The 222,299-nt window shown below is 33.5% G+C and overlaps 1 protein-coding gene across 2 annotated transcripts; it reads right to left on the bottom strand.

Annotated features, from left to right (window-relative positions):
• Positions 1-2,446: 2,446 nt before the first annotated feature.
• Positions 2,447-168,391, bottom strand: iglon5 (IgLON family member 5). 2 transcript variants are annotated; one of them, XM_052577659.1, is made up of 9 exons: positions 167,962-168,391; positions 36,299-36,380; positions 31,392-31,624; positions 28,617-28,736; positions 18,718-18,849; positions 17,486-17,606; positions 17,227-17,378; positions 15,967-16,035; positions 2,447-6,179 (listed from the first exon to the last, which is right to left on the bottom strand). In XM_052577659.1, exons 1-9 carry the CDS (start codon positions 168,017-168,019, stop codon positions 6,079-6,081), a joined length of 1,068 nt encoding a protein of 355 aa, XP_052433619.1. In that variant the 5' UTR covers positions 168,020-168,391; the 3' UTR covers positions 2,447-6,078. The 2 variants fall into 2 exon arrangements, with proteins under 2 accessions (XP_052433619.1, XP_052433620.1); XM_052577660.1 differs by lacking the exons at positions 15,967-16,035; positions 167,962-168,391 and adding an exon at positions 37,853-38,093.
• Positions 168,392-222,299: the final 53,908 nt, after the last annotated feature.

Below are 222,299 nucleotides of genomic sequence, written 5' to 3'. Positions count from 1 at the left end.
ATTTCATACATTTTGTTCTTTTGTTTACTTATATTTGAGGAGAATACATGTACACAGAGATGATCGGTGGACCTCGAGGGCGATGCTAACATGAGTATGAGAAGACGACCAAAGCGGACGGACAGCAGGATAAAAAGCTTAAGAGACCATAAAACATATTTTAAAAAAAATCACCTGCTTTTGTGCTTGAAATCAAACCTCATACCTACAGGGACGGGACAAGTATTTAGACACTTAAAAGTCATTTAAATGTCTTCATGTCAAAGCATTACATTTTTCACTTTCCTAAGCATCTTTTGCAAGATCAAAATATTTTTTAGAAGATAAATGATGTGCACATCTGTAATATTTTTTATTATTATTATTTTTAACCAGGTGTATTATATTCAACTAAAACCATAAAAACAAATAAAATATTAAAAATAGTATTTTATATATGTATATATATATATATATACAGTATTGTTCAAAATAATAGCAGTACAATGTGACTAACCAGAATAATCAAGGTTTTTAGTATATTTTTTATTGCTACGTGGCAAACAAGTTACCAGTAGGTTCAGTAGATTGTCAGAAAACAAACAAGACCCAGCATTCATGATATGCACGCTTTTAAGGCTGTGCAATTGGGCAATTAGTTGAAAGGGGTGTGTTAAAAAAAATAGCAGTGTCTACCTTTGACTGTACAAACTCAAAACTATTTTGTACAAACATTTTTTTTTTCTGGGATTTAGCAATCCTGTGAATCACTAAACTAATATTTAGTTGTATGACCACAGTTTTTTAAAACTGCTTGACATCTGTGTGGCATGGAGTCAACCAACTTGTGGCACCTCTCAGCTGTTATTCCACTCCATGATTCTTTAACAACATTCCACAATTCATTCACATTTCTTGGTTTTGCTTCAGAAACAGCATTTTTGATATCACCCCACAAGTTCTCAATTAGATTAAGGTCTGGAGATTGGGCTGGCCACTCCATAACATTAATTTTGTTGGTTTGGAACCAAGACTTTGCCCGTTTACTAGTGTGTTTTGGGTCATTGTCTTGTTGAAACAACCATTTCAAGGGCATGTCCTCTTCAGCATAGGGCAACATGACCTCTTCAAGTATTTTAACATATGCAAACTGATCCATGATCCCTGGTATGCGATAAATAGGCCCAACACCATAGTAGGAGAAACATGCCCATATCATGATGCTTGCACCTCCATGCTTCACTGTCTTCACTGTGTACTGTGGCTTGAATTCAGAGTTTGGGGGTCGTCTCACAAACTGCCTGTGGCCCTTGGACCCAAAAAGAACAATTTTACTCTCATCAGTCCACAAAATGTTCCTCCATTTCTCTTTAGGCCAGTTGATGTGTTCTTTGGCAAATTGTAACCTCTTCTGCACATGCCTTTTTTTTAACAGAGGGACTTTGCGGGGGATTCTTGAAAATAGATTAGCTTCACACAGACGTCTTCTAACTGTCACAGTACTTACAGGTAACTCCAGACTGTCTTTGATCATCCTGGAGGTGATCATTGGCTGAGCCTTTGCCATTCTGGTTATTCTTCTATCCATTTTGATGGTTGTCTTCCGTTTTCTTCCACGTCTCTCTGGTTTTGCTCTCCATTTTAAGGCATTGGAGATCATTTTAGCTGAACAGCCTATCATTTTTTGCACCTCTTTATAGGTTTTCCCCTCTCTAATCAACTTTTTAATCAAAGTACGCTGTTCTTCTGAACAATGTCTTGAACGACCCATTTTCCTCAGCTTTCAAATGCATGTTCAACAAGTGTTGGCTTCATCCTTAAATAGGGGCCACCTGATTCACACCTGTTTCTTCACAAAATTGATGACCTCAGTGATTGAATGCCACACTGCTATTTTTTTGAACACACCCCTTTCAACTAATTCAACTAATTGCCCAATTGCACAGCCTTAAAAGCGTGCATATCATGAATGCTGGGTCTCATTTGTTTTCTGAGAATCTACTGAACCTACTGGTAACTTGTTTGCCACGTAGCAATAAAAAAATATACGAAAAACCTTGATTATTCTGGTTAGTCACATTGTACTGCTATTATTTTGAACAATACTGTATATATATATATATATATATATATATATATATATATGAAACAAAAATCTTAAATAAAAACAAATTTAAAATATTAATAAAAACTCTAAAAATATCTCAATGCTAACAGTATTAAATAAATAGCGTTTTACAACCAGAAAGTGTTACATTTTAATTTTCTAATACTATATCTATTATTTTATCACTTCTAAAGCAAAGTCAATCAGATATTTTTAAGTGTCATTTAAGCATCCAAATACTTTTTGTGCCCACTATGTAGCCCACTTAAACTAAGCAGTATGCAGTGTCTTTTTCATCAGTGCACCGCGTACGAAATGCACGGTCTTCTGCATTCATTAATAACAGCATAGTGGCCCTCAGACTTTAAATTGGACTTTAAATAGGTTTGGGCTTTATTCCGGGGTTATTGCTGACTGGAATGCAATAATGAAGCACATATTCAGGGAGAACATTATCGTATTAGAGTATATACAGCATTAACATTGCAAACTGTACGGTCAGCGCTCATGCAGGGTCATCATTGTGAACGGCTTGAGTCGCGCTCCGCTGCTTTCCGTCAAAGCCTCTTCGCCGTGTGCTCTTAAGTGGCGGTTAATTAGTCTGTAGGGGACCGGACTCCACATCGGCCTCAAGACTCAAAGACACAGCTGTCCTTGAAGAGGATTCTGTCAGCGCCTGAGCTTGATTTATGAGCTCTGCTGCTCACCAGATGGGGGACGGAGAGAATATGACGCTCCGCTTGCTTAGGAGTCACAGTCGCTGGCTAATTACATCTTTGTCTCCCGCTAATCTGATTCTGAACTGGACGCTTGGAAGCTAGCAGCCTACTGCGCTCCATTCAGCTCAGATGGTTGGATTTTCCAGAAATTCAGACACAGATGTACAAGATAAATAAAATGCACTGTGATGAAAAAATCCCATGGACAAAATGATCATATTACATGCACAACGAATTAAAAATGCGTCCCATTGTTGACAAATTAAGAATTTGTTCCCACGACTTATGTTGTAGTAAATCGTGTTGTACTACTAATTTGTTGCATTGTTTTTATTTAATTAAACAATATAATGACTTAGTATAACATGGTCATGATTTCCTAAAACGAGGGAATTAATTAGTACGACGTAGCCACGGTTAACTAAAACGAGGGAACGAATTAGATGACTTTGCCATGATTTCCTAAAATTAATGAACGAATTAATACAATGTGTCAACAATTTACTAAAAAATTTAACAAATTGGCAAGATGTGGCCATTATTTACTAAAGCTAGGAAATTAATTAGTACGACGTAGCCAGGATTAACTAAAACGAGGGAACGAATTTGTACGACGTAGCCACGATTAAGTAAATTGAAAGAAAATGTATTAGTAGGCTACGACATGCGCATGTTTTATTAAAATGACAGAAAGGATTAGTGAGATTTTACTAATTTACTAAAAAATATGGCCATGATATATGTATTTGTTCTGCATGTATAAAATGTTTCGAAAATATGTATAAAACGCACTGAATGCTGTTGTCTGTTAGCCGCACACCTACCGAACTAATGCTAGTATTGCATAATATCGCAATTTGGTTGCGAAAAGATTGTAAATTGCCATTTCTTTCTTCGTATGTCATTTTCCAAACATAATGCATGCAGTAAATGCATGCATTTTTGTTGCAACTTAATATCACAGGAATATCCAACAATCGTCTCTGAATGGAATGCAGATTCACACTAACATAACCGTACGCAACCGGAGGATACTGAGGGTTTTGGTTATGTCATCGAGGCAGACATGAGCATTATATCATCACTGCAGAATATATCATACAATACAGTCATCACCAGCATGGAAAAAAAAATACAGTACACATTTGAAATGATATTAGGACGCCTACACGCTAGAGTTTACAATGCAAATGCACTGAGCTCAATGGGGATGGTGCATGACAAAGACAATGGTTTTGAAAAGCAACACTGCACTTAGTACTGTGTATATTTGTTCAGTTTGTTTCTATGGCCATTTTCACATGCTCAAAACAGATCTGTCTAGCGTGTAAGCGCCCACACATTTCACTGATTGCTTTCTTTTACAGACGAGTCGAAATTACTTCCGTTTTAAAAAAGTTAATCATGGTAAAACAGAGCACGATACTTCAAAAAGTTTTTTTTTTTCTTTTTGCCGTTCGATGAATTCAGTGATTTTTAGTACAAAATATTTTCACACACATGGCTTGCGATCAGCTCTAACGTTTTTTTTTTTTTTTTTTCTCACATGGAATTACTATCATATTTATTCAAATACTTATTAACATTGTCATCATCATTATAATCATTATTAACACCAAAAAAGTAATAGCAGTTAACCTTGCAGATTAAAATGTACACAGTGCAGGGGGTTAAAACGGGGTCGGTGCAGGAAGTGAGGTCACAAGAGGGACATTTCTAACCAGTACATGCTATCCACAAGCAACAAGAAGTCAATGAACCGTTTCAGGCCAGGAGACGCCAGAAACTTCTGCTGCCTTCAAGTCTTTGTGGAAAGTTCCTACTTACGAGTTGCAATGACGCTTTTGAATAATTCTGAAAAGTTGCACTTTTATGAGTTGCAGTGATGCATTTAAATAATTATGAAAAATTGCACTCTTACTTCTGAGCTACAATGATGCATTGAAATAATACTGAAAATATGCACTCTTATGAGTAGGAAAGATGCATTTAAATAATTATGAATAGTTGCACCCTTAAGAGTTGCAATGGTGCATTCAAATAATTCTGAGAAGTTGCACTCTAACTAATGAGTTGATGACTAATGAGTTGCAACTATGCAATAAAGTAATTTGGAAAAGTTGCGCTCTTGTGAATTCCAATGATGAGTTAAAAAAATACTGAAACGTTGCACCCCTGTTTATGAGTTGCAATGATGCATTTAAATAATTATGAAAAGTTGTAGTCTTTCTTATGAGTTGCAATGATGCATTCAAATAGTTACACTATTTCTGACTTTTCTAAACTACATTTTCATGTAAAAAAAAAAGAGTTTTAGCAGATGAGTGACATCTACAGCTATAGTTTATTTTATTAACCGACATTTGACAACCAAAAGGTGTCCAAATACTTTAATCTCCAACACTACATCTATTTTTTTATACTTTGCAACAAATTTAAAAAGTAATTTAAAGCACTTCTCTTTTACAGCTGTCCATTAAACACAAGTAAACAACACTAAATATGTACAAACTAAACGTCTTACGATCAATACCAATGATTCTCTGCTAATAATGACATTTCGGTTGTAAATCTCGTAAATACGATCATTCCATCGTGACTTAAAGGCAGCAATATCCTCCGAGCCGAAAGGCTGAAACAGAGAGGCTGATGGGAAATGTAGTTTTTGCCACTGGAATGAAGGGCCTCTACTGCATATATATTTACACTGAGTGTGAAGGACCGACGATCTGAGTGATGGACAGACTGAGGACAATATGAGGGCTGGACGCAGGTCAAGACGTTTGCTTTGGGTCGAGAGCACAAACGAATGCAAACGAGGGGCCGAGATGACACAGCCCTCCTCGCTAGAAAGAAAACATGGTTTGACATCATTCGTAGTAGCTACGCACGTCAGAATACACCAGCGTTCAGCTCAGATCTCTGCGTCGGGTCGCTGGTGGACAGCTTCGACAGGGTCACCCGGACATCGCATCCGTCATCGTCGACACGTCACTTTACCACCAGCATGTCCAGCACGCACATCAAGAGACATCCAACTGGCACTACACTTGTCGTGATCATTAGCATCACATTTCAGGTTTGGACGATAAAAGGTGACCATCGTTTGGTGACGGGAAGGAGGAGTGAAGCGGTGATATGCGACCGGGCGTGAATGGGAAGGGGGAAGGCATGACCGAGTGATGTAGCGATGGCTCCTGGATTAATGCATAATTTCTTTTTGTTCACAGTGATGGGTTCGTATTTAAAGACTCTTTCCGAAGCGGGAAAGTTTTAGACCTTCATCAGAACAGAGATGGAGAGGCAGAACCACAGGCCAACTCCTGATAAACGGCCGTTCAGAGACACCGCTCCGCCGTACACGGCCCCGGGCCCTAGAAGAGCAGAGAAAAGCAGACGTGAATCAGGTGAATTATATATATAAAGTTGGGTTATGCAAGTTTAAAGGTATTGAAACATTTTCATTTACTTTCACCTAATTTAAAAGCACTTTGTAAACATAAAAAACATAAGGCAAATGTATTAACATAAAAAAATAAAATAAAATAATAATAATTAATTTTTAATAATTTTTAATGACTGATTTTTTATTATAATTATTTTTTTTAAACAAATTATAAAAAATGCATTAAGTAAAATACAGTAAAATTATATATATATATATTTGAAATGTCTTAGACTTAACTTCTTTTCATGGAAAGTAGCTAGAATAAACAATATGGTTATTTATATGGAATAATGCATATAAAACGTAAACAATACAGTTCATTACATGTATATAAAATAACTAAATATTTTATATTTTATTAAAAAAATAACTTTTTAAATGACATATTTTTCAAATATTTACATAAAATAAAATAAAAATAATAAATACAATTCAAATACAATTCGATGTAAAATAATACATTTCAAATAATTTACTATATCTAACACAAAAAGTAGCTCAAATAAAGAGTACGGTTGTTTATATGGTATATTTTAATAGCATTCCTGGTGGATTTATGTAGTTTATTTACATGATATTCACTTTAAAATGGTAATTTCATGACAAAACACATTTTCTTTTATCTTTCAAACTTGAATTATTCATGAAATCATACACTACTGTAGCCATAAAAAATGGAAAACTTCAGCCCGAGTGAAAAAAATAAAAAATAAAAAATAAAATAAAATAAAATAAAATAAAATAAAATAAAATAAAATAAAATAAATATATATATTTTTTTTTAAATTAAATATTAAATACAGCATTTACAACATGCAAACTATTCCTAAAAAGCAGAAGACAAATGATGATTTAAAAAATGTAATAATAAAGAACGAAACAACAGCATAGTGGTTTGGAATGTTACTTCAATGAAGGATGAAGATAAAGGTCGCACCACGTGTGATGGAAAAGTGAACAAGAGAAGATGCATGGATGTGACGGCAGGTGACCCATTACAGGAAGACCTCGAGATGGAATGAGATGGACGAACTCTCTTACAATGGCAATGCATGATGGGAGGAAACTGCAGGAATCACTCACTGCGGACTGAAATGTGAAGAATGGAGGGAGAGAAGCCACTGATGACTTCTTGGGGTAACAGGACACAACGGAGTGTGAACAAATGAGAGGAGAGAGTTCTCCGACATAATGGGCCGGAGAAGAGAAAAGCAGGGATGCTAGAAACGGCAGAATTTCAGACCGGCAGGACAAGAAACAGAGGAGATGGATATGGAGCATCATAATGCAACTGTATGCCAGTTTAACTAACACTGCTTGTGCAAAGACCCTGCTGTTTATCGCTAATGAGCTATAAAAGCATTATGCAAGCAATAATGTACAGCCAGCCACAAACAATTACACGACTCTCTGGAATATTTCATTCTGATTGGTCGATCTCAACAGCATTCTGCGGACAAACATTTTTATATAATGACACCAAACTGTATAATTGTTCACCCGCACAAACCTTTTCCTTCATATCTGTGCTAGTTTGACAGCAATCTGCATATGTAATATGCTATACATTGTTTAAGAGTACTATTGCACGCAACCTTTTGTATTATTACCACTAATTGTACGTGCTGCTGTTCACACTATATATATATAACCATACATTTGTACCCCCATTTATATTCTGTGCATACTCTGTTTAATATTGTATAAGTATATAGCAACTCCATTGTACATTCAAGTTATAGCTTCACTTACTTTTAATTACAAATGCTATATTCATGCACTTCTCGTTAGATGATTAACTGCATTTCATTAGCTCTGCTCTTGCACTGTGCATAATGACAATGAGGTTGAATCTAATCTAATCTATTTGTGTCATCAATAATTAATGTTTACTATATTAAAACATTTTTAAATGAATAAATACTTAGAGAAATATTAGCAAAATATTCATATATATTTATAAAAATATAAACAATGATTTATACATTTTCATAATTTAATACGTAAATATTTGAGTAAAGATTTGTTTCTCACCAATTATAAATAATTGCTATATTTAAATATTTATTTGTAAATAAATGCATACTAAATAAATAAATAAATATACAAATGTATAAATATAATAAATGCATAAATATTTACAAATATTTAAGTCTGTGTGGTTTGTTTGTGCCATTAATCATAAATATTTACTATATTTAAACATTTATTAAAACAAATGTTAAATAAATAATTCATAAATGTTTGTTTATAGAAATAAAATGGTTTATAAATATTTATAAATATCTGTGTGTGTCAAAATAATATTTGTTTATAAAAAAATTGTTTATATTTATAAATATTTATGTCTATGTGCACCATTTATCATAAAGGTTTAACACAAATTACAAGTATTTAATATATTTAAATATTTAAATTTATAAAAACTTAATTCAAATATTTCTAAAGTAATAAAAATACTTTAAATAAACAATTATTCATACAAATTTACTTATTTTTATTATAATAATATTTACAATTTAATAATAATACACATAAACAATAATACTACTACTAATAACAAAAAAATAAACTAAATTATTTTTGAATATTTATACATATTTTATAGTTTATGTCATGCGTGCCATTTTTCACATATTAATACAACAAAATTATAATGCAAGTAATGTATTATTCATAATGAATTTTGCTATGCACTATAATTTTTGTGCAACTCTTTTAGTAGTAGTATTTTTTCTTAATTATAAACCAAGAAAAATATGTGCAATTAAATAAAATATAAAATATTGAAAATAATGATTAATAATTTAAAAATACTTACGTCTATTTTACTTGTTGCATTAAATGATTTTAGAGCATCATTTCAATAATGTATATTAAATATATAAATAATACTGAGCTTTTATGTAATTTTTCACTGTAGGGCTCCTAAACAGCCCAAGTTTTGACAGAAAGTGGAGGTTTGAGAGTTTTGTTCATGGATTTATGTCAAAATAAGAGGCATCTGTGCATGGTGTGAAAACTGGAACAAACGTAAGATGAAAGCCTTGCATAAGCATAAACTCTCTCTGTGTTGTGCAGCTCTACACGCTCAACTCAATGTTTGGCGCCTTCCCATAAATCCCGGCTTTTCCGTGACCTGTTCCTCCTCCTCTCTGGGTTTTGCTTGCTAAGATCTCACCACTGAGAAACTTTTCCATCGAGAGCTCAACCGCCGGCTCAATTAGACCCCGGTCCAGGACGCGGTCAGACTCTGAAGTTCTGCTGTTACGTACAGTTTTTGACTTTGTGCTGCTGCTCTTGTTTTTGTGTTTAACAGCACCTTTAAGGTTAAACTTAGGGTCAGGAAGAGCATGAACCTCAAATCGGGTGAAGCTGCCTGTTCTCAAGAGGAACTGAAACATAATTTATCACCAGAGACTAGAAATTCAGAAGTTTAAAGGCTTAGAGGCAGATGTCAAAGGTTTTTGCAGAAGATAATGCATCAACTGAATAGAATTCTGCACTTAAATATTATAAAATAGCTAAACTTACATGCATAATGTTCGAATGGAAACAAATGTAACAATTGTTACAACCCATATGAAAATGTAATAATTTCCTATATCAAGAGTGATATTTCCATATATATCACCTTTATTAACTTTCCTTATATGCTTTATTAACATATGTATACATAAAGCTGTATGTTTATATGTATACGTTTATAATTAATATGTTAAATTGTTCCGATTTCTAATAGGTTCCACATTTTGACGATATATTTCATAAATGTAATATTCAAGTCTTTGTGCCATTAGTCATAAAAGTTCTGAAAATCCTAAATATTTACCACACACACACACACACACACACACACACACACACACACACACACACACACAAATACAAATATTTCTGTTTAATATTTATTTCTAAAAAAAAATAATATATATATATATATATATATATATATATATATATATATATATATATATATATATATATATATATACATAAATACACATTTTAATAGGTATTCAGAAATATGTTTATAAAAAATTATAAATAATTAAAAATATGTTTAAAGTGCCATTTCTCACAAATATATTCAGAAAAAAAACATAATATAAGTGAAGTAATAATACAAATTAATTTAGCTATTTATTGTTATGTTTAAACTATAAAATAATATGAAAATAATTATAATGTTATAAAAAAAAAACTAAAATGCAAGTAAAAATGTAAAATTAAAACAAATTATATAGAAATGTTATATATGAACACATATTACACTTGCGTATGAATTGAGCACAGTAAATATGGCTGAGCAAATTTAAGGACCTCATAAAGCAGATTTAAGAAAGTAATGAGGCATAAGTACAACACGATATCTGAATGGAAATCAGCACTGGGTGAAATACTAATGCTGATCATTTCTACAATGATTGCAGCAGCAGAACTGACAAACTCGCCACGCTAATTGGTTGTTTATGCTGTGTGTGGTTCATTTGGCTATAGATATTCAGAGCAGTTTGAAAACATTCATATGGTTAAGTGTGTAGGATCTAACTCAGCAGAGAAAGAGGCTTAAATTAATGAAATATTTACAACCAGTTGTTTTGTACGTTCATTTGCTAACTAGCTGTAGTTTCCTGTTGCCTGCAGAAAACCTTCCTCTTTCTCTACAACCAGTCACTTTCCCTCAAATCATTAAAAACATCCTCTGATTTTCAACATTATGGAGACATTTATTTTTGGGTAAAATTAAATTAAATTAAATTAAATTAAATTAAATTAAATTAAATTAAATTAAATTAAATTAAATTAAATTAAATTTAAACAAACTTAAAATGTATTTTTTACTTGAAAATAAACTGAAATAAAATAAAATAAAAAACATTCAGCATAAAAAAATATTTATTTCTCATTTTAGTTTACCTTGTACAAAAAAAATAAAATAATAATAAACACACACATACATACACAGTAAAAATGTCAAAAAGTGCATAAAATACATATAAAATTTAAAACTTTAAACTATAAAATAAAATAAAATAAAATTTAAACAAACTTAAAATGTATTTTTTACTTGAAAATAAACTGAAATAAAATAAAATAGAAAAAAAGTCGGCATAAAAAATTATTTCAGCAACTTTTCTCATTTTAGTTTAACTTGTACTAAAATAAATAAAACTAAAATAATAAACACACACATACACACACAGTAAAAATGTAGAAAAGAAGCGCATAAAAAAATACATATTAAATTTAAACCTTTCAACTTTAAACTATAAAATAAAATAAAATAAACAAAAATATATATTAAATGCTTCAAAATATAAAAATAATATGAATACAGTTGATTAATAATATAATATATTATAATATAATATTAATAAAAACTATAATAGTATCTCAACGATAACTAAATGAGACTTCCTGGTAAAATAAAGGTAAAATAAATAAAAACATTAGTGTACAGTACAGCATTACTGTAACATGAAGTCATAATAATAATAATAATAATAATGATATTTTGGCATCAGTACATAGTGGTACTGTCTAAAATGTATTTCTAATTTACACAGAAAAGTCTTTGGACTAGAGTAATGAGAATCACCATTGAGAATAATGGGAGTTATAAGAAAACTCAAAAGCAAAGCATTACAGTAATGAGAACTTTGGGGGAAACATGCTTAACTGTCAACATAATGCATACGCAGGACAGAAATCTTAACAGGCTTCATTTTCTCTAGATAATATAGTTTCTTATTTCTTTCTTCGGATCTCAAGGTGAAATGTTTTCATGCTTTATCACTAAAGCAAGCTGCTCGGTTAATGCCACTAGCGCTAGTGCATTAAACAAATAGTCTCTCTGTCTATAAAAAAATTAAGAAATGATAATACAGTAATATATATTATTTAGAAAACAACAGAGAAAAAGAACAAGGAAATCTGTAGCGCTGATGTGATTCGTTCTCGTGTCCTTGTTGTTTCATTCAGCCTTGGATTTTTTATTATCCCTGAGGTTAAAGCAGAACTATGAGAGATGAACTGTTTTCAGACATTTTACAGTCAGACAATTGAAGCTTTCAGTAAACGCTCAAAGCGCATTTTCCACAACAGAACATGTTTTAGGAATCCTCTTTTACTCAATATTGATGTTCTGCAGTGGAAAACAGATCTGCTCTAGAAAAACTTGAATTCAGTTAATAAACACTTTGGGTGCAACAAACTCTCACGAAGCCTTCAAGCTGTGTAAGTCTGATTTGAATTTACTTGAAATTGTAAATGTTTGCCTTTCCAGGCGTTTTCCCTCAATCTCCATCCCAGCTAAGCTATGAACAAATGTTGCTCTTGAAACATTAATGGAACGTTCATTCAAAGTTGTCAGAGTTTTAATAACAAAAATGCAATTGTAACATTGTCACAACTGAACATTTACTTGCTACTTCTTTTAGAATGTTCAGAGAACATTTAAAGTAACGTTCCCTTAATGTTTCCTCTAACATTCGCATAATCAAGAACGTGAACACTAGAGAAAACATTAAGGGAACATAACTTTTGAATCTTGTCTAAATGTTCTTAAACACACAGTAATAAAATATCAAAATATTTTTTATGAATGCTTTGCTAATGTTCCCATTAAAGTTTTTTTTTAAAAAATGTTTTCTAAACATTCAAAAGATCCAGTTTTTAAAATGTTATTTTTTGAATGTGCTCTGAATGGTAAAAATTTCATAAATTAATGGGAAAATTAGCCATGAAATCTTAATTTAATTTTTTTTAATGTTATTATTTACTTTGTTTAAGAACATTTATTGCAAACTACATAGAACATTCAAAAGTAACGTTACCATAATGTTTGCAAAATTATAAAATGGAACATTCCTTTGATGTTTCCTCTAAGAAAGAATGTTTTTTAAACCATTTTAAAAATGGAGCATTTGAATGTTTAGAGAACATTCAAAAATAACCTTTTCATAACTTGGAACGTTAAGAAAACGTTCTAGGAACACATTTTTGTTAACAAAAGTCTGTTAAGACCAGGGGCGTAGCAGCCATTTTAAAAGTGGGGGGGACAGCTGTATGGTGATTTGACCCAAAGCTGATGTTCATAATAAATTCTAAATAGAATCCCAATTGGCATTTTACTTTTTCAAATTTGGGAACATGACATGATAGCTTACAGGAACCTTTTTTTGTTAAATCATACTCAAAATTTAAAAATACTGCAGGACTTTGAGACCAATGGGAGACCATCAATAATTTTTTTTATTTTTTATGAAATAAAGATATTTTATATTTACAATATTTCAGTTGCACTACATTTGAACAATAACTTTTCTTTTTAACAGTTGGACAAAAACAGGTGTTAAATGAGTATACAGATTACATCTACAGTTATTTTATACAACATACATTTTATGAAAATATATCAATAAAACCTAAATCAGTGTATTTACAAGTTTTTATATTTTCAAGATCGAAGTGAGATTTTAATCAAAACTTCCAAACTGAATTTTTCGGCTTTCCTTGCAGGCCACAAAATGTTGAGCAATTTTTTCTCTCTCTAATTGATCAAGTTTTTCCTTGTGTAAATGACACACAGCAACACTATTCAGCCTTGTTTGTGTCATGGTACTACGAAGCCATGTTTTTAGCCATCTGAGACCACTGAAACTTCTCTCAGCTTCTGCTGAGGACACGGGAGTGACAAGAAGCAGTCGGACAAGTGTTTCCACCTGATCAAAAAGACTACGGACTTCTGGACACATCCCCTGAAGGATGCTAGCTGCTTCACTGCTGGACTGCATATTATGCTTTGATCTGAACATGGCCAATTGTGTGTTAAGGGATATTTTGTCCAGTTCTGGGTACATTAGTACCACATTATCGACCACCCCTGTTACAGTTTTTCTCAGTCGCTTTGGTACATTTCTCTAATCATTCTTGAGATTTGCAAAACAGTAAGTGCATTTCTCAAAACAACTCGTACAAATATCAAAACACAATGGATGACCTGCAAAAGCCAGTCTCTTGCTCAAAATCCTTAGTTCAATAGTTAGGGATAGAATTCCCAGTAACACTTTTACTAGTGGTCTGACCAAAAAAATAAAAAAATAAAAAATACTTTTACAATGCCATTGTGATATAGAAAAGGAAATATGGGAACAAAGATGAAAATAATTCCATTTTCAGAATTTGTAACTCTTGTGTTGTCCTTTGTCTATACAGTATAAGCTTTTCAACTGAAGATTCATGAGATGAACCTTTGAGCTATTTCAGAGAAAGGGTTTATCATTGGTTTATCATCTACATTCTCTTCATTAGTAAAGATTCACTTGCACAATTCATGCCAAATTGACAAAACATCTAATAATAGTGTGTAAAAATACAAATAAAAAGTGTGCTTGGCAGTTTATGACAACTAGATTAACCATTTTGCATTTAATGACTTATACTATGAACTAAAGACTAGATGTTTTGGGGGGTAAGACTATTGCACAGAAAACTGTATAATACATTTTGAGCAACATGACATTAGCAACTGATAATGTAGGAAACCGCAGATAAATGTGCGTAATCAATTGCATGAATGTACAATAGCAATCGCAACTTGTTCAAAAGAATGAGAAACTGGTTTTATGATGTGTATTAATGACTAGATGATGTGGAGGTTGTACAAGTAGTTTTGAAAATTGCATTTCTGTTTTGAGAAATGCACCAAAGTGACTGAGAAAAACTGTAAGAGGATGTTTTCCAGATTCCTTAGCATAAGCAACCCTTCCTGCTCAAAACGTTCTTTGAACTGCATATCAACAACATCAAGCACTTTGTAAAACTCCACTTTGTAATATTCAGATGAAGATGAATGCACATGTGCACAAGCCTGACCATGTTATCTTTTTTTTCTAGCGATTATTGTTGATTTGATTACACAGATCCTATTTAAACTGAACTGACCTACACATCGACGTCTCTGCATTCAATAATAAAATACATTCAACTGGAAATTGAGTGTTTAAGCATGTCATTATAAATTGCTCTATTCTCCTATTTGATACTATTCAGTGCTTTGACACAATCTGTATTATTAAAAGCACTATATAAATAAAGGTGAATGATAGTTGATCTTTTGTTTAATGGAATTAAATTGTTGTGTAATTCCTTAAAACATCGGCAAACACTGCCTTAAAGGTGCTGTAGGGAACTTTTGTAAAAAAATATTTTTTACATATTTGTTAAACCTGTCATTATGTCCTGACAGTAGAATATGAGACAGATAATCTGTGAAAAAATCAAGCTCCTCTGGCTCCTCCCAGTGTCCTATTGCCATTTGCAGAAACTTCATCGCTCCCGGTAAGAAACAACCAATCAGAGCTGCGGTCCGTAACTTTGTTTGTGTTCAAAATGTAGAAAAATGTATATAATAAGCGAGTACACCATGAATCCATTTTCCAAACCGTGTTTTTAGCCTGTCCTGAATCACTAGGGTACACCTATAATAAGTGTTTATATTCGGACTATTTTAGATTGCTTCGGGGATACCGTGGCGGAGTAACCCAGTACCTTTGTGATTCTTCATAGACATAAACAGAGAGAAGTAGATCCGGCTACGATGTTCTTCCGCAAGACGCAAGCAGTTCTGTTTATTAACCGCTAGAGCGTCAAAAGTTCCCTACCGCAGCTTTAAGATAGTCAATCTGCTTTTTTTATACAAATCTCACCTGTACACATTCTGTAGAGGTTGAGCAACTGCCCCCTCTCTCTGCCAGTGACGTCACAGCCTGCCTTTCCTACAGACCAGTTAGGACATAAAGTAACAGTTATGAATTAAAATAATAAAATTTGATAAAGTATTTTAAGATATTCGTTGCAAAACAAATATGATTTATTGTGAAATGATAATTTTACTCCGCGAGCAGCACGTAGACAAACAAAAGACAGCAGAAACCAGTCTTATTTAGCAGACGCTTTTATCCAAAGCGACAATTAGGAGAGCATTTAACACACTGAATCCGGCGCGACGTGACGAGGTCCATACGGGTTCAATAGGTTAAATCATAACATGAAAACTTTATAGCGCGATTCGTGTCATCGCGAAATACTGTAACATACTTACAGTGTGTGTTTGAAAAAAGGATGTAATCGTCCTTTGCTTTTTTCTGGGTGCATTTTATCCCAGACGGCCTAATAGCAAAGTGAACAAACGAACGAACGAAAATTCAGAAGAGCAACAAGAGATTTGAAGCTCATAGCAGACGCGCCCAGGAGATGATTCGCTCTGTGATTGGCTGAATGTTACTTCACTCAAATCTAAGTAACAAATCAGAGAACACTACAGGAAATATTCACGCTGGATCCTAAAAAAAAAAAAAAAAAAAAATTAGCAGGGGTCAAAATCACCTGTTTCTAAAAGTGCGGGGGACGTGTCTCCCCGTCCCCCCCGGTTGCTACGCCCCTGGTTAAGACGAATTTCACATCTAATGCACATCTTTGGTTTCTAATGCATTGGTGGTGAACAAGCTTCCTGGCTTTTTGAAGAAGTGAAAAAGAGAACAAGAAGCATGAAATGATGCCACTCATTCACAGTTTAAATCAATTCAGAAACTTCCGAGCTTACGCATGTGTATTTTCCCAGCATGGCAGCAGTTGTGCACGTTGTCTATGTATGTCAAAAGTCACAAACACTTTCAAACACTTCATGCTGCAATTGAGGTTTGTTCAAGTTATGCATTATTAAAAAGGTTGAAAATGATGCACTTTGAGCATACAGTACTACAGCATTTGCTTTCAAGTACCATCAACGGACACACCGCTATTATCTGTGAAAACTAGCCTCGGGGCGCGGGAATTGCACGTTCACTTATTTCGTACAGTGGAAAGTCACTTCCTGCAGGGTGTTTATTTATCCTCGACTTTATGCTTTTGTAAATTTACGAATGCTTCAAGAGCACAAAAGAGTTGGAGTGGAATAAGGTACTCACTGAAGAGTAACATGCTGGCATTGGAAGCCCCGAGGCGGTTGGAGGCGAAACAGGTGTAGTTGCCAAAATGTTTTTCTGTCACGTTGGTGAAGAGCAGCAGGGAACGTGTTTTCTCGTTTTTAATCTTCAGCGTGTTATCGCTCTCTACCGGCCTGAGAAAGAAGTAATATGACAGATCACAAGTTAAAGTAAACCTGGTATGTGCTGCTTCCCATGGTTCACAGCGTATGTTTCGCTCGCTGTGTTAATGCTATCTTACATTCGGTCATCCCGGTACCATTCGAAGGACGCGGTGGGCACCGCCATAGCTTCACAGCGCAAGATTGCAGTTTTTCCCAGCTGGGCGGGCATGTTCTTTACTTCTGTGATTACTGGTGGATCTGAGGACCAAACAGACAGTGTACTAAAATTAAAGTATTAGCACTTGTTGTGTTTGTAAAGCAATAATTGCCATTTCAAACCTGGAAGATGCATTGCATTAAAAAGCTTTTTATCAATTGACTGCATAATAAAAAATAAAAAAAGTAGATTTTGTTATTAAACTGTGATGCAAACCCTTTGTAAAGTACAGGAGTCCTAAGAAGCTATGCATCATTTTCACTATTATTATTATTATTATTATTTTTATTCGTCTGATTTTATCAACAGATGCTGATTTTATAGTTGTTTAACATTAGGAAATAGTTATAAATAGTCTGGTTATTCTATTATATTGATTTCATTATACTAGTAGCATAATTGTTAAGCATAAGTCCTATAAAATAAGAAAACATTATTAGTCAATGATATTTAAGAAAGTAAAATCAATTCAAGACATTTTGTCTTCTCAAGTTAATGTATCTTGTTTTAATGATGTTTAGATATTTTACTGGAAAGCAATAAATACTAGTTAAATGTCTGAAGTCAGTAAGTATCCATTAATTTGATTAAAAATGTTGTGAAATATTATTACAATAAAAAGATGTATTTAAAAATGTAATTTATTCCTGTAATGAAAAACTTGAGTGTCCCATGATCCTACAGAAATCATTCTAACATGGACAAAAACAATACTTGTGAACAGAAAGTTAAAAAGAGCAATGTATTTATAATACAAATCTTTTGAAACATTATGTCTTTAACATCATTTGATTAATTTAATGTGATCCTGATTAAAAAAAAAAAAAGTCTTCTGAATGGTAGTATATCGTATATAGAGTACTTATATAAAGTCTATATGAAACTGTAAAGAAATACAAGAATCGTAATTAAAAAGTTTTACAAGTATTCAAAAACAGGGCAAATTGAAATAATACGTAAGTGCAATAATGAAGTACAATTACTCAAGTTCTTTAAACCCTGTGGAGTTGAGAGGACACAATAAAAAGATTGGCTGATTGCAATCCAATTTATATTTGCATCAGTCAATCACAACGTGTTCTGAAACGCTCCCAACGATCTCATTAGGATGTGACTGTGAGTTGCTGACAGAAGCAGAGCGGATTGACTTACAGTTGACCGTGACCTTGACGCGGCGTGTGTCTGGTGGCGCCACGCCGTTATTGGTGATGCATTCAAATTCCTCCGCTTGATGCCGCTTGATTTCTGTGATTTCCAGAAACTCGCCTTCATTCATGAGATCGTCTGTGAAGACAAAAGACGAAAGGGTTATTGAATACTGGCACCGTGTCGCAGAATTTTATACGAAAATATAATTGGGTTGGTATGTGTTCCAGAAGCAGCAGTATTGTTCCAGAGTGTCATGTTAAACAAACAAAAAAAAAGGCCTGAGGACACTGTAGCAGGAACCATGGGAATGACTCTCCTTATTCATCATGTAGCAGACGCTTTTTATCCGAAACCGATTTTCGGTCGGTGCACCGGGAGTAACCGGCTGTTGAATGTCTTGCCCTGGAGCACAATGGTGGCACGGGAATTCAGTGATCTTTAAACACTACACCACCTCCTCTAACACGACTAAACCATTTAACCATTTTAAATGTCAAAACAAAGTTTATTTCTACAGTGTTCAAGGTGAAGTGTGTCATTTCTGAACCACTAGTGGCAATGAATGGAACTCTAATCTCTTATATATAATATATAACATAGGCAAGTTGATAGTTTTCCCCAAGTACTTAATTTTAACAACTCCAAACCACATCGATCGTTATAAATACTATTCATTTTGTATTAAATTACTTATAAGTGATATATAATTGTCCATGAAGGCTGGAAGTGAAAAACTTCTCAGGTGTGCATAATTATGAGGCAGGTTTCCTTTTACAGATTAATTTAGCCAAAAATGAGATTGAATTTAGATTGAAAGTCAAAAGTTATTAAATACTCGCAAGAAGGATTTAATAATATGGAATTACATTTGATTCAATAAAAATGCACGTAACTTTATAAAACTGAACGTAAATTTTTAAGAAACTATCAAAAAATTGCCATTACAAAAGAAGAAAAACACAATTAAAATGAAAAAAATTTACTCGGTCGCACAAATTTAACAGGCTCTTCAAATATGCTTCATTCTTTGTTAATGTTTTTCAAACATTCGTTTTTGCTAATCGTGGATTCTGAATGCATTGCCACAGATTTCGCTTATGTTTCGCAGTTTTACGTTTGGTGTCTTGACACAAACCTCTCGTGGGGGCGGGCTTAACAGGGATCTACTCTGATTGGATAGTGATCTTTTGATGGACAGGTGCTCTCTGACCGGGAAGTACAGACGTCACTCTAAAAGACAGCTAATTGCAAACCTTGCATGTCAACCTGTTGTTGGGGACTCCCAAAAGCAAAATGTGATCCTTTCATAACCCATAATAGGGGCACTTTAATATAAACCTTTCTATTTACTTTTATTCACATTATTTAGTAAACACTTTTGCACTTTCTATCTCTGCTTAGTAGCCACTCAGAGCATCTTAGCAACAAGTCTGAATTCACACAGACTACATTAGGAAATGCACACCCAAGCAACCCCAGAAAATAACCACTACCTGCACACAAAACTACAGCAACCACATATCAACGCAGAGCCTATGAAAGCTGCTGTCAAATGACACAGGCCTTATATAACCTCCACACTTCACATCTCTCCTTAAACTACACTTATATAACCAGATTTCAAACTCAAATTCATACTATCATACTATATTCTGTTTGCAGTTCTGTTTGGTGCTTCCTGTGGAGCAGAAACCATATTCTTCACCTTGATTAAAATTGATTTCAACAGAATACAATTTATTTATTTAACAGGGGTGGAGGCGAGTGACAAACGGTCCACGGAATAAACTGAAAGGCTTTGATAAGAAACTCAAGTTTGCGTGGCTCTCAGATAAACATCACAGAGTGTGTGTTGGGGAATGAGTCAGTGAGCTTTATTTACCGGCCATTGTGAACTAAAAAAGTCTTGTCTAGCACCTCTAAGGCACTTCTTTCCCCTTAGCGAGACGAAACAGACAACAACACAAATCTGTTGTAACAAGGACAAGGGTGGAATTGCCTCTGTGTGATGAAAGTGGCTGTTATTATTACAACAATGACAGCGAGAGCAGATACACATGAAAGCTTGTTTCTACCAGAAAAATATATATATATATTATTGCAATTGTGAGTTTATGCCTCGTAATTCTGACTTTTTTCTCTCACAGTTTTGATTTTACATCTCACAAATATGCAGTTCAGAGAAGTTATATTAAATTTTTCTTAGAACTGCGTATTTGCAACTCACAATTTTGACTTTATAACGTGAAATTGCACAAGAAAATTGTAAGCTGACTTAGACTTTATAACTCACAATTAAGTTTAAAAATTGCATTAAACTCGCAACTGCAAGAAAAATCCAGAATTGCATTAAATAAACTTGCAACTGCAAGAAAAAAAGTCACAATTGCGAGAAAAAAGTAAATCGCGAGATAATTGTGTGAAAAGTCAGAATGCATGAAAAAGGTCAATATTGGGAGATATAAATTCACAGTTGTTGGAGAAAAAAAAATCTGAATTACGGGATATTAACTCGCAATTGCGAGAAAAATGTCAGAATTATGAGACAAACTCGACTGTGAGAAAATAAGTCAGAATTGACAAACTTACAATTGGGGGAAAAAGTCTGAGCTGTGGGATATAAACGTGCAACTACGAGAAAAGTCAAAAGGACAAGTTTATATCCCAAAACTTTTTTCACAATTCCAAGTTTATATCTCACAATTCTGGCATAACTCGCAATTCTGACTTTTCTTCTCAGAACTGTGATTTAATATATTCTATAATTCTTTATAACAAAATCATGGAAAAAAAAGACATCTTTTGTATGTGCTATCCCGTGTTGGAAATGGGCTTCTATAGATCCACACTAGCTTTCTCATGCATCTATAACAGTCAGAACTGTTAGGCACACAAAAATCTCAGTGTCAACAAGAATAATCCACTTCTTAGTTGTATCTCTCTGGCTTCAGCCAATAGAGAGACGGAAAACACAAAGGCAACCGCAAACCTTTTAATTCACAACCGCAGGGACTTTATTCTACAAATTCGGCACCTTTTCTAATTGAAGATTATTCCGGAGGATTATTAGCACAGCTACTGAACTGGAGAGGATTATTTGCAGCTGCCGACGCCACCGACCGAGCAAACGCTAGGGTTTACAGCAATGTTATTCACTCATTTCATTAGCGTAATAAATATCGTTCCCCGTGACATCTTCATGAGGTCGTGTGAGCACCCGTCTCAACCCGCTGGGGGTTGGGGGGGGGGGTCATCTTATCCTGATAAAGAGGGTTTACAGGTAAAGAGACTGGTATGTCTCGCATGCTTCAAGGTGAGATGCTTACTAAGTAGACGCTGTTTGTATTTATTTCTCACAGTAGTGACAAGCGCATTCCCATGTGGCCAGACACATTTGTGCTCCGCTACTACTGGAACATTTCAGTGACAAAATCATCTTTAGAAACACATAGAATGGCTGGATGGAATCACATCAAATCTATCTATCTATCTATCTATCTATCTATCTATCTATCTATCTATCTATCTATCTATCTATCTATCTATCTATCTATCTATCTATCTATCTATATGTCTGTCTATCTGTCTGTCTGTCTGTATCAATCTATCTATCTGTGTCTGTCTGTCTTACTATCTGTGTCTATCTATCTATCTGTCTGTCTGTGTCTATCTATCAATCTATCTATCTATCTGTGTCTGTCTGTGTCTGTCGATCTATCTGTCTGTCTTACTGTCTGTCTGTCTGTCTGTGTCTATCTATCAATCTATCTATCTATCTGTGTCTGTCTGTGTCTGTCGATCTATCTGTCTGTCTTACTGTCTGTCTGTCTGTCTGTGTCTATCTATCTGTCTGTCTGTGTCTATCTATCTATCTATCTATCTATCTATCTATCTATCTATCTATCTATCTGTCTGTCTGTCTGTCTGTCTGTCTGTCTGTCTGTCTGTCTGTCTGTGTCTATCTATCTATCTATCTATCTATCTATCTATCTATCTATCTATCTATCTATCTATCTATCTATCTATCTATATGTCTGTCTATCTGTCTGTCTGTCTGTCTGTATCAATCAATCTATCTATCTATCTGTGTCTGTCTGTGTCTGTCTATCTATCTGTCTGTCTGTCTGTCTGTATCTATCTATCTATCTATCTATCTATCTATCTATCTATCTATCTATCTATCTATCTATCTATCTATCTATATGTCTGTCTATCTGTCTGTCTGTCTGTCTGTATCAATCAATCTATCTATCTATCTGTGTCTGTCTGTGTCTGTCTATCTATCTGTCTGTCTGTCTGTCTGTATCTATCTATCTATCTATCTATCTATCTATCTATCTATCTATCTATCTATCTATCTATCTATCTATCTATCTATCTATCTATCTATCTGTGTCTGTCTGTGTCTGTCTGTGTCTGTCGATCTATCTGTCTGTCTTACTGTCTGTCTGTCTGTCTGTCTGTCTGTCTTACTGTCTGTCTGTCTGTCTGTCTTACTGTCTGTCTGTCTGTCTGTCTGTCTGTCTATCTATCTATCTATCTATCTATCTATCTATCTATCTATCTATCTATCTGTGTCTGTCTGTGTCTGTCTGTGTCTGTCGATCTATCTGTCTGTCTTACTGTCTGTCTGTCTGTCTGTCTGTCTGTCTTACTGTCTGTCTGTCTGTCTGTCTTACTGTCTGTCTGTCTGTCTGTCTGTCTGTCTATCTATCTATCTATCTATCTATCTATCTATCTGTCTGTCTGTCTGTCTATCTGTGTCTGTCTGTCTCTATCTGTCTGTCTGTCTGTCCGTCCGTCCGTCCTGTCTGTCTATCTATCTGTCTGTCTGTGTCTGTCTATCTATCTATCTATCTATCTATCTATCTATCTATCTATCTATCTATATATATATCTGTCTGTCTGTCTGTCTGTCTGACTTTGCTTTATTACTTAAAAATGAAATTTATATGAATATTTGGAGTTTGTTTGTTACATTCCGATTCTGCATTCTGTTTACTATCTCAATTTAAATTCTGTAATTCAACTGGAATATTTTATTGAACTTTTAGACAAATATAATATATTTATGGCTATGATATACTAGGAATATGGATGAAAGTCTTTTATTACAGTTTTTCTCAGTCGCTTTCGTACATTTCTCGAATCAAACTCACAATTTGCAAAACATAAAGTGCATTTCTCAAAACAACTCGTACAAATAGCAAATCACCATGAATTACCTGCAAAAGCCAGTCTCCTGCTCAAAATCCTTAGTTCATCTCTCAAAAATAAATATCTGTGTCAATGAACATGTCAGTGCCATCAGAATGACAAGGCCTTGTGTCATAGTTTACGGATAAGACAGTCAAATTGCTTAGTCATGTTGTCAATATAACAGTTTACTCTGGAGGGATGATCTGATGTAAACTACTGTATTGAACAATATGCCATATGCTTATGTATGCCATATCCATTTCAAACGTACACATTTACACATTACTGTATGTGGGATATTGATTGAAAGAGACTGGATAGAATTCCCAGTTACACTTTTACAAAGTCCGACCAAAAAAAAAAAAAACCTTTACAATGTCATTGTGATATAGAAAAGGAAAAACAAATATGGACACAAATATGAAAATAAGTCCATTTTCAGAATGTGTAACTCTTGTGTTGTCCTCTGTCTATACAGTATAAGCTTTTCAACTGAAGATTCATGAGATGAACCTTTGAGCTATTTCAGAGAAAGGGTTTATCATTGGTTTATCATATACATTCTCTTCATAAGTCAAGATTCACTTGGACAATTCATGCCAAATGTACAAAAAGTCTAATAATAATGTGTAAAAATAAATATAAAAAGTGTGCTAGGCAGTTTTTGACAACTAGATTAACCATTTTGCATTTAATGACTTATATGATGAACTAAAGACTAGATGTTTTGAGTGGTAAGACTGTTGCACAGAAAACTATGCAATACGTTTTGAGCAACATGACATGATCAACTGATAATGTAGGAAACTGCCGATAAACATGCATAATCAATTGCATGAATGTACAAAAGCAATCACAACTTGTTCAAAAGAATGAGAAACTGGTTTTATGATGTGTATAAATGACTAGATGATGTGGAGGTTGTACAAGTAGTTTTGAGAATTTCATTTCTGTTTTGAAAAATGCACCAAAGTGACTGAGAAAAACTGTAAGAGGACCAAACTTAAAAATAGTGCAATTTGGTGCAGATGCTGATATTTATGTAGCAAAAAAAACTTATGCATTTATGGATTAATAGCTGATATACTGGGAATATGATTAGAACCATACACCCCCCCCCCACACACACAATATTTTATTCATAAGTCCAAGCAAAGCAAAAATATGAAATTTGATGCAAATGCTAATATTTGTATGCAATAAAATAAAATAAAATAAATAAATAAATAATAAAAATATCTCAACAGCAACAAAGCAATGAGATCTTTATAACAGTATAGCAGACTATTTACATAAAATAATATACAATGCAGCGGTCACTCATTACTGCCAATAAGGTTTTTCAGCAAAAAAAATTAAATAAATAAATAAATGATGTTGATCATGAAGAGCCCTTAGAAATGTTTGCATCAAATCTACAGCAGGCTTTATAGGGTTAAAGGCATTCTCAATTTAAATGTGAGTCTCATAATGCAGCTATATTCCAGAAATCACATTAGAGAGGGTTTATGTTGCAAAAACTTATTCATCCTATTAGTATTATTTCTAAATTCTACACAGAAAAAAGCCTCGCTAGTCAATAGATCTTCTGCTGTTTGTAACCAGCTGTCTCTGTCCGTGTCTGTGGACACTAACATGAGCATTTATATCATCTATTTGATATTTTATTCATCTAAATGCGCGAAATAGTTTACACGCACTGGACAGACTGTGTGTGGGTGGTGGGTCTAATGAATGAAACTGACCCGGCGAACGCATGATTAATGCTGGTTTCAATCCACATGGACGTGCATGTGAGCCATACCGACGGAGTGGGCGTGTCACCTGTCAACGGCACGTCAGGTGTGTGATTGTGATGTCATCGCACCCTGTCTGCTTCCCTACGGTGTGATGTACAGATCCAGATGGCTTTGTGTTTCTTTGGCCGAATCTACACGCCCAATTTCTCGCCCGGCTGCTGGCAACCAATAGCTCCACCGCAGTGACTCGCGCTGAATAACAATGTGGCTCTTTCTGTCTCGCTTTACGCCCCTCTCTTTATTTCTGCCGTGCCGGTGGGTTATGAGGTGCAGAGGAAGTGCTGAGTGGGGAAAAGCGCGGACCGAAAGATCTGCAGACAAGCTATGACTACAATTATATGCAGAGTAGGAGAAATGTTATATCATGATAATGGTATATGTCACAGTGTGGTTATTTTTGCTGAGATTTCAATGGGGAAAAAATATATGCAATATGATACATTATTTATTTATATTTTGCAGCTATACTTTAAATCTCTTATAGTTTGTATTTAATGGACACAACCCATTATACTGAATTATTCATATTTAAGATAAAGACTCAACGCAGCAAAATCCCTTTGGTTGACACATTCCACACATTTCATAGCAAAGAAATATAGCTAGGTCACCTTGACCTTGTTTACACCTGGTATTAACATCCATCTTAAATGATCTGATCAGTGTCAACTAAAAAATTTTACAATATGTAAAATTGCCAATACATAATGCCAAGACTGCCTTAACGTTTCATTGCAGGTTTAAATACTAACACATCTCAACATTGCATCCCCATCCACTCATGTGACATATAATCACTGTGCATAAAAATTATTTTTAAACTTTTAAAATAAATGTAAAAGGTGGAAAATTGATGGAAAATGTGGAAAAGGCTATATATATATATACCATGCAAAAAATGACATGCAACATTTTTTTTTTTTTTTTTTTTTTAATGCAGCATGTCTGAACATAATTATGTGGGAAAATTTTAAGAAAACCTAGTTAAATTTAATTATTTAAATTAATTATTTATGAATTTTGCATAAGTAAAATTTGTTTTAAAAGCAATTTATATATATATATATATATATATATATATATATATATATATATATATATATATATAAGTTGCTTTTAAACCTTCTATTTGCATTTTTATAATTATTATATTATGCATATATATATATATATATATATATATATATATATATATATATATATATACACACACACACACACACACACACACACACACAAACACATGTAATATATATGTAAATGTAACAATATATAAATATGTCAAATACTGATACTTTTTATACATTTACATTTTATTTCATTATATTCTATTTATATCTTTTTTTATATTTTTAACTTTCTAGAAACAAACCAATCTATCGGATTATTCATAACAACTGCCTCAAAGCAGCCAAACAAATATTGTATACATACACATACAAAAATATATAGTACAAATATAATATATAAAAAAACCTGAATAAATTAACAGATAGAGCTATACTGTATATTTTAATAAGTTTAAACAATAAATTATTTTTTTTTATATTAGGGTATATTTTTGGCATTACAGAAATTAGAATTTATAAGAAAACATTTTTCTTTATTGTGAATTATGCTTTTAGTTTTGCATTCCTGTAGCTCATGTAGGTGAAATGCAGCGCTTGATAAAATGTGTATCCCCAATGCACTCTCATTTTAGATATGGCAAATGCATTGCATGTTCAACATCAATCATATGCTTTCATGAAATCAAAGACCTTTCCTTTGATAATAGTAAGTGGTCACTGGATGGATTTGAGATGCATGTGAATGCCAGGCGTAAAAGACGATGTGCTTGGCTGACCATTTGTGACCAGATCACTTGAATGCGTACAATAAGCACACAGATATAGTTTGTGTACAGTGTAGTATCTGAGCTCAGCTGCTCCATTCATGTGACGCTGGTCCGTTTCCAGCCAGAGGGACTTTTGAGTTGATTTCAAAGGATCAATTGAAAAATAAATGACAGTAAATGATGATCCCCACAGTCCTGTAATCATATCGTGAAAAGATTAAATAAAAAATGCCCTCTCCTGTTCTGCATTTCATCACGACCACTCGAAATGAATGCAGCTAATATCAATGATAATGAAAGTTATAAATAGTATGTTAATCATAACTGTGATTATTAATATTGTGGCAGGAACGATAATGGTGACAATAGATGATGATGATGGCACATGTTGACAATTATCACCCTGGTTGTGGCTGTAATTATTTATAATGAAGTCTGAGCTGTAAATTGTCAAGACTTTGTTCATAATTGCATGCTACGTTTGCTGTTTCTCCAGTATACTGGGTATAGTATGCACATTTTATAATTGAGATACCCATACAACCAGAATAAGCTATGTTTAAAAAAAATAGTTTGATTAAATGCATTTGGAAAATGTACATGTACATGCACAAAATCACATTTTTTTTTATGCATCATTTCCAAACACAATAAAGTGATGTAAGCAGATAAATCAAATGAAAACGTAAAAAAAAAAAAAAATGCATAAAGAAAAAGAAAAAAAGCATATTAAGTAATGGAAAAACCTTTTCAACACGAAATGAAAAGGAAAAAATAAGAATTAAATATGAATACAAATATTTAGCATAACAATAGAAAATATAATGAAAACCTGGTCACATTGCATCCAAAAAAAAAAAAAATGATATATGATATAAAAAAAGACAAAACACTTTAAAAATGTGGTGATTAAAATTATGCATTTTCCCGTTTCACGTTCAATACAATTACACATATTTCCACCAAAATAAAAGCTTAGAACCCACAAAGCTGTGTAAACAGTATCCCACAATGCAATGTGGCCTTCTTTTACAGTCTAACAAACAAAAACGACAGACGAGACTCACACTTGAAGTCCTTCCAGGTGATAGTCGGCTCTGGTCTGCCCACCGCCAGGCAAAAAAGATTGACGTCATCGCCTTCGTTCACTGATGTATCCTGCGAGATGTTCACTATCCGGGCTGGCACTGCAAAAGAGATGCTTTAATTATGCTTAATAATAACAGAGTGAATATATTACGTCTTAACTGATATGCTTAGTCGATTTGATGGAGACGGTTGTTTGTTTCTGGGGTTATAAATGATTCCAATCAGCTGTTTTGCCCTAAATTCCCAAAGCGGAGGGCAATGCATAATGCCGGCCGGATAATGAGCTGGCCCTTGAATTTAAATGGCCAGAGCTTTAATGAAGATGGCCACAAATTTGGCCTGCGAGGCATTCTCAAGCAGACCGTTTCTGAGGTTCGTAACAGGGGGCGAAATACTTCTGATGATAAACTTGAGATTGGACCCAAAGCAGACGCATTGCTGTTGGAGGAGTGACTGGGGGGTGTAATTATTTCCGCTCATATCGCACCAAGACTAAAATTGAGGGCACAATGGTATCGAGCAAACACGGTCGTCTGTCTGCAAAGCTCGGTGCGGCAGATAAAAGCCTGTGTTTGGCGAGATGGTTCTGGCCTGCCGGTTGGCCAACAACGTACTCGAGAAGCATGAAAATGCCTCCCCTCCTTTTCGTACTTCTTCATTTTGATATTTTCAATCTTGTGCACCATGCACAGTGCCATATACATAACAATTGACAACTTTCAGCCGGCGGGGATGGAGTAAAGGGAGGGATGCAGGCAATCCATCAGCGGATCGCTCTGCTGCCAATAAATCACGTCAGGCTGGATCGCAGGACCTCTTACTCGTGGTGTGTGTCTTCTGGAAGAAATCTTGGACCCCTTGGATGCTGATTGCATCTGTGTCCACCCCTCTTGTTTCTTTGGTACCGGCATTCGAGGAAATGTTCATTTGAGCAATCGTTTCGTAAGAGTTCCAAGGCAGGAAGGAGAACAACATGGCACATGCTGACAATTATCACCCTGTTGTGAATGTAATTATCAGAGCTGTAAATCACTAAGACTATATTCATAACTGCTTGCTAGTCCTAATGTTTCTGCAGAATGAAGTACTGTGTACAGTATGCACATTTTATGCATTAAAAAAAAGTCTGCAATGCAATTTGATGCTTTGGTACCACACTGGTCAATACATTGTGTAGAATATGACCAGAACATATCGTTTTTAAAAGAATATTGTTTGATTAAATACATTTGGGAAACACCATATATACGGTACAGAACAAAAGTTTGGAAACATTACTATTTTGAATGTTTTTGAAAGAAGAAGTTTCTTCTGCTCATCAAGCCTGTATTTATTTGATCAAAAATACAGAAAAAACAGTAATATTTTGAAATATTATTACAACTTAAAATAATAGTTTTCTATTTGAATATACTTAAAAAAAATAATTTATTCCTGTGATGCAAAGCTGAATTTTCAGCATCATTCCTCCAGCCTTCAGTGTCACATGTAACATCAGTCGATCACATGATCATTTAGAAATCATTCTAATATTCTGATTTATTATGAGTGTTGGAAACAGTTCTGCTGTCGAATATATTTGATCAATAAAAGTTAAAAAGAACTGCATTTATATATATATAAAAAAATCGAATAATATATATTTTTTTACTATCACTTTTTATTAATTTAACACATCCTTGCTGAATAAAAGTATTGATTTTATATAAAAAAAGAAAGAAAAACAAATTACTGACCTCAAATTACTGACCAGTAGTGTATACAAAATATTTCTATTTTAAAAACATAGCTTCTTTTTTTTTTTTTTTTTACTTTTTATTCATCAAAGTATCCTAAAAAAGTATCACATGTTCTGAACAAATATTAAGCAGCAGAACTGTTTCCATCTTTGATCATGAATCATCATATTAGAATGATTTCTAAAGATTATGTGATAATGATCCTAAAAATTCAGCTTCGCATCACAGAAATAAATGATAATTTAAAGTATTATAAATTTAAAAACAATTATTTTAAATTGTAATAATATATCACAATATTAAAACATTTTTCTGTATTTTTGATCAAATAAATGCAGGCTTGATGAGCAGAAGAAACTTCTTTCAAAAACATTAACAATAGTAATGTTTCCAAACTTTTGGTCTGTACTGTAGATGCACAATTTTACATAATGCATCATGTCCAGATAAAATTAAGTGATCTATGGACAAATCTCATGAAAACAATGAAGATATTTGCATGTTTTTTTAAATCTTTCTGCTCTTCAAATAATCCTAATAAAAAATTAAAAAAATCAGAAATCACGGTTTCCAGAAAAAAAAGTGAAATCAGCACATTAAAATGATTTCCAATGTCATATTGTGAGATTTAAATTCTCATAATATGATACAAAGTTGTTTTTGTGAGATGTGAAGTCACACTGTGTAATATAAAGTCAGAACTGCAAACTAGAGTAAACTAAACACGTCAGATATAAAACTCTGAGATTTGAAGTTGGCAAAATTTTTTTTTTTTTTTTTTTTTTTTTTTTTACAGGCTTCTATTGAAACTCTGATCACTAGATTTACACACATTTCGACCAGTGACTTATTTTGCTAGGACAAATAAAATGGGAGCAAACCTGTTTTAGAAACTATTCATATTTTTATGGGCTGTAGCCCCCTATTGCATTTGCATCTTTATTATTGCAAATAATTTTGTGTTCATTAGTGATGCAAAATTTTGACTTTCAGGCGGCAGGCAGATGAACATACCCTGGACGATGAGGTAGACGTGGGCCGTACGCGGCTGGTTTCTGGCCTGGAAGCTGCATGTGTAGGGTCCCTCGTCTGCCACCATCACTTGCTCAATCTTAATGGAGAAGTCGCTGTTGTTGTTGTTCACCAGAGACACACGGGAGTCCAGGGACCACTTATCTGTGCCCGTAAATAAGATGTTGGAGCGGTTCAACCACGCCTTGTGAGTGACCTCCTCGTCTATCTTGCATCTAAAAAGGAGAAGAGATTGAAAAGAACAAGTCTGAGGCAGATACAATTGACTCGTATGAGAGCATTTATTCAACTTGACGTGAATAAAAACAAGGTTGCGAGGGGCAGACGTGTGTTAACTTTCACAAATGATATTTTCCCCTCTATTTCTGTCACTCAAAGCCTTTCTGTGTGAATGTTTCTTTCATAATCATTAAAGATTGCTCATGAGGTCAAAACGTGCAGTGTACAACCAGAACACACTGTTTTTAAAATAATTTTGTTTTATAAAAAAAAAAAAAATTCCAAATATAATTTAAATCTTGCATGCATCATGTCCAAATACAAAATAGTCATATGTGGGAAGATCTGAAAATCTGAACACATTTCACTGCAAAATCATAATATATATTATATTGGATTAATTTATAAATAAATAAATGAAGCCACAATGACACCAAAATAAAACAAAATGAAAAGAATTAAGAAATTACATTTTGCATGAATAATTAAAATATATAAGAAAAATACATATTTTGCATAAATAAAATGTTGCATACATAAATCTAATCTAAATCTAATATATAAAGTTATTTTTGTTACATTATTATGTTACATAAATATTTAGAACACACACAAACAATAATTATTTAGCATAAATATATAATTTACACAAACATTTTTTTTTCATTACATTTTTTTTATTTTAATGACAAAAAAAATTGCCACATTTCACCACAAAATCAAAAGAACAAATTAGAAATTATATATTTGCATACAGAAAGTGAAGCATATTTTGGAACCACTAATATTTTTAAAGAACTTTAATCAGAAATGAGCTCAAAGGTTAATAAGCGTGTCATTTTATTTTTTTTCAACTTGTGTTTCTTTTTCGACAAGAATAAAAAAGGTTTGTAAAGGGGAAGACGTGTGTTAATGTTCACAAAAAACATTTATATCCCTGAAAGCCTTGTCTTCATTTGTTTTCAATGAAATATTGCATAGACTAACGTCCATAGGCAATTACTGTGATGTCATTGAATGAGTGCATGGAAGTTTCTGTGTCAATGTTTATTTGGTAATCGTTACAACCTGCTCATAAGATCCGGGTCATTAACTAGCTCATTAAGCTGACTAATCAGACCACTGATGATTGCTTTCAAACTAAACAGTGCCTAAAACACACAGTGACTCCACCAGAAAAGCCCAAATTGCCATCTAAAAAAAGTGGTGTGATGTCTATCAATGCACAAATAATCTACATACATACATGAATCCTCTGCTATATGTTATGGGAGAATATTCAGGACTATTTTCAAAAGCAATTGCAGAATTGTATTTTCAATTGCGTTTTCCATTTGTCGATGCATATTTTGACATAACCCAAATGCAATTGCAAATCTTGAATTACTGTTTTTTTTTTCTGCTCACGCAAATGCACAGTGACTGCCAAATTTCAAAGGAAAAAGTCAATTTGCAACTGTATTTGCTATGTCTTATGAGCTATGAGTCTGTCATATTGCAATTCCTTTCGAAAATATGTCGCCTCAAACGTTTATATTCAGTTTGAAGGCACATAAGATGGCAATAAAAGATGCAGTTTTTCACAAAAGCTTTTCTCCTTCAACCAAAATATGATTCACATTTTGCTGATGAGTAAACCCCATTTTAAAACATTTAGAGTCATACGAATTATTTGTCATGAAAAATTGCAGAAACATATTTGTTGCCTTGAAGCAACACTGTGTGGGAGTGGAACAGATACGGATGCATCTGCTATAGAGAATACTGCAGTTGTCATTTGTTTTTATTTATTATTATTTTATTGTATTTTATTTTATTTATTTATTATTTAAACAAATATTTTTTCAAATCATTAATTTATTCATGTTCATTTATTTTGTTATTCACTTTTTTTAAGTCCTCACAATACCCAAATAACTTTACTTGTGCATGAAAACTTAATCAAGCATGTAAAAATAAAAAAAATGTATAACGCATGCAAAAATATAATTCAGTGAAAAAGTAATTTATTTGTATTAAGATACAACACAACATATCACACTGCAAATGATCATTTATCCATATAAATTATTTATAATTAAATATAAGAATATTTGTATTTAATTTAAATATATAAATTATTTGGTATTTACTTAATTTGTCATAGCATGGAAATATAATCAAACAATTTTTAAAACAAGTTTATTAATTTTTTTTTATAAAGCATGGGTTAATTTCTAGACATATTTCAATATTTATATCAAAAAGTTTATAAAATATCAGCACTACTGCAATGCTCATTATTGTCGTTTTTCATATTAATAATTTTTCTGTATTTACTTTACATGTAAAAGTCCTGCCATTTATAATTTTTCATAAGCATGAAAAAAAAAAGTTTTCATAATGCATGCAACAGAGCATTAAATATTCTAGGTATATTTCAATAATTTAGTGAAAAGTGTAAAATATCACACTGCTTATTCAAATTATTCATTTATCCTTATTATTTTTTTTGGTATTTACTTTAAATGTAAAATTCCCCAATATAATTTTTATTACACATAACAACAAAATCAAACTTTTTCAAAACTTTTTTTTTTTAAATGCATGCAATAGAGGGTTAAATATCATTGTAGGTACATTTCATTTATTTAAAACGTTTAAATTATCACAGCACTTATTCATAACCCTTTAAACAAAAAAAATGTCCGCCGTTAGCCACTGGCTATTAAATTATTTAAAATGCATGGTTGCCATATGATTACTAAAGTTCTATCCTAAAAATAATAAATAATAAAAGAAGCATAATCTGTTCCCTCTCAAATAAATATGTCTATTTACTGACTTCAATGGGTCTATAAATACATGGATTTCAGTGGTGGAAAGATCAATGTTCACTAGACAAGAGGCTCTAAACACCTCATTCTGCGTCCCGACTGGATGCTGTGCTTCACTGGGAGTCTAAGAGAGCATCATGAGCACCATTTGCACCAAATCACCTGATTTACTTATTGAACAGTGAGGCTTGCATTGAAGTATTTTCATCCCGAGGAGTCTGAAAGCTTCTTAATTCAACCAATGATTGAGTTTCAAAAGGAACGTTTAAAAACTGGCAGTGATATGGATGACTGACAGCGTTTGAAATTAAAAACACTCCCGAGTCTGGAGATGAAGTTAGTTGAAGTCTGTCTCAAAACATTCGGGTTAGTGCTCTTGTCTTTCACCTGATGGCGTTTGTACATCATGCAAAAATGCAGTTCAGAGATTAACCCATTTTTTGCATCAAGTATTGCCACCGTTCAGTTTAAGAACTAGCAACACTGAAGACAGAAAAATACACATATCAAAGAACAAAAGTTGCCATATAACAACTGCGCTTCACTTGCTGTTGAATCAGACCTCATACTGTAACGCCATTGGTCGAGTGTTATGCAGGAACCTCAGTTGACCTCTAGATGTCACTGTTCTGCTCTGCTCTTGCTCTTTGAATGGAGGAGTCGTGACACATTTAATGCTTAAATATCACTCACATTCATGTCAGCTTTGACTTTCAGCGTATCAAACTGTGATATCACATCAATTCCCATTCCCGGTGCAGTTGTGCGGAATAATAATATGGTGCTTTTGAGAATATGAACCCCTGACGGCAGGTTCAGGAGTTCAATTGCTGGCTGATAGACTGAAACCAAGTCATTTCTGCCTGGAAACTGACTAACAACAAGACTATAGAGAGGGAAATTAAAATGTTAAAAATGCTCCCTCCAGCGAGTGAGCATGATAGGAGCAGTAGGACTATATACTGTGTGTTTATATATGTGTGTGTGTGTGTGTGTGTGTACTGCTATCAGTAGCAGGTCTGCCTTACATTATAAACGTGACAGCAATGGAAAAACACAGAATATTGTGAAAATAAAGGGGCATGTGCCAAATGAGTGAAGATGAGGAAGAAAGCGGGTGATTGTTAGGCGCAAGCAAAAGCTGGGCAGTGTTATTTTAAAACTTTTAGTATTTTTCCTACCAATTTTATTTCTTGTAATGTGACTTAATTGTTTACAATATGGGTTAATATTTAACAATATGTCTTTATCTCACAAACACCACTTTCTCATAATGACTCTATTTCTCATAATCATGGTGCAATTTACCACAATGTGTGTCTATATCTCATAACTGAAACTCTGTTTCTTATAATTGTGATTTAATATCTCACTATGTGTATTTATATCTCACAATTGTCACTTAATTTCTCACAACTCTTTCACTATTTCTGCTTTATTTCTCACTATGTTTTTATATCTCACATTGTGTTTCTATGTCTTACAATTGCCACTTAATTTCTGACGATGTGTGTTTATATCTCATAATTGGCGCTTTATTTCTCACAGTTGTGTCTTATTATCTCACAGTGCCTGTCACTTCATTTCTCTTTGTTTCTCATATTTGTGATATATTATCTCACAATGTGTCTTGTCACAGTAGTTGTAATCGAGCGTTTACCTTGCATAGTTGTAACTTTATACCACAACAATGTGACTTTTTAGTTCTTATTTCACATTTTATATCACAATTACATTTTATTAGCTAATTTGGTGAGTTTTTGGTCAAAACCGGCCGATCACATATTAAGAAAGTAAAAGAGTGTTTTTAAATCACATGACAGGAGGATGCATGCAGGTGCACGGTGAGATCACCTCAAAACCACGCTTTCTCCTTCCAGCACGGTAATGTTGTCGGGCAAGTGTCCGAACTCGGCCGCCTGAGCACTGCTGGGCCCTGCCAAAGAAAACCAGAGAGAGACAGTGAGCATACAGCAGTTATTACAGCAACAGAAGGTCCACTCCATCCCCGGGTCCCCCGGGCGGTACGACGCCGGGTACTGAGTACCTCATTGATCCTGGTCAGGCAGGATTTGTTTTTGTGGTTTTGCTTAGTTATTTGCGAGGAGAGAATAATAAGACCGCAAAGCGACAGCATGGAGCCGTCAGTGCTGACCGTCAGAGGGCTTGAATAATGATTGGGTTCTGCCCCGTGTGCCGCCTGGCCGTGCACTCATCGAACAGACCCGATAATGAGCCCGGGGAAGAGGATTCGCATGGAAGCGGCGGAGCGTGAAATGAAGGAACCACCACTGCAATGGGAGCAAACACACACACACACACACACACACACACACACACTCGTGCATGAGTGCTGTCACTTGTGTACAAACACATACACGTGTGTTTTCATATGCACCAATCAAACTACACACTGGGATACCAACAAACTGGGACATCAGAGGAAACGGGAATTGTTTGCAGGTGGCACCGACAACGTCAAATTCTTTTTCTAGTTTTCAAATGCCATTCTTGTTCTTATCTATTCAAAATACGCTCCAATTTCCTCTGCAAACAGAGATTAGCGTGCTATCGGCGCTCTCTCGGCGTGGCTCCATCGCTAGCCACGTCAACGCTGCCAAATGCCAGCGTGGCACCGTCTTCCAGTCCATGCTCATAATCCCTGTCCTTAATATCTGCTGGCCAATATTGGCTCGTCCTGCCTTCGAGGTTTAATATATGAGACACAAGTGCAGTCAAGAGTTAAGAAGCACCCGGAAGGTCTTGGTGTTTAACGTGCAATGCGAAGCCAGGGAACCGACGGCGTGCCAAGTGTGATTGGACAGGGAGAAAGACAAAAGGAGACATGCGGCATGCGATGGCCAAGCACTGGGCTTTTTTAATTTGAGACGAAGCCACGGCAGAGGCGCCCCAAATTGCACAGAGTAATGAAAAGAAGCGTGGGCTGCATTGTCATGCGCGTCATGGTATCATACACAAATTGCATAGAGCTGCTTTGCATTATCCGCTGAAGTGACCAGCAATGACATTGCTAAATTAAGTTTTCTCGACTTGGCGGTGCACAAGGGCACGGACTGATTTAAATCAGTAATTGCTTAATCATCTTTCATTATTTTCATCATTAATCATTCTTTTTAAAGACAAGTGCTTTAGTTTGGTCTGTGCATGCGTGTGCAGCTAGTATGATTTGTGCAGTGTGCATGGACCATGCACGCATTTTCATTACATGCAATCTACATTAGTATTAGTGTTAAAAATGGTGGTTGATATTGCAGTAGAAATGGTGGTTTAAAGGAACAGCTCACCAAAAAAAAAAGAAATTTGCTGAGAATTTATTCACCCCCAAGACATCAAGATTGTTGAGATTGTTACTTCGACAGATTTGGAGAAATTGCATCACTTACTCACCAATGGATCTGTTGCAGTGAATGGGTGCCCTCAGAATTAGAGTCCAAAGTGCTGATAAAAACATCACAATCCACACCACTCAGTCGACATCTTGTGAAGCCAAAAAAATCCATTAAGAGGTTTTTTACTTCCACCACTGCTCCTGGCTAAAATATAAGTCCACAATCCACAAAGTGCTTTCTCCAGTGTAAAAGTCATCTCATTTGACTCGAGAGAGAAATATGCACAGATCCAACACTGTTTAAAAGCCAAAACAGCTCTAAACAAATTAGTGGGTGGAGTCTGATGTGAACAGAAAACAGGAAATTGACTTTTTCAATGGAGGAAGTGTTATTATGGACTATGGACTCATATTATATATATTATAACAATTTAAGGTAAGTTAACATGTTTGTTGTTTGTTTCTTACACAAGACATAAACTGATGGACTGGAGTGCTGTGGATTACTGTGGTGTTTTTATCAGCTGTCTGGACTCTCATTCTGACTGCACCCATTCACTACAGAGCATCCATTGCTGAACAAGAGATGGAATGCTACATTTCCTCAAATCTGTCAAACTCATCTAAATCTTGAATGGACTGAGGTTAAGAACATTTTCATGAACCAAAAAAAAAAAAAAAAAAGAAAGAAAGAAAAAAATATGTTGGGGTGAACTATTCCTAAATTTAGAACATTGCATTGTATTTATATGCATACAGACATTCTACATACTGCGCACAATACACATAGTACAGTACTCAGAAATATATGCATTGCAAACAGCCTATGAGATGATTTGAAATAAAAATAATATGAATTAACTGAAAATATAAAAGTGTTTTTCTTGACTGACAGACGTAGCTATATCCAAAAAAATAAAATAAAAATTAATATATAAAGATATGGTTAGATGCAACAATCATTTTTATGTATATATATTGAATTAGCCAATTGCTTAAAAACAATTGCATGTAAAAAAAGCCAGAAAAGATGAACACTGTTGGAGAATTCGGCCCAAGACACACTTTGCATTACATTAAACTGAATACAATGAATCACAGAAAATATCTCTCTTCTTATAAATTGAAAAATTGCTCATTTATTCCATCAGGAACACTAATGTACACTGCTGTATCTTACAGCGTGACAAACCCAGCATGACCTTCCATTTCAAGTGCAGCTGAAGGTAGTTTTTAAAAAAAAAACTTCTTCACAGCTAAAAATTAAGACATATAAATGCAAAATAACCATATCTATTTCTGAGATGACCAAACTCGCTAAAATTAAACATGCAACTCGATGATGTTATATAAATATATATTATTATTATTATATATATATATATTTTTTTATTTTTTTTACAGCATGCAATACATAGTTTTCACTGTGCAGGTTGCAGTTATTGGCACGCTTGTATGGCATTCTGAACATTTCTGAAATTCTCTGTCCTAAAAGCACATTTAGTTGCTATGCACTTCAGGATTCAGGACACATTTTCCTCCCACTCTCAGAAAAGCCAAGGTTCCTTCTTCTGTTGCGCTTTGTTCTTGATGCATGAAACAACCTTGTAGACGTCCTGACAAATAACAGCACAGTTCAATGAAACGAGCATTAAACTTAAAGCATTAAGGGGTATTTTTTTTATTTGACTAATTTCCGTTTTCCTTTCTTCAGATGCACACACACACTGGAATACTTTGCATCAAACAGATGATGCATGCACAAGGTAAAATCCCAATGCATTATGGGGAAGGTTATAAAACAGAGGGGGTTATTCCCTATTCCCTTTTCAATTCTAATCTTCACAGCTCAATTGGCACCTCAGATTTTAATACCTGGCAGGTTCTGCTCCCCAGCCTGGCGTTTTATATCTCTAGCTGGGTCAACACTCACATGCTGCATGCACAAATACGCTTGATTATGAAGTGCTCCATGCTATTTTCGCTCTGTTGTGCAAACCACATTGGTCTTTTCCCAGGTTGTTCCCTGCAGAAATGAGACGACGGACCAGATTTGCTTACTGGGATAAAATAAAATATTTGGGGCAGTGAGGAATCCAACTTAGATTAACATATTACTGGCCAGAAAAATTAAGTTAAAATCACATTAACTTGGTCTATGATCTAAAAACACAATAAAAGCAAGGATCAAATGGATCAAAGTTTTAGCATTCATTTTAAGGGTCTATGTTTATAAAGCATTGTAGAATTATTTTTATTTCTTTTTAAATATACATATAATTTACACACTGTTCATTTAATACATTTTTTTAAATGTAGTTAAATTTAACAAATACTAACATATTTTTAATGCAACTATTATATGCATTAAAAAAAAAGCCAGCTTAACCAGTTAAATTTGTTTACAGCTATTTTTTTTTCAAATAAATATTTAAAACTATGAATGTAATTAATGTCTAGCTAAATGTAAAATATAATAAAATATTTTTAATGCATCCTTCATATTGCATAAAAAAAAAACATTTGCCAACTGTTTTTAATCGATTAGCTAAACAGTGGGAAAAAATGTTTGAGAGTTTATATTTTTTTCTTAAATAATTACATAGTTATATACATTTATATACATATACAGTTATATACAGTTATATACAGTTTTTTAATTTATTTATTGTTTACAACATGTAGTTACATGAAGCAAAAAGCCAATAAATAAATAACATTTAACAATTAATTTAATATTTAAATTTTTTGTAACTTAATAATTATTGAAATGTGTGGTTAAATGAAGCAAAAAATTATTTTTTAATGCAACTTTTTGTTTTTGCATTAGCTAGTTGTTTTCAATAATTTGTTAAATGCTTTTCAATATCCATAGCCTATCATTGGAACAACAAAAAAAAAAAAAAAAAGCATGGGACAGGTTCACAAATAATATCTCCGCTGCTTAAAAATGTAAGAATTATTAAGATGAAAATGATGAGTAACTCTGCCTATTGTCCAACATTTTAATTTTTAAGTGTGAAGAATGAACTGAGACAATGTTTTAACAGATTAGACTGACAGAGGATGATTACTATTTTTCTAAACTTTAAATTTAGATCAAAAATGTAAAATATTGCAATAACATGATAACTCATAATGCATAATGCAAAGTGACAAAAAAGTGATTTGATTAGAATCTTACGGCAGTGCAAAGAAAGAAAGAAAGAAAGAAGGACTAACAACACTGAAACTGAAAGTCACAATATAAAACTAGATTATAAAACTAGCAAAGTGCATGAAGCAGCATGAAAAGACAGTTTTCACATCTCCAGATCATTAACACTATGTTGCAGCTCTGGTGGTCTTTCAGCAGCACTTACAGTTCATCTCTTGGTCCAACAACTCAAAGCTCTCTTTAGCTCTGTCCTTCAAAGTGAAATCACTTCCTAAAGCGTCTAGAGACACCCTCGGCATCCTTTAACTGTTCACTGGGCCTAAAACAGATGCATCATTCGCTGAGGCTTCAGGGCTTGATTCCCTGAGACCTGTGGGACATTAATTCAAACATGATTTGTATCCCCTTGACTTCTACATGCTCTCGTTTGTAATTGCACTTGCTTGTGGCGCAAAGTTATTAACAGAAGCGAGCTGGAGTTGGACGGCGGCTTTGTACTGCACATCTATCGCTCGCTGCCCTTGATCATCAAATAAACAATGAGACGTTTGAAAGCCAAACCATCACGAATGCTGGAAAATAATACATGTGTGACAATAACCTGCTGAAAACAGTCTCGAGAGGAAAAGTAGAAATAAATGACTATATTTTTCCCCATGATCGCCAGTTTTAATATTACACGAGGCTTACATTATATACATTTCAAACACTTAAAAAAAAGGAAATATATCTAATGAATAAACCAAAAGTTAATATATAAAATATGTAATTGTATAATTGTATATATATATATATATATATATATATATATATATATATATATATATATATATATATATATATATATTTTTTTTTTTTTTTTTACATATTTAAAAAATAATGTGGATATATTAGTTTAATGCATCATCCAAGAGAGAATATATAAAATATGTAGATTTAAATGAACATATATAAATAAATTAATTAATTATTTGTTTTTATTTTTATAGCTATTTAAAAACCACATGGGAATATCTATTTAGTGAACCATCCAAAATAGAATATATAAACATATAATAAAAGTAATTTTACAAATGAAAGGTACTTTACCTCTTTTTTAATACATATTTATAAAAGATGTGTATATTTATCTACTTAGAGCACTGTAACATATACAATTTACTTATTAAGTTATTTTTTTATTTGGTTTTATTTTTACACATAATAACAATAAAATTTGTGAATTATCCAAAATAAAACATGTAATGTTTATTAAAATAAATAAGTAATTTCAATCTCATTTGAATACTTTCATTTTTCTATTTAAAATATCTATTTAGTAAATCATCTTTAAAAAGAGATTGTATAAAGTATGAAAATGTCTATTATAATAAATAATAGTTAACAAATGAAAGTCCATCATCTCATTTATGACATCATCATTGCTTATTTTATTTTATTAATATAAAATTGGTAATTTAGCAGTTTCAATGTCAATTTCTACAGCCACTGAGTTGCAATACCTAAGGTGACCACTAGTCATCGATGGAGCATGGCAGTCATTCGGCCAAAGAACAGAAAAAAACAAGTGCATGAAGAAAAGAAGTGGGCGGCACACCACAACCAATTAAACATTTACAGAGGCGCTTCCTTCTGACACCTTGATGATGAAGAGAGGCAGCCCAGAATTATCAGATGGTTGAAGCCGGAGGCTGGAGCGGATTAAACATTAACTGGCAGATAGATCCGTTTTTTCCACGTCTGATCCCATTAACTCCGGCTGGGCCGCGTGAAGCCCCTGTACGCTCTCAGTCGAGTTCAGAGCGTGGCTTCATACCTGCCCTTTGGCCACCTGTCACACTGACTCCAACCACCTGCTCACCGTTTCCTCAAGAACATCTCACATGACAAGAGATCTGAGCTTCCTTATTGAAAAGACCAGCATGTTAGCATCATTACCCACTTAACTAGCTGAAAGGAACAGTTCAGCCAAAAATGTTGTCTTTGTTTACAGCAGAGTGTAACAGCTTTCAGTGAAAAATTACAAATAAAGCTACAGTATCATAAGACTTCAGTAGAGATGACATTTTAATTTATTTTCTTGTTCAGTAAGTGATAAATGGCAGGCAGACATTACAACATATATATTAAATATACATATATATATACTAAAAAATAATAAAATAATAATAATAAATTTTTTAATAATAATAATAATAAAAAAAAAAAATATATATATATATATATATATATTATTTGTATGCTAAAGGTCATATTTAAGCATAATGAAGTGATAATGAAAAGTATATTAAAAAAATCTGATAAAGAAAATACAACATGCTTAATGCTAAAAATATAATTGAAATCTTATAATCTTTTGGTTTGGTTATAATCTACTGCTTTTTATGTAAAGAAGTGTTAAATGTCTCTTAAAATATGCAGAAAAAATATGCATATAAATATAAGTAGCCTATAAATACTAATATTGGCTTTTTTGCTTATCAAGCCTGCATTTATTTGATTCAAATACAGTATACAGCATACTAATATGAAATATTATTATAACTTAAAATATACTTTCTCTATGTAAATATATTGTGAAATGTAATTTATTCCTGTGATGCACAGCTGAATTTTCAGCATCATTACACTTGTCTTCAGTGTCACATGATCCTTCAGAAATCATTCTTATATGCTGATTTGTTGATTAAAATAGCATTTATTTTATTATCAGTGTTGTGACAACAGCTGTGCTGTTTCATGTTTTAGTGGAAATCATCATGCATTTTTTTTTATTAATAAAAAACTAAAGCATTTATTTGATAAGTATAATTTTTTTGGAATATTAAAATATATGATAAAGTCCTTACAGTAACTTTTGCTGAAAAAAATATGCTATACCAATGATGCTTTTTTTGCAGTTGCATAAAAAAAAAGTTTCATTTTTTTAAACTATTAATAAACTACATTGGTTGACCAGCTAGTGACCGCTTAGACATGCATAACCAGCAAAAACAGGAACACCTGCTGAACTTGCAGCTGTGTAAAGTAAGCAAAAGATGCTGGAGTGGTTCTTGGACTGAATTGGTTTAAACGGATCATTAATTCCACTTAGTTCACATCACCTATTGACTTAGCTGGTGTCATGAGATACAGATTTGGCTTCGTTTGCAAACAGATTAAGGGATTTTGTACCGCATTTTACACACGCTTTTGTATTGATTACTCGTGCATCCTACCAGCCTATATGGTGCATTAACCCACCGCGCAGTAAACACTGATTTTTCCTACAAAACAGGTCACACAACGTAATGCATGGTCCTGTTACCGGACGTTGAGGTCTTCAATCCATTCAAGTAATGTCTGCATACTGCTCAGTTCTCTGAATGCATATCCATCGATGCATAGCCCCACCACGAGGCAGAGAGACAGAAATCAGCTCGATAAACTCCAGCGGAGATCTTTACCATCGAACCTTCCAGCTCTGTCAGCGCAGAGGTCCACATCCCCCCAAGACCTGTCAGTTTTACCCCCATTTCTGTCTTGGATAAAAGCCCAAAACCCAAAGTAGTCCGAGATCAATACAGCAGTTAAACTGCTACCAGGCAGCCTCACAGAAAACCTCACACGCTCCGGCCCACAGACGAGACCAAAACCCATCCGCGGCTCAATTTGACCGATTTGTTAAAAACGGTTTGCGTCTGTTTCAAAACAGCTGGATTTAAGTAAACATTAAACACGTCAAGTCGCGTTTAAAATGGTGTGGACGGAACCGAGTTTCTTTTTCCTACAGCCAAAGTGCTGAAAATGCATTGCAAATTGAATTTTTCAGCAAATGCACATTCACACTGGTCTTGGCATTTAAGTCTCATTTGCCTTTTGTTTCATTTTTCTATGCATAAGCACTGCAGTGTATCACAATGGAATGAGCTTATTAAAGACTCCTGAATATAATGCGCTGAACACTGCCCAGTAATTGAATCTTTTACTGTTTTTTTCTTCTTCTGCACCACCTGAGAGAAAAAACTTGCTGGCTAATAGTGTAGGAAAGTGGCAACCACTTATTTTCACTTAGGTTGACTTATTGTCATGTTATGATCGATAGCATATATGTTATAATTAGCAACTGAATTTGGGCATCACAACATGATAATAAACCATATGAAAATCAGATTCCTCACATTTCTGTTGTTTGAATTAATAATAGCTTAAATGTTGAAAATGTCACATAAAATGTTCCCCTTACATCTATTGCTTTTTTTTTATCTAAAACTTAAAATATGTACAATTACAGGTAAATATCAGAAACATGTTGACTTAAAGTATACTAGATGTTAGAAGTGGCAGACTGCATTTGCATTCATTTACGTAATTATTTTTTTAGTTAAATTACACATAAATAATTTTGTTTATTATAACATTACACTTCACGATGCTATTTTTAATGCAAATGTATAACAATGTATGTGTAATTTATGCTTTATATGTGTATTTCATCATTCATATGCTGCCACAGAATGTAGTTTGATTCCACAAGTGTATAAACCAGCTAAATAATATTTAGTTGCAGAATTTGGTAAGCTTTATCACTATTCCTCATTATCTTTAATTAATAAACCATGTATGGTACAAACTTATTTATGACTTTTGCAATGAATCATGCACAATCAGAATCGAGAAAATAACTATTAATCACGATTAATTGCATCCAAAATAAAAGTTTGTATGTACATAATATATATGTGTTTGAACTCTGTATATTTATTATGTACAGTATATATAAATACACAAACATGCATATATATAATGAAACTGCAATTGATCATTGTCCAGCCCTATAAATCTCTTTATAAATGCTCTTAAATTTCTAATGTTGCTGTTCTTTGATTGCAACATGATAACCTTAATCTAAAAAACCAGGAACATGGAACGTGGATTTTGATTTCATGTTGACTTCAAAGTCATGTGTTATAGTTCCCTCAGCTCTTGGTCAATGCATCAGGCCCCGCATCACTTCCTGTCTCAGCTGAGCTAACCTAACACACAGGATATACAGTGTGCGCATCCCAGTGGGTCTTCAGCAACCATGTCTGGGCCGGCACACAGTGCCATGTCACAGGGGGAGAGAACGTGGGCGGAAGCACCCTGCTCTGGGCATCTGGCACACTCCTTAAGGAGGAGAGATGGGGAAATGTGAACAGGCCGGGGGTTACCCAGGCTGCTACCCAGGAGTCTGTTCTGCCAGTCTAATTCGGCACTGGCGCTAAGAACAAAACCCGCTTTACCTCGGGGAGAAGAAATCAACGAACACCTGCTTAGGAGAGCGAGAGCTCTAGGGTTTCTGGGAGCAGCGGTGGTACGCTGTCAGACCGCGGTAAGAGAGAGAGAAATGAAGACGCGAGAGAATTAAAAAAAACAAAGCAGGGAGGTTGTGTTCAGAATAGCATTCTAACATACTGCTCTTACTGTTTCTGCACAAACAGGACCAGAGCACCATTGCACGTGTGTAATACAGCATCCCACAATGCAGTTCTCTTCAATTGACCTTCCATTTCCGGATTTCCAACCACAGGACTGCATGCAATCATCTCACTATTTTTGCAGTATACAGACTACATAGTGTGCATACTGACAGAAGTCAGTTTTCTATATGCATGAAGTACCTGGATGTGCCGTTAAATGTGACACAGTATGTGACCCTGGACGACAACACCAGTCATATGGGTCAATTTTTCTAAATTTTGATTTTGAATAAATAAGCTTTCCATTGATGCACTGTATGGTTTGTCAGGAGGACAATATTTGGATGAGATACAACTATTAGAAAATCTGGAATCTGAGGGTGCAAAAAAAATATCAAAATATTGAGAAAATCTCCTATATATCTATTCAAGTGAAGGCCTTAGCAATGCATGTTACTAATAAAAAAATAGTTTTGTTATATTTACTTAATATGCTAATGATTTTTGGCATAAAAGAAAAATCTATCATTTTGACCCATGCAATGCATTTTTAGCTATTGCTACAAATATACCCCAGAGACTTAAGACACACAGGGCAGCATACTATCAGTCTAATTTTACTACTTCTGCAGTATGCATACTGAGCAAATTTTCTCTATGCATGAAATCTGTATTTAAAAAATAGTACTTAGTGCATGTACTGTATCCCACAATGGGATGCTCTTCACTTGACCTTGTATTTCCAGTATGAAGAATGAACCAGAAGTGACATCAGACATGTTTTTCACATTCAGGACAGCGTATCATTACTATTTATACAGTAGCTATATGGCCTGCATAGTGTGCATACCAAGTCAATTTTCTATGTGCATGAGGGATGTGCAGTTTTTGCCTAAATATATAGTAAAAAAAGGAGCTATTCATACTACCATACTACAGTATACAGTATATCCCAGAATTCAATGCTCCTCACTTGACCTTATAGTATGACAATTGAACTGGGATTGACATCAGAAATGATTTTCAACTACATTTTTTTTTTAATTGTACTGCATTTCTGTGCCATATTGAAGTAGAATTGTAAAATTGGATTACATTAAAGTAGCAGGCCATGCAAAAATAAAATGCTCATAATATATATGGAAGAAGTAGTATGCTAATATGCAGTTTAATGTGATTAATTTTCATTCTACAATGGTGGCTTGTTTTTTTTTTTCATTTATTTATTATTTTTACTGCTGATCATGTCATAGAGAGCAGAATAAAGCTCTTGAAGATAATATATATTTGCACCCTGAATGTTCAACACTGATCTTCAACATAATTCTCTCTATAAAACTTCAAGCACAAGCGCTGCCACTCCAGAAGCCTGTCTGCGCTGTAAGAGTTTCCTGGCTGTCTTCCACACGATGCACTTGTGTTGTTGTTTGCCTCTGCCTTCTGCTGGTTTTGTTTTGCATGGATGAGACGAAACACTTGGTGTTGCGACGGCGGCTCAGTTACACAAGCGCGCTTCCCTCGATGACTGCTTTAGCTGGAGCAGACTTTCTCAGATGAGCCCCGCACACCCATTCCTCCAAGTGGCCCTCATAAGACAGCCGTCGAGAGCCATATTTTTGGTTTTTGCTTTCGAGGCGAAGGCGCATTAAAGGGCAGCGATCGATGGAGAGCCATTTAATCTGCTTTCAGAGCCTGGCTTAGAGTGGCTGGGCAATTGGGAGATCACAATTTCTACTGCACCCATCTTTCGGACAAGAGGCGTATCAATGTCTCGCAGCCTGGTCACGGATTTGCACATGGGTTATGATGTCATTGCACAGAACAGCTGTACATCAGGCTTATGGGCTGTTAATGACAGACAAAAATCTATTAAATTGGTCCATCAAAATATATTTGATATTTATGAGAGGATTCTGTACAATAAAAAACACATTGTGAGTTTCAAACCTCAAAGCTCCCCATTTAAAATATGCATTACTCTGGAGAATTGTGATGTCACAATTTCCCTTCAACCTAACCTCAAGAAACAACTGCACTTCATCATGACCTGTGTTTTTAAGATCAGTGTGATTTAATCAATCAATGATTTCATTTCAGCATTTTTGCAAAAACTGTTATAATAAATGACAGTTCCCACTGCTCAACTTATTTACACCATGTTTTCATTGTGAGAGTCATGAGTTAATTTTTTGTATCATTGCATCACATGCTCAGAGACGTGACTGTGTTCACTCTTCACCATTTGTTCATCTCGGTTGGCTGTTGTAGTAAAAATGGAGTAAATGTTTTAGACAGTTCCATGTACAATGCTCATTTCACATGCAATGATGCTAGCCAATCACAGCAGTGGGCGTTTCCATTGAGTCTCACAGCAGACACGCCCCTTCCAACAGAGCGTACAAATCAGGCTAAATTAGAAAGGTATAAAATCACTATTTCTATCTGAATGATGACCGTTTTGGAGAAAAAAGAGAACAAATTTGATTGTAAGTGCACCTCAGGAAACCTAAAAAAATAAATAAAAAAAGTTTTTCATGACACATTAAAACACCTAAAAGAATAAACTCAACAAATAATGGATAGTGCATAATTATGTGCATGGGGTTTTGTCCTCATCACATTATACAATAGCTCGCGGTAGGATTGATTTAAAGAACAGGAAGTGTGTCCAATTGTCAAGCAGGAATTGCAATTTAGTTGTATTTCATGCACTTCAATTTGTCATTTTTTTTATGTTTTGCTGAATTGTCGTTTGCGGTTATGAATGGAGAAAGTCACATTAGTAAGCTCTCTGACACAAGCTCCATGGTTCGTTATCTATTTGCGTGAAAGCACAAAATAAAATGCAAACAAATATATATATATAAAAAATATATATATATTTCTGGGTGGCAGGTTACATAGTTTTATGGAATAGCACATATAATATGCTGCATCCTTTCAGAAACCAAAGAAATACATTTGTATAAAATCATCTGCTAAATGCATAAATGCAAATTTTGTATGTTCAGTAAATCACCTTTACTGTTCATTTATATTCGATCAGTGATTCATCCGATTAGTATTTTGCAGACCCATCTATTAAAAGTTTAATGAGGTAAACACATAAACCACATGAGCTGTATTAACAAGTGTTAGATTTATTTTGAACTTCACATTTGCATAAAGACCTCAAACTGTTTTGATGACAACTAAAGTATCTCTCCCGCAAAAGTGTGTTCCTGTGATTAGTTTATTTTCATCTAGCTCTTGTGATCAATTCCTGGTGTTTTATGCAGCGTTTTATGCTTTTTTTTTGTAAATTTGGTGTAAAATAGACCTTTTTGGCTGTCATATTTAATATTGAGTCAATAAAGATAAATAAAAAACATCTGTAGTAAGGTCAAGTTGAGTGCATTGCATTGCAGGATATAGTATTCAAAGGATATAGTTTAATTTTGGCATATCTAGTAAATTATTTAAATTATATTTAACATGTTATTCATGTTAAAATGTGCATATTGTACACATATGAACTATGCATATAAGCATATTTTGTTCTAACATAAATATATATGATGGTAAATCACAAAACACTCACTCAAACCCATTTTACACACTTTTACTGATTGGCCAAATTATCCAGCCAATTATATCATAAATGCCATAAATGCAATGCATGCTGGGTAATGTGCAGAGCTGCAGGGTGTTATTCTGAATATGGACATTAATTTCACACTGTTGTGTCAGATCTAAGCATCACAAAATAAAGTTCTGAAGTAACTATAGAAGATTAAAAACAAACAACAACAACAAAAACAAGGAAGAAGTGCTAATAAATAATGCATGACATATTTCAATGTCAAAGCAGAAGGCTGTGAAATATCAGACTAATGTATTTCATCAGTCTGAAATGTGCAATATTAGTGGATGTTTGATGAAGTCCTGCTCTAAAAATGTCAGTTCATTTTCTATTGGAGTTGAGCAGGATTGTGGAAACAGCGTGTGCAACAAGAAATGGCCAACTTCATGCAAAGATGCAAATGAAAAGTGTTTGTTTACCAAAACTGTTTTAACTGACTGTTCAGTCAGATGCACACATTTATTGTGATCTCTGTAAATACATTTATGCATTACAACCGCGTAAAAACACGCTTGAAAAAAAATGTTACTTGAAAAACAGGAAAAAAATTTTTTGATAATATTTATGTCCATGTTTGTCGCAGCACTAGTGTAAATAAAAGCTTATGCATTCATGTTATCCATAAAAATGAATAAAAAAAATAAAAAGGTGGACAAAAACAGTAAATGTATGTTGTAAACAGTGAACCTCAAATAAATATGTTTAAATAGAAACTATATTTAGTTTCCACCTTCATACTGTATTCCAAAATGTATTTTAAAGTGTATTTCTGATCTTACAGTAGCTAATAGTGATAGTGAAGTGACATTCAGCCAAGTATGGTGACCCATACTCAGAATTTGTGCTCTGCATTTAACCCATCCGAAATGCACACACACAGAGCAGTGAACACAAACACACACACTGTGAGCACACACCCGGAGCAGTGGGCAGCCATTTATGCTGCGGCGCCCGGGGAGCAGTTGGGGGTTCGATGCCTTGCTCAAGGGCACCTAAGTCGTGGTATTGAAGGTGGAGAGAGAACTGTACATGCACTCCCCCCACCCACAATTCCGTCCGGCCCGAGACTAGAACTCACAACCCTTCGATTGGGAGTCCAACCCTCTAACCATTAGGCCACGACTATTTAGGCTAAAAGTATTTTAGGAAATGTATTTTAGCTGTATGGGTTTAAACAGTTTAAAATGTAATGCAATTACAAGTACCTTTGAAATCTGATTATGTAACTCAGATTACATATACTGTAATCAGTAACTCAGTTACATACAATCAATACCCTACACTGGCAGCCATTATCTTTGCAAGTGTTTGGCAAACAAATTCTGGAGGATAAATGATAAATAACATCTTGATAAGACTGAAATCAGATCTTTGGAAGTCCTACTTCAAATGTTGTTCTTCTGCAAGTCAGAACTGGTAATTCTGACTTTGTGAAAGGAATCAGGATTCTCCTTTAGTCGAGAGCCTGTTTTACTTCTGGCCTCTTTACTTTTGAATTCTCCATTTTTATGTGTCTAAATGGCAATTCCTTGAGACTTCAGCGTGCTTTTATAAGTGTCAAGTGCCCAGAAGTTCCTCAAGCATGTGTTAAGCAGTTAAAGTGGGTTTTAAAAATAAATGAACAACAGACGATGTTGTGATTTATTTCAGTGTTGGCTCGGAGCAGAGGAGCTAATGTGACCGTTCTGTCATACATCAGTTTTTTCTTCATCGCAAATATCTCCACAGATTTAAGGGAGGTCGGATTAACTTGCCATCTGACAGCTCCAATTAAACTCTGATATTATGAGCCCGAGGGCCGCCTGCGAGCGTTTAATCAATTCTTAAGTCCGACATGACTCTCTCACACCCAAATCTGCTCGACTTCTGCGAGGGCCATGTCTATATCGCCCTTGTGCTTTGCTGTAGTGTGAGTGTCTGATGTTAATAGCTGCTAGTGAGAGCTGTGGGCAAGAGAGACCATGTCTGTTCTTCCTTCTCTTCTGGTAATGACAAATCCTACTGCTTCTTTCACACACTATATTTATAATGCGATACAAAACGTAATACTTACTAAATACTGCTCTGTTTACTCTGCAGATTACAACATAGGTTCACTGTAGGACAGTAAACAGTAACTTAAACAACCCTTGCACTCTTTTTGCTACTGTTGAGAGACTGATAAACCCCCCAAGTCAGATTCCCAGTGAAGTGCTCTCCGACAGCAAATCCAATGAGTTTGCTTTCTTCTTTTCTGAGAAGGTCAATAATATCAGAAAGGCGATTGGCACATCCTCAAGTTATGCAGAGGTCAGACAGACTTGACCCCAATTTCAAAAATAAGTTACTATGTCTGCTTTTGAAGCAATTGACAGCAAAATTTTGGAAGAAATAGTAAAGCTTCTTAAATCGTCAACCTGCTATCTTGACACATTTCCAACTTCCTTTTTCAAAAGTGTGCTTAACTGTTTAGAAGCATATTTCTTCAAAGTGGTGAATGCTTACTTATTTCTGGGACTTTTCCAAACTCCCTGAAAGCTGTGCTTGTTAAGCCCCTTCTGAAGAAGAGCAATCTTGATAACAGGTAAAATATAGGAAAGCATATGTCTAAGTTGACCTCCATGATATGTGGAGTCCCACAAGGCTCAATTCTTGCACCGCTCTTGTTTAGCCTTTATATGCTCCCTCTAAGTCAAATAATGAGAAAGAACCAAATTGCCAAATTGGGTATCACAGCTATGCTGATGAAACCTAGATTTATCTAGCTTTATTGCCAAATGACTACAGCCCCATTGACTCCCTCTGCCAATGCATTGATGAAATTAACAGTTGGATGTGCCAGAACTTTCACTGCATTCATTGCAAGTCATTGCATTTGGAAACAAAGATGAAGTTTTCAAGATGAATGCATACCTTGACTCTAGGGGTCAAACAACAAAAAATCAAGTCAGGAATCTTGGTGTGATTCTGGAGACAGACCTTAGTTTCAGTAGTCATGTCAAAGCAGTAACTAAATCAGCATACTATAATCTAAAAAACATTGCAAGAATTATATGTTTTGTTTTCAGTCAAGGCTTGGAGAAACATGTCTCCAAGTGCAACAAGTGCATCACTCAGTGGCCTAGGACCTAAATACATTGCAGATATGCTCACTGAATATAAAACTAGCAGTCAGATCATTAGTATCGAGTCAGTTAGAAATACCAAGGGTTCACACAAAACAAGTGGAGTCCGTTTTTAGTTATTATGCCACACGCAGCTTGAATCAGCATCCAGAAGAGATCAGATGTGCTAAAACATTAGCCACTTTTAAATCCAGACCTGAAACTCATCTGTTTAGCTGTGCATTTATTAAATGAGCACTGTGCGATGCCCAAACTGATAGCACTGTATTTTATATATAATCGTATAATCGTTTTTTAAATTCCTTGTTTTATTGCTGTGATTATTTTACTTCTTTTTAAAGCACTTTGAATTACCACTGTGTATGAAATGTGCTAAATAAATAAATTTGCCTTGCCTTGCTGGGAAAAAATGTGCTTCTAACTAAATTTTACTTACACTACATACAATTTTTTTTAAAGTTTTAGAAAGAAGACTACTCTGCTCACCAAGGTTGCATTTATTAGAGCAAAAATACAGTAAAAATAGTAAAATTTTGAAATATTATCACAATTTCAATATGCTGTAAAATTTCATTTATACTGGTGATTAAAGCTGAATTTTCAGCATCATTACGCAAGTCTTCAGTGTGATACTTCAGAAATCATTCCAATATGCTGATTTTCTGCTCAATTAATTTTGGTTCACAATTAACCACAATAATGGTTTTTATTATAATTTATGTTGAAGACAGTTTTTGCTGTTTAATATTTTGAGAAAACTGTGATACCAACCACAAAGGATTTTGTTTGATGAACAGAAAGATAAAAAAGAACAGCGTTTCTTTAAATAATTGTAACATTATAAATATCTTACTGTCACAGTTGACCAATTCAGTGCATCCTTGATGATTACAAGTATTAACTGCTTCAAAATAAATAAATAAATAAATACATACATTTTTGGAATTTCTGAAGGATCATGTGACATTGAAGAGTAAAGTAATGATGCTGAAAATATAACTTTGATCACAGAAATAAATAACATTTTAAAATATATATATTTTTTTATTTGAAAGCATATACATCACATAAATGCAGCACTGGCGAGCAGAAGAGACTTCTATCAAAAACTCGATTAACTATCTTTATACATTTCACTGTAGTATCCAGCTGGAGGGAACAGTATTGGCAGTAACACAACAACCACCTTCATTCATGTTCACAAAAATTATAATTACAGGGCAGATTATTGCTTAATAACAACTTATTTCCTTGCACAATCTTTATTTCTCAATACTTTATCACAGTGAATGTTTTGTAAACAAGCACATTTTGCATCACATAGCCAGCAATACATACAACATTTACAGAAAAGTTGTCATCTCATGATTTTATATGCATGTTACAGCATGCATGCTTTCTGGCATCTTGGCATGTCACATTACACACTCTAACACATTGTAATAAAGCCACATGCAGACACAAACTGCAATTTATTATAGGTTTTCGATTAAGTTACATTAATTATGTGGTGCTTGTTGTAATTTCATGTGTCCCAGTTGAGTTTGTTGCTCCCACCCTGATCAGTGTGCGCCTAAAGCACATACAGATGTGTCTCATGTGTCTTAAATAACGTAAACAAGAATCAGCTTCTACAGCAGAAATGACTACTCATAACAAAATAAAAGTCAATCGTATTATAAATTCAATCTGCATTCACACCACTCACAGCAAATAACACTAAGTCATTTACATCTCTTGGCAAAAAAAAAATGTTTCTGTTGTCTTGTTTTAATTTATGCTATTCTTAGGACAGAAGGGGGTGAAATTCTGATAGCCTGTAATGTAAATTAATTATTTTTTTAACAGTATAGCACATACTTACATAAAATTACATACTTTCAGTTGGCATAAAATATCTCCCAATAATATGTCTTAGTAAGATGATATTTAAATAATCAAAACATATAATGCAATGCAATGCAATAATGATTGAAATATGAACAAATAATCATGATCAACATGTTTTTTTTTTTAAATAAATGATTCATGGGTAATCATGTAAACCTACATTGCTTCAGTCAAGTAACTGTTATCTTGAAATATTGAGTTATTTTTATGTTTACTTGTAAAGAATTCACATTAAAAGACACCTGAAGCATGAGATGAAGGTGGACGTTTGTACAATTATACTAAAAAGTCCTTTACTTGCTAAAAAAGTATAAACTATCAATCAGACGACAGAAGGCATGATGTAACAGATGATGTGCAACAGGATTTTAAGGCAAAGTTTTGATCATATTCGGGAATATGCACCATGATCTGAAGGTCTGAAGTGATAAAGCATGTATACCTTGTGTAATTTCGGATAATAGGATCTGCCAGATGCATAAATGTCAGTGTAAAAGTGACACAGTGACTCAGACGTGGGCTCGCTGAACTCTCGCCTGATCTCCTGCTGCTAATTCTCCAGCTTATCTGAGCACAGGAGTTCCCTCGGCACTTCACAGTTCAGCCCCCCAGAGAGAGATGGAGAGACAGACCCCCTGGGCCAGACATAAAGACCGACAGGAACTGTGTGATGGAGATTTTGTAGCGATGTGTCACACAAAGCCAGATCTTTAGTCAGAGTCTGACAGGCTCAAAGACAGCGCTGAAGATCCGTCACACAGATCTCACGGCTCCTTTCTCACCGCCTCGTCTTCCTCCTCCATTCCTCCCATTTCTTTTTCTCTGTCCTTCTCGCCTTCGGGCCATTAATAAAGTTTGTTAATGAAAAGTTGAACTTAAATGATTGGCTCGCTCGGGTTTCTTTCTCGAGTTTCTTTCTTCCATGAAACAAAAAAGGAAAAGTTTTGAATGCAATTAGAAGGAAAAAGGGACAAAAGCACTATAAAAGTGGTCCATATGACTCACAAAATAAAAGACATGCAATAGTTTAATTTGAGGAATTTAAGTCATAATCCACAACTTCTTTTAAGCTTATTCATTCAGAGTGGTTTTGTGAACCAGTGTAATTATTGTATTATGAGTTTTGTTAATGTTTTCAATAAAATTTGAGTTTTATAATTGTGATTTATACGGAAGTCCTAAGCAGCCATGCATTATATTTTTTTTTCCTTTTTTTTCGTTATAACGACTTAATTTTCTCGTTATCTCGACAGAACGAAAGTCGTTTTCTCGTTATAACGAATTAATTTTTCTCGTTATTTCGACAAAACGAAACTTGTTTTCTCGTTATAACGACTTAATTTTCTTGTTATCTCGACAGAACGTAAGTCGTTTTCTCGTTATAAAGACTTATTTTTCTCGTTATCTCGACAGAACGTAAGTCGTTTTCTCGTTATAACGACTTATTTTTCTCGTTATCTTGACAGAACGAAAGTCGTTTTCTCTTTATAATGACTTATTTTTCTCGTTATCTCGACAGAACGAAAGTCGTTTTCTCGTTATAACGACTTATTTTTCTCGTTATCTCGACAGAACGAAAGTAATTTTCTCATTATAACGACTTATTTTTCTCGTTATCTCGACAGAACGAAAGTAATTTTCTCATTATAACGACTTATTTTTCTCATTATCTCGACAGAACGAAAGTCATTTTCTAGTTATAACGACTTATTTTTCTCGTTATCTCGACAGAACGAAAGTCGTTTTCTCATTATAAGGACTCATTATAAGTCGTTATAACGAGAAAACAAAAAGGTAAAAAAATGATAAAGCATGGCCGCTTAGAACTTCCGTAGTTTTAATTGTTTTTTAAATTTCATGTTTTATATATATATATATATATATATATATATATATATATATATATATATATATATATATTATACTTTTATATTAACATAATAATATAATATAATATATATTATATATATTATATAGTTCGTTTTAGTAACTGAAATATATATATTTCAATTTAATTTTTTTTTTCATTTTATTTTTTTATGTCATGTAAAAAAAGTACCTTTATAGTTTTTTATTACGTTTTTAATTTAATTTTTAGTTTTTAACTAAGCTAAAATGAGAAATGTTGTATTGGCAGCTAGCTGAAATAAAATAAGTTGACATTATTTAAAGGGGGGGTGAAATGCTCGTTTTCACTCAATATCCTGTTAATCTTGAGTACCTATAGAGTAGTACTGCATCCTTCATAACTCCAAAAAGTCTTTAGTTTTATTATATTCATAAGAGAAAGATAGTCTGTACCGATTTTTCCCGGAAAAACACGACCGACTGGGGGCGTGCCGTGTGGGCGGAGCTAAAGAATCAAGAGCGCCAGTAGGCTTTTGCGTTGAGAGCATCTGTGCAGGGTTGTCTTGCCCTGGCAACCAAAAACACACTTCTTTTGTGACATTTCGCGATGCTCTCGCTCTGATCAGTGAAGTCTGTTGTGCTCTCAGTGCTCTGCTATACGGGAGCGCGCGCTCTTCCGGCAGAAGTGCCTCAGGACCCATATAAGGAAATTCCGCTCCATCTAACGTCACACAGAGTCATACTAGAAAAAAACTTTCCGAAACTTGTGACAAACCGGAAGGAGTATTTTTGGAAAAGAAATACTCCTTCAAACTTACAACTTAATTTTTGAAACTTTGTCCATGTTTAGCATTGGAATCCAACTCTTTATCAGTGTAAAAAACTCAGTATGCATGAAATAGCATTTCACCCCCCCTTTAAATATTTCATTTTATTTCATTTAATATTGATTTAATTTGAATTAGCAACAATAACCCTGTAGTGAACCGTATCTATAACTCTAACCTGTAGCATGCAGAACTTTAGACTTGAATCCAGTGTATTGTGTTAATATGATGGTATTTTCTTGATTGATATTTCATTGGTTATGGAGAATATCCATAAAGATTGACAGATACTACACCTAAAAGATTTTTTCCACTGGTTGACCAGCTGACAAGTGCCTAAAACCGCCCTAAAACCAAGAAACCCGACCAGCAAAGCATCTCAGGCAGGCTTCAGCTTTATTATGAGAATGGCACTAGCAGCCATCGAAGCTCCTTCCACCGCTGCTCTTTCAAATCTTGGGCCAAGCTGCGCACCGAAATCAAATTGACCGTTCTGCGATTCCATTATCGCACACACACCTCCATCTGCTTCTCCCTGCGGACCATTTCCTGGCCTTTGTCAGGCCCTCATGCCCATTCTTAGCCCGTTATCCTGTTACTCTACTTAATTGCAAAGTGGTGTTCGGCTCTCTGCTGTCTGAAAACAGGCCTCCCAGAGGATGTCCCTCAGTTACAGGAACCATCAAGAGTTTCTTTTTACACCCTTCCTCTCCACCTCCATTTTTCATATTCATTTCAAAACACATTTCTAAAATTTCATGCCTCTTTGCATCTGCTCCTGGCGTTCGGCGAGCAGAATGAGTCCAGGTGGGAGTCTCCTCCGTCAGCCCACCCATAACCCGCCCGCAGTCCATCTGCACACAAAACTCAAAGGCACTTGGGAAAATTGCAAGCCCTAATCAAATTACCTGACAGCAAATGCACTTCCAGTGGACGTGGTGCACAGGTAATTTGAAAGAAAATCATGCTTAAAGGATAAAATGATGAAGAAGTTTCAAATCTGTATTACTTTTAAATTCTGAAGTCTACTCACATTTTACAGCTATTTTTTAATATAATAATAGTATTTTTCTATAGCTGTCTACTATCAGAAATTATTTAGGCATAAAAAAATAAAATTATGCACTGGAATTACATGAAAAATAATGAATGAATATTTTTTAATTCATTATTTTTAACATGAAATAAAACAATGTGATTTTTCAGGCATACTTAAATGAGACAGCTAAGATTTCTGCATTCAAAAAGTCATGGTATATTATCTACCTGCATCTATTTGATTTTATTTACATAATCAAATTTTCTAAATACATTTCTTTAATTTGCTTAGAAGTTTTATTTGTTATAGTATTTCAATCTCAACTAAACTGGACTGGTTTTGTGAACCAGTGTTATTTTAGTATTATAGTTTTTTTGCAATATTTTGAACTATATATATATATATATATATATATATATATATTTTTTTTTCATTTTATTTTATTTTATTTAAATTTAGTTTAATTTAGTTTCTTTAATTTTATATTTTTAATAGTTTCATTTTTAATCTCTATATAGTTTTTATTATTTTAGTTTTAGTTAATTTAGTAATTCAAATTAAACTAAACTAAAATGAGAAATGGTGAAATATTTTATTATTAATATTTTTTTATATTTCAAGTAATATTTTTTTTTTCAATTGGTTTTAGTTGTAATTAATGCCTTAATGCCAAAAACCAATGGTATTATGCATCACAGATAAATGCTGCATATGTTAAGCCTTTCCTATGTGTAAAATACAACCACAGAAATATCATGACAGACTTAAAAACTAATGCTTTTCTGAGCTGTTTTGAAGCTTGACAGCAAAAGCAACTATCCACTTTTATTGAACCACTTCAAATCTCCTCGAGTCTTCAACAACAGAACAACAGTCACACAGATCTGGAACGACACGAGCTAGAGTTTAAATGATGAAGTCATTTTCATTTTTGGGGTGAACTATGCCTTTAAGGCATTGAGCAACTATCATTGCAGCATTTGTGGGCTTCTTTGCCAATCTGCATGCTTTAAATTATTGATCAGGCCTTGAGAACTGCAGACTTTAGTCTCTTTACACTTCTGTTCTCGCCATATTCCACAAATCCTCATGCTATATCTGTTCTCCATTCTCAAACACACTTTCTTTTGTCTTGTTCCTTTTAATCCTATTCTAGCTTTCATTTTCGAAAGTCCTCTTCATGTACCATTAGAAGCAGACAGGCATTATTTTCCACTCGTATTGTCTCTTTCATGTACAGCTGCATATCACAGTGTTTTTCTTTAAATAACGCTGTACAATAGCTTGTCGATACCGCTCCACCTGTCTAAGACACTCGCCGTTTTTTTCATGACAGCATAATCCCACTACAGTGTTGTCTGTGATTTATGAAGCTCAGCGAAAAGGGACGCTGCAATGCCTCCCTCCTCTCTTTCCGGAGCACACACACACACACACACACACACACACACACACACACACACACACACACACACACACACACAGTGATGTGTTTCATAAATCGGACAAACCACTATATGGGGCAAAGGAAGGACCATGTCATCTGAGCTCTTTAGAGATTCCTCTATGGACCGATTGCACCAGAGCACTGCAGTGTGCATTAATTATATATGCACATAAACACACACATACTTTCATGCACAGGATTTTTTTTTTTTTTTGACATATGTGTGCATTCATGCACTGAGCACCTGTAATATCATTATGAAGCAGTCACCCGTACGCAAATGTCTGGTTTGGTGCATATTATATTAATGTCAAATCTTTAGTTTAAGCCCAGTGTGTTTCTGAACACCTCGTTCTAGTTTATTTGGTTTGCATTAATTTAAATAACTTTTTTTTTTTGTGCTGCACATTTTCTGCATCACTAGCATCACCAAATAAAACTGCTAAAATAATGAAGCAGGTATCCCGATCAATTCTGATCAAAATAAACAACATTGTTTGAGCCAGTTCTGCATTTCAATGTAAAAACTAAAACCATAAATATAAAAAAAAAGTTCAATGAAACAAAATATTTAAAAACTTTATGACTTAAAAACATTGATATTTTTCATTTCCATTTAGGTTAATCTGATTTATAAAAAATCTATAATATAATAATAATAATAAAAATATATAGACATATAAAAAAAGATAAAAGCATGCATTAAAAAAGTAATTTATATATATTGATTGATTGATTGAACTGTAATGCTCTTTGCCAACATCAAGTATCATGATCTGCAGTATATCTAATACTAAAAGATACTGGCTATTTGAAAAAAAATATATATATAATAATAATAGTAATAAATACATGCCCTTTACTTTCAATAGGAAACAAGTCAACAAAAGGACAGAAAAAGGCATGTAAAATAAACACAACCTTTTAAATAAGCATAAATTGAGTTGAGAATAAATTACATCTTAATGGTAATCTTCACAGAGAATCATAATGCTAAAATGCTTTATAAACACATTACAATTTTATCTGTAAATAACTAAGACTTTTTTGAGAAGGAAAGAGTCAAATTGCCTGCAATTAAATTTTAATAAAGGCGTAATTTCCCTTTCCCAATGCAGTTAAATGGGAGAAGAGATAGACGGAGCGAGTTAATGAGAAGAAGAAAAAGAATAATGCCAATGATGGATTGAAGTTCTAAATCAGGCTGATCGCAAATCAGCGGCTCCTATTAAAACTTGATCAATCAATTTATGCTTGATGAACCCGCAGTGTGTGAAAAGAGCGACCTGTACGAGCAAACCTGGAGATCTGGGACGGTGCGATTCATTTCTCTGTCAATTCTCTGACTCTCAGACAATCATCAGTTCCCCAGCCCGTCACATGAATGATAATTATTCATGAAATCACTGTACTTAAAGCAATAGTTCACCCAAAATTTTTAATCATGTCTAAATACATCCTTCCAGTTTAACCCTTTTAACTTCATTCAAATTTCTAAGTTTGTGTTCCACAGAAAAATTAGTAAATAAAGTCAGAATGGTCATTTTTTTAGAGTGAACTACTCCTTTAACCTGTTAACTGTCACTCACGTTTTTGAAGATAGACATGAATGTGCATGTTACAAACATAAATTTGTATAATTCATGACTGAAAACATTTTGTAACATGATTTTGATGTACCATTTACATGGTAATGCAATGTCTGATTTTAAAATGGGTTTTGAAGGATGAATTTTGAGATTTTATGTTTTCAAGTGATATATAACTTCTGATGATTTCTAAAATGTGATAGAGAAAAAGGCAACGAGGAAGTCTTTTTTTTAAACAAAGGTCAAAACTCCTTTTGTAATGTAGATTTCTGAGGGTGCACTCTTGTCATAAATTCATCTTTAAAACTGATTAAAACTGATCATGCATTTTTGGAAATCATGGGCCCTATTTTAACGATCTACGTGCATGGTCTAAAGCACATGATGGAGGTGCACTCAGATCAGTGTCCCTATCCACTTTTGCTAGTTTAACGAAAGAAAAAATGGCGCATGGTCTAAACGGGTTGTCCCTATGGAGTAATGGGTGTGTTTTTGGCATAACGTGTAATAAACTAATCAGAGTCTTATTTCCCATCACCTGTTGTGCTCACAACATGGCGAAATGTAATTTAAAATTTTTTCATTTCAACGCAAAATTTTAAGGACGGGAAAATGAGAACTGCTTCGTTGCAACTAGCAAAAACACGGATATAATATAAACAGAAGGAATATAATAAACTACAGTACATGCAACAAACTTGCATTTAATAAAACTTTAAACTACAAGGTTATTAATAAAAAGTTTAGTCAAAATAGTTTGGTTTAAATGTTTAGTGAAAAATGAAAGTTACGTGAATTCAAATGGCAGTTTGCAAAATCAGTTCAAATTCAGGAATTGACTTGGAATTTAAAACAATTAACTGACTTTGATTGAAATTGAAAACAACACAGAGACTTAAAATGGAGTGACAATAACAGGAATTTATTGGAAATGCATTCTGGGAAATGTGTTTTCATCCTGGTCACAGGTGAATTTGGTAAATATAAAGGTACTGCTCGATTACGGCAAATATCATAATAACGATTATTTTAGTCAACACTGAGATCACGATTATTTTAAACCATACTTCATTTACTTGTAATATGCAGTATGACGCGGCCATTTTTATAATCGCTAAATTAAAGTTTGTTTAATCTCCCAACCCTATATAAAATCCATGCAATAACTAGAAGTATCTAATAATCCCTTCAAACTTCAAGGCTTTTGGTTTACAAATTACGTTTAAATTACTTTATTTAGAAGTTCAGTTAAAAATTATAATTCAATTCAATTCCAATTGCAGTTCTACGTCCTGTCTGCAACCTCAATTTGAATTAAGGAGCTGAATTGGAATTCCAAATTCAAATTTGAATGCCATTGCAAAAACCCATCTAAAACGGCATGCAAAGCAAGAGAAATGCATTCACTGAAAATTAGTTTATGCATGGTTTGTTTATCATAGCATTGCATCATTAGCTTAGCAGCACACCCGACTGTAAATCTGGATGAGTTGAGTATTGTTGGAGTGCTGCTTGCATGAGGTGTGGAGTTGCTGTCTGTGCAGAAAGCATTCAGTCAGTGGTTCATGAGGTTCAATATGTGCCTGTGTAGTCAGTGAGCAGTAGTGCAGCACAGTCAGGGATGCCATGTCAACGCGGACAGCTGTACATACAGTGCGCGCATCCAGGGAGAAAGCAGCAACGGAGCTGTGTTTTCCCGTCTCGCTTGGCCATTATTACTCCGGGCCCCGGCAGAATGGGAGCACGGCGGCGCGTAAAGCAGAAATGTCATGGAGGACAGCCGTGGGAGTCTCGCTCAGGCCCTAGCTTGTCCTTTCATATGGAGTGTGACACGAGAGGCCGGCGCTCATGAATAAGACATGGGCTGTCTGGGCCGTGGGGACTCGCGCTGTCCATTTGCCATTTGCACGCTTGGCCAAAGCCAAGGAAAAGGTGAAAAGGGGAAGAGAAGTCAATACAATCTGCCTATAGTACGGAATTTAAGAGCAGCTTCCGCAGGGAGTCGCAGATTCCCGAACGGAGAGTTTGATCAAACAACGTTGAGCATTTACTGGCTTTACAATCGACGGTTAGTGTGGAGATTTAAAGTTCACTGCGAGGACTGTTGATCCTTGAGAAATGAGAGTTAATGCATGCAACGTCTTCCTCATCAGCGTTGCCAGGTCTTTTTAGAACAAATATGCAACCTTTATAAACTAAATAGGCAAAAAGAAAAAGGTCAAAATAAGCAACTCTTGAAACTAAATGCAATCCATGACAAACAAGCACGATAGAAAATAATAGATTATAATAACACTATTCCTCACCTGTCACTCAATATACCAACACTGTCAGATACAAAAATAATGTGCATTGTCATGTCGGATATTTATTAAATGAGCCCTGATTCTAGCATTCAACTTCGATTAGGTTTTACAAACTGAAACTACAGTAGTTTCAAAATGACACCGCTGCTTGGTGTTATATTATAATATTTAAAAGGTATTCAATATTATAATATTTTAATAAAATGAAATATAAAATCAAGAAATGATGTAAACACAATGAGTTTTTACAATTTGGAGACGGTACTGACATAGCAAAATCTAAACGCAAAATATATACTCAAGATGACAAAATAAATGATTTCAAACCTATAACCTCCACATACAGTAGATTGCATAACCTAGTTCAAGAGCTAAAATGTGGAAAGAGATTTTTATAAAGACACTTTAGAGCCTTATAAAAGAGAACCTAAACGAACCGTTTTATTTGATTTTACTCTTTATTTTATCAAAAGGAAATACAATAATCACTCACTTCCTCTAAAACAACCTCTCCTCAGACAATAACGCAATATTTCCAGTAGACTGAAACACTTATGAAACACAGAAACCATAACATGTATTTTTTTTTTAAATAGTACTGTTTCTTTAAGTGAAATATTAGGTGCGTCTGATGAAAGGTTGTGTGATGTGTGTTAAAGTCACTCTGTGATTAACTTCAAAGTGGGAAAGCTGCTCAGAACTGACGGCAGTGAAGTTGAAGATGTCTAATTGTTTCTAATTTAGCTCGTCAATATATTTGATTCAGGCTTACACGTCGACAGAAGATGAGGAACAGGAAGAGGCATTTTTTACTCAGCGTGAGTCGTGTGGCTGCGCCGTCTAGACATTTTCTTGTCTTTGTGTCGCTCTGCGCTCAGATATTGATGTCCCACAATGATTCGAAATAATGGGCGATATCTTACAGTCAGAGCGTTTATGAATTCAATAGGCGGGTGAGGGGGAAAAAAACTAGGCAAAACAAAAGCAGAGAAATTAGCCTGTTGGGCGATCGCTGGGGAATATGCAAGGGGAAAATGATGAGAAGTGATTTGACTATTTCTGCAGGAACTGACAGTGTTGGAATTGGTTAATGATCGCTGTGAAGCACGAGTCTGATACCCCTGCGGGGGGTCACGCCGCCATCGATCCGTCTTTCTCTGCTCTTCTGACTTTCTTCTTCTTTTCTGTCAGAAGATGACTCGGGAAATCAATGGGATACAGATAGCGAATAAGTTGTTCTTAAAACGCTGCTGAGTGAACTTTTACTTCAAAGCAACTTCTGAAATGAGTTGGAAGGAAGGGCCGCCCGCTAACGACTTTCTGACACGTAGCGTTAGATTGAGGTTACGAGTCAGAGGAGGATTAGAGGTCATAAAACACTTTTGATACAATGTCACAAATGAAGGCTGCTCTGTTTTCTAAAAGCCTTTGTGTTGCGAGAGCACATCGAGCAGAAAACCCAAAGAAACTCCGGATCTGATTACGATTGATTCTCAAATGGTTGCATTAAATGACTATTTCGGTATTTTTTGAAGGAGCTGTATTTAAAAAGAGAAATTCAGTTCCATTAATTTGGAAATTACTCAAAAATGAATCATAAATCAATAATAATATTAACCATTATACACTATTATTAATACTAATTGCTCATTTATATTACAATTAATGTTCAACTATTAAAAAAACAACTATTTTAAAACATAAATTGGATGTAAGTGGTGATACATTTAATTTACTTTTATAAAATGTGACTTATAAAACTAATTCTAATTAATGTGTCTGTCTGTTATGATTATACAAATGGTACATTTAAATTTATTGTTGTTATATATTATATTATATTTAGTACTGTCAAACAATTAATCGTGATCAATCGCATCCAAAATAAAAGTTTTGTTTACATATTATAAGTGTGTATACTGTGTATATTTATTAAGTATATATAATCCTAAACACATGCATGTATATATTTAATATGTTATGTTACATAAAAATATTTATTTTTTATATTAAATAGATTTATTTATGTAAACAAAAACTTTTATTTTGGATGCGATTAATCGCGATTAATCATTTGACAGCATTAATTACATTACATTACATTATATTAGATGAATTATAAAACAGATGAAAAGCAAGTTAAATGTTATGACATAAAACATAAGACTATACAAATCATAATCCACAAGCAACATTATTGTAAATATTACTGTGGTTTCATCTATTTCAGACAAACATGTCTTTCCCTACACAAAACAAACTGTGACATATCAGTTGTGTCTATTCTTGTCCTCTATGTGTTCTTGGTCAGAACAAACTATGATGTGGATCAGACTCAAGTCAAAAGTCTGGCAACACAAGTCATTCAGTCTGTTAAACTTCACCACACAATATCTGGGTGAAGCAGTCTTCACTCATATCTGCTACATCTCCATGATTGACGTCTCCTGTGCCTCCAAACCCACAGGCCATGAAGCACTTCCAGGGAAGCTTTCAATTAGGAAAGTGGCATAGCAGAGGAACGGGTAAAAGCAATTCTGACCTGCAGGCAACACGCCGCATTTAGCCAGGCAAGAGAACTCAAATTATCCATCAGCACAAAGCCAAACAAACAGGTACAAAGATACAAATACACTCACTTGCCCTGGAAGGCAACCGGGGGAAACGAGTCTACATAAAATTGTCTGATAAAAAAAAAAACACATTTTAGTGCAAATTACAGTACAATGTCAGTATAGCAATTTGAGTGAAATGTTGCATTTTAAATAAATTGTAAAAAATGTTTTAAAAAGTGAATAACATATTTAATATAATAAAGAAATAATAATGAAAATAATAATTGCTAAAATAATAACAATAACCACGGAGCCCCGCACATGACATGCAAGAAAAAATATATAAATTGTGCACATGATTTACTAATTCGTTCCCTCAATTTACTAAAATGTGCACACGATTACTATTGCGTTCCCTCGATTTGCTAAATCGCAATAGTAAATTGTGCGCGCAATTTATAAATCGAGGGAACGCAATAGTAATCGTGTGCACGTTTTAGTACATTGAGGGAATGAATTAGTAAATCGTGCACATGATTTAGTCTTATATTTTTTTTCTTGCATGTCATGTGCGGGGCTACGTAAATAACAAAAGAATAATTCCCAAAAAAAAAAAAAAAAATAATAATAATAACAATGATAGTAAAAATAATTTAACTTAACTTTAACTATAATGCAACTATTTTTATAATAATCATAAGTTCTTAAGCACTCTGGTACAAAGAAATGTGTTGTCATCATAGTTACTGCCAAATAAAAGTTACAGTATAAAGTGCAAAAAACAGTCGCTTGTTGACACTTGTGCATTTCCTCCTGGGCAACTTGTCAACTTTAAACAGTCCCTGTCTGGTGTGCATCAACCGGCCAGCAGAGATTTCACACTCCTCGTTAGTTCAAGAAGGAAAACGAATCCCGTTTCGCTGACAGGATCACTCACAACGGAAACAATGGAGGAAAAATAGCTTGAGCACAAATATCCAGCTCAGCTTGCGTTTATTAGCCCCTCTAAAACAGACACAATCATTAGTGTGTCAGTGTATGTGACGCGTGTCGTATGAAACAAGAGAAGAGTGACAGAGGCTCCAATAAGGGCAGAGCAGAGCATCTTTCTGAGAAATTAGAAACTACCTCAGATCAGATCAGTGTATGAACTATACAATGACTTTTACAAACTTTCTACATTTTTCGGTTGGCCTCTTTTTATGCAAGTATGTTGAATAATTGTTAAATGCAGAATAAATAAGTACTGATGGATGGATGGATAAGATGAAATATAGAAAAGGATAGAATGACAGAATGATAGAACAATGGATGTAAGGATGATAGATAGTTCCTGCATGTTGTGGCCAGTTCAGTTCAAGACTGATGAAAAGAGAGCGAGGCAGTTCTTCAGTTCAATCCCTGCCTCTCTCGCCCGCAGCAGCGCTGGAGAGTGCATGCAAAGGTTGATCGGAGATGACACAGCTGGGAAGCGTTGATGAACGTCATACACCCTCTCGCTCGCTGATCTTAAGTACTTCTTAAGACTCTATTAATTGGGAGGGGGATCCTAGAAATGGCTGACTCCCTGTGTAGAACCAAACTAGAAGAAACCGGTGGAGAGACGCCTTAATTAAAGCCTCAGAAACCCTGGAGCGGATACCGGAGGGAATTGAGCATGAGGGAGGGGATGAGGAGACGGCTCCAGGAACACCGGGATAAAAAGAGGCTAGTGTGATAATTGTAATTGTGTTGGGGGAACAAAACGAGAAGGGCATGAAGTGCGAGACAGACGCAGGAGTGAGACAATCAGCCGGGGCTCGGCGGGGGGCCGGACTGAGGCGTGTTGGGTAATTGGAGGTGATGGCAGCGGGGCTGCTTCGAGTCGAGGGTGTCTGAAAGCGAGAGGGAAGCGTTCGCCGCAGGGTTTGCGGGGGATGCACCTCAGCGAGGACACCCAGTGCTGCGGCTGGTAATTGGGTGGCAGGCGCTTGGCATCAGGAGGAGAGACAAAATAAGCATCGGATTTGTTCAATTCTGCAGAAAACTTAAGAGAAGCAGAAGTCATTTCTCAGAGGATGCTCTTTTGTGCATCAGGAGAATTAACAAAAAATCATTTTGAGGAACCAAAATTGACAAAATAGTGTTCTTTTGGTAAGCGCTTAAAGCTATACAATTAATGTGAATAACATAGCTAAGATAATGATAAGACACGTTTGAGTTCATATTCATATTGACTTTGGTGTCTTGGCAAATATGAGATACTTAGATCTGTTGTGAAACTCGAGCGACACTGGGGTCATTTCTTCAGACTTCATCCGTTCCATAAATGAGCTATATCTAATTTTTTGATTGTACTAAAGCATAAAATACCATAATATGTATGCAGACACTAAGATACCTGTTTCTCCTATTAACAATGCTATAGCCAGTTATTCTACTTTGAAATGCGTTCCGAGTCGGAATGTCTGTTTTTGTTTGGTTTGTGTGACTCCGCCCACTGCCAATTTACCCAATAGGATTTCAACATCCTGTTGGTAGAAAACAATATGCATGCAGCCATGGAAGCCAGCAAATGAACTGGATCAGAGATCACAGATTCTACCCGCCCCAAAACACCTCAGCATTCATCTGAAAAGCTTTACGGCCAAATGAATATTAACGGATGAATCAACTCCTCAAATTACAGCGTAAGGACTGTCAGCCTCCATTGTTAATCGTGCTTGTTTATGTTGAACGTCTTCAATCTGGCAACCCACGTCAAGTCAGCAGGAGAAACAACTCTGTCCAATACGTTGACCCATTTCAACAAAATATTACACTGCACCCTTAAACAAGGTCTCCATTTAACCTTGTTGGTGTCTTGGAGAAACAATTGAGATGCTAGAGAGACATTGCTCTGCTGTTCATTAGGAGAAATACAAATGGACACAAACAAGACATATTTTGACAAACAGTAGGAGTATAGAGATGTAAAATAAATGTGTATAGCATAAAGCCAATATAATGATGAGAAATATTTGAGATTCATGGGTTTTGATTGAAGCACAGTTTAAACTGCACAACATTATTGCAATGCAATGCAATGCAATGCAATAAAATAAAAATATGGTAATTTTCATGCAGAAAAAGAATAGAAATATAAAGCATCTTGAGTTCATATTGAGATCTTTGACTTCTGTTGGTAGGATTCAGAAGAGATGGATGGGATCTCTTCTTCTGTAACTCTAAGATTACTGTGGTACTGTGAGAAACAGGAGACTTTGGCGAAAGTCTAAATTTAATATCCCTGCTATCTAGGAGAAGCAATTGAAAAATTAAAGAGATATCACACACAAGATTCGCCCTTTCCTGGAGGAGCTTTCGGATTTGCTCAGTGCCACAGAATCTCCAGGAAGCAGGACGAGAGATGGAGAAGCTACGGGATTGACGCTTTCAAGAGGAACGAGAGACGAATAGATTGAATGAAGGGCGGACGGGGGGCAGAGTGCTCGAGAACGAGAAGAATGATATTGGACTTTGTGAAAGTTGAAGTGGAGAGGATTGGAGGAGGCCTGTAATGAGGCAGAGGAGGACAGCAGCAAATAGGAAAACACACACGGAGACGGAGAAACACTGACTCATGAGGGATTAGAGAGATGCAGCTGAGGGAAAAAAGAAAGCTCAATTAAAAGAACTGGGTCAGAGGAAACATGAGGAGGCTTTCTGAAGTGTTGTGTGCTGCATTTCAAAGAACATTGCAAAGGTCCTTATGCAAGACTGAAGATCTGTGACCTTCTGGAGGACACGTGTCATTGTCGAATTCATCTGAGAAGACTGTCACAAAGAGATTGGATAGCACTTGACACGACAGTGAATTAGAGAGGATATCTCAACGTCTCAATACAGAATAACTCTTCACTAATCTCACTTCTCATTGCTCGGTGTCTTTGAATCAACTGGTGTTCTTTGGGTGATTTCTAGTGACTTTATGAAGTCAAATCACCTCATGCCAGTGCTTATATTGTTACCTACAATGAAAACTGTTGAAATGCACTTTCATTCATTGCAATAATTCTGAAACAAAATAAAAGCTAAAATCAGATTAAATTTAACCTTTAAAAACCTTAATTTGAAGTACCAAATTAGATAAAACTGAAATAAAAATTAATTAATGTTAAATGGATAATATTCAATTATAAAAGCACATAACAAAATGACTAAAATTTTAATGAAAAAAAATAATAAAAATAAATAAATATATATATATATATATATATATATATATATATATATATATATATATATATATATATATATATTAGTTTTGGAGTACTAAAATGACTAAAAATCAAATAAAAGTAAATGAAAGCTATATCATTATCTATTTAAACTAATAAAAATTACAAAATTACTAAAAATGAAAATAAAATAAAAAATAAACTAAACAAATTTGATTGTGAAAACTGAAAATATAAAAATTCTAAATTAAAATCCAATTCAAAATATTATTAAATACTATAATAGTATAGCACTCTCTTTTTTCAATCAAAACATTGCACAAAAAATGTTTACTGTTAAAATACAAAGTAACAAAAATAAATAAATAAATGTAAAACTAGGTTGTCAAACTTTTTCACACTTAATGAAGAATTTCACATGTGTATACTTGAGGGAAACTGACTTCATATTTCCACTAAAAATGACACCCAGACAAATTGGGAAATTAAAAATATTGAAAACGTTGCTCAGAAAAGTGACATTCGTTTATTAGTTTGTTTGAAGATGCTATACAAGGTTTGGCATTTAACACCTAATGAAATAAATGTTAAGTTTCTAAAAGTGTCCAAATACATTTATTCTTCATTGCATGCATCATTCCAAGTTTATTCTAAAATCCTTTGCATGGAAATCCAGTGTTTTGGTACTCAAAGGGTTGAAGTCTGTCTGCCCATTGCTAAATATTCAGAAACGAAGAGTCAAAAGCTCACAGAGACGAAGATGTTTCCTAATCTCTCAACTTTTCCTTCAGCTGCTGCGCCATTGTTGGCGTCTCAGAAGCCATCTTGCTCACGCTCTCGTCGCCTCCTGAAGCGTCTGATGAAGTATGTAAACACCCGAATCCATCGGGAGGAGGGAGCCGGAGATGCACTGACACATTAAACAGTGGCACATTAAAGTCCTGTGTACGTTTTGCTTAAATTCAAAAAGTGTTTTTCACTCAAGTGTTCGGGGACTACCCTTGAAATGTCAATCAAGTTGATTTTGAAGTGCGCTGGGGTGTTGGGACGGGGGCCGATGGGGAAAAGGTGGAAGACCAAAAAGGAACGTGAGGTTTGTGATGTCTCTAGCTCATTCGCTGCCTCCTCCTGAGACACGGGAATCGAGAATTAATGGGTCGGAAAAGAAGAAAGGATGGAAATTTAGACAAGAATTGCAGGCATTACAGAGAGAGGAGAAACTCAGAACTTAATTAATTCTTCCAAGACTTTGGACTGAGATAAAGACGAGACAATGTTCAGGGGAGAAGTTTCAGCAACATTTAAAGGAATAATTCAGCCAAAAACTCACTTGCAAAGTCCTTCCTAAATCTGACTTACTTTCTTCCATGCAATACAAAAAAAGTGCATTTTTGAAAAACTGTTTTAGTTTAGTATTATTGATTTACTATTATAGTTTTTGTGAATTATATTTTATTTTCATATTTTCTGTCTTCACTTTAATTTCAGTTAAAGTTTGGGTAGTTTGGTTGTGTGTTTATGCAATATTTATTAGTTTTATTATTATTATTATTATTTTAAACATGTCTAAAGTGTTTTTATACATGTCTATATAGTACTTATATATTATGTATTACATAATTGTATTTATTTTTTATTTAATTTGTAATATATATATATATATATATATATATATATATATATATATATATATATATATATATAACTTTATAACTTACATATTATTATTATTAAATATATATTTTTTATTGATTCATTTTTTTTTATAATTCTACATATATATTGTATTCTGTTGTATTTATTATTTTCTAGTTTTAATTATTTTAGTACTTCAACAAAAATGACAAATGCATAGCATTGCCCATAATGCATGATATTGCACATAAATGGAGAATGGTTATGTTTCGCAAATGCCAAAATGTATTAATTTACAAAGTAAAGTAAAAGAGTTGTCAGGACATAGTGTAGTTTCGTGCAAAGAACTGCATGAAAATAAGTCTTTATTAATCAATAATATGCCGTTTTAGGTGTCTTTTTCACCTTAAATCGGATATGGTGCATTTTTTAATCATTGCATGACTTTCTATTTTGTATTGTGCCAACTGCATTCCACAGAAGAACGTAAGTCCTCACCTGAACCTGTTTTAATAGATCAGATCTGAGGTCTGAAGCAATCCAGCCTAACTTAACCATTTGATTCATTATTGAGTATAATTTGAATGTTTGAAATGCAATATATATGCACTTAATATATATGCATGTCTCATTACTGCCTGTCCTGAATAAATTGCCATTTAAGAGTATCTTGGATTCTCTGCAGCAGACAAACACAAGTGTCACATGTTTAGTTCTGGTGATAGATGCAAAGGGACAAACACTTCTGAGTCATTAACTAGCTACATTGTTACACAGATACTCGCACTGATGATGCACAGGTACTAAAAGAGTGTTTTTGGACACAGTGTGTGTGTAGATGCCGTTAATACACCTCTCAGTGGCCAGTTTTTCATCACATGAAGCTTTCTCTTAGTAAGTGCACAGGACTCTCTTCTGGAATAAGATTTCTGTTTTCTATCTGTGAAGTGACCTTGAGCTTTGGGCACTTTATAAATAAAACTTCATAAAGCTTCACAGCTCAGGATGTTTTTCTGTTCACTCAAATGCTTCTAACATTCCTAAGCATGATAACAACTCTAATAAGACTATAGATGACATACGGTGAGAGGATAGAGATGGAGAAAGAACGAAGCAGAAAAGAAAACGATAACTGCTTGCGCTCAGATAAATAGTTTGATTTCTTTGCACACATTGTATGGAACTGTGCTCAGATTTGACAAGATGTCAGTGTTGAGATCTTTTAAAGAACCTTTTTAGGAGAGAAATGTGAGAAAGAGGAACTTTGGCTTTCATTTAATATCATTGAATCATTTTGCTCTTCTTAAATTAAATTTGATAAAAATAGACACAAATGAGTCAAAGGTTGTCATATAGTAAAAACATAGGCTAAAGCCATTAAACGACAATGATAAATATTACAATACATTTTAAAACATTAAAAAATGTAAGTTTATCCAAAGTGCTTTATGAAGATTAAAATTGATAAAAAATATTTTTTGTATATTATTATATACAAATTATATAATATAAAAACCATGTTTTTTGTTTTTTTTTTGTTTTTTACATTTAAGATATTATAGGATACAAAAGACACAAATATGACAATCTAAAATAAAATACAAAATAAATGAATTTACATTTAAAATATTTCTAACACATCTAAAAATCCATTGCTAAAATAAAAAAAATTATAAATATTAAACAGGAAAAATTGAATTATTGATTTAATTATTTTAAAAATAAGACTAAAATAAAACAAAATATCTATAGTAAATAAAAAAATGCTAAAAAAACATGAAAACATTTACATTTAAAATATATATAAAGTTATATAGTTATATGTATATATAAATATAACTTATATATATTTATATATAGTTATATTTATATATATTTTAAATGTAAATGTTTTTCATGGTTTTTTTAGCATTTATATATATATATATATATATATATATATATATATATATATATATATATATATATATATATATTATTATTTATTTTTTATATATATATGTAAAAATGTAAGAGGAAAAAATTAAAACATTAAAAAATATTAAAACGAACAGTTATAAATAAATAAATCACTGTAAGAAATAAATCTGTAAACAAACAAATAATGACCTGTCTCAAAATGTTGCGTTACATTTATGAACTTTTCCTACAACCCCAAAACGCAATCTTCAATCCAATGCATAATTTACAATACAGGTGAAACACCTGTATAAAAAAATAAATCAATAAGGGAAATTCCTTCATTTTAACACAGCAAATGCAAAATTCACACCACGTGTAATATTATTGGGATCTTATTCTCAAGAGAAACATCTGAAAACGAGAAGTCTCCAGCAACAGCTGTCCGGAAAAAAACAAATGAGATATTAAAGTGATTTCACGTTTGATTTGTCTCTGTGCAGAAGGTGTAGAGCTGGAGGATGAAGTCAACAGGAGCCGGCGTCTGTGTTTGTGAACCCTTGACCCCTGCAGAGCCCGGAGGCCAGCAGATATTTACATAAGGAGTCAATGTTTTTGGAGCAATCAGCCCCCCGCGGTGGACCTGAACAAACACACAGAGGATGAGGAGGAGGAGGAGGTCCACACCTGCGCTGGTCCACACCCCTCTTATTAGGAGACGCTCACACTTCCTGTCAGATTCAACTTTTCAAATCCAGAAATCCGGAGCTTGTTGCCATGGAAACAGCCAGAGTGGGGAGGAGGGAAAAAATCTGCCGCATTGCTGGACTTGGCATGAGCGCGATGTGTGTGTTCGTATGTAAGCGTGTGTGCGTGTGTGTGTGTATGCATCACACATGAGCTCTCAATACACATCAGCCACGACTGGAGCGCTCTCAGTAGGCGCTCCACTGGAGGTGTTTAGATACACGCCACGTCTTCAATCATACTGCACTTGTAAGAGTAGATGAGCGAGCGCAATGCACCCGAGGGCCAGTGCATGTCATCGTGAAGTGACGCTCACAAGCCATTTGACGTATTTATGAGTAACACAGTCTTCATTTAATCATTCTCTTGCCATCCCTAAGCCTTATGAAGAACACAAGAGAAGATAATCTGATGAGCTGACAGTCAGTGGAGTGCAAAACAACGTTTGAGACATTTTTCAAAATACTGCACATTAATGTTCTTTAATAATACGCACGGGGACTGAAAGTGTAAGCATGTGTTGAAATCTATGTTTCTGCATTGCATGCAGAAGTTTGAGAGTTACATTCAAGGTGGGATTTTTTTCAGCTTGTTTACAATTTTGTTTTGAAAAGAAAAAATGTGAAGACATAAATATATTTAAAAAAATTATAAACATATACAGTTAGTATAAAGTATAATACAAAAATAATTTATAAAAAAATAAAATTTATTATATAATATTATATTTTATTGTATTAAAAATGTTTATTCAAAATAAATTTTAAAATACTTTATATATTTTCTTTTTATTTATATAATTTCTATAAATTTGGTTATATAAATTATATACATTTTAATATATTAAATATCAATTTATATTATTTTATATTTATTCAATTTTAATGCACTACTAAAATAAAAATAAAAATGCAAAATGCAAAACATAAGATGAAGATTTTTATAACAAATATTATTTTATATAATATGAATTATTTGTTTATAATAATTTATTTATAACATTTCTAACAAATATAGAAACATACACATTTAAGAATAAAAAATTAAATATTAATACAAAAGAAATAAATTTAATAAAAATAAAAAGATGAAAAAATTAAAACAAAATATTGGACCACAATTGAAATAAATCTCTAATTTAACCACCACCATTTTTTTCAAAAACCAACCAAAAAATATGTAATTAAAATAAATAGAAATGTTATTCTAGCAAATATAAAAATGCACGGTTAAAAACCATAAAAATATAAAAAAATATTAAATTAAATTAAAAGAAAGAAAAGTATTTCTAGCAAATATTAAAACCCTGCTAAAAATAAAAGGAGTATCAAAAATATTTTAAATATAATAGAAAATAAATGCAAAATAAATAAATTTTAAGATAACAAACTGCTAAAAACTAATCAACAAGAAAACAAAACAAAATCAAAAGTACTGGCCTAAGATAAAAATACCTGTACTTGACTTTGGAACAATGTGCACTGATGAATTGTTCACAGCGCTCTACTCTCATCATATCACCTGCAGATCGTGTCATGCACATCTTCTGAATGGTCACTTTACCATCTGCCGGTGAGGGCATACGGACGCTTCCAGATGGACAAAGTTTGGCCTCTGGGTTCCCGGTAGGCCTGTGCTGTATTAAAACATCAGTTAGCCGAGTGCTGGGATCTTGTCATTCAGTCGATTCCATTCTCTATTGATCCCACTCTCTCATCAAGCACGTTTCCTTGAAGATGCAATTTCCAGCACATCAACAGCAGGCTGGAGCACTTTGTTCCAGACACACGACGGAGCGATTGATCTGAGCCTTTCACCACGGCTGCAAACACACACCTCACACACTCATCTGATGCCGGAGTGAACCCGCGGGCCACAAGAAGGCTACATCAGCATTACACAAGTACACTTACATGCAGTATATGTCCTCTGCAGAAATCACAGCAAGAAGAGTGCAATGATGTAACAGCCGGTGAAATCTGCATAAGCACGCATACAAACCAAATCACAGTTTTTATGGATGAAATGCTTGTCGTTAAAAACAACAGTTAAACACCTCATGAAGTATCTATTTTATTAGCTGCCAATTTGTCACACAAAGTTGTGACCAAACTGTTGTTCTCTGAATATTTCAAAGAAATACTGATGTTAAACATTTACAAAACATTCATTTTAATAGGAATTAACAGGGAATTTTCAGGGTGCACTGACTTGAATTAAAATAAAATACCTGTTTTTACAATGCTCTTTGGGTTTTTTTTTCTAGGTATAATAAAGTGAAAAATAATAATGGCAGTATTTCTGTTTTATGTTTTAATGATACAAATTTTTTTTTATTAAATGCCTGATAACTAATTTCCCAAAATTATTATTATTATAATTATTATCGTTGTTGTTGTTGTTGTTGATATAGTCATTATATTTATGCAAAATTATTTTGCAAACTTAAAAAAAAATAATAATAATTCATGTTTGCTTTGAGATACTTTTATGAATACCATGCTGCACATTTTTGGCTTTAATGTAATGTACAGTACATAAAAATATGTAATTTGCCTGTGAAAAACTGTTGTTATTATTATTGTTATTAATACCATTACATTTATGCAAAATGCTTAAGTAAATTAAATTTAAAGTTTCAGTTTTCATCTTTGTTTTGAGCTACGTAAAACTTGCAAATGACTGGCTAAAGTTGAAGTTTGAAGTAATTTATGTCCAAAAATGTATTTATCAGTGAATGCTTTATTATCATTATTTTAATGGCATTACAATTATGCAAAATTGTTTTGCGAACAAAAGTTTATTTTCACCTTTGTTTTGAGCTTATAGAATGTAATTTTCATAATATTTTTAACGTTATAAAAAACTTTTTTTATGTAATGATGTTGCAAAGACTGCAATTCGTTCAAGATTTAGTAGATGTTGGTATGTACAGTAAAATAGAGATCATATAAAATAGGTTAAACATTGGTAAAATATCAGCCAATTATAAGTCGATTATTGGTCAATTTCTAGCTTTAATGCAGTTAGTGTTTAAACCTGCAAAGCATGTAAAAATTGCTCTTTGACAATTAAATACAGAAACATAGAGCATTATATGCCAATAATTAAAATACTGGTTACCAAACTGAAATTATGCAGCACTGTGCCATGACATATTTCAGTAAATGGCAGTAATATAATATAATATTATATAGTAATATCATAGCCCCTTCTTCTTCAGTAATCCGTCTGTTTTTCTCTGTGTAATCGTGTGGCAAACACATTACAGATAGGACTAACACCGTCCTCCAACCATTTGAGCTGGGCTTTCTTCTCGCTCCCCCTCGTCTTCTCTTCTTAATTACTGAGGCAATCATATTTACTGATGCCCCTCTGCCATATCCTCCCCACTGATGTCTGAACACTCAAATTCTGATCATTTATTTGTCTCCTTTTTTCTCCTTAAATCAAAAGAATAAAGCGGCAGACAGAATTGGTTCAGAATTTAATTGAGTAGGTCGGTGGCTTTGGGAGACGTTATTAAGCATGAAACAAACAGCAGAAAAGCAGTATCTGTGGTGAGAATAAAGCGATTGCATGCTTGTTACACATGTCCTTTACTCATTTCCACTCGCCATATTTTCTTCTCCTCGCTGGACATCAGAACTGTCCATCACAAGCCTTTATAGTCGAGCACTTGCAGTAAATCATGAGTAGGCATTTAAACACAGCATATATGTCTTGCAATTGCTTTAATTTTACTGTATATACAGGAGCATTTGTTTATACCAATTGAGATAAGTAAGTTCTTACACATATTATATGTATAAACTATTTATGATATTTTATGTTATTTTGGTGTCAAAATAATAATAACTTTTATTAATAATTGAGCAATAATAATAACCGACAATAATTAAGCAGCAATCAGCATATTTTCATGATTTCTGAAGATCATGTGACACTGAAGACTGGAGTAATGATGAGGAATATTCAGCTTTGATTATAAAAAATAAATTACATTTTAAATTTTAATCAAATTTTAAAAGAGTTCTTTGGAATGGTAATAATATTTTACATTATTCGCATTTTTACTGTACTTTTAATCAAATAAATGCAGACTTGGTGAGCAGAAAATACCTTTTTCTAAATGTTAAATTAATTATAAACTTGATATGGGAGTTTTATATTATGCTCTTATAATTTTATTACTCTCATGCCAACCAAGACTGAACTTAAAAAAAAAAAATACAGTACAAAAAAAAAAAAAAATACAGTAAAAATTAAAAAGAAAAAACAGTAAAAAATAAAAATACAGTAAAAATTAAAAAGAAAATACAGTAAAAATAAAAAATAAAAAACAGTAAAAATAAAAAATACAGTAAAAATAAAAAATACAGTACAAATTCAAATTTAAAATAACTGTTTTCTATTTAAATATATTTTTAAAATGTAATGCCGAGCCTCACCGGACAAAATAAAACAATAAGTAAATTGTAATTTTCATATTTCCAGCACATTAATAGTTAAACAGTCACTGACTGATCTGAAGTAGACGAGCAGCTTGGTTTCTTCAGTGTCACAGCATGACTCGCGTTAATGTCAGTGTTTATTTTATTGCACGTACAACACTTGACAAGTGATTTGCCTTGAATGAGAGCAAGGGAAAAAACACAAACACACTCAGCTTCTGATGTTCGACTGCGTTACCTGACGCTGTCACCGCTAACATTAAATGAGACGTTTCAGGATTTAAATAGAAAGTCTGAAAGGGATTTTATGATGGATTTCTGCAGCGACTCGCCACCAATCTTACTATGAAGACATTCAATTAAAACGGCCTTTAAAGTGCATGCGTCTTCAGCGATGAAAGGCGAGCAAGCGCTACCCAATACAGACGGTACTGGCTGTACAAATTAGTAGATGATCCATCTTGATGATAAATAATATAACTGTCAATATGATGAACGAGCGCGGTGGTGCAGACAGCGTCGGGCCTTTTACGTTTAAAATTAAGCATGACGCAGACATAACAATTCCATCATCTGCAAATATCATCAGTGACTAACTCTATCAGGAAGGTAGAAGAAATAAATGAGCTGGGACTCAGAGAGCAGTTTGACTGGTTAGATGTGTTTTGTTGTGTTAGTTACAGCGTGACCTTTAAATCTGTGCCATGCATGAACCCAAAGACTCGTGGATTGCATTCGTTACAGAGCGACTTCAACTCACAAGTGCATGATGAGACGCCAAGCGCTGTCGGCTAAAAACCGTGGCCTACGAGACAAAAGCGCTCTTCCTCGAGGGCCGTCTGATGCCTGAACCTCATGTGCTTTCTGAGGAGACTAAAAGAACAATAGTAGATCCATTCATTCCAAGATTTGTACAAATGAGGTACAAATGAAACTCCTGTAATCTCTCTAAAATGAAAAAGCTCTTTCTGGTAATCACAAACTATGCTAATTCACCAGCAGAATAATCACACAGAGATATGTTGGGGACATTTAATTTCCAGTGATTTCATCGACTTGATTGCACAACTGGATGATGACAGGACTGAATTCAATTGACTGCATTATTGACTCACTATTTTAATTTTTAATGCTGTTCAGTTGTTACAATCTGTATTGTTAAAAGTGCTATATGAAAAAGTACAGTGGAAAGATTAAATTAATTCTATTCCACACATGACCAATCAGAGAATTCTGGGCTGCTAAGCCCCGCCCAGATCATCCTGGTTAACGGTGATTGACAGACTCTCATCAAAACATTTACTGGTCATGCTGCACCCTCAGAAAATAAATACTAAATATTTTACATTATGATAATTAGATCTTTTTTTTTTTCATTGAATAGCATTAAAATATCACTACTGCGCTGCATTAATGTTTTGCAATTCTCAAAATTCCCTAAAGATGAATATTATTGAAATACACAATTTTTACTGTAATGTAATAAAAAAGATACTCTTTTAAAAATCAGCATAAATTATACAACATTGATCCTTAATTTTTTATATAATATAATATAATATAATATAATATAATATAATATAATATAATATAATATAATATAATATATTTATTTTTGCATTACCGTAATCACAATCGAGTAAATGTCTTAAAGTCAGCATGAATTACTATTTGCAACCAATCTTAATTTGTATTTTGAATAATTTATTGGTTTTATGCATCAGACAATAATTGTATCGTAAAAGGAGTGAAAGGTAAAACAAAAACAATAAAAAACATTTCTGTTACCTGAAATAAAATATACAATAAATAAATAAATAAATAAAATAAAGTATTTTATTTCAACTGGTTTGCAAGAAAATGTTTCTAATTTTTTATTTAACTGATGTACTAAAAGAACAACTAAAATAAAAAATGAATAAAAACTTTAAAAAAATTATAATTCAAAAACTATAAAAAATTACAAAACAACAACATTTATAAAACTTTTTAATAAAAAATAATAAAATAAAAAATAAAAAATAATTCACAATGTTTTATATATATATATATATATATATATATATATATGTGTGTGTGTGTGTGTGTGTTTATTTATTTATTACACATATATACTTTAGATATTTTATATTTTTTATATTTTAAAGCAATTTTATATACAAAATGCAAAAAGTCTGGTGCAGAAAATCTTACTAGACATCATTTTCTTTAAGCAAGATATATATATTTTTCCATTTCTCCTTCTGATTTTGGGGTGAAATATGCCCGGGTCACTTGTTTTTTAAGACGTTCACCCAATAACCATTCTGCACACTTGTACTCTCTCACACTCTGTTCCTGTTCGGACAGTAAGGAGGATTGTAACACTCTCCGCTCTGTTCGTTCTGTCCTCCACCGCCCTTCTTTTATTTTAATCAGAGACAGACCGGGATCGGCCGCCTGTCTTAAGTAATCAACATCAGAGGCCGTGAACTGCTGCTAATTGAATGCTATCCTCATTGTCATGCATGGATGCATTCTCTCCTCCTCTCTGCTCTTGTCTTTCCACCTTTTCCAGCTCTCTTCCCCTAATACCAGTCCTCTTGTGGCCCTCAATTGCCTGTTCTCCCACAGATGTAGGAAGAAAACAGGCCTTGTTTGAAGTACAGACGAGGGGAGGACTGGGAAATACAGGCCGCTGTTGTAGTGCTGGGCATTTGAATTCTTCTCACACACTTCTTCTGAATCGTTCAGTTCATCAAAATGATTGGTTCAGATTCGTTCACTGATTCGTTCAGTAACTCTTTTAGTCAGATACATGTTTACACATTTATGAGTGAGTCCTTTATAAGTGAATATTTATTTTTCTACAGTATGAGAAAACCAAATAATATATTTAACATTAAACATAATATGTTGTATATATGTGTATGGTACTGTTTGAAAAAAAAAAAAAAGATAAATTTTTATATAAAAATAAATTTTTATTTAATTTAATTTAATTTAATTTAATTTAATTTAATTTAATTTAATTTAATTTAATTTAATTCTATTTTATTTTATTTTATTTTATTTAAAATTAAATACAATTAAATAAAATGATTAAATTAAATTAAATTAAATAATTGTATTTAATTTTAAATTAAATAATTTTATTTCATTTTAAATAAAATAAAATAAAATAAAATTCTTTAAATCATCCGTGGGGGAAAAAATTACAAAAATAAAATAGCATTTATTTTAATCAATTTACAGCTTGTTTTGACTTCTGAAGGACATATTCAGCCACTGAAAAGCTCCTTATATATTTTATTAATTTTATTAACAAATAAAATATATTTTCAATTCAATTTCTTTCTTTTTTGGGGGGGGTCTGTTGTCTTGTAATTTGCTATATTGGATTTTTTTGGTTTATGTTATTCCATTTATTTACTGTAATTTTGTTTTGTATTTCTATTGACAGTCTAGACTCAGTCTATGCATATACACTGAAAGGCTCCTTCACAGCTCACACTTAAATGCTATTTATTTATGCAGTGTTGTTCATTTCCATATACTGATGATTCATTCACTCAAATGATTCATTCAGCTCGATTCATTCATTCACAAACAAACAAAACACAGCACTGAAGGTAAGGAGAATGCCACTAGACAGACTGAAGGGGAGTCTATTACTCTTCTAATTCTTTAACAAGTCTGCTCCATCTTCCCCCGGAGGTCAAAGATAAAGCGCTCTGAACTGCGACTACACTTATTTGCCCTTTCACAAACAGATGTTAGGAATGATCAGCTGTGCTGTAGGATCACAAGAAAGGTCAACGGAGATAAACCGGGCACGGGGACGAGAAGAGGAAGGTTAACATGACACAAGACGACAGAAAGAGAAATAATTGAGGATGCATGACAATCGCTGTCCTGCTTGCATTGAAAAACCCAGAACGCCGTCAGTATGAATAATGCAATGCACAAGAGAGCGACATACATAGCCTCCACTTGCATCCACTTACTGTAGACCATTTATCATTTATAGAGCTGCGCATGCATCTAATTAATTCCCGCGCCGTGCCCAACTAATGGGAACACTGAACTCATCCCTCTGAAAATTACACCTCTGACCCTCCACTACAAGGTCAGACTCTCAGCATTGCATCTTAGGGACCTTCAAAACAAGCGTCACTTTGTATTAAAAGTGCTGGGGACAGTAGTGTAGGAAGCAGAGCTCATGAATATTAACTAGGCTTCACTGAAGTATTTTAATGATCTTTTGCTGTTTTGATAAATAAATGCGAATTATAAAATAGACTGACCTAGAGATAAGGTTTGCACCAGATTACTGGGTAATTTCTAATTACTATATATATATATATATATATATATATATATATATATATATATATATATATATATATATATATATATATATATATATATATATGTGTGTGTGTATGTATATATGTATGTGTATGTATATATATATATAATGTGGATTTTTTTTATGTGTATATATATATACTTCCACATTTTCATTTTAATAAAAAAATTCACATTATATATATATATATATATATATATATATATATATAATTTATAATTTAAATAATAATAATATATTAATATAACATTATATTTATATATATATAATATATCATATATCTTAGCAAGAAGGGAATTAACACAATAACTGTAATAATATTTAAGTTTTATAAAATTGTTCTATTTTTACTTTAGATTAATTTTTTTATAAAAATGTTACATTTGTAACTGTAAATTAACTTCGTACATTTTACATCATACTGTTTCTTTGTTTTAAATTTTTTTAAAACACTAAAAAGGCTTATAATTCTATCATTAAATATCATTAAATTAAGTAAATATAATATATCATTAGGCTTTTTATAAGTAGGCATTTTTTAACTCATCATACAGTTAAAAATCATTAAAAAGCCTTAAGAAGCAACACTAACTTGTTTTCACAGACTGTATTTTGATTGGTTTGCACTACATTATAGAAGTGTAAATAATTTATTAATGACATTTCAACTGACACTGAAATCTGCATCTGCAACTATTTATGCAAGAATGGTTTTACAAACAATTTACACAGAAATCCATTCCGCTCAATTTTCAGAAATGAGGTCCACGAGCGGCTATTTTTCTACATAAGATAAAGTTCACAGTGATAAATCGTTCTGTTTGACCGATTCAAGCGCTGCATGAACTTCCAAAAAATATCATTTGATAACTTCATCCCTACATCTGCCGTAGTGTCAGAAATGACCTTTTGCTGTAGTGCTAACATTTTCTTTTTTAATATGAGAGATTTCGGGGGCTGACAAGCGCAACGATGACTCAGGATAACATTAAAAAGAACAGATTTGGTGGCAGATCGTGTCTCATCAGCACATGCTAATGAAACGACTCAAGCTAACACACTACAGATGCATTAGCAGGTGCGGATCACAGGACTCTGAGGGCTTCGGACCACCTTTTTAATGATTGAAGCCTAAAAAGGATGTCAAAAATGTGTATTAAAAGAGTATTAAAAAAAACCTGAATATGTGAATGGCTTAATATTTTATTTAACCCAAAATTGCAGCAGCACTAAAGAGCATATTGTCCTTTTATCTTAATTTTCCATTATATATAGTTTCTTTGTTTAGCAGTTCTCAAATTGGTAAAAATGTCAGTATAAATAACAATAAAAAAAGACTAAAATGAATTTTCATTCAAAGATGTTGTATTGTTTATACTATTTGTTCTCATATTATTTAATGTTTCATATTTCATTATTTAAAAAATATTATATTTCTAACATTATATCTTTTAGGAGAAAAAGTTCCTTCTGTGATTTGATCATTTTCTTAATTATTTTCTAAAAGAATATCTTTTTATTTTATTTTATTTTTAATTGAAATACCTCCAAGTCCTTAAAACAACATAAAATAAAATAAAATAAGACAAGTAAAAATACAAGAACAAGTCTTAGTATCAGCAGTATTGCTTCTTGATTGTTTTCTGGATATTTGTAACATATTTTAGGTAAAAAAAAAAAAAAAAAAAAAAAAACACATATACATACATATATATATATATATATATATATATATATATAATTTTTAATTAGTTTTTTGTTCTCCTATTATGTAATGTGTCATAATTTGTTATCTAAAATGGCTTATAATTATATCATTAATTATTCTAGAAAACTAATAATAATATATATTTTTTTCATTTAAAGTTAAGTTTCTGTGTGTATATTATTATTATAATTATTATAATTATTATAATTATTATTATTATTATTATTATTATTATTACAGCCAACATATAATATAATATAATATAATATAATATAATATAATATAATATAATATAATATAATATAAGACAACTATATATTTTTATAACATTATATATTATATAAACTAAAAACAAATACTATTGTAATGTTTTACATGCATATAGCCATTTCCTTGTAATTTACTAGAAATTTCAGAATTAAACTTGTTTTTACACCAAATTGTTGGTCAGCATACTTAAAAAAAACAAAAAAAAGACATCATATAATTCACAAATTGTGCATTAGAAATATCCCACCGTAAATAACACCAATTCTTGAGTCACAACAAACATGGACACGACTGCTGCCCACTGCGTCTGACAGCACCACTGCTGCAGAAATTGATTATTGTCTTCTTTTCTCTTGGCCATTTTCACCTGGGTGCTTCACAAAGCTGTAATCATGGTCTGGACCCCCTCGGCCCGTCTCAAACGCTCAGTGAACCATCCGGTGAGTCTCATCACCTCCTGCTCCAGCACACGGCTGCTCAACACAGCCAGAGTGGATGAGAAAGCCTCGTCCTTTATGGCTCATAAAGTGTCTTTCAGAGCATCAGCGCCGAGCTATTGATCTGAGAAAGACAAACACACCCCTCCATTCGCTCCCATCCGTAATGTGTCCCATTCACTGGAGTGCTGAAATGTGGAGGAGAATCCCTTCTGTCATTCCATTAGTTACATGCACATTTGATGAATTCTCAACTTCAGTTCATGCATATACAGCGTTTCTACAGCCAATGATAATGTCATGGGTTTGAGAAAATCCCAGAAAACTGGGAATAGATATAAGCATCTTCCAAATGCATGAAGAAGTGTCCAGGATAAATGCATACACTATTTATCTCACGTTTTAGAAAATCAGAAGACAAACAAATTGTGGAATATTTATATTAAATTAAATTAAATGTGACTTTCCAAACATTAGTTCTAGAAATAAATTAAAAATTTTCAGTTAAAAGATCTAAATAGGGTTAAATTCAATTATAATTAATTAAAATAAACATTTAATTACAATCCTTAAAATAATATACATTTAAAATAGATTAAAAATATTTTAGTAAAAAGAAAAAGCAAACTGATCTTTTAAAAGGATTTTTTATTTTACAATTTTACCTTTTTTATACTATTATGTAATATTAATAATGTACTGTATATATAGATTAAATTATTAATTATAACTATTTTATTGTGTATTTATATTTGATATACATTGTTAAAATTAATTTTAAACAAAGATTCAGCACATTTTACAAGAAAATACAATTTTACAATTTTACTTTTGTTTTGTATAGTATTTTATCTCATTATGTAATATGTATAATGTACTGTATTTATAGACTAAATTATTAATTATATATTTTTATATTTTATATACGTAGAAATTCATTTTAAACTATTTAGTACATTTTACAAGAAAATATATTTTTTTAAGTTCATGTTTAATTCAGCATTTTTTGTAATTATTTGTAATATATACTTGTTTATAGTATTTCAGTCTAGGAAAAATAAGAAAAAAAATACGCCAAAAAAAGTCTAGACATCTGCAGTGTTACCTCTCAAGTAACTGATCTTGTTTTAATTTTTACATCTGTAAAAACAAGCATAAAAGGCATAATAAATCCTTTATATTGAATGGTTTTTAAGCGAGAGGCTTCTCTATCTGTGTGTGTAACGAGATGTCAGTGTGTCAGTCATTGGGCTTCAGTCGAGGTGTCAGGCAGGTTAAGAGCAACATAGTCCAGTGTATATCTCCCATCAAGTGTCACAAATCTCCACACACTGACTGAGATTAAATCAAAGTCTAAGCGAGCAGAGCTGTTTATGACTCGCAGATCTGTCTGTTCTGTCAGGTCCGGACATAATTTGCCCTTTAACTTCCCACAGGACCAGCACAATTCATTCCCCAGCAGAGAGAAGAAGAAGAAGTAAGTCTGAACCGTCTCCATTCTGTCAAAGCTCATGTCAGGTCAAAACTCATTCACAAAACTAACATCAAAACAACCACTAATGTATTACAAATAGATGTTTATGTACATTTTCTATAGAGATCACAGCAGCTATAAGACTGATAGATGAAAGAGTGTGCAACCAGGAATATATCTGGACAAGTGAATGCAAGCAATTAAAGATCATTTTTATAGATTCATTCAATAATAAATCACTGCTCGCTGAGGATGCATTTATTTAATAAAAAATGCAGTAAAATCTGTAAATTGTGAAATAATATTGCTATTCAAAATAACGTTTTTTATGTGTAGAATATAGTAAAATGTATTTTATTTCTGCGATGCACAGCTGTATTTTCAGCATCATTACTGGAGTCTTCAGTGTCACATGATCTCAGAAATAATTCTGAATTGCTGGTTTGCTGCTCAAGAAACATTTCTGATTATTATCAATGTTGAAAACAGTTGTGCTGCTCGATAGTTTCGTGGAAACTGATCAATTTTTTTTATTAAAATATTTTGATGAATAGAAAGTTCAAAAGAACAGAATTAAGTTGAAATGGAAATCTTTTGTAACATCATAAATTTACAGTTTTCTTTAAATAAATTTAGTTCACCCCTTGCTGAAAAAAAAATTATTAATTTCATTTAAAAAAATGCTTTTTTTAAAAAAAAAAATCTCAAAACTTTTAAACAAGGCTTTGTCAAGTTTGATATTTGTTAAAAAAAAATCATTATGTCGATTTCAGCTCATTTTAATTGCACTTCCTTTATTTAAAATTCCATTTGCAATTCTGCATGCTCTGCAAACTTAAAATTCAGTTAATAAACTTCAATTTGAAATGCATTTGTCAATTAAAATTTTGCATTTTGCATAGAATAATTTACATAAGAGTAATGAGAGTCGGTACTGTGAAATCAATCAATCAATCAATCAAATAACTCTTTCTCTAAAATGTTTCTCTATAAATGTGTATATATGCCAATAATCCATCATTTATAATGTAAATCAGTGGGTGCGTTTCATTGCTAGTGAATTCCCTGCTTCGTTTCTTGGTGTGTGTTGTTTGTTTGCTCTCTGCACGTGGTTGGTGTAAGTGGTTCCCGGGGAGAAGTCTTGATTAGATTACGCCGTTAGCTTCAGAAGAAATCTCTAAGAGGGGCTACTCTGTTATTTGGGAGTGTGTTCATAACTGCACTTAACCTGTGTGTAAATTGCTATCCTGATGATTGGACTGTATTCAGTAAAGCAGGGCGTCTCCAAACGTTCATCCAAACTCCTCTAATTCAATCCAGGTGTGACCGGCTCCTCCGAGACCCACATCACTCGTCCCGCCGGACACTTCCACACGTCTTAATTACTATTCTACTTCTTATTCGTATAATCATTCAGAGCAGATGCTTTTTTCTCCATCTAGTCTTAATGAGTTGCTAATTAAATGAAACCCAGAGGATCTCACCTCCGGAGGACCGAATGAGGCGATCGCGACCGGCCCTTTTAACGGCTCTGAGACGCTGTCGTGAATTAATCAGATGACTTTCCAGTGTGTTACTGACAGGAAAGTGAGAAGGAGCAACATGTTTGCTTCCTCAGAACAGAGATAAAGTGCTAGCTTTTTTTTTTTCATCTTTAATGTGAATATTGCAAAGTGGGCGGCCGATTAGTCACCTGTCAAAGTCGCCCTAAAAACAAAATATATCAAAATTAGATTTATTTTTAATTCAAGAATATTTTAGAAGCATTAAAGTGTTTTGCATTGTGACATTTTCATGCCGATTCTCATGACCTTAATTGTTTAATTAATTGCTGATATTTTAAGTTTTTTTTGTTTTTGTTTATTCTAAATGGTGAATGTATAATCTTGATGACATTTTGGTTTATTTGTTTATTTAATTTACATTAAAGTAATGAGAATTGGGATTGGGAAAGAGCTTAAATGTCACAAAGAAAAAACAAAAGAAAAGGTCCAAAAATTGTGTTTCTGCAAAATGTGAAATAATAACAATGATTAATCATAATATATAATAACATTTATATATGATATAATTATATAGGAATTACTTTAACACAATTATATAATTACAAAATAAAATAAAAAATAAAATAAATTAAATAATAATAGTGAATAATAAATTAATTATTTAAATTATATATCCGTGTTATTTTAGTATAATTGAGATACAATTACAGTTTTTGTTAATATTTAGAATAAGTGTATTGTTTGAGCATTACAGCCAAATTTCAAGGTAATAAAATATTTTAAAAGAATGGCAGGTATTTAGGTTAAAATGTGTCAGGGTTTTGCACTTTTTTTGGAACATGTGGTTTTGAAAATTTTTTGTTTCTTGTGTCTAGTGTCAGCACATGGCCTTGTTAGTTATTTTCTCGGACATGCGCACCTTTAGCCCCTCCTCCTTGTTTCCTCTTTACCACACCCTCTTGTTAGCCTAGTTTTCTAATTGTGCTCACCTGTCCCTCATGTATTTTCCTCCCTATTTATAGTGCACCTTACCCTTTTGTGTTTGCTGGCCTGTGGTCATTCTCACTCTCTCTGTGGCTGTCTGAATATGTGTCCGCTATCTACGTCACTGTGCATGCGCAGTTCTGTCCCATTTCGGTTTTCAATCCAATCAAGTGTTTACGTGTTCTCTCGCTCGGATTACAAGAGGGATTATCCACCCCACAATCCGATAAAAATTTTAGTCGGATCTGGCCAATTCAATCCGATTGACATACTTACATGTGACTTTTATTCTGATTGTGCTTCTAGTCCTATTATGATCGGATTAGTTGTGTCCATGTAAACGCAGCTAGTGTTAGCGCAAAGATAACTTAGTTCAGTGATCAGGCGCTGTTTAACAGGCTTTTTAGAGCACACGCTTCAAAGCACACATCAGAACAGGGCGTTAATGAATCGTTTAACTAGCTAGGCTTTAAAGCACATGCAAATAATGTACTTTTACGATTGCAAATAAGTGCAGTGTCTAGTGAGAGTAACTCTACTGCTGAGTTAACACTGAAGTCAATGTATGTGGCATTGTACAAGCGATAGGGTTGCCAGAAATGAAACTTATACATTAAACTTATAGAATCAAATGATAGATTTATAGACAATTCAAATGACACGAGAAGGTATTGTCTCATATAGAGACTATTTGCATACTCTATGCTATTTTTATCTTAAAGTGGATCCAAACAAAGGCACTGATGGCACCGTTCGGCATGAGGATTATGGGATTGAGGGTGGAAAACTGTAAGTAAAAAGGTCCTAGAAAAATATAAGCTGTAAAAACAAATGACATGTCAAACTGTGAGCTGTGTCGTTGAGTCACCGTGTGATGCTAAAAACAGCTTCTCTTGATCACTGATTCTGCAGCGAGACGCTTTATGCTCCTGTTAGTGGCACCACTTCATTTTCTAATTACAGCGAGTCTTTAGCCACCAATACGTCCTGCGGAAACACCAGCGTCTCCTAATGAGGGCATGTACCTCATCCACACCTCGTCCGCTGCGTGTCTGTCAGCATTAAATAAACTTTATTATGGCTTTAGATTCAAATTGATCTGGACTCGCAGCCCCAGGGGACAGACAGGCATTCTGGGAAACTGATAGAAGTGTCAACATGCGCTACAATTAGGATGAAACGGCACTCAGACGGACGTATAAATCTAGCAGATGTGTCAGTGTTATGTAAGACTGATTCAATGAAATAGTCAGTATGAACTGGTTCACTGAAAGGAATCAAACTTACCAATTCTAATGTAGCAAAATTACTAATATCATTCTAACTGTAGACATTGCAACAACAACAACGCATCACGCTAAGCAGGAATCAGCAGAGAGCCAGTGCTGCTGGTCAGCCGAATGGACAGTGCTTGATACTGGAGATGGACAACCCAACAGAGACTGTTCATCCCTTTCTCTCAAACACTCTCTCGCTCTCTCCGTCTGACTGATTGGATGTGAGAGGAGTCCAGGCCGCTCTCAGAGCCACACATCAGACCTAATTAAAGCCGCTGATCTGTAAAGCAGACCCCGGCCGGTGCACACCAACAGGGAACTCAGGCATACAATACAATAGAACACAGCAAAGTTCTTCTGCACTGCAATGCTTCACAAACTTTTTCAGCTGGTGGAGCAAAAAAGTTTAATACATAAATAAAAACATCTACAGGCAACTACAGGCTACTGTACCTCACAACAAACCTACAGGTACAAGTAGTAAAAATGAGAAACATTTTACACTTTGACAAGTTAATATTAACACAATCAGATGCAGCATAATACTGTTAGAAATAATATTAAAAAGTTATAAAAAATGCAAAAATAAAAATAAAAAATGCAAAAAAATAAAAACATGAATAAAGCATAATTTTATTAAATATTATATATATATATATATATATATATATATATATATATATATATATATATATTATCATTTTAAAATATTTTAAATTTTTTAAAAAATAATTTAATTTTTAATTTTTATTTTTAAATTATTTATTAAAATAATAATTTTATTTAATTGATAATATAAAATAAAACATAACATATTTTTATATTTTAATATAATACACATTTTTGCTCATTTATTTTAATAGAAGGCAGTCTGAAATTATCTGCTGACAGCGACACAATGACAATTTTACAACAAAATGGCAATAAATATCATCCAGCCAATGTATCGGTCTATCACTAATTTGTTCTGTCACTTCTACATTTGTAACAACACAAGAAGCCTTCGGGATTATTTACCTCAAGCAATTTGTGACCCTCATCACATTTGGCCATTATATTTCCATTCTCATGCCTTCATTATTTTCCCGTGCTGATTTAGCGCTCTTATTTCCTCACAGACTCTTACAGCAAGTTATATGCCAATAGAATCACAGTCAATTAGACGCAACGCAGTGCACGGTGCTGAAGCCAAAGCTAGCATTTTACAGATAATTTGCAACCGTGCCGTTGTTTGTAGAAGTTTGTCTCTCAAGATGGCTTATTATTGAGTTATCATTAAAAACAGAACTCCCAGCGCAAGCCAGCCATCAGAATTCAGCTTATATAACAGCCTGCCACTTGTGAAAAGCCCAAGCATGTGTGGGTGGGCTTACAGTCAAGTGCAAACATTTTGGCCTTGAGAGGGGCATCTGCCAGTGATGAGGCATTACTGACGCCTCCGCCGTTCCCCGCGCTGGAACGTGTTTCTCCATCTGTCCACCCCGAGCATCTCCCACATCCCTCATGCAAACCGTCCCAGCACAGCCACCGTTCAACACTGAGCGCTCAAAAGACCAATCGCTCTGGGCATGCTGGGAGACGTCCTGGCCAATGATGTTCACTTAGTGAACCGTTCAGTCAGGCTCGTTTTTGTTAATGAAGCAGTCACACTGATTTGCGTATCAGATTTGTGTATGCAAATGTTCTGTATGCATGGAGTGCCTGGATGAGCTACAACTTGGCATGCTATATATATCTTTATTTGAACTCAATATTTGATCAGATGCCTAATGCGTTTTACACAAAATGCATTCATTTCCAAAATGACAACTGTATGGCTCTCACGTGCAATGCAGTGTTGTTTTTTCAAAAGTCAAAACAATGAAAAATAATATTTAGTAAGTGTAATAAAGCTGAAAAAAGTGATATATTTTTTTTTTTACAATAAATGAAACTAAATATCTAAAAATAAAGCTAATACAAATTTTTATAAATACTAAAAAAGTAGTTTAATACTAAAATATTATTGGTGCTGTGTTATGTAAATAATAACATAAAAAAAAAAAAATTAAATTAGAATAGCCAAAAGTAAATGTCATTTATTTTTTACATTTTTAACTTTTAATTTTAACTTTAAATACATGTTTTTTTTTTTATATATATATATATATACTCTTTATCATTATTTTTATTAATGCATATTGTGATTATGATTATTCTAAGTCCATTTTATGTAAGGCACTCCTATGATTGAAATGTGCTATATAAATAAAATTGCCTTGCCTCATTTAAATAAATAAATAATAGGCTATATACAGTGAACAGATGTAAACAGAGCATATTTAATAGCAGAATTTATGTGCATGAATCATATATAAAGCTTATGATGATCTGATAACAACATTTTTTTTAAATTTATTTTTAATATCTACAGTACATTATCAGGTTTCATCATTATCAGGCACTTTATGTTGCTTATAACACAAAGTTAATCTAGCGGCTGATCATTATCAATATCTTCATTCAATACAAAGTTTAGGAATATCTGCTTTTGAATATACGATTAATCTCAATTAATGCGCAACAAACTGAACCAAAGCAACAGAATACACTAAATACACTTCATTAAAATAAAAATCCATATGCACACACATAGAAATGACTTGTGGGATGATTAATTTATTTCCTAGGACTTACTACTAAAATAGCTAATTAATAAACATTCTTGCATTGCATTTAAAAAATCTAGTGCCTTCAGTTCAGTAGCAACGTGTCCAGTGTGAATCTGGCTGTAAATGCAGATCTTTCAGCTATTTATCGTTTCTGGTTGCGTCTTGGCAGGTGACTGAGTGCAATCTAAGCCAAGCAAAAGTGGGTTTAGTCTTTAACCTGATCATGAAGCGTCTTCCACTTCATCAGAAAGAATAAGTAATTGGCGCGTCCCTTAAAGGAGCGGGATACGCTCCCACCCTCCTTCAATTTACCTTTTCAAGCCTTTCCAAGTCAGAGCCCTAAAAGCCTGTCAATGCCGATAAATCTTCTCCTATCATCTTTGTCCCCAGCTACGAGGGGAAGATGGAAGACCGATGAAGACAGAAGGGGAAAAATACGGCAAATCAAGCCCTACGTGCTAAACGAGATGCTAATGCTGGCGTTGACAGGCCAAACAGTTTACTGTTTTTATTATGCTGCTCCTGGTAATTGATTAATTACTGTAGTCGAGCTAATTGAAAGTCACCTCTCTGTCTCCCGGCGCCAGCTGTAAATTGCAGGCCGGTTGAGGGTTGATGTTGATATGCAAACTCATGCATCGATGTCTTTATCTGTGGCTTCGTTCTCAACCTTTGCGAACCTGAACATAAGACAAACCGCAGCCACTGTCAGAGTCATGCCGCTAATAAACCAATTCATTTATTAGGAGCTCATTTAGGGCTGTAATTGGCAACATGGCCACTCGTTTGTATGAATAAAGGCAGGTTTTAGTGTCCTTTCAAGCACGCCGTCTTTTTATTATGCTGGATGGCTAATGGAGGCATGCATTCTCATGCATTCAGATCTGGCTAACCCATGATTGCAACATAATGCATGACAAAATCCCATGTCTCCACTGACACTCAAACGAAGCCTTTAAATAGTAGGTGAGAATTTTTGCAAGCAATATATAAATCACAAAAAATAAATAATTTCTATAACATAAAACAGTAGCAACTGTTGTAAGTCAGTGTAAACTAAAATGATTCAAGATCATTTTCCGTAACTTAAATAAAACAGAAAAAAATTAGATGAGAAACTTTCCTGTAAAACGATAAAATCTGAAATGCTGTCTTGGCAAGTAATTCACATGAATTAGTTTAAGTTGAGGTAATAAGACGACTAAAGTTAAATAAAAAGAAATATGAAAAAAATATTTTTGGGATTCAACATGCACAACATTTTTTATAAAATATAACAAATAAAAAGTATTTTTAAATTATAAAAGATATTATGTAAAACACAATTATTATGATTATTGTTATCTACAACTATATAATTGTTGGTAACTGAAATATAACTATAAAAATATTAGATGGAAAACATAAGCTAAACTAAACAGAAAAAAAAATTAAATGACAAAACAAATCAACCATAAAAATGTTTAATTAATTAATTAATTTAATAACATAATTTTTAAATTCAATTAATATTATAACAAAATCAAGTGAAAAAAAAAATAAAGAAATATGAAAAGATAATTAAATAACACTACTAACACTACTACTACTACTAAAAATAACAATAGTAATAACAAAAAAATCGAGTTAATTCAGAACATCACCATGTTGGAAATGACTTTCTCATTAAAGTCGAATTGATCAAGCTGATATCCTTCACTTTCAAGTAGGAGTGAAGATGAAGCAGGGACGGCAGGCCATTCAACAGATCTTGAAAGATTTATCCATCCTAATGATAGAGCCAAACAGAAAGGAAGATCTGCGCTGATCCGATCGGGTGCTGTTGAAATGGACATTCGGTTCTGTGACATCTTCAAATCGTATAAAAAATACCCTTACCTCTAATGCTCTCCAACAGCAGTAATGAAAATGTTCCATACATTAAAGATGATCCATTACTGGCAGATTGTGTGAACTGATATAGTCTGAAAGAGACAAACAGTGTTCTCTGGCACCTCATACCTGCAGCAGAAGTCCTAGTTACTGTCAGGAAAACACCAGTGCTAATAATTATCCAATGATAATGGAGAAATACTGAACACTGGTTCGAAAAGCGCTCTGAATACAGACTCGGCTTCAGATGGAGGCTCATCTGACCTGAATACACAATCAGCCGAGAGCAAACAGAAAGCCCCACATATCAGACTCATTTAAAAAAATGACAATTTGCTCACCTGCAAACAAAAACTACACACATCAGACTTATTTAAAGGGTTTGTTCACATGCAATGAGTGCAAACATAAAACTGCATGTATCAGACATATTTTTACTCAAAAATGACAGTTTGCTCACCTGCAAACATAAAATTGCACATATCAAACTCATTTGATGGATTTGTTTGTGCAAAAATGAAAATGTGCTCAAATGCAAACAAGACTGCACATATCAGACGTATTTAAAGAGTTGAATCTGCTCATATTAGACGCATGTAAAGGTTTGATGACTCAAAATGACAATTTGCTCACATGCAAACAGAAAACCATGCATGTCAGAGTCATTTAAATGGTTTGCTCAATCAAAAATGAGAATTTGTTTAAAAAATGCATATATCAGACTGATTTGAAGAGTTTGATCACTCAAAATGTACATTTGTATAAAAAATGCACAAAAAATTAAAATGTACTTAAATGCAAACACAAAACTGAACATATCAAGCTCATTTTAAGAGTTTGTTCACTCAAAAATGAAAATTCACTCACTTGCAAACAAAAAACTGCACACACACACTTTAAAAAAAACGTAAAAGTTTAAGACAACCAGCTTCTGGAGATTTTTGAGCTTTCTCAACTTTTCGTTGTATAAACTGAAAACAAGAAGCTGAGAAAACTCGAAATGTCCTGAAGCTGGTTGCCTTATTAAACTTTAACTTTTTGTCAACTTTTGATTTTATACAGCGCAGTATCAGACTCCTTTAAAGGGTTAATTTGTGCAAAAGTTTTAATTATTTCAAACATCAAGTCACTCATGTTGCACATTGCACACTCACATTGCACATATCAATAATTTGTCATTTAAATGAAAATTATAATTCATTTAAAAACGGCACATATCAGACTCATTTAAAAGGTTTGTCCTCTCAAAAATGCAAAAATCACTCAAATGCTTATCTGTGGAAAATTTGCTAAAATGCAAACATTTAAAACCGTGTATATCAGATTTGTTAAGAAGGTTTGCTGTATGTCTTCTCTGTTTTTCATACAGTAAATGTTTGTTTGTTGCTTTTAAGACATGCATGTTGAGGCTTGACCATAAAATCCATTCACTTTCATTGAACATCCCCTCGAAACATCCGCTTGTGTGTTCAAAGACAGAAAGAAGGTCATGAAGGTCGAGTGGGTTTTGAACAACATGCACGTGAGTAAAGCATGACAATGTTTCCATGCATCCCTTTAAGCACCCCTTCATATATCTGATGAAATGTCTGAAGTAAATCCTGCAGCTTTAGACGCTCTGTTCTGGGACCAGAGAAAAACCCAGATGAACTTGAGCTTTAATCCTCCTGCTGTTCAGACGCTGACGACGACGAGGCTGAGGAGGAGCAGAACACGGGCAGAAAGAGGATGAAAGAGAATTTAAGGTTGATGAAAAAGCTGAAGATGGAGTGTGATGGGAGGACACAGGACGTGGTTGAAATGGACGGCTACAAGCAAGCGATGCAAAGCAACGGCCGGCTGTTTGGAACAAGAAATGGGAAAAGTCAAAGAGAATGAGTGAAGCAGAAAGCAGAGAGGAGGTGTGGATAACAGGGTGGTGTGCCATACAGAATTGAACTGAGATGCTTTTTAAATTACAATTTCATTGCTGAATCTGAGCTGAGGTGGCAAATAGATAGCAGATCTCAAACTAGGTCTTTGTGTAAATATAAATATATATAATATTTGACTATATACATTTTACATTATACACATTTATTTATATTATTTATTTATTATTTATTATAATCTATTCTAAATATATATTTAATATATATAGGTTTTTTAAATTTTTTTTACAAATTAAAAAATAATGTGTGTGTATACTTTTTATTATATAGAATTTTTATAGAATTTCAAATGTAAAGTTTATTTGTTAAATATTTTTTATTTTAAAAAATCACATACCTATATATATTTAATTAAAAAAAAATCTATTTTATAAGTATAATGAATATACTGTATGTATATGCATATTCCATTAATTATATTTTATTTCATACTTTAGCTATTTTTCTTATTAATTTTATTTTATATAAATATACAGATATATTACATTTTTACTATATTAACATTTCTAATTTGCCACACAGACAAAAAAAAAACATTACTTGCATATTTAAAACCTATGTTTACTGGACACTTAAAAAGTAAATAAATAACAAAACAAAACACTTTCAGTCTCTATTATTTAGATTCTTGATAGAATGACAGAAATATTAAGTCTTGTCTCAAAAATTCCCAAAAATTCCTCTTCCTGTTGTTTCGATTCAAACTCTACTTCAACACCTGTAGGTCGATGCCAATTCACATCACACTCACACTCATGAAGCCGGTGTTTAAAGTCTGAATTTTACCCAACCCTGGTGGATGAAGAAAGGCCTGGAGGCAAAGCAGAAGGGTGAAACACAGCAAACTGCATAATTCTGGCCTCATGTTTATTTTTCCAAACAGAGAAATATTTCGAGGTACAGAGACAGAGAGGGATGAAAGCTGTGTTTTCTTTGCTCCCTTCATTTATTTGCACACAGTCAGCAGGTTTGGCTTGGGTCTGCAGGGAGCAGATCGATGCAGCTTTCTATAGCCCCAGTGCTCTCCTCCATCTCTGACAGCATGATAGTGTGATGATGGACCAGAGAGAGACTCACACAGCATCACTGATGCATCCCAGCGCTACAGTCTCAGAGAAATCGCAATAATAACAACCATTTTCATTTATTCACATCAGATTAATAATTAAGCAAGGAAAGAGCTTTGCAAGAATAATGCCTGGCTTTGAATAATAAAGACAAACATAAATAGTGATAGTTGGGAACACTTTTAAACTATACTTCTCAACAATTAATTAGTATTCATATGTAAGCGTGCTTTTTAGCGCATAAATATTTCTGTGTGTTTGGACAGACTCTGATTTGTACAATACTAACACATGGACAGCTTGTAAAATGAAATGATTTTTATGCATGAAGTACAAAACTTTACCAACATTTATAATAAATGTGATTTTTTGAATACAGTTTAACTGCATCACATTTATCGAACACAGTTAATGCATTTACGTACATACGTTACATTACGGTGTGATTTCTCAAATCTGACACATTGTGTTAAACCCTGAAATCAACAGTTTCACTTGTATTTCTCGCTTTTTTTGAGATCTGATGATAATTAAATTCATCCATAAAAGAGTGCAAATGTTTTTCAGTTAGTAGGCCCATCTGGATTTCAATCTGCTATTAAAAACATCTTTCTCTGATGTTCCCCATTATTTACTGGTAAATGAGAGTCCCAATATGGGAATTAAACTCACCTTTATGCATGTCAAGATTCGCACAATGTTGTGAAAAATAAACCCAATTAAAGTCTATTTTCAGCATAAGTGTTCAAGTTTGAGATTTATATCAGGTTTAGCTTCCTCTGTAATAGTTTGAACATGATTGTTATTTTATGCATTTGATGCACTAATAAATGCATATGGTGTAATACATTTTCCCACACAAGAAATGGGCATTTCTGCTTATTTAAGCAGTATAAATCATTACAAGTATATATAGAGGACATTTCTAAAGGAACATTTATCCTGATGACATGTAGGTGAAGATCTTTGGCTCTCAACAGGAATGATGTATAACTTTCTAGTACCTGTGACTTAATGGATCTCATTTAATAATGCATGTGTAATTTTTAAGAATGCCGAACTTTTAACACACATCTTGTGGTATGTTAAATTGCTCAAAAGCCTTGTTGGACTGGCCTTGTCTCAGGGAAGCTGAAAGGTTGCACATGGAGAGCGGGTAGGAAAAAAAAAAAAGCAGTGAAGGAAATGCCAAAATCTGTGAGAGGAACCTGTAAAACGAGAGTGTCATAGTTGCCCTTGAGCAAGGTCCACATCTCGCTCCACTCAGGCGGGACTAAAGCGCTAATATGCACTGTATGAAAAATGTAAGTGGCGTAAATCGTATTAGATTAGGCGACCTGCTGAGTGAATAAATGACAGAATAAAACAATGGCTCTCGATGGACGAGGGCAGTGGGGAACGTGGCGTTGCTTGGGGCTGAAATAGGTCTCCAGCTGTTCCCATCATCCTCCATCCACAGCCTCGACCAGGTGCGTGCATGTCATGCTTCTTACCAACTTTCCTGAGTTAAATTAACAACCCTTATTAGCCTCTTAAAGGGGTAGTTCACCCAAAAACTAAAATGTGCTGTAAATCTACTTACCCTCAGGCCATCAAAATTAAGGGAACTTTTTTATTCTTGAGTAGAACAGTAAAGAAAGTTTTTTGCTGAATCTGGAGTCCATAGTGATTCATAAAATCTAATTCAGTGGCTGTACATATTTGAGAATAAAAAAAAGCATATCAAAGAACACAAAATTAATGATACATTGAGGTCTTACGAAGAGAAATGATCAGACTGTGCAAGAAACTAAACATTATTTAATTTATTTTTAAAAGAAATCTATAGTCACAGGCAATAGATGTTCGGTTCGTGAACAAATCATGAATCAGTTCTTTTTGTGAACTAGATGAACTAGTTGCCCAAATTGGACTGAAGCGTTACTCAATAAAAACTCACTTTTGGATGCCGCTCGCGACTCAAAACGAGCTAAAAGCAGGTTATCTGATCCTATGACAATTGAATCATTCATAGATCCAGCCAACAGTCACTTTATCATGCTTTATGTAAAAAGGCGAGCTGATGACAAGTAAAACATACACGTTTACATTACTGTATGCTTTAATAATGTAATTGTGTATACTGTGTTATGTCATTGCGTGACTACGTAAACAGCTAGCGAATTGAACCAGTTCATTGAAACATATTGCATGAAAATAAACACATTTCTCCCAATTTGTCTGATGCTTTGGTTCTGGATTACTGATGATAATGTTGTAAAAAAAAAAAATTTTCTTGCACAAACTGATCGTTTCACTTCATAAATCATCAGGAGCCTCGGGTATTAAAGCTGCGGTAGGGAACTTTTGACGCTCTAGCGGAAGAACATCGTAGCCGGAACTACTTCTCTCTGTTTATGTCTATGAAGAATCACAAAGGTACTGGGTTACTCCGCCGCGGTACTCCCGAAGCAATCTAAAATAGTCCGAATATAAACACTTATTATAGGTGCACCCTAGTGATTCAGGACAAGCCAAAAACACGGTTTGGAAAATGGATTCATGGTGTACTCACTTATTATATACATTTTTCTACATTTTGAACACAAACAAAGTTACGGACCGCAGCTCTGATTGGTTGTTTCTTACCGGGAGCGATGGAGTTTCTGCAAATGGCAATAGGACACTGGGAGGAGCCAGAGGAGCTTGATTTTTTCACAGATTATCTGTCTCATATTCTACTGTCAGGACATAATGACAGGTTTAACAAATATGTAAAAAATATATTTTTACAAAAGTTACCTACTGCAGCTTTAATTTTGTATATGAATCACCAAGGACCACAGTTTCAGCTAAAAACTTCTTTACTGTTTTCCTAAAGTAAAAAAAAAAGTCATACATCTTGGATGGCAAATGTTCATCCAAGAAGGGCCACAAGAAACTGCGGATCACCATTCCTGCTCTCAGCCAGGTGCTGCAACCATGCCCTATATATCATGCAACGATATGTCATCTAACAATGTGTGTCGTGCCCTCGCTATCCCTCTGAGGCTCGTGATCGCCAGCAGAAGCTCATCTGTAAAGGGCCAGGAGAAACTCACGGGGTACAAGGAGACTGTGATCGAGAGCCGGAGTGGAAATGACACGCGTGTGACTGGGAATATCGTGTGGAATCGTGCTGGTGTTGAAAGTAGGGCGAGTTGAGAAGCTCGTGTTCACCTTGAAGCACTTTAAGTTTGCAAAAATTCACAGCAGACCCCCTAACGGGAGCCTCGGGCTGTTCGTGAACAACTGAGAGAAGCTGGGAAGCTCAATAATATATTATTCAGTATTCAGTACGAAATTAGTATGCTTGCAAACAGGATCATTATCATTATCATATGATTGTTTAAAATATATCTACCAGCTAAAACTGAAACTAAAAGAAACACTGAAATAAACTTCAAATAAATAACAAGTAAATATTGAAATGTACATTTAATAAGATTTTGGAAATGCTTTGGAACAATTTTCTTTGTTAATTAATGCAACCTACCGTTTAAAATGGTAAAGTGTTACCACAAAACGTATAATAGTTTTCTACATCACTACTCAATCTGCAAGGCCACAAGAAGAGAAATGATGTTTCAGTTTGAGAGAGTAAAATAACACAACAAACAGACAACACATCTTTCATGCCTTGCTGGCTAGAAAACAAATATACATAGTCCAGTTTGTAAACAAATGACTCATAGGAGCCAGCAACTGGTCACGATTCATGAATCATCCTTTTGAATCAGTCTAATGTGCCACTGACAATCAGTCGGGGAGCATTTCCCAAAACCATAGTTGCTAACTAAGTTAGCAATACAATTTCCCATTGCCAACCAACTATGTTGCTAACAGGTTAGCAACTATGCTTTTGGGAATTGCACCCCAGACTGATTCTTGAATGATTTACTAAACCAAAAGTCACTGCTTTAAAGGGTTATTTCATCCAAAAATAATAATTCTGTCACTAATTATTCATCTGCATGTTGTTCCAAACCTGTAACACCTTCGTTCATCTTCAGAACACAAATTAAGATATTTTTGATGCATTCCGAGAGCTTTCTGACCCTCTCATAGACAGCAAGGATTCTTACAAGATCAAGACTCAGAAACGTAGCAAGGAGATCGTTAAAAAACGAATTTCTTTCGCCAAGCATTCGAATAATGTATCTCTTAAATTGTGAGTGTAGTTGCATCTGATCAAATGTGCATTTTTATTCATTAGCTTGGGTTAAACTAATTTTAGTTTGTTGGATCAGCAGCTATGCTAATGATGTCTCTGTTTGTTTATATGTTTTGTGTAACTAGGATTTACACAAGCTCCAATCTGGATCCAGAACACCTGAGAAGAAATGATGCTGACCCTCAGAGAACCTCAGATGATGCTAACCCTGAATCAACAAACAGAACTAAAAATTTTTGCTACATGTGTGACTGCATCATATAATAATTATTAATTAATACTATTAATAATGTTCATCGTCTAGCTGACTACGTTTTGTATTCATTTATTCTAAAAGTCAAATGTGTCAATCGTGCACAAAACGTGCACAAATGTCACCACCATAAGCTACTACCAAATATTGTAGAAACTAAATTTTCTGTAAAGTTGCTTTGTAACGATTTGTATTGTAAAAAGCACTATACAAATAAACTTGAATTGAATTGAATTTAAAATAATTAATGTGACATCAGGGGTTCAACCGTAATGTTATTAAGCGACGACAATACTTTTTGTGCGCAGAGAAAAACAAAAATAACTTTATTCAACAATTCGTCTCCTCTCAGTTTTGGAGAGTATCACATGTAAACAACGTATGTATGCAGATACGTTGTTTATGTTCAGATCAATGCATAAACAACACAAACAACATATCTGCGTACGGTGCTTCTGACATAGAACAGCATACGTTGGCTTCTTCTCAATATGTGTATAGCTTCGTAAAATTACAGTTGAACCACTTATGTCGCATTAATTATTTTAACGTTCTCCTTGTTACGTTTCTGAGACTTGATTCTGTAAGGATCCTTGCTGTCTATAAGAGGGTCAGAAAGCTCTCGGAATGCATCAAAAATATCTTAATTTGTGTTCTGAAGATGAACGAAGGTGTTACAATTTGGAATTATTGACCGATTTTTTTTATTTTTGGGTGAACTTACCCTTTAACATAGTCTAACCTAAACGAAAAACTGTATCGTTTTCATTATTTGAAAAAATAAAACTGGAAAATAAAATAAAATCTAATCGAAGTATTTCAAACTTACAATATTATGGAAAAACAAAAAAGTTTAATACGACAAAAACTCAAAATTAAATAAAAATAAAGCTAAACAGAACAATACAAATGACCACAAAATGACTAAAGATCTAATAAAAAAATTTAAATTAAGAGCTAATTCAAAACCTATAATAGCATATAATAATACTAAAACATCACTGATGGCAATTAGAACCAAAACCTCTATGACTATGGTGCGATTGTGAGGCATTATGGGATGTCGGGGTGTCCCTCAGCACTTTCCTCATATGAATTTCATCAAAGCTTTATGAATGACCATCACTCTTCTTTCATTTGCAAGTCTTGCAGTCCACTCACCGTCTGCCTCCTAATGACGAGTCTCCTATTTGTAGTCATTTCAGGAAATTCAACGACCTACTTGCTGGGGTCACGCGCAAAATGAACTAGACAAGCATCTTTGAAGATTATGATAATAGATTCGAGGGGAGAAATCTGGATTGCCTTGAAATTCACTAGCACGAATCCTCATCTCATTACCCTCTTGCATGGCAGCCTGTATCAAAAGCGTGATAAAAATACACAGCAGATAACATTAGCATTGTATATTTCCACGCATAATATCCTTTGTCCTTTTATTCCTGGCTAAAAGATAGCATATTGGCCGCGTCTTTGAAGCACAGGCTGAATAACACTGAGGGAACGTCCTGTTCCAATGCACAGAGAATTCACCGCCATGCACACGCTGATGCCTTTGGGTGGAAAATGATAGCTTTTTAGCTGCACGCAGGCGATCTGAAAGGCCTGACGGCAACTCAGCGTACTGCGGAGCGGCTTCGCTTGGGAAAAGCAAATTCATGCAAATGAGTTTATCTAGGAGCCGTCGAGTCGTGCATTCAAAGGTGTGTTTACCGCTAACAAATTGAAACGTGGAGTTAATAGTAGAGTTCTCGCTCGCCGCCAGACAGACGCTCGCTTTTCCCAAAGAAAATATGGACAGAAACAGCCGGCTTATCTGCGAGGAAAAAAAACAAAACAAAACAAAAACAAAACCAGCTGTGAATGTTTTATGAGCGGATCTTTGAGCTCCGCTGCTGTATGTCGAAGGAAATAAACACATTCATTATGAAACACACGTTATGGCCTATAAACCGGTGGAAATTATGGCTAAGTGGGAGTTTAGTAGTATATTGGGGCAGGGTTGACTCTAAGATAACCTTATAAACACATTTAACCCTATAAAGCCTTGTTATAAGGTATTTAAATAACAAAATGTTACTACCTCTGATTGATAGTTCAGACTTTTTTCTTTTAGTATAATTCTACAAGCGTGGTTCATGTGTGTTTTGGCTGTAAATCTTTACAGATTTTATACATTTTTATTTAATTTAATGGACTGAAGCAACTTAAGCTTACTTGATTATCTGTCTAAAATATGATCATCAGGCTTTTGGGGAGCATTCATTTGTTCGTCTCTCAATTAGCATTGTATTGCATTGCATTATATGTTTTGATCCTCAAACTAAGCATTTAAGTATCATCTCAAGACCGATTATTGGAGATATATTGATGACTGATATTTCTAGCATTTTATGTATGTAGTCTATTATATCTCTTTAATCAGAATTGCTTATTTTTGTCTATATAAATAAAGATATCTGCACCATATTGCATATTTTTTGAGTTTTTTTCCTCCATGTTCTACAAGTATCATACTACATGAGCCATAAAAGCATAATGTATCAAATATTATACCAAAAAAAACAAACAAATTATATATATATATATGCTAATTTATTTTAAATATTGTTTAAAAGATTAAGAAACGGTTATATAAAAAAATTCCTCTCAACAATGTGATTTGTTTTGGTGCAACTTATTTTGCAGAAAATACCATAATACAATTTTTATGGTGTATTTTCATATTTTAAGATTACAAAATATGAGTCAGTTGTTTATTTAGTACTCACTAAATATCAAATGATAGATACAGCAAAAAAAAAAAAAAAAAAAAAAAACTATAAATTTTGACTGATTCATTTAAAGAACCATCTCACAAACAATAATTTGTGTGTGAATCAATTGTAACTATTGTTCACTATTTAAACCAGTATTATTGACTTGAACAATCAAGCCCATTTAATGTGCATTGTGCTTTTCACATTTAGTACAAAATAGTGCATTAATGCACCCAAGGAAACAGCCACTGTATAGCAGTGCAACAAACACGGTTCGGCCTGAAATACTTTATGCAGCATAAGTCAAACACTGCATATGTAGCTCTGCAGCAGATCCCAATGTTCATTTAGGCTCTTCATCATCTAGATGAGCCTCCGGTGAATAAGGATGTTGACAGAAGCTAGTGTGGGTCCAGCAGAAGTCCTGCTGAGGGGGCGTAAAGTGCCCAGGTGCTGTGAAGCGCGAGGCTCAAGATTAAAGGAGGGCGTAAGAGCCACCGAGCCTCGGCCGGACTCCAGCTTGTGTCCAGGAGCAGCATGCAAGCCGAGCTGTCAGAAAAGATGAGCCGGATCACACTGAAGCCGCCTTTGAACACATAACGCCAGCTCTGTGTGTCAGTCCTGCAGACGCAGCTATGGCAGATCAACGTGATCTCATTAGTAGTGCTGTTATTTGCACACAAACTGTGGTTCAGGCAGGCACACATACATTTAGAAATCGGACATTGCGTCACCATAGAAATGGTACTTCAAAATCTTTTAGCAATCTCCTCCTCCTTAGCAGGGGTGTCATATTACAAAATGTATTACGGTCTTTTAGAATCCAAACTTTTTATAACCTTGACAAAATACACATCAACATATCTTTGGAACATATCTTAGTCTAAAGATTCCATATTTATGTGTGTTTCGAGATTCAAAATAATCCAATGGAGTTTGGGTGGCACCTGGTGGCTTTTTTGGTATAATGTCTAGACAAAATTGCATATGAACATTTTTTTCATGTCAACTTCAAATTTGGAACACAACTTATATTGACATATGGCTTTAATTATATAGCAATTTTGGATTTTTAACATTTAAATGTATATTTTTATATAAAATAAAATAAAAATAGTACAATACATTTTTTTCTTACGATAAATTTAAACCTCAATATTTTTTTATACTTTCAATTTATTAAATGATTTCACTTCTGTAACACTCTGCGATTTTTTTATTTATTTATTATTATTTATTTTTTAAGAGACCAACCAAACAGTAGATCTGTATTCAAAAACATTACTGAATTATGATTATTTAAGTTTGTATAGTAGAAACTTTCTCGCAAATCTTAAAAAATATGGAGGACAGTTAAGGGGTTAAACAGACGATAAAAAAAATAAACAACTTTAGAGAAATACACATCCTTTGAGGATAAAAATTATTATTTAATTTAATCTACATAATAATTGTATAGAATTGCAATACTTGATTACATTTTTATCTTAAATATATTTAATTTATAAATACATCTGCTATTAAAATGTATATATTTATAAATAATTTATAGATTCAATATTAAATTAGTAATGTTTAACACCTTAACAATGAATGGATTTGCTAAAATAAAATAAATCCCAAATACATTTACCAAATCTGTAATTAATTTATGAATAAATCTGCCATTTAAGTCAATAATTTCTATATATTTTTTATTAATTATGATTTATATTTAATATTAATATTAAATTATTATTAAAAATAAAATAAAATAAATCTACCATGGATAAATGACAGCCTAACTCTACTGTATGTTTCACTGTCTATCCAAACATGAAAATCCATGTGTGCACTTACATATGAATACGAATGAGCCTGAAAAACCCTTAACTCCTCCAGCAAACTTCAACAGAGAGACTCGACTGAGAATGATTTAAATAAGAAACGCTGAGCTTCTCCTTCCAGGATACACAGCCCAGATAATGCTAATGATGTCCTCTGGGATACAGCATTACCGGGACATGCACCTCCATCCTTGGGGAACCCCTCTTATAGTCTTTTCTTCTCTGGCCCGAGATAACATAAAGCAATCGTGTTCTCATAATGGCATTAATTTTTAGATAAGATGACTAACATAAGATGACTATCTCAGTGAACAGTTTCATTTTACCATGATCCAGAAAACCCTCGTTCTTTGTACAGAACGAGTGCATTCATTTTGCAAATTAACCCTAATAAACTATAAAATTACCCCATAGTGAGTGGGAATACCAAAAAAATTAAACATTGCACATGACAGCTGCATCCTGCAAACAAAGCACTGGAGAAAACGGCAAAATCCAATCCAGATTACCCGAATTAATACACTACATCCAGAAGTCAAAGTGCACATTGTCCCATTAGGTAACAAAATCAAGTACCAGGATGATATTATATGAACGCTTCTGGGTATTTCTGCCCACTCTCGCTAAATTTAGGCCATGTTCCTGCAAGAACTGTAAATTAAATCTCTCAACAGCAATGAGCTGCTTCTCATGTTTATATTAACTGCATTAACAGCTTTGTGGTTAGAAATGAAGGATGAAAAGTTGTGAGCTGAAATGAAAAGGCGAATTAAACTATTTAACCAACACTGACCGTTTGCATCAGACACAAAATAGAACACTTTTTTAACAATTGATGCATAAAATTATAGTTTTTAAACAGGTTCATTGGACAAGAAAGGAAACTAGACTTCATATGCACTTTTACAAAAATGCACAATTACACTATGCATGCATCTGTGAAAAGTTTGAACACTGACTGCCTACTCTACGCACAAAAGAGAAGATACCCGTGAACAATTTATGCTGTAAAATAATAGTTTTCCGACAGGTTCATTGAACGGGATTAGAAAATGTGCAAATGTGTCTGACTTCAACACTACAGGAAACCAGATTTCATATGCATTAATAAAAAAAGAAAACAGCAAAATACCCATTTTTAAATTCTCAAACTGGTGAATTATTCATGGGCTTCTCTCTGACTGTCCGTTCCCGGCAACAACTGTTCGGAAAACCGCCCACTCCCACCTACAGCTGGGAAAATGAGTCCCGCGCCGCAGCTAATCTAACCGGGTTACACAGACCTCTAATTTGAGCGGCCCAGAGCACATCAAGTACATGAAATTAGCTGCAGGTAAAACAGCTTACATGACACATCAAGCACTGTGAAAATTTATAAAACTGATGCAACAGAGAGGAAAGTTTTAGGTACTTTGTGCAGTCAGGGCTTCAAACAAAATAACCACAGAAAGAGTGCAAATGACTCCCATCTGTATTTTATTTATAAACATATCTGCCATTGGAAAGACTTTATTTAAACATTTTAAAATATGATATAATATTATATATTAAAACATTTCTAAGCTATTTTGTGTGGGTAACATTTATAAACATTAAAAAAAAGAATACTTTTGTTCAGCAAGGATGCATTGTTTTGATCTATAATGATGCAAAATATTTCTGTTTCAAATAAATGCTGTTTCAATTCATTAATGCATCATCAAAAATGGTTTTCACAACAATATGAAGCAGCACAACTGTATTCAACATGGATAATAATCAGAAATCTGAGCAGCCAATCAGAATGATTTCTGAAGATCATGTGACACTGAAGACTGGAGGAATGATGTTGAAAATACAGCGGAGCATCACAGAAATAAATTACCTTTTAAAATAAAATATTCAAATTGAAAAGAGTTGAAACTGTAATATTATTTAGCAATTTTGCACGTTCTATTTCAGTATTTCTGTTTAAATAAATGCAATTTTTTTCAAATACACCAATGATGCAAAACTTTAGAAATGTCTGAGAATGCAGTAAATTACACTCTCCTGTTGATTTGACATTTCTCGATGTGCAACCTGCTGCACCTTCATTATGGATTTCGACCTTTTTTTGCCAAGTCTCTGAACAAAATAACAGTCGGGGGTTCGAGTGCTGCTGGCATCACATCTAACATAAAAGCCAAATTAAATCAATAAGGAGAGAGTGATCTCACAAACGGCTTGGAATCACAATGCGCTTCGTGATGTGAGCATCCAGAACACACTCGCACCTTATCGATCCCAATCAGGACATGAAGCGTTTAGAGCACTAATCCCATCCTAACAGCGCTCTACACTACGATTAACCCAGAAAAGCCTGCTGTCTTATATCTAATGTGCAAATTTCGAAGGCCTCTAAACGATCAACATGATCTAAACTTTGCTAAAAAAAAAAAAACCTGTTGCACACAATCTACTGCATGCATTCTCTCCTCTGATTCTTAGCAAGTAAAACAATCTTTTATTTATATTGTACAGCTCTTTTCACTGTGAAATAAACATGTAAAAATAACTTTTATATGCTATTTTAAAATAAACACTTACTGGCTTAAAGCTACTTATTTGCACTTGATTAACCATATATATATCATCTTAAATCATGCTCAAATATGAATCTCAAATCTGATCATAAGGCTTTTGAGGAACGTCTTTTTGATCATCTCCAAATTGTTATTGTATTGCATTGCATTATATGTTTTGAGCATAAAACTAATCATTAAATATCATCTTACTTACTATACTGATGTTAAGATCTAATTGGTTTACATTGCAAGCATCAGAATTTCATCATATGTTTTGGACCTATAAATATCAGCATCTGCACCAAACTGCTTTTTTTACTCAGTTTGGTCCTCCAAATAAAATTAGGCTGTTTTTCCTCCATGTTCTCACTATATCATAGTATATGAGCTGTAAAATTCTGGTGGATCAAATATGATACTTGACAAAAAAACGTAAATTATATTAAAAAAAAAAAAAATAATAATATATATATATATATATATTTATATATATATATATATATATATATAAAATAAAAATTTATATTTTATTTTGCATAAAGATTCAATAAACAACAAACATAAATAAATGCATGCATGCATGCAAACATAACTAACACTGGAAATTACCTGCTGTTAGAAATTAATACTTTCGATTCAGCAAAGATGCATTAAATTGATCAAAAGTATATTGTTTAAAAAGATTACATTTGTCTGGCTGTGAGTATAGTGCTCTAGTACTATCACTACTTTAAATTCTAAGCAAGTAAGGTTTTAACTCATCCATATAAATTTCCATTCCTTTTTTTAAATAAATGTATACTTTTATTCAGCTAGGATGCATTTAATTGATCAGAAGTGATGGTAAAGACATTTATAGTGTGACAAAAGCTTAGATTTTTAAGGGCTTTACAGGGTTAACAGTGTTCTACTAGCACAGTGTTAACTATGCCTTTTCTTGTTTTGAATGATACATTCTTAAGAACACCAGACATAAAATCCACCACGCCACCATTTCTAATTTCCTCAGGACCCTGCAAGACACATAACAACAGATTCGGTAAAGATCTGCGTATCGACTGGTGCTTTGGAGTGCATCCTGGAGTATTACTCCACAGCTGTGCCGAGATCCTCCCTCGGGAATCCCTCGTCCAGCCTCGGCACGCCGCACAAACCAGCGGCTTCTCTTTGATGGTAACTGACTGCGGGGTCTGGGTCTTTGTCGGCACCGTGCACCTTTAGCATCTCATTTGGAGGATGGCAGCGCTGTGTGCTCTGAATGTCACACTCTCCTTGGGATAATCAATGGGGGCGATCAGATAGCGGACACCTGAGGGACGGCTCCAGCCGCGTGGCTCTGAACCTGCGTTGATTAGTCATCAGTCGAGGTGCGATCGATAGCATTGCTAAACATGGCCACCTATGCATTTATACTCCCTTTATTGCAGAAAGATGAATGGGAAAGATAAGACAGGCATTGCTTGGCATGTCTAGGAAACCAAACGCCTGTTTTCTTACTTGTTTAAGTCAGCAGTTTGTTTACTCCGAGATTTTGTAAAGCCCACACCAAATCTGTGCCCACTGAAAGCTCTGCTGATGTCCACGAGGCATTTACAAAGTTACACACGTCCCACACTTCTTGTGTGTTTGTTTATGAAATACTTTGGCTGATTTGATTATGATTTCTGCCAGGGCAAAGCAGAATATGACTGTGAGGTATTAGAAATGTGTTGCTATATCATTACCATGGTAAACAAGTGTAAAACGATAAGAATTAAGTTATGCTGTGAACTGTTCTTTTCTTCTGTCTAACTGTTCCACATAAAAAAGTTAAAATAATCGAATGTTATTAGTGTCATGTATATGAAGTATATTTTGTTTCTTAAGTATTTCGATTTTATTGGATAAGCTAAAAAAATAAGTAAATACCACATAATTGTTTGATATTTAAAACTTTGGGGATTTTTTTTTTACAAAATACATAAATATATATATATTTTAAAAAGTATGTATATATATATATATATAGGTTAATTTTCAACAAAATACTCTACTGTTCAAAAGCTTAAAATTGGTACGTTCTTCTGCTCACCAAAGCTGGATTTATTTGATTTAAAAAAATACAGAAAAAAAAGAAATATTATTATAATTTCAAATGACTTTTTTACATTTAAATATAGTTTAAAAAAAGATTTTATTACTATGATCAAGCTGATATTTTAGGATCATTACTCAAGTCTTCAGTGAACCTTCAGTAATCATTCTTAATATACTTATTTTCTGCTCGAGAAACACTTCTTATTACTATTACAAGTTGAAATCAATTGGTGCTGCTTCATATTTTTGTCTTTAGCATCATTTTTGACCAATTTAATGTGCCCTTGCTAAATAAAAACCTCCAATTCCTTAAAAAAGAAAGGATGCATGAGAATAAAAAAGAATAAAGTGTTGCACATTTTGCACAAATTCTGTCACTGTTACCCAAATGAATGCATCCTTGCTAATAAAGTTCTTGATGATTCCAATGCATAAAACAATCATCCGAGATGGTCTTCTCTTCAAAGCACGGGAACAGTGCATCTGCGCCATGCTTTTAAATGCATCTGAAGTACATTGGTGTGTGTCATCGAGCCGTGAACACATTAAGCATTGCGTGATTATTGATAATGAGCTGAGATGAACATTTAATTGGAATTCTTGTATGCATTAATGATCAGATCATATTAAAGATTGAAAGTCAAGTCTGTGGTCATTATCTAATGCTTTCTATCTGCAATGAATCAGCATATTTCACGCCACAACCCAAAAGAAATCGCAGGAAGCACAGACTCATTTTGGACTTTATCCATCCGTTTCACATAAACAGAAGATCCAATGACCAGAGCTCTCGAACCAGAGCAGCGAGACGCGCTAGTAATTTCTCAAGCCAGATTCATTTGACAAGGGTGTTGGCTCTGATTTATTTCGCACATGCCTGTCCTGTCCTCATCATGCAACAGAAAGAGTCAGAGAGCAGGAAGTCCAGCGCATCATCTTTCTGAGCCGCAGCAAGCTGAATTATGAAATGTGTTTCTTCAGCGACATCATCATGTGTTGATCAATGACTAAGCCCAAACAGAGAGGAAATTATATTCTGCTGTTCTAGAAAAAAGGTGGTGAGCGGCAGCTCATTTGCATTTAAAGAGACAGGCACGAAAACAGTGTGTTACTGCTTCCACTCAAAACACGGTTATTCTAAATGACTTAATAAATTATCTGTGGGATATCTTGAACTGAAACTTCACAGACACATTCTTGGACACCAGAGACTTGCATTGCATATTGCAAAAAAGGGCATAATATGTTTCCTTTAAATTGTAATAATATATCAAAATATTGCATTTTTGATCATATAAATGCAGCCTTGGCTGAACATAAAACACTTCTTATGAAAACAATAAAACATCATGCCAACCTTAAACTATGTTAGTGTACCTCGAATCAAGTTTATTTTTCTCCCTCCACTTGCAAATTGTTGTTTTTTTCTTGTTTGAAGCATATATCTTTAACAATTTGCCAACGGGCTCAGAAAAATAAACGTTCCTCACGATAAATCCTTGGAAAACATGTCATAACACACTATATTATGCAATTTTGCTCCTCAAGTAAATGCATCTTATTTTAAAGATATTTAGATCATTTTTCTTTGAAAACAAAACAACAGCACAGTCTAGGATACAGAAGCACACTTTCTCAGCTCAGTCCCTAAAACACATCTGTTCAGGGAGCGCACAAGTGTTTTCTGTCAGTCTAAGTGACCCATTTATTTCGGCGGAGGGCTGTGTCTCGTTCTTGGCGTTCATGCTAATGACTGAGGGGGGAAGGTTGGTGACTCACATGTTTAACAGCACTGTCAACATCCTCTCATTTTCAAGCCCCCGCATTCTCCCTCTCTATTCTCTAACGCTCGTGTATCTCTCTCCGTCATTTCTGCCCCCGCTCAATCAATACAGGTCAGCAATAATGCATGAGTCAAGCCAGGCTTCTCCGCTCAACCAACCCTGTCCTTCTCTGTCGAGCATCATGCTTCCGTTTTGTACCTTCATGCATTTCCCTGAAACCACCTGAATGTATTTCTAGACATCAGATTTATTTCTGCAGCCTGAAGCGCCGCGAGGGAAAAATCGGAAAATTATTTTCCATCTGTGTTTAACTTGACTCTCCCTTGCTTTCTTCTCAACTAACAAATGTATTTTTTTTTTTACAGACATTTTGCTCCATTTGGGTTTTAGGATTGTTAAAATGTCAAGTTTTACTGAATGCTGTTCATGCATGTACAATGGAGGGGAAAAGGTCATGGAAAAACAGCATGAATTTAAGACTTAAAAAAAAAAAACATTTTAGATGCTGCACTAAACTTATGGTGTTCTTATCATTTTTTTTTTTTTTTTTTTTTTTTGGAGCTTGACAGCTACTGTATTCATTCGTATCCACTGTATGAAATAAATACTGGATAGACAAAGAATGCTGTGTTCCACAAAAAAAAAAAAAAAAAAAAAAAATTAAATAAATAAATAAATAAATAATCTTATGGTTTTATAACAACATGAGAGTTAGTAAATGGCACAATCAGGATTAATACTGTTAACTAAAACTGAAAGTAAAAGTAAAAACCATTAATTTAAATTAAACAAATGTTAACTGAATTGAGAAATAAAATAAAATAAATAATACATAATACATAATAAATAATAAATAATACATAATAATAAATTAAATTAAATTAAATTAAATTAAATTAAATTAAATTAAAAAATTAAATCAACTAAAATAAACTAAAATAAACTAAAATTAAATTAAATTAATACTTTATTTTAGCTAGTGATCAAGGCAACATTTCTCATTTGAATTTAATTTAACTAAAATTACTAAAATTGTACTAAAATGACGGAATTAAACAGAAATAAACAATTAACATTTAACTATATAACTAAAAAGTAATGCATAAAAAATACTAAAAACAACAAAAACACAACACAATTACAAAAAATGCCACTAAATTAAAAATAAAATTAAAAACTGGTTTAAAATATTAACAAAAACTACAATGGTATCACTGATACTAAAATATCACTGGAAGTTGCATAGAAACGCAAATGAAGGAAGTGGTTCTCACCCAATTTTAAGCTTAATTAATTGAGTGTTATTTCTAAACCTGAAAAAGTCATTAAAAAATGTGCTATGTGCTTTTAACGAATATACTTTATATGTAAATCTCAAAAATATTTTGGTTTTCTTAGTTTTTTTTTTAATTGTTAAAGTTCTAAATTGTAATACGTTTATAAGAAAATACTATTTTAGTGTTTCTACCTCAAAATTTCACTTTTAATTCAATGTTACACTATAAAAATACGATCATTAGGTCATGGCAACTTATGTTTTTAAGCAAAATAAGTTAAGCAATTTCACCTTTATTATTTACTTAAGTTTTAAGTAAGTAAAATGTATTTTAAATTGAAATAACTTGTAGTACAACCAAGCTGAACTTTAGTAGGTGGAAAGTTTTTACAGTGTGCTGTTTCTAATTGATTGTGAAATTTGTTAGACATTTTTGAGTGAAAACAACTTCTACACCGTAATCAATTCCCCAGAATAAAACACTGTTGCTGTTATCAAATATTGTTTTGGACAATGAGGTTGAGAACCACTGCTTTTAGGAAACACTAACTGCAGCCAATTTGGCAACGCTCCCAAGCAGCTATTTTCTTTCTCAGTAATAGTCGTGCTCGTACGGCTCCTATCAAGTTAACTTGGGAAAAAACAAGAGGTTTTGGGTTCAATAACACATCGGCAATCAAATCTGACAGCAGTAATGACAACAGCGGTCTCCTGCTCCCAATACGGTCTCTGGTGTTTTACTTCTACACAGAACTTGAACATTAGAAGCCATTAATGCAGCACTCAAGACAAACCAGAACATCACTTGCAGCTTAAAGAGACAGTCTACACAAAAATGAATATTCATCTTTAATTCACCCTCACGTCTTTCTAAACACAAAAACACAAAAACGTAAAATCATACAAAGTCCATTGACTTCCATTGCATGCACCAAAATAAAACAAAAACAATAAGTTCCACATAAGAAATTCAGTCAGTTTTGAAATTACAAAATTTTATTTTATTTTTTTTTTCCTTTAAAACAATCTAATGGTAATGATGTTGTTATATGTTTTCTAATAATATAAAGGATTCATCAACATATTTACCCATAAATGTGTAGTCCACATGATATGTGCTATATATTTACAGTCATGTGAAACCATAAAATAGACAAAAATTGTAAAAAAGTTATTTATTAAATAAGTATTTTATACTCACTAAAGCAGCATTTATTTGATCGAAAACAGTAAAATTATGAAATATTATTACAATTAAAAATAACAATTTTCTATTTGCATATATATATTTGCATAAGTCTATTTGCATTATCAATGTTTAAAACAGTTGATTATTTTTTTTGTGGAAACTGTGATGCATTTTAGTTTTCAGGATGCTTTGATAAATAGAAAGATCAAAAGAACTACATTTATTTGAAATATAATATTTTGTAACATTATAATTGTCTTTACTTATATATACTGTATATATTAATTTAATAAAATAAATATAATAAAAAAAAATCTGTATTTCTCAACTCTCCTGCCCTCCCACTATTACACTAATAATATGGCATAATATTTTCAAAACAGAAGTCATTGCACATCTTTCTCTGGCTCCGCATGCAGTCTGGGATGGGCACACATAACGTGCGGCGTCCCACAGGGACAGCTAACATGTCCTTAGAGGGATTACGGCCCTGTTGATGTGCCACACGTGTCTCTTAATTAAAAACAGAGCTGAACACAACAAACGCGGTCCAGAAAGCGGCAGCACCCCTGCTCTCGACCGCAGAGGCAGCATCTATTAGCCCATGCCCCGCTGCTTTAAAATGTTGTTGGGTATGAGTATGAATGAGACGCTGTATTACTGGCGAAACAGATTTAATTAAGCATGACGAATGAAGTGATGTAGCACTTCACGCTAAGACAGAGCAAGAAGAATTAGGAAGTCATGCTAGAGGGATCACAGGACCCAGACTTCAGGCCTTACCCAGTCTCTACAGGCACATTTTTAGCTAAAGTTATGCATGAACTTGTGTGTTGCCTATGTGGGAAGCATTTTGAGGCACTATAGGATGCTAATACTGGTATGCTTCCTTGTGAGATAAACTTCTTTGGCTGAATTTTAAGTAAACGCAGCATGCACGTTTCACAATGCAATCCCAGAATGCACCACAAAGTTCAATAAAAACATCCAACAGCATTCAAAATGGCACATGAAGCAAGAAATATTTTTATTATGTGTGTATTTTAATACTGTTCATCAGCAAGAATGCATTAAATCAATCAAAAGTAGCAATTAACATATTTATAACTTAAATAAATAAACATTTATTTGAATTAGAAATAATTTAACATTATAAATGCTTATTTTGAAAGCGTTACAATGTTGTAACTTTCTATTTTAAAAACTACGAAGACACACACATGGCATGCAGGAAATAAGTTGTAGGCTAAATTTGTTTGCATGATTTACCATTTCGTTCCCTCGATTTATAAATTGTACACACGATTTACTAATTCATTCCCTCAATGTACTAAAACATGCACTCGATTGCTATTTCATTCCCTCGATTTATAAATTGTGTGCGCGGTTTACTAATTCATTCAATCGATTTGCTAAATTGTAAACACGATTTATAAATCAAGAGAACAAATTAGTAAATCGTGCGCACAATTAATTAATTTTTTTCCTGCATGTCATGAGCGTGGCTCCATAAAAAACAAATCACAAAGATATTAAGTAGCACAACAGTTTTTTATGGAAACTTTTTTCTTTCAAAGGATAAAATAAAATGAAAATGAATGAACGAATGAACAAACTAATGAAGAGTAATTATGCCTTTTTAATAATTCTCATTTCATATTTTCAGTGTTGACTTTCGTCTCATAATTGTGAGAAAAAGTCGGAGTTTTGAGATAAAAAGTCACATAGTCGTAGTTTAAAAAAAAAAAAAATCTTGAACACCACCAATACAGGAATACAGGATAGATACAGGATAATTAGAAATTTTACTGTATTTTTTAAATGCAGCCTTGTTGAGCATAAAAGTTTTAAACTTTAGAAAAAATTAAAAACCCCAAACTTTTGAACCATTTGAATGGTTTTAATATGTATAATACTTACTAGGTTACAAAAAAAAATAATAAAAAAAAATTGCATATGTGAATATGTGAATGTGAATTATTTGAAATTATTTGAATAAACAAAGTATTTGAATATGTGATGCAATAAAAGTTAAAAAAAAAAAGTAGAATGTAAAATTTGAAATTTGAATGAATTTTTCCAAATAAATGTGGTTATTTAGTCTAAATTTGTGTAAATACACGTCTGGCAGTCACATTAAATACTTCAAAAAGAGACAGAAGTCGACAGATTTGCTTCATGTTCCAAAACCGGTCACTACTGAGAGTTTGTGACAGTCAGGATGTGTCTATGTAGGCGATATATAGCGACACAGCCACTGTTTTCCCATTACACATTAGATTTCATTGTGCACTGTACCAGCTGACTGCTTCAATAGTAACGTGATCAAGACATGTGGCGAAACACGGTCATTTATAATGGCATGAGCGTTTCATTTAAAGAGAAAATCTGAATCAATAGCACACCTCCCGTCTTCAGCAACAAACACAGTTACCATTTGATTTACAAAACTAATCTGGTTTGTTGTTTCTCAGGCTGTACTAGACACAAGGTGCATTTCTTGTAACACCAGCGCTCGTAAAATGGTCACGCCATAAGCATCGCACATTAAAGAGGATCTCATCACATTAATATTGCACTAGAGATTAGGCACAGAGCAGGAGAATGAATGTACTTTCAGCGGTTGGCTGAAATGCATGTTTTTGCTCACGCTCGCCGTCTGGAAACAAGCAACAGAATTCAATCAGTACAGAGATGTACAGAGCTCTGTTGGAGCCTTGTCCTATAACTAAAGCCAAAATATAAAAAAGAATGAAGGACAGGGGAAAATACAAGAATACTTGAGCAACAGAGCGCAAACAACAACGGTTTCAATAGCCAAGGCCTGGCTGTCTCCACCACACAATCATTTTACACAAATATGAGCATTTCTTCAACTTTCTGCTTTTTTTTTTCTTTCATTAAAACAAACGTAAAATATTTTTGCCTTTCATTATGTTTGCATAATGAAAATAAATAAATAAATGCATTTCCGGCGTGAAAATAGACATCCTTTGCATATGTATAATTTCTTATACACACAATATTGTATATTGTAACAGTATTCACCTACATATATTTGATGACCTCCATCAACATATTTTTGTGAGACAAGGGAGTCATTTCTGAGTCATTAGAGTCTTGAATCTGAAATTAGCAATTATATAGAATTTGACAATTATTATAATACTATATATAAAATTGATTTGTACATATACACTCACATAATACTGTGTGTGCAATATATATATACATATACAGTACAGACCAAAAGTTTGGAAACATTACTATTTGTAATGTTTTTGAAAGAAGTTTCTTCTGTTCATCAAGCCTGCATTTATTTGATCAAAAATACAGAAAAAAACAGTAATATTGTGAAATATTATTACAACTTAAAATAAAAGTTTTCTATTTGAATATACTTTAAATAAATAATTTTCAGCATCATTCCTCCAGCCTTCAGTGTCACATGTAACATCAGTCGATCACATGATCATTTAGAAATCATTCTAATATTCTGATTTATTATGAGTGTTGGAAACAGTTCTGCTGTCGAATATATTTGATCAATAAAAGGTTAAAAAGATCTGCATTTATTCAAAATAAAATAAAAAATTCTAATAATATATATTCTTTATTATCAGTTTTTATCAATTTATCACATCCTTGCTGAATAAAAGTACTGAATTTATTTTTAAAAAAAAAACAGACAGAAAAAAAAATTACTGACCAGTATATATTGTTATTACAAAATATTTATATTTTAAAAACATAGCTTCTTTGGGTTTTTTTGTTTTTGTTTTTTACTTTTTATTCATCAAAGTATCCTAAAAAAGTATCACATGTTCTGAAATATTGAGCAGCAGAACTGTTTCCAACTTTGATAATGAATCATCATATTAGAATGATTTCTAAAGGATCATGTGATAATGATCCTAAAAATTCAGCTTCGCATCACAGAAATAAATTATAATTTAAAGTATAATACATTTAAAAACAATTATTTTAAGGTGTAATAATATTTCACAATATTATTTTTTTTCTGTATTTTTGATCAAATAAATGCAGGCTTGATGAGCAGAAGAAACTTCTTTCAAAAACATTAAAAATAGTAATGTTTCCAAACTTTTGGTCTGTATATATATATATATATATATATATATATATATATATATATATATATATATATATATATATATATGTATATGTGTGTGAGTGTGTGTGTGTGTGTATATAAATCAATTTATATATAAAGAATTATCAAAGACTAAAAAAATCAGAATAATGTTCATATTTTGCATCGTTAAGAAACATGCTTTAATTAAGCAAAAAAAATAATTTTTTTAATAATTATGCAAAAAGTATAAAAGTATGCCGTTTTATTTTGACAGAGTCTTTAAAATGTCATTCCCACCACAAAATGCCATTAATCATACCTGATATGTCACAGGCAAATGTACATGACATTTCAGTTTTACCCTCAGACATCGTTAGTGACTAAATGACATGAACTAGTGGAAGAGTCGAGGGAGTTTATCTCCTAATAGTGGAAATAGTGCCAAAAGCACCAGTGGCTGAAGAAACATCCATGTATAATCTGTGGACGCACCGTACTCAGTATTCAGCTCAAGATGTGCAGCGTTTAGCCTCCTTCCACAAGCCTGGGAAAAAGCATCTTGTTACTGATCCAAGCCATGTTCGCTCTCTATTATCCGTCATCCAATCGGACGGCAGCTGCTCTTTCACGATAGCGTCAGTCATAGCACCGCATACATTTCTTAGGTGTGCCTGTGGTGGAGCTGGATAAATGGATGGGAAATAATACCATCAAAGAGCCAACATGGCATGGCACCAGAAGCTCATTAGGAAACATGTAGGCTGGGATGGAGACACTGATTGCATTTCTCCGTCTGAAGCTATGGATGACATTTACTCTGGAGCATTTGGGTTTCACTGCTCTTCACTTTCTCACTCCTTCTCTCTGTTTGGGTGAGAAAAGGGAAGGATGAAAAAGCTAAAAAATATAGAATATCTCGCAACGTATTTCAGCCTTTTAACAATACTCATTATTTCAATCAGGGGAAACGTAATTTCAGCCAATTAGAATCCAAATGATTTATGCAAAAAGTAATAAATCAATGAAAATTGGATTGAAAATTAATCAAAGCATGTTTTCCACGCAGTTTTTCAGTAAATGCATGAAAATAAGGAATGATACTTAATTGCATCTATTTATATTTGGTAATAAATAACATCAATATTAAACTGATGCATGAATTGTTTATGTTTTGAATCAGCTCACTGAAATGGACAGTTTGAACCAATTCAAGTAAATAAATCACTTAAGTTATGAATCAAATGCCAAGATGCAAACACAATGGCAGTAAAATCACAGATTCAGTATAGTGTGACCAGTCAATATATCATGCAGCTGAACAGTAGATGAGAAATACACAGCCGAGCACCATGACTCAGTGAGACGTGCATCATGCTGGAGTGAGTCTGTGGTCTCTGGGTGATGTTTGGCGGCCGATGCGGGACGTGATGAAAGTCGGCGGATGGTGAACAGTGGGTCTCCGGGCGCAGGCGTGACCACTGATGCTGCTGGCTAATGCACATCCGCCGGGAAGCCAGCGCGGATCTGAGACCTCAGGGGGAGACGAGAGCACTCCTTCTGCAGGACAACATCAGATACACGTGTCTGTGTGTGTCTGAGTAATCTCTCAGAGTCTCAGATATGAAAAAACAAACCTGCAGCTGCCTGCGGGTTATGTTAATGAACCATGATGCTTTCCCTCATGTGTTTGTGACCTTGAGGAGGCTACATATACATTTACACTACGAATGGCAAAAGGCCTGGTACTTCACTCCGTACTAAAATAACAGCACCAGCATGGCAGTCTTATACGAAAACAGACTCCTTTCTGGTGACTGACTGACTGAGGTTTATCTGTTTGCTTTGATTGTATTTTAAGATACAGAATTTGCTCTATAAAGTCAATTTATTTGAAGATATGGTACTATAATAATCACTACCAGTAGGATTCAAATAGGATGGTGACTTTCATATCAATCGCAGTCTGGAGCTCACAGAACCAAATCTCTGTCCAACTTAAAAAAATAAAAATAAAATTGTAGACCAACCAATAATGCAACAAGGTACAGACTATGGCAGAAACTAAAAAAAAAAAAAAAAAAGTGTATATTTTTTAAGTGTATATTTTTATAAAATATATAATTAATAAAAAATATTAAATATATGAAATCTAAGTATAGAAAAAATATAAAATTAATATAAAATACACAAAAAGGTATATTGTATACGACAATACGCTAAATATACAATTTACAATTTTACTACATATACAAATATATTAAAGTTAACAAATTATTATTAAACTTAATAAAAAATATTCAATATATGAAATCTAAATATACAAAAAATATAAAATTAATATAAAATACACAAAAAGGTATATTGTATACGACAATACGCTAAATATACAATTTATAATTTTACTACATATACAAATATATATATTAAAGTTAACAAATTATTATTAAACTTAATAAAAAATATTAAATATATGAAATCTAAATATATAAAAAATATAAAATTAATATAAAATACACAAAAAGGTATATTGTATATGACAATACGCTAAATATACAATTTATAATTTTACAACATATATAAATATATATTAAAGTTAACAAATTATTATTAAACTTAATAAAAAATATTAAATATATGAAATCTAAATATATAAAAAATATAAAATTAATATAAAATACACAAAAAGGTATTTTGTATACGACAATACGCTAAATATACAATTTATAATTTTACTACATATACAAATATATATTAAACTTATGATAAATATATTTAAATTGCTGGCATAGTGCATATAATGTTCTGTAAGTTTTTATTTTTTAAATAATATAAAAATTTTAAATTTTAAAAATTATATTTTAAATAAATGCATATTTGTATCATATATTTTCTATAATATAATAATGTATTTATTTGATGTATTTCTGTATTTAATGTATTTTTATTTAGCTAAATATGTTTCTATAGCTTGTCTTGTCCTTTATCAAATCTCAAACATTAATTGATTGATTGATTTCTATTTTTGTTTGTTTGTATACCGTCCAATACCAGCGTACATCCTTGTTTTACAATGATTTTCTTCAACTAAATCTATAAAAGTGAAAATATGTGTGACATGAAAATTTATCGCAATTATTATGCAATCAAAAAGAAAAACATTTTTGCTGGTCTTCAGTGATAATTGCAATTGATTGACGTACATTTATACCAAGGAGTTATACAGTCCAAAACATTAGGGGTTCCAAACTTATATATTTATTTATTTTAATTAAACAATGTTTTCAATATCAGAACAGTACCTATCACAAGCACCGCTGATCCACAATTAACTTATCCAGAACATCTTATCAGAGCTCTCTGCGGACGGCAGATGCTCGGCCAGCGTTTGCCCTGAATGCAGCACGTCTGATCTGCTTCCAAATGGCACAGAGAACCCGCAGCGTGTCTCAATCAGGTACTATACACAGATGTAGATTAGTAGTGAGGATCAGTGCTGGGAAGTAACTGATAACATGTAATCTGGATTATGTAATCACATTTCAAAAGTTATATTTTCTGTTTGAAAATACTTGAAATCAGTTAAAAAATGTATTACATGAATACATATTCACACACTAGCAACAAATTATAATTCACTTAAAATCACAAACCAATGAATGGAATATATTTTCTGTATGTGTGACCCTGTCCACAAATCCAGACATAATTGAGAAACTGAGATTTATACATCATCTGAAAGCTGAATAAATAAGTTTGTAAGGATATAATAATATTTGGCTGAGATACAACTATTTATTTTGGGTGCAAAAAAAAAAAAAAAAATCTAAATATTGAGAAAATCGCCTTTAAAGTTGTTCAAATTAAGTTCTTAGCAATGCATATTACTAATTTTAAAAAATTGATACATTTACTGTAGGAAACTTACAAAATATATTCATGGAACATGATCTTTACTTAATATCCTAATGATTTTTGGCATAAAAGGAAAATAAATAATTTTGACCCATACAATGTATTTTTGGCTATTGTTACAAATATACCCCAGAGATTTAAGACTGATTTGGTGTTCCAGGGACACAAATGGTACAAGATAATCCTGTTTAAATCAATGTGATAAACAGGTTAGCTCAAAAGTAAAATAAAAATAATCAGAGAAGTCTACCAATAATGTGTCTTTGAATTTCTGTCATGTAATTTGCAATTAGCAATGGATTACATTTTATAAGTCATCTACCCAGCACTGATCCTAAAGAATGATTCATCTAAAAAAAAAAAAAAAAAAAAAGAATATCTAAATAAATCATTCATATTTAAATAAATCTACATGACTTGAGAAAGTGAGTGTTACTGTATGCATCAGGTTTGGGTTCAGTAAGGCAGATCAAATATTTTGTCCTCTGTACATAACAAATGAATTGAGTTTTTCTCAGATAACTTTGTAAAAATCGTATTGGTTTGTTCAGATTTCTCATGTGCAATCAGTTCATTTATGAACACGTGTGATAGTCAGTGATACTCGGAGGGCAAATATGTTCGGTAAACTCATCGAATCAATGAAACGTTCCTTTCAAGTCTGCATCGCTCATACTAAACCCAGTTTCTCAGTCTTTGAAGACGGGGAGAAAAAAATAAAAATCCACCAAACTGACATTACATGCACATACTGTCCGAGTGCCTTGAAAGCAAAGACGAACGGTTCTTTCACTTAAAAGATTTGTCCAAACACAGAGAGAGAAAGATTAGCATCTTTTGCATGCAATTACTTTAGCATGGCACACTAAAGGAATTATGCAAATCAGATAATGCCAGAAACACGGCCAAAAAATTGTGCTAAATCTCACAGACCGGTTGTGAGTGGACGCAAATGCAGATCATAACTGTTGCATACTGTTCACACAAAACCTGCCCTGAAAGAGGCGTACACCACTTCCTACGCAAAAGCTTTATAAAAAATAAACGTGACGGGAAAATGTTCGCATATGCATGCAAACTCTGACCCATGCATAGACCTGGACAGAGAAACATAATAAAGTAAACTACTTTTTAAACTGTTTTCCTTCACACATTAAAATTAAATAATCCACTCGCTTGGAGATTAGCACTGAAATTACATAAAGTCATTACGCAGAAGTTTTAGGCTATATGAATTTAGACATAGCCTATTTGTAGTGAATGCGCTTGATTGCTTTTCCTGTGGTATGCTAAGTTTTAACCTGTTAGCCAGCACCCCCCATTATGGGACTCACAGCTGAAAGTGCTCTACCTAACTTATAATTGTAACAGTTTCCTACTTCAGTGTGTTACAAACATAATTTCGGTGCATATGGAAAGAAGACACTTTGGGCTTTACTTTTTATAAACCAGATTTGATAATGCTCAAAGTTATAGACACTGAAGTGCCTTGATTTTTTTTTTTTTACCACACTTAAATATTTTTTTATTTGATATAAAAATACATGAAATGAGTCCTGGAGCAATCAAGAAAAGTAATGGGTTGAAAGTCACATGTCTCATGAGTTTCTATTTCAAATCTGAATAAGACATCACGAAAAATGAGACTCCTGCTAATATTTTTCTGAGACTATGTCTAGACCCCCCACCCCCTTAAATATAAGAAAATATATTTCCCAATAATATTGAAGGCTTCTACAAACTATTTAGTCATTAAACATACCACTGCATAGTTTTTTTCAATTATAAAACACTAGACAGAAACTTAGACATCATTTAAGTGATTTATTTGAGCACTAGAAAAATACAATAAGAATAATGAGTAAGAAAAATAATAATAATAATAATTAAAAAAATATATTTTACTTTGTTTGCCAATTACAGAACATCTGGAGATTGCTAGAAATGCATCTTTTACAATGAATTACGATGCAAATAAGTGCTGATGTGCTGATGGCCACTTATACAAATGGTAATAACACAAATGTGCCATAAATGTAAATAATCCACTCTCTCTATTCATAAAGACGCGTTCACTTTGATAGCCATCATCATTCAGTAATAGCGAGCTGATTTGGTCTTATTTGCACTCAAACAGATGGTAATCATGCAGATACATTCACATTCAACATAAAACACACTCTAACATATATAAAAACTGTTTACAAATAAAACAAACAAAGAAAAAGGCGATTGCTATAAGCTCCGCCTCCATCAGCTGACGGGTGCGTCAGAGCACGTCAGGAGGGAGCGCCAAAATTCAAATATACTATCTTTCGCCTATCTTACATCCATTCTTTTTTCCGGTGGATTGTCTTTTGTGACACTGTATGCTGCAAAACCATGCCGTGTTTTTACTACCAAGACTGCTTACACAAATGTAGCAAATACAGTCTTTATAAGCTTTCCATTGAAAAACAGCGATCTGTCGTCGATGCTTGAGGCTTAGATCTTTATAATGACACATAGATTGTCAAGATTAATCTATGCATAAACACTGACAACAAGTTGAGAGGCTTTCAGGACGAGGACGTCGGGGTGCAGAGATAATATTACACTGCTGGACCATCAATAGGAGCATTGATAATAGTTTACTGTACAACTGCAGATGCATGAAAGTGTTGATGTCATGTGAAGGCATCTCCACAACATTATGAAAAGTACCACTGTATTTGAAGGATACAACTTAAAGAAAACGGAAACATTTCTATATTTTATTTTGAAAATACCCAGAGTCAGATAATCGCATTTACAATGTCATAAATATAGGCCTATATTTTCCACTAAAAATAGCTAAGAGATGTTCACCATATCAGCAAAACGGCATTCATTTAATTTAATGAGAATTTTTTTTTAACAATTGAAAAAGTATTTGACCAGTGGAAATGAACGAAATCAACTTTATTCTAAATGAACTATTTTAAACAGTTTTTTTATGGATATTTAGATATATGGGAATATGGATGGAAAATATGCACATGTGAAGTAAAGCATAGTAAAACGAGGCGGTGTATGCTTCATATATGTTGATTTGGGGGAGGAGACGTGCTGGAGATGCACATACACACAATCTTCACCTGACTGGGATTTATAAAGGGATTTTTGCACAGGTTTTGGTTTTATAAATCTGAAAAATGTTGTGCGTGAGCAAAATCTAGCTTTTGTGCCTACTTGCACTTTCTGCATGAAATCTACAGAGGGTTTTATAAATGAGAGCCCTGGTGATTTTACTATAGGTGTAGAGACGCTTCAATGTTAAATGTGAAATAATAGGTAAAAACAGAATAAAATGCAGACATGTTATAATTGAAACACTGAATAGGGTTCATTCATGTCCAGTTTGTCTTGATAGGAGGCGTGTGTTTACCTCATTTTAATCGCATGACTCAGGTCGCTTGCTTCTCCTAAAAAGACTTAAAACATCAACAATTACTTTAAACAATGAATGACTATTAAACTCTATATCGCGTGATTAATATTTGACCCAGTGTTTTGAGATTATTGGCAAAAAATAAAATAACATTTAAAAAAAATATTTTTTTGTTTTTATATTTTGTATTTCTATATCTATAATTATTTATATTATTTTATATTTATACTTTCATATTTACTTCTTAAGTATTTGAATATTTAATTGGTTTTTATTTTTACATGTTTACATTTTATATTAAATAAACTTATGACTTAACATATCACCATAAATCATCATGTATATTTCAAACATAAAAACTATCTGAAACAGTGAATGACTATGAATTTAAATAATGTACAATTAAATAAAATAAAAAAATCTTATTTTTTATATTTTGTATTTTTTATTTATAATTAATATGTTTTATTTATATTATTTTATATTAATATTTTTATATATTAACATTTACTTTAGTATGTTTTATTTATTCTTTTTTTATATATTTTATATTAAATAAAGTTGACTTAACATATCATTATAAATGAAAAGGAATATGACTGATGAAATTTGTGGCTGAAAGTGAATAAGAGGATTTTTTTGCGCTAAATACTGATTAAAAAAAGGTTAATGAAATTACCTCACAGCCTTTCATGACACAAACTAGTCACCAAAAATAATAAAAAATTAAGTAAAAAAATGAAATAAATGAAAATAATTAATAAAAAAAAATATTTATATTTTTATAAAAGGAAAAAAGAATGCACTAAATACTGCAGAACTGGTTAGTGAATTAAACTAAAAGCCTTTCATGCCTAAAACTACTCTCAAACTATATTAAATAAAATAATTAAGTAAAACTGAAAAAAGTACAATAAAAAAAATAATAATAATAAATAAATAAATAAAAGTGAATGATAATGAAAATATTAAAAAGTTCAATTTAAATAACAAAAAATAAAATTAAATAAAAATTACTCTATGAATCAATATTCTAAATAGCCTAGTCAATTTACTTCACTGTCTCTCTGTAAACACAGACAGTTTTGTGATCCACACGTGTCTCTTTCCTTCAGTCTCTCGCTCTCTCATGAAGACGGCGAGGGAGGCGCTGGTCTTTGAAGAATGAAGTAGGTCACTTTTTAAAACCACAGTCCTTGAATTAGGAAGGTTGCCAGAGTGTTTGCTCCCCGGCGGCGCCTTAAAGAGCCCAGAAATAACCCAAACACCCTCCACATTTATCAGGATGACACGACGCTGTTGGCTTGTGATTTTTCTGAGGGTGGACTCAATAAATCTCAGCGGATTGGGCTGTTGGTCTTCAGGGCTCTCGTATGCTTCCTCCCGCGGCTCCTTCTATCCCCGCTCCCAAATCATGCCCAGTGCACCTGCAACCCTTGAGCAAGGAGTGATTACACCTTACAACCTGGAAATTGAACTCTAGCGATGAGCACCTGTGCTGGATGAGAGCCCCGCACACACACCGGCAGCAAATCTTGAAAGCACAGAAGTTAAAATCCTGAATTAGGGCCATGACCCCACAATTACACCACAAACAGAGTTAAAGGTGAAGTGTGAAATTGTGCACCACTACAGGCAGAAGACAGAACTGCAGCCTGTTTGTTCCAGGGACTCCACCAATGGAGGGTTTGACAGAAGATTTACCCGTTTTCATCAAAATGATTCACTTCACCTTTTAGGATAAAACCAGACTTCGGTTTCGAAGACAGAAAAACCACAATTGAGATCTTTTTATGGCTTCTCCAAGAGAAATGAGATTAAAAGGAGAGCAACTACAGATGATCTATGTATATTTTAGTAAATGATCAACTGATTGCATTTTAATGACAGACATATATGTATATATATATATATTTTTTTGTATACATTCATTTATTTAACATATGTACATTTGAAATGTATCATATATGCACAGTAAATAATATATAATTTATTAATTTATAGACAAATTATAAAATAATACATTTTACAGAATATATATATATATATATATATATATATATATATATATATATATATGTGTGTAAAATTATCAATGTAAATTAGTGTAATAATAAAAATTAATAATAAATATGTAATGTATAGTCAATTTAATTTAGAGAAATAGTGTAGAATTACACACACACACACACACACATACAGTATATTTATATAAAGTGTATAATAAAAAATGAAATTATATTGAGATATTATCTAAATATATTGATAATATATATTTAAATAAATGTATTAAACGTACTTTATTGATAATAAATATATGAAAAATAATGTATTATATTAGTGGGATATATATATATTGTATAATAAAACAATTATTATAAAATTATAGAGATATTATCTAAATATATAGATAATATATATTGAAATAAATGTATTAAATATATAATTTATCAATAAAAAATATATGAAAAATAACTTGTAAAAACTGTGTTTTTTTTAAACAAAATAAAGAAAATTATATAATCGATAAATATCATTCATATCCCAATATCCAATATCAGTATGTATTTTATTTTATTTCCTAATAATTTTGAAAATTCCTGAGATATAAAAGAGCACTAATATGATCTTCTTGGGCGTTTGCTCATTAAACATGATCACAAGCACAAAAAACACATGTCCACATATAACCAGATCCACATACGCTTTCTATCTACCTGGAAAACCTTGGGAAACGCAGACCTTCGACCGCAATTTCCGATTTATTCGACTAAATAACAGGTTGTCAGCGGCCAGTTTCCAGAGCATGGCTATATGTGTGTTCGCTTTCACAGGATGATGTAAATATGACAGAGACTGACATCTTCGTCTCAGGACAAAGAGAAGGACGGCCGGAGAGAAACGCTGGCGACGAGAGAGAGAGAAAGAGACATAAAGCGACACACTTCCCTTCCTTATTTACACGTAGCTGCAGCTATGACAGGTCATTTGGCCAAATTCTCCACAGAGCTCAGAGCAGACGGTGAGGAGATAGAGAGAGAGAGAGAGAGAGAGAGGGAAGAGTAAAGGCACAATGGAGGTGAAGGAGGAAATGTGCGGAAGAGGACGTGTGCTGACTGCTTGACGTCGTCTGGATGGAGGAGAGAAGGAAGAAAGCAAATTGGTTTCCAGATTTCAATCTAGAGCCGTGCTACGTGTGTGTGGAATCTGTTCACAGATTCTGATGATTGTATTTATCACTCACACATTTTTTAATTCAGTTTCTCTGTTCGCATTTAGGACAGAAAGTTGAATTGGATCACGACTGAAAACCGGGTTACGGATGCTGGGAAAAAACAAAATAACTTGACTTTGCACTTAAGTTGTGCAACATAAAGACTTCCAGAAAAAGCTTCCAGTGTCTGGTGTTGATGTCAAAGGTCAAGTGTGCAATCAGACTAAGGTATTTTGGCTCAAATTATTATTTATGCATCTTTAATTAAATCTTATTCATCAAGAGACTTCAAAATAAAGTCATGATGCTGCAGGAACATTTCAGATTTCAATTTAATGGTGGGAAAATTAAAAGACCTAAAAAGTTTAAGATCAAAAGTTTAACCTTTTAACATCTTAACAGCTTTAAACAATGAATAACACATAAAAAAAGATCTTATCCTGCCTCTGTTGTTATATCATTTTTCATAATTGTTCTGTGTTAATAAAGAAACTTAATAGTCTATGCAACAAAATGTCCACAAAAACAACCTTAAAACCTAAAATGCATTAGTATTACCATGACCGATATAGACAAATTAAATTTATGACAAATTAAATTTACATTTAAATTAAAAGAACACTGAAAACTAATATATGCTGAGTATAAGGAATAAAAATATTTGTCCACAGTTGCATGTATGAATAATAATAATGCTAATACATTTTAAATATAATAAATTTGAAATAAAATGGTAAATATATATATATATATATATATATATATAGTAGATAAATTATAATAACATACAAAATCAACAAAAATGTCCTTAAAATCACACAATAAAATAGACCATATACAGTACATTACACCCAACTATATATGATTTACCTAATGCAGATAAATAAAATAACATTTTAAATGCAAATTGATTTCATAAAATGCAGAATTGAACATCTCAGGGCTGTAAAAATTGCTTTAGTGCATCCTACAGCGAGAATCATATCTAGGTGTTTTTGTTTAAACCTTTTTCAAGAGGGCCTATTTTAAGCTTGTTTTGGTTTGCTAGCAATGCACAGTTATATAGTTAGTGGCCTTTTATTATTGCATTAAATTTTTACAATTCAATTCAATAATCGGTAACACTTTAGAATAAGGTTCCATTAGTTAATGTTAGTTAACTACTTTCGTTAACATGAACTAAGCAAGAACAATCTTTCTACAGCATTTATAAGTCTTAGTTCATGTTAATTTCAACATTTACTAATGTATTATTGAAATCAAAAGTTGTGCTCGTTAACATTAGTTAATGCACTGTGAATTACCATGAACTAACAATGAATAACTGTATTTTCATTAACTAACATTAACGAAGATGAATAAATACAGTAATAAATGTATTATTCATTGTTTGTTCATGTTAATTAATACATTAACTAACATTAACTAATGGAACCTTATTCTAAAGTGTTACCCAATAATCAACCACATCGAGGGATAGATTCCTAACATGCACTAACATGCAAAATATACATTAATAAAATAAATTAAAGCAAAAACCCATGAAGCTGTGGTTTAATGTGAATTTAGAACTACTAATTTTAATAAAAACCTGCGGCAACAGTGTAAAAGTCAGACTCACCTCTTTGTGTGAATCACAATTGGAGTCTATAAAGCATTTTTGGATACAATATCTTCTTTAGTAACTTTAACGAATCTTACAGTATTTACTGTATAGTTGTCCGCTAGTAAAAACATAGTTTTATCAGTCATTATCCATGTATGCCATTGTTTCACGTTTACTGCAGTTCAGTTGATCAGGAGGCGTGGCTGATGTGAGTGAGTGGAGGCGGGGCTAATTTGCATATTCATAGATCCTCGTATAGTAAATGAGGCAAGGGTGTAGAGTAACATTCAAGTCATTTTAAGGCATGAGAAAATTATTTTCAGAAGAAAAAACCTTTAAATATGTAATTTTAAAGATCAAAGATGAGTTTTAAGGGATAAAATATTTGACTACGGGGGGAATTGAAAATGGCAAATTCAATTTAGAATAGTTTCATCCATAAAGTATGTAACACCACAGGACATCCAGAAACCCAGCTTGAGCACTTAGCTGTGTTTTGGAAGATGATAAGTAGGTCCAAGCTATCTAATGACCAGCTTGAACCGGTTAATGACCATCTTAGACCATCTAGAAACCATGCATCTCCAATGATACAAAACACAGCTGCCAGTTTACCAGCCGCTTGACGTCCAATGTAAAAACTGGGACATAAACTCAGCTGAGCACCTCTGAGGTACAGCATGACAATTTATAATAAAACACACACACACACACACACACACTGCTGGATGTTGTGGCGTCTGATTTATGCAGCTTTTGGTCACTTCAGTTGTTTGTATCCGTCTGCTTTCGGGGGCCAGTGGTCTCCTGCTGGAATGTATTTTTAGCATATTCCTCATCTCAGAGAGCCGTCGACTGTCTGTCAGTCCTCCCAGCCAATTACAATGTTCTTGTTAATAGGGCGTGGGCTGGTTTTCTGTGGAGGCGTGATGGCTTTATTCTCTGGTCTCTGTGGCAGACCACAGACAGAGAGACATGGGAGATGAAGAGACTGGCCCGAGGCGGTGTGTAACTTCTGACTCACGGCTCGCCTGAACAGGTGGCAGTCCTAAAACCACCTCTGCATCATCTTCCTCCAACATGACCAGCGGCTCCCCAGATTCACAATGAAAGGGACACTTTCCTGGTTGTTTTTTACATTATTCTGTCAGAAAGCATCTACTGAGCCTGACAATGAGGACAAAAATAGTGTTTGTTTGTTTGTTTTATTCATTCGTTCCATCATTTTAGTTTAAGCATTACCATGTTCTCATTTAATTTGTTACGATGTGAGCTACTGAAAAGATTTAATCAACTGACGTAGCCACGATTAACTCAACCGAGGGAATTAATTAGTATGACGTGGCCACGATTTAGTAAAATGAGGGAATTAATTAAAATGATAAGGCCACGATTTACTAAAACTAGGGTACAAATTAATAAAACATAGCTACAATTTACTTAAACGAAGGAACGAATTGGTACCACTTGACCACGATTTACTAAAACTAGGGAACAAATTAATAAAACATAGCTACCATTTACTTAAACTAAGGAACGAATTGGTACCACTTGACCACGATTTACTAAAACTGAGGACAAATTAATAAAACATAGCTACAATTTACTTAAACGAAGGAACGAATTGGTACCACTTGACCACGATTTACTAAAACTAGGGAACAAATTAATAACACATAGCTACAATTTACTTAAACGAAGGAACGAATTGGTACCACTTGACCACGATTTACTAAAACTAGGGAACAAATTAATAAAACATAGCTACAATTTACTTAAACGAAGGAACGAATTGGTACCACTTGACCACGATTTACTAAAACTAAGGAACAAATTAATAAAACATAGCTACAATTTACTTAAACGAAGGAACGAATTGGTACCACTTGACCACGATTTACTAAAACTAAGGAACAAATTAATAAAACATAGCTACAATTTACTTAAACGAAGGAACGAATTGGTACCACTTGACCACGATTTACTAAAACTAGGGAACAAATGAATAAAACATAGCTACAATTTACTTAAACGAAGGAACGAATTGGTACCACTTGACCACGATTTATTAAAACTAAGGAACAAATTAATAAAACATAGCTACAATTTACTTAAACGAAGGAACGAATTGGTACCACTTGACCACGATTTACTAAAACTAGGGAACAAATTAATAAAACATAGCTACAATTTACTTAAACGAAGGAACGAATTGGTACCACTTGACCACGATTTACTAAAACTAAGGAACAAATTAATAAAACATAGCTACAATTTACTTAAACGAAGGAACGAATTGGTACCACTTGACCACGATTTACTAAAACTAAGAAACAAATGAATAAAACATAGCTACAATTTACTTAAACGAAGGAACGAATTGGTACCACTTGACCACGATTTACTAAAACTAGGGAACAAATGAATAAAACATAGCTACAATTTACTTAAACGAAGGAACGAATTGGTACCACTTGACCACGATTTACTAAAACTAAGGAACAAATGAATAAAACATAGCTACAATTTACTTAAACGAAGGAACGAATTGGTACCACTTGACCACGATTTACTAAAACTAGGGAACAAATGAATAAAACATAGCTACAATTTACTTAAACGAAGGAACGAATTGGTACCACTTGACCACGATTTACTAAAACTTAGGAACAAATTAATAAAACATAGCTACAATTTACTTAAACGAAGGAAAGAATTGGTACCACTTGACCACGATTTACTAAAACTAGGGAACAAATTAATAAAACATAGCTACAATTTACTTAAACGAAGGAACGAATTGGTACCACTTGACCACGATTTACTAAAACTAGGGAACAAATGAATAAAACATAGCTACAATTTACTTAAACGAAGGAACGAATTGGTACCACTTGACCACGATTTACTAAAACTAGGGAACAAATGAATAAAACATAGCTACAATTTACTTAAACGAAGGAACGAATTGGTACCACTTGACCACGATTTACTAAAACTAGGGAACAAATTAATAAAACATAGCTACAATTTACTTAAACGAAGGAAAGAATTGGTACCACTTGACCACGATTTACTAAAACTAGGGAACAAATGAATAAAACATAGCTACAATTTACTTAAACGAAGGAACGAATTGGTACCACTTAACCACGATTTACTAAAACTAGGGAACAAATTAATAAAACATAGCTACAATTTACTTAAACGAAGGAAAGAATTGGTACCACTTGACCACGATTTACTAAAACTAGGGAACAAATTAATAAAACATAGCTACAATTTACTTAAACGAAGGAACGAATTGGTACCACTTGACCACGATTTACTAAAACTAGGGAACAAATGAATAAAACATAGCTACAATTTACTTAAACGAAGGAACGAATTGGTACCACTTGACCACGATTTACTAAAACTAGGGAACAAATGAATAAAACATAGCTGCAATTTACTTAAACGAAGGAACGAATTGGTACCACTTGACCACGATTTACTAAAACTAGGGAACAAATTAATAAAACATAGCTACAATTTACTTAAACGAAGGAAAGAATTGGTACCACTTGACCACGATTTACTAAAACTAGGGAACAAATGAATAAAACATAGCTACAATTTACTTAAACGAAGGAACGAATTGGTACCACTTGACCACGATTTACTAAAACTAGGGAACAAATGAATAAAACATAGCTACAATTTACTTAAACGAAGGAACGAATTGGTACCACTTGACCACGATTTACTAAAACTAGGGAACAAATGAATAAAACATAGCTACAATTTACTTAAACGAAGGAAAGAATTGGTACCACTTGACCACAATTTACTAAAACTAGGGAACAAATTAATAAAACATAGCTCCAATTTACTTAAACGAAAGAACGAATTGGTACCACTTGACCACGATTTACTAAAACTAGGGAACAAATTAATAAAACATAGCTCCAATTTACTTAAACGAAGGAACGAATTGGTACCACTTGACCACGATTTACTAAAACTAGGGAACAAATGAATAAAACATAGCTACAATTTACTTAAACGAAGGAACAAATTGGTACCACTTAACCACGATTTACTAAAACTAAGGAACAAATGAATAAAACATAGCTACAATTTACTTAAACGAAGGAACGAATTGGTACCACTAGACCACGATTTACTAAAACTAAGGAACAAATTAATAAAACATAGCTACAATTTACTTAAACGAAAGGAACGAATTGGTACCACTTGACCACGATTTACTAAAACTAGGGAACAAATTAATAAAACATAGCTACAATTTACTTAAACGAAGGAACGAATTGGTACCACTTGACCACGATTTACTAAAACTAAGGAACAAATTAATAAAACATCGCTACAATTTACTTAAACAAAGGAAAGAATTGGTACCACTTGACCACGATTTACTAAAACTAAGGAACAAATTAATAAAACATAGCTACAATTTACTGAAACGAATGAACGAATTGGTACCACTTGACCACGATTTATTAAAACGAGGGAACAAATTAATAAAACATAGCTACAATTTACTGAAACGAATGAACGAATTGGTACCACTTGACCACGATTTATTAAAACGAGGGAACAAATTAATAAGTCGTAGCTACAATTAACGGCGTGGCCAAATTTACTAAACTGAGGGAATTGATTAGTATGACATGGCCATGATTTACTAAACCAAGGGAACAAATAAATACAGCATGAATGCAATTTAAAATCAAACTTCAGATATGCACAGGGAAACTGTGCATTACAGCATCAGTTTGTGTAAGCATTTGTCTAAAGCCTTTTTTACACTACATAAAAATTTTAGTGCATGGTATAGTTTTAAAAAAAGTTTCTTGCATTGCTCTGATTTATCTAATACAATGAAAAATCCATTTTTAAATTTAAACTGAAGTCAACACCTTGAGGTAAAAATTGCTTGAGCGCAGCTTACAAAAAGAGGCACACAGCTAGTCTAGGTGTTTTTGTTGTACCCTATTGAAAGAGGTCCTATTTTTAGCTCGTTTTGTTATCCTAGCAATGCACGATTATATGGTTAGTTACACTTTATTATTGCATTAAGCATTGTATTGCTCTCAACAGTACGTGAACCCCTTTAGAAAAGACCCGCGACCCATTTTTGGGAGGTAACCCACCAGTTGAGGGGCTACCACTCTCTGTCTCGCTGGTACATGTGTGCGAGGCTACACTCTTCATTTCATGCATAATACACACACACACACACACACACAATTTTTGAGCTCTTTCGTCTACATCTGCATTTGCACTACAAAAACACCATGCTAAGCAGCGCTGCATGGCCTTCTCTTGGCCTCACCATGACCAATGTGGCCTGGGAGAAACAGAATGCGAGGAAACAGATATGTGGTCATAGAATATCTACAGGGTTCAAAAACAGACAAAAAAAGAGCATAGAAAACAGAGCGATGCAGAGAAGGTGTGGGACGCTGCTCAGAGAGTCTCTCCGGTCCATTCAGCGATGGAAAAAGCGATACAGTCGGGGACGACGACAAATGAAAAACGACTGTAATAAAACATAATCAAACTCACTGAGAGAAGATCACCTCCCCTGCTTCACCGAAGTATGTAATTGTGCTATAGCATAAACGGCAACAAAACACAAAGCAGCCATAAGCCAGCGCAAGCAGCGGCAAAAACTAACAATATGGATTTGTACTTCAACAGTGCAATTATTGGCAGTAAAAGAAGTAGACAAGAAAAAAAAAGATGTTTAATAGCAGACAGGGGAGCTGTGATTATCAGCACGGCTTTAAGAAATTTTAACTCTTTAGTCAATATTCTTGTGCATTTGGATACAGTGTATTTGGAATCCTTCATAGAATGGAGCCGTTACGAAGAGTTTTGCCTTTGACCGCCTTCGTTCTGTAAGGTTACCAGGAACATTGCATCACTGATCCCATGATACTTGGGTTAAAACAGCAGTTTGGGTCTTATTTTGTGCCGAAAACTTATTTTAGTTCAGAAAAGACTGTCTGGTTGACATAGAAAGTGAATTTTTGTGCACAATTTAGGGCTGGGTTTTGGTTCTGGAAAAATCTTCAAATAATGGCATAAAACGCAGAACATTTCACAAATAAATTGAAAAACTCCAACGAAACTGGATTGAAAACAAATTGCATGTACCAATTTTGGACTACTTGGTTTGTGTGCAATATCATGGTTTCAACAACAACAACAAAATATACAAAGCAGCACAACTGTTTTCAACATTAATAATATTTCTTGAGCATCAAAATAAGCATATTATAATGAGTTCTAAAGGATCAGCAAACAGACTGTGGGCGGTCAAAAGACATGCAGCCTAAGGCTTAGAATAACTACTCCAACTAATTAACTAGTAAAGTCAGTAGCTACCAAAGCTCACCTTAACACTCTCACACAAACCCTGATGATTTGTATTCAAGAGGAATGACACTTCCAGGAATAAGTACAGTAGAAGTGCCTTGCCGCTGGACACAACGTCTTAAACTGTAGGCGGTGAACCCTAGGCTTCATGCATCAGGTGATTAGCCGTCTTTGCCGCCAACTCGAGCAATAATTGGCCCCATAGCATGAGATAACATTAACCTATGCTATTCCTAACCAAACCCAACAAATGCATGCAAACATAGCCAAGGATGACAAGGAAAGAAAAAAAAAAAACAGACCAAGAAAAATCCATTTCCATGAATATTGGATTTCATAAAAGAAACCCAAGTGATTGCTCTTTAATGACCCAAAATCCACACACATGAATTTTTAAGCAGCGGCTGGTTCTGTGATACGACTGGAGGCGTGCGGAGAGAAAGAGGAAAGGAATCGCAGACGAGGTCCCGCAGGGTTTGCGATGCGCTTCTGAAGGGGCGGTACTTTAACCCAGACCAAAGGAGACGAGACCCGACCCGGCTGGTGCTGGAGTCACGTCTGCGGCGGCAAGTTTGATGGGAGAAACTGCCAAGAATGTGAGTAAAAGTAGTTCATTTCTAAATGAAAATTCAGTCATTATTCGTTCACCCTCATGTCCTGTATGCTGATTTTTTGGGGGGTTTAAAAACAAACACAAAATATATTTTTTTAAATCTTAAATTGTATACAACACCATAAAAATATAAAATAAAAAAATATATATATAAAAATGTAATTAAATGAAAAAACACCAGTAATGATGTCCCTCAGTTAGTTATGTTTTGTGAAAGACTAAGCGCCATTAACTTTGAGTGTCTCATTCTCTCTGTGTGACACACACACACACACACACACACCCCATACAGTTATGAATAAAAAATAACACAGAAAAGAAAGTTAGTCAATATCATACGAAGAGTACCAGTTTTTCTAAGCAACATTATAGTTTCACGAAAGTAGTGAAAGTAGTCTTTATGACTCGTGCAAGTCTTCTGAAATCATAATATTTGCACTACTGTTCAGAAACAGTCTTGATAGATATTAATACTTTTATTCAGCAAAGATACATTAAATTGACCAAAAGGGAAAGTAAAGATATTTATAATATTGCAAAAAATATATATTTAAAAAATGCTGTTCTTTTGAACTTTCTCTTCGACAAATGATCCTAAAAAGAAAACTGTCTCATGGTTTCAACGGAAACATGAAGCAGAACAACGGTTTTCAACATGAATAATAATAAGAAATGCTTATTCAGCAGCAAATCAGCATATCAGAATGAGGATCATGTGACAAATATGTGAAGAATGAAGAAATAATGCAAAATATTCAGATTTAAATTACAGTAATAAATTGCTTTTTACAATATAAAACATTTATTTTAATTGCAATTATATTTCACAATATTGTATTTTAGATCAAATAAATGCAGCCTTTGTGAGCATAAGGTGCTTCACGTGTGAAAAAAACATAATGAAAATGAGTTGTTATTTACCTCCATTGATTCAGAAAGTCTTATCATTGATTATTCACCAGATGAAACATATACAAAAAGAGATTCGAGGACTGATTTTCAGCTAATAATGAAGTCAGTTTTAGTCTGATCACAGTGCTTTTGTTCTATAAGGAGCCTTTTGTTTCTGTAATAAAAGGCATTTGGGATTTAAACAACATGAATGAATGAACTGTCATTTATTAGGTGAAGTACTCCTTTTAAACATGCATAGGATCCTAGTATTGTGACTGATTAGCCAGCAGGTTGAAGTTTCCTTGATTAATTCCCTTCCATGTAAGAACTTTACAGCTTTGACTGGTGCTGACTTTGTCAGGAGCAATTTGCAGATGGTGTTATGACTCTGAGTGAATCTTAAGTTGGAGAGGAATGGAGGTTCATCACGTCTCAGAGATGACGGTGGATGTCAGTGACATGACCTCGCTGCCTGCCTTCACAAGAGTCGCTCTCGTGTCAAACTCAAACACATCTCACAGGCTTAGCAATAATGGTGGTATTAATATTCGTGTCATTCCCATTAACCTCCGTGAGAAAGGTGAGTCTCACAGAGACAGACAGACTCGTATTACACGGGGAGATAGAGGATAAGTCAGGTTTTGTCTCCTCCAGAACGTCCCAGGTTTTATAACCCTCCCAAAAGACGACCGGAAACTGCATATTTAAGCTCTTGTTGAATGGGACTGGTTTTCCCTGATGTATCAGGTAAATAAGTTGCACACATCCTGTCCGAATTGAGCACGTCTGTGTTTTCTCACACAACCCTGGTACAAAAATTATGGTGCAAATTACCTACTGTTTAGTTGGTCCACAGAGAAATCGAATTGAATCCTTCCTTCCGCTATATTATACATCATATTTCTCGCTGCGCTGCCTGGTGCTTCTTTATTACAGATTCAGTCCTTTTTGCCAACTTTCTGGGTAAAATAACAGTTGGCGGTTCAAGTACTGCTGGCATAACATCCAGCATAAAAAGAAGCACTTTTTCAAACATAGATCTCTGCGTGGGCTGAAAAAAAAAAATCTTGTCGCGCTCTGCGTTTCACCATGAGCTAAAACAGCGGTTCCCATCTGGGAGTACTTGGAAAGAAAAGAGAAATTACGAATTAAATTTTTATTAGGGCTGTCAACATTTTTAAATGATTATTCATGCTTAATGTCATGATTTCATCATAGTTTATGCATTAACCCTTTAGGTCCTTTTTAGGGCAAGAAATCAAAAAACACTTCATACACACACACACAAATATTTGTGTGTGTAAAGTGTTATTAAATGCATTAAATTTAACATTTTCATATTTTTATTGAATACAAAATATTTTAATAAATTTGTATTATTTATTAATATTTTTATTATTATTTTTATTTATGTAGATAAAATATTATACAAATATTATATTTTAATATAATATTGCATATATTGCATTTTAATATTGGAATGGTTTTTAAATTAACATTAAAATAATTATCGCTTACCATACAAAAAAAATATTTTATTTTTATTGTAAAGGCATTTATTTAGCTCATAAACTCATCAATTTGTTCAATAATAATAATAATAATAATAATATATTTTTATTCAAGCGATCAAAAATAAAATTTAACAAGTAACATATTACTCACTCTTGTAAATAGTGTTTACATAATGGACATATTCAGGCAATAATCACTGCAACTTCAGTAGTTCACAATTACACTCAAATCAGTATATGAAATGACAGACTATGATGTAGTTTAAAACACAATCACAGTCTACAAGGACAAAATCTTTCTTCAACATTGAGCGTGTTAGGATGCACAGTGAGTGCACTAAATGCATTTGATTGCATTTGCGCGCTGTTGGAAGTTGTGTGGGTAAGCAGGTGGGAGACAGACAGTCTGCGAAAGCAACCAGAGGCGCCATGTTTACCCGAAGAACCACACAAACACACACACATCACCCAACAGAGGACCATCAAAACAGCTCAGGCCAACGGATGCAACCTCGCAATTTAATAAACACGCGGCAGCCCCGCAATGAGGCATGACATTAGCGCTCCTTGAGTGCATTACACAACACCGGCACCGCTGGAATATGACACTAACTGGAGTGTGAAAGTGCTTTGACTCCGGTGTAATGAGAGCGTCCAGGATTAAACCTCTGATGCCGTCGTGATTAAAGCCGTCGGTGCAACAAACAGCCGGCGTAAGCGTGTGCATTAAGAGCGGGAGGGGTTTGACACTAACTCGACTGAGTAACCACCATCATCACTCCTGTGATCCACTTAGAGAGCCCATCGGTGCTTATCTCACTGCTACTGCAACGGCAATGAAACTAAAGCCGCTTTACTGGACATACGGTGCTAAAGAACCACATGTTCCATTTCAGATACGACTAATACAACACAATTGATCAAATGTAGAACATGAGGCATATAAATAGCCTTTAGGTGCCATTAAACAAATAGCCTCACCCTATTCCTCACAATAAGCTATTGTGTAGTTTTGGAAGACTTGCAGTATGATAAAGTATGGATTGCATTCATCTATCTATTTTGAGGCTTTAAAGCTCTGGTCTCCATTCACTGTGATTGCATGGGGGAAATTGGTTCAAATTCTATAGAAGACAAAAAAAAACGTTTGGGTTCTATAGAAGAAAGAAAGTCGTGCACAAGATTCCAAAGCAAACAAATGAGACAGTAATGAGAATGAATGGAGAGCAAATGAAGACTTCCTACAGCTTCACCTGGACAAAACAGTGTAGTAATCTCATATGTGTCTCATCCAGAGTTTCACGGGATAATTCAACAATATCTCAAACTATGCTCAAAGATCTCAAACTTATACAATGCAATCGGTCAAATGTTTAACACAAATAGCTTTAGGTTTTATTAAAGCAATGCTGTCAGTTAATTCCTCACAAAAAGCTGTACTGTAGCTGTAGGTGACTTGCAGTATGTCACGTATGGACTGCATTTGTGACCCAAAAAAAAACATTGTATGGGTCAAAATGATAGATTTTTATTTTATGCCAAAAATCATTAGGATATTAAGTAAAGATCATATTCCATGAAGATATTTTTTAATGTAAATATATCAAAACTTAACTTTTTTGTGTAATATGCATTGAATTTAGACGACTTTAAAGGCAATTTCTTAATATTTTTATCTTTTTTGCACCCCCAATTTCCAAATTTATAGTTGTATCTCAGCCAATTATCGTTCTATCCTAACTAACAAACATCAATGGAAAGCTTGTTTATTCAGCTTTCAGCTTAACCCTCATGACAGGTTTTGTGGTCCAGGGTCACATTTATGGTGCTTTTGCATCCTTTCTTAGACTTGAAAGCTCTGGTCTACATTCATTGTAACTCAATGGGGAAAAATGACCATTTTGGGCTCTACAGGAGAAAGAAAGTCATGCACAAGAGTTCAGGGAACACAAAATATAACCATAATCAGATTCAATGAATAGCAAATGAACACTTGCTGTAATCCCTTTCTCAGAAGCTTCATCTGGACAACTACTTTAGTAATCACATCTCAAAGAGATTTCAATAATGTCTTAATCTGTTCTGAGAGTCAAGGATCTAATACAAAAGAGCTGATCAATTGTATTCCCTGTTGAAAAACTGGTCATGTGCTGGTCCTTAATTGGTCCTAAGCAACTAGTTCCTGCTCAGGACTAACTTAGGACCAGCACATGACCATCTTAAACCAGCTCATGTTCAGAAGTCATGCTTCAAAACATACATAAACCAGCATATGCTGGATTTTTCAACAGGGTTGTTCTATTAAAGAAATAGCGTCAATCTGTTCCTCACAAAATGCTATAGCACGGCTTCTGAGATTTACACTATCACACTCAGACTGCATTTGGTGCTTTTATGGTACTTTTGCATCCTTTTTTTAGTCTACATTCATTGAAATTGCATGGGGAAAATACCCATTCTATAGAAAAAAGAACATTTTGTCTTCTATAGAAGAAAGAAAGTCATGCACAAGAGTTCACAGGTCACAAATGAGATGATGAGTAATGAGTAATAAGAATGAATGGAGAGTAAATGAACACTTGTTGAAGTCACCTTCATCTCTGAAGCTTCAGCTCGACAAAACTCCCAAATAATCTCATGTGCGTCTCAACAATATCTCGAACTGTGCACAGAGTCAAAGAACTTAAACGCTACAACACAATTTATCAAATGCATAGCACAGTGCATACAGATAGCCTTAAGGTGCTATTGAAAGGAATAGCTTTGGCCTGTTCCTCACAAAAAGCTATAGTATGGCTTCAGAAGACTTCAGACGTAGGGACTGCATTTATGGTGCTTTTACACCCTTTTTGAGGCTTGAAAGCTCTGGTCTCCATTCATTGTAATTGCATGGGAAAAAACCCATTTTGAGTTCTACAGCAGAAAGAAAGTCATGCACAAAAGACCACAGGATACAAATGAGACAGTAATGAGAATGAATGGAGAGCAAATGAAGACTTTAAGTCATGCTTCACCTGGACAAAAAATAAATACAGCTGATCCACAATCCTCATTTTAAATAATTGAATTTTGCTTGTTCAAATGTGAGCCATATTTTCATGTTTATTGTTTTTAACTGATAAAATGCCATTATTAACAGATTCTATAGTTTAACTTTTAAGTTAAAGAATTGTTAACTATGTTCTCAGTTTTTGATTCTAACCAATTTGAATGGTGCATTTAAAAAAAAAAAACATGATCATGAAAAAATATATGCATATGCTTAATAATAAGCTAATCCATGATTCATTTCTCATCAAATTCTTGGCAAATAAAATTATAAATGATCTGAATTGTTTTCCACATTAATTTCATAGCTCTGTACTCTTATAGTATTACAACAGCAGTCATCTTAATTGTTTCTATTCTTATTTCTCCTAATGGAAAGACAAAGCTGATACTCAAATATAAATGAGAACTCACAAGCTGTGAAAAAACTACTTCATTTTCATCTAGGAGAAGCAATTTTATTATCAAATTTAAAATTAAATACAATTAAAAAACACAAAAATGCAACACTTGTTGCATTAAAAAGCAACCATGCTCACAGTTGGCAGAACAAAGTCCAAGATCAAAGTCTGCACAGTTTGTCATATTTGAAGTTTGCATCATTTATTTAAAAAATCTGTATGTTATAAAGAACCATATAAATAAAGGTGATTGGATTTGACAAATACAAGCCAGTGAAACATGAACGAGAAATGATTTACCATTGCTTTAACTATGGCTCATGCTAGAAATAATTCAGGCAAATGGATATGAACATCCTTATTCCCAAAATGTGAAAAAAACTAAAAACTAAACGCGATCTTACTCATTAATCATAAATGATTTATGAAAATTATCGACCATTCCAGGCAGTGCAGATCGTCATAAAACAGCGTTCAGAGGAATCGATCCAATCTAGAGTGCATGTGTACAGATTTAAATCAAACTGAGAGCAAGTCAATGACAGGAACTGTCTGCTTCGACTTTATACATCATGACGACACAATTAATCATCAACAGTAACGATGCACAACCTGTTGGGATGCGTTAGTTTTGAAGCCGCATCTGAAATCTCAGCCTTGAAGCGAGATTTCCTGGCATTTGTTGTGCATGGTTTAAATAAAGCCAGTAAATGCCACAAATCCATTTTTCTTGACATGTCTTGGTATTAAAGCTAGACACGTGCAAAGCTAGTTTTTGGCAGTTTTGACCAGGCAGACAAATACTTCCTGCAATTTAGAGAGATAACGCTGCAGCACGCATTAGTGCACACTTATTAGGATAGTTGGCATGAAATTGTGACATTGTGACATGCAAAACATATTTTATTACATTCTTTAAAAAGTACCATGCATGTCATTTTCATTGTGTCATATTAATTGAGAGACCGCGTGGAATATTTGCACGTGAAGAAATGCATTTCTTTATTAAAATAATTATGCAATTAATGCAACCTTACTGATGCTAACTGCATAAACAAAAACACTTAAAATTTTCTTCAAAATATATATATATATTTTTTGTGTGTGTGTGCTTTACAGAAGAAAATATGAATGTGAGAAAACACTGACAACGTACATTTTTGGCCGACCAACTATTTTAAAACCCCAAAATATATAATTGCCCAAATGTATTCACTTAATTTTAACCTTAAATTTAGATTAAAAAGCATGTTATGAACGAACTACCCATTTAGTTAGTTTTATACAGCAACATAAAGTAAGAGCACAATCTATTCACCCTTTCTGTTAGATCGGAAACACGTTAAACACTCATTTGTAAACAGCATTTGTTATTCATTATCTGACTGAATCCAAATTATTTTTGCACGTTTAAAAATGCATTTGTCACACTGCAGGACCATTAAAAACCAACTAATGGAGATGAAGGAAGAAGAGTGATCAAAAGGGAAAAGCTTTTCTTATTTTTCTTTCATAGTTTGAAACATTTTCAATATTTTTCTCCATACAGTGAAGGTCAAAGGAATCCAGTGATGTTTTGGACCCCTTTGACTATAAATGCATGATAAAAAAATAAAAAAACAGTTAAAACATTCTCCAAAATATCATTTTTTTTGTGCATTTCACAGGATAAAACAAGCTATGGAATTATATAAGGATAAAAAAAACAATGAAATTGAACTTCCGTTTTAAAACCCTACAGTGTTTCTTCAATGCATTCACATAAAAATCTTAAATTTGGTTTTTGTAAAGCAACAAAGTTGAAACAAAAGCAAACCTTCAGTCAGGCTTGACACAAGTTAAACACTCATTGACGGGTACAAATGGCACTTTTAATTCACTATATCTGACTGAATCCAGATGATTTCAACAGTTTAAGCGCAAGACAACTCATTTGAAGTGAATTATCCCAAAGAAATCACTCTGTTTTCTGTCTGAAATGCTCAACACTCATGCATGGCAAGATGTAGGCTGTGTGAAACAGGGCTGTGTTTGTTCAGTCCGAGACGGTATGGATCGAATCTCTATTTTTACTGCACAGAGAGTATCATAATGTCATTTAGTCAATGTTGGCTAAGCGAGATGGATCTCAGCCTCTATCTTTCAGGTCTACTTGATAGAATCGACACATATATATCGGTTTCACATCGCCCATGTCTGTATTAAGAGATCTGGGGTAAACAGATCGATATCCATCGAGAGTTCAGATGGACACTGGACAGGTGAAATAGAAATGTTTCGAATGAACCATAAATCTCGTGAAAAATAGAATTATTCGTGTGGATATAGAAAAACGGTTCGTATCTGTTGAATCATTGACTTGTCAGCAAAATCTCAACTGCATCATGACAGTTTTTCCCAACATTAAGCAGCTAATTGGCCTTTGTGAAGTTCTCATTATTGGCTAATGGATTTGAATGCATGTGGCCCATGCAAAGGTCATGCGAGAGCGAATGTCACTGCTGGTTATTGTGGCTTTTGCACGCTCTATGTTAGTGTAAGAACCTGTCAAACATCAGGATAGTTTACTCAATGTGGGGTAATGAAATATTTCTTCTAGTGGCAGACCCATACATAAGCCAGGCCAATAAATCACCGATTTTTACGATTATTGTCATCGATAACAACGTCCGCTTGGCTGATTAGCAGTTTCTGTGTCAGTTCTGAAATCTAGCAACAGCCTTGTCAATTGAAAATGTGATGCACACCTCAAAAAAGTTGAGGAAAGTTGTTGAACTTTGTGCAAAAGAGAGGTGAGAAACACTGGCGGCATGCAGCCAATCTGTGTCAATCGCCTGTCACAGCGTGCAAAGGATTCAGACTTAAATCATGTTATTTAATATTATATATTTTTAATGATAAACTTAGAAAGTGTTTCAAATGCAGTTTGCACAGCTGTATAGCGTAGCTGTGTCAAGATACACAATGCAAAGTATTTGGAAACTTTTGGACAGTTAAGTCGTATCTAAAAAAGTCATTGCATTAAAGAAAAAAAATCAGAGAGAGGGGCATCTGCAAAGAAATGATTCTTCAGCGTTTCTCAACTTTCTGAGCCACAAATTATTTCTAATCAGCTCGAGGTATTTCAGATCGCATTTCCTCAGAGAAACCACAGATGGAGGTCATTATGTTGACATATGAACATTACACAAAGTCTGACAACCAGAAAGTCGGAGGCTTTTTGTCTGAATTTGAATAGACTAGATCCATTACCATTCAAAAGTTTGGGGCAGCAAAAATGACTTCTATTCATTAAGGATGCATTAAACTGATCAAAAGTGACGGTAAAGTCATTTATAATGTTGCAATATATTTCAAATTGAAATGAATGTTGTTCTTTTGAATTTATATTCTTCAAAACATCAGCAGCAACATTGCTAATTATCAGAAATGTTTCTTGAGCAGAAATCGGTATATTAGAATGATTTATGAAGGATCATGTGACTCTGAAGACTGGAGGAATGGTGCTGAAAATACAGCTTTGAACACAGGAATATATTACACTTTAACAATTTATTTAAACAGAAAATGGTTATTTTAAATAATAAAACATAATTAAAAATATTAGTTTTTTTACTATACTTTTTATAGCCTCTCTGAGCGTGATAGACTTCTTTCAAAATCATTACAAAATGTTACCAACCACAAAGTTGTGAACAGATGCAAATGAAGATAAAAAATGCATTGGTTTATTTAAAAATGCAAACAAAATTTTAGCTTCTTGCATGCATATGCAATCAAAGAGCAAACTATCCACACTGCTGTATATTTTACACACACACATTCACACTAATCATGTGTTTTAAGCAGTATTAAATGTAAGAGGAACTCCTTTTATCACCTTGTAAATAAGCTTGCGCTTTACTTCTAATAAATACAGGATTAATACGACTACAATCATTAAATGACCTTATTTGATTATGCAAATGGCAGAAATAAAGCGCAAAATGACTAACTAATTGGATGGTTCTATTTAAACAATGAATTAAAGTTTTCTTTGCAGGCAGCTCTCCAAATGCTGTGCAGGAAAAGCAAAGGCGGAACTGCATGAGCGGATTCATTCGGAAATGAAAGTCAATTTCATTAACCATGAATATCTCGCTCACCCAAACAGGACATAATGCGACAGAATTCATTAAGATATTAATTAAAACGCTCAAAAATGGACTTTTTGGTTAATGATATTCAAATTGAAAATGGAGGAAAATTGGTGGCAGGCGGGTGATATGCATTTGCACGGTCGAGCCGCCGCTGCTAAAGACTCCTTCACATATCCTCAGTATTCAACTAGTCATGTTTAGAAGGAACTTCATCGGTGCCTGTTGATAAAGAACACAAGGCACTGACAGAGAAATATCCCCCAACACCAATTTAGTGGCACATCCTTGGGCGATAACACACTGCCATCTGACTGCGAAGCAAATTAGCGTAATACAAGCGCTAAATCACGTCGTGAGATCTCTTCCTTCCTCACAATTAAAGAAATGTCACACTGCCGTACTCAAATGAATGCCTCTACGTCTCTGTGATTCCTCAATGGAATATCACACGCAAAAATGTTATCCAATAGCAAGAGCTGTGTGGTGTTAAGAGTGACACAGGCCACACGCTTTCTTACAGGTTTGCAAATCCGAGCATCTGAATGAAACACTACAGACGAATAGGGTAAAAACTAATAGATATAACCATACTTCAACAGCTGATTAATTACAGCACACTGAGACAATTAATTTGCATTATAAGTTTTCTGAAATGTTAAGTTTGAACTGATGCATTATCTAAATAAACCTTTACACAATACTGAACACTGAATAATGCCAGATTTCAAATTCATTCTGTTTTATAAATTAATGTTAATGAAAATACTGTCAACAGCCAAAACAAAAAAACATTTATTAATATATATATATATATATATATATATATATATATATATATATATATATATATATATATATATATATATATATATATATATGTATATATATATATATATATTTTTTTTTTTAGAAATTTACAAAAGTTAATTTCTGTCCATAGAAATTTTATTTGAAATTTAGAAAATGTAAAATTTCAACCAATTAACATTTGGGGTGAAAGCTATTATATGCCATAAATATGTCATAATTTTTTGCTGTAAATTTGCTTGACAGGATTGTTACAGTTAATTACATTTTAGTGGGACTGTTCTTTAAAAAAAAATAATAAATAATAAAAAAAATTAATAATAATATATATATATATATATATATATATATATATATATATATATGTGATATTTTTTTGCAATTAAATTAAACAGAAAACGTTTTACATTTTCGGGGGAATATATATATATATATATATATATATATATATATATATATATATATATATATATATATACAAATATTACAAATATAAATATAAATCAGTACATCAATATCTAAATAAATATGCACCAATACGCATAAATATCCAAAATATATTCTGAACACTCAATAAAGCCAAGTTTCAAATCATCACTTATTTTTGTTGACATATCCTGTTTAGTCAACAGAAAGGAAATAAATACATAAATAAATAAATACCAATACAATATACTAAATTAAAAAATCACTCCAGAATATAAAACCGGAAAACATATGGCAACATATTGAAAACATATCTGGGTGAACTAACACTTTAAAGGAATAAAAAAATATTATCCCCCAAAAAATGATTCTTTCTTGATTTACTCGAACAAATGTTTTTCTGTACAACAGAATTTATCACATGACATGAATATGAACATACAACTGAAAGAAAGTAAAACATTACCCAAAAAACATGATTCTTCAATCATTTATTCAGCTGTACGCTGCTATTTTTTCCTTTACAACAGTTAACAGTGACCACATCAATCAGGATCCAAGCAGAATTAAACAATTCCCTTTATGTCCTCAATATGAGGGTCGAAATGACAGCATTTCCATTTTTGGCTGAGCTATGTCTTTAATATCATCTTATGATTGCTATAAAACCCCATCTGCACCTTCACAGCTAGAACATCTAATAAGTGCCTGACCAAGAAAAAGAAATGTATGGTAAAAATTGTGGTGATTTTCTCCATTGGTGAATTCTCACACCAAGCACAGCTGCCTTGCTGGAATTGAACAATACTTGTAGTGGATGCCGTATATCTGGCTGCAGCCATTTACATGTTTGTTGTCCTCACATTTACTGCTGTTTAGATTCTGATCTCAAATTGAGACTTTTTCCACAGAACAAGCCGTGAAGATAAGGGCCGTGTTTTCATTAGCGAGGCATAGCCGAGCTAACAACCACTCATTACCAAGGTAATACGCAGAAGCACCTTCTTATTAGCGGCACATCTTGCTGGAATGACGTTTTAACGAGCATTAGGGCCACACCGATCCTGACAGCATGTACTGCACAGCCATTCATGCCTATATATATATATATATATATATATATATATATATATATATATATATATATATATATATATACATATATATATACATATATTTATATATATACAGTCAAACTGAAATGCAAAATCGCAGCTGAAATGCAGTTTTGAGGGAATCGGGTCTGTCATATTGTGATCTGTCCTGTCAATCAAGCTGTTTTTCTCAGATAAAACATAGGCATGATTACTGCATTTTGCTTTTGTAAGTCAGTATGGTTGCATGGACGTAAACAGTATGTCCAAAATCTAATTATATTGCATGTGTAATTTTATATTTCAGTCTTTTTTTGCTTATTTTACAGTAAAAATATTCTAAAAACAAGCTGAATTTAAACTTTAGGTAACACCTATTGGTTGCTTATTAGCATGCATTTTACTAGATTATTAGCCATGTATTAGTGCTAATTAAGAACATATTAATGCCTTATTCTACTTGACCTTATTCGACATCCCTAATCTTAACCAATACCTAAACCTAACAACTACCTTACTAACTATTAATAAGCAGTAAATTAAGAATTTATTGAGAAAAATGTTGTAGTTACCTTTTCTAAAGTGTTACCGAAGCACCACAGCAAAATACTTACTTATAAACATACTTTTGCCATGATTTACTCAATCATACACATAAAATCTCATCAGTAATAGATACATATTGAATAAAGAAAATAATATTAATATTTTAACCAAAATATAAATAAATGATAATTCTATATTGATTTGTTTTAAAGTAACTGGTATATATTTTATATTTGGATGTATTTTATATTTCAGTTGTAAAAACATCCTGTATTTAAATGAAAAGCAACACTTAGAAAGCATAATTCTGTCATGATTTACCCACCCACACATTCTACTTTTATTATTTACAAAAGCAATCAATTAAATGTATACTAAAATGATACTGCAAAAAAATTAAGGCAAAGGGGTTACAAACAATTTATTTTAGCTACATTTAAAAAAAAAAAAATGTTGAAAGCTAGTCAACTAAATTTGTTTATTTAAATGCAGCTAGAGTACATTGATTGTAACCACAAATAACTTAGCAAATTTAGGGAATCTTTTTTTTTTCAGTGTATATATTAAACAAAGAAAATGAAACTTGTCTTAAAGAAATATTTAAACCAATTTGAATAAATAAATGAATAATAATTTCAAGATTTGGTCTAAAGTATATGTTTTTGTATGTATTTTAAATTATGTACTGATTACTGATTTTTATTTTTATTTTTTATTATTATTAATTTTGACATTACCAAAGATTTTGGTCATGCTGCAACTGAGAAAAAAAAAGAATAAACCTTCATATTCTTATTTTAGGCTTACCAATTTCGGACAGAATTCTCAAATTTACATCAACAAACCGTGTTTTCCGGGGGAAAAAAAAACATTCTTAAAACAATATTTGCTTTGTGCAATATCTATTATGACTTGAGATAAGCTTAGCTCATTATATGTCTTCTCAAAACAAACAAACTTATGTTTCTTTTCAAGTACAATAAGTTTCAAGGATTTTTAAATAAGCTATTTTTTAACTGGAAAACTAAAAATAAAGGAAGTCTTTTTTTTCAGTTTATCATCATACTTCCATGCAAGATTTCAGTCACAGAGTAATCAATGCTTTAACTGAGGAAAAACAATGAACAGATCTTCATATTCTCAGTTTAGCCTTCAAGCTGTCATGTTGAATCTCGTCAATCCTGTTAAAAACAACAACAGAGAAATAGCCTTGGGAAATACCTATAAAATTAGACCAAAATACTTTTTATTTAACAGTGCAATGGTATATATGACAAAACAATTGACCTTTTCCTGGAAATGTAAAGAAAATCTGGCCAAGAAACGACATTCGACAAAATGCATTTTAATGAAACCAGTAGTTCTGACTGGATGAACTGCATTAAAATGACTATTAAGTGCATCTGTGGCAAGCTGAACTATAAACAAGTTCTTCCTTCTCTTAACTCATACAGGACACGTTCTGCATGTTTGTGGGTATAACAAAATTTCCATGCATTCTCTCTCACTGTATACAGCCACATCTCCCGGCTCTAATTGTGTGTAATTACAGGCTTCCAGATCAATCTATCTTTCGCTTGTTTATTCCTGGTCTTTTCCACTTTTCTGCCCCCCCTCTCGCCATCTGTCAGTTCTCTAAATCAGTTTTTGTTTACAATGCCGCTCTCCGCTCTGTCCATCCCGTGCGATGCGTGTCGAGAAATGGTTTCTATCTGCCCATGTGTTGTTCATCCCTTTCATTCTCTTTCAGTAACTTTGCACCTTTCCATTTCTTCACAGACGCTCGCGGGGAGCAGCTGTTGAAATATTTATTGATCTGTGTTTCTTTTCTCTCTCTCTGCTTTATTTATTTTCTTCTGTCTCTCTTGCCCTCCTCCAAAGCAATGCAACAGGGTTCAGTGCTGCCAGCTGTCAGAAATGGAGAATCCTCGACAAGAATCCCTTATTTATCATGTTCAACTCTCTGGTTTCACAGCATAGGGCGAAAGTCGGATGGTGATGCAATGGTACGAGTCTCAGACAGTGGCCCGCAGGTGGAAGATCCTGCGCTGCAAAACAATCACTTTCCTAATCGGTTTTTGAACTGTTCTGCAGTACAAATATTAAAATACCCTTAAAACAAGAAGCATTTACTGTGCATCACATTAAGATTGTTTTCAGAGAATATGCTTTACTGTAACCTGAGTATTTTTAGCTGTATGCTTAAAACAAGATGGAAAAATCTAAAACTTAAACCATGATAAACTGTATTTAAACAAAACTGCATTTGCATTTGACAGTGAAAAATCACTAGGGATGTGCTATATGTTGGGACCATGTCTGTTATCTGACAATCTTAATGATTTTTTACATTAATCATTACCGATAAATTTACCGATAAATGTATAGCTTCTCAATGCATTAATGGCCAAATAAAAAATGCATTAGTTGAATGTTAAATATTTAAATGAGGACTTATTTAAGATTACTTTTGCCATCGTCCCTGATCATTAACCAACCGATAATCAGTTATCAGCCATACTATATTAATAGGCTTATCAATTTTGGATAGAAATGTAATGTCACGGCCAAAAAAAAAAACCCATCTAAGATTACATTTACTTAATATATATTATACTCAATAAAATATATATTAGGAATAGAAAGAGTATCTAAATGTGACCAAAATATTTTTAGATTCAAGCTTAAAACAGGAAAAACAAAAAGCTGTTTTCCAAAAAAGTTTAAAAAAATAAACTCTAAGATATATTTTTTTCTTAAAACAATAATGCATTTGCATTTGATTTTGTTATAGGGATGTTTAGAACCGTTTATCTAGAATAAATAATATACATAATCTCATCAGTACATAAATAATGATAGTTTTAAAGAAGTTATCATAGATTACCACAAAAATTTTTACAATCACTAGTGGCACCATCAATTTATCAATATTGACTACAAAATATTCAATATCGACCAGCACTAATAAATTACAAATGCATTAGTTAGATATTTAATTATGGACTTGCATCAATTCCTTTTGATGTCATGCATCAATATTACAGTGAAGATTTAACTCAAGTTACTCCCGTCTTCTATTACACAGACTATTCATTTCAAAATTAATTATTAACCTTTTTCAAAAATGTAAAATACACTGTTGTAATGCCTTCTTTCACTTAAGCATTACTACATTTACCTGACAAAAAGTATTAATTTGAGGCTTATGGTGTTTTCACCAGACACAAATGTAATTATTCACGTGAGTAGACTACATACAAAGTCAATGCAAAGACGCAAATAGAGGTGAATTTGTGCCAGGCGATGTGATTGATACGAAATGCACGATGCGTTTGCCGCGAATGCATGATTTACAAAACAGTTGTAGTGATAGTTGTATTTTATTTGTATGGCTACAGAGATGCTGCTATCAATAATAAAAACACAGTAGTAAAATGTAACACACACATTAATACTAGATCCTAAAATGTTTTATCCTCCTCTGGATGGTGATGTGAATCCAGACACGTCTGCATTTGGCTTTCCATTGTATTTGGGACTTTTTGACAACAGGTACAAAACAGCGATTGTAGTTATCACCACCCTGGGTAACCGCGTTGTTTTTATATGCACGAGTGACACGGAAAACATTGTGAGATGAATCTAGATCGAGTGACGAGATGTGCATATTCGCTTCGTGTCTGGTGTGAACAGACCATTAGTGTGCTTTATTTTTTTCTTTTTAGAGAGAATTACTGTAAATGACCTTTAATTAGTTATGAGTCTTAAAATCACAAATTGTTAAATAAATTTCAGACAGAATTTGAACTATTGCATCTCCATGCTTTCTCATGAAAACATCCTTGAAACAAGATTTACTTTATGCAGTACTGTTTTCAGAAAATATATCTCCAATATTCCCACTACGCACCAAAACAAGCGGTAAAAAAGGCCCATTTAAAATGTTAATTGGGTTCTCCAGCAACATTTGCATCAGATGATATGCGAACAGCAGTATAAACCACAGAATCAGCAGCCAGAGCAAACACGGTTCAGTCTCCATACCCCGCTGGTCTGAAATCACCATCATTTCACTTTCATTATAGGTTTGCAATGGCGCAATAACTCAACATTAAATATTACCACCATTAACTCGAGCACTGAGGGACTGTATAGTCTGCAAATGTGCAAAGAGTCTAACGGTGGCTTTTCCAAGACAAAAACCAACTCGATGACACACACGCATGAACCTATTACCACATCGCCCGGTGTTAGTGTCTAAGCCATCGCCATTGATTCGCAGCCGAGCACTTTGTCTGCCATAATGAGGACAGGGAGAGTGCAAGGACCCTCCATGTCCCTCAGGACAAAGAGCCCACTCCAATCTGGACTCTGTCTCCAACCGCGCTCTCTCTAACTGCATCTCAAGGACCAAAACCTTATTAGATTCTCTCCGTGTGCAAATAGCATCCTGAAAAAAGATCACGGAGAGGCAGGATTATGCACATGTTTTCTGTTCTCGTCTTTTATATTTACGTTTGACCAGTTAGCTCTGCTGCAAATGTCTGAATTCACTTCGCCAGTGGTGCAAATAAGAGCAAAAGAGCCGGTATGCATGCATGCACAAATTCACGCCATGCATGGCCGAGCGTGTGCCAAAAATATTTGCGAGCGTGTCTCTCACCCCTCTTAATTCTTTCCCTACATGCACTCCGCAGCCACTCCAATGATCCTCTCTTCTGCTGTGTTAAATAAAACATGGGCTTTTTTCATTATTATTAGAGTGAGGCCCTTTCTTCGTGGACGTGGGGGTTGACTGGGGATTGCAGAAGGGCTAGGGAGGAACGAGAGATGATAATTATACATGCTCGTGAAACCTACCCAAACGCCGCAGACGACCAGTTTCATTTACCGGTCTCTTAGGTTCACTGTAATGAAGACTTTAGGCAATCATCATTATTTACTGCAGTACATCTGACTGCCTGCAAAGGACAATATTCTGTGGCTTCTGCAGTGAGTTAACCCTTTATCCTCACCTCAAGCTCTGAACCGCCGTGTGTGGTCACAGATCCGTCACATTTCATTTGTCAACTCACTGAACTCAGTGTTCAAATGTCTTTCCGCTACTGCAGCACTGCAAAAATCATTTTATTACTCAGTATTTTTGTCTTGTTTTATGGTAGAAATATCTTAGTGTTCTTAAACCAAGATCTATTTGCTTTAGTAGCAAAATGACAAGTCTTAAATATATCAAAACTTTTTTTTTTTTTTGCCTTAAACACGAAAAAAATATTTGCCAATAAGGTTAAGAAAACTAATCTTGTTTTCCATTTGATTTTGTTTTTTTGTTCTTACCACCATTGACAGGTATTCATTGTTCTTGCTTTAGACATAAACTCCGTTAATTTGATACCAATTTTTGGAAAGCAAGTGATTTTGCTTCTTATGCACTGTAAATAATTTAACCCTAATTCTGTGCTGTAAAAAAATCACATTTGGTGTTCCTGGTCAAAAATTGCTTGTAAATGTCTCATTATTTGATATTATGACCAAATCTTTGATTTTATCTTTTTCACAACTAGTTTGATTTTAGTTGGCACATGTTTTGTGTTTCTTTTTGAAACTGATTGATAGCAGGCTTCATTGATTTTAGCTCATGCACATTATTTCACCCAGAAACTGAGAAAATTTAGAAGCAATTTCTGTAAGCCTTTTAATCTTTTTTGTCAACTTTTTTTCTTTCAAATAGCACAGGTTTTGTATTTCTTTTGGGGACTGATCGATCATAAGCTATTATCAAAACTTGAAGCAATACAACTTATCTGCCAACAAGTTAAGAATAAAAATAATCTTGTTTACTACTTGAATTAAATATTTTTTTCTTCCCACCATTTCCAGGTATTTCTCTTATTTTAAGCAATTAACTTTAATAGAACTTTAAAGAACAAGTCAGTTTGCTTCTTGAGTAAATGCATCTTAATTTTAACCATCTTTCTGTGCTGTAAAACTTTATCTAATTTGATGTCGCCTGTTAAATTACTTACTAAATTTCTCATTATGTGATATTATCATCAAATCCTTGCTTTCTTTCAATTAGCACAGGTTTTGTGTTTCTTTTTGGATCCTCTTCATCATAAGCCTCATTGATATGAGCCCATGCACTTCAGTTATTTAGGGAAAAAAGCATTATTTGTGGATCATTTTGACATTTTTGACCAGGAAATGCACAGGAATAATGAGGCAAATAAAATCATGAAATTATGATCAAAGTCAATATTTTTAAGTTCAATCCAACAATATTAACTAGCACTTTTGAGGAAAAGAAAATCCTCTCAAGTTGAACTAAACAAAACACAACATGAGGCATGACATCTGTACTAGAAAAAAATGACAAAAATACTGAGTAAGAAAATATATTTTGCAGCAAGGAACCAGAAGCAGCTCTTTAAAATGCTAAAAGTGTGCTCGTCAGCGACAGGCATCTGGATATACGCCACTTTTCCTCATCATTTGATGAATTAGCGCTGTCATGATCTTTATAAAATGCACACAAACATCTCCTTTTAATGAAATTCTATTGCACTAGGTAAATAGTGCTCCAAATAGTGTTTTGTGAATTTATAACAAGTCTCATGTGCAATTTAAATACTCATGGCTCAATGCTAATCCAGTGCATTTAGCATTTGTTTCTGCTGGATTGCATTCAGTTCTTTAATACGCCGCAGGGTTTTCCAATGAAATAACACAATGCAATCAAATCGTGTTTCTTTAGAGAAAAAGTTTACATGTTCACAAAAAAGTATTACACAAATGTACAGTTTCACATTTATTTAACATTAAATGAACAAAATAAATGGATTTTATTAGCCGCATTTGCATAGAATTGATGCATATTTACTGAAATAAGTAATGACTTTGTTTAAACACTCATGACACAACTATTCATGAATAATAAGATCTTGGCACTGAATTAACATGCTCAATTAATGCAAACGTTTGCCTCGTCTTTATCTTATGATAAGGTTTGCACAATCACTAGAAAATGCACACAAACATCTGTTTTTGATATTATTCAATCGCACCATCCAATAGTGAAATACAATGTAAATCCTAGAAAGTACAATGCTTTTTCAGTGCATTTAGTAGATGGATTATGGCTGGTTCTTGGAGTTTTGCACTGAACTGGCTAAATGCTAAAATGGTGCAACTGTATTTCTTTAGACTAATTAACAAATCACATAAAAAGGTCCACAAATATAATTTTCATCTGTTGTCCCCAAGCAATCACAATGTTACCTGAGTAAAGTAGATTTTGCATTCTATGAGCCACATTTGCATAGAAAGGAGGCATGTTTGTGCTGAAAAGAATAATGACTCCATTAAACAGCTAAATGCTATTCATGAATAAGAAGAGCATAACACTGAATTGATGCAAATGCTCACCTTATTGCATTTTACCTTTTTTTACATGATCACTGTAAATGCATAAACAAAGTAATATTTGCAAATGCAGTGCATTCTATGAGATTCCTTTGCATAGAGTTATGCATAGAAATAGAATTTTGCTTTTTCATAAATAAGAGCTTAATGCTGAATTAGCATGCTGAATCATTGCATTTATTTTTTACATGATCACTAGAAACTGCATACAAATATATTTCAAATAAAAGCACACCGTTAAATACAGCAAGTAAATAGCACAGATTTCTGCGAATGAAGTTGTAATCCAAAGTGATTGCAACATTAAATGAGTGAACAGAGTGCAACTGATTGACGGGTCCACTAGGTGGCGCTCACAGTTGCATTGTTGCTTTTAAATAAAAAAGTACAATTATGCATTTAGCAGACGCTTTTATCCAAAGCGACTTACAGTGCATTCACGCTAACATTTTTTACCTAACTTGTATTCCCTGGGAATCGAACCCACAACCTTGCGCTGATAACACAATGCTCTACCACTTGAGCCACAGGAACAGTTCCTTAAGTACTACTTAAAGAAGAAGATGACAACAAAGACAAGATAAATGGATAAATGCAAGAAGATCTCAGGTTTGAACGTGGTCAGAATGTGTGTAAATAGCGCTTTTGTAAATAAAACAAATTCTATATGCCTCATTTGCATATAAAGGAGTGCTGCAAAGTATAATGGCTTAAATCAAACACAAAAAAGCACATTTAGCATCTGGTTGAGCTGGACTGCGGGCAGTTTGTAAAAAAAAAAAAAAAAAAAAACACACACACCAAAAAAACTTGGTTTTGCTAAATGGCGTAGTATCTGTGAGGAAAATGTTTACAAATCCTCTACGGCTTGATTGCCTTAGCGACACATTTTAAAAAGCCCAGATCGCCAAAAAAAGCACCATCTGTCAGTGCCGTTTCCAACAGGTGTAATAAGCAATCTCAGGCTCGAAGCCCTCTGCAATCGAATCAGCCCACCCCGGCAATACGATTACGTCAACCTCTCCTTCCCACTAGATGTGCGAGCCAGGTCTGATGGACTTCGAGCCGGAAAAAACAAAGACAAACAAATCCAGAAACGACACAGAGCCACAGAATCCGAGCAGAGCCAAGTCTGGAGAGATGCACATGGAAAAAGATAAGAGCCAGTTTTGAAAGACGGGGCATCTGTTTCGGCTGGCAGAGGATGGATTTCATTGCGCTTTCTCTGCCAGTCAACCATCGTGGTCCTGCAATGGGGGAGACAAACGAACACAAACCGTCGCATTGACCCACTTGCCCCACCGTGTACCACATTAACATGCAGAATTGGTTATGATCTCCTCAACAAGCCGTTCACCTGCTCCCAGCTGCCTGCCAACATATGATCTCCGCTTTTCTGATGAAGTTTGTTTTCAACAGGCGATTTTGGAAAGTTGCATGCTTTGGTGACGCTTGGGAGCTAAAATAACTTCTATTCCAAGATCATATCTGTGCACTTCAAGTTTGGAAATGTGGATTAGCAATGAAGTAGGGACATTTTTTTAATGTATTTTTAGTCTAAATGTTCCCCAAAAAATAAAGAGAAGCTAATTCATTATGGGTGGTCTAAAAATACATGGAGTTAAAAAATAAAATAAAATAAACATTTATGGATTTTGCAGATGCTCTAATCCAAAAGCAATTTGGAGTTTATTCAAAGACATGCATACTATAAGGACAAATTGCATGCTTTAAAGATGCTTAGGAGCGTAAATAAGTTTTATTGCAACAAAATATCTGTAATTTAAGGTATTTAATGGGAATAAAAGTAGTAGGGAAATTTTACATCCAAAAAAGTTTATATTTTTAAAGAGAAGCAAACTGATTATAGGTGTTCTACAAATATTGTATAAGGTTAGTGGTGAATAAATACATACATGCATAAATATACATACATAAAGCGTTTATGCATTTTATGCCAGATGCTTTTATCTAAAGCTATTTGTGGTTTTTCAAAGACAATTGTTTGGGAGTTTAAATAACTGATAATCAAATTAAAGTAGTAGCAAAACTTTATGTGTGATGTAAAAAAATAAATAAATAAATAAATATATATATATATATATATATATATATATATATATATATATATATATATATATATATATATATATATATATATATTATATTATATTTATATATATATTTTTAACAGAAGCCAATTCATCATAGGAGATCTAAAACAAATTTAAATGTTTGACAGTCAAAAAAATATATATTTATGCATTTGGCAGATGCTTTTATATAAAGCTATTTAAAGTTGGTTCAAAGACAAACTGCATGCTTTCATGATGCTTGGGAACGTAAACAACTTTTATTCCAAGAAATCGTCTGTACCTTACAGTTGCAAATGTGGATTAGGAATACAAGTCGCAGTGAAACTTTATGTGTGATGTTAAAAATTTTCTTTAATATAAATATTTTTAGAGATAAACACACACACACAAAGAGAGATATTTACGTGTTTGGAAGATATTTTATCTAAAGCAATATGGAGTTTTTCAAAGAGTTGAATGCTTTCATGTAGACATGTAGATTAGCAATAAAAGTAAAAGTCTTTAATGTTGTTACATTTTAGAGCAAATGCACTCAGGCTGGTGTCAAACTAGTTGATTTCTGCGTCAAAAACTTGTTTTAATTCATAAATACATCAGTATCAATAGCAGCTGTTTACAATTATATCCAATTAACGATTCAAGAGAAGATGCCAGTTTGATGTGTCATTAATATTATCCTTAAATTTAACATGCACACAATGACATTTCTACAGCACTGAATCTGCATCCCAAGAAATGCAAAGGCAACAAGAAATGTTTCTTTCATACCACATCAAGCAAATTGCACATCATTAATACTTGCGTCAGTTAGTCCACATTAACTATACAAACCAGGCTCTGATGTCAAACAGACTTGAGTCTGCGGCAAAAGTTCTCGTGTGAAAGCGGCCTTAGATACCCTGCAGGGACTTATTGTGTTGCAGTGTGATTAGTATTCACCGTGAAAACAAAATGTCGAAGCAAAATATGCCCTGCAAGACAAACAGAACAAATGCAATCTCTCTCTCTCTCTCTCTTTCTCTCTCTCTCTCTCTCTCTCTCTCTCTCTCCCTATATAAAGCAATTTGTCTTAAAAAGACAATTAAGGAGATACCGATTGATGGCTCGTTTTGGAATAATAACAGATGCAGAATGATATTTTGTTACCTTTCTGACTCGTCTAGGTCAGTCAAGGCCATATCATTTTAATTCGATTACATAAAGGCTGTTAAGCAGCCTCTGTTGTTTCAGGACATCTGTGTTGGGTCAAGGGGAAACAGTGATGCATGTTGCACTAAAGTGTAGGTCACATGACCTGCTCAAGGGGACAAAACCAGGGCAGAGAACCAGAAATCTTCCAGCTACTGGTGTGCTGCCCACAATCCCACTGTGGCATTGTCCCGAATAAGTCCCGGTTATGTTGAGGAAAGAATGAGCTAATGGAACTAAACACGTTTAGAGAACGGGAACCCCTCTGCCTTTGATGTAGAGACTAATGAGTCCTTTGCATACTTGAGTCATTTGCATTAATGTACCATGATTTGCACGGAGGTACAGGGATGGTATCAGACATGGTACTTCAGCATATTTGATAAACTCCATAAAAGATCCGATTTTGTTTACTCAAATAAGCTTTTAAGTGAACTGTTCTTAAAGGGAGCATCTTAAGAACCCTTTTCAATGGAAAGCAATGGAATCCATCAATGGCTATAAAGAACTTTTATTTTTAAGAAAGTGCTGTATACTCAAGATTTTTTTTTATTTTTATCTGTGGCTCCATGAAGAACTTTTAACATCCATGGAATCTTTCTATTCCAAAAAAAAAAAAAATCTTTATAGAAGAAAAAGTTCTTTAGATTATTAAAATGTTCTTCACATTCAGAAAAAAAAATGGTTCTTTGGGGTACCAAAAATAATTTTTATATGGCATCGCTGTAAAAAAAAAAAAAAAATTTCTCTTGGGATCTTTATTTAAGAGCATACCAGAATATTTACTTTAAAAAAATATATAAAAAATATAAAAATAATAATAATAATAATAAAACCGTAGTATTAGTACCATTTCCAAAAAACGATAAGCCAAAGTATTTTAGTTGTTTTGTTCTCCAAATATATATATATATAAAAATAAGTAAAATCAAAATTATTGAAAGGTAACTGGAAACATTTGAAGATTATTGAAGTAAACTGATCAAACAGTTTCCACTCAGATTTTGCTAGTAAAAAAAAAAATGTAACAGTGAATTAAATGTAAATTTCAGATTTATACTGAAATAGAATTTTCATGTTAGACATACTCCAATAACCTTCATTTAGAACTTCAAGAATGTTTTTTTTTTTTTTTTTTTTTTTTTTACTGTGTTGGATATTTTTTTTATTATATAAAAACTGCCGATCTACAGAGTCTAATTCTTTCACAAAGACAGGTGAGACATGTCAGGACCTATTTCAGTGATATCTGTCAGGTAATAGGATGTGTGATATTAAAAAAAGAAAAGTGTTTCAGTATTTTTAAAGAGAAGCCAATTTTTTATGGGTGCTCTAAAAATATGTTATGAGGTATAAAAATATATATTCATGCATTTGGCAGATGCATTTTTTTTGGCAGACCCTTTGGATTTTATTCAAAAGACAAGTACTTTTTTATGAGTGACCAGCTGGCAAAGTTACTTAAGTAAAAATATATTTTGGTTAGTCAGATTCTACACTTCAAACTTGGATGGAAAAATAATGCTGAAAAGGCCAGCAACTGTGAGCAAGTGTAAATTATGTGGTCAGTACATATCAAATTATCAGACGCCTGAATCAATTTCCCTTGTGCAGAACTGCTGAATTGTGAGAAAAAACCATAATGAGTTTCAGACAGATTTTCCCCTGAGCAAACATCATCAGCACTGTTGAGTCTGAGGGAGAGGGAACTCTCAGGGTGTCTAGTTTACCCCTCCCACCATCCAAAACACACGCTGACATGAAAATTAAAACATGCTCTTCACTCACACAATGTCGCATGTCCTTCAACATACCCATTTTGCAAGCTTTGCGATGTTAAAGGAGCAGGTCGACCAAAAAGGAAAATTCTCTCATTATATACTCAGTTTTTCTAAAAATCACAGAAGGACAAATCTGCATGCACAAAATAGCTGAACAATGATTCTTCTAAATAAATAACAACAGAATTTTCATGTTTGCATGGGCTGTTCCTTTAATCTCACATTGATCTGTGCATAAAGAGCACTGTCATCAAATAATGGAAATCTATTCTGATTAACAGACGATTTATGCAAGCTCTAATAGGTGGCTTACATGCACTGAAGTGCATTTTGGTGCACACAAGGGGCAAAAGAGACATTTTACACATGGAGCTCTCTATAAGAAATTTGGTGCCTGCATGGAGAAAAAACTCCCCCGACAGGGTAAGAATGATTAAATTTGTGTTCATCATGGTAAAGGGCTCAAAAAGTGGAATCAAACATCATTTCAAAGCAAGTATTCATCCATTCACAGCACACTGAGAGCTATTATTCCCTCCCTGATGCCCCATGCGTTCTCTGACAGATCAATAATACAACAATAGTACTCCAAACCCATACGAATCACCCAGCGGTGTCTGGTTTTCTTCATCTTTCTGATATGAACCATTTCACCAAGTATGACTGTCTCGGAACGATCAAAAAGATGAGAGCTCGGAGTAGATGTCAAACGTAAATCACCCAGCACTTTCTCAACAGATAGTGTCAAAATCGCAGCAACGCAACATTTGTGTCTTCTTTGAGATAATTATCAGGTTCACATACCACCATTTACTGAGAGAATCAAAGCCAAGTAATTGCATGTAGATAATCAGCATGAACGATATTCACACAGAACAGGGTGGAAATTAATATCGGGCAAGCTGCTGGACCTCTAAAGAATAGCCACAAACAACAAAAAATACATATTTCGTTTTTTTTACATTAAAATTAAAGCATTATAAGCCTAAATATCATTATAAATTACAATGAATCTTCAAATAATATAATATGCTAATTTAATAACTATTGATTTGGGCATAATAATATAACCACAACAGCATTTATACATAATAATAAAGAGTCATTTTAATATTTAATTATTATTGTTGTTTGCATATTACACAATAACCACTTAAAAGCTAAAGTAACCATTATCGGTTTCTGAATATCGGTTGTGCCGATAATGCCACCTGCTGGGTCTAAAGAATATCCACCAATTACACCACTTTCTGTTCAACATTAATTAATTAATTAGAAAACAGTAAATATATACTTTAAATGTCAATTCATATTTGCTAACATAATTACCATGACTATTTCAATATAATATATAGCACCAACAACAGCAAGAACCAAAACAGCATTAATAAAATATTAATGATGAGTCACTAATCTCATGGCTATTTAGTTATTATTATATGCATATTGGATATCAGACATTGAAAAATAAAACTAACATTATCGGTTTCTGAATACCGGGTCCACCGATAAATGCCACCTGCTGGTTCACTAAAGAAATGTCACCAACAACAACATAAATTTAAAATAATAATTAATATTAATGTATTGCTGATAAAAAGACCATGACTATGACAATATAATATAACAACAACAGCAAGGACCACAACAGCAATAACTCAGCAAAGAGTCACCAGTCTAATGGTTATTTAATAAGAATACATACATACTGCATATCAGAAATGTAAAAATGAAACATAACCAATATCCGATTATGAATTTTGGGGTCTACTGATAAATGCCACCTGCTGGATCTCTACAATATATCACGCATGAACACACCAATTGCATTGCATCCCTATGCAATGTAATAATATTGAAACAAAAATTGTTTATAATTATATATGCACGTGTGTATGATAGATTCTATGAAATGTGTACAAAATTAAAGTAATTTACTGAATGTTAATAGTGTAAAATAATTAGTATTGTATATAGGCTACTTATGGTAAAGAGCTGTTTTGCATATCGGCTATTATCGGACACCTAAATAAAAAATAATAATTAATAAAATAAAAAACACATTGATGTCGATCATAAAAACAATGTATATATATGGTGACAGAATCTATAAGGCATGCACTTGCTTATTACACAGAGATAGAGGCGAGAAAATTCGTATTTTCCCCCCAAGTGTTGATATGCAGAACTCGTGTGTTGTGGAGCGCACTTGTCTCTATGATTTGATAACACACACACACACACACACACAAACACATGATTCATTGGCAGGTAGACCCCCAGAGCCGCATTAGTATTCCACTCCAGGTCCCAGCAAAGAATGAGGCAAGAAACGAGTGAAGAACATGTTCTCTACAAAAGAATGCTTTAAGAATTGTAACTTACCTTTCCACAGCAACGCCAAGAGCAAAGCGAGCGCGTGTCGCAACATTGCGCAGCTCATGTTTAGAGTTGATTGTTATTTCTCTCTCAGTTCTTGCAGCAACAGTCCCTTTTTATCTTCTGTGAACGGGAACACGCATAAACCGCAGCTGTCCGTCCGTGTGTCCAATTTCACGAAACGTCCGCAGTCTACAAATCTTCCAAGTGTATCAGGAGTGCCACAAGACGGGTCGATTTTCCCAAGTGACCCTTCGCAAGGAGACCAAACACAATCTGTTGGCGTCTGGAGTGCCAGAGAATGTATAAATAAATCCTTGCACCCAAAAAATATTGTGTATAACCTCCTCAGATTTTTTTCCTTTAATACAAGGGCATCCACTGAAAAAGAGAAAAGCGACAGTGGAGATGGTTTAGTGGGATGTTGTGTGCTCAGTGAATCAGAATCACTGTGCATCGCATCAGAGCGGAGCACGAAAGAAGCGTCTGATTGACAGCTCAAGGAGAACCTCCTCTACCAATCAGCGAGCGTCGAGGAAGTGGGCCGGGCACCAAGAAGGAGATTCGACCAATCGTGAGCACGAAGGGGCGGAGACTCCAAGAGCGCTATGTTAATATAAGGTGATTTATAGCACGCTCAGTGCACTGCAGTACTGGAGGAAAGGTGTTTGCGTGGACATGCACATTAGTGCTTTATGTTCTCTACTGGGAGAGGTGCTCTGCGTGGGCAAACTTAGCAGAGAAGTGTTAAGAAATAATGCACTTGATTTATTGGGTCATTTCTAAAGTGCAGTGCATTTTTGGTCCACCCATCTGAATTAATATCCTAAATAAACTCGCAATTTTTGAAGATGAAAACCATATTAGTTACAAATGCATTACACTGCTTACTTTGAGTGGAAGTTGTTATTATTCCCATGTCCCCAACTTCTAAAATAAAAAGTAGGCTAATTTATTCAGAAATATTCCTAGTAATGCTTCAAATGAAATATTGTTCCGATTGAAAATCAAATTAAATAGGTCACTGTCAAAATCACTCTCCATTGGATTAATTAACAAAAGCCAGTTGCTTCAGGACATCAATCATCCCCCAGGAAGTGACATCAAATTTGAAATAAAAACACCACTAATTGGATTTGAATAATTCTGTGATGTTTTGTTGTATCGGTTCATTTGTTGGTCCAGTCAGTCCATCAAAGAACAATGACAAAACGTTTATTTAAGCATATTCAAAAAGCATAACAGACCCACATTTAACTAAAAAGGAACACAGTTACTCATGACATCATCCTCTAAGAAGTGACATCATTTTGGAGGGAAAACACCACTAGCAACAATAAAGATTTGAAAAATGCTTTGATGTTTTGTTGTATTAGTTTGTTTGTTAGTCCAGTCAGTCAAAATCACTATTTGTTATGCATATTCATTTAAAAAAATTACAGAGTGTATCATCACCCACCTGACTGCAGTTGCTGAACTTAATATTGTTATGTTTTTATAATATTATATGGAAGCAACTTTGGTTGAGGTTGTGGTTTTGACACGGACTCGTGCCGTTGATGGTAATTTGGTGGGAATATTCACACCGTTCCCTCACAAGGTCAATGGCTCTGGAGAATTGTGCTCTAACAGGGTGTTGACTGTCATCTGGAGATTGATGGCTGTCCTGACTGAAGTGAAGGGACGTCGCAACAGCATTTGAATATCAATATATGAACTCTGTATGATACTGAGCTGGAACTGAGCTTTTAAAAGGGATAGTTCACTCAAAAAATGTTTTCAAAAAGTCATTATTTACTCTCATTTCAAGAGCATCAACCACTAATAGGAGTATTGCTGCCGACTTGGCCAACTCATTTAAGAGTTATGTCTGTGTGGGCTCTAATTTGACCTCTAATGCAAATATAACTGGTTTATGAGTGTAAAGTGCTTTGAGGTTTACTAAGCATAAAAATGTTTTGAAGTACACTCATTTGGCATCTGTCTGTGAAATCAATTGTGAAAGGTTTTAGAGATCTCACGAACCTTGCCTTGACTTTGAATATTTTTTTTCTGATTTGTTGCATTTATTAAATTAATGGTTCAGAGTTTTATTTAATATGCATGCTAGTATAAAATGACAGCCAAGCTAACAGAGAACATTCTGGGAACGTTCTCTCAACGTTATGAACTAACATTCCTCCAGTAACATCATTAGAATATTTGTTCAAAGTGATCCCGTCTTTAATAAACGTTAGTTTAGTTTTTTTCTGAAACATTTCAGTTGGATATTCATCTAACGTTTTTTTTTAAATGTAACTACTTTTTTTAGAACATTCAAATGTAACATTCCCCCAATGCAAAATCATAAAATGGAATGTTTCCTGAACATTGCCACACGCATCATCAAAAAAAAAACATTCTGATTTTTCATAACATTCTCAGAATTTTTGCTAGTTGTGAGATTGAAAGTCGTAGTGAGTTTCACACTGTGTTCCTTGCAGCAGATCAAGTTCTCATTCATTTCTAATTGATTTGAATCATCATGTCTTCTGTTTTACTGTGTTTTTGAACGTGTTTGCGTTCTCTGTTTGTTTCTGACGCTCAGAGAAAGATTTCACCAGAGCAGATGTGGTATGATTTCCATTTCGAGATTGCCATCTGAACGCCGTTGTCCTTCATCCATTCAGAAATCTTTGTGACAGCCCGAGACCTTTTCAAACGCAATCACGTTTTTCGATAAGTCTCAAGATTTTCGGGGGGCCCTACTCTTATAGTCTCTGCGACCTGCTTTGGTTTATCATTGTCATTTTTCTGTTCAAATTCGCTCACACCCACACGACTCCTTCAAGAGCAGCAGCATCACAACAGCAGCACACACTTGTGATATTGCTCAGACTGCTCATATATCTGGAGAAAGCTGTCTGTTAGCAATGGCAGCTGCTCGGCTGGCACATTCAGATCTGGGATAATGCAACCTGGATGCTGGTCAGCTTCTGATTTTTTTTATTTCTGTATATATATATATATATATATATATATATATATATATATATATATATATATTTTTTTTTTTTTTTTTTTTTTGCTAATACTTTTTTGATATTAACGTTTTAATAAAGACCTTCAAAACAGGAGAATTTATTATTATTATTATTATTTGTTGTTGTTTGTTTTTGCAATTTGTTGCTTGTGGAAAAATGTCACCTCCTTATATTGAATAATGAAGTTTGACAATTCAGCGAAACCATGTGCCTAAAATGCTTAGCATATACTACAGTAGTTTCTGGCTAATTTGAAAAAAATGACTGCTTACAAAAACACATATTATTTCATACAGTGACAAAAATGTAGTGGATAAACAATTTTCACAAAAAATTTGATTTAAACATGGCAAGTCATACCTGAAATTTCAACAAAGTAAAACTTTGGAAAATGTGCTCTTTTTTCAGTGCAAATTTAAAATGAATCAAACTGATTTGAATAAATATGTATTTATTTATGCATTTATTATTATTATTTTTAATAACCTCACAAAACCAATTTTTTTTTATCTTTGAGGTTTTTATAATATATAACTCTAATTCAAGGCATATACAGTAGATCATACTAACAATAAATAACTGATATTTTGGCACATTTCCCTAAGTATTTGCAATACACAAAAATGGCATAAGATTTTCACTCAGGGATGGATAAATTAGAATAGCACACTGAGTTAAACCTGAAAGACTCAAACGGTATTTTCTTCTAAAACTCTTCAATAATCTTTGTTTATCCATTTGGTAAGCAGCTGTGTAATATGTAGGATAATTTACAGGCGGCCAGTCATAATCATAAACTAAACCTTGAGGGTCCTGATAATGCTGTCAGGCTCTATTTAGTAATAATGACATCAAACAAAACAAATCCTTCAAAACGTTTTAAATTTAAAACATCGCTTCTGGACAAAATATGAGTCAAATAGACCATCCCATGTTGTCTTTCACATCAAAACCCATACACAGTGCTTGCTCTGTGCAGATTTCTCTCCTGATTCAGACCAGATGGCTTTTTCACTGCTGGAGAAAACAGTATTATGAAAAGACGACTTGTAATGATCTTAAGTTAAAAACAGATTTGTTTCTTGCAAACATGCAGCTTTTCAACTTCACGGGATGTTAACTGATGGACTGGATTGCTTGTGGATTATTGTGATGTTTTTATCAGCTGTTTGGACTCTCATTCTGACGGCACCCATTCACTGCAGAGCAAGTGATGCAATGCTACATTTCTCCAAATCTGATGAAGAAGCTCAGCTACATCTTGGATGGCCTGAGGATTTTCATTTGTGGGTGTACTGTTCCTTTAACACTGCACGTCTCTGCTCATGCCTCTGAAAGGTCTGAGCTATAGTAATAGGTTTTGCTCAGCAAGAGTAGCATTGGAGGGAACATTGCTCACTGTGTCTGGTGAGATGGCATTGCTGTAGTGGTCGTATAGTTGCTATGAGTGACTGGATGCTTGAGCGAGAGCCCTGGGCTTTGAGACAGAGGTCAGCTTCATCAGCACTCGGCTCCAGCCACATTCAGTTCGGTATTTTAACCCTTTAATGATAACTGACCAGCAGTGCCTCTCTCAAAGCACTATTAAACATTTTAAATGATTACTAGTTCGCACTGGAAGTGTTGTAGTGCAGGTGGATTTCTCTTGAGAAAGGACAGCTCGTGTTGAAAACAGTGTTGAAGCCAAGAGTGAATTAGCAGTGGCAAATAATAATGTCTTGAGTGATTTATTTATTTATTTATATATCTCAAGGTTTCTTGTGTTTATTAGATTTGAAAACCTGAATTAACCTTGTCTTGTCATGTCATAGAAATATTAAATACTGTAGTTGGCATTAAAGAAACTTATTGACCTGCCTTACCTGAGAGTCTAAATGGGTCCGCTCTGTGATGTCACTTCCTGTTTTAGGGTGAATATAAAAAATATTTTAAATGGCTTCATTACTTAGAATTTTTTAAGGATTAAAAATTATTATTTTTTTTTTTGAGTGTTTATTATATTATATTAACAACAAAAAAACAATAACAATAATACTAATACTAATGTATTACTAAGATTTTCAGCTATTAATAATAAACATTATTGTATTTCATTTTATTGTTTTATATATGAACATAATCAAATAATAAGTGTTAAGCCATTTTTTCTATGAAATACAGCTTTTAATTATAAATAATGATGTGCAAATTAATAATAGGATTTTGTATTATTTTATTATATTATTGTAATATAATATAATAGAAAAATAATTCAATATTAATAAATTACTATTAAAGCAAAACATTTTTTCGAAGAATTCAAACTCTTAATAATATATAAAGTTAAAAATAATATAAAGTTTAATTATTTTGTTTTAAATATTGTTATACAAATAATTTGCTAATAATAAATGATTATTAAAGAATATTTCAACTTTCATTAATAAACAATATAACTATAAATGTTGTATTTGAATATATTATTTTATATTATATATTTTATTATTATAAATTATTATTATAATTTTTTTTTTAAGAATTTCAGCAATTTTTTAATTTATTTAAATTTATTTATTTTTTTAGCAATCTATGGAAAGTCACACCACCTAGTCATTTTTTTGTTTAATCCCTGCAAAAAAAAAAAAAATGTCTAAATGAATTTTGAATTGCATCACGTTACTGACCCACCTACCTCTGCTATGCCTGCTGGAAGTCAATTTCTGATGCAATTTTCAAATAATTATCATTTGAATTATTTTTCACCAATGTGAATGAGATAGGACCATTAAGTCTGACAGCAATGCAGGATCACCGGGCAACAAAGCGCAACACATCCTGCGCTCCGGAGACGTTCCTCGGCACAAGCATCCTCGGGAATGCTGGAAAGATTGCGCTCCGGGCCAAGTTTGCTCAGAAGTGTGTGAGTCTGCCAATAAGTTTGTGGCAGTGCCACAGAGAGGGAAGGACTTTCCAGGCTATTTAGTATGGAAATGTATGGAGATGGCACAACTGCTCTCCTCTCGCTGCGTTCACACAGGCCTTAAGCTTTCCTCATTAATTGGCATGACACAAGCAGCACACATTCACTTGTAATCACCGTCCCTTAGAGAGGCGCAGAGAGACTAGGACATGGAAAGAAAGAAGGACAATCCATTCATGGAATACATTTTCAAAATTAAATCTCAGAGAAATGGAAGTTGGAGCAACTGCAAGCCACTGCATTTTATGTGCATTTTGAAAATTTAATCACAACTGAATGAAGCCGTTTTTATGCAATATCTCAATTTTAGCTAAAACTATCCATTATGTGGATGGAAGTCTGGCACTGAAAAAAAAAAATAAATAAAAATAAATTAGTGTAGGATTTACTTCAAAACAATAATAATCAAGTATTATTAAGTATCATTTTTGTGTAACTGTCAGGTCTACTTTTTCCCTGAAGAATTGACGCTTTTAATGAGACTGATATAAAAATACTTTTTCAAAGAAAAAGTTTTCAGGTTTTTGATACAAAATCGGTTTAGGATTTCCTCTTAAATAATAATATAAAATATTCATTATATTAATACTTTTTTTTTTAAGAATTACAGCTTTTTAATCAGAAAATAGTGTAGGAATTACTTTAAAAAAATTATTATTCAAGCTATATTTAACAAAATAATAATAAATAAATAAAATAAAAGCTGTTTAATGAGACTGAAAAAATGGTGTTTGACAATTTTAACTCAGAAATTTGCCAATGGCAATTTCACAAAAGAAATAGAAGATGATCTATTTCCTAAAAATCTATTTCCTAAAAGATTTGATGATCAATTTGATACGAGCAACACCTTCTTTACGGTGCACTCAAATTGTGCATCACAAGCGTTTCACCGTTTTGTAGTTTCCATTGAACCTCAGTGACCAACAGTGCAGAGTCCCTCACTGAAGGTCTGTAAATGTTGTGGCAGGGGTTTCTTTATATAAAAGCCTGCATGAATAGGTCATCGGCAACAACTCTCCATTCTGTGTCAGGAAGAAAAAAAACAAGAGAGAGAGAGAGAGAGAGAGAGAGAGAGAGGGACAGAAGACACCCCTGAGAATGAAGGGCTCGGCGGGGGGCCGATGGAAGAGAAAGGAAAAAAAAGTGGACGTTAAAGGAAACCTTGAGGTCCTCTTTGCATCACCCATTACAGCCTTATAATAGTCAACAGAAAAACACGAAACTGAGCATCCAAATAAAGCCGAGTAGTCGACAGCTTATGGGAAATTAAAGAAATTCTGACCACAGAGCAGTTTTGAAATGTGGAGCCTTCATTTTTCTTTAAATGTAGTGTTTGAAGAAAACACCCACGGCTGTAGAGGAACAGACGGAGTGTTTACTACACAGAGGAGTTATTTATTCACTCTTAATCTGCTTCATTTTCAAGGGTTGCACCATTTGTAGTGTTAGCGCTGTTGCAATTGTACACGCCGTACTCTGTGATCACAATTACCTTTGTTGACTTTTCTTACACAACGTTTCCTGCCGGTAAATCACCTTGAAATTGAAACACTGAAAGCACTAAATCCACAATAAATAAATAAATAAATAAAAAACACAAGTTTCTGGTTTGAAGTCAAAATGAAATAAAACTGCACCTGTTTACATTCTTAATGCACATTCCTGCTATTGTTGAGCATGAGTCATTGTAAAAAAAAATACAAAATAAAGTAGATTTAATTCATTATTTTAAATAATTTTGTCAATACAAATGATCATATTTTATACATGATAAATCAATAATTTAAATGTTGTATAATAATATCCGTTTTGCTGTAGAATAATGTTTTTATAATAATATAACTAATTTTAAGGTATACAATTTTTTTTATTGTAAAAATGGTTTTGAACAATATGAACTGTAATCAGAGTTATTGTAGTTAACTAAAACAAACTTAAATCATAAATTAGTAACTTGAAATAAAATATTACAGAGTTTTTTTGTTGTTGTTGTTGTTGTTGTTGTTTGTTTTTTCGGTTAGTTGCCAAAGAAACGTTTATTATGTAATTATAACTTGATACTAAAAATAAATATATACAAATTAATAAAAACAACTATATAGTTTGCAAACAAAAATTACAAAAACACACAACAAAATTACTAAAATACATTTAAAATTAATATTAAAATAAAATTTATTCAAAATATTAATAATGTATGTATAATTATAACACGTGTCTGTAATTAGTTTTTATTCTCCGAAAATTATTTGAAATTATTGTTCTGTCAAATCTAATATAGTGTAATAATATCTAATAATTCTAAAAATTTTAAATTATGTTTTAAAGTTGCAATTCTGAGCTCATCAGTGGTTGAAACCTTTTGTAGTTTCATCAAGATCAGTGATAAGAAGAAGTATTTCTCACCAAATTAAACTGAATATAAATTATTATTTAGCGTTTGAATGCGTTCTTGAGCAGATCTCAGACAAAATATTAAACCAAAAAACTTTAACTTAACTAGCTGTTAACAAATTAAAAGGTTTTACTGTAGGATTTTTAACATTCCTTTTGGCAGGATGCTGTTGGAAAAACAAAGTGAGGGAACATTTGAGGGTCTCAAGCTTCAAATAGCCAAAATAAACTGCATTTGTTATTATTATTTTAGTTTTTATCCCACTGCTGTTTATCAATGCCTCATTTAAATTTCTTAACCTGCAAAGGAGAGTGTACTTAATTTAGTTTCTTCCTCAAGGGTAGCGTAAATTATTGATATTAAATGTGTGATGAAACAGCTGTTGGAGATTCACCTTTTAAGACGGAAAGTTCAAAACGTACAGCCCAGAGTAAGAAGCCTTGAAGACGGATCAAAGCCTGAGCTGTAATAGATGTTGAAATTTAATCATGTCTTTAACTGTCTCTCTCTCTCTCTGTGTCTCTCGCTGTCTTTCTGCCTCGTTTTGTTGTCTTTACCCCTCTTTTTTAATCTACCGTCTCTTCAAACGCTTAAGTGGACACCAGAGATGTGTCTGTGGCTCTCTGTCTTGCGTGCATCATCAGGTAAGTTGCATTTGTCATTTTGATGATGCACCTCAGAGGGGGCTCTGTTTCAACATATGGCACGCTTACTTGCATAATTTGAGAAAATACTGGAAGCCGTTCAACATGAGATGAGCCTGATGAAATGTGCTGACATCCCTCCGTGTTATCTACTACAGTGCAACATCAGGCTCCTCCCAGCGCTGCGTTTAAACTAGCGCTGGCTAATCAATGTAGCCGTATTGATTAGAGAGCCGCGTGGCAGCCATTCAAATGAGTCTGGACTCATCAAGAACACCCACTTGTATTGTATCGAGGCTAACAGAGGACATTCTCAACATGAACATTTTCTCAAATTACTGAACATTCTTCCAGTAGTGTTAATGTTCATTTTGGTGTTTAACAATGTTCTCAAAACGTTAGCACAAAAACGTTATTCATACATTGTTCATTACATTTTAAAAAATCTGAAACATTTTATTTGGACCTTTGTTTGTCTGATAGCTTTTGTTAATATCTTAATGTCAAAGAAACGTAAAATTTATGTAAGCATGAAGTAAGCAAAAAAAAAAAAAAAACATTAAAATTAGCATATTAGAACAAATTAGAAACTCGTAGCAACATCCTTAACCACAGAAAAAGAATGTTAAAAGAATGTTCAGAGAATTAAAAAGTAAAGTTTTTATAATGCCTGCAAAATTATAAAATGGAATGTTCCCTTAACATTTGCAACTTTACAAAAAAAGTAAAGAAAAAAACATTTAACATTTAGAGAATGATCAGAAATGCATTTTTGTAATAACTTGATGGGAATGTTAACATATTTTTAAAATGTTTTGTGATGTGAGTGTCAGCAAAGTGTCTGTAAAGTGACAATTCACAAAGTTTCTTGCATTTGAAAATGCAACTGTTTTATAACCGAAAGCAAAGTTTTTTGGAGAAAAAAGTTACTTTTGTGCAAAAGATTACCAAGTTTCTCTGCGTAATGTAAATGTTTTGCATTCGAGAGAGCATGCACATTCTTTTGTGAGAGAACGCAGTTTCTTTGAGGAATGCAATGCAATGCTTTTGTGAATGCAAAGTTTCTCAGGAGAATGCTGCTGTTTTGTGAGAGCATGCAAGGTTTCTTGAGGAAGTGCAATACTTCTGAGAGAGATAGCAACTGTTTTGAAAGCAAACTGAAAGTCTCTCGGGGGAATGCAAACGTTTTGTGACTGAATTTTTTGCAACCAAATGCAAATCGTAAAGCTTTTGCAAGAAAATGTGTTTTTTTGTTTTGTTTTTTTTTTTTAGCAAGGAGGCTTTAAATTGGTCAAAGGGGACCATGTATTATTCAGCATGTAAATAACACAAAAAAAAGGGTAGAAGACCTTTATGCAGTTATTGGCCATGCAATGACAGTTCATAGTTTTCTGAAGCTCTGCAATAGTTCTGAGTCATAAACTTTTAGCTTTCTCCGCTGCTGTGAGGTTTCATTTATGATCTTGTTTGGACTGTAATTGGTGGTTTGACATCACTGCCGCTGAATCGGTGCATCTAAGCATAGCTTGATTTCACATCAAGATCATTATTCTTCCTTTTCCTCCATTTAATCATGTTTCTGTCTAGAAAAACAGCTGAGGAGATATGATTTGTGATTTCCTGTTCTACAGGTTGTCCTCACTTGCGTTGTTTGTTTGATTGTCTGTGTTGTCTTCTTAGTCCTTTGTCCTCTCTTGTCTTCTCTGGTGTCAGTCTCTCTATATATATCAATGAATTGGGCTGATTGAACTGTGGAGAGTGATGTTGAAAGTGAGACTGGCCGGGGGTGAGCCAGACTCAGCCAGGAAGTTAATGAGTCGAGCGACCTTCATTTATGCCTGAAGAGAGACAGGACTGGAAGAAATGTGGAATCTCCCGCTGAGACTCAAGCTACTGCCTACATGAACAGTCATTCTTTACTTATTATTGCTGTTTGCCAATACATGCGTCACTGTAACTACTGCTCATATTAAAGGGATAGTTCACTTTAAAATTAAATTTTGTTTTAGCTTACCTCAAGGGCACCCAAGATGTAGGTTTTCTCTGTTTCCGCAGTAGTTCCCATTTTGATATTTTTAGGTCAACCGTTCTTGTCTGTGACTCATATAATGGAGGTCTATGGTCACCACCTCAAAGAGCATGCACAGAGGAGTCCAAATTAAACAATTCCCCACCGTAAGTACACATTGATGACCTAAGACATGAAACGAGCGGTTTGTGTAAGAAAACGAACAGTATTTATATAGTTTTTACCTCTTGTACACAACCACATCCAACTGATCTGTGTGCGCGCAGAAGGGATCTCTCGTGTACGTCACTAACTGTTTACACTTACTGTCTATGCATATTTAGACAGTTATTTAGCATATTTAGATCTAAACATATTTAGACGTACAGGAAATCACTAGGGATGCACGATATTGGATTTTGGCCGATATTCGATATGCCGATATTTTCAAAATAATTTTGGCCGATGCCGATGCCGATACCGATATCGATTTATATACAAATTTTTCGCCTGATATATTTAAACTTTAATTTTACTGAAGAGAAATCCATGTATCTCTTCTGTACTGATTCTACCATAAATGTATTATTTTACAAATGTAGACAGACATTCACATCTGAAAAACAGGTCAATTATTTCACTTGGAGAATATCGGTTTGGCTCATCGGCAGAAATATTCATATCGGCCGATACCGATGATGGTCATTTTAAGCTTTTATCGGCCGATACCGATGTTGTGCCGATATTATCGTGCATCCCTAGAAATCACAATGGAAGATGATTTCGATATATCAACAGACAACGTTGAACAGAAGTGGAGAGCATATGTTGTCATGAATGGAACAACTACAAGACGACGACGAGGACATTGACAGTATCGCATCACACAGAATTAATTACAATTACTGCATTATATTTCAGACAGTGCAGATTGGTAGCGTAACGTGTGGTAAACAGTAAACAATGAGTGACGTGCATGCGCGAGAGATCACTTCTGGCACTTTCCGCACTTGCGCAGACTAAGCCAGAGCGTTTTCTTACACAAACTTCTCGTTTCGTGTCTTAGGTCATCAATGTGTACTTACGATGGGGAATTGTTTAATTTGGACTCCTCTGTGCATGCTCTTTGAGGTGCTGACCATAGACCTCCATTATATGAGTCACAGACAAGAACGGTTTAAAATAAAAATATCACAATGGAAACTACTGCGGAAACAAAGACACTTACATCTTGGATGACCTTGAGGTAAGCTAAAACATACCAAAATTTTATTTGAAAGTGAACTCTCCCTTTAAGGTTAGTGTTGATTTCATCAACCCGACATCCACTCACAACACCCTATCAAACATATAGCAATAAATGTCATAATCTGCATATTTAATGCATTTGTAAATGTCGTGCAGATCTGGTGAGGTGAAAAACAACTTTTGAACAGGACCGACTCGGAAACTGTTGCTTTATTGCTGAACGGCAAATTGTTTAAAAAAAGTGCTGTTTGTTTAATGGCTTTGCAGCTGCTTGTGTTTATCTCTTGCTCTCTTTCTTTCTCTCTCGCTGTCTTACTCTCGGCCACACCGTGTTATTGATTTCGTCTGTCATTTACCGTACAACTCAAAGTCTTCACAATTTCCTTGCTTCCTACACAACATGCTCGTTCTCTCTCATGCAGGCCTCCAGATATTGCTTTCCTTTGTTACAGTCCCAAATCAATCGTGCTTATTTTGGCCTGAATTGATTGTGCCATTTCGTATTGTAAACGCTGCCGTCTTCACCACGCCTACATTCATCTCTATCCCTTTCATCTGTCACTTCCTTTTCCCTCTTTTAACTCGTTTAGAGCAGGCTGCCGCACAAGCGCAAAAACAAAGAGCCACGCATCTTCATATGCCGTTTTAGATTCAGTGTCATTGAACTGGAATCGACAGAAACTTTTGAGATAACTGCTGGACATGATCGTGTTACAAAGATACATTTTAAAATGTTGTGAGAACTTTTTGAAATGTTCCTAAAACATTGAATTGTCCAATTTTTCTTGTCGTGATTGTAACATTATAAAATGTTTCTGACAGCATTTTTACTCAAAATATAACATTATTTTAACATTTACTTAAAAATTCTAAAAATTAAATAATGTAAAGTTTTCGTTTCATGATTAGAACCATTTAAAGGTTACGAAAAATATTTCTTACAACATTCTATTGACTTTGTTTAAACAAAATATAACGTTATCTAATATTTAATATTCTAAAACATAAAACTGTCCCATTTTTCTTGGCATGATTAAAAAAGGTTACAAAAAAGTTTCTTAAAACATTCTGACAACTTTATTTTCACCCAAAGTGTAATGTTATTTGCACTTTTATTTTTAAAATCCCACGAACCTTAAAAGTTCCCAGTTTTCTTGTTTTTGTTATGATTATAGAATAAAGGTTACAAAAAACATTTCTTACAACGTTCTACTAACTTTATTTTCACCCAAAATATAACATTACTTGAACATTTATTTTTAATATTCTAAAACATTACATTTCACAGTTTTCTTGTTGTGATTACAACATTATTTAAAGGTTAAATCTTAGAACCTTCTTCAAGTACAGATAAGATCATAAGTATGTTTTGAGAAAGTTTTTATGAGAATGCATATTAAAGGTGCTGTCACAGTGTCTGGGTTGTGTTCCCTGGGTTTCCACTAGGTGTCCTCCTTTCCCACGGTGTCTGGCACTTTATTAACTGTCTGTTCCCTTATTTGGTCACCTTCCTCCTTGTTTGAGTTAATTGATTATTCCCCACCTGTCTCCAGTTCCCTCATCACCTTCTGTGTATTTATACCCGGTCTGGTTGAGTATGTGTGACGGAGTCCTTGTCTAATGTTTCATGCTATCTGTAGTCTTGCTCTTGCTGTGTGTTCTTGTCTGTTTCATGTTGTTTGGATACTCTGGTTTTGACCCTGTCTGGACTGTTTACCCCTTTGGATTTTCCCTTAAATAAAACATCATACCTGCACTTGGATCTCTCCTTGTTTCCTGTATCACCGAAAGTGACAGGTGCTGTATGTAAGTTTTGGACTCTACTAAAGCATAAAAATACCATAATATGTTTGCAGATATTTAAGAAACATTAAAAATTATTCTACAGTCAGTAATTCTCCTTTGAAAATGTGCGTCCTGGGCCGGAATGACGGTCTCTGTTTTGGTTTGTAAAAATACGCCCGATGCCAGTTTAATTGTATTTCGGCAACCCTGGTTGCCTGTTAGAGGAAAAACACAGTGCATTTAAATAAATTCGTTGTCATCAATCTGGCAACCTGCATGTGCAACAAGTCTGAGGAGGAGATGCAATGTGAAAAAAAAACCTTTGCAATATTTTGAATTTGGACTGCAGTACCATGTTCAACCACTCGGTGTCAATCCTACACACAGCACCTTTAAATACTGTTATAACAATGTTCCATAAGAAGATTTTGTCCTAAAATTTATATAGCCCTCAAACGAAGATAGAAAAATCCCAGCAAAGCACATTTTATCATATAGAATGGAACTACACAGAATGATATGCATTAAAAAAAGCCATCACAGGAAACCACTGGTACCATCTCAATCTGTTCATGTCCAACCAAACGCCACATTTCTGCCTGAAGTAGCATTTGTGATGGCTGGCTTGGATTCATCTGTAAATGCGGTCCATTACTCTCTAACTTTATGACTCTATGACTGTCCTAGAGCTGTTTAGTAAGTGGCCTCTGGATTCTCACAGGTTGAAGTGAGGAAATATCTCTCATCTTAAGGAGGTTCTGGCGGGTTTGCCATCTGACTGATGGCTTCCTGACACAGATCTGATAAACCGACCTGGGCACTTTATGAGCAAAGATGAAATTTCAACCAGTCACAGCCCAGAATGCAGCAGTGTAATAGAGCGAAACGGTGACAGCCCGCTTTTTTCAGTGGCCTTGGTTCTGCATGTATTTCTCCCATTGATTTTCTTCATAGGGATTACACACACACACACACACACACAAATATATCTTCAATAGAGTTCTAAGCCTTTAACCAACCTTACAAACTAGCTCTGAGATGAATCACAACATTACAAACTTTGATTTCACACAACCACAAAGCACTGCGAACGATGCAGTCAAATCAAACACGGCCAACATAAAAGTTGACATAAAAGTCATTAAATCATCGCTTTAGGTCATTATTGCAAAATAACACTTTTTTGAAAAAATATATTATTTTATATACTACTGTATTCTTACCATATTGTAGTAGGATTTGTTGATTTACTTAAATAAAATGAGAAAAAAAAATAATATATAATAAATATATATAGAAAAATATTGTATATTTACAATAATGGCTTAGAGTAAATCATTTTATTTCATTTTTACAGTTTTTATGTATCTGTTCATAGAGATAGAATGAAAGAGAGAGAGAGAAACAAAATATAGAAATACCTGATAAACATATAAATGTTTTGCAAAATGTTTGATATTTACAAATACTTGCAAAATGTTGATATATATTTTATTATTATTCTTTTTTTTTTTTTTTTTTTTTTTTTGAGGGTATCATAACATTTACGGTGTTATTTTTGGCTGTACAAAAGCTAAAAATAATAATAAATGCATGCTATTTAAAAAATAATAATAAGAGAGATCATAAAATTTAGACGGTTATTCTTGTCTGTACCAAAGCTAAAATAATAATAATAATAATAAAGTGTTAGGGATTTACACATTTGACCAGGATTATCCAGGAAATATATTTATCTGATTGTATTTTTGTTTTTAATGCTGCCATTCATAGGATACGGATAGGATAAGAAGACAAAATATGAATGTGATGTTATGTTTATAGTACAATATCCTAGCTTCAGTGTCAAGTATATTAAGAAATGGTTTCGGGAGTCTGGCATGGAAGAACTGAACTCACAGCTTCGGTATGACTGGGTGAACGCATTTAGCACTTCGTGTCATTTGATGTCAATTTTACATCCACACCTCACACTCCATCTCTGTGTCCATCTCTGCTCATGAACACAAGTGTGTGTGTGTGTGTGTGAAGTAAACTGACACTGACAGCTTCCTGAGCACCGCACTGAGACTCATGTTAACAGCATCTGTCATTGTTGCATCTGCAGAAAGGACTTTCACACGACTGAAGCATGTACTCGCCGTCCGCCGTGCAGCATGAGACTGTCAGCTTCCGTCCAGATGTGCACTGAACATGAACTTATGAGATCGCTGAACAAGGATGAGCATTCAGTCTGCCACAGGAAACCCAAGATCATAAACACCACAAAGGCAGTATGTCATATTTTACATGCTTTTTGCACAATAGATCTTTTATTAAACAATGGGTGAGTAGTAACAGGAAATATTCTCAGAATGTTCCAGAACGTTCTTCCAGTAACAATAATAGAATGTTCTTTGAAAGTTATCTGGTCTCTAATAACATTAACAAAACATTTTATACTTGTTTTTCTTAAATGTTTAGTGTGGACACTACTACTTACAATTTGTTTCAAAGAACATTTCTAAAAGTATCATTCCTATAATGTTTGCCAAATTGAATAATTGAGCATTTGCTTAATGTTTTCTCTAACATTCACATAATCAAAAAGTCAGATGGACGTTTTGAGAAAATTTTATTAACGTCAAGTAAACGTTAGCAAAACGTTTCTTAAACGTTGCTGATTTGCAAGTCTCTGTTGATCAGTAGCTGAGTTTCCATTACCCTTCAAATTGCGCAAATTGAAATTGCGATTTGAAAATACGTCCAATCTAAACCTGTCAATTTCGCAAAAATTCTTATATATGATTGCATGGTTTTTAGGAAATTCGAAAAAGGAATATTTTGGAAAACTGCAATAGAAACAGTCGTGAAGTGTTATGTAAACCCACCAACATCTGTCAACACTGATTTATTGCAAGACGAAAAAATATAAATGTATTCCTGTCAGTTTGTCAATCACTTTGCCAAATGCTTTTATTGATGAAATATTTCCTCAAGTTAATACGAAATTCACAGTCGTGGGTAAAATTGAGTCCTCGACTAATAAATGACAGAACAATGACAGTAAAGACAATGTGAAACAAACACAAGAACGAGGCCTGAAATCGAACATGTAATCAGGCGAATAAATTTTTGAGAATGGGACAAAAATCAATGGTTAGATGATGAAGTAAACATGAAATCTCTGTCTGTCGGAATAATATATGTTCTCTGACATTCACCAGGAAGGTTTGCTTTCCTCCATTATTAATGCTGCATTCAGAGACCTAGAAAATATTTTTCTCCGTTTTTTCTCCCGCTTGCCAAGGCCGCCCAAACAGCACAGAGCATCTCTGGAAAAACACTACGCGCTGAAAGTGATGGACGAGTGCATTCAGCAGGGATAGTCAAAGAATCTCTGCTTTCTCAAGAGTCTTTCTCATCCAAAACCTGTTCATTATTCAGGAGAACCGCTGATGTGTCGCTTTCAGAGTGAGCTTTTCTGTTTAATCTACATATTATTTCTGGTTTAATAGAAACTTTCTGGGTTTTAATCTAAACAAAACGGTTCCTGTCAAAAAGGTTTATCATAACTGTGCTTCATTCAAAAGACTGGGCAATAAATAAATGAAAGAATGCATTTAATCTTGATTTTTTTTTTTACTTTCATTGATAGTCGATACAAGTCACCATATATATGTATAGTATTTGCACTGCAAAATCTTTAAAAATGGTTTGTTCGGCCAAATGAACCATCATTTTGAGTGAATATTGACTGCAGCCAAGCAGCTTCTGAATGTTTAAAAGATAAATCCCAATAATCTAGTTTAAAAAGAATCAAGGCCTGTTTTTCTCTAAATAAACACAGGGAAGAACATTTATTCATTATCATCATTGATACAGAACATATGTCACTATCAGAAACTAAACTGAAATAAACCGTTTGAACTGATTCACAGAAATGAATCAAAACAACCATAATTCTGTTAAAAGAAATAGTTCACCCAGGAGTTCACCCAAAGACGAAAATGTACCCCCCCTCGGGCCATCAAAGATGTAGATGAGTTTGTTTCTTCATTGGAAAAGATTTGGAAAAATTGTAGCATTCCATCACTTGTTCAGCAATGGATCCACTGCAGTGAATGGGTGCCGTCAGAATGAGAGTCCAAACAGTTGATAGTAAACACCACAATAATCCACAAGTACTCCTGTCCATCAGTTAACATCTTGTAAAGTGGAAAGCTGTGTGTTTATAAAAAACAAATCAACCATTAAGATGTTTTTAATATAATAACGCTTCCTCTTATGAGAAAGGCCATCTCTCACTTACATCAAAATCCACCCACATATTTGTTTAGAGCTGTTTTGGCCTGTAAATGGTACTTGATTCGTGCATATTTCTCTCCTGATTCAGACCAGGTGACTTTTTCACTGGAGGAAGCAATATATGGATAAAGAACTTGTTTTTAGCCACAAGAGATGGTTTGAAGTTGCAGTAAAAATGTCTTAACGATCGATTTGTTTCTTACAAACATGCAACTTTTCTCTTCACAAGATGTTAACTGGTGGACTGGAGTGCTGTGGATTATTGTAGTGTTTTTATCAGCTCTCATTTCTGACGGCACCCATTCACTACAGAGCATCTATTGCTGAGCAAGTGATGGAATGCTGCATTTCAAATACTGTAAGGAGAAAGGAGTCTCTTGTTCACACTTTTTCACACAAAAAAAGAAGACATCTGAGCATTTATAGAGAAGTTGTTTATGTTTTTTTGAAGGTAAATGTTGCCTTCAAGTACAAAAACCCATCAGTTATGAAAGCCCAACACATGCTTCTCTTGCAGTTACGTTTACACACTACAGATGCAGGAGGTGCAGAATAGGTTCATTTTATCAATTGATTTGTCCTCTTTCCCTTTCACCCCTCCGATTGCTCGTCTCGTCCCTGTTAATCTCCTAACAGACATGTTGGGTTGGCCATTAATTAAACACGTCCCGGCCGCTTCACAGTTTCATCAAGGGCTGCTGGTCAATGCTCTCCTGATCGAACTCTTTAGTGCTGAAGCAGCTCTGGCCAACAGCGTCTGGAGTGACAATCAATGCTGTGCCATCTTCACTGTCTTTAGAAGTTTTAATCTGTGTCCCTCGGTCAGTTTATCTCTCTTTACCTCGCTCTCCTCTTGGTAATAGTTCATTTGTTAATCTGCAGCAGACAGCAGATACCACACTGCATCAAAATAATAATAATAATCAGTATTAGCGTCCAGTTTTTCAATACAAATATCTAATTATCCTTGGCAAGATACATTTAATTGAGAAGCAAAATTGTGTAAGAATCTGGCTTGAATAAAGTTTATTTTTCTTAGCTTATTAGCAAAAAGTTTTTTTCTTGTTTTATTTATAAATCTAACAATTATTGCTTTAAAAAATGTTTTTGTGCCAGTTTCGTGCTAGACTGATCAAGTGATGTTTTTTTTTTTTTTCTAAGAATATTGATAAAAACTTTTTTCTTGCTTTAAGTGTAGATCTATATAAACAAAATATATTGAGTGGTTTATGCATAAATTAATTAATGGAAAGAAAAGTTTCAGGCATGCTTTTAATGTAGAAACAAAATGAAATCGAGAAGTAAAATTGTGTGAAAATTATTTGTATTAATATTTGTATTTTTCATTCTTTATCATCAACTTTTAAATATTAAAGATGAGTGAGGGAAAGCCCTATTTTGAAACAAAGTTTAAAAAGTTTAAGTTTAAGGCTTGTTTTCAATGCAAAAAAAAACAACAACCTGGAACTGAGAATTAAAATAGATTAATATATCTTCTATGTTTTGTTTGTTTGTTTTTTACCTGTTGGCAAAACTTTTTTTTTTCTTTTTCTTTTGCTTTTAGATGTAATTGCAAAGCAAAAAAAAAAAAAACAAAGATCAAGATGCAAGATGCAAAACTGTACAGAAATGTATCTTGAACTGAGTTTATTTTTCTTATCAGCAAAATGTTTTTGCTTGCTTTAAGTATACTGAGTGAGGTTTATACTTAAAGCAGAAAAAAACTGTGTTCAGGAAAAGTTTTCAGGCATGTGTCCAATGCAGAAAATGACAATAGCTTCATCTAAACAGTTTGTGTTTAATAAATGACCTTAACATTTAATATCTTATGCAGTTTTGCTTCTGAACTGAACTTGCTGTACAATGAATATGTAATTTTGAGATGTTCAGAACTCACTGGCCGTGTTTTGAAAGGTCAGCAGCAAATGTGGTAATAAGTTGAAATTGCTTGAACTTAAACATCACTTGACCGGCACACACGCTTCACTCGGTCAACACAGACACAAATCATGTGAGAGCAAGTTCATTAGGAGCTGCTATAATTGAGCATGTTAATTCATAGTTTAGAGGGCCATTTTCACAGCATGACGCTCATTATCACATATCTGTAAACATGCATTCCCTGAGCGCATCTGATTATCTCACAATGCATATGTCACCTGCGTCTGGAGCAGATATGAGGCGTGAGGAGCAGCGACCCGAGTGTGGACTCAAATCACATGCAGCCTGCACACAATGCCGGATGAATTCAGCCTGTCGATCGCTTCAGCAGCATGCAAACATGTTCACACGACAGGTGTTGTTGTGCAGCCAGCCGTACAGTACCATCTCCACCACAAGTGAAGGTGAAACCTAATTGGGTTGGTAATTATCCAGATTTCTATTGAAACATGCAGCATATGATTATTAATTGAGCAAAACAAACAGCTTGGCGCCAAACAACATCTAAAACACGTGTCAGGGGCATTTTCTTTTTTTATTTGTTTCCAAACATTTTTAAATGGATACAGCAATCACAGGCAGATTGTTTCGCTTAGTTATTTTTATAATTTAAAAAAATGCTGTTTAATAGATGGATTACTATTAATAATTATTTATCCACATGTCATTCAAAACATGCATGATTTACTATTTAAATTGTTTTTTCCTGTGGAAAATAAAAGGATGAACAAACATGATAAAACGATCATAACAATGGTCTTTATCCCCTGTGCGCTATATTGTAAGTCATAAAAAACAGTTTGTAAAGAAAATATATTTCCTTATGCATGCATATTGAAAATATAGGCTACAGAATAATACATTTTGTGAATATAATATATTTAATAATGCATTTGCTGATTTTAATATATTGAAAACATGCAACGGTATATTTACTTATATTACAAACAATAGTGCATGCAATGTTATATTCAATAATATATTTAATATTATATAGATGTGCATGTGATAAAATATGGTACTGTGTATATATAATATATTTGGACATATAGTATATATGTAAAAATTTAGTATATATAGTACTGTATATGTATGTGTGTATACACAAATATTTATATAGCCATACAAGGTCCATGCATATATTACAGTATATTGGGAAATAAATGGAAATGCATTATTCATAATACATTAATAATTAATAATATATTGCATTGCATTTTCAAGTGTATTCCCATATATTTGTGTTTCATAAGACTTGCGTGTGAAATGGACTGAAAGTTAATTTGTTATTAATTGATAGTATGATAAATCCTTTTAATGGCATATGCATTTTATCATATACATATTTTGTACAGTTTAGTTGGTTACAACACATGAGGCAATGCAAAAAAAGAACATTTGTATCTTATTTGTATCTTCCACTTAAATACCTAAACAAAATGGTAAAATGACATAAATACACTTGAGAAGCTGATCGTAGAGTCATTTTTCAAGAATAAATGTACTTTCACTATGTAATTTCAGTGAGTGTGCAAATGCATATAAGATTAATATACTTCAAATAAATATATTTATCTGGTTTTAAGAATGTTTGGAAATTTTAAATGGCAAACAAGTGACAAAATACTAATTAAAAATGTACTAATAAGCCATTTTTTGCCGCGTGCCAATGAGTTTGGCATCATGCATGTCAGTCCTGGCACAATGTGTTGTTTTTAATCTGCATATGAATGACATTTGAAAGCTGCATTGGAGTGGAAGATGAAATTTGGATCGGTTTCTCACACAAACCTATCATAATTGTGTGATATAAGACTTGAAATATAGCACTACACACTTTTCCAGTCTGTTTTTTTCATTGTATGGAGCTCTGTTCCTACTCAGTTTCACTGTGAAAAATCACTTAAAAGATGCCGCAGAAGGTGAGTAGCCTAAATAAAATAAAACTATTCCTCTCAGCAATAAGTTTAGAAAGATTCAACAAGATTCTTTTATCCTCTTCTATTTATCCAGGAGAACCGATGCATTTTTCTGCAGTTAGATTGAATCTTTAGGTGATTTATAGTGGAAAACCTCTGCAGATAAACACCATAAACAACACTGGGGCGAGCTGATCAATGTAAATTGGTCTCCAAACGGTGCCGGTGACCTCTGAATGTCCTTGAGGAGAGACAGGAGGGCTTAGGCCTGCTGTTGGTGGGTTTTTCATCACAGAACTTGGCCTCTGTTCTGCTCGCGGTGCATGGAAACAGTGAAAGTGTCGCACCCTGGGCCCGTCATCGGCTGTGACTGCACAGAGACACAGGTTTTCGTGAATGATCTCAGTGCAGTCTGAGGAGATTGCACAAGCTCAGAGCTGAAACAACCGCTGGGTGAATGACCAGGTCAAGATCCTGCCGTTCTGCTTGGAGAAGTGCTGTGAGAACGCTTGTGTGCGCTGAAAAAAGGGACGGCAAATCAAATTCTGTCATGATTTACTTACTGTCATGCTGGCTTCTTTATGGAAGACAAAATGAGTTTTACATTTTGTGTGCATTAGGCAGATTAGTGACCTGAAATTAATATTAGCTGAAAATGTACTCACCTCAGGCCATCTAAGATGTAGATGAGTTTGTTTCTTCATCAGATTTGGAGAAATGTAGCATTGCATCACTTTCTCACCAAAGGATGCGCTGCAGTGAATGGGTGCCGTCAGAATGAGAGTCCAAACAGCTGATAAAAACATCACAATAATCCACAGCACTCCAGTCCATCAGTGAACATCTTGTGAAACCAAAAGCTTTGTGTTTCTAAGAAAGTGATGGAATGCCATATTTCTCCTAATCTGTTATGGAAAAGCACTTTATACATTATGAAATGACAGTATACATGTCTTTTTTGAGTGTACTTTTCCTTTAAGAATTACTAAAATTGTACTCTAATTTTGGAAATATATATATATATATATATATATATATATATATATATATATATATATATATATATATATATATATATATATATATATATACATATATTCAACAGGTTAAGGGCAGATTTTCTGTAAATAATAGCAACAGAATATAGTGCATGTAATATGCAGTATTATTTTACTATCATGGAGATTTTCACTTATAATTAAAAAGTTTTACTTTATTGAATTTTGCATGATTATTATTAATTTTTTTATATATATTTCTATTTTTTATTAGCCTCAACAAAGCGAAGTAGCAGAGTTTGGTATTACCAGGCTAATGTTTTATATCAGTTTTAGAAATATTGCCAGTTATCTGAAAAAAAAATTAATTATATATATTTTTTCTTTATTTCAGTTTTTTCTTTTATTTCAATAAAGTAAATGTTTTTTAATGGTTTTAGTATGCTATAATAACTCTGGTCTAGACCTCGTCTGATAATGAACTGTCATTAGAAACAGAATGGGCTGTGTGCAGATTCTTCAGCATCAAAAAAAAAAAAAAAGATGAAAAAAACTATTTGCGTGGGAAAAAAATCTGCTTATAAAAAAAAAATTTTCTTTGTGGGTGAACTGCTGCTTTGAAAGGAAATTGAAAAGCTATCATGTGATGCTTCCTATATGCCCTGTAGGACCCATGAAAACAGCATGTGAAGTGATCTTTCACACAACTCAAGGACGCCGTCATCAAATGCATCAGCGTTACCCAACAAGCAAAACTAATTAGAAAGCTGTCTGCAGAATTCACAAGCCAAAGGAAGCATCAACAATAAGACTGTATCAAACAGGCCAGTCTGTTTGTTTGGCTTCTGAAGAATGAAGGCTACAAACATCACCAGATGAAACCGAATGAATGCCGAGTTTCCGGATGTGCTAATGAAAACTGTAAATGTGCGTCCATTGAAATGCCTTTGCAGCTCCACATTCTGCCAGAGCCACAAATGATGCAGATGTTCCCATAAATAAATCAGGATTCATCAATATGCACTTAAATGTGTTCTTTTGACCATTTAATGTGATAAGTGGAAATGTTTATTCTACGTGGATGTTTGTATTATCAGCGATTGATGAAATCTTATTTCAAAGTCACAAAAATGTACAGGTCTACATTGCCATTTAAATTTTTGGAAAAGAAATTCATACTTTCATTCAGCATGGATGCACTAAATTGTGAATGGTGAATGTCTTCTGTAAATCGTGGTAAGAATGTATGATAGTCATTATGTTTTTGTTTGTAATTTTTTGTTGTTGTTGTTGTTTTTAAACAGGACACATACCACTTTACAGAAAAAAGCTATATTTAACTTAAAAAAACAACTTTTGTCTTTGACTGTATTATAAATAATCATTGTATTATTATGAATTGTTTTAAATATAAAATATAAGTAGTTAGCTAAATTACAAATAAAAAGTGCAATTTAATCAAGCTAGATTGAATATGAGTAATGTTTGTAGGTTCTGAAATACCCATTAATGATTTTTATAAATTATATTTTAATTATTATTATTATTTTATTGAGCATTGTTATTATATAAATCATTGATATATTATTATAAAGTAATTATTTTAGAAATAAATATCCAGTGCTATAATTTAACATTTTTATTATTAATTATAATTTTTATTTGAGTTATTTTATTAATAATTGTTATTATAAATCATTTTTATATTATTATAAATTAATTATTTTAGCAATAAATATCCAGTGCTATAATTTTACATTTTTATTCTTAATTATAATTTTTATTTTAGTTATTTTATTATAAATTATTATTATAAATCATTGTTATATTATTATAAATTAATCATTTAAGCAATAAATATCCAGTGCTATAATTTAACATTTTTATTAATAATTATAAGTTTTATTTTAGTTATTTTATTAATAATTGTTATTATAAATCATTGTTATATCATTATAAATTATTTTATTATTTTAGCAATAAGTATCCAATACTATAACTAAGCTTTTTATTATAAATTGTTTTTATTATAATTGCTTCATTATTGTTATTATAAATCATTCTTATATTATAAAAAAGAATCTACAATAAATAGCCAAAACTATAATTTAGATTTTTATTAAAAATTATTTTAATTATTTTATTTTATTTTATTATAAACTGTCATTATAAATCCTTGTTATATTTTTATAAATTATTATATTTTTTAACAATAAATATCCAATGTAATTATTTATTATATATATATATATATTTATTATTATTATTTTTTTAACATTGCTGTCATACCAACTGTACCTGAAGTACAGGAAATATCTTCCAGCAAACAGACTCGGTCGGTCTGCAACAACAGATTCAGTGTGAAAGCTGCCTGACCCCATCTCTCTCTCTCTCTCTCTCTCTCTCTCTCTCTCTGCTCATTTCATATTTTCAGAAAGTGAGCCATAACAACATCCCTCCGGGCTACTTAACTGAAGACCGCTACCTTGAAAACTTGTACCTCTGAAACCTGACATGTGGAAAATGAGCTGAGCATCTAAGCAGCGGCCTGCAGGCATGGTCTGTACCTGCAGCCGGCATATAGGACAAACCTCACGATGCCCAATCTGTCCTGTTACACCCAATTAAGGGCCCGCATTGTGTACAGCACAGTGTAAGCCTCTTCTGAGGAGGACGGCGGCCGCCAGCTGGAGTCAGACCCGGGCTAACATGCCAGCCTGCGTCTCAGAAGCTTAGCTTAGCTTCAACTCAAACCTGTTTAGCCCCAAGACGTCATGTTACTCTCTGGCTGTCATTGCTTCCAGTACACGTGCTACAGAATGATTTAAGGATATCAGTGATGAGGAAATTACTAAGTTAACAGTTTAACAGTTAACATAATTTAAAGTGGTTAAACTACAAAAAAAATAAAATAAATGTTAATGAACATATAGTTGATGAAATTACAAAGAAAAAGAACGTTAAGCTATTAAAATTTTATAGAAATGTGTTCTTAAATATCCAATACTATAATTGTTATAAAACAATTTTTATTATAATCATTTTATTATGCATTATTAAAGAAAAAGATGCATGCTTTAAAGGGGTCATATAATGCTGCATGCACTTTTACAAGATGTTTGAACTGAAATATGTTGGCAGTGTGTGTACACAAACATCCTATAATGATAAAAAACCACCAAGTCTGTAATTATTATAATTTTTGTTGTGTGTAATCTGGTTAAATGTTTTCCCCTTTGTCAGCTCGAGCCGTCTGGCCGTGTGACGTCACACGGTCGGAGGCTCCTCCCACAATTGTTTGATTGACAGCAGCGTTTCAGCACAGACTCAGGCGGCAAGGAAGTCGACCGGAAGTTGAAGTCGGCTGCGTGCCGCAATCTTGTAGCAGAACTTCACTTGCGTTAGCATTCCCATTGACTCCCATTCATTTTGGCGTCACTTTGACAGCGAATAACTTTACATCTGATGCATTTAAAGACTCTGTTTGTCCATTATTTATTTCTAAAGATACACGACAATGTATAAAGGGCTCCATTACCTTCTATGTTACATTATGGCCCCGTAGAAATTTTTTTTGTAAAAAATAGGCTAAGGACTGCGTCATAACCACTCGTCTCTCTGTCGCATTACCGTACAGACAGGAGGAGAAGTTCGCAGGCAATTAACTTAATATGGCGTACTGGCGTTACGTTTTAAAATACTATACAAAATAATTAATCAGAATACTTACTCCTGCTCACTCACGACAAAGAACTCCCCGCTCAAGCTCGCCGTCTCTGCGAGATTAACGATGGCAGTTTGCACGCACAGCTACTAGAAGGTTTACATCTGTCAGACAGGTTGCTGACGTCGTCAAGCTTCGTTTGAGTCTGCGCGTCAGAAACGGAAGTGCTAAAAAACGCTAAAAATGGGCTTCACTTGTCTCTATAGGGCTTGGGCGTTGTGACGTCATTACTTGGCGTGGCCGCCACGTTGACTGCCTCCTTTACTGCTACTCGGGCTACTGCGCAGTGTTTAGACATACTCCCTCTCATCCGTGTGTCTTAATTTGATTTATTAAAAATCTATTTTAACCATTTTCAACCGTTGCTGTATTGTGGAGTGTAATAGCCAACACATAATCACCATGGGGAAAATAAAATGAGAATGGATTAACTTTACACCACTTTCCTGCTTGGAGGCGCGACTACGGAGACCATAACATCTGAATATTAATTTATATAGCTTAAGTCAACATTGAAAATAAGGGAAATTTCTCGAGTTACTCATCCAAAATACAGTAAATTTCAACATTCATCTTTTTGTTGCTATCCCTCTGCTGACAGCAGAAATTCGTAAAACCAAAACTGCTGCATTAAAGCTGCAGTAGGGAACTTTAGTAAAAATAATTTTTTTACATATTTGTTAAACCTGTCATTATGTCCTGACAGTAGAATATGAGACAGATAATCTGTGAAAAAATCAAGCTCCTCTGGCTCCTCCCAGTGCTCCTATTGCCATTTGCAGAAATACATCACTCCCGTTAAGAAACAATCAATCAGAGCTGCGGTCCGTAACTTTGTTTGTGTTCAAAATGTAGAAAAATGAACATAATAAGCGAGTACACCATGAATCCATTTTCCAAACCGTGTTTTTAGCTTGTCCTGAATCACTAGGGTGCACCTATAATAAGTGTTTATATTCGGACTATTTTAGATTGCTTCGGGGGTACCGCGGCGGAGTAACCCAGTACCTTTGTGATTCTTCATAGACATAAACAGAGAGAAGTAGTTCCGGCTACGATGTTCTTCCGCAAGACGCAATCAGTTCTGTTTATTAACCGCTAGAGCGTCAAAAGTCCCCTCCGTAGCTTTAACTAACGTTAAGCGATTTGTGAAGCTAGGTCTAACGTGACTTTAGTTACAGATTGGCATGAAATCGTGCTCTCACAAGAACCACGCTATCTTAAAAAGACCAAAATCACGCTAAGGTTGCTTTCAAGTAAGAAAAACGATGCTTTAAAAACATCTGTTTCGCTGGAAGGACAAGGAGTAGCAACAGGACAACAACACAGAGACTTGACAGGTCTGATGGAGGGGCTAACGGGATATTTTACAAGAAAGAGCTCAAATACGTGAGAACCCCGGAAAAAAACGGGAGGGTTGACAGCTACTAACTACACTTTTGAAACACATTGTTAAAAGTCCATGTGTGAATGGTTGTTAGCACTAACGGTTACTAAACTAGCAGCTAGGTAACGTTAGAGCGCAGCTTACCGGATTACTGTTTTGCCGCTGTTCCGTTTCTATGATTTGCAGCTCCTGAACCCATCCATTTGTGAACTGTACATGAGACTTGACTTGTAGCTTCGGAACTATTCTGAAGTGTAGGCGCTCACAAAACAAACAAGGCAGCCGAAGATATCTGTAATGCAAAAGTGCGACAACAAGTCTCCGTCGGTACTCCACTATTTGTTGGGAATTTCAAATGGATCCAAACCATTAACAGAGCCGATTTTGTCCACATACCGGTCCCTGGCATCCCTATTTAGCGGATCCCTATAAATCCCACAACCTTTTCGCGATTTTGACATCTGTTTTTCTTTCTCCCAACTCTGCTCTTCTCGTTCAACTTGCTGTATGTTTACATTCGCGAAGCTGGCAACATGGCCGCCACGTCCCAGAATGCAACTCGGCGCCCAAGCCCTATTGAGTTCCAATTGGGTCGCTGTGTCCATTTCTTTTACTGTCTATGCACAGACTGGACTTGTCTTACCTCAGACCAGCCCTGAGTGAGCCGTCATCAGTTCCGAGATGCATGACTCCTAAGTGACTGAGGTGTTTTGTTGTTGGATGTAATAATGAACATAGCAGTAGTCAATTACCCCCGACATCTGAGCTACTGAAATCGCAGAAGATTAACTTACATTTGGATCTGAAGGGAATGCGTCCTTGATCCTTAAATACTTGATACTTAAATGCGTTTATGTTCGCGTGAATCCTCATGATCCAGCCTCTAGCAGTGAGTAAAAGGTATTTAAATGAATCATTGCAGATCACCTTTCCTAATAATGTACTAATTAGCAAGTTTCACTATGAATGTGGCTAAAGTAAACAGTCTCTCAGAGAGCAGATCATAAGAAAGGGGCGGAGTCAGCAGAGCTCATTAGCATTAAAGGTGAATCCCTCAAACCAGCCTGTTTTGGAAAGAACTGTTTTTGACAGGGTAAAAAAAATGTGTTTTTTACACTAACATTGAGAAATTTTAAACAAACTATGTTACAGACTTTTAATTAAGACCCCAAAGAATCATATTAACTTGTGGAAAATGGGCATTTGACCCCTTTAATTACTTTCACAAAATACTAATGTCTTAATATCTTTCTGCATGAAAACAGTCCTTGACCAGCGACCAAACTGGAAAACCACTTTGCAAGGTTGTTTCTAATTTTTCAGAGACTAAAATAAAGATGGAAGAGTTTTCAATGAGACACACTGAGCTCATCACAGATTGGCAGCAGAAAAGCTGAAACCCTCTCGACTCTGTTTTACGTTCCTCCAGGACTTCTGCTGTGATAGCGTACAGTGCACCTCGATGCTTATATCTAACCACGATCTGGAGCAGGTCAGTGTTCCCGTCTATAGCTCAGCTCACGCTCTGGCCTCCGAGAGAGAAAAAGAAGCAGATGAGTGTGGAAGAGGCTCTCTGAAGGTCAGATGCATGTCAATGCCTCGCAGCTGATCTGCATGTGGACTTGTGTGTGTGTGTGTGTGGGAGTTTAGGGGCTTTTAATCTGTGTGTTCTTTCAGATAGATGCATTTAGAATTCACTGTCGTTCTCTTGTGGGTTTGAATATACTGATGACATCATGCTGCACTGCACAGATTTTTGTCCAATCACATGCTCTGCCAAAGGAGAGTGGCCCGCCCCCTGCATTCAGCCAGCAAATAGAAAATGGCTCATTACTGTAAAAAAATTATTTCTCTGTCCAGTAACACTCAGCCCAGAATGAACACAAAAAGCCTTCATGCAACAGTACAAGTTCATAACCACATCAAACAAATAATTCTGCCAAAATTATACTGTATATACAATATTATAATTTATTATTTTTACAATAAATAATACTTTTTTATAATTACTTTATTATTTATTTGTTATAATAAATATAATTTTATTATGAATTATTTTATAATTATTAATTTGTAAAAAATAATTATAGTTAACTAAATTACAAAAAAAGCTATTTAATGCTTATAGCAACATGTTCTTCTAATGCTGATTCATAATTTTATTATAAATTCATATTGTTATTATAATTTTATTATAAATAATTTATTATCATTTTAATAAAAAATCTTTAAAATGAAATAATCTATATTAGACAAAAGGTACATTGAAGAGACAAGCAATATGTTCTTAAATATCCAGTGAGATATATATATATATATATGTATATATATATATATATATATATATATATACATACATATTTATAAATAATAACTTTTTATCATTTATTTGTTATATTATTATTATTATTATATTCATTTTAATTAGTAATGTATAATATATATTTTCTTTAAATAAATAATTACTTTTTATCATTTATTTGTTATATAATAATTATATTAATTTATTTATTATTATTATTATTATATTATTATTATTATTATTATTATTATTTTTTTTTTATTATTATTATTATTATATTTATTTTAAAAGCCTTCATGCAACAATACAAGTTCATAACCACATCAAACAAATAAATCTATATTCAAAAAGATTTATTTTATTTTATTATTTTAGTGATTTAATAATTTATCTTAATTTATTTTCCAGTTTTAATTTTAGTAATTTTAGCACTAAATCAATGTATTTGTTATTTAATTTTTCTTTTTAGATTAAGTTTATTTTAGTTTAATAACTTTAATACTTCTAATTCACTTTTTTTGTTTATAAATTCAGCTTAGTATAGTATTGAGTATACTTAAATATAAGTTAATAAATTATATATTTAGCTTTATTATCATTTATTTCAGTAAATTGAATGATTTTTTTTAATGTTTATTTGCAATATTTCTATTTAGCTTAATTTTATTTGTAGTAATACATATTTATAGTATATATGTCATAGATATTTTAAAAGAGGCTTATATGATATATCTTATTTATATTTTAAGTTTAGGGGTATAATCTAATATTTATTTGATTGCATTCAAATTAAAGAAAACTATTTTAATAGTTTTAGTTTTGTAGTGAACAGTACGAGTTTTCAAAAATAGTGCATCACCATACATGTATAAGAGAGTTGAATTAAAAGCTTGTTTTAAGTTATAGTTTCACTTCACTGGACTTTATTGCTCTTTTATGCCCTTTTTCCCTTTTTTCGTCTTGAGATGACGTCTTGAGATTCATTTGCATTAATTTTCAGTTCATTTTTGGTTGAACTATTCCTTCAGAAGCTGAGAATGTCTTGTGAATGTCTTGTAATCACTGACACAGCAGCTATTTGTTGTGGCCTTGATATAATCTTCAGGTTTAGGTGTTTAGAGACTCATGTCTTCTCTTCATCTGGGCAAAGGTTGTGTTCCTGCGACAGCGGCGTGCTCGCTGAGCTTCAACAGGCCTGTAGAGATCTCAGCATAATGAGCTCTAATCTGATTCAGTGCTTTTTTGTGTTTCTCTTCATGCATTCAATGCATTAAAATTGCTTGAGGGCTGGCCATTATTCAAATTGCTGGATTTATAGTCATCGTATTAGGTGCTATTAGGTAAACATAAACCATGTTTAATGTGCTTTAGGAAAGACACGTCGCAAATCTCTTTACAGACAGCGTATGATATAGTCTCCTGCTTCTCAAATGTTTCTCCTAATAAAACGACTCCAGTGATCTCTCGTGTGTATTATATATAAATATATATGCACACACACACACACACATTTCATTTATTTATGAGATTTATATTTTAAATAAATTAAATTAATTGACTTTAGGGACTCCTGAAACTGAAATCCTCAAAAATATTTAATAGTAATCAAAAGTCTTTTTCCAGTGATGATGGAAAACTGAAATCATTGCTTTTTACATTTTCATTTATTATTATTATTTTATTTACTTTTAGTTTTATTCTGTTTTAATTACAGCAATATTAGTACTTCAACTTAAACTTATTTGTATTTTTAATATTTCTATTTAACTTTAGTTTGTTAGTGTTAATAATTTATACTTATCCAGTATTGATAAATTAAGGAAATTTTTAACTAATTTTCTTATCTGCTCTTGTCATTTTTAGTATTTTATAAAATAATGTTATTTACCGTTAATTTATTTTGATTTAGCAATTATAGTGCATATATATATATATATATATATATATATATATATCTTAATTTTTGTTAACTTTAAAAGGTCATACATATCCAGCAATTATGAATGACTGAAAAACTAAATTAGTTTTATTGTGCTCTTATCATTTTTTAAATAACTCTATACATTTGTTTGTATTTCAGTTTTAGTTATAGCATTTTTAGTAAATAATCTTGGTTTTGTTTTTTTTTAGAATTCTTAGCTTTATTTATGTTTTAACTTTAATATTTCATACATATCCAGTAATGTTTAATGTTTAATTACTGGAAAATGGAATTCATTTATGTGTTTTTGTACTTTAAATAAATAAATAAATAAATAAAATACATATATATAATATAGCTTTATTTTTATGTCAGTTTTAGTTTAGCAACTTTGGTACTTTCCACATAAGATTGTTTTTTTTATTATTATTATTTCAATTTTTCTTTTTTTTTCTTTTTTACAGTATAGCCAGTAATAATGAATGACTGGAAAACTGAATGCTTCTGTCCAAACCCAGCGTTTGTCTGTTAGACGTTCGGCTCTCATGCAATCCTCTTTAAGGTGTTGTTGGAAGGATGCTGGTAATTTGTTTATCTAATCTTGGGTTGATCTTAATGGACCCGAGCTTATTAAGGCTGTGGATGAGTCCATGAAGAGACCATTAACTTGACAGTGTCAGATTGCACTTGAGGTTGGAGAGACACTCAGAATGATGTGCGACGTGAAACAACACACAAACCTCAGAGACTCAACACAACAGCGTATCTTATGAAACCAGCTGGATGCTGTTTATTGGCATTCTACTGTTTGTTTGCATTCAACAAATGCAGGTTTTATTTCTGAAAGGACAGTCTGGGTTCAGAACAAGTTTAGCTTGTCACCTTTGATTACCACAAAAATACATATGGTTTTGACCTTCAGCTGCATTAACCCTTGTGCATTGTTCAAATTCACGACCCTTTCGTTATGTTCGGGATGAAAACATCCACTCAATTAAACTGCTGTAAAAATGTGTCAGATTCATATTTTTTCTCAATTTATTTTTTTGCATAAATCTGTTAATCAACTTCAGTCCTGATCAAAACTACCAAATGTTTTTTAAAAATTCAAGATTTTAACTCTTTACTTGCCAAGTTCATAAATGATGTCACTGATTTGGGGGGGGGGGGGGGAACACACAAAATGACTTATTTTCAATATAAAAGTAATTGTGGCTGGATTATTTTGTTACTTTTTATAACAGTCTTGGGCATGTCAAAGATTAGAAGCAACATTGGCTTTGATGCATTTTTAGTTTTTTTGCAGCATTAGATTAAGTTTTTTTCTCCCTCATTTGTTGTTGGTGGCTGTTTTTGCCCCATTGACTTCCATTATAACAACATTTTTTGATTGCAAAGCCATGATACCATAAAATAATGCATTCTTGATTGTTTGTGGTTTTAACTTTTGGGAAGAGGTAAAATTTGTTATTTTTACAGTTGATCACTAGGTGGGACCATTAACCCTTTAGATAGGCCTTTGCAAAAAAAAGCTTAGTTTCTGACTTGTATATAAAGCTATATGGAGTATAACAGCATATTATATTGTGTGTGTATGTGTTTGTGAAAATTATTTCAAACATTTTCCCAAAATATGGGTCAAAATAAGATTTGTCACCAAAAATCATTCCATTAGCTCAAACAGAGAAAGTTGTGGCCAAAATAAGACTCAACTTTACCCCCTAGTGGACGAAAAAGTCCCCAACAACGCGTAAGGGTTAAATGCAAAAATCGCAGTTACTTCCAAAGTCAAGGCAACGAACATAAACACAGCATGCACTTTTGATAATAAAATAATTTCCCGATGGACGCAATCAAGAGAGTCCAGCATCCTTTCTCACTGAAAACCCTGTTTGTTCGGATATTTGCTCAATTAAAATGAGTTGCAAATGGTGTTTTGTTGACCGTAAGTTGTTTTGAACATTCATTTTGGATGAATTTTCCTTTCTGACAGTTATTGAAGGGAAATCTGATAGTATCAGGTATTCTCCTATATGCATATAAACCCTGCCAAGTGCGCTGATGGGCCCGTCTGATCCATCAAACCAACTCACTGCCTGGCGGGGAGTGTGATGTGCTTGTTCTTCATTTGACAATGATCTTAGCTGGTAAATGTTTAAAAGAAATCCTGTGTATGCTCACGTCTCGTCTCTCCTCCGCTGCACCTCCTTCATTCTTTACCCATCATCCTTCTGCCGACAGATGACACGTAAAGCAGGGGGTCCTGCATTTCAGCCTGACCCCCTTCAGCTCGGCATATGTCCATTTCCACACCTCTATAGCATCACTCTCCATTGCTTTATAAAGCCTCAGAATAAAACCTTCTCATTTTCATTCTTCATTCTAAACCCTACTGAGTGGCCTTGTCTGCCGCCTTCTAAGACAGTATCCTAACTGAAATAGAACCTCATTTAGAAATACATAATAGCACTCATTCAGTGTTTTTATGCATTTATTTATTTAGGCTATTATTTACTTTTAAATGTATTGATATTTTAAAATAGCTGTTATTTTTAGATTTTCAGTTCATTTTAATTAAAATAAAACAACTTAGGATTTTTTATGTGTTTTTATCATTTTTAATTGATTCATTTTTAAAACAGTTTTATTTTAGCATTGGACATTTTTTTTTTTACATTATTTTATATATTAACTTTCAGTTTGGTTATTTCAGTTGGTTGCTAAGATAACATTTCTAAGTTTAATATTAATCAGATTTAATTTCTATATTTTAAATTTAAATTTAAATCTAGTAATTCTGTGTTTTTTTATTATTAGTTTATTTTTTTATATTTGTATTTTAGTATTTTAGTCATTTTTATATTTCATACATATATATATATATATATATATATATATATATATTTATATATATATATATATATATATATATATATATATATATATATATATATATATATATATACGTATGATATATATATATATATATATATATATATATATATATATATATATATATATATATATATACAGTAAAACAGTAATTTTGTGAAATATTATTACAATTAAAAATACCTGGTTTCTATTAGAATTTATTTTAAAATGTAATTTATTCTGTGGTCAAAGCTGAATTTTTTCATATTTTTGTGGAAATAGTGATACTTTTTTAGCATAGGATTTATAGGAAGTTCAAATGAACCATTTTTTTTTTCATTTTTTTTTTTCCAAATAGAATGTTTTGTAACATTCTGAATGTCTTTCCTGTCACTTTTGATCAATGTAATGCATCCTTGTTTAATAAAAGTCATTTTTTATCTTTTTGCTCTGGATTCTGTGCTGCTTCAACACTATAGAGATGTGTACGCTTAAAAGTGCCTTTGTTTGAGCTTTTGTCATATCATCATGTCAGTCTGACCTCCCCTTATTTTGTTGTTTCCATGAAATGCTGCAGATGTTAGGCAGAGCATCCAATCGCACAATTTTCTGTGCAATGAAAATGGATGGCTATTTGCACCATTAGAGACAAAAAGTACCATAAAAGTAGTCCATAGGAGCCGTATGATTGCTTTATATGTGGAACAGACTGAATCTCCCAAACTGTTAAATGATTTTTCTGAGAATTTTGTCTGAGATGTTTCTTTTAAAACCATTTTGAAGAAATTAAAACAGAAACACAAACAGATGAGATAGCTAGGAAGATTTGAGATATAAAAGCATTACTTGATAAAATGTTAAAATGCTTAGGCCATATGCAATTGCAAAGCAGTGTAAATTGCTTTGATTAAAAGCATTTGTCAAATGCATAACTGTAAACATATGAGTTTGTTTTGAGATCAATGATCAGATCAGACTTTGGTAACTTGAGAAGAGCACAGTTTGAGACATCGTTGATGTGTCTTCTGTTTTTACAATTACAATTTGTAATAAATTTACAACATTTACAAATCATCTTTTACTGTGTACACTTGTAAACCTTTGCATAATTTGTCATTTGTCAAAACGTGTTGCATTTACATCTTCAAAACTTTTTTTAAACATTTACATTTACATATATTTTTTTTTTTGTGAACATTAACAACATTTGTAACAAAACTTTGAAAATTAAGCTTTTACAGTGCATAACACAAAAATGTACAAAACAACTTTGAAAAAATATTTTAATTATTTTTTTTATTTGTTACTTGCATTTTTGCTGCAACTGTTTGTGAAACTTACTTGCAGTTTCCGAGTGTTTTTTTATGCACCTGAAGCTCTGGAGTAAAATCTATTTAATCACATTGCTGTCTTGAAGAAACGATTAGGATTAATGAGATCTCATTTGCAATTAATCAACACGGAGGGCCATGCTAGTTAATAGTTTTACCAGCAAACCTTGATGATACTTGTCAACCAGCTCCACCAGCAAAAGCCATTCTGTTCTTTCATGCTAATTCATAGCAGAAAGAAGCAAGGATGTGTTTTAAATGCGGTTACCCTTTATAAATCCACTGCAGAAGGATCAGTATCTGCCGTCTCTCACAGTTGAGATGTACGCGTTCACGCTCTGAAGCTCCAGTGCTCAGGTATGTTCTCCAGGTTAATGGTCCTTGTCTCGATTCCTCCCAGCATCCCTCTCTCCTGCGGCACTGCTTCGATCACATGACCTCTGACACACTGGTCCGAGTCCTGATATTGCATGAATGCATGATGAAAACACTGATATTTACACTGATATTTCTGTTCTAAAGTCTACTGAGATGTAATGCATATACACGTACAGAGGGCTGCCTTTTAAGTGGTATGCATCATCATAAGTGACTGATCTTGAACGTCCGGTTCAACAGATTTCAGTGTATGCATGTTTGCATGTATGTACCTTTTTGTCTTAAATCCAATGCATTTTTGAGCTCATCACAAATGCATTAAATGGCTTCTGTTTTTCTTATATGCACACATGCATATATATAATAGGAGGTCTAATTTGTGAGTATCACCATCTTTTTTCCGTCATATATTGTATGCATGTATATAATAAATATAATATTATGATTTTGCTTTTGTTGCATGTTTGTTAATACATGATATCTAAAATTATAATGTAACATTATAACGTGCTTTTACATATATGTAATTTTATATATCATGTTTAAATCATCACGAAGCTGGAAACTTTTTATATTAGATGGATGTTATATTAGAAATATATATATTGGATTATATATACTTTATAGGCTTCACTAGGTTTTATACCTAGGCTTATTCCTTATGTCTGTGTTCATTTTCTTCTGTTTTTGAAATCCCAAACATTTTATCCTCTCTCAATCATATTCCACATCCTTCATTATTTATCCCATTACCATCATCCCTTCTTCATTTCCTTTCTCATCTCTGCATTTCTCTGCATTTCTTCCCCCACATTTGCTCAGATCCAAAATGTGCATTATTGTTGCAGCGTTCATTGTATTGCCAACACACTTCTCATGGTTCAGACGTGGCACTGCATTCAATTCTATATAGATTCTGTCATGCAGAAACATTACAGGACATAAATATTTATTCTCCTGCCCTACATCACTGCTGCCTCAGACTCCATCTGTTCCACACACTTTCTAATTCCTCCCAGATCCTCTCCCTATCTCACCCTCGCTTTATTTTTTGTTTGCTTTTATTTTTCTGAGCTCATATTTTACATCTTCTCTGGCTGTCTATCTCTGGGCTGGGTTGCCACAGGGAGAAAAGGACAGAAAAAGCACTTCTGAGCGATTGATCCATGAAAATCAAAGAGCAAAATCACCTCCAATGAAAAAAGAACTCACTTTACAACATGCTGGACAACAACAGGCAAAGAGCAGTGCTTTTTAGCTGCCATGGACGGCATATTTAGAATAAAAAAGACAGAATAAAAGCGAGAGATAAAACACATGCAGCAAACAAAACACAAAAAACCCTGCCTAGGCTTATGTGTTTTCACAGGATTTGTCACACTTTCTTTGATTGCTTCTTTTATGCCAGATGATAATTCTCTATTTGTGGGATGGTTTTTCATTATTTGCTCTCTGGGAAACATTTATTGCATTTTCGTCTGCAGACAGCGGACATGACATGCAGCATGAAGTATAAACGAAACACAAAAAACAAACATCAAACTTTGGAAACCCTTGATAATTTTCAGCAGTGAGGGTTTAGCTCATGAATATTAATTTGGCTAGATAACCTTAATGGGCCGTCCATTCATGTAACATAATTAATATTCATAAGTCAAGCTTTTGTCATATTTACACAGGATTTATTTTCTTTATTTCAGATTGTTTTTTTTTTTTTTTTCAAATGGTATAATATTATAGCTTTATACTTGCTTTGTCAACATGTCCAATAAATTTTTTAATAAAACATGTTTTATTTTAAATAAAAATATATACTTTATTATTTTACCATATAAGCATAAAAAACATATATTATGTTAATATATTTTATATAATTTCAGAAAATGTCAGAAAAATATTTTTTATAAAAATGTAAGAAAATTATGTTGATATTAACAAATTAAAAAGTTGTTTTGTCTTTTTGATTTCTGTTTAATATATTAACATTGAAACGGCTGATGTCTTACACTGCATCCAGGTCTATAAGTCATTCTTATGAATTTATTATTGTGTTGAATTAACGTACAAGCCAACTTGGCAGTGAGATTCGATATCAAACAAGCTTTATGTTTAAATAAATGTTTGTTTGTTTTTTGGCAAAACCCTTTTCTTTGTTCCTGACTTTATCCGTACAAATATTGAGCTTGAGAGCAAGTCTGTGTGGTTCACTTCTGAGAAGTCAAATGTGAACAAGTCATGTAAACAACTGTTCACTTAAACATGTGTCATATTTTACAAATGTTTTATATTTACAATTTCTAATATGGGCAATATGGCAAAAAATATCATGATTTTTCAGGATCATAATTCATGATCTTATTACAATTCTTAATTCATAATCATTTTATTTAGTTTTTGTAGTTTTGCAAGTTACTGAGCAGTTTTAGTAGGCCCTAATGTTTATATAAGTAAAAAGTTCTCATGATCATTGATGACACAGTCAGAAAAAAAGAAACAAATGAGAAGCAATAGAACAAATAAATACAAGAAAACAAAGATACAAATACAAACTGCGTTTAATTTTAAAATACTACAAGTAGGCCTATTGAATAAAGTAATCAAATATAAAATTCAGTGCTGACTGAAATATACATATATTTTTATTAAAGCTAAAATTATCTGGTGTAAAGCAGTGAGTGATTTTCTCTTTTTCCTTTATTTGTTGATTAATCGACTGCTGTCACTTTAAGACCGAATACATATTTCCAATATAATGCTCACATACGACTTCACATCTTCCAAATGTTTTCTTTCACTTAAAACATAAAATACTGTATTTACGTGAAAACTCGCCAACACATGCATTTCGACATATTTTTGTTTGTATTTGATAGTTTAAGCTTGCACACAAAAATCTGTCAGTATGTCCTTCATATATATTGTTCAACTGGTCAAGGTTGCGATAGGACTTAATAATAAATACATAATGCAATAATTTTAGAGTGCATAATTAGTACAGTAATCTAATTACACGGATAAAAGATGTAATTAGTAGCTAGTAATTAATTACTCTTTTAGAGTAACTTACTGGTAGTATAGATGCATGCATATTTATCGTTGCAAATTTTGTATGATCTGTTTTACTAAACACTGCCAAATTTCCTCTCACTTTTTCTAGTGCAGAAATTTTGTAGGTCGCTGAATACATGCACAGATCATACGTCTTATTCCTTCTCCGTGCAGGTGCAAAGGTTCACCCGTTTGAAATATGATCAGGCCTCCGAACTATAGCAAATTACGGGATGTGTTGCTGTTTGATAGGAATATTTCCCTCATTGCATCTCTTCCCAAAGGAGTTCAGCTCAGCCTCCAGACTCTGTGCACAATCCAAATCAGTGTACGCCAACGTCAAGTGTGCCAACCCTCCCTCTGCCTGATGTTTTCCACGCACAACGTGACATAATGCTGATTATGTAAATGGCAGCACGGACCACGAGGCACTTGCGTCATTCTGGAAGTAAATAATTTTAAAAATGTTTCAATGTGATAGGCCTGTAATTTATGAGGGCGAAAAGCTCGGTAGAAAACGGATGATTGTGTACATGTGTATGTGCACGAAAGAGCTCATTTACATTGGCATAGCATCACGAGCATGCAGCAGAAAGAAGTCGGTCGCTCATTTGTGAACGCTGCTGTTTAGCTAATGTTTGCAGTGTGCATATGATTACATCTTCATGCAAATGTTACTGTCTCATCATTGGCGCTGGCTTGTAAAGGCAACGACAGCTTCATCTGCATCTCACCTGCTCTGTGTACCGGATTAGCGCCTTCAACCAGGGGCGTCTGCACGCCTTTAGTAATTAAAGCATTTGATCTGCCTCCCTCCTGCAGAGACGAGCATCACAACACATCACAGCGCTGCAGGACTGATCAATGACTGAGCGGAGAGAACGGACCACAAACTGACACGAGCGAGATTGAAGATAGTGAAAAAACAGGGAGGGATAAGAGGGATGAGGTCAAAGGTCAAGGATTGGCTGGAAAGCATGGACCTATTAGACCTGACTGGTAGATGCTGTAAATACACAGTCTGGTAGCTTAAAGGGGACATCAAAAACCCATTTTCCAAAGGTTGGCATGATTCTTTAAGGTCTTAATGAAAAGTCTTTAACATACTTTGGGTAAAATTGTAGTTTAAAACAACACCCTTTATACCTAAAATACCTATATGTCTAAAAAAGCTCTACTCATAGCAAGTCGTTTTGGTGCATGTCCCTTTAAATGCTAATGAGCTCTGCTAAACCCCGCCCCTCTCTTCCTTGCGTTGACGAACAGTTCTCTGAGAGACTGTAAATTTTAGCCGCATTCCTCTTGGAACTTGCTAACTAACGCATTATTAGGAAAGGTAAAAGAGCAACAACCTTGTACTCACTTCTTCTGTTGGTGAAGCTGAATCAAGAATTATTTGCGCGAACATAGATGCATTTAGGTAGATCGCGAGGCACATTCACTTCAAAAACAAACGTAATCCTCTGCATCTTCAGCGGCTCAGATGTCAGGAGTAAATAACGACTGCTATGTTCATTATTACATCTAACGGCAGAACACCTCAATCACCAGTGTCAATCAACAATTGTGGGAGGGGCCTGCAAAAACTGCCAAGAATCTGAGAACAGCTTGATGTGAGAAAGAGCTTATTATTCATGGAGATTTAAAAAGAAAGCACTGGGTGGATTTTTATCATTGTTCGGTGGATGTGTGCACAACACAAATTCGGTTCAAACACCATGTGAAAGTTAATTTTGCATCTGATGTCCCCTTTTAAGTACACATTCTCCTGTGGCACTCATTGAAGCTGTTTAATAAAGTAATTTCATAATAAATCCAACTATCTATAGTATCTATATAAAAGATCAAATACTGGGTCTATAATGACAGTGTTTCCTGCAGCACTGTATCTAGCAAATCTACAGCAACAGACTAAAATAAATGTTTTTCCAGAGTTGAACATGAGGACAGAAAGAACGGGCACCTCAGAATAATATACAGATAGTTAATAGACGACATTTCATTCTATTGTATTTTCTTGGTTGAATGCAACAACAAACACAGCACAAACAGTCTAGTCTGATACTCAAAATTAAAACAATAAAAGATAGATAGATAGATAGATAGATAGATAGATAGATAGATAGATAGATAGATAGATAGATATTATTATAAAAATATTATTTTATATTATTTAAAATATTAATATATTTATTAACGTAACATTTATTAACTTATTTTAAAATTTCTCATTTTTGTTTCATTTAACTTGATATATATATATATATATATATATATATATATATATATATATATATATATAAAATTCTAAAACAACAAAATAACTTACACTTTAGCTAAAATCTAAGAAAAAACTGAAAATATAAAAATCGTATTCAAACTATGACAAAAACTATAATAGTATATCTATGTTTTTAATATCAATATTTTTTTCTGCAAAAATAATGACATTGAATGATCTTCCTGTTTTCAGAAAATATTGACATATATGCTTCATTCGTAATTACGTTAACTGGAATATTATGCATTTAATTAAATCATTATTTATTTGTATTTGACAGACCTAGAAAGGCCTAGACTTCAACATATCAGACTAGACTGATTAAAAGCAGCAACAAATAGCACAACCAATCTAAGCTTAGACTAGCTGTGCTGCATTTAACCAGCAAGTGTCGTCTATTTATTATCTGTTCTTTCTCTCTCATCATGTTCAATTCAGACTGCAAGCTCACAGCTCAGATAAAACCATTTATTGTCTCTCTTGCTATAGATTCGCTAGATTCAGCGCTAAGGCAAACACTGTCATTATAGTCCCAGTATTTTAGTGCAGAGTTCTGTCCATGACGGCAAAAGACTGCACATCACTGGTACCACCTTGTACTATTCTTAAAAATATTTCATCGGTTCTGCTGGAGGCTTTCTGCAGGCTGTTTATATGCAGCATCAAAGACAATCAGGTCAAACCCCGGCGAAATTAGCCATCCAAGATTCAATGAAGTGTCGTCTTTGCACATTTCCTCAGGATTCAGGTTCGGCTGGATGACCTTGTGTGGCAGCGGATCAGAGACAGACAGCTAGGTGTAGAGGCTCCATCCATCTTTCAAGCAGCTGCCAGCTTCTCTAAACAGACCGGGGAAACGATCCCTCACCGGGGAGCCTTCCCAGAGCGCTCGGCCCGCGTGGCGTAATCGCTCAAATTACCTGAGATCCCTGGACCATAGCTGGACCTTATACTGAGGGTAAATACACCTCTTGCAGCGAGGGATGGGAATCTAAATGGCTCCGGTTCTGAACGATTTGGTGCTTTTAGTCGATTTGAAGAAGTATGTTTGCGTGATAGACTGCTTTCACAAGCCTCAGAAGTCAAATTATAAGAATTATCTGTGATGCTATAATATTTCATTTCAATCTGAAGCTGGTTATGTCCCATTAAGAATAAGTACTTTTAGTCAGTTATCATTTAGAGGAACCCATGATGGGAATACTAGACTCAAAAACAGAAGTAAAAGGTGTTAAAGTCATCGTGTTTTCTCAAAAGAATTAAACATTTGGTGGCCAAATAAAATTTGAGAATATTTATAGAGATATTACTTATAGTAATAGAGGTTATCGTTTATTGAGAGTTATTTTTTTTTATTATAATAAATGGTTTTTCTTTTCTTTTCTTTTTAATCACATTTAAATTTGGTACAACTCTTTCATTGTGGTCTTTAAAATTATTATTTCTGAAACATTATGAAATATTTAAATTTTCACTAATTTAAGAAAAATCAAGTCTTTTCTTATTTATTTATTTATTTATTTAAAAAAAATACTTTTTTGTTTCAGCAAGGCTGCATTAAATTGATAAAAAGTGACAGTAAAGGCATTTATAATGTTCAATTCAAATAAAGACCTTCTATAAATCAAAACAGGGTTTCCACAAAAACATTTTAGCACTGATAATAATCAGAAATGTTTCTTGAGCAGCAAATCAGCATATTATATTGATTTCTGAGGGATCACATGACACTGAAGACTGAAATAAAGATGCTGAAAATAAAGCTGCACATCACAGAAATAAATTATATATTTAAATATATTCAAACAGGAAGCAGTGATTTTAAATTTTAATATTATTTCACAATATTACTGTTTTTTTTTTATCAAATAAGTCAACAGTTCAATAGAGAGTTCAATATATATAAATGGAACTTTATGGGAAAGTTTGAATTTAAACAGTAAGAAAACATTTTTAAATCACAGAAATCTTAAAGATTCTTGACAACAGTAAACAAGCGTGTTCTAATCGCCATGACGAGAGTTCTGATGCGGAATTTCATTGCAGAATTCCGTCCACGTTAGTGAAAAAATGCAGATATTCCAAAACCATTACCAGAACTGTCCATCATGCAAATCACTCCAGCATTTCTTTAAATGAATCCAGTCCTCGATTCCCATCCCGAGCCGCATTTACACATCATCTGACACACTCACATTACGAGACATCAGTGGTTTTATTTACCTCATTCCCTCAATCCTTTTTATTCATTCGGCTGTTATTCCATTTAAGCACTCGGCACGCTGTGATCAGTTTCTGGATAAGATCCATTTATTTCTCCAGCCTGCTTCCTGTTTGAAGCCCTCATCTGTGGCCTATTGAATGTCTCGTTCTGCGTGTTCCCCTAATTTCCTCATCGGTATTTGTTTCTTCCTCCATCTTCGTTACACACACCTCTCAGGGAAAAAAAATGAAACGGTGAGACATAGCACTCTGAAGCTGTTTGGTCCAATGTGGTAATCAGTTTGCAAATCATTGCAGTGTGAGAGGAAAGTGCTAGCGAGGTGTTTGGATCACTCTGCTTTAATCTAAGAGACGTCTGGGCCGTGGAGCGTGCCGTAAGAGTGGATTTGGGGTGCTCTAAATGCCATAGAGAGAGAGAGAGAGAGAGAGAGAGACATTTTTCTATGAAAATGAAGCACCTCATAAAACCTTCCTGAGTCTGAATGATGACAGAATACAAAACACACGCAAAGCTTGCCTTTATGATGACTGCAGTGTTGTGAGCTGCATTGTGTGGAAGAAGAGGATCACAGAGCGAACGGTGGAAGATACACGAGGAATAGGCTCTTCAACACAAGTGGAGGCAGGGAAACAGCTTTCTGGACAATTGATGGCTTTGGGTAATACACTGCTTTCTGTCTGAGAACCAGCAGTTGTTTTTAACAAGCAGAAAATGTGCTAATAATATTTTTTATTATTATTGTAATCCATATGGCTCAAATGAATGTCAACAGAGACATAAAAAGCAGACAAAGGATTCTAAAAGGGCTGTATATATTTTTTGGACTACTTTTATTATATTTATTGTACTCTTTTTCCCACAGGAGAAAAATAAATAAATCATATTCCTTTAAGTAATGTCCTACATCTAGCTAATCACCCTCAAGGCAATTTATTATTATTTTTTTCAAGTAAATATTTTAGTGACAAGAATCTGTTTGGTTCTCTTTGTAAAGTTAATGTCAATAAATAAATAAATATCAGACAAAATTAAATGTGGTAACTGTGAACATCCACCTAAATTGAGAAAAACAAAATCTTAAAATAAATCTTGGTATGAAAAATTAAAATTGTGCATGGTCAAACTGACACATTTTTTTTATCTAATATAATTTATATTTATAAAAATATTATTTTATAGATTTTACTGAGATTGTATTATTTTTTTATTTTTTTTAATTTTGGTTTTAAAAAATCCATACTTTAACTTTTAAATTGTTAATATAATATTAAATAAAATATTGGGAATATTTTTTTGACATTATTATATTACTATTTGATGATAGTTTATGTACTTTTGTGTACGTTTTTTTGTGATGTGAACAAATAATATTTTAGAGACCAACATGACTTAAATCTCACTACTTTAAAAGTCTTTAATATAATATAATATAATATAATATAATATAATATAACATAATATAATATAATATAATATAATATAATATAATATAATATAATATAATATAATATAATATAATATAATTAATATAATATAATATAATATAATATAATATAATATAATATTTTAGTTAATATGAAAGATTACAAATATATTGTAAGACTAATATAATATAATAATGTAATCCACAGCAAATTGCTTTGGAACGACCTGAGGGTGAGTAAATAATGACAGATTTTTCATTTTTGCTGAAGTATTCCTTTAAGTAATATCACACATTTTGCAAATCCCTCTCAAGGCCAGAACTGTTGACTACCCTAGCGGTCTTGAAGATTGCATGGTCTGGGTCTGATCCAGACGGTGGTCCATCTGCATTTGGCACCGTGCGCTGGACTGAGCACAGACGGATGGGAAACTCTTAGGAGGGAGCGGAGAGACCCCGCATCTGTGACAGCGTCCACGTGTGTGCATGCAGATGGTGGAGGACGTGGAGATGGCAGCTGCAGTCAGCGAGCAGCACTGGGATGATGAAGTGGGGGCTGCTTGCTCACCTATAAAAAGCGCAGTCCTCGCGGGAGCTGAGTCAGCGCGCGGTGTGGCGCTCAGCAGAGCCGCATGCGTAATTCCACCACAGATCCATTTGTTTAGGTGTCTCTGCACCCCTGCATGGAAATAACTCAAAGAAGCTCCGGTGGGGTATGGATGCACAAAAAAAGACATTGGAACGGATGGCTAGCGCTCATCCCAGGCCCACTCAGCAAACTTACATTGTGAGGCATCCAAGTATGAATTCAGGATGCCTAAACATTCAGCTCAGTTCATGAATTTGATTTGAGGTAGCCAACAGCATGCAGAATTGGATTTCAAATGTATGCATCTAATAGTGAAATGGACTGTGATTTGATTCGAATTGCCTGAAGTGCTTTTTAAACACATATATAGTGCACTTTTATAATTAACTAATTGTTTTGTTTGGTTATTTATTTATTTTACTAATTAATTAATTATATAGCAATTCATTCAAATTGCATGAAGTGCTGTTTTTAAACACACACACACACAGTTATTTCTATCTTTTGCTGAAGTGTGTGTCAGTAGGAAATAAAAAATGAAATAGATTTATTCTCAGATTATTATCCAATGTTTTTTTTTTTTTTTTTACATTGTATTACATTTGTAATCTAATATGTGAAGCCTCTCACGTTGTATAAAATAATAAATTATAAATATTTAATCTAATATGCGTGATTTCTTTCAAGACACTAGTTATTCCTGTGTGTGTTCATAAATATATATATATATATATATATATATATATATATATATATATATATATATATATATATATATATATATATATATATTAAAACAACAAAAAATATGTTATTTAGCATTTAATTAATTTCTTATATTTTATATTTAATTTAATTTTTCTTAATAATTTAATTTAACCCCCCCCCCCCTTTATAGACCATTGTGAAAGAACAATGCTGTAATTTACTGCACAACAAATGTAAAAAGTACAGCAAGAATTATTTATGCTTTGTGTTGGACAAATGAAATTCCAGAGTTGCGTGACTTGAATTTCATTGCAATGCAATTTAATCACATCCTCGTCCTGCCATTTCCATTCAAATTGCAATTGGACATCCTGTGGGACGTGACCGATTCAATTCATTCCCAGACTCGCAAATCAAAAGGTAATCAATTCTTAAATGGTGAATTTCACCCAACCCTGCAGCAAACACACGTCTTGGCTTTAATGCAACTCCTGGAATGGCCCTCGGCGCGCTGACTCATCGTGTTTGTCACAGTGAAGGAGTGATCAGAAGACGGCCCGGATCACCTTGCACGAGTTCCTCGGAGGCGCAGGAGAGGACACTGCTTTGAAGATGTGTGCAGATGCTCTCTAAACCTCTGAGGAATCAGATGAGGATCAGTAAAGCAGTACGGGGAGCAGTTTACAAATGATCACGCAGGATGTAGCCAATACAAAAGCGCAGACAGACACTGTATTTAGGACAGCTCCCCTGGCATTATAGAGGTGCATGTGTGTTACTCCTTTGTTTGATTTCGCACAAATCACATGCACTGTGTTGGCATGCCCAGATTTAGGTTGACCTGCATTCTAGTCAAGTGATTATGAATGTTTAGTTTATATGGACTCTAAACTAAGAGGTCGAGGTTACTTGCACTATTCTGCCGTCAAAGTGCATGTTTGTCAATGTATGGACACTGCAGGTGCACAGATGGCACTAGGAACGTGGGGGACATGACCCCCTCCAGTTTGATAGTGGCCCAATCAGTCCCCCTGTCTCTAGAAAGGTGACATCGGTAAACATAGGATTGATCAGAGTTTCCGCTATGTACATTAACCACACTAGTGGCGACCTGGCCCTCCTCTGCTCCTTAAAGGTGCACTAAGCGATTTTTGAAAAACAAAACACACTTGTAGCCAATCAGCGGTAAGGGGGCGTGTCTTTTCATGATAAAGGGAAGAGAGCGCTCAGTTTGAGTGCACATGATGCATATTAGCAGATCTATAAATGGAGAGACATGACAAATAAAAAAAAGGAAAATATCAGAGAAACAAAACATTTAAAAAGAAGGGTCACAATCAGGGAAGAGGTAGGACCCACGTTAATATCGGATCAGATTTCAAAACAGGGGCGAGGTACGGTGGCCGAGAGAACCCAACGCGCTGCAACTTCACAAAACACATGCAAATAGAAAAGCACCAGCTAATTAAGAAAACATCTTCATCCGTTTGAGAACACAAGCACTTCAAATACTTGCAACACAACTAAATACAAAAACAAGATGCAAAAACAGAAATGTGCTGCAGATACTCACAACACAAACAAAATGACCCCGACGAACGAAAAATAACATTTTTTTTTTTTTTTGCCTTTTGATGACCATGTGTATTACAATAGTTGTACAAATACCATGGTTAAACTATGATTAGAGTAGTAAATCCATGGTTAATTTGTGCATAACCATTTTTTGTCTCTTTATTTATATATATGTATTTATTAATTAATTAATTTCAACAGTAAAACCATAGGCTATGGTTAGTTTTTGTAAGGTAAGTTGTAAAAGTAAGTTATAGCCAACTTACATAACCTTTCAAAGTTACAGTAATTGTGTATTTAGTCAGCTTATTTAGGCTTATAATATCCACACACACCATGGATGTTAAAATAAACACAAATAATTTCAGAGCAAACACTGATAAAGGCGTCCCGGCCAAGTATGTCACTTCGTGGTTCACTTAAATATTTCTGATATAGTCTGCAGTGCATTTCATTATTTGTTTAATTGAGAGTATTTGTTTATGTTCTTTCTCTGTGTGTGTGTGTGTGCTACGACTCCTGACCCCGGGGTCCTCTGAGGAGCTGGTAGCTGCCTCTATTGTGCCTGCAGTGGTAGCCATTGTGATATGTATTATAATATCGACTGAACTGGTGATTTTTATGGACTTTTGTGGACCCCTTTTTATGGAAAAATCCCATTTGGGCCCCTGTGGGTATTTTGATATTTTGATCTGGCAAGTAATATAAAAATTGCAAATATTTTGTTATATTATAATAGATGTTTTAACCAGTGCCCTTTATGATGAAATGGACTTTCTCTCATTTTTCTATTATAGAAAAATATTTTATTTTAATTGTATTAAAATATTGTAATTAGTTTAAATAAATCAAATTATTATTATCATTATAATTTGTCTATCTAATATATCTAATATGTGCCAGACTCTCACTTGAAATAACAACATTTTAAGAAAAGGATTTAGTCTATAATTTTATTATATTTCTAATTAAAAAAAGAATTAATTTTAAATAATTTTCTATCATATAGAAGATTTAGTAATCGAAAGTTTAATTAATTTAAAATAAAACTATAAATATTATAATATATATATATATATATATATATATATATATATATATATATATATATGTGTGTGTGTGTGTGTGTGTGTGTGTGTAATTATATTTGTAATCTAATATGCGCCAAACTCTCACTCATTTAAGTAAATAAATACATATTTTTTTAATGAAATGGATGTACTTTTAGATTACAATATAAAAATTATTATTTTACATAAAAAAATTAATTTGTTATGTACAATTTATGTAAATAAAAAATATTTAAACAAAATTATTGAAATAGACTTACTCCCAGATAATAATATAAAAAATAATTTTAAATTAAGTTAAGTTATATTATGTACAAATGACAAAAATTATTATATTTGTAATCTGATATGTGACAGACTCACACTTTTAATAAATAAGTAAACAAATACATACATACATGCATACATGTTTCAAATGCTTGCTGTGATGCTAAGGGCAGTAATATTAGGGATAGCAATATGTTGTTATAAAAATAAAAAACAAAAACAAATTGTTCAGATAAACAAACAGCAACAACAAATTCTCACAGAGAACTGCAAAGTTGAATGTCCATGATTTGCACACTTTTTAATGAACTCACTATTAAGGGGAAGTTATAAAGTCTAGTCAGGGCACAAACCCAAAAGTTAACCTTTCAACACTCTTAGAAATGAGAAGAAAAAAAAAGTAATTAAAAGTTTAAAGCTTTTGCATCATTTAAAATTATAGACTGTTTCCATAGTTTCCCCAGGGACAGAAAAGTTGCAGTAATTGAAGAATCAAGCAGCTGAGAGAGAGAGAGAATACATGAGCTGTGTTGTGTTTTGTTTTTTTGCTTTCCTTTGAGTTATTTGTGCAGGAGCGGTGCTGCATGCATTTGCCTACTGAAGTGATGTAGTCAGCAGGAACAAAGCAGCACTGTGACACACTAATATTAGACCATTCTGTCCCTCTCTTACTTCACAATCACCTGCACTGCATCCCAGTGTGAGCATCTGAACGTCTTAAAGGAATAGTGCACCCGAATAAATCATCTACTGACCCTCACGCCGTTCTGAATCTGGAGCACTTCCTTTCTTCAGTGCAACACAAAAGCAGCTCCATGTCCTAGTTCCTCTTTTACATATAATGACACCTGTCAGAGATCAGGTATGTATATATATATATATATATATATATATATATATATATATATATATATATATATATATATATATATACTAAATATACTATACTAAAATCAGAAAAATTATTTACATTTTTAAATAAATAAATAAAAAGCTAATTGCCATAGAAACATTTTTATTTAGTTTAATTCGATGTAGTAAGATGTAAAATTTTAAAAAAAATAATACTAATGAATTTAATGTAATTTAATTAATAAAAACGATTTAGGCATTTAAAAAAAAACTAATAATAATGACTTAAACTAACCTAAAAATAGTTAAAACTTTAAAACTGAAAGGAAAACAGACAATATATGAATAAAAATCATTAAAACTATTATTAATCAAACTAAAATAACTATTTCTGAACAGCCCCCAATGAAGAAACATGCATGTTCGAGCATATTTAAGAATTTGTCCTTTTATCAAATAAAAAAATAAATAGAAATTTCCCCGTTTGTTTTTGAACTTGACGTCTAGGTGTTTGCCTTTGATAGCTGATCATTTTGTGTTTTTTCCCCTTTGTAGTGTAACTACTTAGTGTGCTGTTTTTCTGCAAACCATTTTCTTTTGTGCTCCATGAATAAATAAAAGAAGTCATAGAGGTTTGTAGTGAGTAAATGACTGCAGAGTTTTGCTTTTTGAGTGAATTATTCAGTGTCAGTGAAGTTCATTCATGCACGGCACACAAACAATGAATCTTGATAATATGACGGATTATGCATGATTGAGAGGGTGGACGAAACAACACATACATTTCAAACATAATAGTTTGTGACCAATAATATACCTGAAAATGGCAGTATTTACATTTACATTTTTGCATTGATCTCAATTGTAAATTCTAGCTGATTAATGCATGATAAACACATGAAGAATTACATTAATTCCCCTTATTCCTAAACACTGAACATCTATCTGGTTCATAAGCGAATAGTGAACAGTAAATCTGTTTGCATTACAAACCAGTGTGCTGGTTGTTTTTGTTTGTTCCAAGAGATTTACATATAATTTAAAATAATTTATAAAATTTAAAAAATGTGGATTATATTGATCCCCTTTTTTTTTATGCATATGGAATTTTACTAACATAATAAACAACAAACATTTTCTTTAATTTGGCTCTATTTTCCTACTGACGTCCTCATTTACTCATATTTAAATCACTTTGACATTCACTGTAGACCCCGCCTTCTCGGCGTTCCACGATTGGTCGATTTTGTATGACGCCTGCACGCTATTGGTACAACTATTTTTCAGCCATTACCTTCAGAAAGCAATGAAACTAAACCAAAACCCAGGCGTTTTCTGTAACTATGCACGTCTCCCTGGTTCTGCTATGTTTACATTACATCATAAACTCGTTCAAAGTATTTAGACTTTCTGAGATAGAAGAAACTCAGCATTAAAACAGCACACGAGGTGGGCCTTGGTGTAACATCATAAAAACACTTTTTAGTGCTCCTCTCACTTTATGGCTGTGAAACACATCCGTATTGTATATTATGCATGAGAGACCAGCCTTTATACACTATATTAATATCTGCACTGTTATGTAGTGCTGTGTTTTGCCCGTGTTAAAGATTCTGGGAGTAGATGGTGAAATGTAGGGACTTGATACAGGATATCCTGAACGGAGAGCAATACAGAGAGAGCACACGTTTGTTTTGGAACGAGCCAGAATCCACGAAGTTCCAGTTGTTGGAGCCGAGATAAGACTTTACATAACCTACCAATGAAAGTGAGCTGGAGTGTCACAGGTCTTAAAGGGATAGCTCACCTAAAAATGAATGATTTACTCCCCTCAACACAATGAATATTCAGGGTTTTTTTTTTTTTTTTTTTTGCATACAATAATAAGAGCTCATACTGACCATGCCTGAAAAGTCCACAAAGGATAATTCTATGAATTTCGTAATTAATAAAATGTATAACCCTTTGTGTGTATTATATTTTAAATGTGTAAATATCATTTATTTGATAAAATACGGGGGGGGGGGGGGGGGGGTGCAAATAAATTATGAGATATTATTGCAATTTAAAATAACAGTTTTCTGTGTGAGTATATTATAAAATGTAATTTATTCCTGTGATGCAATGCTGAATTTTCAGCATCATTACTCCAGTCTTCAGTGTCACGTGATCTTCAGAAATCAGAATAATATGCTGATTTGATGTGCAAGAAACATTTCTGATTACTATCAATGTTGAAAACAACTGTGCTGCTTCATATGTTTGTTGAAAAAAGTGATACATTTCAAGATTTTTTGATTACAGTAAAAGAAAGGTTAACTTCATAAATAAACGTCTTTATTTCCACTTTTGATCAATTTAATGTACATGACAGTACATGATTTATATGACCAAATTTCAGACCAAAACGTATAACCTATATTATATATATAAGCTTATTATTAGAAATAACTAAATCTCTTCAGACTGTCACAGAAAGGTCCTCATCAGGGGAACACAGAGGAGGAATGAGAGTGACTGCCAACATTTCTTTGTACTAATTAAAACTAACGACTCCAGGTGCTGCCTGCAATCGACGTAACGAAGAGCCAGGCGGCATGTTTGCGTTGGTGGTTTGCCTTGATTAAAGCCTTCATCCATTCTGCTTAGGAATCTCAAGCATATTGAATAACGCTGCTGACATAAGTTCAGTATTAATTACATACGATATATGATGAAAAAGCTGCTGAGATTTGAAACACAAGCTCTACGTGTCTGAATTCACAGTGACTTATAAAATCTAGTCAGACACCTACATAGGGAGTATTTTAAGGATGCAAAGGTGTGTGTGTGTGTGTGTGTGTGTGTGTGTGTGTTCTTGTTTTTGTATCATATCAGGACACAACTCTGTATAATGACATGGGTATGACACAGGTATTACAAGGAGAGGGTGACTTATGAGGACATAACCCATGTCCCCATTTTTCAAAACGCTTATAAATCATACAGAATGAGTTTTTTTGAGAAAGTAAAAATGCACAAAGTTTCCTGTGAGGGTTAGGGTTAGGTGTAGGGCCATAGAATATACAGTTTGTACAGTATAAAAACCATTACACCTATGGGATTAACACACTTTCCCAATTTTGTGTGTGTGTGTGTGTGTGTGTGTGTGTGTGTGTGTGTGTGTGTGTGTTTAGGTGT

This window comes from Carassius gibelio, chromosome B16 (genome assembly GCF_023724105.1).
Source record: "Carassius gibelio isolate Cgi1373 ecotype wild population from Czech Republic chromosome B16, carGib1.2-hapl.c, whole genome shotgun sequence".
NCBI lineage: Eukaryota > Metazoa > Chordata > Actinopteri > Cypriniformes > Cyprinidae > Carassius > Carassius gibelio.
Note: the sequence above shows the minus strand (reverse complement) of the source record. Positions and strands in the feature narration are given on the sequence as shown.

Excerpts from the sequence above, each read along its gene's own strand:
- iglon5 (XM_052577659.1), bottom strand. The coding sequence starts at position 168,019 with ATGAGCTGCGCAATGTTGCGACACGCGCTCGCTTTGCTCTTGGCGTTG. Across the intron at positions 17,607-18,717 it reads CGTCAAGGTCACGGTCAACT|ATCCACCAGTAATCACAGAA; the intron begins GTAAGTCAATCC and ends TTTGGTCCTCAG. Across the intron at positions 16,036-17,226 it reads TGCCAGCATGTTACTCTTCA|GAAAGGCAGGCTGTGACGTC; the intron begins GTGAGTACCTTA and ends ACTGGTCTGTAG.